The 288,358-nt window shown below is 41.1% G+C and overlaps 1 protein-coding gene, 1 long non-coding RNA gene and 1 pseudogene across 3 annotated transcripts; 1 reads left to right on the top strand and 2 right to left on the bottom strand.

Annotated features, from left to right (window-relative positions):
• Positions 1–65,023: 65,023 nt before the first annotated feature.
• On the bottom strand, positions 65,024–71,158 carry LOC117980478 (heterogeneous nuclear ribonucleoprotein A1-like; annotated as a pseudogene).
• Positions 71,159–128,113: 56,955 nt separating this feature from the next.
• Positions 128,114–281,047, top strand: TRPC7 (transient receptor potential cation channel subfamily C member 7). 2 transcript variants are annotated; one of them, XM_003829246.4, is made up of 12 exons: positions 128,114–128,549; positions 136,418–137,195; positions 177,976–178,158; positions 218,829–218,993; positions 227,235–227,451; positions 241,791–242,024; positions 245,939–246,203; positions 262,146–262,341; positions 267,441–267,662; positions 268,345–268,425; positions 277,515–277,590; positions 280,188–281,047. In XM_003829246.4, coding segments are annotated over exons 1-12 (2,589 nt in total). In that variant the 5' UTR covers positions 128,114–128,547; the 3' UTR covers positions 280,358–281,047. The 2 variants fall into 2 exon arrangements, with proteins under 2 accessions (XP_003829294.1, XP_063460302.1); XM_063604232.1 differs by lacking the exon at positions 218,829–218,993.
• Positions 177,655–267,041, bottom strand: LOC130541547 (uncharacterized). Its single transcript, XR_008955617.1, has 4 exons — positions 266,983–267,041; positions 189,858–189,959; positions 179,379–179,604; positions 177,655–178,032 (listed from the first exon to the last, which is right to left on the bottom strand). It is a non-coding gene; the product is annotated as an uncharacterized LOC130541547 (long non-coding RNA).
• Positions 281,048–288,358: the final 7,311 nt, after the last annotated feature.

Genomic DNA, 288,358 nt, shown 5'->3' with positions numbered 1-288,358 from the left:
ATTTCATGATCAAGAACCCAAAAGCAAACGCAATAAAAACAAAGATAAATAGCTGGGACCTAATTAAACTAAAGAGCTTTTGCACAGCAAAAGGAACAGTCAGCAGAGTAAACAGACAACCCATAGAGTGGGAGAAAATCTACACAATCTATCCATCTGACGAAGGACTAATATCCAGAATCTACAACAAACTCAAACAAATTCTCAAGGAAAAAACAAACAAACCACAAACTAAAACAAATTAGCAAGAAAAAAACAAACAATCCCAACAAAAAGTGGGCTGAGGACATGAATAGACAATTCTTAAAAGAGGATAGGCTGGGTGCAATGGCTCACGCCTGTAATCCCAGCACTTTGGGAGGCCAAAGTGGATGAATCACTTGAGGTCAGGAGTTCAAGGCCAGCCTGACCAACGTGGTGAAACCCTGTCTCTACTAAATAATACAAAAATTAGCCAGGCATGGTGAACGGGCATCTGTAATCCCAGCTACTTGGGAGGCTGAGGCAGGAGAATCACTTGAACCTGGGAAGCGGGGATGCAGTGAGCTGAGATCATGCCACTGCCCTCCAGCTTGGGTGACAGAGGGAGACTCTGTCTCAAAAAAATACATAAATAAAAATAAATAAATAAATAAATATACACACACAAATGGCCAACAAACATATGAAAAAATGCTCAATATTCCTAATGTTAGGGAGATGCAAATTAAAACCACAAGGCAATATCACCTTACTCCTGCAAGAATGGCCATAATCAAAAAATAATAGATGGAGTGGATGCATTGAACAGGGACCAATTCTACACTGCTGGTGGGAATGTAAACTAGTACAACCACTACGGAAAACAGTGTGGAGATTCCTTCCTTGAAGAACTAAAAATAGAACTACGATTTGATCCAGCAATCCCACTACTGGGTATATACCCAGAAGAAAAGAAGCCTTATACAAAAAAGATACTTGCACACACATGTTTATAGCGGCACAATTCGCAATTCCAAAAACGTGGAACCAACCCAAATGCCCATCAATCAATGGGTGTATAAAAAAACCGTGGTGTACATATATATACACACACACACGTATATATAATATATACACTTATATATAATATATACACATATATATTATATATACACGTATATATATTATATATACGTACATAATATATATGTGTATATATTATATATACGTATAAATATATATTATATAGTATACTATATATTGTATATATATAAAATATATATTATAATATATAGTATACTATATAATATATTGTATTATATTGTATATAATATATTGTATTATATTGTATATAATATATGGTATTATATTGTATTGTATTATATTATATTATAATATATAATATATTGTAATGTATTGTATATTATAATTGTATACTATATTTATATATAGTATATATAATATATATTATATATTATAGTATATATAATATATGTATATTATATATTACATATTATATATGTATATTATATATCTTGTGTATATATATATTATATATCTTGTGTATATATTATATATTATATATCTTGTGTATATATAATATATATTATATATCTTGTGTATATATAATATATATTATATATCTTGCATATATATAATATGTATTATATATCTTGAGTATATATAATATATATATTATATATCCTAATATATATATATAGTAACTCAGGAATGGAATATATATATGAAGTAACTCAGGAATGGAAAACCAAATATTGTATGTTGTCACTCATAAGTGGGAGCTAAGCTACGAGGACACAAAGCCATAAGAATGATCGCAATGGATTTTGGGGACTCGGGGGAAAGGATATAAAGGGGGTGAGGAATAAAAGACTACAAATTGTGTAAGTGTATACTGCTTGGGTGATGGCTGCACCAAAATCTTACGAATCACCACTAAAGAATTTACTCATGTAATCAAACACCACCTGTTTCCCAATAACCTATGGAAATAAAAAATTTTTTAAAAATTTACAGTAGATGTTTTACTTACTTATTAAAATTCATTTTAATTCTGAACTGAAAGTTTCTGACAGGAAGGGTGAGTGAGGCAGTGAGTTGGAAGAGCATGAACTGGAAGAAGGCGATATTGATTTCCAGTGTTGGTTCTACCTTGGACTAGACTTAGGACTTCCCTGAGACCAAGAGAGGGACTATAAAGCCCTGCCCCTGTGCCATGACCTTAATTCTTATAAATTTAAGTTTTCAAAAATTTCACTATTCAATCATATATATTTAGATGACATAATCCTATAACTTTACATTTTTTGTTTTTCACATGTGTTATCAGTGTCATTCCATGTGTGCACATGTGTGTTTGTATGAGTATGTTTCCTCATATGTGTGGTTAGGAGGAGATAAGATTGTTTAGGGCCTGAGAGCAGATGTGTTACTGGAATTTAGGGCACCAAAATTTTTCTGAGCTTTCTGAGGGTCAAAACCAAAATATATTAAGCCATAACTGTTTATAATTATTATTTTCATTTCAAGGAATATTAACACACAGCATTTTCTTCTTACAAAGGAACTGGTTCTGTGGGATGTGTTACTCCATCCTGCAATCTTTCCTGGCCAAATGTTTGAGCTTATTTAATTGAGAACCATGATCATCCATCAGTCACTCTGCAATGCAAGTCTGAGTTCATAACACACACAAGTGTAGGAGTGTAAAGGAAATCAGCCATGTTAGGGGTTTTGAAACTGTCAAAGACTTATGTCCACAGAACACTATCATTAGCATTTTATTCATGTAAACTCATCCAATGATTGATAAAAAGAAAATGTGGATGTGAGTGTACACAATATAATTATTTCAGAATCAATATGCTTTTTCTATTAGCTTTTAAAATCTGTTTGCATAAAAAGTTTCTTTTCCAACCCAGCTCCTCTGAGGGTTCTTGTGGAGAGAAGTGACTGGGGACATGATCTTTGCAATATTTCATTTCGTTATCTCTTATTATTACATGGTGGCCCAGAGCATGGCATGAATAAAGCTGTCTTGTCATCAAAATGCATTCATTCATTTAACAAGTTTCTGAAAATAACGGAATGGTTGCTAAGCAATGGGGAAATTATACATTCCCAGGGATCTGTGAAGATTCTAAAAGCAAAAGTAGTTCTGGGAATTGGCATTAGTGTCTGTGGAACCCATCTAAACAAAGCCAAGAAAGTGACATGCTCTACCCAATAGCCAGGAAGCAGCATCTTTTTATTTTTTTTCCTCATTCTGACCCAGATTTTCAAAGTAATGATGTAGGGAGAAAGTTTCCTATTAAACAGCAATCTATGACTCTTTATGAACTACCGATACCTGGAAATTCTATATCACATTTATCTTACATGAACTGTGGTATGAAAGAACATATTCTTTTAACTAGAAAGTACATTTTATTTTAAATAAAATAATATGTTAATTGCAAAAATACATGCTTAATATGAAATACTTAAATAACACATGGACGTGCATTTTAAAAAAATTAAAAATTTTTTGAAAACTAAATCACCCATATTCCTACCCTTCCTGAAATAGCCAATATTAACATTTGGGATATGTTTATCTTCCACATTTCCAGAGGTATGTAAAGTTATTATTTATTATTATTTAACATGTTATACATGCACACTACACATATACAATCACTATAAAAGATACACATATATTATCTTTTAAATGATTTTTGAAAATTTAGGTTGTTCCTAGTTGATCACTATTATAAATAACTCCTAATTATCCTGCACAAACATTTAAAAATTTAAGAGCTTTTTTACTGCAAAATTAATGCATGTAGAGAAGCATTTCTGAAATGGCAAAGTAAGAAACTGAAAATCTAATTCTCCAATCAACAAAAACACTGGGGAAAAAATGTCCAATAAAAATTTTTTTTTAAAGTTCTGGAAATTAACCAAAAACTTGGAACAATACAAGTGATCATTCAAGAAAAAAGGATGAATCTCAGTGAGGATCTCAGCAAATTTTGTGGAATTTTAACTAGCACTATCCCTATCTCCTTCTCCTGAGATCTATGGTAAACTTGAAAACTAGCAGTCTCACAACCACAGATGCTAAAAAAAACAGTATTGTAGCAGCCACTGGAGGGAGAAAAATGGTTTTGGAGCTCTCCAAAAGCCCCGTTCACAAAGATTGTCACTATTTGACCTATCTGGCAGCTCATTAAAAAGTCCCCCATTCATAGTGTTTTTCTTTATTTGAACTTACTCAGGGCTTGCTCAATAAGAAAAGTCCTGTCCCCAAGGTGTTTGTAAAAACAATCAGTAGAAATTATTTAGCACCACTGCTGTCTCAGTCAGCAATATCATTTGGATCAAAGAAAATCTGTCCAAATAACTTAAAAGAAAATCTGGAAATAAGATGTTCATAGTGCATTTTGAAAAGATGAAGTATGTTCCTGGGGACCTAAAAGGCCATGCACATATGCTGGGTAGTACAAATGCTTAGGAAACAACAGAGAAGGTCCCAATAGTTCACCTCTATGTAACCTTGAAGTGCTATGCAAGCAGAAAGTAAAGCCTAAGGCAGAATTGTAAACTGTTAGAGCATTAAAGGTGTTCCTCGTAACAAATACAGAGCCTACCAGAAGAGGGTGGGAGACTCACTAGTTCAAGTCATATAAAGAAATCTCTGTCAAATCTTTAGCAGTAAGCTAGCAAATCAGAGACTTCAGTGGCTATACAGGGTGATTACAAAGTTTACAAAATTAGTACAGGAAAGCCAATAAACAAACAAACAAACAAACAGAAAATAAAAACAACAAATATCAACAACAAACTCAGGGAAGGGAAAAAATCTGATTTTCAAAGCAGCCATATATTATTATTTAAAATGTAGAGTTTTAACAAAAAATGTAAGACATGAAAAAATGGCAAAGTGTGGCCCATACGTAGGAAAAAATTGAGTCAATAGAACCTGTCTTGAAAGAAGCTGTTAACATTGAACTTCCTAGACAAAGTCTTTAAATAAACAATTATAAGTATATTCAAAGCACTAAAGAAAACAATGTCTACATAACTAAAGTATGAGAACAATGTCATATGAAATAGAGAATATTGACAAAGAAACTATAAAGATAACTAAATTAAAATTCTGGACTTGAAAAGTAAAAAATAAAATAAAAATTTTACTAGAGTGACTCAACAGCATCTTTGAACATGGTGAAGAAATAATCAACAAACTGAAAGATAGGTCAATTGAGACTACCCATTCCTTTAATTTTAAGAAAAATTAGGTCAAAAGAAAAGATAGGTTAATTGAGACTATCCATTTCCTTTAATTTTTCTTAAAATTAAAAAATGGACAGAGCCCTAGATACTCTAGAACACCATTAAATGTAACAACATATACATGGTGGGAGTCACAGAAGAAGAAGAAAAAGAGAAAGAGGAATTTAAAAAAATACTTGATGAAACAATGCCTGGAAATATTGATCTCCTTAGCTAAGAAGCTCAACAAACCCCAGGTAGGATAAACTCAAAGAGATCCATACCTAACTATATCATAGCCTATTTGTCAAAAGACAAAACAAATAATTTTGAAGGCAACGAGAGAGAAATGACTCATTACATACAAAGGATCCTCAATAAAATTAACAGCTAAATTCTCCTCAAAAACCATGGAGACCAGAAGGCAGTGGGATGATATATTTAAAGTGTTGTGTGTGTGTGTGTTGGCAGGAGTGTGGAGGGGGGTGAAGCTAACTGAGAATTCTATACCCTGTAATTTTTTTTCAAAAGATTAACAAGAAATTAAGTTACAACAGGGAATTCATCAATAGCAAATTCCCTCTACAAGAAATACTACAGGAAATCCTTCAGAATGAAATGTAAGGACACTAGATAGCAACTCAAATTCACGTGAAGAACTAAAGAACACTGGTAACTATTATTGGTAAATATAAAAGATGGTATAAATGTATTTTGATTCTATTTGATTGAAAAAAAAAGACCACTTTAAAAAATCATAAAGATGTTTTAATGGGCTTATAATATATAATAATATAATTCATATAAAAAATAATAGCATAAAAAGGGTAAGGGTATAGAGCTTTACTGGAGCAGTTTTTGCATACTATTAAAATTAAATTGGTATTAACCCAAACTAGATTGTTTTAAGTTAAGATGTTAAGTACAATCATGTGTCACATAGTATTTTAGTTAACAACAGATGGCATACATAATGGTGGTTCCATAAGACTATAATGCCATATTTTTAGTGTACTTTTTCTATATTTAAATATGTTTAGATACACAAATACATACCATTGTATCACAACTGGCTACAGTATTCAGAACAGTAAGATGTTGTACAGGTTTGTAGCATAGAAATAACCAGCTGTACTGTACAGCCTAGGTGTGTAGTAAGCTATACCATCTATTTATGAAAGTACACTCTTTCAACCTGAAGTTAAGCCCTATCACAAATGTCATATGCATCTGGGTCATTTTATATTTTAACTATGGATATATGTGTTAATTAACAATATATATTTTACATAAACCATACAATATACATGGTATTTAGCATTTGTTTTTTAAAGCCAATATTGTTTTTGAGATCTACTACTTATAGTAATCAAATACATCTATTTTTTCTCTTTTACTGCATCATGAATATGCCACAGCTAACTTCTCCTGCCCTCTGCTGAAGAACATTTGGGTCTTTATCAGCTTTTTCCTGAACCAAACAATTTTCCAATGAATAGTTCCTCATCCTGTTCTCTTGGTGCATATGTGGAAGAATTTCTTTATGATATATACCCAAAAGTGGAGTGGCTAGCTTGTAGCTTTTGCTGGTCTTTAATTTTACTACCTATTACCAAATTGCTTGTACAAATTCACAGTGCCACTTGAACAGATGAGGCCCCTGACCTTATGGAATTTGCATTCTGGTATGCGTCCAGAGGAGGGTGAGAGATTGATAAGCCCTATCTCATTGCATCCTTGACCGCCTTAGCTTTGTCAGACTCTTTAAGCCATCTCATTATTGTTTTAATTTATTTTGTAATTACTGGTAAGATTAAAGGTCTCTTCACGTATTTACCAGTGAATTTTATTGATTTTAAAACATAACTCCCATTTTTAAACATATATCTTTATGATTTGACACCCTTCTAAAAGAGCCAGATGCATGGATCCAACTACAGGAGAAATATATATTTTATAATAGTATGAAATAATATGAAATACTTTGTCATAAACCAAGAGTAATTTTTTTAACATCTGGCCTTATGAAATAGTAACAACTGATAAAAATAAAGAACCAAAGTTTCTGACTAGGAAACAATTTAGGAAATTGATTTCCAAAGAGAGTGGCCTACACTTTGGTTCCTCTTTGATTGAGTGGATTTTTTTAATCAAATAAATTAGTCTATTTAATTCTGAAAATGTTCTTCCAGAGGACTTTCTGCATTAAAAATTCTTGTTATTGAGAATTAGAGTAGCCTGGGTAAGAGTTACTTGGGTACAGCTGGGGATGTGTAATGCACAGTCTACATAATGCAAGAACTACTGAGCATGTCCTGGGTCCTCATGTCTATTATAGGAGATGGAGAAGAGAAAAATTTCCAGATAAAACCCCTCAGACTCAATTTCATCTAGAAGGCATTTTCTCATTTGAGCACTAAACAGAATTCTGCCCAAAGCCACTTAACTAGCATTCAGAAGGATCTTTAATTTTAATCTATTTCAAATAAATGGACCAATAAATTAGTGGGATTCAGTGCATAGTCCAGGACACTATTCACATCTTATCAATTGTGACTTAGTCATGATTTCTTAGAATTTTTTATGACAAAATTAAACTGATGGATTACAGCAATTATAAAGCAGTGATCACAAAACATAGCACTGTGTTTTAAATGAATACTTGCAAGCTTCTTCAGTGTGGCTTCTTTATGTCTGGCTATTACCTTCTGATAGGTGATATACACACTCCACTGAAGTTTTTAAGATTAAACCCACATTAGAGCTGTTGTACAATTGCCTTGGAGCATGTAGATATTGCTATTGGACTTTGACCTGTAGCTCTTCCATTATAAAATAATAGATACTCTGAATTTCCTCAACCAGCACTTCCAGACCTTTGAGGGCACTGCTTTCTACTCTTTCTTACTTAAAGACTTGCTCCCAGAAGCTCTGCTGAAACTATTTGTCTTCCCCCTATGCTGTCAACTGCCTGATTGAAGATCAAGGCTCTGAGAGGATAGAAGTCACTTCTTCTCTTATTCCTCCCAAGAAGTACATACAGACAGCAACTTATTCTGTCTCACAACCAAACTAGGTGTTTTTTGGTTTTTCCTTAACCCTTGGTATGACTGGAATCTCTCATTCTCACTTTGTGACTTGCCCATGAGTCCTAACTATCCCACAGCTTGCTGCCAGTCAGGAACATTTTTGCACTGAAGGCAGCCAAACTCCCCTGCCAATATGCTATGGCCAGGTCTCTGGAATATCATCCTAGTTCTGCTGTAGTGGATGCTTTTGGAGCCACCCAAATCTCCTCAGATGCCCTTACTGGTTGGGTGGAATCGTTCCTCAGCTTCTACAGTGTTTGCTCCTAGCAGCTCATGCCTTCTGGAAACCTCATCAGAGAACTACCTGCTGGTTACTGGAACTGCTTCACCCAGCTACTGAGAGCCTAAAATCCTGGGAGTTAATATGCTCCTGGAGTAAACCCTAGCACATGGCTGACTTGTTGCAGGAGGATGAGAGCCCAGGTATGTGCAGGAGGGAGAGACTGCTCCCAATCTCCTAAGGAGATCAGGCTTGGCTGAGTTTCAACCTGGCATTTCCCCCTTGCTTAGTTTCTTTCTGTCTCTCCCTCCCTTACTTGTTCATCTTGGAAGAACTTCCTTTAAAAAATTATATGCATGAAAATCCTCATCTTGGTGTCTGCATTTGAAGGGCCCAACTTAAGAAACTTGCTTTCAAGAATGATTATCTTTACTTACCATGATTAATTCATTTAAATATCTACAGAGATCCTACCTTCTACCAGGCCCTGCTCTACATGCTGCAGATATGTTGGTGGGTAAGGCAGATACAGCCAGAAACCTCATGAAGTTTGCTTTATTCAGGAAGGAGGTGATACATTTACTAAAGCACATAAACAAACAAGACAATTTGAATAGTAAAAGATGTTATAAAGAAAATAAAAGAGTGTGATAGAAAGTAACCAATGAGGAGTGATGGCAGCTATCTTAGACTGAGTTGTCAAGGAAGAAGTCTCTGATGGGATATGTGAGCAGTGACCACAGAAATTGAAGGAGCACGCCATACAAACTTTGGAGGAAAAGCACTCCAGGTGGAGGAACAGCAGATGCAAATGGGTAGTGGCAAGCTTGTCGTGCTCTGAGAACAATGAGAAGTTACTGTAACCGGAGTGAGAGTCATGGAGAAAGGGACAGAGAAATCAGTAAGGCAAGGCAGAGCCAGGTCAGGTGAGGGTTTACATGGATGCCTCCTTTAAATTTTGATAGCAATCCACTAATGAGTTTTAAGGAGAAGAGTAGCATAATTTGATGTATGTTTTAGAATGATCATTGAGGTAGCTGAGTGAGACCAGTTTGTGTATCACAAACTTGGAAGTTGGAGGATCCAGTAAAAGGCTCTATTGCAGTGACCAAGCCACCTGCCTTGAGCAGAGACACTTTGAGCACATGAGCATAGCTGTGAAGATCTAACAGCGGACTGTATCACAGAGTCTTGCTATTAGGCTTGAGATGGGGGTCCAAGTAAGTTGGGTTGCCAGGTAAATTATAGGACACCCAGTTATATCTGAATTTCAGATAAACAACAAATAATTTTTTGAGATAATTATGTTCCAAATGTTGCATGGAGGAAAATAACATGAGACATAAAAAAAATTCATTGCTTATCTGAAGTTAAAATTCAACTGGGCATCCTGCCGTTATTTCCTAAGTCTGGCGCTCTACAAGTAAGTGTTGCCATATAAATAGCCTGAGTTAGCTAACAAGAAATTAGTTGGAATGTGCAGACATCTCTTAAATCTCAGCATCTGGTTTTGTTTTTGTTTTTGTTTGTGGTCTGAGTCTGTAGGCTAAAGTCAAAATGAAAGTATCATCTAGCTAAAATTAGGCATAATTTACAATCATACTGCTTTATGGGAAGATTTCAGCTGCTAAATTAAAACAAAACAAAACAAAACAAAACAACACACACACACACAAGAAAAGCACTGATGATCCAGATTCTATACTATCCAAATATGTTTCCTCCCTGACTTTCTGTCCAACAGAAAGTTTCATCATATTTTCTTTATTCTACAAAATGTGATGAGCTGAAAACAAGGGTAGTCCTTTAAAGGGAACTTGTGGAGATGTGAAAATGATCAAACACAGCCTTGGCTGGCCAGTGCACATGCACCTTAGAATGTGCCCAGGAATGCCCAGGTGTCCCAAGAAGGCTGTGTGTCCAGAACGGTTTCTGAATCTGCCACAGGAATCATTCAGCCTCTTCTGGGGCAAGATAGCATTGTGGTTACAGAGCTTGGGCTCTAGGGTCTCCTAGCCTTGAGTTTGAATTCCATTTCAGCCATTGAGAATCTACGTGAACATAAACAAATTAAGCTTAGTTTCCTCATCAGAGAAAAATCATATTCTCTATAATTTGTAGATGAGATGAAATGTCACATGAGAAAGTGCTTAGCATAGTGTCAGATTCATAGTATAAACTCAAAATTGTTAATTACTGTAGATATTATTATCCATTAGCATTTACAACATGCAGGGAACTTTCCTGACATAAAACTGTCAGTTCTAAATATTGATATATGTGCCTTAGGGCACATTCCCCAGAAGCAAACCCAACAATGAGGATTTTTATGAAAGTGAGAGAGGGAGGGCGGGAGTGGTGAAGAAAAGAGGTCAAGCTAGGATGTGATGTCAAGCAAAGTTCCATGGAGGATGACTGTTGCTTGGTCCCACAGGAGCTCCAAAGACAAGACAGGTCACAACTCAGAGTTGTCCATCTCAGGACAAGAGGGCTGTGCAGTCAGTCACTGTTTATTAAGGGATTCCCCTAGGTGGGCGTAAGGTCCCATCAGGGGAAGTGGGTTATGGCAGCACAAGGGCAGCCCTTCCACAAAGAAGCAGGTGCTGGAGTTGGGAGTGAAAATGAATTGGGAGCTATTGTCCAACAGCAACAACAACAAAAAGATAAAAGCATCTTGGTGGGAGAAGCGCTGACAGCGTCCAACACTCATCCCCCTGTTCAGCTTGAAAGTAGAGTCCTGTATGGGAGAGGAAGAAAAAAGATCTACAGTTCTCCTTCACATTAGTACAGTATGTGTGCTGAAAAAAACAGATGAGAAGGCCCAGATATTTTCTGGGATGGTAAGCTGTGCAGAACTATTTGCAAACTTTGCATAATAAATGGCAGTTATTAAAATGTAAGTATTAATATAAGCATCTTTGGCGCTTATTAACTATGAGTCTGGGATGGCTGCTCACATGGTTTCCTCTTTATAATTTATCTCAACTACTAAAAAAAATTACATAGAATACCACCCTGTTATTGATAGCCCCCTAAATGATGACCATTTCAATAAGAAAAAGATAAATACACCAATTTTTAAAAACTGACAAAGGGCATGAACAGTCAATTTACAGAACAAGCAAAAATGGCCAGTAAACACAAAAGTATTGCTAAAAGTCACCAGTAACAAAAAAAAATTTAAATTATGAAATACTAGTTTTAGTCTGTCAGATTGGCAAGGATTTTTAAAGTCAGACTCTTACCCAATGCTAAGTTACTATGAGCATAAATTGATATAAATTTCCTAGTAGACAATTTGATAGTATATACCAAAATACATAAAATATGCATACCTTTTGACAAAGCAATTGAATTTTAAGAAATATTTTATTTAAGCAATAAGAGTGGGAGGGTGGAAGGAGAGTGAGAAATGAAAAATTATTTAATGGGTACAATGTACACTATTTGGGTGATGGTTACACTAAAAGCCCAGACTTCACCATTGTGAAATATGTCAGTGTAACAAAACCACACTTTTATTCCCTAAATTTATACAAATTTTTAAAATCCTCAAAAAAAGAAATAATCACTAAAGTGCATGCAAATTAGTTTCAATAATGTTTACTGAAACTTGTAATATTTAACTTATAATATTTAAAACTGGAAATACTACAAATGTCTACCAGTAGAGTATCTGAGTAAATGAACAGGGGTAAATAAATTACTGTAACTAAACACATAGTGATTTTTAAATGTTACAAAGTTGTATTTATTGACAGATGATGACTTTATTGATATATAATTAAGTCAAAAAATTATATTATAAAATATTACCAGTGTAATCCAATCTAAACAATTAACATATATGCATAGAAACAAGTCTGAAAGGAAATATACTAAACTGTTCCTAATGGCTATTTTTAGGTATCAAAGATGACTTTTAATTTCTTCTTTTTGCTTATCTGTACTTTTCTAATTTTTATACAGTAAACATATGTTGCTTGAGTAATTAAAAATGTTATAAAACAATAAAGTATTCCCTCTTTGTGCTTAAGTGAAGTACTCTCAGAGACTGAGCAACAATAGATATTTTTCCATTTTATTAATTTCCCGGTCCATTAAGTGTATGTAATGAACAGTCTGCCATGACTTCAGCTGGTTGGAGGACAGCCAAGTGCTGTCCGACAAGCAAGGCAATAGCAACCATCCATCCCTAGCTCTCACCTTAGCTGGCAAACCATGGTCCCAGTATTGAATCCATCAGGCTTCATGTTTAGAAAAAAACCTTTAGTCATGTAAAGGGTTTATGCCACCTAAAGCAATCCACAGAGAGGCACTTTTTCTAGCAGTTGCTGCCTCACTGAATTTGGAATGTAAGCAGCGACTTCACAGTTGTTAAAACCTACCAAAATGCCCTACCTGTGGTGGATGCTAAAGAAATGTTTAGACTGCAACATAATGAGTTTTGTTTTAGGAGTGACAGGGTTGAATGTAAAGCTAAGACAATAAAATATTTGGCATGTACCACCAAGGAAGCCATTAAGTAGTCCTATTAGTAATGGTTTTATTTTTGTCTAGATTCAAAAAGTGTAAGGCAGGCCCTGACTTACAAACTCCTGACTGTCCATTGCTACTGGTTATCCACTCAGGACTGCTTACTTAAACCAACAACATCAACAAAATCTTAGTGCATTCGAAAAGCTTTAGGCTGAGAAGCAGAGGAAGAAACAAGGCTTTGAAGGTCAGAAACAACCACAAACCATATCCCATGGGCAGAGTCTGAACTGGTCTGTCTATGTGGTCGCCTCCTTTGTCCAAAGTTCCCATCTTCCCATCCCCAACATGACACGCGGAGATAGACTGGACACTTAGCCATCTCAGAGTCTTTTCTGTCTGCTATTTTTCTCTTTATTAAATAGGTGACCTTTCATCAATTTCCCTGCCAGGGCCTTTGTAAAATTTATATCTAGAATAAATTGGAGTTGTATTTTGCCTATTAAATAGTGGATCTCAGAAATAATATCCTCTCCAGCCTATGTGTAATTACATAAGTTTTGCTTTGAAAAGTGTTTTGTTTACCTAGGGAATCATAATGGAACCCATTAGAGAAAATTTGTATTCCTCTGTAGTGGCTTAACTAATAAATCCCATCACAGAAATATTCTGTAAATGAGGCATCTCATTTTAGCCCCCTCTTTTCCATTTCAATAACCTGCAGCAGTGAAATAGTCCATTAGCAGGGTGTCTATATGTGGGTGGCTCAGAATGAGTTTTGGAATTTCAGTGATCAATTTTCAGATGGAAAAGCAAACAGAGGTAGACTGTATTACCACCTGCTATACAATTCAACTGTGACTGTCCAGAAATCTAGGTTGGCAGCCTGATGTGACATTGTGGACACATACTTAGAAATAAATAACGGGCATGTTCCATCCCCAAAAATATGAGTGGGAAAATGTAGATGACAGGGGAACCCACCACCAAAAACACCACATGAGAGAGTATGTGGAAATGTGTCCATAAACATACAGAATTTTTGAAAGTACATGAAGTCAACTTTGGATACTATGTAGCATTGGTTCAAGTTTCATTTGATCTGTGGCAGTGCAAAACTGCTCCTCCTTCCTCTTCCATAACCACCTCTTCTCTTACCTGGTTCAAGATCCCTTAGAGAGACTGAACAGAAGTCAAAAGATCCCAGAATGAAGCGGTGCTTCAGAGGCAGACACAGGCACACAACTGCCTCAAGAAATTTTAGCCATGCCAAGCTGCAGTCTACTAGTGCTATCGCCTCCAGTTTATGAATTTGGTTCTCTTACGTTCTCCTAACTGTCATTTTTAAAGGAATTGCACATATTTTTAAAGTCTGAATATCTGCAGTGAATACTTTACCCTCCATGGCTGAGTTAGCTTTTCCTGCTAGAAGAGGGCTATAAATCTGTTGGTAGAAATGTAAATTGGTGCAACCGGTGTGGAAAACTATGGAAGCTCCTGAAAAAATTGAAAATAGAACTACTATATGACCCAGCAGTTTCACTTTAGGGTATACATCCAAAAGAATTGAAATCAGAATCTCAAAGAGATATCTTCACTTTCATATTTACTACAGTATTATTCATAATAGCCAAGGCACTAAAGCAACATAAATGTCCATTGATGAATGAACAATGAATAAAAACTATGTGGTATTTACATAAAATGAGATATTCTTTAGCCTTTACCAAGAAGAAAATCCTACCATTTGTAACAATACGGATGAACCTGGAGGTTGTTATCCTAAGTGATATAAGTCAAACACAGAAGAACACTACATGACACCACTTATATAAGGAATCTAAAATAGTCAAACTCATAGGAACAGGGAGTGTAATGATGGTTGCCAGGTGTTCGGTGAATGGGGGCGGGAAACTGGAGGTATTAGTCAAAAGTGCAGTTTCATTTATGCAAGAAGAATAAGTCCTAGAGATCCACTATACAGCATAGTGCCTATAGTTAACAATACTGTATTGTCACTTAAATTTTGCTAAGAGGGTGGATCTTATGTTGAGTGTTCTTGTCACAAAAATAATAATAATAATAAATAAAGGTGGGGAGAAAACTTTGGAGGTGATGAATGTGTTTAGGGCATAGACTGTGATGTTTTCATGGGGGTATATTTGTCTCCAACTCACCATATTGTATTCGTTAAATATTTACAGGGATTTTTTTTGTATGCCAATCATACCGTAAGATGGTTAAAAAATAAAATAAAATAAAATCGCACCAAACATTTCAGCAGAAAAAAATAGTGCTGTAAATTAAGAACTTTCATTCTGTAATATGTCCGTTTATCACATAAAACAGTGGAATATGTAGAAACTCAGTAAACAATAATCTCTTTAAATTAAAACCATCCCCTCTCCTCAATACCACATCAACCTTCTTCATTGTATATGTCAAGTGGTCTGTCGGCCTTCAGGCTCCAAACCACTTGCTCAAATTCAGTTCCCTCAAATTTAGGGCCTGGTTTCCAGTACAATACTCTCTAGAAACATGCATAGAGGCTACCCTCACTTTAATCCCACCAAGAGGCTCAGGAACAACTGCTGCTTGGTGGAGTCTCACCAATAGGAACTGGAGTCTGGCTGATACACCAGGCAGAAAGGCAACTCCCTCATTGGCTCCCACCTCACTTCCTGCAGGAACCTTCCTCTCTGGCAGGTATCTCAGTAGTCCCTGCCTCATGTGTCATTTACTTTATTAGTGTGAATATCCAGAAACTTCATCTCCCTGGAGAAAGAGAATAGAGTCTGTGTTATCAGGAGTGGACCATTTTTTACCTGATTATCATGTAACTGTCTTCTTGTTCTAGGCAGGACTCTTTTTTTCTACCAGAACTATTTGGCTTATTTAAAGTTCCTTATCTCTAGGCTTTGTGTTTCCAAAAATAGAGAGAAATGAATACCACAACTTAGAAACTGAAATTTCTTTAATTAAGGGAACCATTCTTTCATATATGTTAATGCAGGGGACCACAAAAAGGGATGACATTAGCAGGCAATATATAATATTCTTCACACTGTATTATGCCTAGCTTATTTTTTTTAGATATATAACTAAGTATATTATGTATTCTGGTACTTTCGTTAATGGTAGCTTTTTTAAATTTTTCAGTTGTTCATTGATGATATATATACAATTTATTTTTGTATATTGACCTTGTATCTTGTGAACTTGTAAACTCACAATGAGTTCTAGGAGATGTTTTGTAGATTCCTTGGAATTATCTCGGTATGCATTTATGCCATCTGTGAATACAGATAATTTTGTTTTCTTCTTTATATTCAAAATGCTTTTTAGTTCTTTTTCTTGCCTTTTGTGTTGACTACAACTTCCAGTACAATGTTAAATAGAAGAGGTAAGAGAAGACACACTCACTTTGTTCCTGATTGTAAGGGACAGACTATTCAATCTTTCACCATGAGGTATGGTAGATGCGCTTTATCACACTGAAGAAGTGCCTCTCTATTCCTAGTTTGTTAAGAGTTTTTATCAGAATTTAGTGTTAAAACTTATCAAATGCTTGTTCTGTATCTATTTCTATGACTATAAGCTTTTTCTTTTGTTTGTTGATATGATGAATTAATTTATTGATCTTTAAGTGCTAATCCAGGCTATCATCCACGGTAAAAAAAAAAAAAAAAAATCCATCTGGTCATTTGGTTTTATTTTTTCATTTGTCCCGAAAACCTCACTCTTTATTGGTATGTTTAGATGACTTTTATTTTATTCAGTTTTATAATTTCAACTGTTATTTCAGATTCATGGGCTACATGTGCACGTTTGTTACATGGGTATATTGTATGATGCTGAGGTTTGGAGTATGAATGATCCCACCACACATGTAGTGAACATAGCACCCAATAAGTTGTTTTTCAGCTCTTGTCCCCCTCCCTCTTTCTATCCTTTAGTAGCCCCCATTGTCTATTGTTCTCATCTTTATGTATATGTATACACAATGTTTAGCTCCCACTTATAAGTGAGAACAGGCAGTATTTGGTTTTCTGTTCCTGCATTAATTCATTTAGGATAATGACCTCTAGCTGCATCCATGTTGCTGGAAAGAGCATGCTTTCATTCTTTTTTCATGGCTGTGTAGTATTTCATAGTGCATATGTTCCAGACTTTCTTTATCCAGTCCACCATTGATGGATACCTAGGTTGATTCTATGTCTTTGATATTGTGAATAGTTCTGTAATGAACATACAAGTGCATGTATCTCTTCGGCAGAATAAATGCTTTTCTTTGGGGTATATAAGTAGTAAAATCTCCACATTGCTTTCCACAGTGGCTGAACAAATTTACATTCCCACTAACAGTGTATAAATGTTCCCCTTTCTCTGCAACCTTGCCATCATCTGTTATTATTTTACTCTTTTTTAGATATCACCAAGATTTTCATTTATTTTTTATTTCAATAGGTTTTTGGGGAACAGGTGATGTTTGGTTACATAAATAAGTTATTTAGTGGCGATTTCTGAGATTTCGGTCCATCCATCACTCAACACTCTTCCCAGTGTGTAGTCTTTTATCCTTCACCCCCTCCCACCCTTCCCCTCAAGTCTCCAAAGTCCATTCTGTCATTTTTTTTTTTGAGACGGAGTCTTGCTCTTATGCCTTTGTATCCTCATAGCTTAATTCCCATTTATGAGTGATAACATATGATGTTGGTTTTTCCATTCCTGAGTTACTTCGCTTAGAATAATGGTCTCCAATTTCATCCAGGTTGCTGTGAATGCCATTATTTCATTCCTTTCTATGGCTAAGCAGTATTCCATTATATATATATACATATATATATGTATATATATATATGTATATATGTATACGTATATACATATATACAAGTGTATACGTATATGCATATATAAATATGTATATGTATATATACGTATGTATATATACACGTATGTGTATATATACGTATATATACACGTATATGTGTGTATATATGTATATATACACGTATATGTGTGTATATACACGTATGTGTATATATACACGTATATGTGTATATATATATGTGTGTGTATATATATATTGTGTATATATATATATCCCACAACTCCTTTATCTACTCTGATTGATGGGCATTTGGGCAGGTTCCATATTTTTGCAATTGTGAATTGTGCTGCTATAAACATGAATATGCAAGTGTCTTTTCTGTATAATGACTTATTTTCCTCTGGATAGATACACAGCAGTGGGATTGCTGGATCAAATGTTCTACTTTTAGTTCTTTAAGGAATCTCCACACTGTTTTCCATAGTGGTTGTACTAGTTTACATTCCCATCAGCAGTGTAAAAGTGTTCCCTTTTGACCACATCCATGCCAACATCTATTATTTTTTTACTTTTTTGATTATGGCCATGCTTGAAGAAGAAAGATGGTATCACTTTGTGGTTTTCATTTTGATTTCCCTGATCATTAGTGATGCTGAGCATTTTTTCATCTTTGTTGGCCATATGTATAGCTTCTTTTGAGAATTGTCTACTCATGTCCTTACCACTTTTTGATGGAATTGTTTGTTTTTGTTTTTTCCTGCTGATTTGTTTGATGGATTCACAGCTGAATTCTATCAGACATTCAAATAGAATTTGTACCAATCCCATTGGCACTATTCCATAAGATAGAGAAAGAGGGAATCCTCCCTAAATCATTTTATGAAGCCAGTATCACCCTAATACCAAAACCAGGAAAAGATATAACAAAAAAGGAAAACTACAGACCAATATCCCTGATAAATAAACAAATATCCTGAATAAAATGCTAGCTAACTGAACCCAACAGCATATCAAAAAGATAATCTACTATGATCAAGTGGATTTCATAAGAGGGATGCAGGGATGGTTTAACATATGAAAGTCAATAAGTATGATACACCACATAAACAGAATTAAAAACAAAAATCACATGATTATCTCAAAAGATGCAGAAAAGGCATTCAAGAAAATCCAGCATCCCTTTATGATTAAAACCCTCAGCAAAATCAGCATAGAAGGGACATACTTTAATGTAATAAAAGCCTTCTACATCAAATCCACAGCCAACATAATACTGAACGGGGAAAAGTTAAAAGCATTCCACCTGAGAGCTGGAACAAGGCAATGATGCCCACTCTCACCACTTCTATTCAACATGGTACTATAAGTCCTAGCCAGAGCAATCAGACAAGCGAATGAAATAAAGGGCATCCAAATCAGTAAAGAGGAAGTCAAACTGTCGCTGTTTGCCAATGATATAATTGTATACCTAGAAAACCCTAAAGACTCATCCAAAAAGCTCTTTGAACTGATAGATGAATTCAGTGATGTTCCAGGATACAAAATTAATGTACATAAATCAATAGCTCCGCTATACACTAACAGCGACCAAGCTGAGAATCAAATCAAGAACTCAATCTGTTTTACAATAGCTGCAAAAATAAACAAATAAATAAAATACCTGGAAATATGCCTAACCAGAGAGGTGAAAGACCTCTACAAGTAAAACTACAAAACACTGCTGAAAGAAATCATAGATGGCACAAACTGGATGTGTAAAATGGATATTGTGAAAATGACCATACTGCCAAAAGCTATCTTCAAATTCAATGCAATTCCCATCAAAATACCATTATTCTTCACAGAATTAGAAAAAAATTCTAAAATTCACATGGAACCAAAAAGAGCCCAAATAGCCAAAGCAAAACTAAGCAGAAAGAACAGGTCTGGAGGGATCTCATTATGGGACTTCAAACTATACTATAAGGCCATAGTCACCAAAATAGCATGGTGCTGGTATAAAAATAGGAACATGGACCAATGGAACAGAATAGAGAACACAGAAATAAACCCAAATACTTACAGCCAACTGATCTTCAACAAAGCAAACAAAAGCATAAAGTGGGAAAAGGACACCCTATTCAACAAATGGTGATGGGATAATTGGCAAGCCACATGTAGAAGAATGCAAATGGATCCTCATCTCACCTTGTAGGAAAATCAACTCAAGATGGGTCAAGGACTTAAATCTAAGACATGAATCCATAAAAATTCTAGAGGATAACATCGGAAAAACCCTCGTAGACATTATCTTAGGCAAAGACTTCATGATCAAGAACCCAAAAACAAATGCAACAAAAACAAAGATAAATAGATGGAACTTAGTTAAGCTAAAAAGCTTCTGTACAGCAAAAGAAACAATTAGCAGAGTAAACAGACAACCCATAGAGTGGGAAAAAATCTTCGCAATCTATACATCTAACAAAGGACTGTTATTTTTTTACTTTTTAATAATAACCATTCTGACTTGTGTAAGAGGATATCTCGTGGCTTTGATTTGCATTTTTCTGCTGATTAGTGATGTGGAACATTTTTTCATATTTTTTGGTTGCTTGGATATCTTCTTTTGAGAAGTGCCTGTTCACATCCCTTGCCCATTTTTAATGGGGTTATTTATTTTGTGCTTGTTCAATTGTTTAAGCTCCTTAAAGATTCCGGATATTAGATCTCTGTTGGATGCATAGATTATAAATATTTTCTTCTATTCTGGAGGCTGCCTATTTAATCTGTTGATAGTTTCTTTTGATGTGCAGAGCTCTTTAGTTTACTTTGGTTCCACTTGTCAATTTTGGGTTTGTTGCAATTGTTTTTGAGGACTTGGTCATAAATTCTTTGCCAAGACTGATGGGAATTTTCTAGGTTTTCTTCTAGGATTTTATAGTTTACATTTAAATTTGTAATCCATCTTAATTTTTTATATGGTGAATGAAAGGATTCCAGTTTCATTCTTCTGCATATGGCTAGCCAATTATCTCAGCACCATTTGTTGAATAGGGAGTCCTCTCCCCATTGCTTATTTTTGTCAACTTTGTCAAAGATCAGATGGTTGTAGGTGTGTGGCTTTATTTCTGTGTTCTCTCTTCTGTTTCATTGGTTCATGTGTCTGTTTTTGTCCCAGAATCATGCTATTTTGGTTACTGTGGCCTTATAGTATAGTTTGAAGTCAGGCAGTGTGATACCTCTGGCTTTATTCTTTTTGGTTAGGATTTCTTTAGCTATTTGGGCTCTTTTTGGTTCTGTATGAATTTTAGGACAGCTTTTTCTTATTCTGTGAAAAATGACATTGGTAGTTTGATAGGAATAGCCTTGAATCTATAGATTGTTTGGGGTAGTGTGGCCATTTTAACAGTATTGATTCTTTCAATCCATGAACATGGAATCTTTTTTTCCATTTCTTTGTGTTGTCTATGATTTCTTTCAGCAATGATGACTTACATTTCATATAATTATTGATGTGATTAGATTTAGGTATAACATTTTATTATTTGTTTCTGTGTTTCCTATCTGCCTTTTGTTTCTATGTTCCACACTTTCTGACTTGCTTTGGATTTTTGCACCTTTTGTATTACATTTTTATATTAATTTTGTGTTAAAATTGTAAAATTTTGTAAATTTTGTATTAATTTTTGTTTGGCTCTTTGACTATATATCTTTCCATTATTTTTATTTTTAGTGTTTTCTCCAGAAATTAAATACATACACTTAAACTTACACAGTTCTACTTAGGGTTTATGTTTTACCACTGTAAGGAAACTATGGAAGACTTTCAACCTTGTAGGTTCCTTTATTCTTTTCCCTTATCTTATGGATGCCAGATACATTACATGTATCAAAACCCCCACTAGACAATGTTATACTTTGAATTTTCCATAGACATATTATTTTAAAGAACTTATGAAGATAAAAAATAATATTTTATATTTACCAGATATTTGCTATTTCTGTTGCTATTTCTTTGTTCCTGAAGTTTCAAGCTTCCTTCTGATATAATTTTTCTTCAGCCTGAAGAAGTTCCTTTAGTGTAATTTATGTGTCTTCACTGGAACTATTTTAATAAAATTAGCTATAAGCTTTTAACATAGTCCGGAGAATGAGAACAAAGAGTGATTTCACTGGCCCACTGGAAATCAGTATTGGACAATTCTATTCCTCAGGTCTTTTGGGTCCATACCAGCCCCACCATGCACCCTGACAATGGTTTTTCTTACCCATTTCTTAGCTTAAATTTTTACCTTTTCCCCATGATCAAATGAGTACTTTCTATTCAAAGATGAGGAAAAATGGTAAAAGCTATGCCTTGCATTAAGGTTGACTTTCCATAGTCTTTAATTATTCAATTTGTTAAGCTTGTTAATATCAGTTATAGGAATAGAAGGATTGCTTCAGTAAATATTAACAAACATATGAATCTCTGTCCAAGACATCCTAGAGCTCTTAACCGAAGTTAAATAAGGCTGAAAGACACGTTTTCCTCGAAGTAGGGCATACATTAGCTATTTCAACAAAATCATTGTCCATTATTTGGTGTTGTAGTAAACTAGAGAAAGTATCACAAGCCCGGGGGGCATTCAGGGAGAGTTACTTTTAATATGGGAGAAACCAGGACTTGTGGGGGGAGTTTTTATGGCAAAGATAAAATTCAGTGTTTTTTTTTTTCCAGGTAAAGATGAAAGGAAGGATGAAAGAAGATAAAGAAGAATCAAAAGGAGATGGGATAAAGAAGGAAGAAAGACTGGAGGAAGGAAGGAAGGAATGAAGGAAGGGGGGAGGGAGGGAGGGAAGGGAAGAAGGAAGGGAAGGAAGGAAGGAAGACAGGCAGGGAGGGAGGGAGGGAGGGAAGGAGGAAGGGAAAGAAAGGCAATTTCCACATGTTTTGAAATATGCCTAAGAAAATGACTAATAAAGTGGTTAAATGAATTTTTAAGTAATTCAAGAACTCAAACTGCCATGATTTATTATGGTTTTTGATTGATTTTAAAGCTCATATAAAGCTCATACTTGGCCTTATTACTTCTCTTTATGCATCCCATTCGTCTGACAATACAGCTTTTTTTACACAGTAGCCTATGTCGTATATTATTATAGCTTTGTTTCATATGGCTTTTAAAAGATTTCCAGCCATAGGCACTTTGGTGGAAAGATGATGGTCCAAAAACTAAAGGCCATTAAATCATTAAAGAAGAGTCATATTTTATTAATTAAATTCTAATATGTTAGCATGTGGGGGGGGATTTAGTGTCAGAGTCACTTCTTTTTCCCTGGTCCTATATTAGGTATAGGATAAAGAGTAATTAGATATTTAAATTCTTAACCATAATTCAATACATTGAATACATTGTAATTTTAAAATATAAATGAGCATATTTTTACTCTCCTAACTACAAGGACCTTTTACTTTGGCATGCTTTTATTAAGGAAGTATTTCAGGTTATATTGATGAGCAAATCAAGGAAAGCATTTTAAGAAGAAACAGGATACCCACTGCAAAAGAGTTATAATTGCAGGGGGATAAAAAGCTGGCACCAATGGATGCGTTTTTCTTTTCCTTCATCATTAGAGCTGTGTTTAGATCCTGATGACATAAAAAGCCAAGAGGACTACAGTGATTTCTATTTCTTTTCACTTCTTCTACTCAAATCTAGGGACAACTGTGCAGTAGCCATGCATTTCTGCACTTAGGGTTTTTTTAATGTAGGGTAAGAAGATGACATATATGAGAGATGTTAGGTTTTTAAATTTAATATACTATAGTTTCTAGATATTCTAGTTATGTAGAATGCCTTGGTGTTTCAGTGGTGAGTTTCAATATGAGAGAAGCCACTTTTGACAAGCAACGACTTCATTAAGCTTTAAGTTCTTCATCTGTAAAAGTGGGCTGAAAATACCGATCTTTGGAGATATTTACAAAGCCTTAAGTTGCTTAGCCCAATGTCTAGCACCTGATGAGCACTCAGTAAATGTGGCATCTTAGCAAGGATGAGAAGGAGATTCGAGGAGCTTGTATCTATCTTTTATTAAGTTGTCTAATAACAATTTGGCAGGTTCTCCCTTCCTGGCTTCTCCAAGTATTTAGGATTCTCAATTGAAATAACAAGGATGCCTCTGGCTTCTCAGTTCTGCAGCTTAAACCTGATGGACTCTAGACATTAATCCATCTCTTAGATGTAAATAATCCCTAATACATTTTCCTACTGGTGATTAAAAGAGCAAAATAAAATTAGCATTGATGAGACTGAGCCTGCTTTCCTATGCCACATTGCTGATTTCCATTTCAATTCAAACCTTGAGCTACCCCCCATCTTGGCAAGACTGACAATATCCTAATATGCAAAATATTTTTCAATTTACAAAGCACTTTTGAGTTATTATATCACAACAGCTTTGGGAGGTACCTGGGATGGCTGTTATCAAAACAATCAAAGCAATGAGAAATTTGAGTCCTGGAACTGAAGAACTAGCTTAGAATCCCAAATCTGAGTGGCAGGGCCAGGATCCAATCTCAAGATTCCCAAAGATAAGTTTTCTAATTTCTTGTACACTGCCTCTCTGCTTTTGCACTTTAATCTTAAGTAAACATTTTGGCCAGCAGTTCTCAGATTTGGGGTTGTACAGGGTCACCTGGGAAGCCTCTGAAAATGCAGTTTCACAATGCCTACTTTCAAAGATTCAGGTTCACTAATTCTGGAGTGAGGCCTGGAAATGTGCATGTTTCACAAGCTCCTAGGTAATTCTGACGTGGCAATCCACCTGGAGAAACTTTGAATTCTTAGAACTCTCCGATGTTCTCTAAGTTATGTTATCACTCCTCTGAGAAGACCAGACTGTTTTCTCAATACCCTTCACAAATCTAAAATCAATATAGGTCAGCTGAGAATAAGTTGTGCAGCAATAACAAAAGACTCCCAGAATTAGTGTCTTGCAAAAGCAGTGTGATTCGCTGACTTAGGTTTATGTCTGCATGAATAGGCTATGACTCTACTATGTGTTCTTTTCATTTTGGGACCTGGGCTGAAGAATAGTCCCTATCTAGAATATGCTGGTCACGTAGCAGAGGGAAAAGAAAGATGGCAGAATTGCATGATGCTTCTTCAATCTTTTCCTAGGAATTGTCATATGTCACTCCCACTAACATTTTATTGGCCAAAGAAAATCACAGGCACACCTTTGCCATCAAGGGAGCAGGAAGTAGTCTTATCTCTTAGAAATGTACTGAGAGGTAATGCTAATGATTAATATGATTACCTTCATGTTAATACAATGAAACATAAAAACCTTACCTGCAGTCTGGAATAGGTTTACTTCTCCATTTTTCCTATACTAACCTCGAGATTTCTTCTTCCAAGTAATTATTTGCTGGCTAAGCTTAATAGTTTGCCACCATAATTGCCTTCCATTCTTTATTTTACTATGTTTTTCAGGTAATTGTGTTTTCTACCTTAGACTGTGTTTTAAAACCTGAATAATTCTGGTTACTTAAACATAGAAGAGCCCAAGTCCTAAATTCCAAGCTTTTATAGTGTTGTTATTATTTCTCCATGTTCAAAAATGTGCTCTGAAATATTTCAAGGGAACTCTGGGTCACACAATGATCCTCTGTGTCTTATAATGTCTATTTCTGCTTTTGGAGCATGCTGGTGGCTGCTGGCCACATGCTTCAATCAAAGGCAATTTTCCTGTCTCTGTTTAGCTCTGGTTCCCAACCAGCAGAGAGAATAACTTTGAAGCTTTCTCATTTTTGTAATAAACAGAAACTTCAAATGTCAATGTCCTGCTCATGATTAAAATTCATCTTACATTTTGCCCCCTTCTTGCTCCCTCCCAGGTGATGATTGGTTCGTGGTGGAACTGAAGTGTCTGTTTTGTCTCTGGATCTACAAAGAACGAATTTGCCAAGTGTAACCTTATTTTCTCTGCCGAGTAAATGGTTGTTAGATTATATATGAATCCAATATGTCTACAAAGAGGAGAATATGATTAATACAGCCAGGACTTAAGAGACACAGCATCAAATGCATTCTCTCACTGCAGAGTAACCGACAACAAACTAGAAAGGGAGCTGATGGGGAGTCGATATGACTTTTCATGATAAGCTACCTTTATTCACAATTTTCTCTTCTTTTGGGGAGGAACTGCAAATTTTATTGTAGCTTTAACATAATAAGTTACATGTAAACTCTGTAAAATCAATGTGAAATGGGAGTGAGCTCTGAAATATCAATACTTTTTCCCTCTCATTCTTTCTCTCTTTCTTCCTTTCCTCTCTTCTCTTTAAAAACCTATTTTCCTAATAGTTTTATTTTATCGTATTTCTTTTTTTTTTTTTTTTTTTGAGACAGAGTCTCACTCTTGTCGCCCAGGCTGGAGTGCAATGGCGCAACCTCAGCTCACTGCAACCTCCGCCTCCTGGGTTCAAGCAATTCTTGTGTCTCAGCCTCCCGAGTAGCTGGGATTACAGGCACATGCCACCATGCCTAGCTAATTTTTGTATTTTTAGTAGAGACAGGGTTTCACCGCATTGGCCAGGCTGGTCTCAACTCCTGACCTCAGGTGATCTGCCCACCTCAGCCTCCCAAAGTGCTGGGATTACAAGCATGAGCCACCACACCCAGTGTTCAATAGTTTTATTAATGAGCGCTAACCTATCCATTCAATCCATAAATATACATTGAATGTCTATGATGTAACAGGCCCTCTCCAGGAGACTGGAGACACTGAGAGAGACAAAACTCAGTGCCTGCCTCCACAGAAAACACTTCTTATGAGTATATATGTCATTAGGGTTTTCTATTGATAATACATATTTATTTATAATATATTTAATGAACTTTGACCAAACCCTTACTATGTGCCAGGCACAGTTCCAGATGCTGGAATACAGTGATGAATAAAACCAATAAAACTTCTATGTTCATGAAGCCTACATTTAATGAGAAAAAATGATAAAGAACAAATTAACAAAACATAAAATATGCCAAAGGTATATAAGTGCTGTGGAGATAAATAAACCATAGAAGAATAAATATCAAGTGCTGGGGGTTACAATTTTAATAAGATGCCTGAAAGTGATGAGGCAGGGAGTTATGCAAGTATCTGGGATGAGAGATTTCAGGGAGAGGTAACAGCAAGTGCAAAGACCCTGAAGCAGGAGAGTGCCTGTATTTTCAAGGGGCAACAAGAGAGTCCTGATAAAGGTAAGAACTTATGTATATAGCAATGACATGTCTAACCCAGCTTCTATTTGTGGTCTAATAAACACTGGATCATCAGCTGGAGTAAAGCAGAAGTGGGCTGATAGCACAGGATTGTAACTGAAATGATTTTGGTATTATTCCTACCAACTAAAGTAGACACCTGATGATGATAAGGAGATTAAAAGAAAATGACATCATATTTGCATGTCACATATTTGCAAACCATACATATAATAAAGGGTTAATATCCAAACCATATTAGGAACCAAAACTCAGTAGCAATAAAAATAAAGTACTCAATTAAAAAAAATGGGCAAAAGACCTGAATAAACATTTCTCAAAAGAAGACATATGAATGGACAAAAGGTATAAGAAAAAGGACTCAATATCACTAATCATCAGGGAAACGCAAATCACAACCACAATGAGATGTCATCTCACTCCTGTTAGAATGGCTATTACCATTCTTATACTAAGTCAAAAGACAATAAGTGTTGGCAAGGATGTGGAGAAAAGGAAACCCTTCTACACTGTTGGTGGGAATGTAAATTGACATAGGCATTATGAAAACTTTAAAAATAATATTTCATAAAATTTTACATTCCCACCAACAGTGTACAGTATGGAAGTTCCTCAAAAAATTAAAGATAGAACTACCATGTTATCCAACAATCCCACTTTTGGGAATATAGACAAAGGAAATGAAAACAGTATCTTAAAGAGATATCTGCAAGCCCCATGTTCATTGCAGCATTATTCATAAGAGTCAAGATACGTAAATAACCTAGGTGTCCATCAATGAATCAGTGGATAAAGAAACTTTGCTCTATATACACAATAGAATTATTCAGCCATAAAAGAAGAAGAAAATCCTTCTATTTGCAACAACATAGATGAATCTGGAAGACATTATGCTTAGTGAAATAAGCCAGACATAGAAAGACAAATATTGCATGATATCACTTACATGTGGCATCTAAAAAACCCAAACTCATAGAAGCAGAGAGATTAATGGTGGTTGCCAGGAGTTGCAGCATGTGGGAAAAGAGACGTTAATCAAAGAGCACAAACTTTCAGTTATGAGATGAATAAGTTCTGGGCATTTAACATATAGCACAGTGACTATGGTTTATATTAATCTATTACTTACTTAAAATTTGCTGCCGGGCGCGGTGGCTCACGCCTGTAATCCTAGCACTTTGGGAGGCCGAGGCGGGCAGATCACGAGGTCAGAAGATCGAGACCATCCTGGCTAACACGGTGAAACCCCATCTCTACTAAAAATACAAAAAATTAGCCTGGCGTGGTGGCGGGCACCTATAGTCCCAGCTACTTGGAAGGCTGAGGCAGGAGAATGGCGAGAACCCGGGAGGCGGAGCTTGCAGTGAGCCGAGATGGCGCCACTGCACTCCAGCCTGAGTGACAGAGCGAGACTCCGCCTCAGAGAAAAAAAAAAAAAATTTGCTAAGAACGTTGATCTTGTGTCCTTACCACATTCACATACACATACACACACACACACACACACACACACAGAGGCAACAATGTGTGGTGAAGAGTATGTTCGTCAATTTGATTGTGGTGATTACAGGATGAATGCATACATTAAATCATGATGTTGTACACCTTGAATATATAGACTTTTTATTTGTCAGTTATACTTCAATAAAGCTGAGGGGAAAAAAAGTAAAAGAAAATGACATAAAGAAATGTGTTTGCAACCTGTCTTTCCCTGAATAGCATCCTCTTTTTAAAAAAATATTGCATCCAGATGTTGAATTACAAGATAATTAAAAGCTTTGCCCATTTCAATCCAGATGTTGAAAGTATTTAGCTTAAGAAAGACAAGCACCCTATTTCTGGAAACAACCAACTTATGTGTTCAGTATTGAAAAAGTACAATGAACTGACTCTCTTTTCTTTCTTTTTACAAAAGCTATAATTCTCAACGAGCTCTGTAATTTCCTAGGTGGCTTCTTCCTAAACTTCTTCCTGTTTTTCTCCATCATTTGTGAAATGATAGAAACAATTACTTGCAACAATGTCCTGAAAGAGAGCTGATTTTATAGCAAATGCTATAATTTCAAATACTATAAAATCATAACTGTAAATATAATTTCTAGCCCTAACAATGACCACACATTATTATTTTACTGCTGGAATTCTGTATCAGTGCTTTGTGCTGTCTTGTAATAAATATACAGTTTTCATCATGATGTTGCTAGGAACCCAAGTCTTGCATTAAATAAACTCCTTTCGACTGTCTTCTTAAAAAGCGTTTTTTCTCTCAGGGCTTTTGGGACTGAGGATGAGCAATGGAATTCTTATAGTTTTTGCAAAGAAGGTAATACAAATATCAGGAGACCACATTAAATTGTTAAAAGTGTGTACTTTGAAGATGGACTAGTATTTGGGTGTGGCTACTCACACTTACTAGCTGAAGTTTAACCGTGAACAAATTACTAAACCCCTCTTGTTTATTTTTGTTATTTGTTTTATTATTGATCATGTATAAAACAAGAAAAATAATTATACCTGCTCCATGGAGCTATTTAGAGGAAAAGGCAACGTCACCTGTGAGATCCTTCACACCGTCCCCATACTCAGTGATTGTTAGCTAATATTATGAATAAACAATTGGTACATATCTGTGCATTTATACAAAAATCTGTTCAAAAGTCATATATGAGGGATATTCTTTTTACATATATGCCTTCTTGTTTCTTATCAGGGCCAGAAGGCAAGAAAGTCTTCTGGGTTTCACGAACAGGACAATGAGCCCTGTATTAATTTCGCCTTGGGCTGTGATCACCTGAGTCCCACCCTCCATATCTGTCTCTTGGTTTTGTCCTCCCAGTAGGAAAACTTGGGAAAAATGAGATTTACCCTTTGTTAATAAAAATCTACTTTATCTCAAATCAGAATTCTAAAGTGTATTAGTTTTAAAATAGTTAAATAATTTATTCAATAGTTTCACTTCTTTTACGCAGAGAGCATCTAAGAGGAGAATCATTATTAAACACTCAAAAGAAAATAAAAGTCTCTCAAAGCAGGACGGGCTGTTTAATAAATAATCCATTGAATTCTTGCAGCCGTTTCTTTCAGATAAAAAGCAATAGCAAGGCCTGTTAAAGAAACCCATCACGGCAAAATCCACACCCCACAGAAAATGTCTAATAGAGTGGGATGACAGCACAAAGAGCTAAAAGAAGTTTGTCTTTGTAGAGGGAACAAAGATGTCTCTGGTAATTAGAAGCATGTTCACCTGTTCTAGCTAAGCTGAAAGGAAAGCCTGGGGAAACCGTAGCATTTGGGATACCTCTGGGGTGCCCTTCCTCTAAGACATGTGGCAGGAACACATTAGTGGTTACACAAAATAATAATCAAATCCGTTGATTTGATATGGGACTAGTTTAAATACACAATAGCATCATTGCAGTCTCATTATTTTTATTACCCACCTGCCCTAATGCGACGTCTATTATATGCATATGTGTGGTCATGTGGAGATAAGCCACATTCTAAGTAGAAGTCTACAGCAAAGCCATCTCCCAGGGGTCATCATTTACCTGGCAGGCAAGGCCTTTCAGATCTGGGACTTGCCCTCATTTTAGAGCCACCAGTCTCTGCTTTCACATCTGTACCCTCTGCTGTGGCCAGACTGACTGAGTTGGGGGATTCAACTAAGATTAGCAGCTGTTTCCTCCTGCTCACCCACCGGGGTGCCTTCTGGCCTGGCACACTTCTACTACCGGGGAGGCCATTCTTACCTCCCCATGCGAAGTTTCTTGCTCTCTGTTTTGTCCCCACGTTGCCCAATGCCACTCTCTCTTCAGAGCTCAGAACCCTGCACAGCCCTATAACCATTTGCTCGTGTGTCTCCCCGTTAGACTGAAGACAGTCAGCTCCATGTGCAAGATTCAGCACAACCCTTGACACAGAGAGGGCCTCGATCAATATTTAAATGGATGAATAGAAATGAGTGAATGAAATCCATCTTCATAAAATAATAGGGTGCTTTTGGTTTGTCTTTAGCTTTCCTAGCCTTTACCCTAGAGTTTCTTAGAGGTAAAAATATAGTAGGATGTTGAGTTTGGGCTATTAAAAGTGTTGACAATTCCACTGTATCTAACCAATCTCCTGGGGACCAGCCAGACCATGTTAGAAGCTGCTCTCAGGGGGGTTTTGTGACAGCAGGGGCAAAGCTAGTCCTTTCATTTCTGAATAGCAATGAAAAAGCTGATTTGTAAAACAGAATGGAAATCAATCTGGGGTAACTGAGTAATCCCGTTTGGTTTGCTGGGAGAGGTGGGGTGGTATATTCAAGTCTTCAATAAATTGATATGAATTACCAAATACACACAAAAACCCCCCAGAATTTTAAATGTTGCACTGTTACAATGAATAATTCTGAAGTTATTTTATTTCAAGAATAAAGTCATGAAAAACAAATGATACAGGCATTCATCTAACCCATCTGTACCTCCCAAGCCCCAGCATCTGAGAGCATGTGGTGGCTGGTGATCAGATGCTGAGCACAGTGATTGGAGGTCAGAGGGAACCCATCCTAAGAACCTGCACTAAAACTGGGAAAGCCATAGATTGCTCTGGTAAACAGGGACTTTCTTCACATAATCCTTCCTCATTCCAGAGAAAATTATCGGAAAAAGGGACAAGGTTTAAGATGTTAGCGCTATGACCATTCTGTTCTTCAGTCCACACAAGCAACTTAATGATTTGATATTTCACATTAAAAATATTTATGGCTGGGCACGGTGGCTCACGCCTGTAATCCCAGCACTTTGGGAGGCTGAGGCCGGGGGATCACGAGGTCAGGAGGTGGAGACCATCCTGGCTAACACGGTGAAACCCCGTCTCTACTAAAAATACAAAAAATTAGCCGGGGGTGGTGGCGGGCTCCTGTAGTCCCAGCTTCTAGGGAGGCTGAGGCAGGAGGATGGCGTGAACCTGGGAGGCGGAGCTTGCAGTGAGCCGAGATGGCGCCACTGCACTCCAGCCTGGGCGACGGAACGAGACTCCATCTCAAAAAAATAAAACATAAATTTATCAGCTATTTAGTCAATATTTGCCCAAATCCAAGGCCTTGTGATGCCACCACCCATGTGAGTTGTCTTCTGCCCAGGAGGGGTAGTCATCTAATAAGGAGCGACTGACCAGTAAACAAATAAATGCAGCCATGTGCCCTGGAAATCAATATAGAGTGGGTTTAGGTTGCTGTGGGGTTATTAGTGAAAACTCAGATAGTCAGTGGGGGTGGTCGAGAGGATCAGGAAAGGGTTCAAAGAGGAGGTAGCTCTAGAACTGAGGTCAGAGAAATGATAATGATGGTTGCTATGGAACAGGGTTCAGGTGGGAGTACAGAGTGGATGAGGGGCCCAAGAGGGCAAGGTGTGTTCTCCAGGAGAATATGTTTGGGAGACTTCTTACGGTGGATGGGGCTATAGCACAGAGCAGTAGAAAGGTCCTTGGGGAGTTGGGGCCGGTAGGGTCCTGGGTAGGTAAATGGGGTCTGATTGATAATGCTTTGACATGTGAGACTGAGGAGTCTGGATTTTATCCTATAGGTGATGGAAGCCTCAAAAGGGCTCAGAAAGGGCAAGACGACCCAGAAATGAAGCAATTTCTTTACACTTTAATTCACATATGTTATCTATCCGCCCTCAGACTCTCTTTTGTAACAAGAATTCTAAGTAAGCAAGCATTCATGCTAAGCACCAAAATCTTTTAATACCTGTAATTCATTACCCACGCACTTGCTCCTGTCATATTTAACCTACTAGAGATTTGTATATTTTCAATTGTCTGAGACGTTCGGTTAGCTCAGAACCAAAACTGTCCCTTTCTGCGTGATGAGATGCTCCCCTGCAAAAAAATTTGGTCATAGAATATGGAGGTTTATTACCCTTGTTTTGCCTGAGCACTCACCTAACCACATGACTTAAGGATCGTTATGCTAAAATCCTACATAATTTCCAAACCCTCACATTTCACCAAATGTAAGTCTAACTTTCTCTGTAATGTGTCTGAAGTCATGCACCAGGCCCAGACATTTTATCTCTAGAGAGCACCTGCATCAGAATTACCTAGGCCCCAGCCCAGACCTCCTGAATGAAGTTGATGGATAAGTAGGGCCGGAGATTCTGCATATCCGCAAGGTCCCTAGGAAGTTTTTAACCTCATTCATGTATACAACATACTGGTTCAAATTTAGGCAACCTCATGGGAAAACATCACCTCAGGAGTATTTTGAAGGACAGTGGCTCTAATTTAATTAAAAGTGATTTAGGGGTTTTAGGAAAATAAATGTTTATAGTTCCCCACAATATAACGCTCCTAAGCTGAGAACATATTTTAGTGGCTGCTCTGCAGGTTTGTGTCATTTTTCTAAAGTAAATGATCCTTTGGCATAGTACTTCCCCCGTCTCACTATTATCACTTCTGATGCTGAGGCTACTGACTTCACACCTCTTCTTTCCAAGGTCAAATCTTTTGCCCAGAGCCTTACTTGAAAGCATCAGGAAAATATGTTGTTCTCTATTCTCTCACCACAAAAGCTATATTCAGGACACTGCCATGAACTCAATCATGTACTCTTGGCACCTTTAAATAAGCATGGATGGGTATTAAAGGGTGTTTAGGATCTGTGAGAGACTGGAGGAGAGAAAAAAAGACCTATATCTTAGGATAGTGAGCTGGAGTTACCCAAGAATGTCAAAGGACTCAGAGCTAGTGCAGTAAAAGGCACAGTGGCCAGGGATGAATTTGGCAGAGGCAGGGAGAAATACTGACCTTAAAACAGAATCTGGCATAATTGGAGTTAACAGCAAATTTAATATTGTTCAGTCTTCAAGGGAGCCTTTTTCTTTGTGGAGTAAAAATGAAGCAATTTTACTGGCTATAAAAAAAATGGCAATATTTCTGACTGTCCTTGTGTATTTTTAGCTGCTGAGATGAGATGACTATCTTATAACCATAGTTAATGTATGATTTTCAATGGTTCAGATTTTCCATGTTGCAGATTTGAGTATGACATTTTGGGATCTCTTTGTGTTGAGGGAAGATAGATTTCTTTCTTTGTTAATGATTTTGAATAATTTTTATCTGAGTTCTGACAGATTTTGTTCTTTTTGAAGACCCTTTTTTCTTTTAAAAATGACAAAGGAGGAGAAAAAAGTAGGGCTAGAAGGCATTTCAAAGCCATCTTGTCCAGTCTCCTGGCCCATGTGGGAGTGTATTTTCATTTGAGCCATTTCAGACACTAATTTGTTTGGACACAAATGCAGTGACATTCAGACAGAACAAGTCTGGGTTGCTCCAGACACCATAGATGCTAAAACAAGGAACACATGAGGTTTTAAGCATAAAACATATATGAAGTTGAGACATAAAAACATGAGTTCATTGATTTTAAGGAGTCCATGATCACTTTCAAGAACTTTGGTAAAAGGCATCATTTTGCAAGTATCCATCCCAATGCACTGATCATAATTCGTTACGGCATTTTACAAAAAATGATGTTAAAACATTGGGAACATTTTTATTTTGAAATACAACAAATGTAAAAATTCACATTTTTGAAGGCACTTTGGAAGGAGCCAACTCATAGTAGGTATACCCTCACAGGTGAAGGATGACGCTCATTCTCTGTTGGCAGGAGACTCAAAGGGACAACCTCATGATACTGTAAGCCTAGCAAACGTGGAGGCTGTGTGCCTTTTTCACATGATTTTTCTCCAGTGGCCATTGCTGCCTAAAAATTATTAGGTGCTTAAGATATTGTTAAATGAATGCGTGAATCTATAAGAATTTGGCTGTATTATTGGACCTATCATTTTGCCTTTAGAAAGTTATCCTAAAGAAATAAAATGGATGAGATCAAAGGTGTAGCTACATAGCTTCTCACTGTGATGTTGTTAGTGATGGCCAAAAATGTGTGGAAATAAGTCTAAAAGATGAGGCTGGGAGAGAGTGGTTGGTTAAATTATGGTAATCCATATAACAGCATATTGTGAAGCTATTAAAATGTTATATAAAATATCTAATGACAAGGGGAAGTGAAAAAGATTGATAAGGAAGTAGATTACCAATCTTTAATAACTATAGTATTTCTCAAAAATGACTATGACCTTTATCACAGGGTCTTGGAATTAAAAACTATTTTATTTCCTTATTTGTATTGTCTGTTTTCTGTCATGTGCATGCATTATATAGTGCATTTGTAGCAGTAAGACATTGTTAAAAATATAATACAATAAAAACTCCTATCACCTGAAAGTTACATAATGATACCTGAAATTCTCAAAAAAATTTTATTCTGTATAATCCTCTATTGATTAAGCTACACAGGAGGTCATTAGTAAATTTCTTGGTCATTGTTAGTTTTTGTTTAGTTTAGACAAAAACTCAAAGAAGGAAAAAAATGGAAACAAAGCCTCAGAGTGTTAAAAATGTACAAAGGGGTAGATGTTTTAACTTATATGAAAAAATGATATTCCGGAAGTGAGTTAGAATTTTGGGTGCCATTAGAAAACATAATAATAAACCACAACATAATCAAATAGAAGGAAGTTTGACAGTAGCAGAGAACTCTGGGAAGGAAAAACTTCACTTTGTGTGGCATGACCTGAGAGTATCATCTGTGGTCTTCTGGGGCTTTAAGTTCCTACCCACTGAGAGATACCTTCAGATGTGAGACGTGGCTGCAGGGATTCCCAAGAAGATGCCAAGCGATTATCAGGGAGGAACCCTGTGCTCAAACCATCAAAATGGATGGCTCAGCACCAATGGCCATCCTTTCTTTTCAGTTGATGTCAAGCTCACTGTCTTAGTCACCTCAGGCTACCCTAACAAGATCCCATAGACTGACTGGCTTAAACAGCAGACATTGCTCTCTCACAGTTCTGGAGGTTGGAAAGCCCAGGAGCAAAGTGCTGACAGATTTGATGTCTGGCAAAGCCCTCTTCCTAGTTATCCACATAACCTTTTAGCCTTTTAGCCATTATCCTCATATGGCTAAAGAGAAGGGCTCTGGTATCTTCTTCTTTTTATAAGTGGAAAATCCCAGCATGGGGGACCCACCTTCATGAGTTCATCTAAAACTAATTACCTCCCAAAGGCCCCACCTTCTAATACCAGTACAGTGGGGATTAGAGCTTCAACATATGAGTGGGGTGAGAGGAGGCAGGGGTGCCCATACATTCAGTCCAAAGCATTCGCCCTTGATTTTTGCTAGATTCTGGTCAATTGTAGCTAGAAATATCACTCTAAGGATAGAGTGGATGCATTTTGATGTCACAGCAGGCACAGGACAAAGTCCATGGTGTGTAGCTGGCCTGTTTCCAGCAAGGAATATGGCCATGTGTTGGGAAGGAAACCACTGCCAGGATAAAGCAGAAAGAGGTGGTATTTACTTAGAACCTTTCAAGTTCCAAGCACTGCTTCCCCCATTATGTGTTTCAAACCTCACAGCATTTCTGTGAGCTGGAATTGTGGTCCACATTTTACCCATGAGAAAAGAGAAGGTCAGCCAAATTAAGGCATGCAGCTAAGAAGTGGGGAAGTTGACTTTAGAGCCCAGAGCTGTCTGGCTCCAAGACTAGTGCTCTTTCCACTTAATTATGTAGATTACTGGAATTTCATTTCTATAAGAGCAGGGATCTTTGTTTTGTTCACTGATGTATCTCAAGGAATCTACAAGAGTTATATACATGTAATGAGCATTCAGAAAATATTTGTTGAATTAATGAATAAATGAATTAATCAAGATGAAACTACAAGGTGCATGGAAACCTCAAAAGTCTTAAATCTTTTTTTCTTGAGCTGAGTCTTCACAGACATTGCAGACTGAACCCATTAAAACTGGGTTGCTGTGTCTTAGTTTGCAGGGTGTTCAGAGTGACAAGGCACATGTCTCAATATTGTTCACAAATGTAATTAATTGCTAAAAGATGACATTACTAAGAAATATTTACTCTGGTTGGTGGGGTGATTTCCAGCTGACAGCAATAAATTGCCACCTTTGCAGGATCTTTGTCTCCTGAGGCTGCCCATTCAGACCTTCACCTGTCCTCACTGTAGCTGCCCATTGGGACTGGAGAGCTGCCAAGTTGAGTTGAGACCAGGGCAAGCTGCCATCAGCTGATGCAGGCAACCTGATGTCTTTCCCCTTTGCAGCTGGCTTTACAATTTTTTTTTCAGCCCTGTCCTTGAACATAGTTCAAGTGAAGTGGTTTAACATTTTAGTCAGTCCCCAATTCAGCACATTCCCAATTCAATTTAAATGATGCCAAACAGCATTTATAGTCATTGCACATAGGCATTCCTTGGAGCAGTTTCACTGGAAATCCTCCCCCATGCAATTTCTGTTACAGACTTTATTTCAAAACACCACCCAAAGACTGTAGAAACGATCAGAATTGGCTGGACTCTGATAGATTTGTTCTTACATGTGGGTGTCTAGGACAGGGTTAGACCTTTCAGCCTGTGTACATTTGGTTTTTGGTGCCTGAAATCAACACCAAGAGCCAATTTTCTTTATGCTTATGGGTGCAAAACTACAACTTAATTTTGAACAAAGCATTTGAACTCTGTAAGCTTCAGTTCCCTGTTCTGTAAAATGTGACCAATGTAACCCCATAAAATTATTGTGAGTAGTAAATAAAATAAAGCAGTGCCTGGAGCCCCTTTGTTTACAGGAACAGGCATCGAGACCCTGAAAGGCCATGTCACTTCCTCCATTCACACAACTAGTATGAGGCACCTCTGGAATCAGTACCCAATCTCCCAATTCTGTGCTCATTAGTCATGCTGTCACACCTGCTGTATACTTCCCGATTTAGACAGGAATTGAAGCACATTTGGTATCATAACCTAGCAACGATTTTAAGTCCAAAAAGACAACCTGGTACTTTTTTAAAGGGAAGAACATTATATAAATTATATTTAAAATGGTTTCTAGTTCTTCACTCTTAGGTTTTTGAGATACTTTATTCTCCATTTGAATCATTTTGTTGGTCGTAATATGAGTTCGGAGTACAATTATTACTAGTTATTTATGGACTAGGAACTTTCCCTTAACTCAAAAAGTAGGTGTGTAGAATTTTTTTAAAATTTTTTTACAGAAAAACTAAGCTTTGATTTTAAAAAAAATTAAATAAATGATTCCCAAATTTGATCCTGCATCAAGGTGAATTTGTACTGCCAGATACTTTAGTAAATATTTAGCTTCAGTTAAAATATTACTCCAATACATTCACAGGAAATGCATGATAGTTAGTAATAAAAATAATCTATTGAAGGCTATTCAATCTCATTCATGTCCAACTTCATTGCATAATTCCCAAATGGAGTATCCAGTCACTTGATGTTTGAAATCACCGGGAGATCTCAAGTAACATGGAAACAAGACAACCATGAAGGCAGTTGCCAAGGTGCCTTGTACCTTATATCACCTATCCTGACCCCTTAATACTGTTCACAGTTCAGCTGAGTGTCTAAATACTAGATTAACTAGGCATTTGACTCTCTAAATAGTGTCTTCTATGACATTTCTTCATCCTTAAATGAATGTCAATCTTTGAACCAGCAAAGGAGTGCAAGCATCATGACTCTCTCATTCTGACTTTTGTCACAATATTAGGGATAAAGAATGTGTTGCCTTCTTATTTTGGGTATAAGAAGTGCATCATTATTGTATAATGCCTTACAACTAGCCTATTCTGGACATGCTGGAGAGGGGCTGTCAGAGTCTCTGGTACTTTCAGAACCAATTTAGCACCAGAATGCATCCCCCACAGTGTAGGGACTTGGGACTGGCTGAACTCATTAGAAATGGTACTTAAAAGAAGCAAATGCAATCATTTTCTAGGGCCCTGGAAATCAGCCAGACTTCCTCTCAAAATTGTTTAGCATTTAGAAAAAATGATAATAATGAAAAGGAAATATCTTCCTTCTACTGTGCAAAAATGCTATTATCTATCCCTGTTGAGGAATAGTAAGGCCTTACGCTACGTAAAAGATGTTCCAGTGGGTAGCTTGCTTCAATTTGGAGCCCAGCAGTGTCTGTTTTGACCACAGGAGTTTTCCCCAACTCTTTTCCCCAGGAGGAAGGTAAAAATATTTGAAAAAACATATTGTGTTGATATTTTTCTTGATATATTAGACTGAAATGTCTTACTGAATTTTACAACTCCATAAAACCTGAATTAAAGTGTGAGTACTACATGCTCACTATGTGATCCATCTTCCTGGAGAAACACAATATTTTCTCTGGTGATTTAAAAAGTCTGGTATTTTGCCTACAATCTAATTTGGAAGCAGTGATTGCAAACAATCAGTAAGAATTGGGCCTTTGTGATTCTGGGTCCAGCCACACAGCCATTGCTCACTCTGACAACTCAGCATCCATCAAACGGAAGCTTGTGGAAGGGTGACCATTAATCTCCACAGGGCTTCCTTTTCCATAAACTTTCAGTCCTAGCACTAATGTCTTAGTTCAGGATATGGTATGCAGCCAGCTGGAGCTACCAGACTAACCCCTGCAGGGTGAGTTCACATTATGTCTTTGTAAAATACACTCCCCATTAAGGTGGAATAAAATATTACCAAGCAGAGCTGCAAATTTTATGAAATTTAACAAATATTTGATTATTTCTTTCTAGCTCTACTCTGTTACCTATTGGATGTGAGAGCATTTGGGAAAGTTACCCAAATATCCCAAGCCTCAGTTTCCTTATCTACACAATGGAGACAATAACAGATATCTTCATAAGGTTCTTGTGTGGTTTAAATAAGATAATACATGTATATGGATCAATATTTATTAGTGCTTAGAATAATGCTTGGCACAGGGTAAATGACACATAAATGTTTGTTTATTAAATAAAATTCTTTTGCCTAGCGCCTGGCACATAGAAAGTACTCAATAAGTGCTTGATGTAATTGTAATATTACTGTTGCCATCATCATCATCACGTCAGGCACTACGCTAGGCACAATGGCACAGAAACAAAGTTCTAAAATGTGTAGTCTTTTCTCTCAAGGAGCTTACCTTTAGTGGGGGAGAAAAACGTGCAGTATGTGGGAAAGTGTCGTGCTGGTCTCTGATCTTGAAAGCAGACCCATAAACTCTGATAGTCTCTCCTTAATCCTGTCACTCCAGAAAAGATCAGCTTTTAAGTGTAATACAATGAAGGCATCCTTCAAAGCACCAGTCCAAGGGGCAGGAATACCATTCGTGGCTCATTGTGATAAAAGAAATACAAAATGCCATAGAAATGGAAGGGAGAAAGAGATTAATTCTGGCTACAGTTACCAAGAAGTACTTCATAGAAGAGGTAGCATTTAAAAGGGTCCTTGAAAAATAAGAAAGTTTAACACAAAAAAATACTAGGACTTCTATGGAGTAATTGGCCCTGGATTAGACCTTTCACCAAAAATTACCAAAATATATGACGTAATTGTTTTCAGACACTGGTTAAAAGGCAGTAAAATTCTGTGAACCCATAGGGAAGGGAAACTCATGAGGTGAGTCTCATGATTATCCCAGACGTCTGCTTGGGGACAATTTCCTGACCACTACACAGTGATCTAGAGTCCAAGCAGAGCATGGCAATCCCACTGAGCTGATAAGAAAGAAATCACAGTTCCTAGATGTACAGGAAACACCCCCCTCTGACCCCCAGAAGCCTGTTTGAGAGTTTCCAACAAGCCTTTGCCTGAGGATGGGGTTGCAATTGGGTAGCATAGACAATATGATGAGGCTTACTAGCTGCCACAGAGTTGATATCAGAGCAAAGGTAAGAGAGGTTTCAGCAGTGTTGGGGGCATTGGAGTTTCAGGCTAGCCAGAGAGGATGAAACTCATTAATGCCTCATTAACATCCCAGACATCCATCTAAGATACCAGAAAATCTGAGCCTGAGGAATAGAGACCACACCATAAAATAAGGCATAAGCCTACTACAGTAACAAAGCCCAACACCAATCCCTGAAAGATCAGGAAGTGGGAGACAAAGGGAGGGGAGACAAAGTTTGGAAGCTGAGTGCCACCACGTTACAGTGGCTGGGGAAACAACTGGACTTTCCATGAATCCGCCCTAAATAACTCATAAAACCAAGTCTACCCAGGGTGAAGGTGGTCCATCAATAAGTGAGCTGCCTACTAGAAAAAAAATTCACAGTCTTCAGCAGAAGATAATAGATTCTTGAGTTTCTTAAATATATATTTGACAATTTAATATACAATCAAAAATTACTGAAGAGACAGAGAAGAAAAAAATGAAAATGTGTGACCCATACTCAACTCTAGATGTTGGATTTACTAAAGATATTAAAGCATTTATGATAAATATGTTTGAAGAATTAAGTGAAAATATGCTTAAAAAATTAAAGAATTGTATCTTCATGAGTGAACAGGTAGGAAATCTACTTAAAGAAATAAAACTTACACCAAAAAAAATCTAGAACTAAAGAGTATACTAATCAAATGAATTTTTGACTGGGTGAACTTATCAGTACATTAAAGATGGCAAGAAAAAAATACTCAGTGAACTTGAAGATAGAACAATCAAAATTACCAATTTGTTTTCGTCTTTTGTTTTTTGCTTTTTTTTTTTGTCTGCTACTGAACTTTATTTAAATGGAATCAGACAGTCTATACATATTCTCTCATGTCTGGCTTCTTTGGCTCAAGATTATGAGATTCTTTCATGTTGAGTGTAATGGCAGGTCATTAATTCTCACTGCTGTGTAGTATTCTTTTATGTGAATATGCCACTTTTGATTTATCTATTTTACTCTTGGCAGACAACTTTATTCATGTAGTTTCCAGTTTGGAGGTATTAAATATAATGCTTCTATGAATATTCTAGCACCTATCTTTCAGAGAATCATGTTGACACACTTCTATTGGTGTATTATACCTATGAGTAGAAATATTGGGCCATAGGATGTACTTTGGTAGAAATTTCCAAACAAAGTGGCTTTATAAATGTATTATCACAGTAGCTATATAGAAGAGTTCAGTTGCTCCACATCCTCCTCAGCACTCAGTATTTTTCATCTCCTTTACTTTGGTCTTCCTGATGAATGTGTAGTAGCATCCCACTGTGGTTTTAACATGCATTTTCCTACAGACTAATGATGTTGAGCACCTTTTCATGTTTGTTGGCCACTTGGTTATTCATTTTCAAGTAATGTACAAGGCTTTTCTTCACTTTTCTCTTGAATTGTCTTTTTCTTATTAATACACTGTAATATAAACACAGGGGCCTGGTAACCCTCTACCCACTCACCCCCACACACCCCAATCTACTTAACAAGGGAGTATGAAAACAAGTCCGAGGTGAGCAAAGAATGCTCCCTAGATGTGGGGTGCTTCCAGTAGGAGCTGAAGTCCCCTCCTCTTCTCAAAGCCAGACTCTACTCACTGAGACAGAGTGAGAAGAGATGTCATTTCCACACAGTGAGTCAAGACTACACTATGTTCTGAGCACTGCTGTGGGGGGTAGAAATTCTGCAGTGAACAAGACAAGACAGACCAGTCCTTGGGAACCCAGATGGTCACTTGAACATGAGAATGGCGCTCTACCCTTTCTCTTCTGGAGCTGGGCTGAACTTCCTCACGCAAGACTCTAGAAGTGATGAGTGCCCTTGCTAATAACAACAATAATAAGCTACTGACACTTACTGAGCACTTCCTATGTCCCAGGTGTTATGCTAAGTACTTCCATGTGTTAAGCCCATGGTTCTCAAACATTAATGCAAATCAGCATTGTCACATTGTCTAGGGGGTGTTTAAACACAGACTGATGCTGGGCCTTCCAGTTTCTGACTCAGGAAGCCTGGAAATTTTCTTTTCTAGCAGATTCCCAGATAATGCTAATGGTACCACCATTAAGTCATTACCTCAGAGCAACCCTATGGGGTGGGGACTATAATAATCTCGTTACCCTATGATGCCACTGAGGCACAAACAGGCTAAGCAATATCTATGCCTCTGGCCACACTGCTAATAATTGGTGGAACTGGTATTAGAACCAAAGCAGCATGACTTCTCAGTGCGCACACTTGTCTATTAACTACACCACACTATGCCCCAAGGAGCTTGCTTTTAAAAGCGCTCATAGCCTAGCTTAACAGCTGAAATAAGAGCCAGGTATAGCCTGTAGCCTCTATTCCCATTAGATAAATCTGTCATTCTTTTTTTTTTTTTTAATTCTTCCATAAGTTGTGGGGGTACAGATAGTATTTGTTACACGAGTAAGTTCTTTAGTGGTGATTTGTGAGATTTTTGTGCACCCATCACCCAAGCAATATACACTGCACCGTTTGTAGTCTTCTATCCCTCACTCCCCTCCCACTCTTCCCCCCAAGTCCCCAAAGTCCATTTTGTTATTCTTATGTCTTTGAGACCTCATAGCTTAGCTCCCAGGTATCAGTGAGAACATATGATGTTTGGTTTTTTATTTCTGAATTACTTCATTTAGAATAATAGTCTTCAGCCAGGCTCAGTGGCTCACGCCTGTAATCCCAGCACTTTGGGAGGCTGAGGCGGGCGGATTACCTGAGGTCAGGAGTTCAAGACCAGCCTGGCCAACATGGCGAAACCCCACCTCTAGTAAAAAAAAAATACAAAAATTAGCTGGGCGTGGAGGCACACGCTTGTAATCCCAGCTACTCAGGAGGCTGAGGCAAGAGAATTGCTTGAGCCTGGGAGGCAGAGGTTGCAGTGAGCCAAGATCGTGCCACTGTACTCCAGTCTGGCCGACAGAGCGGGACTCTGTCTCAGAAAAAAAAGAATAATAGTCTCCAATCTCATCCAGGTCACCGCAAATGCTGTTAATTCATTCATTTTTTATGACTGCATAGTATTCCATCATATACCACAGTTTCTTTTTCCACTCATTAATTGATGGACATTTGGGTTGGTTCCACGATTTTGCAACTGTGAATTGTGCTACTATAAACATGCATATGCAAGTATCTTTTTTCGAATAATGACTTCTTTTCCTCCAGATAGATACCCAGTAGTGAGGTTGCTGGATCAAATGGTAGTTCTACTTTTAGTTCTTTAAGGAATCTCCACACTGTTTTCCATAGTGACTGTACTAGTTTACATTCCCACCAGCAGTGTAGAAGTGTCCCCTGTTCACTGCATCCACGCCAACATCTACTGTTTTTTGATTTTTTGATTATGGCCATACTTGCAGGGGTGAGGTGGTATCACATTGTGGTTTTGATTTATATTTCCCTGATTATTAGTGATGTCGAGCACTTTTTCATATGTTTGTTGGCCATTTGTATATCTTCTTTTGAGAATTGTCTATTCATGTCCTTAGCCCATTTTTTGATGGGATTGTTTGTTTTTTCTTCTTACTGATTTGAGTTCGTTGTAGATTCTAGATATTAGTCCTTCATCAGATGTATGGATTATGAAGATTTTCTCCCACTCTGTGGGTTGCCTGTTTACTCTGCTGACTGTTCCTTTTGCTGTGAAAAAGCTCTTTAGTTTAATCAGGTCCCAGATATTTATCTTTGCTTTTATTGCATTTGCTTTTGGGTTCTTGGTCATGAAGTCCTTGCCTAAGCCAATGTCTAGAAGGGTTTTTCCAATGTTATCTTGTAGAATTTTTGTAGTTTCAGGTCTTAGGTTTAAGTCCTTAATCCATCTTGAGTTGATTTTTGTATAAGACAAGAAATGAGGGTCCAGTTTCATTCTCCTACATGTGGCTAGCCAATTATCCCAGCATCATTTGTTGAAAGGGGTGTCCTTTCCCCACTTTATGTTTTTGTTTGCTTTGTCAAAGGTCAGTTGGCTGTTAAGTATTTAGGTTTATTTCTGGGTTCTCTATTCTGTTCCATTGGTCTATGTGCCTATTTTTGTACCAGTACCACACTGTTTTGGTGACTACGGTCTTACAGTATAGCTTGAAATTAGTGTGATGCCTCTGGTTTTCTTCTTTTTGTTTAATCTTTCTTACTTTGGCTATGCAGGCTCTTTTTGGGTTCCATGTGAATTTTAGAATTTTTTTTTCTAATTCTGTGAAGAATGATGGTGGTATTTTGATGGGGATTGCAATGAGTTTGTAGATTGCTTTTGGCAGTATAGTCACTTTCAAAATGTTGATTCTACCCATCCGTGAGCATAAGATGCGTTTCCATTTGTTTGTGTCATCTATGATTTCTTTCAGCAGTGTTTTGTAGCTTTCCTTGAAGAGGTCTTTTGACTCCTTGGTTAGGTATATTTCTAAATTTTTTTTTGCAGCTATTATAAAAGTGATTGAGTTCTTGATTTTCTTCTCCACTTGGTCACTCTTGGTTTATAGAAGCGTTACTGATTTGTGTACATTAATCTTGGACCCAGAAACTTTGCTGATTCTTTTATCAGTCCTAGGAGATTTCTGGAGGAGTCCTTAGGGTTTTCAAGATAAACAATCATATCATCAGCAAACAGTGACAGTTTGACTTCTTCTTTACTGATTTGGATGCCCTTTAATTTTCTGTTCTCTTTAATTTTCTGTTTTCTGATTTAAGCTAGGAGGGTTGTATTTTTTCAGGAATTTATCCATCTCTTCTAGGTTTTCTAGTTTCTGTAAAGGTGTTCATAGTTGAATGATCTTTTGTATTTCAGTGGTGTCAGTTGTAATATCTCCTGTTTCATTTCTTAGTAATGTTATTGGATTTTCTCTCTTCTTTTCTTGGTTAATCTTGCCAGTGGTCTATCAATTTCACTTATCTTTTCAAAGAACCAGCTTTTTGTTTCATTTATCTTTTGTATTTTTTTGTTTCAATTTCATTTAGTTCTGCTCTGGTCTTTGTTATTTCCTTTCTCTTGTTGGGTTTGGGTTTGGTTTGTTCTTGTGTCTTTAGTTCCTTGAGGTGTGATGTTAGAGTGTCAGTTTGTACTCGTTTAGTCTTTTTGATGTAGGTATTCGGGATAAAAACTCTCCTCTTAGCACCACCTTAGCTGTATCCCAGAGGTTTTGATAGGTTGTGTCACTATTGTCTTTCAGTTGGAAGAATTTTTTAATTTCCATCTTGATTTCATTTTTGACCCAATGTTTATTCAGGAGCAGATTATTTAATTTCCATGTATTTGCATGCTTTAGGAGTTGATTTTCAGTTTTATTTCACTGTGGTCTGAGAGTGCTTGATATCATTTCAATTTTCTTAAATTTATTGAGCCAGTCTATCTTGGAGAAAGTTTCATGTGCTGTTGAATAGAATGTGTATTCTGTGGTTGTTGCATGAAATGTTCTGTATATATCTGTTAAGTCCATTTGTTCCAAAGTATAGTTTAAATCCATTGTTTCTTTGTTGACTTTCTGTCTTGATGACTTATCTAGTGCTGTCAGTGGAGTATTGAAATCCTCCACAATTATTGTGTTGCTGTCTATCTCATTTCTTAGGTCTATTAGTAATTGTTTTATAAATTTAGGAGCTCCAGTGTTAGGTGCATACATGTTTAGAAATGTGATATTTTCCTGTTGGACAAGGTCTTTTACCATTATATAGTGTTCCTCTTTGTCTTATTTAACAGCTTTTGCTTTAAAGTTGTTTTGTCTGACATAAGAATAGCTACCCCTGCTCACTTTTGGTGTCCATTTGCATGAAATTCCTTTTTCCACTTCTTCACTTTATGTGAGTCCTCAGGTGCTAGGTGAGTCTCCTGAAGGCAGCAGGTAGTTGGTTGGTGAGTTCTTATCCATTTTCCAGCTCTGTATTTTCTAAGTGGAGCATTTAGCCCATTTGCATTCAATGTTAGTATTGAAATGTGAGGTAATGTTGCATTCATTGTGCTCTTTGTTGCCTGTGTCCTTTGTTTTTGTTTGGTTTTTGTTTTTGCCTTTTAACTTGTATTTTTGTTTTATAGGTCCTGTGTGATTTATGCTTTAAAGAGGTTCTGTTTTGATGTGTTTTCAGGGTTTGTTTTAAGATTTAGAAACAGTTCTTGTGGTGGTGGCTTGGTAATGGCAAATTCTCTCAGCATTTGTTTGTCTGAAAAAGACTGTGTATTTCCTTCATATATGATGCTTAGTTTTCTTAGATACAAAATTCCTGGCTGATAATTGTTTTGTTTGAGGAGGCTGAAGATAGGGCATCAATCCCTTCTAGCTTCTAGAGTTTCTGCTGAGAAATCTGCTGTTAATCTGATAGATTTTCCTTTATAGGTTACCTGGTGTTTTTGCCTCACAGGTCTTAAAATTCTTTCCTTTATCTTAACTTTGGATAGCCTGCTAACAATGTGCCCAGGCAAAGATCTTTTTGCAATGAATTTCCCGGGTGTTATTTGTTCTTCTTGTATTTGGATGTTTAGGTCTCTAGCAAGGCTGTGGAAGTTTTCCTCAATTATTCCTCCAAATATGTTTTCCAAGCTTTTAGAATTCTCTTCTTCCTCAGGAATACCAGTTATTCTTAGGTTTGGTCGTTTAACACAATCCAAGACTTCTTGGAGGCTTTGTTTATATTTTCTTATTCTTTTTTCTTTGTCTTTGTTGAATTGTGTTAATTCAAAGACCTTGTCCTCGAGCTCTGAATTTCTTTCTTCTACTTGTTCAATTCTATTGCTGAGACTTTCCAGAGCATCTAAAATTTCTAAAAGCATATCAAAAGTTTCCTGAATTTTTTATTGTTTTTTCTTTAAGCTATCAATTTCCTTGAATATTTCTCCCTTCACTTCTTGTATCATATTTTGAATTTCCTTGCATTGGACTTCGCCTTTCTCTTGTCCCTCCCTAATTAGCTTACTAACTAACCTCCTGAATTCTTTTTCAGGTAAGTCAGGGATTTCTCCTTGGTTTGGATCCATTGCTGGTGAACTAGTGTGATTTTAGGGGGGTGTTGAAGAGCTTTGTTTTGTCATATTACTAGGGTTGTTTTTCTGGTTCTTTCTCATTTGGGCAGACTCTGTCAGAGGGGAGGTCTAGGGCCGAAGGCTCTTCAGATTCTTTTGTCCCATGGGATGTCCCCCTGATGTAGTACTCTCCCCCTTTTCCTTTGGATGTGGCTTTCTGTGAGCCAAACTGCAGTGATTGTTGTCTCTTCTGGGCCTAGCCACCCAGTGACTCTACTTGGCTCTGGGCTGGTACTGGGGGTTGTCTGCGCTGAGTGCTGTGATGTGAACCATCTATGAGCCTCTCAGCTGCGGATACCAGTGCCTGTTCCAGTGGAGGTGGCAGGGAATGCAATGAACTACATGGGGTTCTTAGCTTTGGTGGTTTAACGTTCTGTTTTTGTGCTGGTTGTCCTACTGCCAGGAGGTGGCGCTTTCCAGAGGGCATCAGCTGTGGTATAATGGGGAGGAACCAGCGGTGGGCAGGGCCCTAGAACTCTCAAGATTATATGCCCTTTGTCTTCTGCTACCAGGGTGGGTAGGAAAGGACCATCAGGTGGGGGCGGGGCTAGGCATGTCTGATCTCAGACTCTCCTTGGGTGGGTCTTGCTGCAGATTCAGTGGGGGATGAGGGTGAGATTCCCAGGTCACTGGAGTTGTGTACCTAAAAGGATTATGTCTGCCTCTGCTGAGTCATGCAGGTTGTCAAGGAAATGGGGGAAAGCTGGTAGTCATAGGCCTCATCCGGCTCCCACACAAACCAAAGGGCTGGTCTCACTCCCACTGTCCCCCGCCAACAGCCCCCAGATGGTTTCCAGGTGGAGAACTATACCACCGGCTTGAAAACCTGTCCCAGGCTATCCACCTCCCAGTTTTGAAAGAAAAGGACTTGGTTCTTCCACCACCTGTGGAGTCCTCCCCTGAGTTCTGTCCAGCAGGCTTCTCACCCTGTTCAAATTGTTACAAAGTTCAGCTAGAGATTTACTTCTCCCTGTGTAATTTTACCCCCTGTTCCTCTCCTGTTTCCCTGTGGTGCCAGGCAGAGATGGCCTGCTAGGGGACGCAGTGAGCACCCAGGGCCTTTCTGCTGCTTCCTCTACCCCTGTATTTCGCTGACTCTCCAAATTGACTCAGCTCCAGGTAAAGTCAGAAACGTCTCCTGCAAAGAGACCTTCATCTTCTCCAGTGAGGGGTGTGTTCGGGAGAGGAGGAAGGTCTCCCTTTCCCACTTCCGCAGTTGGGGCACTCACAGTTTTGGGGGTGGGGGCTCTCCTGGGTCCTGTAAGAGCGGTCCACTTCCTTCAGAGGGTCTGTGAGTCCTCTCAGGATTGCTGGTTTGTTCTTGCAGTTGATCTGGAGCTAAAATTCACAGTGTGAGCCTCTGCCCACTGCTGTGTATGGAGCTGCAATCCAGTCCTGCCTCCTATCCACCATGATCTCTGCTCAATCCATCTCAAAATTACCCAATTTGAAGAATAAAGGGGTAAAACTTAGGGAAAAGTAATAATAGACCCAGGGACCTGTGAGAAATCATCGAACTGTGTCTGGAATTGGCGGGTTCTTTGTCTCACTGACTTTAAGAATGAAGCCGCGGACCCGCGCGGTGAGTGTTACAGTTCTTAAAGGTGGCGTGTCCGGAGTTTGTTCCTTCTGATGTTCAGATGTGTTCAGAGTTTCTTCCTTCTGGTGGGTTCGCAGTCTCGCTGGCTCAGCAGTGAAGCTGCAGACCTTCGCAGTGAGTGTTACAGCTCATAAAGGCAGTGTGGACCCAAAGAGTGAGCAGTAGCAAGATTTATTGCAAAGAGTGAAAGAACTACACTTCCACAGTGTGGAAGGGGACCCGAGCAGTTTACCACTGCTGGCTCGGGCAGCCTGCTTTTATTCTCTTATCTGGCTTCACCCACATCCTGCTGATTGGTAGAGCTGAGTGGTCTGTTTTGACAGGGCGCTGATTGGTGCATTTACAGTCCCTGAGCTAGACGCAAAGGTTCTCCATGTCCCCACCAGATTAGCTAGATACAGAGCGTCCACACAAAGGTTCTCCAAGGCCCCACCAGAGTAGCTAGATACAGAGTGTCGATTGGTGCATTCACAAACCCTGAGCTAGACACAGGGTGCTGATTGGTATGTTTACAAACCTTGAGCTAGATACAGAGTGCTGATTGGTGTATTTACAATCCCTGAGCTAGACATAAGGTTCTCCAAGGCCCTACCAGAGTAGCTAGATACAGAGTGTCAATTGGTGCATTCACAAACCCTGGTGCATTCAATTGGTGCTAGACACAGGGTGCTGATTGGTGTGTTTACAAACCTTGAGCTAGATACAGAATGCCGATTGGTGTATTTACAATCCCTGGGCTAGACATAAAGGTTCTCCACGTCCCCACCAGACTCAGGAGCCCAGCTGGCTTCACCCAGTGGATCCCGCACCGGGGCTGCAGGTGGAGCTGCCTGCTAGTCCCTTGCCATGCGCCCGCACTCCTCGGCCCTTGGGTGGTCGATGGGACTGGGTGCCATGGAGCAGGGGGCGGTGCTCATCAGGGAGGCTTGGGCCACACGGGGAGCCCATGGAGTGGGTGGGAGGCTCAGGCATGATGGGCTGCAGGTCCCAAGCCCTGCCCAATGGGAAGGCAGCTAAGGCCCAGTGAGAAATCGAAGGCAGTGCTGGTGGTCTGGCACTGCTGTGGGACCCAGTACACCCTCTGCAGCCGCTGGCCCAGGTGCTAAGCCCCTCATTGCCCGGGGCTGGTAGGGCCTGCCGGCTGCTCCGAGTGTGGGGCCCACCAAGCCCACACCCACCCGGAACTCCAGCTGGCCCTCAAGTGCCATGTGCAGCCCCGGTTCCCGCTCGCGCCTCTACCTCCACACCTCCCTGCAAGCTGAGGGAGCTGGCTCCGGCCTTGGCCAGCCCAGAAAGGGGCTCCCACAGTGCAGTGGTGGGCTGAAGGGCTCCTCAAGTGCCACCGAAGTGAGAGCCCAGGCAGAGGAGGTGCCGAGAGAGAGCAAGGGCTGTGAGGACTGCCAGCACGCTGTCACCTCTCAAAACTTATTAGTAATAAGGGTCCAAAAGTAGATGAGAGTAAAAAATGGGGCAGAAAAAATATTTTTAAAAGTAATAGCTGAAATATTCCCAAATGTGATTTTTAAAGTAAACTTATAGATCTGAGAAATTTAAGCAACCCCAAGAGGTATAAACACAAAAACAAATCACATCTAAGTACATTGTGGTAGAAATATTAGAAACAAAAATAAGGAGAAAATATTGAAAACAGCCAGAGAGAGGGAATAAAAACATGCATAAGGGAAAAAATCAAAATGTGAATGATCACTGACTTCTCAGAAACAGTGGAGGCCAGGAGTCAAAGAACAACATCATTAAAGTAATTTTTAAAAAATGCAACTCAGAATTCTATATCCAGCTAAAATAGCCCATCAAACAAGAGTAAAATAAAGACTTCTCAGGGAAATGGAAACTTATCATTCAGCACCAGCAAAGCCGTACTGTGGGAAACACTAAAGGATGTACTTCAGGGTAAATGGAAAGGATACTAGATGGGAACTTGAAAGTGCAGGAAACAAAGAACACCAGAAGTTGTGAATAAGTGTGTAAATATAAAAGCTATGACTGTTTTTCCTCTAACAATTTTCTTGCAAAACAGCTAAGTGTCTAAAGCAAAAAAATAAAAAATGAAACACTGTAAGGTGAGGTTTGTAACCTATATAGAAGTAAACAATATGAGAATAGTAGCAAAAAGGACAGCAGCATTAGTAAATGGAATTATACTGTTGTAAGGTTATTACACTTATAAAGCAGGAAGTGGGAAATCAGAAGTGTCTGATGAAGTAGGAAGTACAAAGTATAAAGCAAAAAATGTTAGACATCAGGTTTAAGCTGTGAAGTAGTTCTATGGTGATTTGAAATTAGTAATATATTAAATATCTATATTACAATCCTAAAATAAACCACTAAAAGCTGAAAGTAAAACTAAGAAGAGATACAATTAATCAAATAGAAAAAATACAATGGAATTTAAAGAATATTCAAAAGAAAGGAATAAAGGAGAAACAGAAGAACAAAAACAGAAGAAACAAGTGAGGAAAAATGGCATGATGCTAAACTTAAACCAACTATACCAGTAACAATATTTACATAGAATGTAAGTAAACTAAACTCCTTAAATTAAAGGTAGAAAATGTCAGACTGGCTCAAAAATTATGGCCCGCGCATTGTAAATGAAAAGATACATATAGATTGAAAATAAAAGGATGGGAAAAAATATGCCATGCAAATAGTAATCAAAGAAAACTAGAGTGCCTATAAAACAAAAATTTCAATATCAAGAGTATGTTGCAAAAACTATGATACATTTATGCAAAATAGATTATCAATCACAAGAGACATAAAAACAATAAAAGGGGGCAATTTATCAGAAAGATAAACAATCCTAAACACATACACATCTAATAATAGAGCATCAAAGTTTGTGAAACAAAAATGAATAGAACTAAAAGGGGAAAAAGAGAAATTGACAATTATAGAGATTTTAGCACCTGCCAATAATTGATAACAATAGGTATACAAAAATATCATTAAAGATATAAAAGACATGAAAAACATTATTAACCAATTTGACTTAATATAGAACACTTCTCCCAACCACTTGAAAATACAAATTTTTCAGGTGCACACATGGAATATTCACCAAGATAGACTATAACCTGGACCAAAAAGAAATATTAATGAATTTCAAAAGATAGTACATAATATGGCCTCAAACCACAGTAGTACTAAATTAAAAATTAGGAAACTTAATCTGATAAAGGGCATCTACTAAAATCTCATGGCTAACTTCATACTTAATGGTGAAAGACTGAAAGCTTTTCCCATAGAATTAGGAAAAGGACAAAGGTGTAGTCTCTTGTCTTTTATATTCAACATTGTAATTAATGGGAGTTCTGGCTATGACATTTAGGCAAGAAAAAGAAATAAAAGACACCCGGATCATAAGGAAGAAGTAAAATAATTTTATGTAGGTGGAAACCGTAAAGCCATCACCAAAAAAAGAATAACTATTAGAGCTAGTAAATGAGTTTGGCAAAGTTATAGGATATAAGATTAATATACAAAGTCAGTTGTACTTTTACACACTAACATTAATGCAAAAAGTGAAATGAAAAAATTTAATTTAGAATAGCATCAAAAAGAATAAAATGCTTAGGAATAAATTTAACCAAGAGAGTGCAAGACTTGTCCACAGAAAACTACAAAACACTGCTGTAATTAAAGACCTAAATAAGTGAAAAGATAACCTGTATTTATAGGTTGGAAGACTTAATATTGTTAAGATGGTAATAGTTCCCAAAGTGGTCTACCAATTCAGTGTAATCTCTATTAAAATTCCAACTGCCCTTTTTGCAGAAATAGATAAACTGATTCTCAAATTCATATGAAATTACATGGGGCCCTGAATATTGAAAAAGGAGAACAAAGTTGGAAGATTCACATTTCCAAATTTAAAACTTACTAGCAAACTACCATAATCAAAGCAGTGTGGTATTGGCATTGGCATAATGATAAACATATAAATCAGCAGAATAAAATTAAGAGTCTAGAAATAAACCCATACCCTCATATTTATGGCCAATTCATTTTAAATAAGAGTGTCAAGACCATACAATGGGGAAAGAATAGTACCTTCAACAAATGGTGTTGGGACAACTGGATATCCACATCAAAATAATGAAATTAAACATCTACTTTACATCATATACAAAAATTAAGTAAAAATGAATTATAGACCTAAATGTAAAATTTTTAGGAGAAAATATAGAGGTAAATTGTTATGACCTAGATTTGTCAATGGTATCTTACGATACCATTGTAAGAACAGAATCATATAGACCAAAAGAAAAAAATAGATAAATCCAACTTTATCAAAATAAAAAACTGCTCATCAGAAAACAAAACAATATCAAGCAAGTTAAAAGAAAATATTTGAAAATTATATATCTGATAAGGGCCTAGTATCTAGCAATATTTTTAAAATCTTAAACTCTACAACAAAAGACAGAGAATTCAATTCTTTTAAAAATAAACAAAAGCCTTAAATAGACATTTCTCCAAGGAAGATGAACAAATGGCCAAGAAGTATATTATAAAAATGTTTAACATCATTAGTCATTAGGGAAATGCAAATCAAAAACCACAGTTGAAACAGTGTTGGTATTGGCAAAAGAATAAACACAAAGACCAAGCAAACAGAATAGAGAGCCTAGAAATAGACCCACACAAATAAGTCAGTGGAGAAAGTATAATCTTTTCAGTAAATGGTGGGGGAACAAATGTATATCCACATGCAAACAAATGAACCTAGACATAGAGTTTATATTTTTCACACAAATTAACTTAAAATAAATCATAGACCTAAATTGCGAAACTACAAAATATCTACCAGAAAACAGGAGAAAATCTAGATAATCTTGAGTTTAGTCATGAGTTTTTAGAGATAACACCAAAAGTCTGATTCATTAAAGAAAAAAAGTCAGTAAGTTGGACTTTATTAGAATTAAATTTTTTGTTTGCTGTGAAAGTCGCTATTAAGAGAATAAAGGCCAGGTCCAGTGGCTCAAGCCTATAATCCCAGCTACTCAGGAGGCTGAGGTGAGATGATTGCTTGAGGTCAGAAGTTTGATGTTGCAGTGAGCTATGATTATATCAGTGCACTCCATCCTGAGCAACAGAGTGAAACCTCATTGAAAAAAAAAGACAGAGAGAGATAGAATTAAAAGACAAAGCAAAAATTAGGGGGAAATTTTTCAAAATACAAAATTTGATAAAGGATTTTTATCCAAAGTATACAGAAGACTCTTAAAGCATAACAATAAGAAAACAAACAACCAAAAAAGATATACAGAGGGCAAATAACCATAAAAAAAGACCTCACCAAAAAAGATATACAGATGGCAAATAACCATGAAAAAAGATGTTTGACATCATATGTCATTAAGGAATTGAAAATTAGAACAACAATGGGATACCACTACACACTTATTAGAGTGGCAAAAATCCAAGAAACAAAACACAAAAAACAACAACAAAAACCCTGACAATACCAATGGCTGCCAAGAATGTGGAATAAAAGGAATTCTCATCTATTGTACAGCGTGGTAACTATATTAAATAATGATGTATTGTATACTTGAAAATTGCTAAAAGTGTAGATACTAAATGTTCCCACAATAGCAACCAAAAAATAACTGTGTGACATATGGATATGTTAGTTAGCTTGAATGGGATTATCATTTCATAACATATATCAAAACATCACATGGTACAGTGTAAAGATATACAATGTTTATTGTCAGTTATACTTCAATAAAGCTGGGGGGAAAATAGACCATGATGTGGCTCTGAAAGTGATCTTTTTTTTTTATTGAATTAAAATTTGAAAGTTCTGGTTTAAAGAGAAAGGAACCCTCATTCATTATCAGTGAAAATCTAAATGACACAGCACTTTAGAAGACAGTTTGGCAGTTTCTTACACAACTAAACATAGTTTTATGTACAATCTAGCAATTGTACTTTTAAGAGTTTACCAAACTAATTTGGAAACTTATATCCACACAAAAATTGTGCACAAATGTTTATAGTAGCTTTGTTTGTAATCAGACAAAATTGGAAGCAACCAAAATGTCCTTCAATATGTGAATATATAAACAAATTGGTACCCCCATACAATGGAATGTTATTCAACAATAAAAACAAATGAGTTATCAAGTTATAAGAAGACATAAATGAATCTTAAGTGGGTATTGAAAAGTGAAAGGAGCCAGTCTGAAAAGGCACATACACAATGATTTCAATTACAGTATAAGATATTCTGGATAAGGCAAAATGACAGCGATAATAACCCTATCAGTGGTTGTGTGGGGTTCAAGAGTAGGGTTTAGGGCTAAACAGGTGAAGCACAGGGGGTATTTTCGGGGTAGTGAAATGATTCTATATGACACAGTTATGGTGAATATATGACACAATACATTTGTCAAAACAAATGTTACAGCCCAAAGAGTGAATCTTAATGTATGCAAATTGTTTAATTATCTAGGAAATTGGGAGATCCCAAGATAAAATGTAGAATATAACAAAATAATTAACTGTATTACAAATGAATGAAACAACCTTGCTGAAGGAGTTGGGGGTAAAAGATGCTGACCTAAGTAACTTCAAAATGAGTTAAATCTGTAAGACTAAAGGCAAAACAAATTGTACATAAGAACTGTGCTGTGTAGTTGATAAAGTCATTTCTAATGGGAGTATGGGCCAGTTCTGATAGGGTTTTACACGGATACTGGAATTTAATAATTAAGTAAATGGTTTGGTGGATGGCGGGATCCAGGTTTCTTATTGCTGGAGTGGGAAGTTACAGATGAGCAAGGGGAAGAGGCTAGAAGGATTTGGGTGGTAAAGAATTAGAGTTGGAGACATCAGTGTGAACTCATGTTTAGCTTCATATAGTTATAGATGGCTACACACAAAAAAATAATGATAGGTTACACAAGTTAGTCGGTTAGTATACACACATATATTTCTTCTGTCTGCTGAGATATAGGAAAAGCACCTTGTAGTACCAACAAGCACACCTAGCATTCAGATCTTAGTTTTTAACATTATTCTCCATTAAAAGGAGCCAGTGTTCTTTGGAGAAATGACTGATTCTATGTCTTAGTCAGAAAATACACAAGATGAACCTTGAGTATCTTGTGGTGCCAGAATGTAAGAACATGCTTTTTTAAAAAAACAACAAAAAAGTACACAATGATGGAGGTATTTCAAAAGGTCAAAGAAACCAAATGAAAGAGCTCCCAATGCCCCAAGGCTGGAAAATTTTGAGCAGCGAGATAAATGAAGTAGTATTGGATAATAACCCAAAGTATAAAATAAATATCTATGAGTCCTTACTGAAATAAAATAAAAACATAAACAAATAAATCAATGGGACAAGAGACAAATGTACTGTGCAATCGAATTCCACATAACGCACACAAATACTTCACTTTCAAGGAAGGGGAGCATACATTCCCACCTCTTAAGTGTGGGCTGCACATAGTGACTTAATTTCAAAAAATATGGCCTGGAAATAGGGAAAAAAAATAGCTTTATAGTAAAGAATCCTGACACACACTACCTCAGCCTGGTGATCAAGATGAACACCAACAGTGATAAATCATGTTGCTGGTATATACGCTTGAAAAGATGTGATTAATATGGCAGTTTACCTCTGTGATCTTCCTTCCAAGAACACATAATTCCAGTCTAATCTTTAGTAAAACAGCAGACAAATCCCAATTGAAGGACATTCTACAAACTATTTGACCAATACTCATGAAAACTGTCAAAGGTGCTAAAAATGAGGTAAGTCTGAGAAACTGTCACAGGCATGAGGAGTTAAGGAGACATGACTACTAAATGTAATATGGCTTCCTGTATTGGATCTTGGACAGACAAAGGACATTAGATAAAACAAAGGAAATCTGAATAATGTGTGGACTTTAGTTAATAATAATGTATCAAAATTCTTTTATCAATTGTAAACAATGTACCACACTAATGTAAGATGTTGATAATAGAGGAAATTGGGTGTGAGGTATATGGAAACTCTTTGTACTATTTTTGTAGTATTTCTGTAAATCTAAAACTGTTCTAAAATAAAATGTTTATTTTTAAAATGTAGTACAATTTATAATCACATCAAAACTACAAGATTCTTAGAAATAAGTTCAACAAAAGATGTGTAAGACCTATATGCTAAAAACTAAAACTCATTTCTGACAGAAATTGACCTATGCAATCAATATCATCCCAATCAAAATCTTAGCAGGATTTTTAAAAATAGAAATGGTCTATCTCATTTGTCTAAAGTTTATATGCAAATTTAAAGAACATAGGATTCTTTAACTATTTTGAAAAGGAAGAACAAAATTAGAGGACTTTTACTATCAGATTTTAAGACTTATTATAAATCCACAATAATCATGAGAATGTGGCATTAGTGTAAATACAGACACATAGATCAGTGGAGCCAAGTATGTAGTTCAGAAATAGACCTACATATATGATAAATTACTTTTTTAACACAAGTGCCAAGGTAATTCAATAGGTAAGTGATAGTCTTTTTGTAAAACGGTGCTGGAGTATTTATATATTCATATGGAAAAAATGAATGCCAATTCTTACCTTATGCCATACACAAAAACTAATTCAAAATGAATTGTATACATAAACATACAAGCCAACCCTATAAAACTTCTGGAAGAAAACAAGAGACAAAGTATTCATGACTTTGACATAGTCAAAAATATTTTATACAGGACACAAAACATTAATGAGAAGACAAACAATCCAATATGGGTAAATGGTTTGAAGAAGACACATCAAAAAAAAGATATACAAATGGACAATAAATACATAAAAAGATTCTCAGCGACGTGGGGAAAAGCAAACTACAATCACAATGAGATACCATGACACACCCACTTGAATGACTACAGTTAAGACCGAGGCCTGATGCAGTGGCTCATGCCTGTAACCTCAGTGCTTTCGGAGGCCAAGGTGGGATGATCACTTGAGGCCAGGAGTTCAAGGCTGCAGTGAGTTATGAATGCACCACTGCACTTCAGCATGGGTGACAGAATAAGACCCTGGCTCTAAAAAAAAAGAAGAAGACTGATAATTGCAAGCGTCGGCAAAATTATGGAGCAACTGTACCTCTCATATATTGCTAGTGGGCATATAAAATGAAACCATCACTTTAGGGAACAATTTAATTGCTTCTTAGAAAGTTAAACATACATTTACCCTATGACCAAGCCATTCTTCTCCAAGGTATTTTGTCTAAGAAATACAAAAATATGTGCGCCAAAAGACTTTTGCAATATTCATAGCAGCTTCATTTGTAATAGCTCCAAACCAGAAGCCACCCAAATGTCTGTCAACAGGTGGATGAATAAACAAACTGCAGAATACAGGTTGAAAATTTGAAATCCAAAATGCTACAACATCTGAAACCTTTTGAGCACCAGTATGACACCACAAGTAGAAAATGACACATCTGACCTCATGTTGTGCACATGAGATCAAAATGCATGTGCACAATACATTTCATTCAATGTCCCCAAGGCAGGAATAACCCTCCCAGCCATTTTAAAAAGCCATCCAGCAGAATGCCTCCTCATTCCTAGGAGACCCACTTCCTGGTCCTTCACTTGCTTCTGATGCTTCTTCTCACCAAAAAACAAAATAAAATGCAGTATACAGTAACCTTTTAATTAAAACACAGCATCCGAGATAGGGATTGAGAGCCTGGCATTGTTTGTTTTTGCTAATAGCTGATACAGGCATTCCATTGATGCTTCTGTGCTGCTTAGTTACACTGAACACATTGTTTTTTCACTCTGTGAATGGTAGATCATATTTCTACTCTTAAGTAGTAATGTGTGAATAAATGTAAGAAAATAACTGCTTATTGATAGCATATAAATTCAGAGCCAGCTAGTATATAAATTCATCAATGATAGTGATGCCAAACACCACCAATTGTCCAAATAGATGGGTGAGATAGTGATACCTTTGCTTTCTGATGATTCAACATACACAAACTTTGTTTCTTGCACAAAATTATTAAAAATATTTTACAAAATTATCTTCAGGCTATGTGTATAAGATGCACATGAAACATAAATGAATTCCGTGTGTAGACCTGGGTCCCATCTCCAAGATATCACATGTATTTGCAAATATTCCAAAATCTGAAAAAATCTGAAATCTGAAACACTTATGGTCCCCAGCAATTCAGGTAAGGGATACTCAACCTGTATGTATGCAATGGAATAATACTCAGAAAAAAAAACTAAAAACCTATTGACATACACAGCATAGATAACCTCACAAATATTCTGAACATAAGAAGACAGACACAAACAGTACATACTGTGTCATTTCACTTCCACCAAGTTCTAGAACTGGCAAAACTAACTCCTTATGCTAGATAACAGATCTGTGTTTGTCTGATAAGGGGAACAACCTGTTGGCTGGAAAAGACCTGAGGAAACTTGCTGGAATGATTATAATGTCCTATGTCTTAATCAGAGTGACGGTTACATTGGTGTGTGCATTTTTCAAAACTTGCGCACTTACAAGACTCCACTTTATTGTATGTCAGTTATACCTGCAACACTGATACATAAATGTTTAAAAGTTCCATGTGGTGTTAGGAGAGGGATGTCGGTGGCACACCAGCAGGTGAAGGGAAACACATGGAGAGAGCAGTCTTTATCTCCCTTTATGTCCCATGTCCTCTGGCAGAAAAGGAGAATCCTGTGTCAGGCAATCAAATCTGAGGTCTGCCCACATGGACACACTAGGTAGTGAAGGGTGCAAATAATTAAACACAATAAAGAAAATGCTCTGATACGACTTATGTAAGTGTTAGGAGAACACAAGAGGGGCGACCTACTCTGCCAATAAGGGGACTTCCACGGGGAGGTGCCAACCAGAGAGGTGAAGGGAAAATCAGATATGCTAGAAGAAGAAATCCTAAGTGGTTGTAATGAAGAAAAGATAGGCAGAGGCAAAGGAGCAGAGAAGAGCAGAGCTTGGTTCGGGAATAAGTTCAAAATGGATGAAGGATGCGGCACCATGGAAGGAAAATGTGGATGCGGGTGTGTGACGTCAGGCCCCATACATCAGAGAATTCGGATGTGTCCTTTGGAGGTGATTGGGAGGCATTAACTTGAGAAGACCGTGGCCAGATTTTGATCTCAGAAAGCTCACTGTGGGAGCCATGGGACATAGAATAGAGGAGGAACAGGAAGAGATGCTAGAGATCATAGGAGTCTAAGACAGCGACTGAGGCAAGAGATAATATCCTGGAGCAGCGGGAGTAGGGGGCGCTAAGGAGGTGATAAGAAGAGAAGGGGCAGAGTTCAGCACCTGCCAAAATCCCTGGAGCAGGCACAAGTCCAAGTCCATTATCTCTCTCAAAATGAAACTCACCCTAACATCTCAACCCCTTCAGCCATCATAAAACTAATTCAGTAGATCCAGTTATAGATCCACTGAGTTCTTCATTACCACCACTTAGGATTCCTTCTTCTAGCATATCTGATTTTCCCTCCACAGCTCCGGTTGGCACCTCCCCGTGGAAGTCCTCCTATTGGCAGAGTTGATCGCCCCTCTTGGGTTCCCCTAACACTTACATAAGTCCTACCAGAGTATTTTCTTCATTGTATTTAACCTCGCTGTGGTTAGAAAGGAAGGGATACACCACCTCTGAGCATTGGCGCATTATAATTTCTCTTTAAGTCAACAGGCCTGGCAAGAATTTCAAAATAGTGGTCACTGCCATGTTTTTAGGTACTGATTGCCTTTCTAAAGCATGTTGGATGGGAAACTTGTTTTTGACCTTGCCCTTTAGTCTTGCTTCAAGGTTGATTGAAATTCCTGTGCACACTGTAGTGTCTGTAAATCTGGAGTTTACATTTAATCTTGCCATTCATTTTTCTCCCACATACCCAGGATGAGGATAATTCTCTTTATCCTAATGAGATCTGGATTGCAGAACCATGCCACTCTATTTAGTGTCTGGTGGTACCTTGCACAAGAGGTTATCCCCTCATGTCATGGCATGTTTACTCAGATGAAAACAGAAACAGCAGACTGGGCACTTACTCTTTGAATATTCAGTGAGGATGGAAATGGTCCAAGCTGTCCCTCCACTGAGAGTTCCGAGAATGAAGAAACAATCTACTACACCTGACATGGGAATTGTGGTAATGACTCCACCTCCAAGTTTCAAGTAGTTATTCTTCCATAAGTTGTTATTGAGCCCTACAATGTTCTGGGCCCTGTGCTGTATACTGGGGGCTACCAGAAAGGGGGATCCTGAGGGGTCATGAGGGGACAGGAGAAGGTGGTTCACATGTTCCCATCAGAGCTCTCTGGAGACACCTCAGGTGCTTCTTGGCTCTTGTGGAATGTGGGGCTGGATTGGAGCTGTAGACATACTAGAGCAGAGCCTGGGAGATGCTCCTGGCACTCAGGGCATGGGAGTCCTCAGCTCAGAGACTCTGATTACACCGTATGTAGACATATGGGGCAGAAAGACTCTTCTTCTGTTGGGGAGCTGCAGAGGTCACCACCCCCCTGGTGGACTCTGGGAGCAGGCCAACAAGAGTGTTGATATCTCTTTCCCTTCACCTGAGCCTCTTCACCTGCAGGAGTGTCCCCACTTCCTCCTAGAGACTCCTTTCTCCTTCTTTGCAGCCTCTTTGTTCACGCAGACCCAACTCCAATGGCATCTCCTCCATGAAGGCTTTCAGATAACTTAGGGCAGAGTTGATACTCCATCTTTAGTGCTCTCACAATTCTTGTATGTCACAGAGGAGGTGGCACTGTAGCTGGGCTCAAAGAATAGGTAGGATTCTGGAGGCATTGTGTGTAAAAAATATATGCATGGGCCAGTCACAGCGTGATGTCTTGGAAGGGTGAATGCATTCAGTCACTTATTCACTCACTCACTCATTCATTCTATGTATATTGTTGAGTTCTTACAAGGTGCCAAGTCAGTGCTCAGTGGTGAGAATCCAACTGGGACTCTGGTAGACCTGGTCCAGGCCTGCACAGAGAGATAGGTTAGTCTCTCTCTCACGTGAACACACACACTTGCTTTCAAAAACTGACATGCTGCATTGACAACTGCAGTCTGTGTTGTCCTGACCTGCTAGTTCCGTCTCAGGAAGAGTTGAGAGTTTATAGCAGATTAATAGCAAAATGCTACAGAGATTTGCATATGGAAGAGAGAACCACAATCTTCATCCAATTTTTAAGTACAAATAAGGCTTTTTCTTTTTCTGTTCTTGCTATACCCTGGGCAAGAATCTTCTTAGAAATTGTATATCTCTGAAGCTAATTGCAGGATGTATTTTTCTGGATTTTTTCCCATTTATTTCCCCACAGAAAGAAATATTTGTTTCTAAATGTAAAGAAAATCTTCTGATCAGTTATGTATCCTCTGGAAATAAAAATGAACTGAATTATTCTAAGTTGAATGCCATAGTATTTACCACAGTGGAAGAAAAAAGATGGGATATAATTTCTTTTTGAGAACCAGTCAGAAAACTCAAAGGGATTTTCATATACTCATACCAATTATTGGGGCTGTATGTATTCCCCCAAATTTGGGTGGTTTTGACCTCAGCCTGATTTTTGTTATAACTGTGTTCAACCTCCTGTTCAGTGAGTTATAAATGAGTTAAATGGTTTATTACTCTTCAAATAAGTGAGCTAAATGAAGTTTTATTTGGAAGGAATGTATGATACCTTTTGAAATAACAGATGGTTCACAAGAGGGTCAGAGATGGTCAGAGGGTCAGGGGATGTAGGTTTATGGGCCCAGAAGTCCAAACTTGCACCACTGTTGAGGGTAGAATTCAGCAACCACTGCCAGTCACCAGGTCAGGCTCAGATTGTAGAGCAACCAGCAAGAGATTCTCAGCCTTCATTCATCCAACAAACCCATTCTGAGAGATCCAGGTAGCCTGTAGTGCAAACGGGGAACAATAAATACCCTGCAGAAAAGAACCTGGAGAAACTCCAATGGGCAGGAAGTCATGACATAAATGATCATGGAGGACAGAGGAGAAAAGCACCTCCCCCAGCCCCAGGGAGGAGGGAGAGGTGTGATGAAAGGAAGAAGGAAAAGGTGATACATAAAGAAAACTCAAAGGGCAAATAGAAGTGAGCCAGCTGAACAGGGCTCATGACATGCCAGAGAGAAGCAGCAGCATGTGCAAAAATGTGGGTGTGAAGTGTGACCAGACATGTTGCAAACTGCAGGTCACTTCATTTGGCTGGAGTAGCAAGGGCATGAAAAATATGGGGAGGAAAGGGGCCTGACTGTATTGTGGACACCTGTTAAACACTATGTTTAATCATTGCTAGGACCCAACCAACAACCAACTCTGGAGTCTTTCTGGGGGAGCCTCAGCAAGTTACTTCAACTCCCTGAACCTCGATTTTCTCGTCTGTAAAAGGGGCATAATAGCAGCACTTCCATATAGAGCTATAAATGAACTAGTAATCAACATAATGTACATCGTTTTGCCTTCATGGACTTCACATTCTGGTAAGTAACACATGTAATATGCTTGGCCCAATAAAAAGCATAGTATAAGTCCTTAAAATATTCTAACTGACCTGTCTTTTACTTTTGGTCACTAACATTATTATTACTCTTTGGCTTATCTCAAGAGAGAATGTTCTTCCTACCAATCTTCATTTCCTAGGGATCTCACCCCCAAAAACTCCATGTAAAAGCCAATCAGATGATTCTCGCTTTCCTAATTTTCACACTTCATGCTCCAATGTGAAAATATTGCCTTATGTGACTATTTCAGTGCTAATTAGAAAATGCATTTATTTATCCCTTTTATTACTTTGTTCAAGATAATTAAATCATTTATTGATTACACATGACAATGGGTGATACACATACTTCATTTCCATCTTTAATTTTATCTGCTACCATTAATCAATTTAGATGTATTCCATAGGATGTGCCAACAATCATCTTTATAACGAATAATTCATGATTTCCCTCTTAATGGCGAACTTCAGGTCACAACAGTAACCATCAGGTCAACTACACCAAGGTTTCTGAAGACAATGGCTTTTCTACCCAGAAGATTGTAAATAAATTCCAAATAGAATCTGTCATCACCCTGAAGGAATCTAACTTCACACTGTTGGGGAAGTTTACCAAGGTGGCTTCAGAGTAGACTAACTTTACACAGAACATTTTTTTAAAAGACACATTTATTCAGCATCATGTCAGACTATTACATTTAGCAATCAATAGCATGGGTGCAAAAACAAAAAAAAACTACATTAAAACCCTTTGTTGGAATGCTTTATACTTTCCACAGAACAGAAACTAAAATCACTGGTTATCCAATTAGTCACAAATACAATTCTTGAGTTTTTTGCCCATACACATGAGTATTTGTCTAAAACATGTCTTATTTGTAGCAGCTAGGCCCTGCCACCACTGTGCTTGGCTGAGTTCACAAATCTGTTGTAACCTGTAGCTTTCCTGTCACTTCTCTGACTCTCCTCTCCTGCTAAGCTGTTTCCTGGCAGTAATGAAAATCTTCGGACACTGCCATAGCTACTGCTGCTACTGGAACTGGCATAGCCACCTTGGTTTTGTACTTTGGCAAAGTATTGGCATCTACCACCACAGGGGCCAGACCTTCTTCCTCCAAAGTTTCCTCTCTTTATGCGTCCAAAATTTGAAGACTGATTGTTGTAATTGCCAAAATCATTGTAGCTTCCACCACCTCCAAAATTGCTTGCATCATTACCAAATCCATTATAGCCATCTCCACTGCCACCATAGCCACCACCACCAGGGCTGCCACCAAAGCCACCACGACCACTGAAGTTCCCTCCATGACCAAAGTTGTCATTCCTGCCAAAACCACCTCCACAACCACCACCAAAGTTTCCAGATCCACTTTGACCTCTTTGGCTGGATAAAGCACTAGCCATCTCTTGCTTTGACAGGGCTTTTCTTACTTCAAAGTTGTAGCCATTCCCACAGGATGGTATTTCTGAATGACAATCTTATCCACAGAGTCATGGTCATCAAAGGTTACAAAGGCAAAACCCCTTTTCTTGCCACAGCTTCTGTCAGTCATGATTTCAATCACTTCAATTTCCCCATACTGTTCGAAATAATCTCTGAGGTGATGTTCTTCAGTGTCGTCTTTAAAGCCACCAGCAAGTATCTTTTTTACAGATAAGTGGGCACCTGGTCTTTGAGAATCTTCTCTTGAGGCAGCTCTCTTTGGTTCCGTGTTTCTTCCATCCACCTTGTGTGCCTTGCATGCATGGCTGCATCCACTCTCCTCTTCCGCAGTGGCATATGTGTCAAACCCAAAGCCCCTGGAGTGCTTGGTGTTTGGATCCCTCACTACCGCACAGTCCGTGAGCGTTCCCCATTGCTCAAAATGGCTCCTCATACATTCATCGGTTGTTTCAAAGCCCAGCTCTTTGATGGAGAGCTTCTGCAGCTGTTCAGCCTCTTTAGGAGACTCTGACTTAGACACAATGACAGTCAGAAGAGGGACTTTAACAATACTTCCTCAGTGTCATCCACAGGCAGAAAGCTGTTTACCTTTTAAACGGTAAATGGTAGACATCCCATGGGGAGAGACATGAACTACATACAGAGTAAAACCATTTATACAAGGAAACTGACCCCTATAAATTAACAAGGAAACTAAATGAACTAGAAAGAACTTCCTATGTTTCCCGAGTTTCAAAAGGAGTCTGTCCATCTGATACTAACCAAAGTCATAAATAAAATATTAGCAAATGGAATCCAGCACTGAGTTTAAATAATGAAAACTGATGTTAATGGCAGAATGTTTCCATATTAGGAAATGCATTAATATAATTAATCACATCAATATATGGAGAGATAAAAGGAAATGACAGTTTTGATCATGGCAGAGTAGCTTCTACTGAGTGACTGAGATAGAAGCTCTGACTGCAGTGAGCCCAAGGGTGAATTAGATGAGGAATTGAGACAGCAGTTATAGAAGACTCTTTCCAGGCTTGTAGGAAATAGCATAGGAAAGAGAGAGATGGGGTAGGAGCTTGAGACAGTGCACAGGGACAAATGATAAGTTAGGGTATGTGCCTTTTCAAGGTTTAAATATTAGAACATATTTATAGCCTGCAAGATAGGTGTCAATGTTGGGGGAATGTGTCAATATTAAAAAAGGGGAGGGGAAGGGAGGGGAGGGGAGGGGAGAGAAGGGAAGGGAAGGAAAGGGGGTGAACCTTCCAACTCTCAGTGAGTCTGATAAGGGGTTAAGAGCACAGACTCTAGAGCCAGACTGATGGGTTTGCATCCTGTCTCCATCATTTACTAGCTGTGTGTGACCTTGGGCAAAATACTTAACCTCTCTCTGCCTCATATACTCCCCTGTAAGGTAAAAATACTAATGATGCCTTCCTCATAGAGTTGCTACAGGAGTAAATGAATTAATATTTTATAAAGTGCTTTAGAACAATGTCTGGCAATATCTGTCAAATAAAACAAATAAAATATCTGTCTTCTACTAATTAATTCTTTGTACTATTTGTTATTAATACTACCAGGTATAAAAAATGTATTATTGTATGTATTGTAGAATAGAAATTATTCCTTTCTGACTGGGTACAGAGAAAAGGATGGCAACAGGAATTGAAAAGATGCCAGATAATTAGAAGAAGAGTTGAGATCAAAGGTTGCCCATGCCACCTATGATCATCATGGAAGAGAGGCCGGATTCCCCGGAGTGTTGAAGGTGATGAGTCAGCCAGAAATCCCCAGATCCCACTCTGCCCCAGGATCATGTTGGCCATCGTAACAAAACAAGGAAGGAGTGTGAAGGAAGAAGGAGGCAGAGCAGAATAAAGTGGCACCTGGGGTGAAGAGAGAGCCCAGGAGAAGAGCCAGGTGGTTAAAGAAGGACCTCCATGTTTGTTCCTTTATGCTTCCATATCATTTGAATCTTTGATAATGAAAATGTGTCAATATAATATTTAGGCAGCTAAAAGAATGAATAAAGTGCAAGATGTAACTATCCAGGGAAAGTGAGAAAGGGCACACAGGAAGATCTCCCTGTATTGTTTTGTACAACTGTATGTGAATCTATAAGTGCATCAGTAGAAATTTCAATTAAAAAAAAAATGATAGTGTGTTCTTGGGGGGAAAAAAATCCCTACACTGTCTTCCTCACTGTAATCTCAACCACCACATCAGAGGGACACAGGAGTATATATTTTATATGTAGAAATTAAAATTATGACAAAAGGCACATTTCTGTCTGTGCATAATATATCATGGACCAGGCAAAGTGACTGAAGCAAAGGATATTCTGACAGGCGCTTGAGGGGGAAAGGCCGGCAATCAGCCTCTCAAGGGCCTGTGAGAATATCCTTTGCTTTGGTCTCTTTGCCTGGTCCATGTGTTTTTTTGGGTTTTGTTTTTGTTTTTTGTTTTTTGTTTTGTTTTGTTTCGTTTTTTAGCTCAGAATGTTGGTGTTGTCAGTGTGCTAAGAACTGAGCAGCGTGTAAAGGTGGACAAACAGGAGCCCAGTTCACAGTATCGACAGATGAACACATTTGTCATGTGTTCATGACAGCACAACTTAGTCACTAAGAACAGGGGTTTTATTAAAAGGCAACCTTTAGATTCTAATCTTTCTACTGCCACTTACTACCTGTGTGGCTTTGGGCAATTTTCTAAACCTCTCTGGGCCTCTATTTCCTCATCTGTAATAATTAGACTATTACTGTATCACCTTATTTGAAAGAAGAAATGTCAGGAGTCTTCATGATAAGCATGGCAATTAACAAGTTGTTGATATTGACTACTCTCAAAACTTTTTGAAGATAATAGTTAAGGAACAAAGGATGTATTACATGCAAGCCCAAAGAAAACAGAGTAGGCAAAAGGGGAGAGTGGCATCAACAAGATTTTTGGAATATCGAAAATTGCTGAAGTAACAAAGTAACAGACCAGACTGAACAGAGGAAGTTGAAACCTAAAAATGTCTACCCAGACTTTCTTGTAAAATCCAAGTATAAAAGAATTAAAAGGTATTTTGGCAATCAAGTTTCTCTCTTTAAAATGGGACCTAAGACTCAAAGAACAGCAACTTGCTCAGGGAGACATGGTAGCAAGAAGCAGAGCTGGAACGAGACCAGATTAGATCATGACATGCCAGAGAGAAGCAGCAGCATGTGCAAAAATATGGGTGCAAAGTGTGACCAGTCATGCTGCAAACTGCAAGTCACTTCATTTGGCTGGAGTAGCAAGGGCATGAAAAATACGAAGAGGAAAGGGGCCTGACTGTACTGTGGACACCTGTTAAACACTGTTTAACCATTACTAGAACCCAACCAACAACCAGCTCTGGAGTCTTTCTGGGGGAGCCTGAGCAAGATACTGCAACCCCCTGAGCCTTCTTGCTGGTCTGGCTGCTGATGACCTAACTCAAATCCTAATGCTTTGCCATTAGGTATTTCTTCTTCCTTGATATGATATCTAAGCAGGAATGTCCGGTGCACTGACCAAAGTCAGGATCTTCTGTTTTTCCTAGTCTGGGGCTATAGAAGTCTGCAGGAAGATTACTGAGATGGGAAGAAATGAAGAGGGAAGAAAGGAACCAGATGGAGCACTTCAGCATCTCCACAGCCAAATAACCTTGGCAGACTGTTTGATTTTTCCAGAAAGTATCTGCAAAGGCAGAGACGCACTGCAGAAGACAGCGACATGAAGGAGGCCACTTTTGATATCTTGAAACTAGTGGAGGCTCAGAATGAATTTGCTGCTCCTCTGGCCCCAGGTGACAGAGCTGTTGGAAGCCTGAACGGAGTTCAGCAAATTAATCTTGCATATTTTATGGGTCCTGAATGCTGCATTCCTGATGTTGATTACTGACTCCACCAGTGAAGGGGGGATTTGTTTTATGGTGATTTCAATTACAGATAACTGTTATACCCAGAATCACACAGCAGCTGCTTGTAAACCAGAACTTGATATGAACGCAGGCTGTCGAAGGCCAAGGACTGCCCAGAACATGCTTTTAATTTAAAGCTGATGAGAAATAGCTGTTTCTAGAGAAAGAAGTTCTGTTCTTTTCATGTTTCGTGTGCTTTGAATTCAGTATAACACAGAGATGAAATATGACAGCATTCATGCTTAATGCGCCTTTCTGGTTTTCTACTGGGGATAACCGGGATTTTAATATTGTTATCTGGTGGGCAGAGAGAAATGACCTAGCAATCCTGACACCCCCAACTTGGATTCTCTGCGTTATAGAATAGGTTCCTGGCTTCATGCAAGGGACTCGGGAGGATGCCTATGCATGACACCTAGAAACACCAGGGGGCGCTGCAGGGGCAAAGGGCCTTCAGGCATGCAGGCTGTCTAGGCAATGAAGGCCTTTTTCCTTGTCATGCTTGGCGACTGAAAGACAGCCTTCCTCTGCTTAAGCCACCAATGTGTGCATAGCCAAGGGCAGCAGGCTAAGCATCTCCATTTGAGAGACCAAGTCTCAGGCAAGTGGTAGCCCCATCGCAGAGGCCTAGAGCATCACAACTGCAAAGGAGCAGGCGTTTAGTATAACCCGGCATTTCACTGAGGGGAAACTGAGGTCGTGGGGGCAGGTCAAGGTAACAGGAAATTGGAATCTCACCTTGGACTAAAATCAGACTTCAGTGCTAAGTTCAGAAACCCATTATTTTCATTTTCTTACTGATTCCTCATACCAGAGTCTGAAAAGGCAAAATGTTTGAACCTTTCATCTCTTACATTTTCCATCAAATCATCTTGAAGAATGCCACACTGTTGGGTTCTCTTTTCTGTTTTAAAAACCTGGTGGTCAGCCCTGTAGGTATCCCGCCCCAGGAACAATGGTTTACAGTAAAGGAGAGTGACTGACTCAGCCCTGTCACCCTCCAGTGCCAGTGTGTGTAAGTGTACAGAACAAATTTATTTCCCTGTGTCTACACTTGCATAGGTTTGACCCTGTGCACATAAGTCCTAACCCCTCCTAGCCTTTTTCTTTCTGGTCCAAAGAGTACTCCCTGCATTTTCCATTCCACAGGCCTGGCATGAATCCCACACACTAATATAATTAATTTTAATTTTTATAAAGAAAAACAATGTATTGTTGAGATATGTGGGTATCCCCATGGAAACCAGGAATCCATATCCTCACCAACCCATGACACACATCAAAGTAACTATTTTTATACCTAAATGATTAGCGTATAAGCCCTGTTTATAGAAATCTCTCCAGCAAATTCCCAGTAATTGCTCCAGGCTCTTCCTCTCAGACCTCCTTGTCTGGCCAGACACAGCTGCTGCTTCTTCCTAGTCTGGCTGCTGATGACCACATCATCCCAGCTTTGGGATGAGGACATTTTGCTTTTCAATTTCTCATTGCACAGATTTAGGGAAGCATACATCTTCCCAAAAGGCAACTCCATTCTCCTGGAGCTGGCCATTGCAAAGGCCCATGGGCTCTGCCTCACACAGAGTGTGTAGAGAGGCTGCTCCTTGTGCACCTCCCAGCCTGTCCCCGATGGCGGGACCTGACTCATCGCCTCCACCAGGATGCTCCAGACATCTTCGTGCACATTGTCTCCCAAGCCCCTCTGCACTCTTGGCCCCAGATTAGGAACATAGTCCTTCTATACCCTCTATCCAATGCCAGCAACCCTCCTGCTCTAGAATTAACTTCTTCTCAGGTTGACAATGGAAACCTCTACTTCCTCAGGAAGCCACCTGCAAGTGCACCCTGGAAAAAAAAGTCATAAAACCCAACAGTATCTGGCTTTTTACTACAATAAATAACAGCCCAAAGCTGGGTATGGTGGCTCACGCCTATAATCCCAGCAATTTGGGAGGCCAAGGCAGGCCGATGACCTGAGCTCAGGAGTTCAAGACCAGCCTGGGCAACATGGTGAAACCTGTTTCTACAAAAAATACAAAAAATTAACTGGGCGTGGTGGTGCACACCTGTAGTCCAGCTACTTAGGTGGTTGAGGTGGGAGGATGGTTTGAGCTTGGACGGCAGAAGTTGCAGTGAGCAAAGATCGTGCGCACCACTGCACTCCAGCCTAGGTGACAGAGCCAGATCCTGTCTCAAAAAAATAAATAAATAAAATAACAGCCCAAGAACTATACCAATGGTCCAATCTACCCTGCCTAAGCTTGACCCTGGTCCTGTTCATAGTCGTTCCTCACCGGAAAGAGATGAGTTCAGACAGGTGCCCCTCTCGCCCTCATCTGGTCCTAGCTCCCTTCTTCTGTCAGCAGATGCCAGAGTGAGAAGACACATGTGTTTTCTAACACTGGGCATGGGCAGGTCAAACACAGAGGTAAGAACAAAACAGAATGAAACTGAACAAGCTCCAGCTCAGAGAGGACACACTGCCAGCATTACCAGCTGTCTTTTCAGAACAGAACACTCAGAATCTCAGTTTGTAGGACTTCCATTTTGTTGTTTGGTACATGTGGGAGCTTCTCCAAGAAAAATGAGGTGGTTTTTAATTACCCAACATCTGCATGACTGGAAGCCCCTCCCAACCCCACCGGAGAGAGTGCTTGCGGAAACATAGGAGGATCTACCCCCAAAGACAAGTTGCAGTGTTCATTCAAAAATGTGGAAATTGCCTTCAACTCCTCAAATGGCAGCATCTCCAACTTCTAAAAAATATATAGTACCTGCCATATAGTGCCAATGCATACCTCTGGTGCATTCAGAGGACCCTCTCAGTGCAGATACCAACATGGATGTTTCTAGGCTTCTTAATCCACAAGGGGTTCTCTGCAAATGCAGCTATGTTTAAAAAAAAATTAAGACAGGGAACAGCATGATCAAGTATTAAAGTACAGTTTTTGGTAAATTGAAGCCTTTAGGGGAAAATGATATAATAAACATGATGGCCCAACTCAGCACATCAGTTCTTTGAAAACGCTTCGATTTTTTCTTTCCAAATAAAGAAGTGGACTTCCGGACCCAAATTAGTAAGAGATAAAAACCTACTATTGTATTATGAACAGCCAAAAAAGGGTGAGTTCTGCATTCAACAATGCTCGAAATATTAAGAGGGCGCTCACCTAGTTTCAGGCACAGGAGAGTAGAATCTCACCATTGAGACCACACTACCCTGTGATTTGAGTCAAGGCCACCCTGTGAGCTCCACCTCTACTTCCCCTGGTGCCATCATTTCTGTGGGCAGCACCATACTACTGGACATATCAGTGGCTCTGAAGGCCCCAGTGCCAAACCCAGATGCTGCTGCTCTCTGAGAGGTCCCTGGGTGCTCAAAATCGCAAAAGATCATGAAGAGGTGTGTGGGGAGTGGCATGGTTTATATGCTCTTGGAGGCGGGGTTCCTATGCTCTCAGAGGGGCCCAGAAGCAATGTTCCTTGGTCACTTCCCTTAGAGCCCCCTCCAGCAGCCTGCTCACCACAGACCTCAGTCATCCATCAGACAGAGCCCAAGATCAGAGATAAACAGGGAAGAAGGTCTTTTCATTGGATAACACTTGACACTTCTCAAGTTTGCCCTGCCTGGTTCCTCTGCCGTTAGGATAAGTTCTCTCCAGGAGGCTCCTTAGTGCCTGGTGCAATGAGAATTTTGACTGGCTCACTTCCTGATCTAACAGATACACCAACTTGTGCCTGATGCCCAGTGGGCATTAAGCTCCATGACCTCCAGACATAGATGACACACCAGCCTGGAGGGCAGAGCTACTGTGTCTGCCCTGTGCAGTCATCCAAAATGTGCCCACACTCACTGGCCTCCTGCTTCTCATTTTAGTACCCATTTCTATCTCAGGGCATGACATCTGTTGGTGGAATTGACTATTGTTTAACGATAAGGTTCAGAACTCAACAACCAGGATGGCGAAGAAGATGGCTGGCTGCTGGGGCATCCCTTCTGCCAGCTGTTGGGACTGCATGCCTTAGGACCCTCTTCAAAGGGAGGATGAGAGCTGCTCATTCTCTTACTCCTCTCTACTGATGCTCTGTGAGCCACAACTTACATTGGTGGCTGCCTCGGGAAGAGTTGAGATCCTACATGGATCCTCACCTATATGGTGAACTGAGCACAGTGCCTGGCACACAACAAGCCCTGACCCAAGCATGCCCACTCTCCAACATGTCCATTCATCCAGAGAGCTCTTGAATTTCTTAAGCCCTCCTGGGTAACATATACATGCAGTCCCAGGCTCAAGGAACTTAGAATATAAGAGATACACAGACAAAGCTGCAGAAACCCTTACTGAGATAAATATCAGAAGACATCTTCAAGGAAAGCAACTTCCAGTGTAGCCAGAATATTCGCCTTAGTGCAAGCATAGCCACGATCCTGGGCATGTGCTTTCAGACCCTGTTTCATCCATTTCTTTGATGAATTTAATTTTGCCGCTTTTATTGATGAGATCTGGGTGCACTTTAGTTTCTGACTGGGTTGACAAGGAAATGAGTTGATGAGGTATAATCTTCCAATAAAGAAAGTACATATGGGAGCATATGTTAGCTCCGTAAACCAACAATCTCCATTGTAACCATTGAATGATTACTTCCTATCTTTCCTCAAATGCTCCATGGGGAAGCTCTCAGCAGGAGGGACAGAGTGAGAGGATGGAAATCAGCCCTGAGCCAAAGCAAACACTCTCTTTCTTTGCTTCTCTTGCCAATGTCACTAAATTTATAGATGGCATAATTGGAAAGCTCGGCTTTTAGCCAAGTGTTGTTTTCTGAAGGGGTCAGGGGTGGGGGAGCAATAAAAATGTTAATTGCTCTACACGCAAGCTCAAGGCCAGCTGCCCCCTGCTCCTATGCCACATCAATCATTGCAGCCCCTAGTCCTACCCAGAGATGAGGCTTCTCTAGTAGAACTCCCAGTAAGAGGAATAATCCACACTGACCTCCTCAGGGGCCTGCAGCTTTTGACTGCAAGATAGACATTTGCAATATGGGCCTTATATTATTTCCAAGGCTCTGGAAACTCCATTCTCCAACTCAGAAACCGAGGGTCACTCTGTTTCTGAGAGTGCAGAATGAAGCAGTGTTGGACCTACTAAAGCAACAGTCCCACAAAGACAGAGACCCCCACCTGTCACTGCTAGATCCCGAGCCCCTGGCACTGAGAGAAGCACAGTAAATATTCATGGTCTCTCCCCTCTGGCTACTACCTTCACTTCTTCCCTCATCCCTCTACCCATAGACAAAGACAGAGAAACACAGATACACCCAAAGACTCAGCCAGACACCTAACAGGACACATGCACACAACATAATACAGGCACACACACACATACACGTTCACATATACCCCTTTCCCCCACTTCCCCATGCACACACACACAGAGACAACTTAACCTTAAAAACAAAATGTAGGGCTAGAATTACCATTACTTATTTCATCAGTTTGATGCTCCACTTTGCTAGTGAAAATACAGCAATTTATACCGTGTAGGGGGGTGAGTATTTTGTTTCATTTATCTCCCAGCTTCATTGGCCATTAGAGTTTTTCTAAGGCCAATCTCTTCATTTTTAAAATGGGAACTCAGAGGCCCAGATAGGAAGGGAGGCTGCTTAAGTGAATTAGAGAGAGTCAGGAATGAATATGGTTCTTTGTTTCTTAAGCTAAGTGATCCCGAGTTCCTTCTTGTGATGTCTCAGCCATTGTGCCCACCTTGGCCAACCTGGTAACAAAAGGGACTACCATTTATTGTGTCTCCCAATTCCCAGGCATGGGACTAGGCCCTTGGCACATGTTATCTCTAATCTCAATGTCAACACTTCGGGGTACATGCTATCATCTCCATCTCAGTACTAAAGAAACCAAGGTTCAAGGAGGTAAAATATTTAGATGAACCACATGAATCTGTCAATATTCATCATCATCCAACAAAAATGGCAAATTAATAATTTTCCACAAGCCTCAGAGCAGGTAAGTGGCTGAGCCACATTGTGCCTCCAGAACCCTTTCCCCTGTCTTGCAGCCTCCCTGGTATACAGATCAGCCTCCAGCTCCTCTGACCCCGACACTGGCCTGTGAGCCAGGCCTGCACTGTCTACCTCCTCGCCTTGGCAGACCCTGCTCACTGACCACTCCATCACAGCTGTCTCCTGTCTTTTCTGGTTTTTTTTGTTTTTTGTTTTTTGTTTTTTGGAGACAGACTCTTGCTCTGTCACCCAGGCTGCAGTACAATGGTGCAATCTCTGCTCGTTGCAGCCTTGACCTCCTGGTCTCAGATGATTCTCCCATCTCAGCCTCCTGAGTAGCTGGGACCTACAGGCATGAGCCACCATGCCTGGTTAACTTTTTAAAATTTTTTGTAGAGATTAAGTTTCACTATGTTGCCTACGCTAGTTTCAAACTCGTGGCCTCTAGTGATCCTGCCTCTTTGGCCTCCCAAAGTGCTGGGATCACAGGCATGAGATAACGTGCCTGGACTTCCCTGTCTTTTCTGATCTCAGCTCCTTCTGCTTTGGAACTTTTCCTCTCTCATCAGGACTCTGACTGTTGCTTTGACTCTTCTTTTATCCATGAGGACAGCTTGTGCCCACACTGACCCTACGCTGTCTACACAGGTCCAGACAGCTTCTCTCCTTTCCTGGACTGTCTCTCCTGGACTATCGGAGCCTCTTGAGCACTTATGCTTCACATTTTTTTTGAAGTTTACTTTAAGCTTAGACACTGCCTTGGCTTTAAAAATATGTCCAAATGATTTGATATTCCAGCTTTCAAGAGGTGAAGTTTAACTCCCCTCCTTCTGATTGCAGGCTAAACTGAGTGACTCGCAGGCCCACATGGTGAGAAACTGAAGGTTCTTGCAAAGTCACATGAATGAGCTCGGAAAAGGAATCTTCAGCCTAGTCAAGCCTCAGAGACTGCAGCCCTGGTCAACAGCTTGACTTGAGAGTTTCCAAGTCAGAACCACCCAGCTAAGTTGCTCTTGGATTCTTTACCCACAAAAACTGAATGTTAAATGTGTGTTGTTTTAAGCAGCAAAGTTTGAATTCATTAAATAATGCAGGCATCTTTGGTGTTACTTGGCAGAAAGAGGCAACTCCCATATTGTTACTCATATATTACAAGTGCACTTCTTCATCAATGTTCCCTAATTACTCTCCACACAGCCTCCTGAATTAAAACGTGGCATTTATGTGCTCCCTTTCCGGTGTCCTTTCTTGCCAGGTGTCCATTGCTTCCAAGACATAAGCTAATGGGTATTTTCAGACTAACTTGCTTTTAGTTCCAGTTAGCAAAAAGCAAACAAACTAATGAAAAGTAAAACTACAACAACAAAATTTCCAAAGATATGATATCCTTGTCTAAGATGAGTATAAGCGCCTTCAAAATTAATTACACAGCTACAGCCCCACTCAAATAAATCACTGCATTGTTCTTGATCTCTGATGTTGAGCTATAAAATGAGAATTTTCAAGTCCACTGAAATGTATGCTGACATTAAAAACATGTCAGAGTGGAGACAAAGACAAAAGACTTCAATATCTGAAAATTGAGTTCAATTCTCAGGAGTGTACACCTTACCCTATGTGGACAAATTATTTAGAACATTTATGATAGGATAAAATCCCACAATTGTGAACACGTAAGGTTCTCTTGGGTTATTTGGTGGGCATGGAATTCTACTGAATAGAAGTTGATTTAATGGAACTGAACTTTAAAACCCTGTTGGGAATTCAGAGCCTTTTTACCACAAAAGTGCCACTGTGATGAGGCAGCTTGTGTTTTCTTTAGACCACTTAGTGGATGGACATGACATTTTCTCGCTCATTCCCTCTGCTCCTTCATCTCATCCCTGGCTCACACTCTTTCTTCTGAGTGTTAAGCCACTCCAGTCTTTTCAGAACAGTTAGGGACAAGTGTTATTATTTGTGTCAGGTTTACCACTGTGGGACCCAAGGCATTATCCTTTCCTTGTTAATAGTATGCTTGCCAGGTATTTAAATTGACTTGGAACAATATCATTTCTAACCTTTAAAAATGGACAAAGAAATCAAGTTGAGCTTTCCAGCTATTTTGCAAATATCTCATAGCAAATGGCTTTGGTTGTGGATACCATCGTCCCTCATTCTTGCTTGATGGCATGCCCCAGCTCTGCCTGCTCCCAAGTGAGCAGCTAACAGTTGTATGCATCTTCAGGAATCCAGGATGCTGAGTAGGAGTATGTGTTAAAGGTCTGCTCATCCTTGGAGCTGTTAGGCCTAAACAATTTCTTACAATAGGAGCACACTGAACACACTGCCTGGCCCAAGAGTTTAGCCTCTACAGTTTGACAGACACAAGATCCATGGCTACAAAGATGGAAGGTTGTTCTATAAAAGAGGTGACTTCATCTAAGGTAAGACAGAGCTAAAGGAAGTCATGTGAAGTAGATAAAAGTAGACCTTAATTAGAGACAAAAATAAGCCTGTTAGATTTGCTTTTGGAATTACAGATAAGGAATTTCAAAATACAGTCTGTATGGGCTTCCTCCACTTGTCAATTCCACTGACTAAATGGATTTCTGAAGCAGCCAACTGAAATGTAATCTGTATTTCAAGAAAATAAAATCGACTTTTATCACTCAAATTTGGCGATTTAGTGTCAGCACATATGCTAAAGCATGAAAAAGAATAAAACAATTTGAGATCAAAGCCTTAAAGCACATGGATAAGAGAAAATGCAACTGGGCCCATATCAGGGGCTCCCTTCATTGTCCCAATTGTTAACAAACTCTGGGATCAAGTTGCGGGGTTTCAGTTTTGTTACATAACCTCTCTGTGCCTCAGTTTCATCACCTGTAAAATGGAGCTATTAATAGAATCTTCCTTATAGGGTTATTATGAGGATTAAATAAGACCATACATTAGAACAGTTCCTGGCACATAGGAAGCACTCAACAAATATCAGCGATTGCTGTTGATGTTACTTTTATGATCATCCCTTACTACCTCTGTAGGCAGAACCACCTGGGAGAACCACATCATCATAGTAGTGTTGCTGGGTGAGTGTGGGGTCTGCACATGGGAATGAATCCAGTGTTTAAAGACACCAGCCAAGAAAGCCTGTTGCCCCATTTCTATGGTATGGGGCAGGTTTTACCATGGGGCCAGGATAGCGTGAGTCTGGTGTGGAAAGCTTCTTTCATTCTGGTCAGATGAACACTGTTTGTGCATCTTTTTGCCTCTCTCCTCTGCTTTTCTTTCCTTTTTAATAAATCAAACATTCAAGACAGTCTTTCTGAATGGAAAATCATTGTTTCTCCTTCAGGTCTCAATCTGTCTCTGTTATGACCAGGCTGCATTGATTGTAACATTTTCCTCTGGAGGGACTGTCTTACCTTCTTCACTTCCTAGTTTGTGATGGGCACTATTGCCCCCAACATTTACTATCTTTCATTCTGACAAATCTTTTGCCCACAAAAAAATTTTGAAAATCTGTAGAATTATCCAAAGAATTCAATTGAGATATTTCACAGGTTCTTCATAGTCTGGTTCAATAGTCTGTCTTCAGAATTTGGTGAAGGCAATTTGCCCTGAGGTTTAGTATTATTGTTTATTCCTACTTAAAATGGAATGAGGGAGAGATCATCCATAATGACTTATTTCTAAGGAGACTTGGAAATATAGGGTCATTATTACGTACAACTCCGCTAGAGCTTAGGCTGATCATGGGCCATTATAGCATAATTGCTCAAGGAATCACAGTTGAGATTAGCAAAAGCAATGGAGCAACACCAATCATAGGAGCTTTAATTATTTTTCTAATGGCATTTTTCATCATTTTTTAAAACTGTCCTTATAAATAAATAAAATGATCCAGTTAACTGCATCCAAGGGACACTTCAAGCCATTTCAGATTCCCATACCAATTGCAGAAAACGAATCTACTTTCTCTGAAATGCCATCCCAACATAAATATAGTTGATCCCGCCAAAGATTCCTGGCTAATACCGGAAGAAATCTTTCTATGTGTCAAATACTTCATATGTACTGCAGCATTAAGTTTGTACAACAAACCTTTGAGCTAGGTATTATGTGAATAAGGCAAAGGTCCATTAACTTATCCAAGTACCAGAACTAGGAAGAGATAGAGTTGGGGTTTAGGGATTTTCTTGAGCCCATAATTTAATCTTAAAGGCAGAAACCACTCTAGACACTTCAAGTAGAGAGAGATTTAGTACACAGAATTAAGTTACAAAATTGTCAAGAGGGCTGGAGAAGCAAAGGAGAGGTCATGGTATGATCCACAGATGAGAACTATAGGAAATCACTGCCCACCCCAGAGCCTGCACTTTTCTGTTCCATGCCCCTCAGCCCCTGTGCTGCCCAGGTGGCTGCTGCAGGAGGCCATAAGTCTCCACTGCTGCCTTCATCGGTGTGCAGCCATCTGCTTGTGCCACTGCTGCCAGGACTGAATGAAGAAGTTCATTCCTCCCTGTCTGCCCCTAAGTGCCCAAGCATTGTCCCATGGGAAGAGCCCAAACCAGATCTCTGCTAACAAGAAGGTCTGGAAAATGTAGTTTACACACTTTCAACCCTTGTGGTACAGAGGGCTATGGGGATGATGGATAGAATTCAGGGTATGCATGATCTGAGATGGGGAAAATAATAACATCACCATTTTCCCTAACAACTTGCTGAAATTTAGCATGTATTTCAATTATAGTATAGGTCACTACTCACAGAATTAACAGTATTATGACATTTTTACCCATAGAAGTTACAGGTAGGCATTAATAAACATATATTGTGGGGGAAAGAAAGGGAGATCAGATTATCATGTGTCCATATAACAGTTGATACTTATTCACATTTCATATGGGCAACTTGCCAGACAGGAGAAAGTACTTCCCATGTTAAAAAACATTAATTATCTTGCTTTGCTGTAATGGGAGTTCCAGAAAAAATTAAAACTGACAATGGACCAGGATACTGTAGTAAAGCATTCCAAAAATTCTTAAATCAGTGGAAAAGTACACATACAAGAGGAATTCCCTATAATTTCCAAGGACAGGACATACTTGAAAGAACTAATAGAACACTCAAAACTCAATTGGTTAAACAAAAAGAAGGGGGAGACAGTAAGGAGTGTACCACTCCTCAGATGCAACTTAATCTGGCACTCTATACTTTAAATTTTTAAACATTTATAGAAATCAGACTACTACCTCTGCAGAACAACATCTTACTGGTAAAAAGAACAGTCCACATGAAGGAAAACTGATCTGGTGGAAAGACAACAAAAATAAAACATGGGAAACAGGGAAGGTGGTAATGTGGGGGAGAGGTTTTGCTTGTGTTTCACCAGTAGAAAATCAGCTTCTGTTTGGATACCCACTAGACATTTGAAGTTCTACAATGAACCCATCAGAGATGCAAAGAAAAGCGCCTCCGCGGAGATGTAAACACCGCAATCGAGCACCATCGACTCGCAAGATGAACAAAATGGAGTTTCTTATGTCTACTTCTTTATACATAGACACAGTAACAGTCTGATCTCTCTTTCTTTCCCCCACAATATATATTACTATATCACAAATTTATTACTTTATACATTTTCATAGCCAATATCATTGGTTTCCTAAGAAACCTATTTTATTTTAGCCTTTTAAAAACATTACTCTCAAAGGGGTCCATGGGCTTCGCCAGATGCTGAAAGGTCTGTGGCACAGAAACATTAATTACCCTGGGTCTAGTAGGACAGGGCTGATTCTGAGAGCCAATACACAGAATCTGAGAGCTGAACCCCTGGCTGTCAGACTTCAGAATCTGTGCTTTAATCATCCCACTCTACTGGGCTTAGAGAGTTAGAGTTATCCTTTTAGGTTTTCTGGATGCCACATAAGAAAAACAAAAACAAAAACAAAAAAAGAAAATATTCCCAGCTTGCTTAGCATTAACACAGCCTTGGAGAATCCTCAGTGAACACCAGAGCAGTAGTGTTTTCCATCCAGAAGATCAGTCCTTTTGCAAGGGGTGGGGTGGGTATCATCTTTCATCATCTTTGAAGAATTTCACTCTACTTTCCCACACATTGCCTTTTCATTTTCAAGGTGCCTATTGCATGACTTCATTAAGCCATCTCAGAACAACATAACTGACTCCTTTTTTCATCAGACACAGTAATGATATGCAAAAAGATTAAATATTAGATGTGCTTGGAAAAAGAAATAAAGGTGTTTTTCCAAGACTTTTACATTAAATATCCAACTCAAAATGCGTGAGTGTAGTATTTTATTTTCTGACAGGGCTCCCATCTGTGAATATGGCTAAAAATTTGGATAATCAGTTTGTCCTCATGCATCTGAGAATGACAGTGCTGGAAGAAACCTCATTTAACAGACAAAGAAACCAAGAGAAATATTGTGTAGTCATTAAGAGTTCAACTGTAGATGCAAATGGACTTGAGTTTGAACCCTTATCTTTTTATACTATTTGTGTGACATGGGCCCAAACCCTGACTGGAGAGTCACTTAACCATGGGTTCATCATCTATGAAGTAGGGGGATGTTACTTGTCGAGATAGTTTCTTTTTAAATAATAAATAAGATAAAACATGTGAGATGACTAGCACACGCAATGAATATTATTAGCACAGAGACAAGACTATTCAAGGTCATGGGATGCTACAGAGCCAGGTCTAAAACCATGGATTCTGGCTCTTTCTGAAGGTTCTTTTCTGCCCAAAGACCTTCTATGTGGCTGCTTTTTCTTTTTTTCTTCTAGAACTTAGCTGAGTAGCTGGTAAACTCCTTGGACCCTTTCCATCTTGTGCCCAAAGAAGGAAATAAAAATAGCATGTTTATATAATACGCAGAGTCCCCATAAGCAACACTTGCTTTTTCCATCACCAGAAAATGAGTGAATAATACTGGACCAGCCAAAGACAGATGTCAACGGAGCTTTTAATCTTATACCTGCCAGTAATCTGAATTTTGGACTCTAAGCTCCCTCTGATAAATTGGCTGTTCTTTTTTCACATCTCTGTCATCCATTTGCAGCACATGCTTAGCCAAGTCTTCTGTTCAAATCGTAATCATCTTTGGCAAACTCATTTCCAGGTGATTCAATAGACTTCTGAGAGATGACATGTTCCAAAGTTGTCCTGTCATTCACACAAGGCACCCTACTCCTCCCACTTGGGTATACTGACTCAGAGGAGAGCATCTCAGACAAGGTCCATGTCCACAAGAATCTCACGGTACAGAGAAGAGTACATGCAGTGTGCATGCAAACAGGTTGCCAAAGGATAAACACAGGATTCTAGTGGAATATATTGCAGGAGGTCTAATCTTAATGGAAGAGGCAGTCAGGGAAGGCTACCTGGAGGAAGCCACTTATACTGAGGAGTAGTCTAACAGGTAAAGAAAAGGAAGAGGACACTTAAACCTGGGAGGCAGAGGTTACAGTTAGCCAAGATCGTGCCACTGCACTCCAGCCTGGGCGACAGAGTGAGACTCTGTCTCAAAAAAAAAAAAAAAGAAAAAGAAAAAAGAAAAAAGAAAAAGAAAAAGAAAAGAAAAGGAAGAAGAAATTCCAGATCAGGAAACAGCATATTCCAAGGCCCAGAGGTAAAAGAAGCAGAGGGTTTGAGAAACTAAAACATATTTTTTTAAAAAATCAACAATGGCAAGAGCATAGAGACTGAGGAGAAATTGCCAGAAATGAGGTGCAGAAGTAGGTAGAAGTGAGGTCCAAAGGATGTTAGCTAAGCAGTGTGGATTTTTTCCTGAGGGAAAAGGAGTGCTATCATCAGGCTTCATGCAAATAAAAATGTCAACCTTGAGAAGAGTGCTGGGGAGAGGAGGAGCTTCAAACTTGGGCCAGTTTGGATTGGAAGGTCAACCCAACAGAGCACTTGGATGTTCATGATGGAGTCAGTCTCCCCTCCTTCTTAACTCTCAATTCTCTTCTTCCATCTACTGACCTCTAATGGTTTCAAATGGTTAACTAAGGTCCTCAGCACATCAGCTCCCTCCTTCCCTAGCATCTTCAATGATTCCCTGTTACATGCCAAATGCGTTGGCATGCTTGGCAGATGAGACCCTCATCTACCTGGTCCCACCCTCTTTTTGAGCCTCATTTTGGCTCATGAATCCTGTGCTCTTACTGAACTGGTCCCCTGTTATTTTTTTGCCTCCATGACTTTATTCCTGTACTATCTTGCCTAGAATAAACGCCAATGCTCCCAACTCTACGTTGGCCATTCTTAACCATCCTTTAAGACTAGCTCAATGTCCATCTTCTATGAAGTATGTATCTGTCTTTCTCTGAACCTTCATAAGCATACATCTGAACCTCTCCTGTAGCACGTATCTCATCTTATCTTGTATATTTATTTACATCCTGATTTTTTGCCCCTTGGTAAATAGTCAATTCCTTTATACAAATGTCATTTCCTTTGGCTCAGGGCCATTTGGGATTCTCCCCAAGACTTTGGACAGACAAGCTACCCCACCAGTTTGAAATTTAAGTTCTGTTAGGTTCTGAGACTGGTGGACACTCAATAAAATCTTTCATCTTGGATTTTAAGTTTTTTTCTTTTTCCTTTAATGTCCTGATACCCCCAAAAAGTTGTTTCATATTACACTGAGAGGGAGCCAGTTTTCTCCAGAATGAAAGGGCCATCCTTGTGGGTCTCTGGCATAGCTGAGAAAGCAGTGATGAGTGCCCACTAGCTGCTGGATTCCGTGGGAAACATAGTGAGGGCTTTTCAAGAAATTGCTGGGCTGGGCCTGGAGCTGGAATGGCCTCATTACAAATTTATTACCCAGTGAGATTGAGCCATACAGGAAAACAACAGCATTCCCACTGATGGTGCCTCCAGTAGACTCCCTGCTGGAGGCTTTGACCAGAGGTGGGGCTAGATTTCTACTGAGCCATCCACTTAGTCTTGCACAAGCTCTTGCTCGCTAAAGGCAAGAAAGCAAGTCAGGATTTGTTGATTCATCCTAGGGTGTCAACTATTCCAGTTTGCCTGGGATTTAGGACTTTGGGGAACTTTCAGTGCTAAATGCAGTAAAATGACAGACAGACCAAGATGAGCTGATCACCCTAGCTCCACCTAATACAAATGCACCACTCTGTGCTGGGCCCCAGTCTAGGCATCAAAGACATGAAAATGGAAAGGACAAAGTTATTGCCCTTGAGAATTTTACAACATAGTGGAAAAGAGAAACATGTAACCAAAATAAATCCTGGGACTCCCATGCAGGCCTGTCTTGATTAAGTGGTGAGTTCAAAGAAATAAGTCCAATGACTAAAAGTAATTAAAACATAATTCTAATCTCCATTTATATCTTTCAGAAAATATCAAAGGGGGTTCAGTTCATTACTCACATTCTTTTTATTTTTTAATCTCCTTTTCTTATATCTCTCTCTCCCAACTTGTGCCCAAGGCTCTAGGGCTGTCCTTGTACCCAACTCTGTCCCCAAGCCTTGTTTGGCACCCTACCTATAAAAGATCTTCTTCCTTCTCTCATCCCTGAACATGCAACATTATTTTCCTACCACAAGTGCCTGCTAGAACCAAGCCTACTCCCGGACCATTCTGGGAAGGCTGGGGAGCCCAGCAACTCCATGGCCCAGTCCTCCCTCTCTGCCCAGAGAGGAACCCCTGGGAAGCATAGTCCTTTCTCACTGTGACTGTGTTTCTTGCAAGAGATTTTCATTGAAAGAAACACCTCATTTCACCACACAAGTAGATAATTTCAAACTGCTCTGCTAAGTGCCATGACGAGGATAATGTTCCGTGCCCAAGGAGGTGTATAGCCACAGAGGTGGACGCTCAGCTCAGGAACAAGCAGACACTTGGTTGCAGGAATCGAAGTGGTCTCTGTTTTATAGACTTGGGCTTTCTCACTGTCCCAGGCCCACAGGAGCTCTAACTGTGGAGGAGGGGATTTTAAGGCTCCGTCCATGCAACCCACAAGCAAATAAGTTTGAAAACAAGGTGAAATGCACAAACCAAGCCCGTGGTGTTCTGTTTTCTGAACCACCATTCAAGAAAAATAGTTTCTTAAAAAGAAATCAGGGGCAGGGGTAGCTAGGTCTGCAGGGGATCATGTATTTGATCACAGAAATGTGGATTAATTCTGTCCCTAAAGGAACACAAGACTTGCCACAGTAAATGCTAGCAACATTTTGGCTAGGGATGTGGGGCCTTCTGCATTATATTTATACCTCCTCACGGCCCTTGCCATTGTCATTTATAGAACATCATTATAATCATGAGGCTGCATAGACTAATATGGAGCCAGAATGCCTGGGTTTGAATCCACTTGCTAGCTGTGGGGTTCTTGAACAAATTATTTCACCTCTCTGTGCCTCAGTTTCTACCTACAGAAAACAAAGACAATCCAATTACCTACCTCATAAGTTTGCTTAGAAGATTAAATGAGGTAATATCTGCAAAGTGCTTAGAAAAGTGCCTGATACATAGTAAGAATCACATAAGTGTTTGTTAGATGACTGTATCATGTTAAGTACTGTTTAATTTCCACTTACTTTATGCCAAGCACTATTCTCACCAAAGTTTCAAAAGGCAGGCAGTTTAAAATCATTTCTGGCCTATAGCCAGGGAAACTGAGACTCAGGAAAGTAACTCACCAGATCACATGGTTGATAAATGTCATAGTCAGGAGGTAAATCCAGGTGTGTCTGGTGTCAAAGCCCATGCCCTTGGCTCTTTTGCCATCCTGGCCTCTCAACCCAAGTTTTGGAGAACTGTATCTTGGAAAGTTTGTCTAAGACCTCACTTAGTACCTACCTCCCCATAAAGTCCCTCAGATATCTGGGGCTGTGTCTTGTAAGAACCTCTGGTGCTGCAGATTGTCTGAGTTGGCCCCAGACATGGGACTGACTAACCTACATCTGGTTCCTTTCAGGCAGGGTCTCAGGCCAGATCCTTGTAAATCAAAAATAAAATTCAAAGTGTCCCTACAACCATCTGAATGGACACCCTCCTTGGCCAGGGCACTTTAAAATTTAACCTGAAAGACTGGTTCAAGCCATGACAGGAAGTGGGGGTCAGACATGCCTCATTATACCCCTCCAACTCGAACATCAACACAGACTGACAAGAAACATTTACAATCTATTCTCTCTGAATCCTGCTACCTGGAGGCTTCATCAGCATGATAAAACTTTGGTCTCCACAACCTCTTTTCACAATCCAGATGTTTATTTCTATTGATAACTCTTTCAACCAGTTGCCAATTAGAAAAATCTTAAATCTACCTGTAACCTGGATATCTTTTTTCCCTTGCCCCCCACCCAACTGCTTCAAGTTGTCCCACCTTTCTGGACTGAACCAGTGTATACTTAAATGTATTTGACTGATGTCTCGTGTCTCCCTAAAATGTATAAAACCAAGCCACACCCTGACCACTATGGGCACATGTTCTCAGGGTCTCCTGAGGGCTGTGTCATGGGCCATGGTCACTGATATTTGGCTCAGAATAAGTCTCTTCAAATGCTTTACAGAGTTTGACTCTTTTCTATGACACCCTGTTGCCTAATAATTAGCCTAAGCCCTTAGTGGAGTATCCACACGGAGCCAGCAGTGTCATTTCTCCTGAGGCAGTCTGCTGTCTTCCAGCTATGCTTCCTATTGCTCGCAAGAGGCCTCCCTGGTAGAGCACTCTCTGTCTTCACTGCAAAGTGACCAGGACAGTCTTAGGTCCCCAGAGCCTGTCCTCCATCTGGCCAGCCCTCCTCCCAAGAGGAGGGATGCCACCTTTGACTCTAAAGGCAGCTCCAAGGAAAGGCTCGGGCCCAAATAGAGGACAAGATGATGCCCCAACCTAATCTCACAGCTGTGTCTAAGGATCCACAAAAAGAATAGTAAATGTAATAATGAAGGTAATGGTCATTATAATGGAAATAGGAACCCACAAAAATTGTAGGAATAACGGATTGTAGGGTGCTATTCCAAGCAATTTACACACATATATACTCCAGATACCCATTGCCACTCCCCCTATGTGTCCGGATAAACAAAGGACTGTCCGGATAAACAAAGGTCTTGTCATCTTCTCAGGCTCTACCCAGAAAGTTAAGTGCAGATACCCTCTGCTCCAGGTGGTCCCCAAACCTACCTGGATATGCTATCCATTGCCTCACAGATCCTTCCTAGAACTCAGCCTTGAGACCGTGGGACTGTTTCTAAGGTGCTCATTTCTACTGCCTTCCCTCCAACTGTCTTCCACCAGCCCAGGAAGCATTTTATGGAGCATAAAAATTTGGAAAATAAAATATTTAAATATAAAATAAAATATTTTTTAATGCTCCAAATTTTCCAAAGTTTTATGGGGGCGGAAAAAAATCTCTGACTGATATTATATTCTCTAGACCCTTATTCCCTCAAAACAAAGACTTTTGGAGTCCCAGATTCCTAACCTCTTAGAATCCTAAAGTCTTTTCTTTCAAGCTATTGTCTGCAGTTTGAGTTTTCAAATATATTTTGAAACTCAAAAGCCAAGACTTGACTCTTACATCTTTCTGTGTTCTGCTGTAACAACACTTCCCTGAGGCAAAGAATGCCTAAAGGTCTGGTTTGAACAGGGAATGTTCCACAGGACATAAAAAAAGAAAAAAGTAGGAACTCAGAGTAGTAAACACATGGAAAGCGTATCCCACTTCCTCTGTTAACTTGTCTGATTTTCCGACAGACCCAGCTCTCTGAAAGCAATTATTTTGTTTCAATAATGCTTACTATCTGTACAATGAATGTAAGCTGGAAATGTAAACTGAATAAGTTACAAAATCTATAAATTTAGAAAGGAGAGCTTTATTTCTAATGGAGGGTACCACAACCTGCAGATGGGAAATGGACCCTCCAGTTGAAACCTAAAAGAAAGAGCCTCGAGGGAGGGAAGGAGGAGGCAGGAATTTACGGTTAATGTGTTGGCTAAGTATATATATTTCAGCAGGTTATAGGAGGAGATGAATATCCATGACGGGGAGGCACACAAATGCATAGTAAGCTAACATGTATGTTACATGCATCCTGTGTTTGCTTTGGGGTGGAGACTGAACATTTCAATGTATTACAATTAGACCCTATACATTAAAAGGTGAAGCCAAAGATGCAAAGGCCCTCAGTGCACAGCCTCCATAGACTGGCCAGAACTATTCCACTGCCAGTGGTCTCCTGTCAAGAAGAAATGTGGTCAGTTGCTGTTTTGAAACTGCAAAAGGGAGAGGCATTGTCAGGCAACTGGTTGAAATCAGTGGTGGAGCAAGTCTTTCAAAAGGCTAGTTTCTGTTTAACCTTAGGAAAGAAAGCTTAATGGCAGTTAGCTTAATGGCAGTTACCGAGGCATGTCCAACCTCCCAATCAGTCGTGGCCAAGAACTCAGTTTTTTAAGGTTTCTCTGAAATCTCCTAGGTGGAGAGGAGGGGCATTCTGTTGGTTGAGGGGCTTGGGATTTTATTTTTATTTCTTGGAAATAAATGAAATGATTGACTTCTGCTCACAGTGTTTTGAATTTCAAGGAATAAACAGTACAATTGATGATTAAATGGAGTTTTAGTCAATATTACGAAGGGCACAAAGCTCCCTGGAAAAGCTGTCAGAATGGTGAAGCCAATAGGAATAATTATCCTTGATTCTTCTGTGTAACTTTTTTTTTAAGCATTTATTAAGCAGTTACTATGGGTCAGGCACTGTCCAATGCTTTCCATACATTATCTCATTTAATTCCCATCTTAGAGAGGAAAAAATAGAATGGTTCAGGCTATAATATCCCTAGTATTTGGGGCCCACTTGTCTCATGATGAGATTGGAGGACTCTCCTCCTCCATAGAGTGGCCGCCACACTCAAAGACTTGTCACTTCAGGTAGTGCAAGACATAGGACATGAGAAGTCAGAGTAGCTGAGCATCTTTCCTGGCATCTGTGGCACTGACTCCATTAAATCTGAAAGCGAAAAAAATCTGGGAACATATTTTATCATTTTATTTCATGTTTTGTATGATCAACTCTTGCACTGAGATAAATTCATGGAAGTTAATTTGGGGAAACTGGTAATAATTTCAGGAAGGCTCTTGGAAATCTCATATTACATTTGCCCTGAGGCTCATAATTTGAGTTTCAATCAACACAGCTGAAATACGTGGCATGAAAATTTTATAGCAAAAGAAAAGTGTGTGTACCGGGAGGTAACTTCCTTTTTGAGTTAACTATTTACTTTTAGAGAGAAATATTGCAACATAAATCACAGGTACATTGTTCCTAGATTCTGGCTGGAGTATGGAGATGACTGTGCTCTCTAAAGCCAAATGTAGTCATTTATTCAGATTCATACTAAAGTGATTGCTGTCCAGCTATCATGTCAAATTGGAAACTAAGGAAGAGGCAATTTGGTGCAAGGAAGTAACTGCTAGACTTAGTCAAAAACCTCAAGCTCAAGCCAGGACTCTCTCCCTCCTCACTTGCAAGGTCAAACCTGTCTTCTCAATTCTCCCCTCGACCCTGCCTTGGTCCTCACATGGTTGCTGTGAGGATCAAATCCACTGGTGCATGTGAAAGAATGTTGTGTACTATAAAACACCATGCCCATGTGAAAGGAGAGAAGGCACCCCGACTGCCAGGCATATACTTCCTGCTCCTCCTGCAGAAATGATGAGATTAACAGCCAGCACTTCCATGGTGCCTTCCACATACCAGCACTGCTCTGAGTGGTTACAAGTGGTAACTCTCTGAAGCCTCAAACAACCCATTGTAGAAGGTACTATTATTACTCCCATCTTAAAGATAAGGAAACTGAATCATGGACACACTAAGTAATTTGCCCAAAATAGTAAACTGTAAAGCTGGGATTCTAACCCACGCCCTCTGCTACAGAATCTTGGCTCTTCATGTCCTTGGTAAGGATGACTTCCATCCACCTCCAGCCTCCCCTCAGACATCTGTAACCTCTGATCTATTGTAAAACCATACTGCTTTGAGTCATTAAACAGCTGAAAGAAGTACATCACTCCAGAACCGGTCTCCCTTAGGATTTGGCGCCACTACCCCACTTAGAACTTTATTTACAGGTCCTATAGAGGTATAACTTCTGCTGCTGGTCCACTCTCTTCTCTCTGGGGTCATGCAGAGCAAGATGAGTCCCATCCACATGGGTACAGTCATGCTGAAGATAATCCTCAAATCCTCTGTGAGCCTTTCAAAGACTCAACTTTTTACCTCATGGGATGTTCCTAGGATTTTTCCAGATGTTCACTAACTGCCTCTGTGTTTCCTTGATTTTGTCACCTGGGAATGGGCTGTCTATGGTTAGACAAACAACCACAAAGGCAGTCTATCTATGACAGAGTCCAGGACCGCCATTTCCTGTAGCCAGGACTGTACACCATGCACCACCAGCACACCTAAAAATCATGCTCAATTTCACATACTGATGTATCCATTTGAGTTTAACTTTCTTCAGACCTGGTGTTTGAAGGCTGTAAGATATGGATGCCCAATTAGGAAAGTAGAGAACAACTTTCCTAATAGAGGAAGGCTCAGCTAACTTCCATCACTGAGAGGTTGATTATTATTTTTTAAATTATTCTCCCTCCTCATCCCCTGTAACCTCCTTGATTCTTCTCTTCTCCTTCCTTTAGACCCCGTTTTGTCTTCTTTAGTCATTTAATCAACTCATTTATTCAACAAATATTCATGGAGACTTCACTAAATAACTGGACACCCAGCTGATCCACTCCAGAAATTGAGGTCAGAAGACATTAGAAATGTTTAAGAGTTCTGAAGAAGGTGAAAATTCACTATATGTTATTGAATGCTTTGGAGAATTTGCATAGATCTAATTTATCCAGGCATATCCTGTGCTTATCATAGGTGTGATACTACTTTCACTTATAGTAAGAGCTCAATAAGTGCTTGCTAAATTTAAATAAAGGTACACATATGTATGATGTATATATATATATACAATGATTTATAATATTTCCAAACTCTTGTTTCAAAGACAGCAATGGAGACGTTTACCCACCTTACTTTGTGGATCCTATATTTATGTTTTTATCTTGAACTGCTCTAAGAGAGAAACAGTTTATTTTCAAAGAAATGTTTAAGTAATTAAAATTATTCGCTAATTTTCTCAAGAACATCTTTTATTCTGGCTTAGTTGTTGACTTTAGGGAAATGCTGGGTATGAATGGATTTGTTTTAATAATAATTTCTTTAGATTAAGTGGTTTCTTCAATTTCCTTTGCATTCATAACATTTTTCTTTGTTAACAAATTAACCCTCAGCCAAGAAAAAAAGTGGAATTGTTAAGTCAATTTATACTCTTAAAAAGTTATTGAAAAGTAAATCATTCTTTTAGGTTTTAATACAGCTTTCCTCTCCGTTGATGTACTGTATCGCTTATCTATCACTGCATCACACACCATCCTAAAACTAATGACTTAAAACAACAGCCATTGCTCCCAGTTATGTAAGTTGTCTGGGCTCAGTGTGGATGGCTTGTGTTTGCTCCGCATGGGGTCAGCTGAGACAAACACAGTTAGCAATAGAAGATCCAAAAGAACCTCATTCAAAGGTCTGGGAGCTTGCTGCTGACAGCGGGCTGGGGTGCTTCAGTTCTCCTCCAAATGGTCTCCCTCTCCAAGTGGTCTCTCTGAAGCAGGATTGCCTAGATTTCTTTACATAGGGGATGAGTTTTGAGAGCAAGGGCTGAATCCGCAAGGCCTCCTAAGGCCTGGTCTGACAATTTCAGAACATCACTTCCACTTCATTCTCTTGGTCAAAGCAAGTCCCAGGATCAGTCCAGATTCAGGCAGTGGGGAAATAGACTTCACCCCTCAATGGGTGAACAGCAAAGTCACATTGGAAAGGGGTATAGACAAAAGAAGGCATAATTCATTCATTGCTATCCCCAATGGATGCAATTACTTGGATGAGGATAAGAGGCATTCTCCCCTCCAAACCCGGGTGAAAGGTGATCTGGAGAGCTTCGCAAGCCAGAGTCTGCCTATCAGAACTCAAGGATCCAGTCAATTACATCAATGGATGTAATTACTTAGATGAGGATAAGATGCACCCCCCACCCCCTCCAAATACTGGTGAGAGACAATCTACAGAGCTTCACAAGCCAGAGTCTGCCTATCAGAACTCAAGGATCCAGGCAAGGAGGACTGGAGAAGGCACTCCTTGAGGCACACCCTGAGTCTAGTGAGCAATGCTGGTGAAAGCAAGGACTTTCATTCAAAGCCCAGTGCATGGGCTTGGCAGCCTGACACAGCTGGATACAAATCCCAGTTTTTCTACGTCTAGTTTTGGGCAAGTTCTCAACCTCTCTGAGCCTTTTGTTCTCAAGCCCAAAAAGGGGGAAGTACAGTATTAACAGTATTAGTGAAATACTATTAGCCTCACCAAGGCTTTGGTGAGAATTAACTAAAGCATTTCAGGTAAAGTGCTCAGCACCATACCTGATCAGGGGTGAGTGCTCCCTATTTCATCTGGAGTGGAGGTTTCTTCCTCTGACGAAAATCCTCCTCCTATCTTGAAGAAACCTGGTGTTAGAAGACAGGCTGGGCACTTCTTGGTCTAGAGAAGCAAGAGTGAGATTCAAAATACGTAATAGCCTGTGTAGCCCTGGACCAGCCAGTCAGAACTGAAGGCAGTACTAGGGCTGGTGGCAAGGGGGGAGCCTCAGCCCTCCTGCCATGCTGAGCGTTAACCCTTGAGTTTCTGGATTTGGGGGAAGTCCAGGAGATCCCAGGGGACAGGTCGGGGCAGGCTGGGTGGCAGAGAGCCTGTGAAAGGCTTGGAGCAATATCTATTTACCAATAGAGATATTTCAGTTTTATAATCCCAAATATGGCCATACATGTGTGGACCAGCGAGAACAATAACCTTATCTGCGAGCAAGAAGCAACAAGGCCTTGTGCAGGTAATTTAAGTAGTGCAGCCAGCCTGGAAGAGAGGAGCCAAAATCTCAACCCTCCTGTCTGAAAGAGTGATATTTAAAGAACAATTGATAATCAATGATTATTCAAACAAGGGAAAAAGAATACAATCCTGCAATTTTGTAAGCTCCCCACACCCTGCATATGATAGTCTAAAAACTAGCATTTATGCCACTAGAATGGCATAAAACTGCAGTCAAGAAACAACAAGTGAAAACAGGCATCAAAGGGAGCTGGTGAGGAGTGTCCAAAGGCTCCGATATGGATAAAACTTAGGAAGCGCAAACACAAAGTACCAGAAGCCAGGTGAAGCTGAGGAGGTAGAGCTCTTTAAACTGAGTAAATGAACAGGGAAGGAAGATTCCTTGGGAAAGAGTCACACGATCGCTGCTTGGTCCAAAGATCTGTGCTTACGTATGTGGAGGCCCAGACAAGTGAAACCTGAAACCACCCCTGCCTTTGAGGAGCTCCAGTGCATGGTGAGCAGAAAGCTGGCTGCCCCCAGCCTTAAGTTGGGGTGTCCAGGGAGGTTGAAGGGTAGCCTCCAGTTAGGAAGGGCAGGATGGAGGACATGAAGGTGCTCTCGTCAAGAATATAGGAAGTGTGTGAGGGAGTCCGCCCTGGCTAGACCTTGACACCCTGGGTGATCAGGGCAGCTTGTCCAGCAATTAATTCACTGAGTGTCAGGGGTGAAAGTCTCCTAAGCCTACCCCATAAAGTTTATTCCCCAAGCCTAGCAGTGAAGGCCTTCCACAATTTGGCTTCCATTGATTTTACCAGCAACATCCCCCCAAAAGTGGAAATTCATGGAATAGAGAAAGGAACAGCACATACTCTAGGGAGTACTTATGAGAAGTAAGAAAGTTAATATCTGTGTGAAGCACTAACACAGAGCCTGGTCCACAGTCTGCACTTGATAAATGTTGTGACTGTTTCTACTGTCATGTGCAGTTGGGCAGTTGCACACTGCTCAAAGTTGCTCATTCCCTCCAAGTCATGTTCTCATGAGATGTGTCTGCCCCTGGAGGTACTGTTTTCTGATCTCCCAAAACCACTGTATAGGCTAGCAAAGCTCTAGTTACATCATAAGGTTTTGTAAGAATTAACTGAGATTATGATTATTATGCACTAAGTACAGGGTTTGACAAGGATGGTGTTCAATAAATATCCATCATCATTACTGTTGTTATTGTTAACGATGTTTGATCTCTAACTTTCCCCCACCAAAAAGTAACCCCTTCTTGTCAAACCAGTTTGCCCATTGCCTGCTAAACATGGAGTGCACATTGCCCCTCTGAGTATTTGCTCAGCCTGTCTAGTGCATCCTCTAACTTCCTTTCGGAGTAGTTTAAAGCTTTCCCATGCTCCAAATCTCTCCTCAGTTCCTGCATGCTCTGTAAATCCTTCTCTGACAACACTTGCCTTCCTCTTTTGAACCCTAGAGTATTGATTGTCAGCATAATTCACTTGGCAATTAAGTGGGCTGTGCCTCATCACAGTTCCCTTATTGTAGTTGAACTGATTATGCCCACCTGTGTGTGCACCGGCCTTGCTGTTTTTGTATGACCCTCCTCCCAACACCTAGCCCAGTATCTGGCACCTAGAAGAGGTGAGGTGGATTTATTTGGAGAATCACATGAGATGTGGTAGTGACTTCTGATTAAGAGCAAATTGCCTGTTGAAAGTTCTGGGGTGATTGTGAAGAAACCTGGAGTAAAAAGAGAATTCGCATATTAATTGATTAAAATATCCACTTCAGGGTGCTTGCATGGGCAGAGTCTGAGTGGTGGCTCATGCCTGTGTGTTGTTCACTTTCCAGGCTGCTGCAAAATGAAATGCAGTGTCCTGTTGAGCCCCTATGAACTTCACAGTGCAGCTCTGAGGAGCTGTTTGTGAGCCAAGGGACCACAGGAGCCTGAGGCCTGACTTAGTGATCCTTTTGAAATTGGAGAAAGATGAACTCTTGCTTCGCACCTTGTGCCCCTCTCCCTCCCATGGAATAAGCCTGTACTGACTTCTGACAAAGTACAGAAGAGAACATAGGGCCAAGATAAATGAGTTCCAGACCCCGACCTGCAGGGAAGATGTGTGCATGTGAATAGTAGATTTTTGCTCAGCCAGCACAAAGCACCAGAGCTCCACCTGCATCAGCTGCCAAATGTCAATGAGGGCACCGAGGAGAAAGATGGTCCAGGTGGACCACCTCCTCCACACCTATCCCTTTCACCAACAAATCATTCCCCACCTCCAAACTCAATTGCAACTCCTTCTGAAGCTTTTTCTGGATTTTCCAACCTCAGGAACCACTCCCTTGTTCAGATCATTCAGCACTTTTGGTCAATTCCAAACTGTCTCACAAAGTATCGTGCAAGGATGCCGCAAAAATCCCACCAAGGTTTGCTTCTAATTTCATAAGATGCTGGAGTGAATATGAGCCTGAACATGCCACCAGACCTTCCAAATATTTGTGTTCATGGAAGTAGCCACATTGATCAACTGTATCATTATAAATAGAAATGTAAGATCAATCTGTATCAACACATGGTCACTTTTGTAATTGTTTTAAAATGTGTGAGCTCTTGTTTGGAAATTAGTCCCACTGCTAAAAACAAAACAAAACAAAATACAAGTTTGAAAAACACTGCTTTCTATCATGCATCTGATAATTAACTTTAATGTCCTCAAGAACTGCTGGCACTCTTGTCCAGTATTTTCAATATATGATGACAATCGTATTAATTATTAATTGTGGTAGGTTTTTTTAATATTTTAAAATTTTAACTTTTTAATTGTTTTAATATAGGGGAATTGAGTTCAGTTCTAGAAGCAGCAAGGAACTGAAGCTGTAGGCTCTGCTGTTTTGAGAGAGGAGTTCTGTCTTTTCTACCTCCTCTAATTTGAGAAATTGAGCCTGTTAACTTTAGAGGAGTGTGTACAGAAGGTGGGAAAAGTGTTGACATCATTTTCTAAGCTTTTACACAGATGATGCCCATCTGCTCTGTTCCCCTAATCCATCCTAACACTGATAGAATCAGTAATCCCAGAGAGGTCGCTGATGTTTCACCTTCGCAGCTGAGATAGTACTTTTGAATCAAGCAGGTGTTGCAGATCTCTTCCTCCTAGGGAGCTTGCAGTATTTTACCCAGTTTGTGGAGTTCCATTTGAGGATTGCTGGGGGTTGTGGACCATCCAGAGTTCTTTCCATGGTAAAGATCAAGCATCGTGGGTTGCCATGATCCATTGTCAGGTACGTTTCAAATCATTAAGAAGTTGTTTTAGTAAGCGTTAAATTACCAGAAGGTAATTTAGTGTAGAGGATAGGCACATTCTGGAATTAGACTGATTTTTATTCCTGGTTTCTATACTGACTGCTGCATGACCTTGGGAAAGTGACTTCACCTCTTTGAGCTTCAGTTTCATTTGTTAAAAAAAAAAGATAATATTAATACCTGCCTGTTAGGAATTATGAAGATTAAATAGGACAATAGACACAAAGTACTCAGAGTATCTGGCATTCAATAAATGTTATCTATTATTTTTAATTAGTAATGTTTATAAATTGTTTACTTTTATAAAGTCAAATTAACAAGGCTTTACTTTCATAACCCACATTCTAAAATGCTTTCTACAATGATAGGGAAAGGTTGGGGTTGTAGTTAGGCAGGGGAAATTGTTCACAATCTTGGAATACCAGATAGAATCTGTGCACACACAAACATCATTCATCATGTGCTGTTGGTGGATGGGGAGAGTCAGACCTGCTCCTCTGGGTAAATCCAGAGGCATTGCTTCAGAAGGAATTCTCAAGGTACAGCAGTGATTTTCCTTCTTCCTGCCTGCCTGCCTCTTTTCCATTCTTCCTTCTTTCCTTCCATCTTTTTTTAAAGTATAAGGACTCAGAGATCATGTCTAGAGTTCAAAGATGCCAAGATGCTCAGTAGTAAAAAGATATAAACCTTGGAATCAGATTAGATATAGATCAGAGCCTAGTTGAACCACAAATTATGTGATGGCAGGCAAGTTACTTAAATTTCATCAGTCTCATTTTTCTCTTCTGTAAATGGGACATGTAATATACTCCTTTGTGAACTGTTATCAGGATTAAGTTAAAAGATGCAGCATGTAAGCTGGGGTTTTTTTTTCCTACATGACACTAAGCAAAATAACCTCTGAACATTGATTTCCTCATGAACTTGAGGATTAAAATCATCTCTTGGGGTTTTAAAATACTTTTATTGAGTCTAGTTGATATACGATAAACTGCATCTGCCTAAAGTGTATGATTTCATAAGTTTTGACATGTATACACTCATGAGCCATCTTTACAATCAAGAAAATAAACCTGCATACATCAGTTCCCCCAAAGCTACCTCCTGCATCTTTCTCTTACCTCTCCCCACCACTCACCTATGAATTCAGGCAACCTTTGATTTAGTTTCTGTCACTTTACATTAGTTGAATTTCCTAGAATTTTAGATAAATGCAATCATACGGTTTGTATGTTTGTCTGATTTTTTTCACTCAGCATAACTATTTTGAGACATCTTAATGTATATCCATAGTTGAATTTGTATTGCTGAGTATATTCTATTGTATGGATATAGCACAGTATATTTCTCTTTTTGCCTGTTGATAGATATTTGGGTCGTTTCCACTTTGAGGCTATTCCAATAAAGCTGCTTTACACATTTGAATTCAAGCTTTTATATGTATATATGTTTATTATTGTCATGTAAATTCTACTGCTGAGAGCAGAATGGCTGAGTCATATAGTGTAGGTGATGTTTAACATTTGAAGATGCTACCAAACAGTTTTCCCAAGTGGTTGTACCATTTTACATTCCTACGAACAGTGTTTGAAAGTTTCAGACCCTCCTCATCCTCACCAACGTTTGATATGGTCGGTCTTTTTAATTTTAGCCAATTATAGTCAGTGTATAGTGGTACCTCATCTTGGTCTTTATTTTCACTTCCCTAACAATTCATCATGTTGATCATCTTTTCAAGTGCTTATTTTGCCATCCATATAGCTTCTTCATCAGAGCATATGATCAAGTATTTTGCTGTATTTTCTTATTTTTGAGTTTTCAGAGTTCTTTATATAGTCTGGATATAAGCTTTTTATCAGACACAGGCTTTGTAAATATTTTTTTCTCAGATGCTTTCATTCTCTTACAGTGTTTTTCAAAGAGGAGGAGTTTCAATTTTGATGAAGTCCAGTTTATCAATATTTTTATTTTATGGCTTATGCTTTTGGTGTTATATCTAAGTCATGTTTGCTTAATCCAAGGTCATAAAGATTTTTGTCTATATTTTATTCCATAAGTTTCATAGATTTAGATTTATATTTAGGTCTGTAATGCATTTTGAGTTAATTTTTGCATGTGTGAGTTAGGACCAAAGTTGTTTTACTTGTTTGTTTTTGTTTTGTTTTGTTGCATATGGACATCCAATTGTTCCAACACTATTTGTTGAAAAGACTGCGGTTTCTTCACAAAATTATCTTTGCATCTGTGTCAGAAATCAGTTCTCCATCTGTGTGTGGGTCTATTTCTGGAGTCTCTATTCTGCTCCATTTTTCTATGTGTCTATCTTTTCATTGATACCATACTAGTTCTATAGTAAGTCTTGAAATCCGTAGTATATATTCCACTGGATTTTCTACAAAGATAATAATGTTATCTCTAAATAAAGACAGCTGTACTTTTTCTCCAGTATACATACTTTCATTTCTTTTTCTTGCCTGTTTGCACTGGCTAGAATATCTAGTACAATATTGAAAAGATATGATAAAAGCATGCATCCTTGTCTTGTTCCTGACATTAGGGAGAAAGCTTTCAGTCTTTCATCATCAAGTATTTTCTGGTTGAAGGTTTTTTTTGTTTTTTTGTTTTCTTTTTTTGTTTTTTTCAGACAGAGCCTCACTCTTGTCACCCAGGCTGGAGTGCAGTGGTGTGATCTTGGCTCACTGCAACCTCCGCCTCCCGGGTTCAAGCAGTTCTGCCTCAGCCTCCCGAGTAGCTGGGATTACAGGCACACACCACTATGCCTGGCAAATTTTAAGGCTGGAGGGCTTTTTGCAGATACCTTTTCAATTGAGAAAGTTGTGTTCTATTTCTACTTTGAGGAAAGCTTTTGTCAGAACAGATTTTGGATTTCATCAAATACTTTTTCTCATATATTAGGTTGTTTATGCTTTTTCAGTTTTGGTTTGTGAATATAATGAATGACATTAATTTTTTAACATTAAGCCAACTTTGAATTCCTGGGATAAAACCAACATAATCATGATGTATTACTCTTTTTATATATTATGGGGTAACAATTTGCTAAAATTTTGCTTGAAATGGTTACATGTATATTCATAAGTAGTTTTTCTTCCTTATAATGACCTTCTTTGGTTTTGCTATCAGATTAAAGCTGGCCTCATAAAACTTCTTAGAAAGTGTTCCCTTTTGCTTTCTGAAAGAGTTTGTGTAAAACTGGTAATGTTTTTTCTAAAACTTTTGGTAGAATTCATCAGAAAGACATTGAACTTTGACTTTTATTTATATTAAAGTTTTAACTTAAAAATTTAGTATCCTAGGTAGTGGTATTCAAGTTATCTGTTTCTTCTTGAATGAACGTTGGTAATTTCAACACTCGACTTTCTTGTTGAATGAATATGGGTAATTTAAACATTCAACTTTCAAAGAAATTGTCCACTTCATCTAAGTTGTGAAGTTTATAGGCACAAAGTTATTAATACTATTCCTGTATTCAACTTTTAATAGCTGTAGATTCTGTAGTGATGTCACCTCTCTTATTCCTGATACTGACAATTTGTTTTCTTCTTCCCACTACCATAAGTCTGGCTACAAATATAATATTCTTTATCTTCTCAAAAAACAAGCTTTTTATTTCACTATAATTTTTCTCTATTACTTTTTTCAGTGACTTCTGCTTTGAAATTTATTATTTTCTTTTTTCCTCATACATTAATTTGATCTTCTTTTTCTGTTTTTTTCAAGGTGGCAGCTGAGGTCATTGATTTGTAATTTTTCTTTTTTTCTAATATAGTGTTTTAGTGATATAAATAGCATTAAATTTATTTAGCAGCATCTCACAAATTATAACACATTATGTTTTCATTTAATTCATTTCAAATACTTTCTAATTTCTCTTTTGGTCTTTGCCTAATTCATGTGTTATTTAGAAGTGTGTTAGTTTCCAACCATTTTAGTATCTTCCAGAGATTTTTCCATAATTAATTTCTAATTTAATTCCATTGTGATCCTTGGAATACTTTTAAATTTATTGAGACTTGTTTTATGGCCTAGGTATATAGTTTATCTTTGTAAATGTTTCTGTGTGCACTTGAAAAAGGATGTGTATTCCATTGATGTTGAGAGACTAGCTGTATAAATATCAATTAAGTCATGTTTGTTGGGTGTTGATCAAGGCTACTATATCCTTGATGATTTGTTGCCTATTTGTTCTATTGATTACTGAGTGAGGCTAGTAAAATTCTGAGTATACTTATGATTTTGTCTATTCCCCTTTGCAGTTCTATCAGTTTTTGCTTCACCTATTTTGAAGCTGTGTTATAGGTAAATAAACATTTAGGATTGTTATGTCTTCTGGATGCGTTGACCTTGTTATCATTATAAAACTACCTTCTTTATTCCAGTTAATATTTCTTACTCTGAAATATATTTTGTCTGAAATGCTAATTTCAGAGTGAAAAATATTAACTCTGTCAATTTTGTACACCAAATGGAATTTATCCTAAGATGCCTCAAAAATGCTTCCTTAGTCTCGCTAAATGTACATAATTTTCAGATGGTTTTGTTCTATTGTTTAGCCTTTTCTAAGAGTTTTAGAGCACACTAAAGTAACATTAAAGCAAAAAGGAGAAAGAAAAAGAGAAGGAAAAGAAGGGAGAAGACAAAGAAGAAAAAAGAGAAAAGGAGGAAGACGAGAAGTGGGAGGAGGAGGAAAAGAAAAGCCCAAATGTTCAGGCTTTATGACTTCATTCAGATCTTGGCTTTACAAACATAGCTTCAGAATACCCTTGCAATCATTCTTGGTCCCTTTTCACAAGTCTGCATTCAGTCCTTTAGAACTGCTGAGGATGAGTCTTCAGATGCACCAGGATAGCTAACATAAGAAAAGACTTTTAAAAATGCCTTTATTGTGATAAGTCATCATGCAGACTGGTATGGAAATGACAGAGCTAGATCTAAAAGAGAGCAGAAATAATTATGTTTCTAAATTGTATAATTTTTCTGTGTCCTTTCTGAGCAAGAGGAACAAAGTTATAAATAAAAGAGGCCTCTAAAAGGGTTTCATGAAGAATCCATTCCTGTCTGCTGGTAGAGACAACAGCTAAACTTGGGCAAAGCAACATGATTTTGGCAAAGCATTGAATCCTGCAACAGGCAGAATAGATACAGATGGCAGACAGTGGCTTCTTGTGACACTGTTGATGCAGAGAGGCCTCCTCCTGCCACAAAGTCACAGAAATGCTTGGTAAAACATTCTTCACAAAAATAAAATTCAAAGCTAAATATAAAGGAAAGAAAAGGAAATCCCCAAATGCCAGAAACAAATAGGCAGAGCAGAAGGGGAAGCTACTGCCAGAGTCACACAAGACACAGCCATTGCAGAGATACAATATCGCACGGGACATGGCCTCCACAGGAACATGGGTTCACATGAGACACCTCCATCACGGGGATATAGAATCCCTGCTGTATAGTATTCCGTGATGTACTTAATTTATTTGACTGTTCTCCAGTTGATAGATATTTGGGATATTTCTGGTCCTTATTAACACAGACATTTCTGCTATGAAAAGTCTTAAACAACCCTCCTGGTACACAAAATCGTTTGTTTAGATTATATGTCTAGGAGTGAAATCGCTAGGTCATAATGTACTATAAGTTGTTTATGAAATGTGATATTTTCATGCTATTAACTGATGGATGAAACATAGTATTTATTGTGCTTTTTAATTTGTAATTGTTTGATTACTAATGAGATTAATCATCATTTCATATGTGTATTGGCCATCTGAGGTCCCCCTTCTGTGAAATACCAATTTATACCTTTTGTTCATTTTTATATTGATTCTTTTGAGAGAGTTATCTATTCTAGGTAATAATTCTTTTTCAGAGACAAGTATCATAAATATCTTCTCTCATTTTCTTGGTGTTTATAACCTTATTTTTAACAGTTTTAATTGTTTAATTTTACTGTAGTCAGATGGAACAACCTTTTCTTTGTAGTTTGGAGTTTTTGCTACTATTTTAAAATATACTTTTCTACTTCAAGATCATAACCTATTTTTCTATTTTGTCTCCTAAAGTGTTATGGTTTGAACTTTTCACCTTAACTTTTGGTTGGATTTTTGGAAGGAATCCAAGTATATATACTTAATATGTAAATGGCCCCAGTACCATTTATTGAAAAGCTCACCCTTTCCTCCACTGATCTGCAATTACAACTTCATCTGAAATTCAGTTCCTATGTATGTGAAATCTATTTCTGTTAAGATCCATTGGCCTATTTTTTATCCATCTATTAATACCTCACTACTTATTTCTTAGCTTTAAAATAAATCTTGATATCTGTTAGACCAATCCCCTCCATCATATTTCTTTCTTTGAGATGTTTTGAGGAGATTTATTTCTTTGACATCATCAGCCTTTTACTATTCTGCACAAATTTTAGAATTAACTGAATTCCCAAAGCCAAGCAAAACACAGTTCTTACACAGAAAGACACACACAGAAATCTGCTCTTTATATTAAGTTTAGCAAGAAAGATAATGAAAGAAAATGCTAATAGAAAGGTGGTGTGATACTATTAAAGTATACTACAGCAAAATATATTTTTAGGGATAAAATAGGGTCTTAATGTTGAAAGAAAAAAATTCACCAGAAACAGATAACAGTCCTGATCCAAAGTAAATGCAACTACACAGTTTCAAAATATATAAGGGAAATTAGAATTGAGAGAATAAATTGATGAGACAATCACTGTGGGATATTTTAACACTTTTCTCTAGGAAACTGATAAATCAAGCCAGCAAAAAAAAGTAAGGCAATAAAAGATTTGAACAAAATAAACAATATTGATCTAGCAGACATATTGAACAAATAGAGTAAACATTCTTTTCAAGCACACATGGATAATTCGCAAAAATTGACAATGTTCTGGACCATAAAAGGAGCTTTAACCAAGCAACTGTTACCAAACACTGAACTCTCTAACTACAAGGCAATAAAACTAGAAATCAATGGCCAAATGACAGCTTTTAAAAATATATACTTGTCACTCTCAGAATTTCTCACGGCTTGCCAAGCTCTTGGAAAGAGACCCAGGAGATGACCCTTCCCCTAAGAATAAATAAAATACTTAACAATGTAGGCTGGGGAGCCAAGTGGACCCCAATGGGGATGCCAGTTCCATTACTTACTTACTGGCTGTGGGACCGTGGATAAGTGAGTGGTTTTCAGTGGCACTGTGTGCTCACATTTAGAATGGAAAATGCCTTTCTCACAGGGCTGTGTGAGGGGTAAATGAGATAATACATAGCTCTTGGCATAAAGCATGGCCACACAGAAATATCTAATATTTGGACGTGTTTTAGGTCTTATTTTTATTTAGTTTTTTAATTTAATTTTGTTTCATTATTATGATCATATTAACATTTGTTTCTCAGCACCACAAAGTGAATATCTCTTAGGTTTTCTTTCCTAGCACATGGCATCCTTTTCAAATCTGAATTGCTAATTCAGTTTCAAAGACAACATTGCAGTAGAAGTGGCCAAGCAAGGTAACTCTCTTTGAGTTTCTTACACTTGGTTTCTTTAGATCTTCATGACCCCAAGGAGATTCCTTTTTCAATTTCCCTGCTTAAAACATTTAAAGAGGTAATTCAGATTTGGCCACCTTTTACCAAAGGGATGAACTAATGATTTTTTAGTTTCTTGCTTGAAATCATTTTTTTTTTTTTTTTTCCTGAAACAGAGTCTTGCTCTGTTGCCCAGGCTGGAGTGCAGTGGCACAATCTTGGCTCACTGCAACCTGCGCCTCCAGGGTTCAAGCAATTCTCGTGCTTCAGCCTCCCAAGTAGTGGGGACTACAGGTGTGTGCCACCATGCCTGGCTAATTTTTGTATTTTTAATACAGACGGGGTTTCACCATGTTGGCCAGTCTGGTCTCTAACTCCTGAACCCAAGTGATCCACCTCCCTCGGTCTCCCAAAGTGCTGGGATTACAGGCATAAGCCATTGTGCCCAGCCTGAAATCCTTTGAAGTCTCTTGTGGATGGGTGCGGAGCTGTGGATGCGTGGAGTGCTGATGAACTAGCGACAAAGTGACTTGGGTTAGAAATCCAGCCATGCCTCATTGAGTTGCCTGCTGACCCTAAAGAAGGCTAACAGGGCAAGCCTCTTTTTGCCAGAGAAATGCTGAATACCACTAGGGGGCAAAGGAATGTGAAATGGCTTTTCCCTGTGCTGGCTGAGGCATCAGCTCCTCCTCTCCTGCTGTGGCCCTCACACTGTTTTGTGCTCCCTTCATATCATGGCATAAAAATGTAAAGGGAGAAAGAGAAAGAGGTGCTTTATGGAGCAAAGTTCAAAAAGATGGAAAGTGTTGCATACAATCAAATTAGCAGGAATTGTGGAGGAGGGATAGCATCCAGGGAACTTGAAAAGGGCACAGATCATGAATGCACCATAGGACTTATCCAGGCACCTCTGGCAATAATGCCAAAGACACAGGGGTGAAGCATCCAAACAGATGCCACAGAGGAAAACAGTTAAAATATAACATGCATGTTCACATAACAAAATATAGTTTTCCTGGTCAAAATCATATCCTCACAGATTTGGTGACGTGGGAGGAAAGCTTGTGATAAAATGACAACTAAAAAAACACTGTAAGTTGACAGTGGGATCTGATCACTGTTTCCTTCTTTATTTCATTCCGTATCTGTCTCATTTTATTCCATAACGATGTGCTACTTCTAGCGTCATAGGCTGAAGTCAAACTATGAAGGGTTGTGACTGTCAAGGTTAGACACTGGAATGGTCTGTGGTTCAGTCTCCTCTATAGGATCATGAACTCACTAGGGAGAGGGGTTGTGTCTCATTTTTGTCTTTGTATCCCAAGTGCCTATCACAGGATCTGGGCTTAGAGAATGCTCAGAGAATGTCTGCCCAAGAGAACAAATGATTATACGAATGTACGAGTGAAGGAAGAACTGAAGAAGACCTTGAATTTGCTGAGCGAAAAGGTTCATAAGCAAGAGAACAGTATAAAGAGAAACATGTTGTTATATATAAAGTTTCGGTGCCGCAAAAGAAATAGCACTCGAATATAAAATTTTCTTTTTAAGGCTGGATGAGGTGGCTCACGCCTGTAATCCCAGCACTTTGGGAGGCTGAGGGGGGTGGATCACAAGGTCAGGAGATCGAGACCATCCTGGCTAACACGGACTCTACTAAAAATACAAAAAATTAGCTGGGTGTGGTGGCGGGTGCCAGTAATCCCAGCTACTCGGGAGGCTGAGGCAGGAAAATGGCCTGAACCCGGGAGGCGAGCTTGCAGTGAGCCGAGACTGAGCCACTGCACTCCAGCCTGGGCTACACAGCAAGACTGTCTCAAAAAAAAAAAAATTCTTTTTCCTTCTTAGCAAGGCAAGGTACTTCTGTAGAAGGGTGAACCCTTACAGAGGGAGCAATGGTGAGCGCACACTTGGACAAGGGAGGGGAACGGGTTCTTATCCCTGACACTTGTGCCCCCCACCCCCCACTTCCCGCTGTTGTGTGGTTCCCCTATTGGCTAGGGTTAGACCGCACAGGCTAAACTAATTCCAATTGGCTAATTTAAAGAGAGTGAGGGGGGTGAGTGGTTTGGCGGGAAAAATGGTTATGACAGAGCAGGTAATGAGTCAGGGTGGAGTAGGTAATCGGAATGAGTCAGGGTGGAGCAGGTGATTGAAATGAGTCAGAGTTGAGTAGGTAATCAGAATGAGTCAGGGTGGAGCAGGTGATTGAAATGAGTCAGGGTGGAGCAGGTAATCAAAAAAGATTGCTTTATGAGGAAGTTAAGTTTAAAAGTAGAAGGTAAAGAATTGAACATACTGACATATTCTTTGAAAAGAAATTTAGAACTCATATCTAACAACGTAAACAAGATGTTAGACAAGCACCACTGGTGGGATGTGACCAAAGAGCCCTTCACGTTTTCCTCCCACTGTTCCTCTGATTTTTTCCCTTTTACAGCCTTATTGAAGTATAATTGACCTAAACTGTACATAATTTAAATCAAACAATTTCACAAGTTTTGATATATATACACCCCCATTTAACCATTGCCACAACCAACATAATAAACATACCCATCACCCCCCCAAAAAAATTTTCTCGCCGTGGCCTCTAACAGGCTTGGTGTTGGAGCTCCGTGTGGGGTTTATCCAGGAGCGCTCTCAGGAGCACCACCTGTGCAGGAGTGAGGGCAGCAGGCCTGGAGAGAGGGAAGAGTTGGGATTGAACTGCGAAGCATGTACAACAGAGGCCCTGAGCTGGCCCAGCCCATGTGGAACACTGTAGCTGGCATTGACTTTCAGAGTTGCCCCACATTGAGACAAAGGGGTACAGCCTTTGTATCCCCAAGTCCATTAGTCATGGGATAGGGACATTCCCCTAGGGGGACCTAAACCTTGGCAGATCCCTTTGGCCCAAGGCAATTTCTGGGGAGGGACTTAGCTGTGAGCTTCCGCAGGTGCCACTGCAGCAGCTGTGGACATAAGAACCTGCATCCTGTAGAGTGTCTGGGTGGGCCACCACAGCATCCTCCTCCAGTGATCATGTAAAGGGGTCCAGCAGTAGATGGGCCTCATCCTGGCCCTCATGGAGTGGGGAAATCAACAGCTTCTCTTTATAAAAAAGCATCCAGTCCAATCAAACCAAAGTTTATGCCTACATTGTGTGATGCACTACACTTTATGTTCCTCACCTCATTACCACAACCACCCAATAATGCCCCAGTGCAGCAGATGAGGCATTGAGGCACAGAGAGGCCACGCAATCACCCAAGCTCACATCAGACCCAACAATCAAAACTCCAGGCAGCCTGGTCCTACGCTACATTTTCAGCTACTACAATCTGCTGCCTCTCTGAGCTTGCATTTCCACTCACATCCTTGTATTCTATTTTATATTGGGTATGTTATCTTTTAAAAGGTACTATTTTTGCACGTTATATTTAAAATGTGAAGATTGGCAGTGTAGCACACACTGCTTTTATAAATCATTCAATGCCTGTATTAGAAATTACCAAAGTAACATTTGCAAAGTTATGTGATATTTTGTCACTACATTAGGAAAAGCTATCATTATAGCTTGCAATTGTTGATGGAAAGAAAACACCATCCTACGATTAGTCTGACTCAAAGAAGTTAGCAATGGGAAACATATATGTACGTGTATGTGTGTGTGTATGTGTGTTACATAAACATATATAATACATATATGTGTGTGTGTGTGCCTGCACGCTCCACCAGAAAGAAGAACTTAAAAGCCAAGATACAGAATCCCATTTCTTATTAATCAGGAAAGGGTCATCTTTTACTGAATTAACCTAGGAACTGAGAGGTGCCAATCTTGAGCTATGCAGATACTCTGATCAAACTCATTATCTATTGTATCTGACAGAATTCACTCAGGGAAGCAAAACCACTAAAGCAGATTAGATATACTAAGAGATGCATTATAGGGATTTGACTTTACACAATTGGTGTAGCTGGTTAAATAGTCTATATGAAGCTATGCCACCTGTTTCTGGTACTGAAGTCAGCAGTTCTCAGCCAAGGCCATTAGGAAGAGAAGATGGATATGAAATGGGGGAAGGAAAAAAGGGAACCTGTGAGGATGAGCTAAAAAGGACTGGTACCCATTGCCTCCAAGCCTTCTATTTCAATGGAGGTGTCCTGCAGGGGAAGCTGGCACCCTTCATCACAGAACTAAGCACACACCTGGTCCAAGAGTCAGAGAAGTGGCAGGCAAAAATGCAGCAGGAGCTGGAGGTGAGCCAGCAGATCAGCTGCTGTATAGGACAGCATGCCATGGGGTGCAACAACACTGCGTGACCTGCCCTGACCTTCTGGGCATCTGGAATCTGGCTGCTGCTTCACTTCCATTGCTACATCTCCTGTGAAATGCCTCTTGTGGCCCAACTGACTTAGAATTCTGCAGGGAAAGGAAATCTGGGCAATGCAGTTTTAGCTAAGTTGACAAATACAAAGGTATCACATCTATTCCTGAGGGCAGATCTAGCACAAGAGGGAAGTGACCAGATGTCCTGCCTAAGAAAATGTCACCTCAGATCTGCTCAAAGCAGCCATTGATATCATATAGGCAAAGACTTAGGATTTTTCCAACAAAATGGTGATCATTTACTAAGTACCTGACACTAGGTTCACTGCTTTACATTCATTAACCCAGTTAATTGTTAAGGGTGGTACTAATGATTAGGTCCCCTCTTTTGCAAGTAACTGCACTGAAGCTTAGAGACATTCATTGACTTGCTCAAAGCCACACAGTAAGCTGCAAATCTGAGACTGATTCCAGAGTTCCTATCTGTCACCAGTTTTCTCTGCTGTTAGTGATAAAATGATAAATTTTAAAATAGTAAATAAATAAGAGGTGTAATTTTTTTTTTTAATTCCAAAACCTAAGTGCTCCTGTGGCACTAGTCACAGAAAATCTTCTCAATCATCGTCACCTTTTATGAGAATGTGAGATGAGCCAGACTCTTCGTTGCATTAGTGTAGCCCCACTTTTTCCTGGGTAGACACTGAGAGAGGTCCAAGACCCACAGAGAATTAGATCTAGAAGGGAATCAATAGATGTTCTACCCTCACAAATGAGGAAGGAGTAGGGAAGAGAAAAATACTAAAAGCCCAGAAAGAAATTGAGAGAAGAGAACTACTGGCTTGAAAAAAGGAAATGTTGTGGCCAGCAAACACATGAAAAAAAAGGCTGACATCACTGATCATTAGAGAAATGCAAATCCAAACCACAGTGAGATGCCATCTCATACCAGTCAGAATGGCTATTATTAAAAAGTCAAAAAACCACAGATGCTGGCATGGTTGCCAAGAAAAAAGAACACTTTCACACTGTTGGTGGGGGTATAAATTAGTTCAACCATTGTGGAAGACAGTGTGGTGATTGCTCAGAGACCTAGAGGCAGAAATATCATTTTACCCAGCAATCCCATTACTGGGTATAAACCCAAAGGAATATAAATCATTCTATTTAAAGATACATGCACATGTATGTTCATTGCAGCACTGTTCACAATAGCAAAGACATGGAATCAACCCAAATGTGCATCAGTGATAGACCGGATAAAGAAAATGTGGTACATATACACCATGGAATATTATGCAGCCATAGAAAGAATAAGATCACGTCCTTTCAGGGACATGGATGGAGCTGGAAGCCACTATCCTCAGCAAACTAATGCAGGAACAGAAAACCAAACACCTGGCCGGGCGCGGTGGCTCACACCTGTAATCCCAGCACTTTGGGAGGCCGAGGCAGGTGGATCATGAGGTCAGGAGATCAAGACCATCCTGACCAACATTGTGGAAGCCTCTCTCTACTAAAATATAAAAAATTAGCTGGGAGTGGTTTTACGCACCTGTAGTCCCAGCTACTCAGGAGGCTGAGGCAGGGGAATCGCTTGAACCTGGGAGGCAGATGTTGCAGTGAGCCGAGATCATGCCACCGCACTCCAGCCTGGCGACAGAGCAAGACTCTGTCTCAAAAAACAAACAAAAACAAAAACAAACCCAAATACCTCATATTTTTGTCACGCATATCCTTGTGAAGAGACCACCAAACAGGCTTTGTGTGAGCAATAAAGCTTTTTAATCACCTGGGTGCAAGCAGACTGAGTCCGAAAAAAGAGTCATTGAAGGGAGATAGGGGTGGGGCAGTTTTATAGTATTTGGGTAGGTAGTGGAAAATTACAGTCAAAGGGGGTTTTTCTCTTGCGGGCAGGGGCGGGGGGAGGGTGTCACAATGTGCTCAGTGGGGAAGTTCTGAGACTCATTTTCTAGGAGAAGGAATGTCACAAGGTTAATTGATCAGTTGAAGTGGGGCACAAACAAATCACAATGGAGGAATGTCATCAGTTAAGGCAGGAACTGACCATTTTCACTTCTTTTGTGTTTCTTCAGTTGCCTCAGGCCATCTGGATGAATACATGCAGGCTTGGGCTCAGAGGCCTGACAATTTTCACTTATAAGTGTGAACTGAACAATGAGAACACATGGACACAGGGAGGAAAACAACACACACTAGGGCCTGTTGAGGGAGGATTGCTGTGGGAGGGAGAGCATCAGGAAGAATAGCTAATGGATGCTGGGCTTAATACCTAGGTGATGGGATGATGTGTGCAGCAAACCACCATGGTACATGTTTACCTGTGTAACAAACCTGCACATCCTGCACATGTACCCCAGAGCTTAAAATAAAAGTTAAAGGGAAAAAAATTAAAAAAATAAAAATCATAGGCTGGAATTAAAAAAAAAAGAAAAGGAAAAGGAAATGTTCTTCAGAACAAAGTTGGGAAGAAAAAAGGTGTGTGAGCAGAAGAAAAGTACACACGCATTGTCAAAAAAAAAATTGTCTAGAATCATGAGCAGATAAAATGAAAGTTAGAAATTTTACTGAAGGCCAGACACAAGTCTCACATCTCTCAGTCAAACCTCTGTAAATGTGTATTGTCATGACCAAGAGGGCCTTAACATACCCCCATTTCCTAAACCTTAGACAGGCTTTTTCCTGATTCTATTGCCCTCCTTCCCTTTTCTTAGAGCATTTACTTTAGAAAACTTGTATTTGTAGATCCTTTCTCTGCTCCTTTGAGATGTAAATCTTTTTGAAAGCTTCTTACCAGTTTTACAACCCTAGAATGTCTTTCTCAAGGACCCGGAAGCCATCTCTTTGAAATGTAAATACTCCCCTACTTACTAGGTTTTCTTTAGGATTTTTTGACTTCACTACAGTGGGAAAGCAATATGCATTCAGAAGAAACCATATTTCAGTACCCATGCAACCACTCTGCTTTTCACTTTCAGCACAGTATGCAACAAATTACATCAAATAGTCAACATTTTATTATAAAATAGGCTTTGTGTTAGATGATTTTGCCCAACTGTCGGCTAATGTAAGTGTTCTCAGCACATTTAAGGTAGGCTGGTCTAAGCTATGATGTTCTGTATGTTAGGGGTATTACATGCATAATAATATTGTCTGTTATATTTAAATTTCTTCAGCTGTCCCAAAATATCTTTTGTTGCTTTTTATTTTCTAATCCAGTAGCCATTTAAGGTTCATATGCTTTCTGGATTGTTCTGCCTCTTTTGTCCCTTTAAACCTAGGCAAGTCTGCATGTTTTTGTGTATTGTCTGTTTTTTTATGACACTGTCTTTTAGAAAGACTTCAGGCCTATAGAATAAATCAGATTCTAGATACATCTGTTATTTTTCTCACTAGATTCAAGTTTCCCAATAACTACATGATACATATTCTTTTCAAATACACTTGGAGCATGCATGATGATAGGCCATCTGTGGAACCATAAAACAACTATCAAAAATGTCAAAATCATGCAAAGTTCCTCAGAAGTTGGTTATGATGCTATATTGAAGATTTTGTGAATATGGTGGAAAAAGGAATTAGTGACTCAACAAAGGTTGTAAGACCTGCTTTATTGGATGCTGCTGGGATGGCCTCTCTGTTAACTGCACCAGAAGTTGCAGTCACACAAATTCCTAAAGAAGAGACAGGCCTTGGAATGGGTGCAATGGGTGCAATGGGAGGTGGATGGGAGGTGGCATATTCTAATTCCCAGAATAGGGCTTTACCTTTATTAATGAACCGTGGTAGGAAGCCCAAGGCAGTGTGCCTCACCAATAGCTTCAGAGAAGTCGGTTGGAGAAAATGAAGAAAAGGCTGGCTGACGTTTAAGAAATCACTGTAACCATCAGTTACTGGTTTCAGTTGACAAAATATATAATGGCTTACCACTGTCGTTGTCCATGCCTACAGATAATTTATTTTGTCTTTTTGAATAAAAAGACATTTGTACATCCCTGAAAAAAAGAAGTCAAAGGATTAAAATCTTATGGAGGATGTTCTCTGACTATATCAGTATTAAATTAGAAATTAATAGTAATGGCTGGGCGCAATGGCTCACGGCTGTAATCCCAGCACTTTGGGAGGCTGAGGCAGGCAGATCAAGATGTCAGGAGTTTGAGATCAGCCTGATCAACATGAAGCCCCATCTCTACTAAAAATACAAAAATTATCTGGGCATGGTGGTGCATGCCTTTAATCCCAGCTACTCAGGAGGCTGAGGCAGGAGAATTGCTTGAGCCTGGGAGGCGGAAGTTGCAGTGAGCTGAGATTAAGCCACTGCATGCCAGACTGGGCAACAGAGTGAGACTCCGTCTCTCTCTCTCTCTCTCTCCATATGTGTATATATATTATATATATTATATATTATATATATTATATATTATATATATTATATATTATATATATTATATATTATATATGTTATATATTATATATATTATATATTATATATGTTATATATATAATATATATATAAAATAAGGTATCTAGAAAATCTCCAGATATTTAGAAATTAAGCAACATATATAAATAATCCAGAGGAGGTCAAAGAAGTTACAATAAAAAAAGTAGGAAATAAACTGAATGATATTGAAAATATTTCAAAATTTGTGACATGCAGCCACGCATTGCTTAAAGGGAAATTTATAACTTTGATATAGTCAAAAAGAAGGAAATGCTCAAGTCAGTGAGCTAAGCTACAAGTTAAACTCAAAGTAAATGTAAAGAAGAAAATAACAAATATGAGTAGAAATTAGTTAAGGTGTGGAATATCAAATATGTCCATTGTAAAAGTACATTTTTCTGTTTCCCCCACCTGAAACAAAAGAGAGAAAAACAGCAGTAAAAAATTACTTTAAAAATTAATCAAATTGATAAACATTCACTGAAACTAATCACAGAGAAAAAGTAAAGACACAAATTACTAATGTTATGAATAAAAAGGGTGCCCAACTAAAAAAATCTACTTATGCTAGGAGGATGATAAGATAATGTTATGAAGATATGTCTATTGTAAAAGTATACTTTTCCTTTTACCCCCAAATAATCTCTGGGGGGATACTTTCAGACCACATAAATATCCTGTTCTGCAACCTTTCACCCAATGGTTTTGGCATTCACTGACCATTCTTGTTTGAATCAATTATTACATTAGTGTTGAAAATGCTAATTTTATAATTGTATTATTCCATGTACGTTTATCAGCTAGCATTATTTTATTAAAAGAGCCTTTCTCCTGGCTCTCATCTTATTGTTATGAATTCAGTTTTTACTCAATGTGTTGTAATCAATTATCATCATTCTTTTTGATGTGTAACTTGTCCCAAGACAGCTTTTGTGTTTTTCTTTTTAATGAACCCATTAGTCTCTGTGCACTTACTTGCCTTTTGACATGAGATTTTTCAGTCTTACCTTGTAAATTCCCTGCTCTGGGTCTGGAAATAGTCATTTTTCTAAGGAGTACTTTAGTAGTGAGTGGTATTTAGCAATCCAGATCTAAGTGCCAATTGTGCTTGCTGCAATTAAAGTGGCTTTGCTTAGACGTCCTTTCAGCAGACAGAGCTAGGAAGTTGGCAGGTATGTCTGTGTTGTCTATCTCTCCATCTATCTATGTATGCAAATCTCATCCTTAACCCTCTGGTTGAAATACAACCCTATGTAGTTTGTCCTCACCTATGAAAGTAAAAAACTTGCTTCACCAAAACATCAGTATATTTACACATTTATTTTATCCTATTAAACACACAGTTTTAGATGTATACCACCAATGCCACTACCAAGAACAAACCTGCTAAGTAGATGTCAGTAGTTATTTGTGTTTCTTTCTGACTTTATAATATATTCTATTGAGCATGTACAGTCAAAGCCCTGTGCTCAAAAGTTACTTGACTCAATTATTTTCTCTGTGTGATTGTTATCAACTGGATATGCAGTCGAGTTTGTTTTTATTTTCTGTTGCCAAGCTTAGTGGCTGTCTTTTCATCTTTGTATTATATTTTTGAATATTTAAAATATTTACATGGTCCAAAATTAAAATTATATAAAAATGTCTGCTAAGAGAAATCTCATATATTCCTTTACCCTCTATATTGTCTTTACACACCCTGTAAGTAAATATTTTCATTAAGTGCTGGTTTATATTTTGCTTCATTTTCTAAGAATACGCAATTTCCCCTTGTTTCTCACATGATCAATAGCCTATTATGTCCACTCCATTGAGACCTGCTTTATTTCATTAAACAATATATCCTGGATTCACAGAGAGCTTCCTTATCCTTCCTTCTGAGCTGTATTATACACCATAGTGTGGAGTACAATATTTAATTAGACCATTCTCCTTTGGGTGATCATTTAGACTGACTGTAATGTTTTGTTATCACAAAGGATTTCTTAATGAATAACCTTGCACATATGCTGTTTCATATTTGTGAAGGTGTGTCTTCAGGGAACATTTCTGGAAGTGGGCTTCCATGGTCAAAAGATTAGTGCATATATAGTTTTGTTAGATAACTGTCAAATCCCTTGCAGAGGGATTATATTCTTTTGCATTCCCAATAGAGTATGAAAGTATCTAAATTTCCACAACCTTGACAAGTGTGTTATCTAAATTTTGAACTTTTTGCCAATCTGGTAGATGAGAAATGATCTCTTCCTAATGTTCTAATTTGTATTTTACTATGATTAAGGCTGGATATTTTTTCTGTATTTAAGAGCCATTCCAATGTCTTTTGTGAACTATTTGGGCGCCTTTTTCCGTGTTATGTCCTATTTTGCAGTTTTCTCTTGATTTTAAAAAAAGTCTTTATTTCTTGGAAAAAATAGTCTTTTATCACAAGAGAAGTATCCTGCTGTATTATTGGTCTTTTGACTTTGCATGTGGTGCTTTGTCATGTAAAAATATTTTTATTATTTTTATGTAATTAATATTATCAATCTTTTCTTTTGTTATTTCTAGATTTTGGATTATAGTTTGAAAGTTTCTCCATGCCCAGTTCAAGAAAGAAATCACTCCTGTTTTCTTCTATGACTTACTTGGGTTATTTTTTTACACTTGGTTGTCTGATTCATTTGGAGTTTGTTCTGGTGATTGGTACAAGACATGAAACTACTTTTTTTCCAAATGAGTATCCAGTTGTCCTAACATCATTTACTTTTAAGCCATTTTTTCCAAAACAGATGGAATTTGAGGCCTGGAATTTGTTCTATGTGTGATGGATGAGCTGAGATGCCAAACAGGGAGCAATGGGCCAATCCACAGATTGGCAGTGACAAGAAACCACTGTTACCTCTAGGTTAAAGTATCCAAGGGAGGAAAAAAATGTTCCTGAAGTCCTGGGTTTGGGCCCAGCAAGCAAATGCTAAAATCATGGTAGTCTATCCAATGAGATCTGAAGCCATAGCAGAGCTCCAGCGGCTTAGCTACCTATGGAGAAAGGTGTAGAGATGCCTCCTTTCCTTCTGCCCACCAATCTCCCACTAACGATTCCCATTGGCAAAACCCAGATGGAAGCCAACTGATAAGGGAGCCTGAGAAATGCATCCTAGAGTTTAGCCTCCTGGCAAAATGTAACAGAGATATGTGGAAAAGAGAGGGGACTTCTCTGAGGGCAAAGGACCAGCAGAACACTCAACAAAAAATGTAAAAAGAGCCAGGCGCCACGGCTCACACCTGTAATCCCAGCAGTTTGGGAGACCAAGGTGGGTGGATCACCTGAGGTCAGGAGCTTGAGACCAGTTTGGCCAATATGGCGAAATCCCTCCTCTACTAAAAATATGAAAATTAGCCAGGCGTGGTGGCAGGTGACCGTAATCCCAGCTACTCAGGAGGCTGACGCAGGAGAATTGCTTGAACCCAGAAGGCAGAGTTTGCAGTGAGCCGAGATCGCACCACTGCACTCCAGCCTGGGCAACAGAGTGAGACTCCATCTCAAGAAAAAAAAAAAAAAAAAGGAAGAAGAGTGTTCTTTATCTTCTCATTATAGGAAATTCTCAGAAGATATCATGCAACTCATTAACACTTTAGTAGACAAATATCTCTAAGTGAATAAGAAAGGTATATATTGGTTTAAAGATAGACTGTAATACAGTCTTCCCATTAGTTCCAACCATCTCTCCTGGAGATAATCTGAATCTGTAAGACTTTTATTATGTGTATTTGTTTGATGAAGGATTGAGGAAACCAAGAGTGTAGAGATAAGCTAGGAAGATTTTTTAAAAAATAGAATTAGTTCTGCAGAAACCAGAGCATCCAAAAGACTAAGACTCAAATCAAACTAAAAACAATTGTATGAAAAAAATTCAAATTTGTTTAAAAACAATTAAAGAAAATCAAATAGAATTGAAACAAACAAAAAAAAATAATGAGCCATGTACAGTGAAGGCAGGAGGGCAGGAGTTTAGATAATCAGAAAAAACAAAAACAAAATTTTCTCTTTTACCCTTGGTGATTTCTTTTTTTTTTTTTTTTTTTTTTTTTCAGATTGAGTCTCACTCTGTTGCCCAGGCTGGAGCACAGTGGCGTGATCTTGGCTCACTGCAACCTCCAGGGTTCAAGGGAACCTGTAAAGGAAACCAGTAGCTTATCTGTACCAGTGGCATATCTGTATAATCTCTTAGAAAATCAAGGGTTCAAAATCAAACACCTTGCTAGTTTGCGATTCAGTGATTCAAGAATGAATTCTGCAGTTGGAGGACTCTCTACGCCCTTCAGTGTTCCACTTACTTTTTCTGCTCTTATTCCCTCTCTTCTTCTACATGCCAGCGTCCTCTTCTGCACTGGATGGTATCATGATTTTCAGGAAGGAGAGTCAAAAAGGGAAACAAGTCAGCTCAAGCAAAAACATCCTGGCGCACGGGAGGACGAAATAAATAATGATAGTATGTGGGACACCATTATTCATTGTCATTCTGCATGCTCCAGCACCAATAAAACCATCTTAACCAAACACCCTTGGATAATTGGTTCCCATGACTAATACATAGCCACTGATCCAGAGCCTAAGGAGTGTGAATGATAAACAATAAACCTGCTTGGGATAACGTGATTGATTGTAATTCCATTTGAAATAAATGTAACAAACAGCAATGAGCCTTCTAGTTAACCATGCAGCACAACTTAATTGTTAAGGCTGTTCATTTTATTACACAGCGTCCTTTCCCAGAAAAAGAAAAAAAAATCTGCTCCTTGGATGAGGAATCATTGTTCTTTACCTGGTCAAAGGGTTTCCACTGATCACTTGGCTTGTTTTGTTTTACTCCAGCTTCTAGAAAACATGGAGGCTGTCTATAGCCTGTAGGTAGGACTAAGAAAATATGGCTTAAATCAAGCAATTTTATGTCCCTCTCCCTATTATTGATCTATTCTTTTTCACCCATTTCCAATTTGTTTTGTATTTTCTACATTCCTATAAGACCATCTGCTGCAGGTTGAGTAATCTGGAAACAGATGCAGAGATGGAGTTTATAGTTCAAGTTGTTTATTTGTAATTATCACTGAGGAAGAGAAAAGGGAGGAAGTGGGATTGGGCAGAAGAAGAAGGCAGGCCTGATCAAAATTTTGTCAACCTAACAGGGCACTGTGAAGTAACCATTGATCATTAAGAGTGCCTATGTCAAGCCAAAATGCCCAGCATACACACCCTTCACTCAGTCACCGACACAGGCTGTCTCAGCAAGAATGTGACCTCAGGCAAGGTGAGTCTCTGAGCTGAGGTAGGATCTGAAGTTGCTGAACTATGGAGATGATCTGCGATGCAATTTCCTCCACTGAGCAGCAGGTCCTTCCTCGCGGGGGAAGCTGGGAGGTACATCAGAGTCTACCACAATCCCCTTCTTTTAGGCTTAGAACCATGTTTCTATATGGGATAGAAGATCAGATCCTCCAGATGTCTGGTGAGCCTCTCATCCTGAAGGGAGACTTAGAAGAGAGACATTGGTGAGATAAACAGTAGTGCCTAAAGCTGGAGTGGGTCTCAGGGTTCCACCTAATACTCATTATCTCCTTTCTTCCCTAGGCATTTTAAGTTCCATTAATCCTCAGCTTCCACTTCTACTGGCCTGGCTGCCTTCTTGTTAGTCTGACTCAGACCTTCAGCCCTAAGGACCTGAGTCACTGGCCACCATGCTTCTTGGCTGCAGTCACTCGGCCAATCAATTTACGGTCAAAATTGGGAAAGGGAGTACTAAGTTAGGACCAAGTGGATGGGTTAAGTTCTACACAAATTCCTCTCTGCCTCTATTGTGCAATAACACCACCTCCTCTTAATGATTGGAGTCAATTACCCTGCCAAGATAGTGACTTCTTCTTGCTTTTGGTCCCTGTAAACAAGGAGATCAAAGTACCCAAGTGAAAACTAAAGCTTGTAATTCAATGGGACTTTTGCTATGTCCTCTTGGGAAAGTGTTATCCTCTTTGAAGACCAGGACTGTTAATCTAGCGGAACCCAGAATTACAGGGAAAGAAATCACAACGACCCTCAGTGAGTCATTGAGAGTGATAGTAAGCGAGACCACTACTGTTTTCACTCCTTAATTCCTGTGTCCATGTAGTCTTCCTTCAGGGACACAGCACCATATAAAGATCATTTATTTGATCCAAATACTGAATTTTAGATAATGGCAATCTGTCTGTGTAGAGTATTACCTCTGAACCTCCAATGCTCTATCAGGCTAGTAGTTTCTGAGCAGAGTATATGATATGACCAGTGAATTATCTGTTTATAGACTCACTCATGAACTTCCTTTGCTATAAAGTGCATCCCTTGGTCTGGGGCAATGTTATGCAGGATCCCATGCCAGTGAATCAAATACTTGATAAATTTTTGGATACTGGTGCTGGCTGAGGTCATCTGTGCAGGAAAGGGAAACTCATACTCAGAATGCATGTCCATTCCTGTGAGACACGTGAAATTAACCACTAACCCTTGCAGGACGAAATGAGCCCAGCGTTGTAAACCTGCCATCTAGAGGCCAGTTGTTCTTCCTGAGTGAGTAATGGTGTCATATTAACATTGGTCTCTGTTGCTGACATATTAAATATTCAGCAGCGACCATAGCTAGATAAACCTTGGTAAGTGGGAGTCCAGGTTATTTGAGCCATGCAAATCCTTCATCATTGCTGCTGTCATTTATGTATCCATTTGGCCAGCACTGGTGTGGCTGATGACAGGCCGGCTGACGTTGGCTGGGTAGGTCACTTTGTCTACTCGGTTATGTCACTTCCGTGACATATGCTATCTGGTGGGCACTAATATGTGATACAAAGATCATCACAATTTCTATCCATTCACGTATGTCTATCCACATGCCTCTACTTCACTTTGTAGTCACCAGTGTTCCATTCTTTCTCCCTCCAGGTTCATGACCAGGTGGGCAGGCCATTCATCACTGTCCATGAGTTTGTATGAATTTAACCTCAAGTTAGCTCTCCTTCTATGAAAGGAAATAAGCAGGTCCATCTCTCTGCCTTGGGAGTTTTTCCTGGTCTTTCAAAGCCATCTCTGAATGAGATTGATTGAATGAGATTTGAATACCTGCCATTCATTTTGACTTTTACCCAAATACTAAGCCAACCTAACTATACGCCAAACTAAGGGTTTTTGTACTCCTTTACCTGGTGTAGTAAATTCTCCAAATAGCCATACATATGAGCTGAGGAAGGTATGCTGGTGCCACAGTGGTGGGTGCCACGTGGACTGGAGCCTCCTGTTCATGCTCAAGCTTGCTTGGGTTTTCTGGTCTACCCAGGCCTCAGTCCTAGATATACCACTTTCATTTTATAACTAATTGTGCCTGGGCTTAGCTGACCTTATAACATAGTGTATCTGACAGGACCCAGCTCATAAGGGACAGTTCTAGACATATAGTCACTTGGTTTCTCATGGTCAGGTGATCCATCTCTACTTGGATCCAGTAGTATGCCAGAAGTTGTTGCAAATGGTGCATAATTCTCTACTTCAAATGGATGGCCGTGCTCCAGAACTTCAAGGCCCACATGTGATTCTGTCACTAGTACTTGACGAAACTATGACTGACATCTTTGCCTACCACTGACAATCCTTTGGGGAGTGACTGAAGAAAGTATTACCATGTAAAGAACCTAGGGTTCTTTCTCCTAGGAATTGGTCTACCTCTTCAATCTGTTCCAGGTTTGAAAACAAGATCAGATCCACAAACTGGCAAGGAATGATGACTTTTCTAATAGACTATATTTTTGGAGCAATTTTGGGGTCACAGTGAAGTTTAACAGAAAATACAGAGAGCTCCCACATACCCCCAATCCCCACACATATAGTCTCCTCCTGTTATAAACGCCACACACTGGAGTGGTACATTTGTTACAATCACTGAATCTACACTGACAAATCATTACCACCCAAAGTCCATAGTTTACATTAGAGTTTATGTTAAGGTGCTGTACACTCTACAGGTTTTGACAAATGTGTAATGCTATGTATCCATTCTTTTTTTTTTTTTTAATTTTCTTTGAGATGGAGTCTCGTTCTGTTGCCCAGGCTGGAGTGCAATGGCATGACCTGGGCTCATTGCAACCTCTGCCTCCCGGGTTCAAGCGATTCTCCTGCCTCAGCCTCCCGAGTAGCTGGGATTACAGGCACGTTCCACCGTGTGTGGCTAATTTTTGTATTTTTAGTAGAGACTGGGTTTCGCCATGTTGGTCAGGATGGTCTCAATCTCCTGACCTCATGATCTGCCCACCTCAGCTTCCCAAAGCGCTGGGATTAAAGGTGTGAGCCACTGCGCCTGGCCTGTATCCACTTTTAATTATAGTATCATATAGAGCAGTTTTACTGCCCTAAAAATCCTCTGTGATGTGCCTATTAATTTCTCCCTTCCCCTAACTGCTAGCAACCACTGATATTTTTACTAACTGCATAGCTCTCCCCTTTCCAGAATGTCATATAGTTGGAATCATACAGTATACAGCCTTTTCAGATTGGCCTTTTCATTTAGTAATACATATTTATGGTGTGGAATTACAACTTTTTATCAGAATGACATCCTCAGCCTGCCAGTCATCCTTTCCTGATTTTTCTATAGGCACAAACTGAATAATATCCTAGTCAGTTGCCTCTTTTTGTCCCTAGGGATGCTATATTCTATTAACCATTTTCATAACTCTGAGAGTCATGTTTCCTTACCCTCCAATCTTGCTCGTCATTACAATAATTGCAACAGTCTGTTTTAGGATATTCAAGCATCTCCACCTGGCCTCTATTTTTTCAGGGTTCTCTCATGCCCATTGTTACCAGTGAGTAAGTTCTGTAACAGACTATCCCACCATCAACCTTGGCTTAAAGAGAAGAACCATGAATGAAAATTTCAGTGATCCTGGTGGACATTTAGTCAGTGCATTTATGATGCCTTTGGTAAAAAGATGTGTCCTCTGGGCCCCATGAACATGATCATCTCAGGGACCTTCTAGCCAAACGGGATATATTGATTCTAGCATCCTCACATCTATAAACTTTTCATTTCTTTCCTTCATCTTTTGCCATGAAAATTATGTCACTCCAGCTTTGTGTGATGTGAACTATTCCTTTTTTATGTTTCCAGAGACCATTCTAGGAGTAAGTTCACACCATCCCCCAGAACCATGCCAAGATGTGAAATCCTACAATTGAAGAGAACATTACCAAGTCAATAAACTCTTCACCATCTAATTTTTATTACAGGGCCCCTTGGTCAAGCATCCTCAGATTCCCATTCCAAATATACTCCCCTGGCTTTTTCCAATACATGTTGGCTAGTTCCTATAGCATTTTTGGGAAATTGTCCCTTTCCTGACTTAATCAGGTTTAGAACATCCTCTGCTATATTATGGCTCTATGGATATTAATGTCAACTCAGACCCTGAGTACAATTTAACCTTAGTTACAGGCCTTGTGGGCAGGAAGGAATGTGGTATAGGCTCTGGGCAGGCATGTGTACCTCATGGGGGTGAGACCTATACAATGTATTCCATGAGGTGACAGCTGCTAGCTCTTAATATGGATGGATGGACCATGTCTTCAGGCTCAGAGGGTTCAGATGTACAGTTGACCCTTGAACAACACAGATTCTAACTATGTGGGTCCACTTATATGTATTATAGATTTTCTTCAACAAAACATAGCTCAAAAATACGGTATTCAGAGGATGCGAAGCCCACATATATGAAGGGCTGACTTCCTATATGCAGGTTCCATGGAGATGACTGCAGGATTTGAGTATGAACAAGTTTTGTATATTTGGGGGTCTTAAAACCAATCACTCTAGTGATTGAGGGTCAACTGGGAGACAAAATTTTCTGAGACATCATGTAGATATCTCTATCCCTTTAGAGTTCTGGACTTTCTTAAACATGGTGATAATCTGACATGACAGACCATCCTTAGTTGGCCATTTGGTTATCTGTGAAATTCAGTCACTCTGAATATGATTTCTCAGGCTGAGACTTTGACTTTCTATATTCTCCCAACAGAGTTTTTAAGAGCTTCTTTGCAACCAAGATGTCCTCCAGCTTTTACACCTGGAATTCTATTGCCTATTACGCATCTTCAGCTACTCATCTTTCTGCCGAATATCGGTGGCATTTAATGATAGCTATCCAAAGCCATTGTGCTTGTCATTATTATTTCTCTGGTGAGTTTCAAATGCATATTTTCCACTTACCAATGCATTCTCTTCCACAAGCATAACATCCCAATTCACCACAGGTGAAAACTTAACTGGACCATCACCTTGTTTCATGGGCCATCTGTGCTCCATTTATGACCAGTGATAGGGTCAACGCCAACTACGTGGTGGCAATCCAGCTCAAACATCCCATTTTATCACCTAGTTTCTCAATCCATTCCTGATATCAATTAATAGAGGTTAGGTTTTCCAGAAGTAGACACTGATATAGAGTTTAAGGTGAAAAATATTTATTAAGGATCAACATTTTTAAAAGGAAAAGGGAGGAAGCAGTATTGAGGAGAGGAAGAAATCAAGCTATGATAATGTGGGCAATATAGCAGCAAGCCCTGGAAAGAGTATTGCATGTAAGCATGTTCCTGAAATGGTCTGTATTCTCTCACCTTGCTCAGTCACAAAATATATTCTATCCTGCAAAGGGTGTGGCCCTGGGAAAGGTGGCTCTTTGTACCTGAGGCAGACCCTGAAGGATATGGCAGCTGGAGGCTATCCACTGACTGCCATTCCTGCACACTTCTTTCATTGAAGGAGGATTTCCATTCTGACCACACCATCTTAAATCTTTTTTTAAAGGCAGAATACAAATGTCTTAGTCTGTTTTCTGCTGCTGTAATAGAATACCACAGACTGGGTAATCTATAAAGAAAAGAGATTTATTTGGCTAATAATTCTGAAGTCTGTGAAGTCCAAGATCAAGGGCCACATTTGGTGAGGGATTTTGTACTGTGTCATAACAGGGCAGAAGGCACCACATGCAAAGGATCGTCCCTTGGTGAAAGGCAAAAGAGTAAGCTCAAGAGACAGAGAAGGAAGCTGGACTCCCACAGTAACCCACTCCCAGCATAAAGGTGTTAATCCATTTATGAAGGTGAAGCTCTCATAAACGAATCACCTCTTAAAGGTCCCACCTCTTAATACTATTACAATGATAATTAAATTTCAACATGAGTTTTGGAGGAGACATTTAAACAATAGCAATCAATAAATATTTCATATGGGTTTCAGTTTGCTTTTGTAAGAAACCTTTAATAGGTTACAAGCCAATTATAGCTTACATAAATCCTGTAAAAGCATAACCATTGAAATCTGCAGTTATAGCCCAAACTGAAAGATGAATAATTTTTCATAAAACACATAAATAGGAATAGAATTAAATTGGCATCATTCTTATCATCACTTTGAGACATAGTGCTATTTCCAGTCACTCCCTGTTTGTAAATAAAAGCACAATTTTTCATTACTTGAGAACAGTCTACAGCACAAAATTTTCCCCCAGATTTTGTGCTCACTCTAAAGAAGCTTTACAGTGATGCTGTCATTAATCAAAATGAGAGAGATCTACTTTTTAAGTGGGTTCAGTATAGTGGCTTCTAGCAATTTCAGCCAGAATTTTTCTATGGAAACTGATTTACATTAATTCCTTAAATCTAATGCCTAAGAAGTCTGCTCAATATATTTCTATCTAGGAGAAAGAGCCAGACCTGACTAATAACCACACAAAGTTGCCTAGACTTAAGGAACATTCTGAGAGGGGAAAAAAGGGAGAATGAGTCTCCCAAAAGATTCATTTATTTGAAATAAACCTTCATATTGATGGCTTTGGTTTCTAAAACAACCTAGTCATTCAATAGACAATAACAGTGTTTCCCAAAAGTGTGATTTATGAATCATCTGCATCAGAATCACTTTAGGTTCTTAAGGAGATAAAGTGCTTATTTTTCTAGGGAACGAGAAATTTGTATGTTTATATTTTTAACAGGCTAGTTAGGCGATACTGGAGCACACAAAGTCTGAGAACTACAGATCAATAGTATGTTCACTGTTCAGTCACAGGGTGAGTTGTTAAGCAATAGTGAAAGCTGACATAGGCTGAGCTCTATGTGCCAGGCTCTGCTGTAAGCTCTTCATGTGTGTTGTCTCATTTTATCTTCGCTATAATTCTACAAGTGAGAAACTGTTGTTACTTTCATCTCACAGGTGATAAAACTTAGGGACACACTTGGGGAATAGGAAATTTGGAATTAAAACAGAAAATTTGACTAGAAGCTGTACACACTCTTAACCACTAAATTCTACTGTGAGCCTATGTTGGGTTGAGACTGGGAGATGCAAAACTCAAGTCCTTATGCAGGAAATTTAGACATCCTCTAGTCCAAAAGCTGAGCATCTTCTGAACTTTCACTGTTGATAGTGAAGTCCTAATTACTTCTGTGTTTTATATATTGAAAATGATAATTTGATATGGATGCAACATTTTTTCAGATTACAAGTATTTGCCCCATTGAACCAAATATCTGTGTATGATATGCTCTGGAAATGATAAAGTACTCCAATTATAAGGATCCTGAAGATTGGATCCTTTGCAAAATGTCATCTTATCACTTTTGAAGAGCTGTCTGGCCTGACTCTGACTTGTCTTCAATTAATGAATACATCTATAAAACAATTAACTCATTTCTTTTCTCTCTCATACATATATATATATGTGTGTGTGTATGAGAGATATAAAATATATATATATATATATACATTTGACTGTCATACCATCATTGGCACAACTTTCTGAAATATGGTTTAATTTTTTAATGAGCTTATCAATACTGAAAACAAGGACATTATTCATGTCAGAGTTTTATGAAAATACACTCTTGGCTGTTTATTAGAAACAGAATATAATGAGACTTCAATTCCATCATTAACTAAAAGCCATAAACCAGTATTCTTTTAAAAGTATTGTACAATTGAGAGTTATCTCATTCTACACTACTTCACTAATCATGATGATGAGGATCCCAATCAAAAGGATATTATCACTTGTCAGAGATAATCTTCTAACTTTGTGGTTGTGTAAGACACTTTTATTGGCTTCACATTTATATTTTGTTCCACTTCATTGCAATACTAAAGAGCTCTTAATTCATTAGCATTTTATTCAAATGCATTAAATCTACTTGTTTCTGATTCTAATAAAAAATAAAATTTCTGTATCCTTCAAGCCTGTAATTTTTTTAAGAAAGCCTTGATATTAGAAAATTTCTTTTTAGAATGGTATTTTATCCAATGAAACATAATTATTAATATTGTAAAACTTGCGTGGAGGCTTATAAGAATAAAATGCATTTGTTGCCAGTCTTTTTGGAGGGTTTTGTTGTTGTTGTTTGTTTGCTTGCTTTTCAAGACAGGATTTCACTCTGTCACCCAGGCTGGAGTGCAGTGGCATGATCTCAGCTCACTGCAACCTCAGCCTCCTGGGTTCAAGTGATCCTTATTCCTCAGCCTCCCAAGTAGCTGGGACTACAGGTTCATACTACCTTGCCCACAACTAGAGAACTACCTTAACTTCTATTGAGCAAGTAGAGGAGAAAGAACATTCAAACTGGGTCGAGTATTGTGGTTCATGCCTGTAATCCCACCCCTTTGTGAGGTTGAGGCAGGAGGATAGCTTTAGCCCAGGATTTCGACACCAGCCTAGGCAACACAGTGGGACAAGGTCTCTACTAAAAAATTAAAAATTAGCCAGGTCTGATGGTATGTGCCTGTATTCCCAGCCACTATGGAGGGTGAGGCAAGAGGATCACTTGAGCCTGGGAGGTCAAGGCTACAGTGATCCGTGATTGTACCACTGTGAGACCCTGTCTCAAATTTTTAAAAAATTAAAACGAACTTTCAAACTTATCATGCACACCTTAAATGCCAGCTCTTTGGAGTTATTTGTACACGATTTTTCAATTAATTATCACCACGACAATAGGTAAAAGGCATTATAAACCCTATTATTACCAACCATTCACATATGAGAAGACTGAGATTCAATAGGTTAAGTGTTATGTCTAAGGTCACACAGTTAATAAGTGAATCAAAATCCCAAGGTCTTTTCCCACATATCATGTTATCTTCAGAGAAAATACTAGTAGCATATTAATAAACCAATGCAATCTCATTTGGATGTAAAACTAGAATGGTCATGTGTACAATACATTATAAGCAACTCCTTAGCCCTAAGTATTGCATGTGCACACAGCAACAGTTTTACAGAGTGTCAGTTATTAAGCTGTGAGTTGATTTCAGAAAATAACCACTCTGATTTATTGGTAAGTAACCCAGGTAGATTGTAGAAGCAACTGTGGTTTTTCATACACAGGCAATATTTCAGTTAAGACGGTTTCTTTCCAATGATGTCATTAAAGTACCTCAGTGTTTAAGAATAATAGACCATTTGGTTACATAGCAATTGGTGAGCGTGGGAACTGTTGGGGAAATGGTATTTTGGATTGAGAATTTCGTTTCAAAAAATGGAAAGTTGCAAATGAAAGCTAACCCTTTTAGTCTTGTTACTAATGTGAGACTTGTTCTACACCACTGACCTCTTCCTGATCCTAGATAATGCTAACAGATCATGAACCAAAATAGTAAAGTTGGAAGATACATCACTCACAGAAGACAAAGTGTGGTGTGGTGATGAGACTTACGGAAGAAAACTACTTCTATCGCTCTTTAGGCTTCTCTGGTTTTAGTTTTCTTCTTAACCCCCTCCCTCTGTAAACACACAGACACAACAGGTAGGAAACCAGCTCATTCCTCATTCCTCATTTGTTTAAACCAATGAATATTCTGCCTCAGAAGTCAGAACATGCTGCCTTATATAACGAGGTGTGTGTGTGTGTGTGTGTGTGTGTGTGTGTGTGTGTGTGTGTGTGTGATGTGCTATTCTGGGGCAGAGGAAAGGGCAGGTAGAAATCCTGAGGAGCTATGGTAGGAAGAAAGAGTTGCTACCTCCCTTTCAAGCTACGTCGGGGAGAGGGGGTGGGGACTATACCAACCCATCACCACGCCGCATGCCACTCTCACACAGATGCTTCTCCGTCATGTTCTCTGGGAAATTTCCCCCCGATTAGGAAAAGGACGGTAACACGGTTCTGCCTCGGAAGGCGAGTTTTTACCATTGCAACACAAAGAACAGCGGAGCGCGCTTTCACATCGTTGCAACTCAACTCACTTGACCAGCTCTATACTTCAGCACCACGGAGAGCGGTACATCCTTGGCTACCACCCATGGGGAGCCAGCTTCTGGCGACTCAGCACCGGATTCCGGTCATCTAGAGGAGGAACAAGCCTGCGTATTACACCCTCAATGTAAGCAGCTATGATGGTTCTTTCATATTGATTTTTTTTTCCAGTAGAGGTTGTGTTCTAGCTAAAATATGTAATTGAACTTTCATTTATCAGCCTTCTTCCTCTAGTGCACTGCTTAGATTTTTAGATGGATCTGAGATCTTTCTTATTTGTTGAGTTGGTAGAAGAAATTTTTTTTTCTTTTATTGAATGTCTAAGTTTTCAAAGCCATTTAGAAACGGACAACTCATGTCGGTAGCCTATTCCTTTTGTGCTAGAGTAATATAGTTTTATTCCTAGATGAGTGTATAGGTGTTGTCTCTTCTTTCCCTTCACTACTGACAGCTTTCTAATGTATTTATGTGGTTGTATTTATCATAATATAAATATAGGGGTGAGAGAAGGGAGAGGGTTATATTCTAATAAGTAGCCACTGTTAAAGAACTACAGGTGGCAAGAAAGAGATTGTCATTTTTCTTTTCTTCTTGTTGAAAATATGGTCTGAGCTATATATCTCCTTTAGACATCCATTTCAAAATAACAAATATGCTCCTAATGAAAGAGGTGTAATCTAGGCAGAGCTTTGAAACTCTCATAATCTCCCCTTTAAGTTTGAAGTTGTAAATTCATTTACCTATGATTGAGTAGACACAACCAAAATGCTATTGCTATTAATTGTAATTTAGAGGCGTAATGGATTCAGGGTAGACTCAGAAAAGGCAATAATGATTGACCCTGTCTGGTGGCACTCAGTGAATTTTTGCCTCAGAATGCCACCTGCTGGTGGGTCTTATTTCTGAAGCACCGAGTACACATCAAATTTATGAATGAATTCACATTAAATCCAGAATATTCATTATGGATGTGATGCAAACCCAATCTCCAAGATCTTTTTAACAATGACATTGATTCAATTATTTAAAAGCTTACCAAACTTCTATGTCACAATTACCCTTTCATAAATATTTATTTCCAAAAACACTTGCTCCTAAACTTAGGGGCATGTAGACTAGATAACTCCTTTAGGCAGTAATTAATCCAGAAAAAAATCAGAACTATGTGGAGCCTCATTGAGGCTAATTGCAGAATGCATGTGGTATCTTGGATGAGAGCTACCAGGAGCTCTTGCTTAGTAAAAGCAATCAACATTTCCCTCCATATAAATATTAAGCATGTTACTTTTTTTCAGTATTGTCATTTCATAATATAAGGGCCTCTCTTTCTTTCTCGGTAGTAGATGTTTATTTCAGACTCTTATCATAGAGGTCAGTGAAATCATCAAAGATTACACATATCTATTTTATTTCAAGAAAAATCTTTTTTAAAAATAAAGCTATCAAAACTTGTTTCAGCTCCACCTGGAGCTGTACACAATGAGATATAGACATCCAGTTTCATAACTTCCAAATTCCAAATAGGAAAATAAGGATTTTAAAAGTAAAAAGAAAAATAGAAGCACATACAAAGCACTAGTTATATTTGGATAGGTGGTACCTAGGACAGTTTGAAAAAACTGAGGATAACTTCTTCTCTAAATGATGTTACTTGGTAGAAAATAAATTACTAATAGAAACACTTATTAACATTCAGGAACACTAGATAATATTTTTATTCCAAGATGCAATGGAAAAACCATCCCACATTAGTAGAATTATTTGGAAAGTATATCTTAATATAAAACATTTTAATGAGTAAAAGAAGGATACTTTGCTTGTTTCCTGTAGGATTTAACTGGCGAAATGTACGAACTCATGTATACCATGGGGTAGTTAGGTATATATCTTTTTTTCTTTTATTTAAAGTATATATGTTGTACAAGCAAATTATTATCAGTAGCTTAGATGGGAACTTAAATGCCTTAAACCCACAATTAATATATTTGTAATAAGTTAAATAGAGCTAATAATATCCAATTTCACTAGAGCACTTACAAGGCAATGATAAATAGTTTACGTTCACTATCTCACCTCAATTTCAACAGAAAAAGGAAGGTGATACTTAGAAATAAGTTGGATGCCTTTGGAAATATGTAAAAATTTTCAGGAGTAGTGTGAAGAAGTGAGAATGTCTCAATTTTCTGCTCAGTCACCAAGGGACATCATATGCCCTCTGATATTAGCTGCTTCATCTAGCAACTTATGGGCCATAATTTATAGTGGAGCTAATTAGAAACTGATTTTACTTAGGAATTCATACCTTATTTTAAATGTTGCCAGTCATAAGTAGGAAATAACAGTTATAGAATTATATGGCTCCTGCATTTTGTGAGAAGGAAGATGCTGGTAAACACCAACAGCTTCAATGTACTGATCTTCTTAAATGACCAACCCAGATTCAAATATTTAGGAATGAATTAAGTTGATTGACCAAGCACCATATGCCAGGCATCAGGAGTACAGGGCACCAGGTGCATATGCCATATACACGAGTATTCCCTACCCTCAAGGATCTTGAACTCTAATGGAAAAAGTTATAGCCTAAAGAAACTCAGAAAAACAAAAAACAAAACAAAACAAAAAAAACCAGAAAGACAAAAAGAAGATGGCTGGCAGTGTCATACTAGCCAAAAGCACAAACTTTCAAAGCAGACAGACTAGATCCTTAATAGTGAGTCCACCACTGACACATTGTGTAGCTTCAGAAAAGTGGTTAATTAATTTGACCATCACTTCATCATCTGTTAAATGGGAATGACAATAGCACCTAAACCATGTAATAGTTTGTGAGAACTTAAAATGATAATGCATGTTCTCAAATGTGTCATGTTCGCTATACATTTCTAATCATTTTTGCTTAATGATTTATGTACTTACCTCCTTTTTTATATGTTTATATTTACAATTCATTCATCATTACATTGCCATTTGTGTTTACAGGCTGGCATTATTGTGTTGAGTACCTATAATGTTAAATTTCTCTTTATATCTTATTTGAAAAATAAATGAATAAATAAATATAAATGACAATGCACATAAATTACTCAGCATGGTGGCTGGCACGCGGTTAATGTGAAACAAATGTTAATCACTATGATTAAATAGTCATTCAGGAAAATAGCTAACCTTATCAGAAGATAATTTATTTAAAACAGTACTTTATGTAAAGCACTTAGGACAGTGTCTACATGGTAAATGTGTATTATATGTTAAATATAACTATTGTATAGTCATTTAGAAAAATGCTAAGCTGAGTATATCAATGTACAGTAAAATGTGAGACAATTCTAATAATTGTGTACTTAAGTGCATTGATAGGTAAGATTTTGATCATTATTGTCATGAACATTTGTATAAAGTGTTATGGTATCCAGGGCATTTGGTAGACATTATTTAATCTTCACTGTGCTCCTGAGGAACATGAGGAATGGGCTTTATTACTCCCTTTATTTTGGCAAGAGAACTGTGGTTTAGGAGAAGACTCCAAATGACTATTTCATCACTGTTGCTCTAGACTAATACTCAGAATATGTACTCTTGGGAGAAGATGCACAGATCAAAGCTGGGTTTTCCTGGGTGTTTGATCTGACTCCTAGATTCTGTTTGGTTCTATATCCAGTTGGGGAATATTACAGGCTGAATTGATTTTAAGCTTGGATAATTTCCATAGAGAATTTTGATGCATGTAGCATTTTAGAAAAGAGACAACAAATATCTCTAAAAAAAATTTTGATTAAGTGGCCTTTTCTTCTTCAGTAATTAACCACAATTTCTGTCTCCAAAAGCCTTTATGGCCATGCTCATCTGCAGCTGGACTTAGGGCACAAGATTTATACTTTTCATGTGTCAATGACATCTGGCTTCCTTCAGACTGGCTGATGCATCTGTAAGAGCAGCTTGATAAAAATAACAACTGAAGGATCAAGAGGGAGTTTAATAATCAGTCCTCCTCTCATATATGGTTTTGTTTCCACTGGAATCCTTCTTCCAAATGACATCAAATGTTAATTGTATGCATTTCTGGAAAATGTAAAACAAAGTATCTTAATTGGGGTATTTAATCACACATTATCTCAATAATATATGCAAATAAAAATGTATTTGCATTCAAAGTTCATTTTTAAGAAAAATACTAAAATAGGGGCAATCAAATGCCAATTGCATTTTAGGGAGATTCATTTTGCTTATCATTGGCCCTAAAACTGTGATAAGATCTCCAGAATTCAGCAGGGCAGCACATCTGATTCATGAGTGTAAGCTTTGGCCACCAACTATTGTGAGCCATGTGACTTTATCTTTCTGACACAGCATCTTTTGTGGATTCTTTCCAACCCATGTGATATGTATAGCTAAAACATGAATATCTGTGATATCAAAATTAAATAGCAAGGATATGGTGGCTGAATATATTCACAAGTGCATAAAGGTCTAAAAAGCATCATTAGAGGGATATTAGGGTAAGAGGGAGTCAGAGCTAATAAAAAGGCCACAGTGAGGTTAAAAGGCCTCCATCAATATCTGCATCAATTCTCATGGCTTCATAGTCTATTGTGAAGCCCCTCGCATTGGAAGCAATTTCACTGAGTAGCACATGCCATTATCTGCTTATATGCATACATGACTCTAAGGCTCATAAGATTTCATTTTTAATGCTAAATTCTGCTAGGAAAGGAACAGAATTGATGATTTTGTGAGCATCCAAATGTTTTTCAAGGCTGAGGTTTTAAAGGCTGCGAAAGAGTCTTGTTTATTTCTTACTACATCTGGGTGTCTGCTTTCAAGGTCATTCAGAAAAATGCATGTCAAATGGTGAGGACATTTTAACGTCTGCCAAGTACTAGCTATACACATATTTTTTTTGATAAAACATAATTATTGTAGAAACATCAAGATTTATATGATGCCCTACCCTTGTGCAGAAATTATTTGTCCAAAGTCTTAGGACCTAAGATTTAGTCTTTTCACTTGACCTACCAGAGTTTCTTCACCTAAAAGATGAGAATGCTAATACTTTGCTTTTTATGTTTTGTTTTGTTTTGTAATGCGTGGAATTAACAAACAATGCTTGAATATCCTTTAAGTTTGTAGGCTGCAGTGTCTATGATATTCACAGGGACTCTGAATTTAGATTGAATACTTACGTGTTCCTTGTGAAATATTTCTCTGCTATGACTTGGTTCAGTAGTCATTAAATTTCCTTTGAGTTAATCTCTCCATGGCTTGTTGCTGTGTAATAGTTGGGTACCCTTGACCTTGTAGTCTGACCTATTCTCCCTCTTGAGCAGACCTCTAATGGAAAAGTGCCGTGGAATCAAGCTGTATTGCTGGCTTCTTCTCGGACAGCTGCTGTTTCATATCTGACACACTGCTCAGATGCTCTTGAGTGTGAACTGCTTTGTCTCAGGTTGAGTTGTGATGGCTAAGAATAAAAAAAAAGTGTTTCTGAGAGAAGTAGAAGCCTATTGTAGGACAGGCTGAGTATTTCCATGAAAAAGATTATTATTAGTCTTCTTTGGGCTCATCTTCTATGTGTGTGTGTGTGTGTGTGTGTGTGTGTGTGTGTGCCCAGATGACAGGCCTTGAAACTGAGTTCATTACATCTCCTGAAACAAAGCCTCTTGGGAATACAAATAGGGTAACTGCTTAGCTTTTGACTCAGTAACTTTCTCTTTCTGAAAACCCTATAATAATAAGTGCCTGCACACCATTTGTGAATCTTTCTCTCCTCTAAAGGTTTTTCTGGGACTCCTAATCCACAGTCTGCCTTTGGTACCACTGAGCAGACTGTCTCTGGAATGATGGCATTGTTGAAAGGAATGGGCTCAGAAGGATCTCATGAATTTGAATTCTGACAGTCTTTTCCCCAGCAATCTTTTATCAAAGTGCACTTTAAAAAAGTGGATGGTGGTTCAGACCCTCTTCCTAAAGGTGTACAGAGCTCTCTATTAGGATTTATCACCCACAGTTGACTTTTGAGGGAGTTGCCCATAATTATTCTTTTTATTTTGTGCAGATAAAGAAGTTGCTCCATATATAATTTAGGAGCTTTTTCCCAAGGGAAGTGTGACTCAGCTCCAGGCAGGATTAGAGTACCAAGATCTGATCTGCATTCTTTGCTTTATACCAGACATACGGCCCCCAAGGAGCTAAAACCAAAAAGGTTTGAGCAGGTCGAAAGGTACAATGAGCAGAAAACTAAATGGAGTCCCCAATTTAAACATTCACAAGGCTAATTGCATAACTTTTAAAAAATCTCAAAAAATTGGATTTAATTTTAAAGCCTTTCTCTGTGATCATTTTTGTTTGACTATTTTTAAAAATGGCTAAAGTGAAAGACTGAGTATTGTTTATGCATGAAGACATAACAAATAAAAAAAAGACAATTCTCTGGGACCATGGAAAATAGTTAAAAACAAATATCCAAGTACTTACTCTTTAAAACAGATACACTCTTGTTAAAATTTATGCCATTCTAATATTCTCTGAATAATGTGAGTGGAGGTAGAGTAGAAAAGAAAAATAGAGAATACAGGTAGAACCAATTGGAGAATCAAAAAACTTTAAGATGTCCAAGTTGGTAGAGGCTTAGGAAACACCTGGTCCAGCCCCTCTATTTCATAGTTATCTGAGATCTAGAAGCTGGGACGTGCTCAAGGTCTCAAGGCTAGCTGGAGATGGCATATCCCTGACTTGAGCTCAAATTACACAGTAGCTGTTATTGTCTTTAGTTTGCTGTTTCAACACTTTGGCAATGTAAGTTTGGGTAACTTACATTGTCCAAGACTGGCAAATGATGGAGCCCGGATTCCTACTCTAAACCTTCTAACTTCAAAGTCTGTCTTTCAGCCCCCCTACTCTTAGTATCTTCATCTGAGGATGAGGAGAATAATAGCACCTTCCTCATAGATTTGATGCAAGAATTACACAAGTTAATATATGTGAAGCTCTTAGTATAATACCTGGCATATATTAGGTGCTTAATAAATGTTAACTGCTATTATTAGTAGCATTAGTATTAAGCTCTACACTAGGCCACACTGGGAAACAGCAATAAGTAAGAAGGGGACCCAGCATGTAAGTTGAGCTATTTCTTCCATCCATATAAAAATCCAGGCTCAATCTTAAGAAGCTAAGGCTGAATTCTCTCAGAAGGGTTGCTTCAGTGGCCATCAGAAAGTGGCAGGATTCTAGTCCTGCTCCCTGCCACATCTTGTCCTTTAATAGGTGCCTAGGTTGTGTGTGGACCAGAAAGCACTGTCCCCATAAAGAACAGCACAGAATGTAGAAACAGACACGTGTGATATGCATGCATGCATATTGCTGCAGTTTTGCCATGGTGCAGGAGCTCATTCAGGGGGAGACATCTGAACCGAAGGCAGCCATATTTGTGATGGCCAACTCTATGGCACAGCCCTTGGAGAGCTGGGCATAAAAAGAGGCAAGAGGGAACAGAATAAAACCTACATTGACTTATACTTTCTACTTACAAATTACTTCATTTAATCCTCCTACAGACTCTGCAGCACATGTAAGTTATCCGCATTGTACAGGTGGGAAAACGAAAGCACAGAGGGGTTTAGTGGCTCTCTCGACTTTATACAAACGGAAATAAAACCAATAGCCTCCTGCCTGCTTCAGGCATACCACCACCCTACGCCCCAGCCTCCAGCTCTTATTAGGATCCTTCTAAATCCATTTTTCAGCTCTGCCACCCCGTCTCCACCCAAGGCGTATAGAGGCAGACAACTGAGTCATATTCTACCACTTGAAAGAAATAGTACAGGTAACCCAGTGTGTCTGAATATTGATGATTAAGACAATGATTTGTAAGATTGCACAATTCCTCATAAGATTCCAAGCATGATATTCTTTGTGTATCTCAACCATTTTTGTGTACTCTACTGCTAAGGAATCCTCAGGAAAGTAACAGGGCATCTTTGCCTTGTCCCATAGGTTGAGGAACAGCACCTTCAAAAACATGCAGCGCCGGCACACAACGCTGAGGGAGAAGGGCCGTCGCCAGGCCATCCGAGGTCCCGCCTACATGTTCAACGAGAAGGGCACCAGTCTGACGCCCGAGGAGGAGCGCTTCCTGGACTCGGCTGAGTATGGCAACATCCCGGTGGTCCGGAAAATGCTGGAGGAGTCCAAGACCCTTAACTTCAACTGTGTGGACTACATGGGGCAGAACGCTCTGCAGCTGGCCGTGGGCAACGAGCACCTAGAGGTCACGGAGCTGCTGCTGAAGAAGGAGAACCTGGCACGGGTGGGGGACGCGCTGCTGCTGGCCATCAGCAAGGGCTATGTGCGCATCGTGGAGGCCATCCTCAACCACCCGGCCTTCGCGCAGGGCCAGCGCCTGACGCTCAGCCCGCTGGAACAGGAGCTGCGCGACGACGACTTCTATGCCTACGACGAGGACGGCACGCGCTTCTCCCACGACATCACGCCCATCATCCTGGCGGCGCACTGCCAAGAGTATGAGATCGTGCACATCCTGCTGCTCAAGGGCGCCCGCATCGAGCGGCCCCACGACTACTTCTGCAAGTGCAATGAGTGCACCGAGAAACAGCGGAAAGACTCCTTCAGCCACTCGCGCTCGCGCATGAACGCCTACAAAGGACTGGCGAGTGCTGCCTACTTGTCCCTGTCCAGCGAAGACCCTGTCCTCACCGCCCTGGAGCTCAGCAACGAGTTAGCCAGACTAGCCAACATTGAGACTGAATTTAAGGTAACTCTCCCACTTAGCACCCTGCAGGCAGGTTGCCCAAGGGGCTCTTCCACGTGTGTCCAGTGTGAAATGGGTTGTCTTCAAATCTAAGAAAGAGGGAAGCTTCGGGATCTTACTGGGCAGGCCCAGGGGAGGAGGGGAACACATCTCACCTATCAGAGGTAGGCCTGAGGAAAAGCAGCCCTCTGGGTGAAATGCTTTAAACTACATAAATGCGGTAAGAAGTGACTTGAGTACAAATGCATGCAGTAAAAGACAGGCGAGTGCAGGCAGGATTATGTTGTGGTTCTGATGTCAATGCCTTAGCTCTGCCTCAGGGAGCTCAGGAGTGTCTAGGACACCTAAGGACCTGTGGTTATTTCCTAGTGCAGGGCTTAGACTTCTTGATTATTTCACCTATGTGGCTTTGATTTGTCTTGTTCACATCTCTCTCATCCTGGAATGTCTTGATCAGTCTCAGTCTAATAGGAAGAGCTAGCTGCAGCTTTTCTTAAACCTGGGAAGTTCTTGCCATTTTCTTGTCAATGGGCTGAGGAGGAGGTTTAAGAAAATAAGAATGAAACTGTCTCTGTAGAGTTTGTCACCCTAGTAGATGAGCTCAGGCGAAAGCTCTAATTCAATCACTCTGAGAACACCTTGACCTGCCAGGTCAGCCTAGAGGATGCATCTCCAAAGTGCATTTTTCAATAGCAGGCCTGTGCTTTTATTGTCAACTGACATTCCACCTGAAAGAGAAAACTGGGCCCTAAAGTATGAAATTCTTTTCACACAGTGTTTAATAATAATAAGAGCAATTTTTTTTTCCTTTTTGAGACAGAGTCTTGCACTGTCACCCAGGCTAGAGTGCAGTGGCGCGATCTTGGCTCACTGCAAGCTCTGCCTCCTGGGTTCATGCCATTCTCCTGCCTCAGCCTCCCAAGTAGCTGGGACTACAGGTGCCCACCACCATGTCCAGCTAATTTTTTGTATTTTTAGTAGAGACGGGGTTTCACCATGTTAGCCAGGATGGTCTTGATCTCCTGACCTCGTGATCTGCCCACCTCGGCCTCCCAAAGTGCTGAGATTATAGGCGTGAGCCACCACACCTGGCTAAGAGCAAATATTTAATGGGCACTTATTGTGTGCCTAGCACTAACCACCTTATCTATATGATCTTATTTAATCTTCTCAGCAACCATATGACATGAGTACTGTTATCAGCCTCATTTTATATGATGGCACAGAAGTAGAGAGAGGATCACATAGCTAGTAAATAGCAAAACCATTTTTCTAATCTAAGCACTCAGACCCCAGAGTCAACTCTTAGCCACTTCAGGAAACTGAGGGCCAGAGCCTTGCTTGTATATTGAGCTTGTGAGGTTTCACTTGTTTTTACCTGAATGATAAAGGATTGCCCACTGCAGAAGGTATAGCTGGAAGAGTAGGAACCACAACTGGGCTCATTATTTCTCATCCTGCCATTCAACCAGAGACTATCATGTGCTACATGACATACAAAGAGGTATTGCACACAGAGCTGTTACCGCAAGTGAAAACTTCATGATCCAAACTAGATGTCATTGGGGGAGCTGCCCCTGTATGGCATACAATTATACAGCCAAGAATGGGTACCAGCTCATACCAAGGAAGGCTCTCCTGGGACACGTTTTTCAGGGAGGGCTCAAAGGAGATGTAATTGGGTTGGGCCTTAATGAGTAGGAGTGGTTGGGTCATTACGAAGACAGAGTAGGCATTTGGAGGAGGTAAGTGAAGATGAGTCTCAGAATGGGCCAGAGCAGGGAGGATGAGTAGTTCCATGTGACTCAAATACAGGCTTTCTGTAGGCCATTCAGGAGGAATGCTGAAGAGATCAGTTGGGGAAGGATCTCAAAGGACCCAGCAGGTCAGGCTGAGCACTTTTAAGGTTGTCTTGTAGGAAAGGGAGAGCCATGGAAAGTAATTAGGGAACTAAAGTGATGAAAACTAGAGTTTGGGAAATTAACTTGTCTGGTAAATAAGATTAATTGGAGAATTTGGAGTGTGAGGCACTGGGACTGAAGAGGGAGAAAATTTTGTTGTATGTAGGTGAGGCCATGGAAGCTTCTGTAGGAAGATGCTCATGCCATAAGCCAGGGACAGAAAGGCCAGGCCAACAGGAGGTTGCAGGGGCTCACAAATTGGGACTAGATAATAATTATTTAAAAAGTTTACTTTATGTCATCTGTCCCCCATCTGAGACCCAACCACTAAATTGAAGCCACTTCTCTAAATCCTACATTGTATGGTCTCATCTGAAAAACTTAGTGGATGTAGAGGTAGAGATTACTGAAAGAAAGTCTTAAGGAATATAGCCTCTTTTTTGTTTTTTTCTGTACAGTAAACCTTATCTACCAACATTAAGGTCAAGGATGTGCTGAGGAGAATTGGTTGAACTTTGCTTGTTGCTCAGTCTTCTGACCTATTCTGCATTGGCCGTGTGAAAGGAACAGCTAAACCAATTAATTCAGATATTTCAAGCCAAAAACTTTTTTAAAAATTCAAGCAAAAAAAATATTTTTTTGGATCAGATTATCTGGAAAATTGCACAATTCTCTACCATATGTGGGAGCATGACAGCCTTACTAAATAAAATGATACTAAACTAACATTTGGAATTACATCTGAGCCATTTTTTTTTAGTAAAACTCAAATCTGGCATATTTCAGTATTTGCAATATCTAAAACTGGAAGTTCGTTTGAAAGCATCTACTATGATATTTTGATTTTAAAAGTAAATATGAAAATTGTGGACAATTAAGAACACCAGTAACGTGATGAAAAAATCCTTTCTACAATTCAGTGACTTACTTGGAATAAGAGTTTGCATCAATACATTTGCTTGCTATTAACATCCACCTAGTTACCTTTATTTCAAGTAATGTCTTTTGGATTGTCGACAAATGGCACAGTATAAATTAACATAACTGTTCCTTTAGAACTTTATTAGTTATTCAGTTAGTCTTATATATGCATTCCTGACATTATAAATCTTCTCAGAGGAGAGCAGCTTAGCAGGAAAGAAGTCAAATTGTAATAAAAAAGAAAATAAAGAGCAAGAGAGTGTCTTCTAAAATGCACTCTTTCTGAATCTGTTCTGCTTTCAAGGGACCACACATTGCTGCTTGTAGTCACATATTATGGAGATGACCTGATGCCATCAGTTGTGTAAAAAACTATCAGATTCTCATTGGAAATGTCATATGTCATCCTCCACATCCCCTAAAATACTCATTCAGGGAAAAACTCTTCCTGACTAGGAAGCATCATCCATGAAAAGCCTGGATTTAGTTTTCCCAGGCTATTGTTTTTGAAGTCACTTTATCACCAGAATAGACACTAGTCATTAACAAAAGTTGCAGCCAATGTCAAGGTCTTCAGCAAATTGTGGCTGGAGTTAGATGCCCACTAGCAAGCCATTATTTTTGGTGTGGAAATCATGTAACTGTTCAAGGATTTTCTTATGTCTCTCTAATCTTGGATCTAGAAAGATATTAAAACTTGATGTGGTCACTGGGGCCTCCCCAGTGCCTTGTGTGGTACCCAATAAGCTAGTGAGCATTCCGGAAATACTTGATGAAGGGAATAAAGTAAATCCTAAAACAATAATCATTTCAACTGATGAAGCAAGTGACTCCTTTTCTTTATGGTTTAAACTCTTCCTACATGGGTGGATTTAATAGCAGCGTTTGATGGATATAGTGAAACGAGGAAGCTCTAAAGAAAGTTACAGGCTGGTTGGGGGCACAAAGTCCATACACATTAAATAGCTGTTCCCAATCATTTGCTCCACTGTATGTGTATGGAGAGCAAAGTGTGTCTTCTTGATCTTCCCCACAGTACCTAAAATGGGTTTTGGGAGCACTGCCAACAAATGACATTTTGGTTGATTGGTTTATCTATGCAGTAGGAGCCAGAGAAAGGGAAGATTGGTGTGAGCTGGACTTCTCAGAAGTGCTTCATCCTTGTGGAATATGTGCTCTCTGTGTAGAGGCACCTAGAGTAGCCAGGAAAAATAAAAAATTTGTCTATCTCAGTTGGGTAACAGCCACCAAGAACACAATGTGATGTCTGAAGCTCTCCTGAATTAATCTGCTCGGTTTTCTTCACTGATCATCTTTCTGATAAAATTGGTTAGCGTCCATTTTATTTTGCTAGTCTCCTTTATTTGCTTCCCAGTCAAATTCCTGGGCATTTTGTCTATGCATTTTATTTTTCTGTGGAGCTGTTATTTCAAAACAATTAGAGGAATTAATATTTCTTCCAACTGAGTTATGGAAACAGCAATGCCTGGTGGGGCAGGGCGGGGACATGGAAAGAAAGGATGACAAGGGAATATTGTAGAGTGAGGTTTAGGACTTTGGAAGGAAAGAGAAAGCAGTATGGGGTAGGGGTATCTCTCTTGCTTTCTCATCTTTTGCTTACACTTGAAAGCATCTAGTGTGCCCAAATCAGAGACTGTGGAAGCCCCACAAACACCGTATTGCAGTTATTTAACATCTGGTGGTTCTAAAGAATAACAAAGCTACAACGAAGAAGGCTCTTCCTGTTGACAAAATAGCACGGAGGCTGTCAATGGTGTTTCAGTCACAGGCAATTTATCCTTTGAGACTTCAGAGGGGAAGATTAGGGGGCAGGAACTAACTTTATCCTACTTAAAGTGGTAATGATTTTTCTGTTTATCAATGGGTTGCTAACCACATGTATTATGAAAAATAGATGATGAATTATGTATTAATGTTTGTGCTATCATTTTAAGACTCATGAAAATTCTCTGGGCCTAAAATACTACAAATTAAAAATGCAAATAATGATAAATCAGACCAATTTGCCACCTGCTATGATATCTAGAGAGATCCCATTGTGGAAGGTAAAGATGTTTAGGTGATAATTTGTAATCTGCTTGCAAACTTATCAGAATAGAAAGGGGAAGAGTGAGGAGAAGGAGTGACTTTGTCTTGTTGTGCCAGGGCTCAGAGCACATCTAACCTCTGGCTGTGTGCAGCCAGGGAGACAGGAAGCTGGGGAAAGGCCCCCACCTGGGCTGCCGCTGAATAAGCCTATTGCCCCAGCTTTCAGTGTTTGCACCAGTTTCTCACATACTTTCAATCATTTTAGAATTTTTAAACGTTATAGTCCAACACCCTGGGAAAAATATTATACATTTCCTTGAAGTTTGAAAGCTTGGCTGGTAGTATAAACAAATGCCTGCTTAACATGCAGGAAATGACTTGAAAATTGTTTCCTTTTCTATTGGGAAAATATTTTTTAAGCTATGAAGGCTGCAGGTCTTAAAAGGAAGTTTTATGTGCGTGATGTGTGCCTGTGTGTGTAAGACAGAATCTGGAAGAAAAGTCCTCAAAGCATGAGCTTATACATTTGGCTGTATCTATCCACGGTTCCACATCAATGGATTCAGCCAACTGTGGATGGAAAATATTCGGAACAAAAAAATCACAATACAATAAAAATAATACAAATATATAAAACACAGTAGAACAACTATTCACATAGCATTTACATTGTATTGGGTATTATAAATTCTCTGGAAATGATTTAAAGTATACAGGATATGCATAGGTTATATGCAAATATGATGCCATTTTATATCAGGGACTTGAGCACCCTCAGATTTTGGTAGGGGGGAAGTTCATGGAACCAATCATCTGCAGATACTGAGGGATGACTGTATACCATCCCTAATCCCCTCAGGGATCTGTGTCCCTCTAGTCCTGTGTTTGAGCATCTGATGATGCAGAAATGTGAGTAAAGAAAGCTGATGGATATCAGTGATGAGTCGATGGAACTGCCACTCAATAAGCATACACAGGTGAAATGTAGTCAAAGTGTGCATGCCTTTCCTCAGGGCCACACTAGGGCCTGGTCACACGACCCCATACCTGAGAGCAAGACCCAGGGACTGGCTTGTCTCCAGAAAAGGGACAAAGTGACTTCTGCTTATGTTAGCTTTGTTTTTTTCTATTTTTCTGCCTAAGTGTCTAGGGGAATGCTTTTCCCAGACCATTCATTAATGAGTCATCACAGGAAAATGAGTCAATTAATGTGTCCTTTAATAACAACTTTTCATTGGGTCACAAATAGTGCCTAAAATTAGATGATGTTTCTCTTCTGGGGTCTGTGTCATGAGTATCTGCCTCCAAGATACAGGGAGACTGTATGCTCTGGGTGACAGTTATTTGAGTGTGATAAAAGAGACAAGCACAGAGGGGCAGGCCCTGGAGGGCACCCATTGCACCATGCTTCATCTCCTTGAGGCTGAGAAGTGGACAGCGAGGAGGTTGGCCCTGGAACCAGACTGACCTGGTTCTCTCTCCTACCAACCATGTAATCTTGGGCATCTATTGGAAGGTAGTTTCCTCATTTGAAAAATGGAGGGTAGGATACAGTCATGTGTTACTTAATGAAGATATGTCCTGAGAAATGCATCCTTAAGCAATTTCATCACTGTGTGAACATCACAGAGTGTACCTGCCCAAACCTAGATGATACAGCTCACTACACACCTGGGCTATATGGGATAGCCTCTTGCTCCTAGGCTATAAACCTGTGCAGCATGTTACTATACTGAACACTGTAGACAACTGTAATATAGTGGTCAGAATTTGTGTATATAACATATCTAAATAGGAAAGGCACAGTAAAATACCGTATAAAATTTTTAATGATATACCTGTATAGGGCAGCTCCATTATAATCTCATGGGACCACTGTCATATATACAGTCCATTCTGGAGTGAAATGCTATTATGCCATGCATGACTGTACTTCAGTTGTAACTTGACCAAACAACTGGAATGCTTGTTTTCTCCACCCAAACATTTGCTCTTACCCTAATCTGTCCAACTCTGTAAGTGACATTGCCATTCATCAAGTTGCTAGGAAACTTCATCTCATTTAACCTCCAGAAAATCCTGGCACATATAGTATTAAGTAAATATTAGTTCAGTAAATAGACAAATAAATCAGTGATCAAATTAATGAATAATGACCTCCCAGGGTGTTGGTGAGGATTAAATGGGATAAAAAATACATAACTTCTTACAGAGAAGCTGATATACACAATAAGCACTATTAATTTTTCACCAGAGAGCTCCATGAAGATCTCTCTGTTTCTCAGCACCCACTGGATCTTCAGCACCACAACTTTTCCTCCCAGTAACACGGCTTAAAATTCAGCACCTCCTCTATTCAGAGGGTCTTGCTGATTTCTGTTAAGCTTCCCATTCCCATGGCAGATTTTTCCAGCACAAGAAAACAACTAGGCTGTACGTGTGAGCTCCATGGTTAAAAATAGGCCAAGGGAATATTTTCCAATTGAAAAAAATGCAGAACACTAAAACTGAATAAGCTTAGAGTGCTGCTAACATATTACTGTGGAGAGAGGCGACATGGGCTGGAAAGATAGAGAAGCAAAAGAGGAGGAGGGAGGAAATGGGCAGGCAGAGATCCTGACAAATACAGAGATTATTTTTTGAAAAATATCTCCGTGGAAAAGATTCATCACTACACATAAAAAAAATTGAGAAAAATCATTTCCTACACAAATGCAACTATCAGTCTGAAGTATCAGAGATATGGAGAAAATGGAAACAGTTCTTTGAGGATGTTAGCCAATGAGTAGTAGTACAAATTAAATCAAATGGAAATGCAGAGATTTTTCTCTGAAAAAATAATTACAATGCTATATACATTAATCATAGTAGAGTAGCATTAATCAAGTATGCTGCACGCACCATCTGCAGGGAGGCACATGTTTTATTAGCAGTAAATTCACACTCAGATTAAATACAGAAAATATTTATCAGGATGGGGACAAGATCTATAGACTCACAGAATATCAGAGGTAGGCAGGCCCTAGTAACAGAGCCATCTGAAAATTCCCTATTCATGCAATGAATACATATAAATCTTCTAGTCTGGACAAGGCTCTGAGTTGGATGCTGACATAAAATGAACAAGATAAAGTTCCTGCCCTCAAGGACCTTATTGTCAAGGGGAGAAGATAGGTGTCCTTCATGTAATCATACCAATAAACACAGCATTACAATTGTGCTAGAAAACAAAAAAGCAATTTTAAAAGAGTTGTCTCAATGGGGCAGCTTACAGCAATGTCTAAAATGAAACCCAATGGAATAAAAGAGATAAATGAACAACAGAGAATAGGAAAGAGGGCTCTGAGTGTGGAAATGACACATGAAATAGCCCAGTGAAGGGAAGGAGAAAAAGAAGCCCATTCAGAGAATTGTGAGTAACATGGTCTGGATCTACTGGAGGGAGTAAACAGAAGTGGCAGGTGACATGGATGCTAAAGAGACCTTAGCCACGGCTTTACCATTAGTGGCCGTGTAAGAAGTTGGACTTCATTGTAGGGTGAATGGTGAGGCATCGGATGTTTTCAGCAAGTGAGTGAGTGACTCATATATGCAGTTTGGAAAGATCTACTCTACCTGCTATAGAAAATGGACTGGAAAGCACAAGAATGGAAAGAGTTGGAAGACCTATGTAGGAAGATGAGACCCTCCCAGGAAGGGGTGAGTGGCATACGAATGCAGAAGGACTAGCGCATCTCCACCAGCAGGTGCTTCATTGCAGATGAAGCCACAGCGCAGTTGGAGCAGGTGACTGGCTCCTGGCTGCTTCCAGGACCACCGTTTTGTCTTTAAGCTCCCCAGGACCCTGCTTCTCCTATCTCTGTGACCTCTCAGTGCTTCACAGTGGTGCTCCAGGCAGTGGAGAGGAATAGGGACAGGAAGCAGAACAGAGACAGCTCTTTAACTTCTCCTGTAAGACAGGAGCCCAGTAAAATAGAAGGAGAACAGGAGAGTGATGTCAATTCCAATTTTTCACCTTGACCTTTGATGGAAAATTGACCTTGACCTTAGAAGAGAGTGTGTCCCAGGCTCAGCCAAATTGTTCTTTGCAAAGCGGAGGTATTGGAAAGTGGGTTCAGAAGTGATAACCCCAGAATGGAAAGGATTCCAGTGGACTTGAATCTTCCCATTGCATTTCCAAGATTCTAAAAACATCTTTCTCTCTCTGTTGGCTGCATGAACTAAGTAAATTTTTCATTAAAGTACAGGAAAATGACTGAATCTTCTATCTGATTTATGTTAAACTAAAGCTCATTTTAGCATAAATAAAGATATGGAGTAGACCTCCCCTTCTCCTTCCTTCTCCTTTCCTTCGTGGGACTTTGGACATTCAAAATGCCATGCCAAGAAGAGACTGGGTGCAATCAAGGCTTTTCTGGCCACCCAAAATCTCCTTTGGCAAATACTCAATTGAGTATGGGTGGTTGTTGGAGTTTCTGAGTGCTGCAATAACAAAGTAGCACAAACGTGGTGACTTAAAACCACAGAACCTTATTCTCTCACAGTACTGAGGGCTAGAGGTCCAAAATCAAGGTATTAGCAGGGTCACGCCCTCCTTGGAGGCTCTAGGAGAGGATCTGTCCTTGCCTCTTCCTAGTTTCTGGTGGTTTCTGCCAAACCTTGACTTGTCAACGCACCACTCCAGTCTCTGCCTCTGTTATAATGCAATAGGGTTCTCGCTGTGTGTTTCTATGTTAATTCTCTTCTGATAAGGACACCAGTCATTTGGGATTGAGGATCCACCCTATTTCAATAGGACTTCATCTTAACTAGTTACACCAGCAAATATCCTATTTCCAAATAAGGTCACATTCTGAGGTACCAGAAAGGACATGCATTGGGCTGCAGGGTGCTATTCAACTCAGTTCATTAGGGTAAACACCAGGTTGAGATAAACTGGTGAAGGCTGAGACCAGGAATCCAGGAAGACCTCCAGTAGGGCAAACTAGGGCAGAGGTCAGTGAGTCATACCATGGGTCATATATTCTAGGAAGCCAAAGATAATCCTAACTAAGAGGTCAGTCTGGAGAAAACTGGAGGTTATTAATTTCTTGGTTATTCACCAAGCACAAACCAAGCCAGTGATATGGGAACTTCATAAATGTGTGTGTCCATGTGTATGTTGTGTGTATGTGTACATGTGTGTGTCATATGTGTACATGGTGTGTGTGTTCCGTGTATGTGTACATATGTGTGTGTGCGCACTCATGGTGTTGGGAAAAGCAGAACAGATAAAAGGATGGAGGGCAGCTGAGAGAGGAAACTTGGTATTGGGGACAGTGCCCTCTCAAGTATGACAAAAACCTTTTAAAGTGTTGGGTTTGGGGATAATAAAAGTAAAACACTGCTGATTATAGAATTTTTAAAAATATAGAAGAGCACAAGAACAAAAATATTAGCATTAATTCCACCATCTAAGAATAGTTCATTTTTTTAATTTAATTTTTTATTTATATATATATATTTTATTACACTTTAAGTTCTAGGGTACATGTGCACAACGTGCAGGTTTGTTACATATGTATACATGTGCCATGTTGGTGTGCTGCACCCATTAACTCATCATTTACTTTAGGTATATCTCCTAATGCTGTCCCTCCCTCCACCCCACAACAGGCCTCGGTGTGTGAGATATAGACCAATGGAACAGAACAGAGCCCTCAGAAATAATACCACACATCTACAACTATCTGATCTTTGACAAACCTGACAAAAACAAGAAATGGGGAAAGGATTCCCTATTTAACAAATGGTGCTGGGAAAACTGGCTAGCCATATGTAGAAAGCTGAAACTGGATCCCTTCCTTACACCTTATACAAAAATTAATTCAAGATGGATTAAAGACTTAAATGTTAGACCTAAAACCATAAAACCCTAGAAGAAAACCTAGGCAATACCATTCAGGACATAGGCATGGGCAAGGACTTCATGTCTAAAACACCAAAAGCAAAGGCAACAAAAGCCAAAATTGACAAATGGGATCTAATTAAACTAAAGAGCTTCTGCATGGCAAAAGAAACTACCATCAGAGTGAACAGGCAGCCTACAGAATGGGAGAAAATTTTTGCAATCTACTCATCTGACAAAGGGCTAATATCCAGAATCTACAAAGGACTCATTTTTTTTTTTTTTTTTTTTTTTTGAGGCGGAGTCTCGCTCTGTCACCCAGCCTGGAGTGCAGTGGCTTGATCTCAGCTCACTGCAACCACCGCCTTCCAGGTTCAAGTGGTTCTCCCGCCTCAACCTCCCAAGTAGCTGGGATTACAGGTGCCTGCCACCACACCCATATTTTTGTATTTTTGTATTTTTAGTAGAGATGGGGTTTCGCCATGTTGACCAGGCTGGTCTCAAACTCCTGACCTCAGGTGACCTGCCCGCCTCGGCCTCCCAAAGTGCTAGGATTACAGGCGTGAGCCACCATGCCTGGCCAGAATAGTTCATATTTTGGTGTTTCCTCCTAATCCTCCCCAACCTCTAGGTACAAAAATTTGAATTAATACTATAACTCAGTTGATGGAACATTATCAACATATTTTTATTTCCCTTCATACTTTATCCCTACTTCCATTATCCTTCCCCTCCAAAAAGCAACCTTTTTGATATATTTAATGTATTTAGATATATAAGTATGTATCTATCAAAAATTCAAGAAATATGACTTTTGCATCCACTATGTTCTCAAGATTCTAGAGGGTGGGACTTCTTAAAGACCATCAAAATCCTGTAGTCTCTGCCCTCATGGAGCTTACATTCTAATGGAAATTATGAAAAAATATGGTGGTTGTTTTGAGTGTGTGCTTGCACATGTGTTTAGTTTATTGCTTCTGTCTGCTGCCTACTACTCTATTTCCTGCACCTACAGTCTTTGACTGGCTCATTCTCTTAGTGGTAGACATCCAGGCTGCCTCTCACTTGTTGTTACCACAAAGGAGGCTGCAAAGAACATCTCTATACCCCCTTACAATCCTATTCAAGCATTCTTGTGTTTTAGACTCAGGAAGGAATACCCATGGCTAGGTTCAGTGAACACAGCAGACTAATCCCCAGAAGACCCACCCTAGTCTACACTCTCTCAGGAGATTTGATGTGCCACATGCTGCTGTCTAATGTTTGCCAGTATGAGAAACGTAAAGTCATTTTAATTTGTGTTTCTCTAATTGCTAGTGAGGCTGACCACTTCCTATACTGTCTAGACATGTAGGTTTCTCCTTTCTATGAATTGCCTACTTTGATCTTTTCTTCACCCACATTTTAAAAAATTTTAACTTTTATTTTAGGTTCAGGGATACATGTGCATATTTATTATGTAGGTATATTGCATGTCACAGGGGTTTGGTTTACAGTTTATTTCATCATACAGGCAATAAGTACTGCGGTAAAAACTACCCGATAGGTAGTTTTTTGTTCTTCACCCTCCTTCCAGCCTTCATCCTTGAGTAGGCCCTAGCATCTGTTGTTCCCTTCTTTGTGTCCATTTGTGCTTAGTGTTTAGTTCCCACTTGTAAGTGAAAACATGCAGTATTTGGTTTACTGTTCCTGTGTTAGTTTGCTTAGGATAATGGCTTCCAGCTCCATCATGTTGCCGCAAAGGACATGATCTCATTTTTTATGGCTGCGTAGTATTCCATGGTATTTATGTACATTTTCTTTATCCAGTCTAGCATTGATGAGCATTGAGGTTGATTCTCTGTCTTTGCTATTGTAAACAGTGCTGTGATTAACATACACATGTGTATGTCTTTACGGTAGAACGATTTATATTCCTTTGTGTATATACACAATAATGCTTTACCCACTTTTTAACAGGATTTCTGTCTTGAGGTATTAAAAATACCTTTTTTGCAAGTGTTCTTTATGTATTCTAAATACTAGTTCCTTCTCTATTTCAGACATTGCAAATATCTTTTCCCAGTGTGTCACTCATCTGTGTAGGGGCAAAAAGGGAGTAATGCCTTTTCCATCACCTGTCACAATGTTCACCCCTGTAACAAATGACAGATTAACAAGAGAAAAACATAAATTTATTTAACAAAGTTTTACATGACATGGATGCTTTCAGAAGTGAAGACCTTAAGACCCAGGAGGAAATGTCTATTTTTAGGCTTAGTTTAGATGAAGAACAGACAGCCATGTAAAAATGTGATTGGATAAAAGGGTATGATCTAATTGTAATAGACCAAGGCCTGTCTGTTCAGATTCTTCTCGGCTTCTCTGTGTAGTATTCCTTCCCCCAAGGAATAGGGAAGGACCCTTTTGGAATAAGGATCTTATTTCCTATTTTCTAGCAAAGTAGGTCAGAGAATTTCAAGGACATCTCTCACAAAGGCTGGGGAAGGTCAGAGTGACCTTCTTACTACTAAGGCCCTACCAATCTCCTTCAGTTCAAAGTGCCTTGGGGTAGCATTTTTGGGCCCCAACATCAGTTATATTTGTCTATCATTCTTTGTTGAACAGAAAACCTTGCTTTTGAAATGGTTTATGCATTTAGTCTTGTTAAGAAATTATTTTCCACTTAAGGTTATGAAGAATTATTCTATATTACATCTTTTTTTTCTTCTATTACTTTCATTAGCTTTACCATTCACTTTTAAGTCCTTAGTACAGCTGGAGTTTGCTTTTGTATGTAGAGTGAGTTTGTTTCAGTTTTTGCTTTTCTCTGTATGTTTAGTTTCCCAGTTTCATCCATTAAATAATCTAACTTTTCCCCACTAATCTCTATCCACCTCTATCACATACCAATTCCCAAATACATGTTTCTGTTTCTTTGTTTTCTATTCCATTCCAGTGTTCTATCTGACTATTTCTCCATTCTTTCTTCCACAGTTTCATCATAGGACTTTGTTTTGTGACCTATTACGAAGTGGGGAGATCCAGTTATATTTTCTGTGCATAGATTTGTTTGTCTCAAACAATTGTTACAAGGCTGTATAGTAATTTGGAATCCTGCTTTTCTCACTGAATATTGTTAATTTTGGCATTCCTCCCATGTTTTGTCAACACTTTATAAACATCAATTCCTAGAAAATATAGTGCCACCATCAATAAAACCAAATCTCACAATCCAGTGTGTTTCCACCATAGAGCAACTTCTGCAGCCTAATATAAGGTGAGGGTAGGCCCCAGGGACTGAGGCAGGGTCAAGTCTGCAGGAGATGGGATAAGGTGTTCTGATCCCTGACTAGGGAGAGACAGATGATGGCTGGGCCCAGACTTGGCTTCCATAGGTCAGCTTCAGCCATTCTTTCCAAAACACAACCCCTACTCTCAGGGGTCAGTGATGATCCATTTAGAAGGAAGAAGAACACTCCTCGTTTTTCAAGAGGATCTTTCTCTTACACACCCAGCAGTCTGCACCCCTCAGCAGAACTGAATACAGATCCCTGGGATTCTTGATATTCTTGGCCAGGTCTCCAGGATGGGCTTGGTGAACAGAGGGAGGCATGTGAGCTCACATCTACATACCAGCCCAGCCCCTGGGGGGACCATGCAGGACCCAGGCAGTTTCATGTCCTGTTACCTTGATGGAATTTTTACCATTCTTTGTTGAGGCTATATTTCAAAAACACTTAGAAGGCCTGTGAAAATTACACATTAGGGGTTAGAAAGGAAGTGGTAGAGTAGGGGATGGAGAAAGCCAACAAGGCATGAATAAATTACCTGAAAGGCTACTAAAAAAAAATTGGTAAGGGCTGTTTTTTGTATTTCCTAAGGATCAACAAGAGGGAGCTGGAATTAAAAATCAATGAGAAGAGGGCTAAGATCAGAGACTTGTTCTTAAAACGACTTCAGTAACATGGCCCAGATATGCATAATATATTTCAGGTGAATTAAGCCACAATATGGACAGGAACCGAACTGTGCTAATAATCTGAGATCCCATGTTGCTGCTGGATCTGTAACTGGTTGAAAAATTCATTGTCAGAAGCAGGAGCTAAGCCTGGAGCAGCCAAGAGTTTGGTTTCTCCTTGAATTACCTGAATAGCGACTGTTGTACAGGAATAACGGATAAATGAAGAAATCATTCATCTTCTTTTCAATGTTTTAATCAAAGGAATATATGATATGAAAAATCACCCAAATAGGACCCAAAATAGACAGCAAGAAGTAAGCTCCTCTTCCTTAACCCTCTCTTTGCCCCAGTGTCAATTCCCAGACTCAGCCTTATTAATAATTTATTTTATATCTGGGCATAAATCTTTTATTTATACATAGGTGTGTGTGTGTGTGTGTATATATATGTATATGTATGTGTATGTAAATATATGTATATATGTTAATTTATTTACTTTTTGCCTTAAAATTATTAAAATATACCCCACATTCAGTTCCCAACTGGCTTTTTTTAAATTAATAATAAAATCTGGCAGAAATGTCTGTCCACATCAGTATCTCCAAGTGTACCTCTTTCTCCCCAATAGCTGTAGTGTTCCACAAGATAGATGCACTGTAATTTATGTATCATTTCCCTATTGATGAACTTTAGGCTAGTTCCAGTTTTCTGTTTTAATAAACAGTTCTATATTAAACCTCATTAATATGTACAACTTTCTGTACTTCTGTGACCACATCTGTAAGTTAAACTCCCCAAAATGGAGTCGCTGGGTCAAAGAGCACTGGCACTGAAAACTATATAAGAGATTGATAATTGCCCTCCCAGAAGGCAGCCTCAAATCATAAATTTCACTGACAGAGAGAATGAGTCTCTTTTCCTCACTTCCTTCCAGACAGTGTGTGTTAGCAAATTTTTAAATGGTTGCTGATTTTGTAGGAGAGAAACAGTATCTCAGTGCCATTTTAATTTGAATTTCTTTTATGAGTAAGACTAAACAACTCTTATTTAATGTTCATTTGTATTTCTTTTTCTGTGAATTGTCTTCCGGTGTCTTTTGTCCATTTTTTCTTGGCTCATTACTGTTTTTACTGTTTTTTATGAAAAAAATCGACGTTTGTCTATTTTGTGTGTTGCAAATATTTTTTCAACTTGTCTTTTTATCTCCTTTATGGTATTCTTTCCTGAACGGAAAATTCATTCAAATTTTATGCTTTCTTATTTGTGAGTTTTTTCAGTTTGGCTTGTGGATTTCATGTCATGCTTTAAAAGGCTACTCCACAATTATTTTTATTGGTAAATAATAAGTGTATATATTTATGGTATATAATGTGATGTTTTCATATGTGTATACATTATATAATGATCAAATCAGGTTAATTAAGATATTAATCACCTCAAATACTTATTTCTTTACAGTGAAAATATTTAAAGTCCTTTTTTTAGTTTTTTTAAATATATGTTATTATAATCTATAGTTACCATGTTGTGCAATAGATCATCAGAACCTATTTCTTCCATCTAACTGAAACTCTGTACTTTGGGACCAACATCTCCCATTTCCTTACCCACCCCACCCACCACCAACCTACTCTCTACTTCTACGAGTTCAACTATTTTAGATCCCATATAAATAAAATCATGTGGTATTTGTCTGTGCCTAGCTTATTTCACTTGTCATAATTCTTCTAGGTTCATCCATGTTGTGGCAAATAACAAGAACTTCTTGCTTTTGTAAGACTAGATAGTATTCCAATGTGTATATATACCACATTTTTAAATCCATTCATTCATTGATGGCTTTTTGGTTTTCTCCTTGTCTTCACTATTGCAAATAATACTGCAATTAACATGGGAGTGCAGATTTCTCTTTGATGTACTGACTTCAATTCCTCAAAGATTATTTTTTTAATGCACCTGAGTTCTCTTCTAGTATTTCTATGGCTTTATTTTTAATTCCTCTGAAATTTATTCTGTTATAAAGAGGACATCCTCTCACTTTGTTGTTGTTGTTGTTGTTGTTGTTGTTGTTGTTGTTGTTGTTGCAGTAGAGAGAGTTTAATTATCACCAGGCTGCTGAGCAGAAGGACAGGAGATATTTCTCAATTCTGCCTTCCCAAGAACTCAGAAGCTAGGGTTTTTAAGAATAATTTAGTGGGCAGGGACTAGAGAATGGGTACTGCTGATAGGTTGGGGATGAAATCATAGGAATGTCAAAACTGTCTTCATGTACTGTGTCCATTTCTGGGTGGGGGACACAGGACCTTTTGAGTCTGTTTCTTGGTATGAGTCACAGGTCCAAGTGGAGTTAGTTGGTCACCAGAATGCAAAAGTCTGAAAAAGATCTCAAACATTAGTCTTAGGTTTGACAATAATGATGTTATCTATAGGACCAATTGGGGAATTTACAAATAACCTCCAGTTACATGACACCTGATCAGTAAGCAGTTATAAAAAGACAAATTATAAAACAATGACTGGTTAGAATTTAACTATGCCTACATTCTAACAGAATTTAGGCCCCTACCATAATTCTAACCTTGTGGTCAATTTATTAGGTTTACAAAGGCAGTTTTGGTCCCTGAGCAAAGAGGGGGTTAGTTTCAGGAAGGGACTCTTATCATCTTGTTTTAAAGTTAAACTGTAAACCAATTCCTCCCATAGTTGGCTTAGCTTATACCCAGGAATGAGCAAGAACAGCCAGCCTGTGAGGTTAGTAGCAAGATGGAACATAATAGAAACATTCCTCTTCTCCTTCAGGTAGTTATCAAGATTTGATTCCATTTGCATAGTCTAAGACTCCCATTTCTGAAAATATCAATGAAAAGAACTTAATGTTATTAAGCAGAATGAAAATGGTTGCCAGTGGAAGTGATTACTCATTTCCCCATCAAACCCCAGATACGTATTTTTCAGCCACAACAGAAGTCAAAATCCACATTCAGTTTATTTTTCATTTATCTTTGTGGGTTTTTTTCAAGTTTTGGATGATTTTCGTGTTTGGTTTTTAGGCTGTAGAGTGGTAACAATTCATGGTTGTTGTTTTCTCCCAACAGCCCATGAATTATAAGAAGCTGGAAAATGCCATTGTAGCCCTGGGATCCAAGATAGGGTCCCATTTAATGCCAGTCAAGAAAACTGAGAGTACTGCATTTGATTGAAAAGTGAAAAAATCTCCATCATTCAGATGCAACAAGCCATAAATCTCACTTGGCATTGATGAACTAAGTGTGCCTCTCTTTCTTTTCTATTCATAAACTAGGTGATGAGTACCTGACATAAAGGTCACAGGCTCAAACATACTATAGGGATAAACAATCTGAATATCTGGCTTGGGCTTTCTTTCAAAACATGTCCCGCCTGAGCGATCGGACACTATGTACTTTTTCATCAGCTCTCAATAAAGTGGATCAGGTGATGTGGTACCATCTGTACTTTTTCATACTCCCTATATGGTCAAGAACTCTGGAGAGGTGAGATACAAGCTCTAGTTATCGTAGAGGCAGTATGCTGTAAGATCTGAGAAAACTAAGAAAAAAATAGATAAAATTATATGCCTTTTTCTAAAATTACAGTGATGTAAGAATGGTGTGAACATATTCTAAGTACTGTCAATTCTCAAACAGAAAACGACTGCCCAAATGCTTAGTAGTGTGATCGTCTTTTACGTTACTATGATCTCTCCATCTCCCATACCTAAAGTGTGAAATTTACAATAACGTCCTGTTTTTTTCAGCTCCAGAGTGAGACTGCTAATTACTGATTGGTAAATGCTTTGAAAATTCAGAAGGGCCACATTGAAATGCTAAGTATCGCTGTTCTCTCTCTCTCTCTCTCCCCACCATTCCCTCCCATGGTTAGAATACAACGCACTTACAATGCAGTTGTTTGGACCTGGGAGGTGAGAGCTCATGTTTGCATTCTTGGGACAGGAGCATGCAGCTGCCAGCCTTCTGCATGATGGGGATTAGGTCTTTGCCTGTTGAGTTAATAGCTCTCCCAGCTTCTTCTACATACTCTTTGAAAACAGTGGTTTGGGCCTTTTTCCATCTCATTTCGGAATGCTGGACCAAGAGTCTTTCTGATGACAACTTCTCTTCTCTGGTGATTGTTAATTTTGTTTGAAGTTTATACTCTAAATAATTCACCCAGTGTTTTCTCACAGCACATTGGAAATTTGAAGTCTTCTGTCCTTAGAACAGATTTTTTTTTTTTTTTTTTGATGGAGTCTCCCTCTGTTGCCCAGGCTGAAGTGCAGTGGCACAATCTTGGCTCACTGCAACCTCTGTCTCTCGGGTTCAAGTGATTCTCCTGCCTCAGCCTCTTGAGTAGCTGAGACTACAGGCACTCACCACCACACCCAGCTAATTTTTGTATTTTTAATAGAGACGAGGTTTCACCGTGTTAGCCAATATGATCTCTATCTCCTGACCTCATGATCCGCCCACCTTGGCTTCCCAAAGTGCTGAGATTACAGGCGTGAGCCACCACGCCTGGCCCTAAAACAGATATTTTAACATAAACATGAAAGTGAGCTCCAGGAAATGTTCAGGAAGAGAAAATATTTTAATTAAGCTAAAAAAATCAGGAGCAAGAGTTTATTCCTCTAAATAGTATCTCCTCTAAGACTGCAAATTTAGAAACCAGATTTGAAGCATACTGTTGAGTCTGTGCATCACCCAAAGCAAATATTTGAGGAGTTTTCTCATGGTAGTAAGATTTTAGAGGTTACGTAAGGGAACCAAATAGCTTGAAGCCTTGTGGACAGACTCTTCCCAGGACATGGCCTTTGTCACAGATGATATGGCATCATAAAAGAAGATCCTTCAAGGCATTACTAGTTTGGGGCCTTAATAGGTGAGCCTCCAGAATCAGAAAGGTGGAAGGAAATGGCATTGAGTCAGCAGACCCAGGCTATACAATGTGAACTGCTGTGTGACCTTGGCCAAGTCCTGTCACCATTCTGTGGTTCATCTTTTTGATGAATAAAGGCAGATGCTTAGACTAAATAATCCCTTAATAATCCTTCCTTTCCCAAGGATGAGTTCATGTCCTTTCTAGGGACATGGATGAAGCTGGAAACCATCATTCTGAACAAACTATCACAAAGACAGATAACCAAATACCACATGTTCTCACTCATAGGCGGGAATTGAACAATGACAACACTTGGACACAGGGCAGGGAACATCACACCCCAAGGGCCTGTCCTGGGATGGGGGGAAAGGGGGAGGGATAGCATTAGGAGAAATATCTAATATAAATGACGAGTTAATGGGTGCAGCAAACCAACGTGGCACATGTATACATATGTAACAAACCTGCACGTTGTGTACATGTACCCTAGAACTTAAAGTATATATATTAAAAAAAAAAAACCTTCCTTTCCCTAGCCCTTTCTGCTTCTCATTTCTACAAAACATTTTCATAAACAACATCTGAATTGAAATCTTAAGGAGAGATTTTTATTACCATTTTACAGGTGAAGAAATAGACTGAGAGTGGTTAAATAGTTACCCACAAAAGGTAGTCTTCCTTCTGTGTGCCAGATACTGTACCAGGTATTAGGGCTGCCGGTGAAAATGAGCTCCAGACCCTGTCCTCAAAGCAAGTGGGGGACCGGAGAGTAAAGAGATTATCACAGTGGAATAGAGTATAAGCAAAATACTGTGAGAACACAGAGGAGACAGCCATGAACTGCCTGCAACGTGAGAGAAAGCTTCTCAAAAGAGACATTTTAAAGTGGTCCTTGAAGAATGAGTAAGAGTTTGGCAAGTGGAGAAGAGAAAAAAGACATAAAGGCAGAAGAATGAGGATGTGCAGAGGTGTGACCGGGCTCAGTGTCCTCAGTGGACAGATGTGGCAGGAGGGAAGTTGGGTTTGTGGGAAGGGGGTTGATGTTAGTGAGGTATGTGGAGGTTTGATAATAAAGATGCTTGAGTTTTATCTCGTAGCTTTTTTTTTTTTTTTTTTTTTGAGACGGAGTCTCGCTCTGTCGCCCAGGCTGGAGTGCAGTGGCGTGATCTCGGCTCACTGCAAGCTCTGCCTCCCGGGTTCACGCCATTCTCCTGCCTCAGCCTCCCGAGTAGCTGGGACTACAGGCGCCTGCCACCACGCCCGGCTAAATTTTTTGTATTTTTAGTAGAGACAGGGTTTCACTGTGTTATCCAGGATGGTCTCGATCTCCTGACCTCGCGATCTGCCTGTCTCGGCCTCCCAAAGTGCTGGGATTACAGGCGTGAGTCACCGGGCCTGGCCTCTCGTAGCTTTTTAATGAAGGGAATGATGGTTTGGCATCTGGATGGAAGATGGGACTGTTGCTAGAAAACGTACCAACCAGTGCAAAAGTCTAGACACTAAATGATAAGGACTTAAATTAATACCATGCCTGTGGGTATGGGGAGAAGGGGTCAGACATAAGAGACACTGTAGATTAGAATCCAAAGCTCTTGGTAACTAATCGGCAGAGACAAAGATGAACATAGGGTTTCTAGCTCCAAGGGCTAAGTGGAGGGAACTCCATTTCCTAAAACAGCAAGCAGAAGATCAGGTTTGGATGTTAGATGTAAGCCCCATATGTTCAGCTTGCAGATTTTGAAATGTCTGCAGGACTTACCAGGGTAGATGACCACTTGGGAGTTCAAATCAGCTCGTTAGAATACAGTTTGAGGTTGGAGGTAAAAGCCTGGGAATTGTCAGCAGATAGGTGTCTGTTGAAGCTGTGGAGATCAATGGAATCATGTCAAGCCTCAGTCTCTTCATTTACAAAGTGGATATCAATCTTACTTCCAAGGGCTATCCAGTAATTCATTGGATAAATCAGTTTAAAGCAAAAAACTGTAATCTGATTTTCCTGATTAGATTTAAACTTATTTAAATGCAATCACTTATTCATCTTTTACCTATGTCTCCCGGGGCTTTTAGAAAATTGCTACAGTGACCTATATACAAGATAAGGGGCCTTGAACAGTCAGCCTTGGCTTCAAGGCCATCTCTTAGAGCCAAGTATACCCTCTTACCACTTCTAGATCAATTCCCTGGTAGCCACATGCTAGCACTTACTTGTTCCTCAGCTTCCTTATAAATAAGATACTTGACTCAGAGTATGTATTAAGTCGTTTCAATTGACACAATATTTATTAAGTCTTGTAGTGTGTTATTCTCTGCACTGAAATTACAAATGAATAAAGTATAAGTGTTAAAAATATGGAGAGCTCTTTGACAGGGCTATTGGATCCAAAGAATAAAATGCTGTGGGAGCCCAGAGCGTGAAAGAGTGGATTTCCTCAGGGATACAGAAAAGCCATCCTGGAGTTGCTTTTGAGCTTGTCTTGAGAAGGAGTAGAGTTCTCAGAGGTGACAAAGAGGAGTGTCAGCCCAGACTTGGGAACATAATGGACAGAAGCACCAAAGTGAAATGTGTGTTGTGCTCCTTGAGCAGAGAAATCACAAGTACTGATTTGCCTAACTTGATTTGTATTTTTTGTTAGCAGGGATCTACATTTTTTAATTGCTACTTTGCCATTTAGCTGTTAGCCCCTCTTAATCAATAGCATTTTCAGCAATCACAGCAATTTTTAAAAAGTTACTTCTATACATATGGTGCTCTTTAATTACTCTTTTAAATGAGTCTCATGCACATTTCTTACTCTGAATCCATAATCAGGTGAGTCATGACACAATCCTCTGGAAGGGCATGTTATCTGATGATGCCAATTCTGAATTAGTGTTTCTCTGAAATGTTTTCACAGTATAAAATTAGTACAAATAAGATGCATAGGTCACATTCACTCTGAACCTCTTTTTGGATAATTTTTCAATTTGTTATTTTAAAAAAAAATCAAATTTTCAGAGAAGACAGCAACCCTGGCCAAGAGAGCATCAAGGGTGGGTATCCCTCTCCAACACTGAAATTATAGGGTTCAGCAAACTTGATCCAAAGGAAAACAGTCAGATTTAAACACTGTAACATATCCAAAATGTTTTTGTAATTATATGGGGAATGCATGATTACTGTAGAAAATAAATTTGTATAAAAGAAGAAAAGAAAAATCATCTATAACTCCATCAGACATTAACATGTTAGGAAAATCCATTCCAATGTTTGCTGTTCCAAGCATGCCACATATTGAGCTCTCACTTTCTCCCTGTACTTTAAATCCTGCTGGTATTAAAATTTGAATGTTTCCATTTCCATCCCTGTATCCTTACCACCACTGCGCTTGACCAGATGATTCCAACAGATTCTACCTATCCTTCTGCCTCCAGGCCATGAAACTCTGAAACACTGAAGCTGTCCTCCACATAAGGCCAGAAGGATAGCACGTCAATATAAATCAGACCATGATATTCTCCTGCTGAAAAGGTTTTCGTGGCCCTCACTGCCTATGTTATAAAGTCCAATCTCCTTACACAAGAATACAAAATCCTCCATGATCCAGCTCCTGTTAACTTCTCCTAACTCATCTTCTGCCACCCTATACATCTACTTGCATAGTTCCCTGTATAATCATATATCATGTTTTTGTGCCTCTGTGCCTTTACTTATGCTGTCCTCAGCTTGGAATGCCCTGTTCCACCTCTTGAACTGGGAAACACTGACTTAGCCTTCAAGACTCAGCAACAACTTATTACCTCTGGGGCAACATCCCTGAGCACCCAGATAGGGCTAAGAGCCTGTCTTTGATGTTGATGTCCCAAAGCACTGAGCCTACCTTCCTCCCTTTATCAGTGAGTTACTGCCACAGTCAGGCTGTGTAACAAACCGCCCTAAAACACAATAGTCTATGCAATTAACATTTATTTTCATGTTCACAATTCTGAGGGTTAGTGGAGGAGGCTGCTCTATGTATCTCATTCTGGGGCCCAAGATGTATAAGTAGTGGCCACCTAGGCACATTCTTCTCTTGGCAGTGGTCAGCAGCTCCTTGAAGGACAAAGAAAACTGCAAGATGCAAGCCTCTTAATACCTAGGTTTAGAACACATATGCTATCATTTCCACCCACATTTTGCTGGCTGAAGCAAGTCCTATGACCAAACCCAACATCAATGGGGAAGAAAGTGTGTTTCTCTCATAGAGACAAAAAGGGAGAGAGGAAGTATTTGCTAAGCAATTATGAAACCTCTCCTAGTGCACGTTTTACAAATAGTAACTCTATCTTTCTAGTTGCTCAAGCCAAAACCTTAGATTCATTCTTGTTTGTTTGTTTGTTTGTTTTTTCCTTACTTAGCATTCATCAATAAATCCTCTTGGCTCTATCTTTAAGACATTCAGAATTTTATACTCCTCCTCTCCTTACTCAATTCCCTTCTGGTCCAAGCCACGTTTGTCTCTCCTCAGGGTAATTGCAATAGCCTCCTAATTGCTCTTCCTGCTTTTGCTCTTGCCCCTTACAGTTTCTTCCATCCTGGCAGCCAGAAGGATCCTCTTACAGCATAAATCATATGTCAACTCTCCTCCTTGAAGCCCTCCAGTCAGTGCCTCCCCATCTCGCCATAGGAAAAGCTGCAGTCGTCACAGTCCGTGCAGGTGCCTGTTGGGGCTCTGATCATCATGCTCCTGCTGCTCCCTTAGCCTCATCTCTTCCTGCTCCACTCCTACCCACATTGCACCTAGGGCTGGCCTCTTAGCTACTCCTCAAAAACCCCAGACACTCACTTTCTCTTGGCTTTGTACTCTTCTTCCTCTTAGCACCGGGGACCCTCTGTCTGGAATATTCTTTCCTTATATATTTGGGTAACTCTCTCCTTCACCTCCTTCAACTCTCTATTCAAAATCACCTCGTCAGGGAGTTCCTGGTTCACATCTATATAAAATAGCACTCTCTCTCAATGCAGCCTCATCCCACCACGTTCTTCTCTCTATACCTGAGGAATGAGCTGCAAGTTTCCCCCAGCCACTGCATAAACCCTCTGCTTACCTCTGCAGTTCCTATACCCCCAATAAAATATAAGCTCCATGAGAGTAGGGACTGTCCATTCTGCTAATGGTTGTATCTCAGATTTAGGACAGCCTTGGCACAGAGTGGGTACTTGGGGAATACTTGGTGAGTGAGTGACTTGCTCTCACTAGGGAATACTGAAATGACTGACTTGTGTGTTATCTCCCCCTTGGGTGAGCAATAACCCAGCTCACTCTTCCTAGAATCTCCAGTGCCGGCTACAGCTCTGGCTCACACAAGGCTCAGTAAGCACATGCTGAACTGAGCGGAACAACTTTGTAAAAGTGGATTTCTGGAAACCTCTCAAGCTTTTGACCTAACAGAATTATATCCAGTTACTGCAGCTTACCAATTGGGTTTATTTGGAAAGAAATGTTTCCCCAGGAATAACTATGAAGCTGGATGTAAAGGAACTCAAGTTTAATTTGCACTAAAAGGAGAGTTCCTCATCCCACTTAACTGCAGGACCTTTATCATCTACGTGTTCCTCTGGTCTGTCAGCTGCATGAAGGCAAGTCCATGCCTGCCTCACTCTCCATTGTACCTCCAGGGCCCTGGCACAGAGCTCAGCACACACTAGATGCTCTATTCATTTTGGTTGATTAAATGAGTAAATGAATGTATACTTGAGGTCTTCCATGAGCCAATCCTTGGGCAAAGTGGCTTAGGAGTACTTTGTGGATGAAGCTTTGGAAGGATCCAGGTAGTGAGAGTGCTTAATTCTGCAACACTGTGTAGCTGTTATGTGTGCTTCAGCTCCAACAGGTCAAAGACACCCCAGAAAATGTGCTTGTTAAAAGCCAGTGCACTCAGAGCAGCAGTCACCATGCTACCCCCTTTGGAATTTAGCGGCATGAGCAATGCAGCCTCATCCCACTACATTCTTCTCTCTATACCTGAGGAATGAGCTGCAAGTTTTCCCCAGCCACTGCTGGCGGGGGGACTGCATAAACCCTCTGCTTACCCACCCATTCCCATAACCTCTCACCATGGAAACAGTGATAGCAGCTGGGGCTGGAGGACCCATTTCAGAAAGGGGGTGATGATCTCTGGGTGAGAGTCCAAAAAGGGTGTGGTGAGTGGACAGTCTGGCACTTTGCTAAGAGGCTTAGGGCCTTGAGAGCAATAGGAGTGGCCTGTTCCATTAGAGACAACTCCTACCCTGATTTTCCAATTGTTGCTACACACCTGCTGGTGACTTAGCGTGGGGTGGACTCAGCTCCCAGAGCTCAGCCAGTCTCATCTCCTGTCCTTCCCTCGGGTGTGTAAACACAGGGTATTGCTTTACCTAAAGTTTCAGCACTTTTGCCTTTTAAGAAGAGGCCCTCATCTTTCTCTTCCCTTTCAAAGAGAGGTCCTTGAATGCTCCTCCCACACCTGCCCTTCAGGGCATGTTCAGGGTTTTAGAGCACTACAAGGGCAGTCAGTGTTTCTAGCAAATGAGTACTTACCAGTATTACGATCACGGATCATGGACTCTGGAATGAGCTATACCTAAATCCAGATCCCAGCTGCCACCAAAGTCTCTGGGCCTTGGTTCCTCTGTCCATAAGACAAAAATGATGATAGTATATACTTCCTAGGTTTGTCATGAGAATTCAATGAGATAAATATATAAAGCACTTAGCCCAGAGCCTGGACATAGTACGCACTTGATAAATGATAACCAATGGCAGTAATAACAGCAATAGTTATATCTTTTAATATTTTCTTTCATCCTAATGGGTGCACAGACCAATCAATCATGCTTTGGCCACCCCCATGTGGGGGCGGGGCAGGTGGGCAGGGGACAGGTGGGACTGCTTCCATGTATGTGAGCCACAGGGCTTCCCAAAGGTCCCTCTTCCTCTTTCAACTCACATGTCCTGAAGGATTCTCTGAGTCACGGCCTATAGGAAGCACTCTACCATGGAGCACTAACCTGTGGGTGATAAGGTGGTGTGTGTGTGTGTGTGTGTCAGAGAGAGAGAAAACAGAGAATGCTGGGTGGCTGTGAGGGGTGGGTTGTGGGGACAAGACTAAGTTCATATAGGCAAACCTGACTCCCAGTTTTACCGCAGTTGAACCAGCAGGAAAAGCAGAAAGCTGAGGAGAGGCTCTTCCAGGAGTTCCACGAGAGAGAACCAAGCAGCATCTTTAACCTGGCTAAGGATGTGCAGAGAGCGCACATGAATTCCTTTCTTGGTAAATAAGCATATCCATGCCTATTTATGAGAAATACGTAAAATATTGAATTATGTGCATAACTTACGCATATGACCATGCTGTGGTTAAAGCCAGCTCGTATTGCACTTGCTGGTCCCACTTCCTGGAATGTCCACTCCCTGCCACCTCCTCTCCTCATACCTGTTTACCCCTGCTAGCTTCTGCTCATCCTCAGGTCTCAGTTCATACTCTGCCTCCTTTTGGAAACCCCGTGATATCCGAAACTCAGGTAGCATGCCCCAGCCCTGTCGCAAGGCACTTACATCACCCTGTGGTCCTCATCTGGCTACTTGTATTGTCTCTAGAAGGACCCTGAGACCCTTCAGAGCAAGGGCTTTCTTTTAGTAGGTTTACATTCTCAGTGCCTGACATACAGTGGGTGCCCAAATATGTCTGCTGAATTAGTGGATATAATACCTGAGTTGCTAATAAAATACCTGAGTCGTTTCCTTGAAAGACAGTGTTTGTCCTCAGGCAAGCCTCTGAATCTAACAGAGGGGACTTGTTAAAAAAACAACAAGCAGAGCAATCCATTACTTCTGGGATTTCACAAATGCAATGTCAATGTGCTATGGGCCCCTCACAATGTCAGTAGCTGACAATTAAGTAAACCAAAAACCAGATTGGAGACCAATGTGCCAGCAGAAGCACTGTCAGCACTGCCTGGCTGAGGAAGGTGGTGCGCAGTGACCTGCAGACTCAGTGTTCAGCGTCCGGGCACCTGCACTTGAGGGGTAAGTGAGCAGGACCCTGCCCCAATTTCTGTGCCCCAAACTTCTTCCCTGCTGCCTGCACCTTCTACCTTGGGACTCACACAGGGTGAAGCTCTGGAAATAAATCCAATGAGGTTTGCCAGCTTTGTTAGATGAGGCATTTGAAGATCAACCCCCAAATAGACAAGTTATCTGTGCTTATGCTCTCTGCTAACCTATATACTCTAGATCATCATAATATTGGTCAATACTTGCCACATATTGTGTGAAGCACCTTATTTGGGTTATCTTTTTCAGTTTGCTCCTTGCAACAACCCTATAAAGTAGATGGCATTATCAGCCCCATTATGCAGACTAAATTAGAGCACACAGAGAGATTAAGTTATACACTCAAAATCATACAGCCATGATGCAGCAGAGCTGTGATTTGAACCCAAATACTGACCACCCAGTCATCCTTCTCATTCAAAGACTGATCAGGCCTGTGACGAAAAATTCTAAGATCACCAATGCACAGCCATCTTTCCTGAATGCTGAAACACTTAGGACACAGAGATCCCTTTGGAAAAGCAGGGAGTATGTTTGGGATTAATAAAGGAAAGCCTCCTGCAGAGAGCATATAAAGTCAGGGAAGCAGCGGGTAACCAGTGGCAGAACTGGAGTGTCAGACCTCTCAGGGGATCACTGAGACAAAGAGCCAGCCCTATCCTGCTCCACCCTTGGGGCAGAACCCTGGACTCTGAGGACCCAGGAGTTGCCTAAATCCCCCTGAGAAAGCTGAGGCGATAAATGTTGTTGGTCTCTGCACTAAACTTGAACCACCTTCCTTGGATCTGCATTCCTAAATGGAGATGAAATGCCAAAGGGTACTTGCCTTGATCCTTTGAAGCATGAGTTTATTGATACGGTGAAGGTTAATGAAACAATTAATTGTATCCATGGAAGCTAAAACATGGATTGAAGCTTTTCAATTTTCATCTGCCATAACGAGCACTAGGCTCAGGTTCTTACCCAGTATTTCACATCTATTAATTGTTTTAATGATTCCAGTTTTAATTAATAAAAATTCAGCCATGTGTGTTAAATTTTAACATCCAGAGCTTTCTTACCCATCAGCTGAGTTGGGGATGTGCAGAAAGAAAACACTCGGGCAAGATGCAACTTCTAAGTCCTGTGTTAGCCAAAGGGTACTGAAGGTGACTTGTGTGCCCAGCATTGGGTTGTGTGCTTCCCCACTTTACCACGTTGAATCCTCTCAACATCCTGTAATTACATGTTTTAACCCCTCTATGGGTCCTCACCTTGGGAAGCCACTGTCTCCCAAGTCACCCCTCAGAACCTGCACGTGATTCTCCAGAAGACTGTCAGATCCCTTCCTCCATCCTCATACCTTCCTTTTCATCTCCAAATGCTCTCCTATTTCATGCTATGGAAGTCACAGTCCCTCCTCAGCAAAGCCCCCATCACTGAACCCCTTCTCTGAGCGATGTGCCACCTTCTTGCCCTCTCTAAAGACTGGCTGCCCTGAGGACACAGTGTTCCTGCAGCCCTTTCAAGTGGAGGTGGTTTTGCTCCCAATCTTCAGAGCACTGGGCTTGGAGATGGGGTGGGCATCCCCCTTGCTGTTTCTTGCCAATTCCAAGAAAGAAGTTTCTCTTCTTCTCCTTTCTCTCCTCTCTAAGAACATCTACCTTTGAATTATATTTCAACATATTATATCACCCATTATCTCTCATTGTTGTAGTCTGCAACAATGGGTCACTCTATCACAATTTTGGTTCTTGCTGTTTAAATTCTTGTCACCTCAATATATACACAGGTCATCCTTCCAACACGCTGGCTCAGTTTTATGGACTTACCTCCTCTAGCAGTCTTAACCTCCTCTGTACCTTAGTCATCGAGAGCCTATGTGAGCCAACACTTGCCATGACCAATAAATGCAAACCCTCCATTATCTAAGCATTGCACATCACACTCTCTGACTCCAGTTTTTCCATCTCCCTTGAATGCCTCAACTCTGTCGATCTTTCACCTCCCCCCAGGTCTTCTAACCTCAGAACTGATCAAGCCATCTTTTCACTTTCCCTCTCCCCATCAAAGTTCTGTCTTCCTTTCATATCAGCTTCAATTCCATGAACTGTCACTGTGATCACTCCCTCAGGTACACTTCAGCTCCTCTGCCCCTCTCTTGACTTGTTGCACTCTTTGGCAAAAACACAACCCTGGTAAAATATAATTCTCTATCTTCTCCATGCTAGCACCCAGGAAGGTGAATGTGGTTAGGAAAAAAAAAAACAACCACATTAACTGACCTCATTCTAAATTTATGACCACAAACTTCAAATGGGCTCTATTGTTCTCCAGCAATCATATCCGATTTTTCTAATCCATCTCTTCTCATCTTCTCCTAAAAGCTATTTCAGATCTACTCTCTCCTCTCCCCAAACTTCCACCACCTCTTCCCCTATTCTTACTTTCAGCTGATAATTTTTATTTCTATTGCACTGAAAGAAAAAATTGAAGCAACAGGAGGAAAATGTCTACAGGACCCCACCATCCATGCACCCACCGAATAGCATCCTCACCTACATACTGACCTTTCCTCCTATTACTGTAGCTAAACCATATGTGATTCTATATACATGTATTCCTCTACTCATACTGTTACTGGTGGAGGGTCTTGACAATGAGTTGTCCAGGTCCTTGGCATTTTGAACAAAGAATTGTACAAAATGCACAAAGTAGCAGAGGAAAGAAACACAGTAACGAAGCAGTGAAAGCAACAATTTATTAAAGTGAGAAAGCGCTCCACAAGGTGGGCATGGGCCTGAGCAAGTGACTCAAGGGCCCAGTTACAAAGTTTTCTGGGTTTGAAGCACTCAGTTTTCAGTTCTTACCAGCTGCCCCTTATCTGCATGAAGGATTTGGTCTGTGGCTAATTAAAGGCTGATGTGAATTGGTGCCCTGTGCAGATGAAGGGATGGTCCTGGCTTGGCCTGCAATCAATCCCAGGCACTCTCCCTTTCCATCTGACACTGGTGGAAGGGAGAGGGTTGTAGGGAGAGTAGCCTTTGATCCTTTGTTACTCAGGTGGGGAGATGGGGTTTTTCCTTTTGGTTTAGCTTTATGAAGCTTTAGGTGTTCGACCCCCAGACCCAGGTGTTTTCCTTTTGATCCAGCTTTGGGAAGTCAGCACAAATTGGCCTGAGATTCCCTGCCCCCAGACCTTGGTGTTTTTTCTTTTAGGAAGTCAGCACAAATTGGCCTCTGATTATTTGCCCCTAGACCTTGATGTTTTCCTTGATTCAGCGTGAATTGCCCTTAAGTTCCCTGCCTCCAGACCCTGTTCTCCTGCCTCAATACACTATATTCAATCCTCCCTCATATATGCTTCTGAACTACTGGATTAATGTAATGATCTACTGATATCATAGACAATGATCAGCGTATCTACCTACTAGAAAATTCCCATCAGCATACAAAATATCATAGTTTCTCCTATAAGGAGGAGGAAGGAAGGAAGAAAGGAAGGGAGGAAGGAAGGAGAGAGGGAAGAAGGGAAAAAACAAGCTTCTCTTGACCCTACTTCTCACATCAGCTACTTTTCCATTTCTCTGCTCTCTTTTGCAATAAAATTCCTCAAAAGAGCTGTCGATATCAGTGGCACAATACCTGTTCTCCTGCTCTCTTAGCTCTCTCCAGGCATGTCCTCCACTCTTCCATAACTGCTCCAGTCAAGGTGATCAACGACTTCCAATTTGCTCAATCCAGTGGTCAACTTTCAGTCTTCTTATTTAGGGATAATAATACTATCAGCTCTACAGAATAGTTGTGACAATTTAATGAACTATTAAAATGTTTTAAACACTTTTATGTAAACTGTTAGTGCAACTCTTTCTTAAACAAACTCATCCTAAATGTCAAAAGCAGAAATATCTCCCAGGTTTACAGCTGTACACATCTGCTGACTTAGCTCCACTAGTATTTCAATTGGAGCTTTCCATAAACATTCTTTCCCCATAACTGCAGCCCTAAAGGGAGGGAGGGGGAGTGAATTTGAAGTCCACACTCTTTTAAAATCTAATTTCTAAGATCTCCATTAAGGAATGAGTGTTAATTATCCTGTATTGTATGGATGTCTCTACAACATCTGTCTGAGAAATTCATTTAACTTTTGACCGATCACGATAATGAGCTTCTCTTTCTCTTCTAATTTAAGTTTGTCAATAGCTTTGAAAAAATTGAGGAGTTGAACTTTTTAATGAAAGTCAAGCAAACTAATAATTTCCTGAAATTGATGTTATCAAAACAATGGCCCTATCATCAAAAGTTAAAGGTATGTCTTGATAGATGGTTTGGAGTCATCCTCCATATTAGGGCTAGAAATTCATCTCAATAATAAATAAACTTGGGAGATTTATGGATCAAAAGGAAAGAAAAGAAATTCTCAGATAGTTGAGAACTAAGGAATCTCAGTTAATACCTCTGTTGAACAGAGAGCAAGAAATAAATAGTGAATATGCTACAAAACTGCTTACTGAATTGACTACATAAAAAGCTCTGAGCCATTAATTTGGGTTAAAAACCAGAAAAAAATTGTTGACAAAATTTTGTTCCTAGAAAGGAAATCTTATCAATCTTCAAAGCAATGTAAATGCACGTTTCTGAGCATTTTCTCACCATTTTAAGAAATACATTTGAACTAGGTGTTTATTCAAGGTCAACAATCCGTATTTTCAGACAACATGTTTGTCTATGTAGAAAATCCCAAAGAATCTAAAGGCACTAGTAAGTGAGTTCAGCAAGGTCACAGAATATAAGGACAACACACAAGAATCAATATTTCTATATATAATGATGAAAACTAAAATGAAGAAAAATTTGTAAATATTCCAATAGCTGAAAAAATGAAATACTAGACATAAATTTTACAAAACATATGTGAAAACTGTATGTTGGAAACTATAAAACATGAATGAAATAAATCAAAGAACACCTAAATAAGAGAAGTACATATTATGTTTGTGGTTTGGAGAATTCAAAAGAGTTTAAATGTCAGTTCTTTCCCAAACTGATCAATAGATTTAACACAGTTCAGCAGAACTTCTTGTAGATATGAACAAGCTTATTTTTAAATTTATATGTAAAGGAAAGGAATGAGAAAAGCCAAGATAATTTGAAAAAGAAAAGCAAAGCTGGAGGACTCAAAGTACCTAGTTTTAAAATAACATAAAGCTACAGAAATAAAGACAGTGGGAATTAGTGAAAGGATAAGCATATAGATCAAGGAAACAGAGAGTGCAGAAATAGACTCATACAAATGTGGTCAATGATTTTTGACAGTTGTGCCAAAAAGACTACATGAAGAAAGAATAATCTTTTCAACAAATGGGGCTGGAACAAATGAACATCCATGTGCAATAAAAGATACCTCAACCTACACCTCACATCACATACAAAAAATTAACACAAAATGGGTGGTAGACCTAAATTTAAAACACAAACTATAAGACTTCTAGAGGAAAACAGGGGAGGACACATTTATGACCTTGTATTAAGAAAAGATTTCTTAATTGTAAAATAAAAAGCATAACAAAAAGACAAAATAATAGATTGGACTTTGTAGTAGTCTGTTTTCACATTGCTGATAAAGACACACCCAAGAGTGGGCAATTTATGAAAAAAAAGAAGTTTAATAAACTCACAGTTCCACATGGCTGGGGAGGCCCCAATCATGGCCAAAGGTGAAAGGCACGTCTCACGTGGCAGCAGACAAGAGAAGAATGACAGCCAAGTAAAAGGGGTTTTCCCTTACAAAATCATCAGCTCTTGTAAGACTTATTCACTACCACAAGAACAGTATGGGGGAAACCGCCCCATGATTCAATTATCTCCCACTGGTTTCCTCCCACAACACAAGGGAACTATGGGAGCTACAAGTCAAGATGAGATTTGGGTGGGGACACAGCCAAACCATATCAGACTTCATCAGAATTAAAAATGTTTGCTCTCTGAACTATACTACTAAGAGAATGTGAACATAAGCCACAGACTAAGAGAAATATTTACAAATCCTATCTCTTAAAAAGGAATTGTATCCTGAATATATAAAGAACTCTCAAAACTCAACAACTTAAAAACAATGTTTTAAGTGCACAAAGGATTTTAATATAAACTTTATCAAAGAAGATACAAAGATGGAAAATAAGCACAGGAAAAGATGTGGAGCATTATTAGCCATTAGGGAATGCAAGTTAAAATCCCAATGAGATACCATGACACAGAAAAGAAATTGACATGCAGGGCATAGTTGCCTGCATTTGTAGTCCCAGCTACTCAGGAGACTGAGGCAAGAGGATCTCTTGAACCCAGGAGTTCATGACCAGCCTGACAATATAGTGAGACCCAACTCTAAAAATGAAAATAAAAACAGGAAATAAATTAACAATACCAAGTGCTGGTGAAAATATGGAGCATTAGAACGTTCATAATTTGCTAGTAGAATATAAAATGGTAGAACCTTTCCAGAAACAAATTGGAAGCTTCTTACAAGGTTAAACATGCATTTACTGTATATTCAGCAATCCCGCTCCTAGGCATTTACCCTAAAGAAATAAAAAACTTATGTTCACACAATAAACTTGTACAGGAATATTAGCCAGGTATGGTGGCTCATGCCTGTAATCCCAGCACTTTGGGAGGCTGAGGCAGGTGATCACTTGAGGTCAAGAGTTCAAGACCAGCCTGACCAACATGGTGAAACCCTGTCTCTACTAAAAATACAAAAATTAGCAGGGCTTGGTGGCAGGTGCCTGTAATTCCAGCTTCTTGGGAGACTGAGGCAGGAGAATTGCTTGAATTCTGGAGGCAGAGTTTGCTGTGAGCTGAGATTGTGCCAGTATACTCTAGCCTGGACAACAGAGTGAAACTCCATCTTAAAAAAAAAAAAAAAATCTTGTACGGGAATATTTATAGCAGCCTTCTTCTTCATTCCCAAATGTCAAAAACTGGATACAACAAAATGTCCTTCAGTGAGTAAATAGATCAACAAACTAATACATCCATATAGTGGATGTGAAATAGAAAAATTGACTATTGATGCATGCAACATCATGGATAAATCTCAAAGTGATCACGCTGAGGGAAAGGACCCAGTCTCAAAATCTTATATAGTACATCAGTCCATTTGTTCAATTTACAGATTTTATCTGGAGTGCAAGAAAGATGAGTCAAGAGTTTATCCAGTATTTTTTTGTTTTCCTCCTACCCATGAGCCAGTCTAACTCCCACTCCGGTAATTATAAACCACAAATGGCAAGAGATCAGGAGTTTGAAATCATGTAAATTGCCATTTACATGCTTATTTTTATTATCAGTTTTTAAGTTTTTATCTTGTTATTTGTGTTATTTATTATTAACTATCCTGAGCATTTGACATGATTTTGGTGTTGAATTCTCCGAATGATTGAACAGTGTGTACCTTAGTACAGATGGAAAGCTGCGATGCATAAGAGTTAAATGGCTTGCTCCACTTATCAATTTTATCAATAGGAAACTTATCAATTAACTGGCAAGTAGTAAAATAAGAATTCCAATTCCAGGTCCTTCTGACTGCAAAACCTGTGCACTTACTGACTATACTATAGAATCTGTCAGGGATTCATATATCCTTATCCCTACCCACATTTTTTTCCCCCAAGTTAGTTGAGAGTCAGCACAATTGAGCCTCAAGTGTGCCAAATAGAAGGAAACACGCTGCTCCCCAAGAGGCAACAGGATGAGAGGGAAAGATCAGGATTTGAGTCAGACCAACCTGTTTTGAATCTTGGCTGTATCACTTAGTAGCCGTGTCATCTTAGGCAAGTTCACTGTTCCAGTTAATTAAACAAGTAACTTACTGAGTGCCCACCATGCTCCAGGAAATGTTCTAGGATCTCAGGATATATCTGTGAATGACACAGAAAAAAATCCATGCCCTCAAGAAAATTATATTCTAGTGGGAGACATGGACAATAAATATAAAAATAAGTAAAATATATAGTACATCAGGCAGTCATAAGTACTATGAAGAAAACAGAAAGGAAAAGCAGGGAACGGTAATGAGGAGTGGAGGAGCCATACTTTTTTAAAAAGATAGTCAGGGAAGGCTTAAGGGTTGTTCATGTAGATATCTGGAGAAAGAGGAGTCCAAGCAAGGGGAATAGCCAGTGTAAAGGTCTGGTCCACACTAAGTGTGTTTGAAGAATAGCAGGGGCACCAGAGTGGCTGGAGTAGACTGAATCTGGGGGAGACCCCCAGTAAATAAAATCAGGGAGAAAATGGGGAGGCTGGAGGATAGTGTAGGTAGTGGGTCATCTTCCAGGATTTTGAAACCACCAAGAATAACAACAGCAGTAATGTTGGGAGAATGATGTAGGACAGGAACTAAAATCTCCAAGGAAGGTGAGAGAGTGACCCAGAGATCAGTGACTGATGACCCCACTTTTACTTTGGATAGGGAGCCTTTGGAGCGGGTGTACAGAGAAGTCCCAGGATCTGACTACTTTTTCTAAGTATTCCTCTGCCTGGTGTATTGAGAATCAACTACACAGGACAAGGACAGAGTTGGAGAGACCAGTTGGGAGTTTCTAGGGTTAGTCCAAGCAATACATTATGATGGTTTGGACCAAGGTAGAAATAGTAAAATTGGTGAAAAGAGGTCAGGGTATGGATATATTTGGCAAGTAGAACTTGCAGGATTTGCTACCAAATTATATGTGGGTTATGAAAGGAAGGTAGCAATCAAGGATAAATTCAAGATTTTTTTTTTTTGTCTAGGACAACTGAAAGAATAGGGAATACTAAATAAGGTAGGAGACTAGATCCAGAGTTAATTTTATGAAGTTCAAAATGCCTATTAGACATCCAAGTGGAGATATAAAGTTGGTAATTGGATATGGAGAAGAAAGGTGGGTGAAAGATACACATTTTGGACTCTCCAGTGTGTGGGTGGTATTGAAATTCATAACACTAGAAAACATCAATAAGGCAATCAGTGTAAATGGATAAAAGAAGAATTCCAATGGCTGGACACAGTTTGGGGAATTCCAAAAATTAAATTGTAAGGGAGATGAAAATGAATTAACAAAGAATGCAAAAAGTAGTCATTCAGAAAAAAGATAAAGACAGAAGAGTATGTTATTCTGGAAGCCAAGTGAAGAATATGTATCAAGGAGAAGGAAGTGATCAGCTACGTTAAAGCACTTGGTAGGTCATGTAAAATGAGGACTGGGAACCAACCATTGAATTTAGCAACATGAACGTTATTTATGACCTTGACAAGAAAAGTCACAGTAGTCAGTGGAGAGGAAAGCCTTACTGAAGGGGACAAGAAAGGGTACAAGGAGGGCAAAATGGAGACATGAATGTAGACAACCCTATTAAAGAGATTTGCTATAAAATTAGACAGAAAATTAGAGTAGTCATTGAAGGGAGAAGTGGGGTCAAGAGAAATTTCTTTTTAAAACAAGAGAAACAACTGCATGTTTGTACGATGAGCAAGTAGGGAAAGGGAGAAAATGAGAAATCAGGAGAGACAAAGGAAGATTGCCACATCCTTGAGTAGCCAAAAGAGGTTGATATCCAGCACATAAGCGGAGGAGATGGTCTTGGAGAGGAGCAGAGGCAGTTCATTCACAGCCAGAGGAGGGAACACAGAGTGCAGGAGCAGAGACACATGTAGGTGTGAACATGTGGGACTTTTCTTCTGATGACTTCTAATTCTTGATAAAATAGGAAACAAGGTCCTCATCTGAGAGGAGGAGAAGGAGATATTAGAGGACTGAGGAAAGAAGAATATATGAAATGACTATTTAGGAGAGTAGGAGAGTAAACTGCCCAAGAGCACTAAGGATGACTTGAGGCTGGAGGTAGTGAGTTTACAGCACAATGATCAGCTGTGTGTTCTCAGCCACATTCACTGTGCAGAGGCAAGAACACACTGGTAGAGAGTTAGACTCATCCAAGGTCAGGCTTTTATCCAGTGGGGACATTGGAATAAAAGAAGGACAAGAGACCATTTCATTGACCATGAAATATCAGCTCTGCAAGGAGAGAGACAGTGACATAAGGTGGGTAAAAAAAAACAACAGTGAAAAGGAGGTACAGTCAGTGGCTGTAAGGAAGGTGGAATCAAAGGATTGCTGGAGTAGGGGTCCTAGAGGGAGTGAGCTGGACATATAGGAGGTCGTGGTTGGAGAAGGGACACTTGAAGTTGCGGTAGGGAAGGATCTGCAGTTATTGGAATAACTAAGAGAGTCAATGGCTGAGTTTGAGTTGGGAATAAGGTCATCAGAAAATGGGCTGTCAAGGAAATGAAAGAGCAGGGAATGTGAGGGTCATCTTCCAGGATAGTGAAACCATCAAGAATAACAATGCAGTCATGTTGGGAGACTGATGTGAGACAGGCTAAATATCCAAGGAAGGTGAGAGAGGGACCTAGAGATCAGTGGCAGACATAAGGAAGGGCATAGATCTGCCTGTTACTTTATCTCTCTGGTCTCACTTTCCTCATCTGGAAGTTGGAAATAGTGATCAGCCTTCCATTGTGGAGTTTTTATAAGGACTGAACGAGATAATGCAGGTAGAGCACCTGTCACCCATTAGATCTGGCAGACCTCAGTGTTCAGGAATACTTTAAAAAAATGTAAAGGGCACCTATGAAGTCTTGAGGGTGTATGTCATCTCCTTCCAACTGCAGTGAGGAGTGTGTCTTGGAAGGCTAATTGAGCTCAGGTTTGGCTCAATGACTTATAATCATCACAATTCCCAAGAGATGTTTATCAATGGCCCTCTCTGCTTCCATTCATGTACATGTCATCTTCTTCCTGGCAGGCCTGGGTTCTCTCTATCCCCTCTAGCCAACGGCAGACAGCAGAAGGCTTATTGCCTTCCAGCCCAAGTGTCTAATGCAGAAGGAAAAATGCAAATTACCTGCTTTGGCTGCTCTGTTGCCTCTCCTATTGATGGCAGGTTGGCTGAAAGAGCCCAGGGAAGTGACAGTCTCTAATGAAGTGTCACCTTCTGTTCTGAACTGCACTGAACCCAGATATGTGAGAAAGCTCTGGGCAATACAGCCTGCCTAGCTCCTAGCATGGGGAGCCTGGGACAAGAGCTGGATCAAGTCCTTTTCACTTTCTCTCCTATACCCACCCATGACTTCAGCTCTAGGCAGGAGTTTCCATCAAGAAATGAGGTATGTTCTAGCCAACAGGGCAGTGTCTGTTTTACTGGTAACAGGCATTAACATCCAGAGATTCCTTGTTCTCAGAAAAGGGGTAATAAAGTTAGGGGTGGGGGCTAGAAATTTAAGGAACCTGAGTTGCCACAGAGGAGATGCCAGAGTTGAATGGGTCCATGTGGTGAGGTGATTCACCTTGTCCATGTTGCTGAGCCCAGTGTACCTTGAGCCTCCTACCTCTGGCTTACCAGTGCTATGCAGAATATATTAGCCAGGAAAAGATCTGAGCAAGTTTCACTTAGCCTTGTGCAAATCTGAGGGTGGAACCCAAGCCCTTCCTCTTCCCTCACACTACTCAGAGACTTGCCTTGTTCACCACTAATTTTTCATTGTCTGCTACATAGTAGGTTCTCAGTGACGAATGAATGAATGAGTGAATGGCAGATGGGTGAGTGTTAGGGTTGGAGGAGTGTAGAGCATGGCTCTTCCAATCCTAACACTTCAGGCCAGCTCTGTGCTAGGTACCAAAACCTAGAACCCCAAAAGTTTCTTACATGCCTGAGCCGAGAGATCATTTTTCCACCCAGAATTTCTGAAACTCCCTTCTTCTACCTAAATTATATATAAAAATGAAGGACAGCTACTCTCACCTGAAAATATTTTCTTGATCTTTTCCCTTTTCCCAGCAAACAAGCAGTTACTTACCTCTTTCTGTAATGCAAAGTGACATTTTGATACAGCAACCCTGGAAGGAGATAAGAATCATTAACTCAGAAAAATGGCTGAGCTTCTGCAGTTTGCCAGGCTTCCAACTATTGGCTGAAAAATCCATGTTCTGGAAAAGCACAACCACAGTCCTGTTTACCAACTACTATCTAGCAGTCTGAGGGTTGTTGACATTGATTAACATTGAAAGTGACATTTGGCTCTTGTGTACTTTCTGAATAGACTCTTTTCAACTAAGAAACCAGCAAGGAGGCCTCTGAGGGAAAATATTTTTGGGGAGGAGAGGTATGAGGTAACCTCAAACATTCTTTGTCCAACATTTTGGATCATTATCTAGAACATAAGCAGTTTGTTTAGGGGAAAGAGAAGTTGACATGTCACTAGGAAAGGAAGTTAGCCTCTCAAAGACATTCAGACAGGTATACCTAGGGAAAGGAAGAGAGAAATCTGAAAGCAGCTCATTAAAAATATGAAACAACAACAAGGTCAAGGGCTAAAAATGTTTATTCAACATGCAGGTGATTTAAGGAGCCATGATTTGCCATACAAAAGGATTTCTAGGAAGAAAAGATCCTGTTAAAGTTAAATTACATTTGATTTTTAAATGTATAATTTACAAGCCGATTTTCTGGCACACAAAAAAGCACACCTGTGCAATTTTTTTTCCAATTTTAGTATATTATCCATCTTTCCAGTAAAATTCCTGTGTGCAGCAGTCACCAATATAGATCAGTGGTAAATGAGCGAAGTGTTATTTACATCAGCCTTAAAAGTTCATGTCCTTATTATTCCTCCCTCAGAACTGACTCAGAATTGGGCATAGAAAAATGCCATTTTGAAAGAGCCCAGGATGGGCTGTGGCAGGCATCCACATCATTAGAGAGCAAAGTTAAAAGACAGATTTCTTGGCCCCACCACCAGGTATTCTGACTCAGTAAGTCTAGGGTGGGACCTGGGAATCTGCAACTTTAGCACGCAGCTAAGGTGACTCTGATGCAGGTGGCCCATGGACCACACCTTCACACATGCTGACCTAGAGAAAATGTCCTTCAGGTCGCGTGTCAAGAGAAATTGCCCCGCCTTCTGCACCCAGCACATCCTGCTGCGTTCCATAAGTGCATCCAATGTGCTCCATAAGGTCACATGTGGTGAGCAGTTGCTGATCGACACTGCTATGCTGGGCAAGCCAATCTGCGGGGCTCCATGTGACATACCGCTGATTTCTCTTTATTCTGTTAGAACGATTACAGGAAGTTATCTATGCAATGCAAGGATTTTGTAGTGGGCGTGCTGGACCTGTGCCGAGACACAGAAGAGGTGGAAGCAATTTTAAACGGTGATGTGAACTTCCAAGTCTGGTCCGACCACCACCGTCCAAGTCTGAGCCGGATCAAACTCGCCATTAAATATGAAGTCAAGAAGGTAAGCTCCCCCATCTCTCCTGGTCTTCCCATCTCACCTCTCCTCTCGGGGCTGCTGGCCTTGCTTTTTGCTCATGTCTATTTTATGTTCCCACAGGGTGACCATGATGACACCCAGATTCTCTTTAGACAGGGAGCTAGCTGTCAGCTTCACAGGGCTGCTAGGATCCCCTCCACCATCCCTTCCCACCTCAGCCCCCAGCCCACCAGGAGAGAGAGCAGAAGCGTGAGTCAGTTCCTGAGCAGGCCTTGAGCCTGGACAGCAGAAGAGATCTTCAGCCTCAACCCACTGGCAGGGACAATGTCACCGCGAGGGCTCCTATCAGTTAGCAACACAGTTCCCAAGTCTTCATGAGAAACATAGAACTCAGATCTTTCAAAAGCATTTACTGGGCTTCCTCTGTGTGCCTGAGGACTAGTTGTGTAGAAAATGTATTAATGTAAAGAGCTTATGAGATCAACAGCCCTGGGAGGCTTATAGAAGAATTGCACTCCAAAGGCATATGAAAGCCCTAAGGAAGCTCAAGTAGACTTTCCCAAAAGTAAACTCATGCCACCTCCTCAATAGACATCCAAGTGTCTTTAATGGCTGTGGTCACCAGTAGCCCTCAGACCTGTAGTGGCTACTCAGATTAAGATTATAAGGAGCAAAACTAAATTATGTTCCCACTTTGGATCTACTCTGGATGCTTTAGAATCTGCTCTTTTATTAGATGACATTACTCATCCTGATGAAAATTAGAGCATTCCAGAGATCCACATGTTTAAATATCAATGTGCTTTCCACATAAGCAAAGGAGCTGATTGGTCTTTGAGGGGTTTTAATGTTTTCAGCTTTTTCACCTGATCAAAACTGAATGGTATTTTTAAAGCCCCCAGACTGGCCTCTGGGCATTCTTTCTGTTTCCTGATTATCTTAATTTGTGTGTGTCTTAATTTGTGCCTTCAACAACCATATATATATCTGTGAAATTTATCCAGGGAGAGCTTCCAAGTTTGATAAAATCTTCCTGCCCTTTTACTTTGATATTATAATAATCACAAATTTTAAGAAAAGCAACTTTGCCTAAGACTCTGAACTCAAAGATGAAATTGATGACTCATGGGAAAGGTGGCCTTTGAGATTAATATTAGAAAGCACAGTGTTGTTGGAAGTTGGGAGAATCGGGCTGCAGTTTCAAGTACAGTACAATACTATTTACTCAGCTCAGGAAAACTCACCTTTTAGCTTAAACCAAGAGCTCGCTGGGGCTTTTCACCAAAGTACGCAGTCACTCCCTGAAGCTGCTGAGATATCCTTTCCCTTGGGGTTCAAACAAACCCTGCTGTGGAGGCTGTCAGGCAGTGGTAAAAATGAGCTGGAGTTCCCAGAGCTACAAATATTTTCTTCCTTCCTGAAGCCAGATTATCCTCCTGCCTCCCAGCTCATGGTGAAGATGGAAGATGTCTAAAAACCACACAAAAGAAGATGCTTGGCATTTGCAGATTTATATTCACAGTTTGGGCTAATTATGCACAACTTCAACAGTCCATGGCATGTGGGCATTCACCATTTTTCTGAAACATAAATTCAAATCTCTTAGCAAAACTGACATGGAGGCTGGAGTTACTCAGTTAGTGCAGAAGTCTGGCCCCCACCTGATAACTATATGTCCTCTTTTGTCAATTATCAAGTTCAAAATGGCCCTGGGGATGAATGAGAAGGAAGAAATGTAGCCCTCCATGAACATGATAGTTTGGGTCAGAATTAAAATGTTTCATGAGGGAAATGATTGGCTCCAGTGGTATTTGCCAATTAAGGGAGTCGTAAGGTCTCAGGAAATCAACATGAATGTCAAGTATCTGCTGTAATCCATAGGTAGGAAGATGATAAATGACCTGCATAAAATGTCAACCTGCTCATTTCTAAGACCTTCAAGGGATACATTTTCTCAAACCTTGTATGCCATCATGCGACAGCAGACAGACTCATAGCTCTCCTTGACATTTATTCTTCATGAATTACCAGGAAACTAACCAATATTTAAAAGTCTTATTAATATTACAATGGGCTTCCATTTTTAATTTATGAATTTTAGCATACTTGCATGAGCACAATCTATCCCTGAGTATTCAAGTTATGAAATAACTAGCAGCAAGACCTACTTAAATGTACTGCCCTTTACAACTTAGATAGATGATAGATGATAGATAGATAGATAGATAGATAGATAGATAGATAGATAGATAGACATCTCCTGAGGCTTCAGGCTTGAATATAAAACCATAAGACATTTCCAAGATTCTGCCCACATGGCATAAAATCAACCCATTAATTCAGCGACTTAAGAAAACAAGTTGTTCTTAGCAGTTCCATGGGCTGCTAATAAGTATTACCTTAAAAAAAAGATTTTGTGTTCAGATAAATTTGGAAACCTTTAGTTAAACAGTCAAACAGGTTTTGTTTTTGTTTTCTGTTTTTCTTAAAGATATTACAGAGCCTTCAATATGCATCACACAGTGGCTTATGCCTGTAATGCCAACACTATGAGAAGCTGAGACAGGAGGATTGCTTGATGCCAAGAGTTTGAGATCAGCCTGGGGGACGTAGCAAGACCCTGTCTCTATTTAAAAAAAAAAAAAAATCACTACTCTAATAGATGAAGGATACAATATGTATTACATGACCACAGGCTTCTTCTCATGGTGAAACTAGTTTTTCATGTATCAGTCTTTGGGAAACTAATCTATAATCAGCCTCTATGTCTACGAAATGCCAGGATTTGAATAAAGGTGGTGCTGCTCTGTGGCTGGTACTGCATTCTGGATCGTGTCTCTCATATGAATGTTTGATTATCTTCAGGCACCACCCTAATGTCTGGACCTCTGGCTGGCTGAGTCACAGCACCAGCCTCCATTAGATGAAGATAAGTCACCCACCATGGTTCAAGGGAGTACCTGTTAAAGGGAAGGAATCCTGAACTGGGTTTCTGTTGACCAGGTTTCTAGCCTGATTCTCCTAACCCTGTGGTCTTGGGCAAGTCATTGAAGCTCTCTGAGTTTCATTCCCCGTTTGCAAAATGGACATATGAGCTTTTGCTTCACAGAGGTTTTTTTGTGTGTGTGTGTGTGAACTTCCAAATGAACTGATATGAGAGGAAATGCTCTAGAAACTATAAAGTTCTCTGCAGCTCCAAAAGGAAGCATCATTGCTGTCATTCAGTGATGACTCCCTTTCTTGGGACTCTAGGGTTCTTCTAATTCCCTAGCTGGTCCTTTGTTATCTCCCCAGAGAATGCTAGAAATGTCTCCCTGGGAAAGGACATCATTCATAAAGCCTAAAATTCCTTCCAAAATACCAAAGGCATTATGAGGACATGGTTTTACCCCCGTGACTTCTGCCTTAAGAGGGCGCTCAGCCTCCCCAGTAACCCAAGTGGGTGTGTCTTCGAAATGTCAAGCATGGTTTCTGGGAAGCAGAATTGGAGATGTAGCTGAGAGGTGCCTATTGAAGTCAGTCCCGGGTCCAAACACTTATTAATGTGGTCACTTGAGCAAATTACTCAGCCTTGCCTCTGTCTCACTTTCCTCATCAGGAAAGTTGGAATAATAATGCCTATATCATAGGTTATAATGAGAATTAAATGGGATAAAGCATTTGTGCCTCAAATATCTCCAGGCTTCAGTAGCCGATGGGTATAAATGAGGCCGTATTAACACACACATTGCTCACAGTCAATGCCTACATTACTTTAGGACATTTTTCTTACCCACCTAAGTGCATCCCAGCCCCTCTAGGCCACAGTCCCTGAAGAAGCCAAGCTTGCCTCATGAAAAATCAGGGATACGACCCTTCCCCATATTGAGTCACACCTAAGATCGGAAGGACTCTGCTTATGCTCTGCAGCTAAAGAAAACCACCCCTCCAGCATCGGCTTGCAGCCTCTCTACATAAACTGGCCTTGGCCTTCCCCTGCAGAGCCAAACACCTTGCAATCTTCTCTAACTCTGTCTCTGTCCTCCGGGAATCATGCCTAACTATCCTTCTTAAAGGCCTTTTCCTTCCACTGCATATCAACTCTAAACACATGCTAAGGAAACTTCCAGCCCCAACAACTGGGAACCAACCCAACCAGCCTCTGAATCCCAGTTTAGGCCTAGCTGGACTCAGGCTGCAGTTATGAAGGGACCCCAGTGTCTGCCATGTGGTCAGTGCTTAGTGACAGGGAACAGAGACCCAGACAGAGTTGTTGGCACTCTACTCAACTTGTCTAACAGAAGACACACTCTCATCCCTCCCTCTCTCTCCTCTAGATTGCTTCCTCATCTCTGGGCTTACAGGGATGATCTTTTCCCTTCTTTCCCCTACACCATTCCCTCCTCCTTCCTGACCCCACTCTGCCTTAATGAGGATCAGGTGGGATCTCCTAGTCACTGCAAGAAAACTTTGTGCATATCAGTCCTCTAGGAGAGTGGGACAAAGAGACCCAGAGAGTCTGGTTTTGCATGAGAGAGGTCTTAACTCTACCTATAAAGGAGATGGAGCATCTTTTAGACACTACTAAGCAAAGGCCTGCTACTGGGGGAAAAAAAGAAAAATGTGTGAATATTGTTTTCCAAAATATATTACTTCATGGCAGAAAGCACATATATTATCAGGCAGGCATGGCTGTATCACCAGCAAGGGTGATTAGTTCCATCTGACAAATTGTGTTAACCACTACCTATGAGGTCTAGGGACACTGAGCTCGGCCTTCCAAGGACCCAAGCAGAATAAAACACAGTCATACCTTCAAAGAGTTACCAGTCTAGTGAGTGAAATGGGACAGGTGTCTCATGACTGTAATAGCAGCAGCCTTTGCAGTGGGGTGGGGGAAGTCTCTTAAGTACTTCACCAGCTGAGCAAAGTAGCGTTCACACCTGTGACCTCTTTCAGACTTGCAGGTGGTCCCAGTTCTAGCATCTTGGGATGCAGCTTGGTTTGGGGGCCTCTGCTCTTGGTGCCAGCCAGCTTTCCTTCCAACTGAGGAGATCTCCACCCTCCTCAAGAGCCAGCTCCACTCCTCCTGAGCCTTCCAGACCCTGAAATGTTGAGGTGCCTTTTCCTGGCTCTGCCAGGCTCCCTGGGTTATTCCTGGCTCAGAAAGCTAGTCTCAAGTACAATAAAGACCTGGGACAGGACCATGGGAAGGGAACAAAGTGCAGAGGGTGGAGAGGACCCACTCGCTCTCCCTCACTTACATAGTTCCCTTTTCCTTCACACTGTTGTATTTTTTAAAAAATTCCCCTATGATTTTTATGCATTCACTCACTGAAAAGTTCATGTTTGCTCTTAAAGCTAAAAAATGAGGAAAGTGAACAAAACCCTGGAACTTCAGAGGTTCCCTCTGAGGTGGGGAGGGCATTTCTGATAGAAAGGACATGTTCAAAGCATGTTCAAAAGCCCTGTGATGAGAATAGACATGGTGTATAAGAGGAACTGAAGGAGGGTGAACGGGCCAAGCTGGGCCTTGGGAGGACTGGGTGTGACTGAGTCTGTAAGGATGCAGGCAGGGGACAGACCATGTGAGCCTGGTAGATCTCCCTAAGGATTTTAATCTTTTTATTATTTTTCTAAAGAACAATGGGGAGCCATTGAAGGACCTTAATCAGGAGTGGTTGTAAAGATTAGGACAGATGGAGAGACAGCTCTTCTCTGAAAAAGCTGGAAAGGAAACAGGATGGGTGAAGATGGAGCGAGTTTTTTATGTGAAAGGGACAGGATATTAGCCAAGATAGGCTTTTACATTGTGTTAACAAACAAAACTAAAGTCATAGTGGCTTTTAACAAAAGTAAGTTTATTTATTGCTCATCTTATTTCCATTTGGAACTGAATTCCCTCAGGAATCCCGGCTGCTAGAAGAACCACCCTCTTAAATGTTTCCTGCATGCCAGAGGGTCACTCGGCTTTGGGAAATTGCACTCCAGCAATTGCGTGCTTTCACCTGGATGTGGCACACATTGTTTCTACTCGCCACTCATAGTGAAGAGTTAGTCATGCCTCTCACCCCTTCACAAGAAGGACCAGAAAGCGTAATCCCGGCGCTATTTGGCAGCTAGCACTAATGATTACCATGGGAGAAAAGTTGAGGGAATTCGTATTGATAGCTTCAACTTCTCTGTCAATAGGACAAAGAATCACCCTCTGAGGTAGAAGCAGCCTGAAGAAAGTAAAAAAATGGGAAAAATTATGTGGGAGATGGGAGAGGGAGCTGAGCAGTAGGTCTGATAGGCCTGCCAAGACTGGGGATTGAAATTCTTTGGCAATAGACTGCATTTTTAATAAAAGTGGAAGATCTCCACAAATGATGGTAACACAGAAAGTCAGTGTCCTCCATAAACCTCAGTTCCCTGCCATCAACTTCAAGATTCTTTCATAGACATGGGCTGGGAGCACACAAAATGTGCCCACAGGGCACAGCACTTGGAAAGTTACCCTCAGAGCAGAATGCCAAGGAGAAAAGGGCAGGCTTAGAGAGGAGGGGATGGGGGACCATTTCAACCCACATTGCCACTAGCTCTACAGTTGGGCCAGCGCCTCTTACTCTATCAGAAGTCCCTTGCCTCCTTCTATTCCAAAAATGACCACCTTGTGCACATTTTACAGTCATGCCATGAATGGGCCCATTTTTCTACCTGGAAAAACTCCTAGCAGATGAAACTATTAATAGAACTTGTCAGGTAGCAGTATAGTGTTATGGCTGGAAGCCTGACTGCTCAAGTCCTCCACCTGCTGATATGGGACATAAAATAAGTTTCTCAGTCTGCTGGCCTGCAGGGAGCTCACAGACACAGTGGACACTGCTCCAATCCTAAAGGGCCTTCTGGCCTAAATATGTGCTCAGAGAGAGAACAATGCCAGCCGTAGCTGCACAACTGGCTGACATCCTCTCCCTAGTGCAGTGACCACGGGTAGGAACACTCAAGAGAGGGCAGATGCCCTCTGCTGGGCTCTGTTTCATTTCCTCTGTCTGCACAAAGCACAGGCAGGGCCAGTGAGCAAAGGGGACCTGGGGACATCAGGGCTTTCTAGAGGATGTCTGAGAGGCCAGTCAGACACTCACATGCCCTGAGCAGACATTCTCCTACTGTGTTTTCCTGCTGAGGCATCGTTTTAACAGATGCTCAGACTTAAGAAGATCAGAGTTGTCACAAACACAGTCTGGCTAGTCAGGCACTACCCCAAACTGCACTGCAGGATGCCTGGTAGTTGGCAAACACTGTTGGAATCCATTGGTGTCAAAAGCATCAATCACCTTCCTCTTTGGGAATTCCTCTAAGCACTTCCGTGGATCTCGCCTGGCCACATGCCACAAAAATGATCAATATCCATTAATCTCCTGGCTCAGAAGGGCTTTTACATGAGGAAGTTTTGTTTTCTCAAGAAGCAAATCTTCAGAAGAGAAAGAATAATTCCAGCATGTATATATGTAAATATGAATTGTGATCCCTTTTCTGCCTGGAAAAACTCCCAGGAGAAGGAAAATAGAACTTGTGGGGCAGCAGTATAGTGTCGTGTCCAGGAGCCCGACTGTGCGTGTTCAAGTCCCAAGTTCTTCACTTGCTAGTCATGTGGTTTAGACAAGTTATTTGTCCTCTGGGCCTTGATTTTCTCATCCATAAAATACAAACAAATTAAAGTGTCTAATAAATAATAGTTAATGTTTAGAACACATGCAATGTACCTAGAACATGGTAGGTGCATAACAAAATAGCCAATGGAAACTGTTTGCCATACTGATTTCTAAGCAGAATTACACTTAAGGCTAAGTCAACATTTCTCAAGCCCGACACCTTAACACTTTGGGCCAGAGAATTCCTTGCTGTGAGGACTGCCCTGTGCATTATAGGCTGTTTAGCAGCATCCCTGGACTCTATCCAGTAGCACCCTACCCCCAGCTTGCGTTAACCAAAAAAGTCTCCAGACACTGTCTCTAATGTCCTCGGAGGAAGGGGGAGGGGGACAAATAATTCCCTGTTGAGAACCTCTTGGCTGTTTTCAGGATCCAGGCTATACCCTCTTAACTGTCAGCCCCTGAATGCAAGGATTATAGTTATCCAAGGATGTGTTGTATTGCTCTAGACCAGGGGTTCCAAAACTTAACTGATTAATGAAGCCACTTGGGTGCTTTGTATAAAACAAACCAAAAAAAGCACCAGTGCCTCAGCCTCAGAAAGACAAATACCACATGATCTCACCTATATATGGAATCTAGTAAAGTTGAACTCATGGAAGTAGAGAGTAGAATCACAGTTACCAGGGACTGAGGAGGTGGGGAGGGAGGGAATGGGGAGTTGTCAGTCAAAGAGTACAAAGTTTCAGAGAGACAGAGGAATAGATTTTGAGATTTATTGCACAACATAGTAACTATAATAAATAAAAATGTATTATATATTTCAAAATAAGTAAGAAAATAAATTTTCATGTCTCACCATAGAAATGATAGGTAAGCAAGGTGATAAATATGTTAATTAATTTGATTTAATCATAACATATTGTATACGTATATCAAAACATCCATTGTACCCCATAAATACATACAACTATTTTCATGCACGTCCATGTGAAGAGACCACCAAACAGGCTTTGTGTGAGCAACATGGCTGTTTATTTCACCTGGGTGCAGGCAGGCTGAATCCAAAAAGAGAGTCAGCGAAGGGTGGTGGATTATCATTAGTTCTTATAGGTTTTGGGATAGGCGGTGAAGTTAAGAGCGATGTTTTGCGGGCAGGGGTGGATCTCACAAAGTACATTCGCAAGGGTGGGGAGAATTACAAAGAAACTTCTTAAGGGTGGGGGAGATTACAAAGTACATTGATCAGTTAGGGTGGGGCAGAAACAAATCACAGTGGTGGAATGTCATCAGTTAATATTATTTTTACCTCTTTTGTGGATCTTCAGTTACTTCAGGCCATCTGGATGTATATGTGCAAGTCACAGGGGATGCGATGGCTTGGCTTGGGTTCAGAGGCCTGACATTCCTGCTTTCTTATATTAATAAGAAAAATAAAATAGTGTTGAAGTCTTGGGGTGGCAAAAATTTTTGGGGGGTGGTATGGAGAGAGAATGGGCAATGTTTCTCAGGGCTGCTTCAAGCGGGATTAGGTGGCATGGGAAACTAAAGTGGGAGAGATAAAGCTGAATGAAGATTTTGTGGTAAGGGGTGATATTGTGGGGTTGTTAGAAGAAAAATTTGTCATGAAGAATTATTGGTGATGGCCTGGATACGGTTTTGTGTGAATTGAAAAACTAAATGGAAAAGGTCTAAGAATTGGGAGGACCTAGGACATCTGATTAGAGAGTGCCTAAGGAGATTCAGCATAGTCCTGCCAGCAAAGATTATTTATTTACTTCAAGAGTTAAGAGTGGCAGGTTGGGGATAGCACGAGGAGATATCAGCTGTGATGGCTTGGAGAAACACTGTAAACCGGCAGTGTAAACAAGAGCAGGGCATGTATGAGTAGTTGAGAATGGAGAATAGGAGTATGACAGACAGAAAATAGTAGGGATGACAAGTTTTTTTGGGGCACAGTCTAAGTTGGTCCGGTGTCTAGAATGAGACTGGGGCCTAATAAAAAGGAGCTCAAACGGGCTGTACCTTGTAGCATTCCAAGGACAGGTCTGACTTCTGAGAAGGGAATGTGGTAAAAGTATTGTCCAGTCCTTTTTAAGTTGGTGGCTGTGCTTGGTGAGGTGTGTTTTTAAAAGACCTTTAGTCTGTTCTACATGTCTTGAAGATGGAGGACCGTAAGGGATATAAAGGTTTCACGGAATACTAAGAGCCTGAAAAACTGCTTGGCTGATTTGACTAATAAAGGCTGGTCTGTTATCAGACTGTATAGAGGTGGGAAGGCTAAACTGAGGAATTATGTCTGACAGAAGGGAAGAAATGACTGCGGTGGCCTTCTCAGACCCTGTAGGAAAGGCCTTTACTTATTCAGTGAAAGTGTCTATTTAGACTAAGAGGTATTTTAGTTTGCTGAGTCGGGGCATGTTGAGTAAAGCTAATTTGCCAGTCCTGGGTGGGGGCAAATCCTCGAGCTTGATGTGTAGGGAAGGGAGGGGGCCTGAATAATCCCTGAGGAGTAGTAGAATAGCAGATGGAACACTGAGAAGTTATTTCCTTGAGGATAGATTTCCACTATGGAAAGGAAATGAGAGGTTCTGAGAGGCGGGCTAGTGGCTTGTACTATAGCATAGCCTGCCTTTGCTGGTGTGTGGCGATTAGGCCTGGTGGAACTGCCATCAGTAAGTCAAGCGTGATCAGGGTGAGGAACAGGAAAGAAGGAAATATGGGGAAATGGGGTGAATATCAGGTGGATCAGAGAGATACAGTCATGGGGGTCAGGTGTGGTAACAGGAATAATATGGGAAGCCAGATTGAAGTCCGGGCCAAGAACAATGGTAATTGTGGGACTTAACAAAGAGTGAGTACAGCTGAAGGAGCCGGGGAGCAGAAAGTATATGCGTCAGGTATGAGGAAGAAAATAGATTTTGGAAGTTATGAGAAATGTAGAGAGTGAGTTGAGCATAGTTGGTGATTTTTAGGGCCTCTAAAAGTATTAAAGCAGTGGCAGCTGCTGTACGCAGACATGAGGGCTAGGCTAAAACAGTAAGGTCAAGTTGTTTGCACAGAAAGGCTACAGGGTGCGGTCCTGGCTCTTGTGTAAGAATTCTGACTACACTAACCATGCCTAGGAAGGAAAGGAGTTGTTGTTTTGTAAGGGATTGAGGTTTGGAAGATTAATCGGACATGATTAGCAGGGAGAGCACGTGTGTTTTTATGAGAATTATGCCGAGATAGGTAACAGATGAGGATGAAATTTGGGCTTGACTGAAGTAATGGGGGCTGTCTGTGAAGCCTTGCAGCAGTATAGCCCAGGTAATTTGCTGAGCCTAATGGGTGTCAGGGTCAGTCTAAGTGAAAGCAAAGAGAGGCTGGGATGAAGGGTGCAAAGGAATAGTAAAGAAAGCATGTTTGAGATCCAGAACAGAATAATGGGTAGTAGAGGGAGGTATTGAGGATAGCAGAGTATATGGGTTTGGCACCACGGGGTGGATAGGCAAAACAATTTGGTTGATAAGGCGCAGATTCTGAACTAACTTGTAAGCCTTATCTCGTTTTAGGACAGGTAAAATGGGGAATGGTAAGGAGAGTTTATAGGCTTTAAAAGGTCATGCTGTAGCAGGCGAGTGATAACAGGCTTTAATCCTTTTAAAGAGTGCTGTGGGATGGGATCTTGGCATTGAGCGGGGTAAGGGTGATTAGGTTTTAATGAGATGGTAAGGGGTGCATGATCGGTCCCCAAGGAGGGAGTAGAGGTATCTTATACTTGTGGGCTAAGGTGGGGGGATACAAGAGGAGGACACAAAGGAGGCTTTGGATTGGGAAGAAGGGCGGCAATGAGATGTAGCTGTAGTCCAGGAATAGTCAGGGAAGCAGCTAATTTAGTTAAAGTGTCTCAGCCTAATAAGGGAACTGGGCAGGTGGGGATAACTAAAAAGGAGTGCTTAAAAGAGTATTGTCTAAGTTGGCACCAGAGTTGGGGAGTTTTAAGAGGTTTAGGAGCCTGGCCGTCAATACCCACAGCAGTTATGGAGGCAAGGGAAACAGGCCCTTGAAAAGAAGGTAATGTGGAGTGGGTAGCCTCCGTATTGACTAAGAAGGGGACGGACTTACCCTCCACTGTGAGAGTTACCCGAAGCTCGGCATCTGTGATGGTCTAGGGGGCTTCCGAGGCGATCTGGCAGTGTCAGTCTTCAGCCGCTAAGCCGAGAAGATCTGGGAAGGAGTCAGAGAGCCTTGGGCCAGAGTTCCAGGGGTGGCTACCAGGTGAGTTGAACAGTCCAATTTTCAGTGGGGTCCCACACAGATGGGACACGGCTTAGGAGGAATCCCGGGCTGTGGGCATTCCTTGGCTCGGTGGCCAGATTTTTGGCACTTGTAGCAAGCTCCTGGGGGAGGAGGTTCTGAACGAATGCCTGGCCACTGCAGTTCAGGCATTTGGAATTTCTTGTGTGCTGAAGATGTGGCTGGGGTTTGTCTCACAGTAGAGGCAAGGAATTGCAACTCAGAAATACATTGCTACTTGGCTGCCTCTACTCTATTATTGTACACCTTGAAGGTGAGGTTAACTAAGTCCTGTTGTGGGGTTTGAGGGCCGGAATTTAATTTTTGGAGTTTTATTTAATGTCAGGAGCAGATTGGGTAATAAAATGTATTTTGAGAATAAGACGGCCTTTTGACCTCTTAGGGTCTAGGGCTGTAAAGTGTCTCAGGGTTGCTGCCAAATGAGCCATGAACTGGGCTGGATTTTTATATTTGATGAAAAAGAGCCTAGAAGCTATCTGATTTGGGATAAAGAAAAAGGAGCATTAACCTTGACTATGCCTTTAGCTCCAGCCACCTTTTCGAGTAAATTGCTGGGCAGGTGGGGGAGGGCTAGTCACGGAATGAAACTGTAAGCCAGACCGGGTGTGAGGAGGGGAGGTGATAAAAGGATTATAGGCTGGAGGAGCGGAGGCTGAGGAAGAATTAGGACCTAGCTCCGCCTGGCGAGGAGGGGAGAGGTCAGATAGGTCTGTAGAAAAGGAAGATTAGAAAGACTCAGTGACGCTTGGGGTTGGGACTGAGGGGACAGGTGGGAGGGAAAGAAGGAAGATTTGGGATGAGTTTCATTGGGCACAGAGACTAGGAAGGGACTGATGTGTAAAAGAATGCCTGGACGTCAGGCACCTCAGACCATTTGCCCATTTTACAAAAAGAATTATTTAGTTCTTGTAGGATGGAAACATTGAAAGTGCCATTTTCCAGCTATTTGGAACTACTGTCGAGTTTGTTTTGGTGTCAAGCGGCATTGCAGAAGAAAATAAGATGCTTAGATTTTAGGTCAGGTGAGAGTTGAAGAGGTTTTAAGTTCTTAAGAACACAGGCTAAGGGAGAAGAAGGAGGAATGGAGGGTGCAAAGTTGCCCATAGTGAAGGAGGCAAGCCCAGAGAAAAGAGAGCATAGAGACATGGAGGGAAGGGCTTCAGGGGTTCTTACCCTCCAGAAAAGTGGGAAAGGGGTCAGGGCATGGAAATAAGGGATTGGGGGTTCTTGTCCCCTAGAAAAGCGGGACTTGCCACTAAGGGTGAAGGAGAAGGGGTTGAGGGGTACTTGCCCCTCCCCCAGAAAAGCGGGACTTGCCCCTAAGGGTGAAGAAGGGGTTGAGGGGTACTTTCCCCTCCCCCAGAGAAGTGGGACTTGCCGCTAAGGGTGAAGGACCAAGACAGGCGTCCCTGCACGGTCTGACACCTTTGAAACGTGGGTGAATAATCAGAGAGGTGTCCCTGCAATGATTAAACACCAAGGGAAGGCTGCCTTCCCAGTCCGTGACTGGCGCAGGAGTTTTGGGTCCACAGATAAAACATGTCTCCTTTGTCTCTACCAGAAAATGAAAGGAATTGAAATTAAGAGAAGGGTGAGATTGAAGTGTGGTACCAAGACTGAAAGGAGAAAGAGGTTGAGGGATAGTGAGGGAGGTTGGAGAAGAGTAAAAAGAGGCCGCTTACTGGATTTGAAGTTGGTGAGATGTTTCTTGGGCTGGTCGGTCTGAGGACCTGAGGTCGTAGGTGGATCTTTCTCATGGAGCAAAGAGCAGGAGGACGGGGGATTGATCTCCCAAGGGAGGTCCCCCGATCCGAGTCACGGCACCAAATTTCATGCGCGTCCGTGTGAAGAGACCACCAAACAGGCTTTGTGTGAACAACATGGCTGTTTATTTCACCTGGGTGCAGGCAGGCTGAGTCCGAAAAGAGAGTCAGTGAAGGGTGGTGGATTATCATTAGTTCTTATAGGTTTTGGGATAGGCGGTGAAGTTAAGAGCAATGTTTTGCGGGCAGGGGTGGATCTCACAAAGTACATTCTCAAGGGTGGGAAGAATTACAAAGAACCTTCTTAAGAGTTGGGGAGATTACAAAGTACCTTCTTAAGGGTGGGGGAGATTACAAAGTACATTGATCAGTTAGGATGGGGCAGAAACAAATCACAATGGTGGAATGTCATCAGTTAAGATTATTTTTACTTCTTTTGTGGATCTTCAGTTACTTCAGGCTATCTGGATGTATACGTGCAAGTCACAGGGGATGCGATGGCTTGGCTTGGGTTCAGAGGCCTGACAACTATGATTTGTAAAAAAAAAAAAAAAAATGCCTGGGCTGGGTGCAGTGGCTCAAGCCTATAATCCCAGCACTTTGGGAGGCCAAGGCAGGTGGATCATCTGATGTCAGGAGTTTGAGAGCAGCCTGACTAACATGATGAAACCCCATCTCTACTAAAAATACAAAAATTAGCTGGGCATGGTGGTGTGTGCCTGTAGTCCCAGCTACTCAGGAGGCTGAGGCAGAATTGCTTGAACCCAAGAGGCAGAGGTTGCAGTGAGCTGAGACTGTACCACTGCACTCCAGCCTGGGCAACAAGAGTGAAACTCCATCTCAGAAAAAAAAAAAATGCCTGGACCACATCCACAGAATTTGTAATCCAATTCTTTTGGGTGGGAGCACAGCAATTGGTGTTTTTTAAAGGCTCTTTAATGATTCTACATTTTGAAGAGATGAAGCTCTTGGATGGTGGACTCTTGGTTCATCTAGATCTCTGAAGGCTGAGAACAGTACATGCCCTGCATGCAATGTGCAGCCTCCATATGGAGTGAATAGATAGATGGTGTGTTCAGTGGGAAGCTGGAGGCTTTAATGCTTCTCTAAGTACCTGTAACTGCCCCTTGGGATTAAAAGCCTATGTAAACAATCCAGATGATGTTCCAGGCTGGCCCTAGAGTTTAGGGCTATCATCTCCATGTCCTTCACTGCTGACCCGTGTCCCTTTGGGGTTTGTCACTCTGGAAAAGAGCTATCCAGGAAAGCCCCAATGCCAGTTCTGGCCTGGTAGTTGCCCGGTAGTTGCCAAACACTGTTAGAATCCATTGGTGTTGAAAGCATCAGTCATCCACTTATGGTGGTAGTCCATCTCTAAAATTACCACCATAAGCCTGGTTGTATTAGAGATGAAGCAGAGAGGCGAGTAGCTTCCAGTGTGGCCCTGTACAGTCAGGGAGAAACAGTGGGGCCTTTGCCTCCTTTGGGGAGCTCAGATTGCTAAGGGCTCCACAATGGTCTCAGGAGTACTCCCACCACTCATGAGCCTGAGTTGCTGCCCCATATCCACACCCTGCCAGCTCAACTTTAGAGGGCGGAAAAGGACAAAATGCCTGATGCTCCTCTTTGCCTTTCTTCAGGCATTCTGTAAATCACCTGACATAACTTTCCCTAATGTGCAGACGGTACTGTAAATTTGCAAAAGATATTTCAGATCCTCAAAGTAAGAGTTGTCATGACAGGACAGAAAACTATTGCTTTTTGCCTGTTTTGCTACCTTTTGTTTAGCTGTTTCAATACCTAAGTAGTTGCATGAAAGGGTAATCCTTTAAAGCATTTTTCTTCTTCTTGGTTATCATGTCTCCTAAGCCACATAGACTTAGCTTATATACTAATCATTATGTTCTTACTGTACTGCATTTGCTAAGATAGTCAGAACTTGAGGATTATTACATGATTTGGGGGCTAATAGGAAGAGAGGAATTTGAGGAGCATTCAATGGCAGAACATAAATCCCCCAATGCCCCACAAGAAATAGATACAAATCAGATGCATTTACTAGCCCAAAGTGGAAAGAACAACAAGAGCCATCTTCAAATTGTCACTTTTATCCCAAAGTCAAACAGATCTTAGAAATTACAATCTTCCCCAAGGATCTGTGACTAACTCTGGTAGTTCAGCTAAAGACCATCTACACATTTCTATCTCATTATTCGATGCTCATATATGAATTTAGAGTTTTAATGAGCATTTGATCTTTCAAATATTCCTCCCAATATGTACCACATGCATTATTCTTTTATTAACATTCATCTGCCTAAGGCCACTTGCAAATTTTCTTGATGGAAGGGGAGTTTTGTAAGTATAATTGTAGTTGAAAATTTTTGCTTAATTTATGTTTTAATTTATGTAATCCAAGCCACAGTCATATCTTGCCTGGATGATTAGAATAGCATCTAACTGGTCTACCTACCTCTTTCCTCTCCTTTTCCCCTCCTCCTCCTCCACCACACACAGACACACACACACACACACACGCACACCCCAGTCAGTGAAATTTCTTTTTTTTTTTTTTTGAGACAGAGTTTTGCTCTTGTTGCGAGGCTGAAGTGCAATGGCGTGATCTCGGCTCACCGCAACCTCCACCTCCCAAGTTCAAGTTATTCTCTTGCCTCAGCCTCCCGAGTAGCTGGGATTACAGGCATGCACTAGCACGCCCAGCTAATTTTGTATTTTTAGTAGAGAGGGGGTTTCTCCACGTTGGTGAGGCTGGTCTCGAACTCCCAACCTCAGGTGACCACCCCCAACTTCGGCCTCCCAAATTGCTGGGATTACAAGCATGAGCCACTGTGCCCAGCCTGATTTTTTTTTTAAGTAATCAGATCATGTCATGCCCACAGTTAAATCTTCCACCCAAACATGAACAAGCCAGGCATAGTCTCTGCCCTCAAGAAGCTCATAGTCTAATAATCATCACTGCTAGAAGCAGAGCCTGAAACAAGGGTTTTTTCATTTTTTGTTTTTATTTGTTTTTGCAAGTGATTCATCAAAAGCATAATCTCAGGAGAAACCTGCATTGAAGGGGCAGAAGCAGGATTGGGCAGAAGAAGCTAAGCTAAGAGAGGGTTTCAGAAAAGTCTAACTTCATCTTGACTTGGTGAGGAGCCTGGGAATAGGAGTAGCACCACAGAGTTGTCCCATGTTAAGGCAAGGGGGCTGGCCTTTTGTACACTTACACCAGCCACTCATTAGTGGCAGGCTGCCCCAAGGGGAGGGCATCACCTCCTAGGCATTTCGGGGCAGAGTGGTTTCCTCTGGCTTTGGGGAATTTCTGGAGATGGGTGTTTCTGTGAGTCCCTAGTAGCTGGAGGTGGGTGCACCTTCTTTCTAATAATCTTGGCAGGACACTAGCATCTTTTTGCCCCCTAAAGCACTTAAAATCCAACTATTAACAATGGCCTACAAAGTGCTGCATGACCTGGCCCTTGCCTCCCTGTCTAACTCACCTCACACCAAACTCCCTCCTGCTCACTGATCTCCAGCTGCCCTGCCTGCTTCTATTCCTTCAGCACTCCATGCTAGTTCCCGCCCAGGGAAGTTACTGATCCCTTTCCCTCAGGTCTCTTCTGGCTTGATCCTCAGTGTTTGAGTCTCAGATCCATAGACTTCTTCTCAGAGGGACCTCCTGACCATCCGATCTGAATGTGGTCACCACATTGCTCCCTCCCTCATCAGCCACTGTCTATCCCAGTGAATATCATTTGTTTCTTTTGTTTACTTGTTTATTGTCTGTTTCCCTTAATTCTGTAGCAGCAACTCACCACTGTATCCCCAGCGTAGAGCATACCCAGGCAAGTAGAAGATTCTCAAAAATATTTTCTGAATAAGTGAAAAATAGAATAAATAAATGAATGTGTAGCACCTAAGTCTTCTTCCAGTTTTGTTTCTGGAAATACAACAAAATTCCAAATTCAAGATGAGATGCATTCCTAAATGCTGTTGAGGAAACTCACAGAGCTCTCTTGAGGATCAAAATGAGATGAATAGGAAAGCAGTCCATGATGTGATAGTGGATTAGATGTCATTTGTCTCATGCTTGAGGTCCTATGACTATTGTCACTGAGTCCGTGGAAACTCAGAACATGACTTATGACCTTAATTTACTTAAAAACAACAACTAAAAAGAAGTCATTTACATACAAAATATAGTTTAATTAATAAAATTATTAATAATTTGGTCTCCAAATTGCATCTGAATAAATTACAAATTAATGTTTAGAAAAAGATTAGTATAATTATAATAATGTATTTGGGTAATGAGTATACTTATTACAGAAGTATAAGTATTACAAATTAATATTTTTATAGCTATTACATACTTAATATATATGTATATTTGTGCAGTAAGTATACTTATCACAAATGAATTCTTTTTTTATGTTTATTATTCCCTACTAAACCCATCAGATGCCTCATTGCCTGACTGCTATGCTTACTCTTCTTCTGATAGGTGTTGCTAGGCAGATCCAAGCTTGAAGAAGGAGGGGATCATCCTGTGACACCCATTATCAGCTACATATGTGGACAATATAGAATAAATAAGACCCAGCCCCTGTTTGTCAGGAACTTTCATCCTAACGGGTTACAGAGATCTGAATCCAACCCTTTATCAAACAAGTAAGGAAAGACTAATTCAGGTGAAAATGGTGTGGGAAACCATGGAACAGGAGGAGGTTCATGGCTTCTGAGCCAGGCCATGAAAGGGGAATCAGAGCTCAAAAGCAAAGGAGGAACAAAGACATTCCAGAAAGAGGAAGCAGTGGGGGACCTATAAAGGTGCGATCACGTTTAGGGACTTGCAGGTGTCCTGGGGTTGGATTTATGGGAAGAAAGGAGCTTGGGAAGAGGAGGCAATTTGAGGTAGGAGAACAGGAACCCCAGGCAGGGGCAGGACTCCTGGCTGGGGAGGCCAGGCCAGCATGTGGGCTGTGAAGATGGCCAAAGGGCTCAGCTCCATTCCATATGGAACACGGCCTCCAGGTTGTCTGCAGTTTGTATTTCTGATTTCACTGATTTTATTTACTGAAAAAACATTATAAAAATAAGGAAGCTATTTAAAAGAAAAATGACAGTGTACAATCATGTGCCCCATATATCAATTATTTTTATTTGTTTACAGGTTTCCATTTTTTTCCCATCTGCAGACATGTATTTACATACATACAGCTATAGGGTAAATAATTTTGTGATTTGATCCACCTGGCAGTAGAATGTAAAAATTTATCTATGTTTCCTATAATTATTTTGTTGATGCTAGCATGAGATTGAAGTACCATTGTTAACATTTTCTCTACTGTTGAGCATTCATTTTAAAATGTATTTCTATTTACTTTTATCTGCATAAAGTTTTCTTTCCTTCTTTTCTGTTATTTCCTGAAGTTGAATTTCTAAGAGTGGGGCTACTGGGTCAAAGGGCATAAATATTTGCTATGGTTCTTGAAATATATTGCAAAATTATTTTCCCAAAGGACTATATTATTTTTCAGTGCCACCAGTGGTATAAGAATGACCTGGTTTCATCTGCACTTTGCAAGCACTGAGTATTATTAAGATTATTAGTATTATTCCTCCCTAACTTAATAGATGTAAAATACTATTTTTGCATATTTTAAAATGCATTCCTCTGGTTACTAAGCAGGTGAGTATTTTTCTGTGTGAATCCTGCCCCACCCCCAGCTGTCCACCACACCACACCATACCACACCACACCACAAATATCCTTAGCATTTCCATACCGGAGACTTACCACTTTCCATGTCAACTTGTATGATTCTTGTGTGATATAGAACTTTCTACACATTTGTGGCCAAGTTAATGATATGTTAGGACTGTAAGTAGCTTCACTTCAGTAATACAGTTCTAGTGGTAAGGTTTGATGGCGTATACAGGAAAGGGAACTAGCTAAAATACCGTTAGAGGCGTCCAGTAGGAAGTGATGAGGGCCTAAAGGCAATGGCTGAGTTCAAAGAAGGAATATGTATATCCGTCATTTTGGAGGTAGAAAATAAGGCTTTGCAATTTAGGACACAAATTCAGCCTACATGCTTCTATGGCTGAGTATGGCCTATCAACCATAGGATAAACTACTCAGATTCTCCTACAGAGATTGCAGAGATTAGGGGCATTCCCTAGATTACCCTAACAGAGATTTGATTTAGATGAGGGAGGGAACTGGAGGCCATTGAGAAGCCTAGAGGACGTAGTGGTAAGCTGAGGCAGACAAGTTCTAGCAGCCTGGAGGAGGCCTGGGCCACAGTGGACGGGGAGGGAACTGGGGCACTGGGGACCACTGGGGCTAAGCCAAGCTCACCCTGCCTAGCAGGCAGCCAGAATTCCCAAGATAGGGAAGGACCAATGAACTGGCAGAGCACAATGTTCTTGTCCAGTCCACAGATAATATCAGAGATGCTAAACCTCTCACCAGATCCACAGGTAGCCGCCCTTATACATTTTCCCCCAGATTATTTTTAATAAAAGCAACATAATACTTGTTTTTCTTTATTATTATTATTATTATTATACTTTAAGTTTTAGGGTACATGTGCACAACGTGCAGGTTTGTTACATATGTATACATGTGCCAAGTTGGTGTGCTGCACCCATTAACTCGTCATTTAGCATTAGGTATATCTCCTAATGCTATCCCTCCCCACTCCCCCCACCCCACAACAGGCCCCGGTGTGTGATGTTCCCCTTCCTGTGTCCATGTGTTCTCATTGTTCAATTCCCACCTATCAGTAAGAACATGCAGGGTTTGGCTTTTTGTCCTTGTGATGGTTTGCTGAGAATGATAGTTTCCAGCTTCATCCATGTCCCTACAAAGCACATTAACTCATCCTTTTTATGGCTGCATAGTATTCAATGGTGTATATTTGCCACATTTTCTTAATCCAGTCTATCATTGTTGGACATTTGGGTTGATTCCAAGTCTTTGCTATTGTGAATAGTGCCGCAACAAACATATGTGTGCATGTGTCTTTATAGCAGCATGATTTATAATCCTTTGTTATATACCCAGTAATGGGATGGCTGGGTCAAATGGTATTTCTAGTTCTAGATCCCTGAGGAATCACCATGCCTACTTCCACAATGGTTGAACTAGTTTACAGTCCCACCAACAGTGTAAAAGTGTTCCTTATTTCTCCACATCCTCTCCAGCACCTGTTGTTTCCTGACTTTTTAATGATTGCCATTCTAACTGGTGTGAGATGGTATCTCATTGTGGTTTTGATTTGCATTTCTCTGATGGCCAGTGATGATGAGCATTTTTTCATGTGTTTTTTGGCTGCATAAATGTCTTCTTTTGAGAAGTATCTGTTCATATCCTTCGCCCACTTTTTGATGGGGTTGTTTGTTTTTTTCTTGTAAACTTGTTTGAGTTCATTGTAGATTCTGGATATTAGCGCTTTGTCAGATGAGTAGGTTGCAAGAAATTTCTCCCATTCTGTAGGTTGCCTGTTCACTCTGATGGTGGTTTCTTTTGCTGTGCAGAAGCTCTTTAGTTTAATTAGATCCTATTTGTCAATTTTGGCTTTTGTTGCCATTGCTTTTTGTTTTAGACATGAAGTCCTTGCCCATGCCTATGTCCTGAATGCTATTGCCTAGGTTTTCTTCTAGGGTTTTTATGGTTTTAGGCCTAACATTTAAGTCTTTAATCCATCTTGAATTAATTTTTGTATAAGGTGTAAGGAAGGGATCCAGTTTCAGCTTTCTACATGTGGCTAGCCAGTTTTCCCAGCACCATTTATTAAATAGGGAATCCTTTCCCCATTGCTTGTTTTTCTCAGGTTTGTCAAAGATCAGATAGTTGTAGATATGCAGCATTATTTCTGAGGGCTCTGTTCTGTTCCATTGGTCTATATCTCTGTTTTGGTACCAGTATCATGCTGTTTTGGTTACTGTAGGCTTGTAGTATAGTTTGAAGTCAGGTAGCGTGATGCCTCCAGCTTTGTTCTTTTGGCTTAGGATTGACCTGGCAATGCAGGCTCTTTTTTGGTTCCATATGAACTTTAAAGTAGTTTTTTCCAATTCTGTGAAGAAAGTCATTGGTAGCTTGATGGGGATGGCATTGAATCTATAAATTACCTTGGGCAGTATGGCCATTTTCACAATATTGATTCTTCCTACCCATGAGCATGGAATGTTCTCCCATTTGTTTGTATCCTCTTTTATTTCATTGAGCAGTGGTTTGTAGTTCTCCTTGAAGAGGTCCTTCACATCCCTTGTAAGTTGGATTCCTAGGTATTTTATTCTCTTTGAAGCAATTGTGAATGGGAGTTCACTCATGATTTGGCTCTCTGTTTGTCCATTATTTGTGTATAATAATGCTTGTGATTTTTGCTCATTGATTTTGTACCCTGAGACTTTGCTGAAGTTGCTTATCAGCTTAAGGAGACTTTGGGCTCAGACAATGGGGTTTTCAAGATATACCATCATGTCATCTGCAAAGAGGGACAATTTGACTTCCTCTTTTCCTAATTGAATACCCTTTATTTCCTTCTCCTGCCTGATTGCCCTGGCTAGAACTTCCAACACTATGTTGAATAGGAGTGGTGAGAGAGGGCATCCCTGTCTTGTGCCAGTTTTCAAAGGGAATGCTTCCAGTTTTTGTCCATTCAGTATGATATTGGCTGTGGGTTTGTCATAGCTCTTATGATTTTGAGATATGTCCCATGAATACCTAATTTATTGAGAGTTTTTAGCATGAAGGGTTGTTGAATTTTGTCAAAGGCCTTTTCTGCATTATTGAGATAATCATGTGGTTTTTGTCTTTGGTTCTGTTTATATGCTGGATTACGTTTATTGATTTTCATACGTTGAACCAGCCTTGCATCCCAGGGATGAAGCCGACTTGATCATGGTGGATAAGCTTTTTGATGTGTTGCTGGATTCGATTTGCTAGTATTTTATTGAGGATTTTTGCATTAATGTCCATCAAGGATATTGGTCTAAAATTCTCTTTTTTGGTTGTGTCTCTGCCATGCTTTGGTATCAGGATGATGCTGGCCTCATAAAATGAGTTAGGGAAGATTCCCTCTTTTTCTATTGATTGGAACAGTTTCAGAAGGAATGGTACCAGCTCCTCCTTGTACCTCTGGTAGAATTCGGCTGTGAATCTGTCTGGTCCTGGACTTTTTTTGGTTGGTAAGCTATTAATTATTGCCTCAATTTCAGAGCCTGTTATTGGTCTATTCAGAGATTCAACTTCTTCCTGGTTTAGTCTTGGGAGGGTGTATGTGTCAAGGAATTTATCCATTTCTTCTAGATTTTCTAGTTTATTTGCATAGAGGTGTTTATAGTATTCTCTGATGGTAGTTTGTATTTCTGTGGGATCGGTGGTGATATCCCCTTTATCATTTTTTATTGCATCTATTTGATTCTTCTCTCTTTTCTTCTTTATTAGTCTTGCTAGTGGTCTATCAATTTTGTTGATCTTTTCAAAAAACCAGCTCCTGGATTCATTGATTTTTTTGAAGGGTTTTTTGTGTCTCTATTTCCTTCAGTTCTGCTCTGATTTTAATTATTTCTTGCCTTCTGCTAGCTTTTGAATGTGTTTGCTCTTGCTTCTCTATTTCTTTTAATTGTGATGTTAGGGTGTCAATTTTAGACCTTTCCTGCTTTGTCTTTTGGGCATTTAGTGCTATAAATTTCCCTTTACACACTGCTTTGAATGTGTCCCAGAGATTCTGGTATGCTGTGTCTTTGTTCTCATTGGTTTCAAAGAACCTCTTTATTTCTGCCTTCATTTCGTTATGTACCCAGTAGTCATTCAGGAGCAGGTTGTTCAGTTTCCATATAGTCGAGCGGTTTTGAGTGAGTTTCTTAATCCTGAGTTCTAGTTTGATTGCACTGTGGTCTGAGAGACAGTTTGTTATAATTTCTGTTCTTTTACATTTGCTGAGGAGTGCTTTACTTCCAACTATGTGGTCAATTTTGGAATAGGTGTGGTGTGGTGCTGAAAAGAATGTATATTCTGTTGATTTGGGGTGGAGAGTTCTGTAGATGTCTATTAGGTCCTCTTGGTGCAGAGCTGAGTTCAATTCCTGGATATCCTTGTTAACTTTCCGTCTCGTTGATCTGTCTAATGTTGACAGTGGGGTGTTAAAGTCTCCCATTGTTATTGTGTGGGAGTCTAAGTCTCTTTGTAGGTCACTCAGGACTTGCTTTATGAATCTGGGTGCTCCTGTATTGGGTGCATATATATTTAGGGTAGTTAGTTCTTCTTGTTGAATTGATCCCTTTACCATTATGTAATGGCCTTCTTTGTCTCTTTTGATCTTTGTTGGTTTAAAGTCTGTTTTATCAGAGACTAGGATTGCAACCCCTGCCTTTTTTTGTTTTCCATTTGCTTGGTAGATCTTCCTCCATCCCTTTATTTTGAGCCTATGTGTGTCTCTGCACATGAGATGGGTTTTCTGAATACAGCACACTGATGGGTCTTGACTTTTTATCCAATTTGCCAGTCTGTGCCTTTTAATTGGAGCATTTATCCCATTTACATTTAAGGTTAGTATTGTTATGTGTGAATTTGATCCTTTCATTATGATGTTAGCTGGTTATTTTGCTCGTTAGTTGATGCAGTTTCTTCCTAGCCTTGATGGTCTTTACAATTTGGCATGTTTTTGCAGTGGCTGGTACCAGTTGTTCCTTTCCATGTTTAGTGCTTCTTTCAGGAGCTCTTGTAGGGCAGGCCTGGTGGTGACTAAATCTCTCAGCATTTGCTTCTCTGTAAAGGATTTTATTTCTCCTTCACTTATGAAGTTTAGTTTGGCTGGATATGAAATTCTGGGTTGAAAATTCTTTTCTTTAAGAATGTTGAATATTGGCCCCCATTCTCTTCTGGCTTGCAGAGTTTCTGCTGAGAGATCAGCTGTTAGTCTGATGGGCTTTCCTTTGTGGGTAACTCAACCTTTCTCTCTGGCTGCCCTTAACATTTTTTCCTTCATTTCAACTTTGGTGAATCTGACAATTATGTTTCTTGGAGTTGCTCTTCTCGAGGAGTATCTTTGTGGCATTCTCTTTATTTCCTGAATTTGAATGTTGGCCTGCCTTGCTAGACTGGGGAAGTTCTCCTGGATAATATCCTGCAGAGTGTTTTCCAACTTGGTTCCATTCTCCCCGTCACTTTCAGGTACACCAATTAGATGTAGACTTGGTCTTTTCACATAGTCCCATATTTCTTGGAGGCTTTGTTCATCTCTTTTTATTCTTTTTTCTCTAAACTTCTCTTCATGCTTCATTTCATTCATTTTGTCTTCCATCGCTGATACCCTTTCTTCCAGTTGATCGCATCAGTTACTGAGGCTTGCGCATTTGTCACATAGTTCTCATGCCGTGGTTTTCAGCTCCATCAGGTCCTTTAAGGAATTCTCTGCATTGGTTATTCTAGTTATCCATTCGTCTGATTTTTTTTCAAAGTTTTAACTTCTTTGCCATTGGTTCGAACTTCCTCCTTTAGCTCAGAGTAGTTTGATCTTCTGAAGACTTCTTCTCTCGATTCGTCAAAGTCATTCTCCATCCAGCTTTGTTCTGCTGCTGGTGAGGAGCTGCGTTCCTTTGGATGAGGAGAGGCGCTCTGATTTTTAGAGTTTCCAGTTTTTCTGCTCTGTTTTTTCCCCATCTTTGTGGTTTTATCTGCCTTTGATCTTTGATGATGGTGACGTACAGATGGGTTTTTGGTTTGGATGTCCTTTCTGTTTGTTAGTTTTCCTTCTAACAGTCAGGACCCTCAGCTGCAGGTCTGTTGGAGTTTACTGGAGGTCCACTCCAGACCCTGTTTGCCTGGGTATCAGCAGCAGTGGCTGCAGAACAGCGGATATTGGTGAACCGCAAATGTTGCTGCCTGATCATTCCTCTGGAAGTTTTGTCTCAGAGGAGTACCTGGCCGTGTGAGGTGTCAATCCACCCCTACTGGGGGGTGCCTCCCAGTTAGGCTACTCAGGGGTTAGGGACCCACTTGAGGAGGCAGTCTGCCCGTTCTCAGATCTCAAGCTGCGTGCTGGGAGAACCACTACTCTCTTCAAAGCTGTCAGACAGGGACATTTAAGTCTGCAGAGGTTATGCTGCCTTTTGTTCATCTGTGCCCTGCCCCTAGAGGTGGAGCCTACAGAGGCAGGCAGGCCTCCTTGAGCTATGGTGGGCTCCACCCAGTTCGAGCTTCCCGGCCGCTTTGTTTACCTGCTCAAGCCTGGGCAATGGCAGGCGCCCCTCCCCCAGCCTCACTTCCACCTTGCAGTTTGATCTCAAACTGCTGTGCTAGCAATGAGCAAGGCTCCGTGGGCATAGGACCCTCCAAGCCATGTGCAGGATATAATCTCCTGGTGTGCCGTTTGTTAAGCCCATTGGAAGAGCGCAGTATTAGGGTGGGAGTGACCCGATTTTCCAGGTGCCATCTGTCACCCCTTTCTTTGACTAGGAAAGGGAATTCCCTGACTCCTTGCACTTCCCAGGTGAGGCGATGCCTTGCCCTGCTTCGGCTCACGCATGGTGCGCTGCACCCACTGTCTGGCACTCCCCAGTGAGATGAACCCAGTACCTCAGTTGGAAATGCAGAAATCACCCATCTTCTGCGTCGCTCATGCTGGGAGCTGTAGACTGGAGCTGTTCCTATTCGGCCATCTTGGCTCCACCCCCTAATACTTGTTTTTCTAATAAGGACCTTCAGTCAGTCCTCCCAGCACTCTGGAATGACCTGCATTTTGGGGCCCATTTTGGGACCTTTATTCAAAGTCCTTATTAGAAAAGGTGAAAAGGAGATGTTAAAGTGTTGGCTAATTTGGAAGAGCTGCTTGCAGTAACCATCAGGCTGAAATTCAGTGAAATTAAAACCCATTAGGGAGGGTTTACAAAGACAAAGTTCCAACAAGCAAATCCATTAGCATCAGTTACAGATCCTTAGCTGATAATAAACCACTGCCCAGAGAAATCTGACTTTTTGTTATGAGGGCAGGGGACACATACATATATGTCATGTTCTGCCATAATTGTAACTGGTTATTATATTTACACATGGTGCACAAATATCCTGAAGGTCCCTTACATGATAAAGATTTCTTCCTGAATTAATTGACTCCCTCCCAGACAAGCAAAGGCTGTGTGTTAAAAACAGACCTTTCAGCATGATGTGAGCAAACGGCCCTGTGTGGAGTAGCAGTTAAGAATCATCAGCTTGGGCAAATTGTTTAACTTTGCTTTTCCCTCATCTCTAATGTGGGGATAACACTACTTGCCTTATAAAGTTCCAGTACATAGTAAGTACTGGACAAATTCTTCCAGGAATTATTCTGCTCCATAGCCAGCACTAGTTAGGGGACCAGCTGTGTATCATCTCGGTGGCAGACAAGGCACAGCCCACTCCATGTTGTTACACTCTATTACTAGAAAAAAAAAAAATCTCGACTTCTAACCTTAACCTGTTCTGTCAAAATTAATATTTTATTATATTATTAAAATGTTATGTATAATCTATATACATGTGTATATACAGCATTAAATGTGTAATGACTGGAGAAACAGGCATAAACAGTATGAATTTGCTTTGTGCCTCTTGCTGGTAAGATATCTCACATATTAACTGCTGCTTGGTGTAGTTCAAGCTCTGAAGTAGGCGTGTCTGGGTTCACATCCTGGCTGTGTGACCTCAGATGGGTTACTTAGCCCTCTGCCTCAGTTTCTTCCTTTGTAAAAAAAAAATCTAGTGATTGTGCTAATGATGGAATTGTTGCAAGGATTAAATTGATCAATACATGAAAATCATTTAGAACAATGTCTGGCACATCATATCCAATAAATGTTGGCTCTTAGCATTTAAAATTTTTTCTGAACTATATGAAGTCTGGCTCAGTGTCTCCTGCCCAGATTGGAAGGAACTTTGGTCTCACTTATTCTGGGGGCACCTTTTTCTGTGTTGTACCATGGCCCTGAAGACTCACTTGTGTACCTAAAGGAGGGCTCTTGGTCTATGCCCTTCTCCTATGGATACCCGATGCCACTAACAAGTGCTGATCACCGCAATCTGTCCTAAGTTGTGGCTCCATCTTATTCATTCAACAGAGGTTTTTTTTTCTGGGTTTTTTGTTTGTTTGTTTGTTTGTTTGTTTGAGCATCCACTGTGTCCCTGACACTATAGCAGGTGCTGGGAATAAAACAGAAAAACAAAAGAGAATTAACCCTTTCCTCCTGGAGCTTCAAATGAAGCAAGACCCCTGAGCCAGGCTGGTGCTAGGGCCCTCTTCAGGATTTCCACAAAGAAGACCCTTGTCATTTGATCAATCCTCTCAGTACTGCAATGGAATGATGTGCATTTGGGGGTCCATCTACCTCCAAGGCAGGGAGTTCAACTGGAACTTATGTCTGCCACCCCACGGAAGACATTCAAACCCCACTCCCCTTTCCTGGTCTCAGGAAACATCTCTCCAACACCAAGGACTCTCCTCTTCACCGAGCCCTAATCCCCCCAAAAAGCCTGCATGTGATATTCAGAACCATTCCTAAAAACCTCAAGAAACTATTAACTTCTTCCTCAGCTATGACCACCAGAACACAGAGCTCTCCTGGCCACCTCCTAAAGAGGTGGAAGGGAAAACGTCACTCATTCTTCTATGATGAATCTTCAGGCAAGAAAACAAGACAGGCTCATCTCCCAGGAAGGTTATTCAGACACCCAGACATACAGATGGGGTCCAGCGAGGCGAGCGTTCATGGCTTAGGGAGCGGTAGGGGGCATCTGGACTACAGTGCTGTCAAAGGGAAGGAAGACACAGAACAGATTTGTGTGTCTGACAACCAGAAGGAAATTAACAAGATTTTGAGACAGTAATTTCAGCAGAGTTTAAGAGCCAGATTTCAGATGGTCATGAGGCCATAGGTAAGTGCAGCTAACAACACAGGTAAGTGTAGCTGTTGTTTGTGAGATGCTTCTACCTCTGAGAAGGGAGAGGAGCAGAGGATGAACGTCAAGGCAGAGAGGAGATGAAGACCGAGGAAGGAGTTCTTGCCCCACAGTCCCATGGAGAAGGAGACAATGTGGAGTGCTGATAACTAGAAACTGATGGGCAGTGTTCGACTTATCTTTTGGTGCATAAAACTTGGTGGTTTGGAAAAGAATCAATCATTTTAATTACTCACAATTCTGTAGGTCAGGAATTCAGGCAGGATTCAGCTGGGATGTTCTTATGCTAACATCATTTGTTCAGCTACATTCAGTTGGTGGTTTGGCTGAGATGGAAGACATCAGAAGGCTATACCCACATGGCAGGCACCTCAATGCTCCTTTATTTGGTCTCTCTCCCTGCACATGGATATTTTGAGCTTCCTCACAGCATGGGGGTCTCAGGGAAGCTGGACTATAGTATGGCAGCTGCCTTCTAAGAGGTAACTTTCTCAGGAGATACTGAAGATGTCTAAGGCTCAGTCTTGGAAAGTGTCGCAGCATCCTCATCAAAGTAAGTCATTGAGAGTTATCCCAACTTCCACCACAGCGATTTAGACCCACCGTTTGATGGAGGATTGTCAAGGTCTGATTCCAGAGCATGTGGGATGGGACATATTATTGTCACCATCTTTGGAAATGCCGTTTACCTCAGGAGGAGAGAGGAGTGAGAGTTCCTACTTGTGGGAGTACGCTGTGGAATCAAAGAGATGAGTTGTGGATTCATTTATAAATTCGCGCATTCGATAAGTATTTCTTGAAATTATACTATGTACTGGACACTGTTCCAAGTACTACAGGTGCAGTGAGGCAAAAATAAAAAGTCCTTGCTCTTATAAAGCTTATGTTCTAGTACAGAGACAGATAATAAATGCTTAATAAACTCTAGTGGTTGCCAAGTGATATAAGAAAGCAGGGTTAGAGGACAGGAGGAACTGAGTAGGGGACACAAGGAAGCTTTCTATTTTGGGCAGGGTTGTCAAGGAAGGCCTTGGTGCATTTCAGGAATACTGTGGAGGGGCACTGAGACAAGAACTAGACTATCAAAAGCCTTATAGGCATGGGAAGAAATGTGAATTGTTTTTTCTAAGCATAGTTAGCAGCCGTTCATCTGGCCTCTTGTCCAGCTGGGAGATTACAAAATCTATCATCAGCCTTGCATCCTCTGAGTCATCCTCAGGCCACTGGGCTTCCCTTCTAGATCCTTAGAGTCTGAGGGTAGTGTCTTTGCTATAGGTTTGACTTATAGTGGCTAGAAGCCATCCAAATTTGGTCTGGAAAAAAATGTTTAAAAAATCCTGCATAGCTCCAGATGGCTTTGTATATTAAATTAGACCCACACTGGCCCAGGAACTTTCTCAATCATAATTACATTAGTGATCATTAACATTTAAAGAGGCTGCAAACAGAATACTGGACATTGCAATAAATTATCATTGTCCACTGGGCAGGTTCCATGAATCAAGTGCCCCTGGAACTTTTTGAGACTGTCTGATGCTGCAATTTAAATGGAGGATGTTATTCTGCTCTTTGTACATGGGAGTACAGTGGGGGCAAAAGTGAAAGCAAGTGTATGTACAAAAAAAATCCACACTATGCATATCTGGCCCGTATTTCTAAACTAAAAGTCTGTTACAACTCTCCCTGGCTCCTAAGGCACTGTACTTTTCCAAGTCATGTTTAGTCTTCATCTTAGCACGACTCACAAGACCCATTACTCCTCAATGGTCCAGCCACCCTGAGCTACCTGCATCTCTCCTAACATGCCAGGTTCTGAGGCTTCAGTAATAACAGCAACAATAACAACAATGTTTTAAGTTCTTAATCTGTGCTCTTTACCATGCCAAGTGCTTTGAATATACTCATTCCGTGTGTCATCAATATTGTCATCTCTGCTTTACATAAGAAATAGACACAGCTCACGGGTGAAGTAAATTGCTCAATCTCACACAGGCAGTCACAGGCACAGTCACAGGCAGAGGCAAGATTTAAAGCAAGCACTGACTCTGGAGCCCAAATGTTTTGCAGCTCCTTCTCCTCAGCATGCTTTTCCTGACTCTCTCAGTGGCCTGGGTGTAGCCTTCACAACTCTGCACAAAAATCCTTCCCTCAACAAGGCATTCCTCACTGTCCCTCCACATCCCTTCTTGGGCTGGGTGCCTCTTCTCTGCTGTTCCATGACACCCCTGGTCAACTCCTGTTAGGGCACTGTTGGAGCTACACTGAACTTCCCTATTTAACTGTCTCTCTGACAGGCATTGAGGGCAATGAGAGCCAAGACATTATTATCAACTTCTGTGTCCCTAGTGCCTGGCTCAGTAGATATTTGTTGAATGAATGGATGCATAGATAGATTTGAGTGTAGGTAGATGTGGCTTTAAATATATCACAATATCCAGTGGGATTCAGTTTTACTTCTAAAGAATATGAACATTCTGGGAGAAAGAGATTTTATTTGCCATAAGTTGATAAAAACTAACATTCAAAGTATGACCAAAATTGACCCAACCCATTAAGAAATTTATATACGTGTGTGAATATACACACACACGTGTGCACATACACACATATCATGGTGTGGGGGTTGGCCCCTGATGACAAAGGGAGCAAAAAACAAACACAAGTGCCCAGGGTACCTTACCATTGAATGCTGAATATTCATATCCTCATCTGACATCTGAGAATAGGGAATCAGAGGTCTCCTGCAGGACCAAAACATGCCTTTTACCAGAAATAATGTTTTCCAGTTTTGGAGTATGATGAATTTCCACATTTCTTGGATAAGTGCAGACAGCAATTGAAGTTGTCCAAACTGAAGCCTTGGATGGCAGAGTAGGCACAGATAGCACCAAGAGGACAGAAGTATTTGAGGGTAGGAGTGGGCAGGGTGATAAATGGAATTAGGAGATGCCCTTTAAAAGTGTTCTGTGCACTCTACACATGAAGAGTTACAGTGTTTGTTGGAGGAGAGTAGATGTCCATTGATAGGCACACCCCATTGTTTGCATAAGGCCCAGAATCACATGAAAAAGAACTAGAACTCTGTCTACATGGGTCTTTGTTGGTCAGGTTGATGCTGGGAAATGAAAGGGCAGGAAATAAGGTTGAAAATTCCCAGAAGTAAGAAATCTGGTCAAGACCTAAGTGTGAGTGATGAGCAAGGTTTCTAAGCTCAGCATGAGGTGGTCCTCAGACCCTTTTCACCTCCTTTCTCACAAACCAAGATGAGCTATGTGCAGGGAGCTAAGGATCTCATTCAGGATTTTACACCTCTCTTTATCCTGCCTTAGTGGGAGGCTAACTCATACTCAGATGGAGGTAAAATTAACTATGACAAGTAATTCTCGTCTTAGAATTATCAGAAGTGGACTCATGCAGGCCTGGAGCCTGGGAAAGAGAATCTGTGGAACAATGGAAGGCATTACTTCACTCTGGGTTTCACTTCCAGCAACTCTGTTGGGGGACTGCCCTTTTAGAAAAGATGGGCATGAGAAGAGACAGGCATTTCTGGGGAAAATAAATGGACATCTAGAGACAGGAGCAACGGAGAGCAAGTGAGATAGGAGCAATGAAAAGCAAGCAACTGCCTTTGCAAAGAAAGCAGACACCCCACACACCAAGGAGGCATCAAGGTCCAAAGGAACCCAGCACCCAGCACCATGTGGGCCCCGCTGGCACATCAACAGAACTGCAGAAGAAAGTTCGCCCCTGAGGACACAGCAGAGGGCAGAAAACTGGTCATACCACAGCATGTGTCCCAGCAACTGGCCTGGCCCTGCCTGGGGCTCATTCAGGAAGGGAGGAGGAAGGAGCTGATGTCCTGCACTTGGTACACTGAGTGACAGGTAGAATGACTTGAGTAGGAATACATAGGAGGCTATCATGAAACAATCCCCTGTCGTCCAGCCTGGAAAGACTCAGAACCATCAAGATTAAGGAATTATCAGGCTTCCCAAGGGCAGGGACCATGGCCATCTTGTTCACTGTGTCCTCCATTCCTAAAAGTTCTTGGTACCTGGTAACAAGAGGCATTTAATACATGTCTGGTGGATGGATGGATCACTGTCTGCCAATGGTACTAGGTTTGTGCTCACCAGCTGCCAAGACCTGGAACATTTGGGTTACACACATGTTATTTCTAATGATTGAATCAATGACTATGCCCTTATTTCACATTTATGTCTCACAATATCAAAATACTGGTATTAAGAATATTTATAACTTTAAGAATTCAAAGGTTAAAATTTAAAATTAGTGACCCTAAATCTTGAGCATATTTTGAGTATAAAACAATATACAAATAAAAGCATCAAGTAAAAATAAAATATGGGCAATATAGATGTTATACCTACATCAGCATTATCATATAAATTTACAGGAGATAGACTGAATTTTAAAGTGTCATTTCAAAATAATTATGTAAAAATAAAATATAAAATGTGATTTTGAAAAGTAAATAACTGATTACTGAGTTATATTCGCATTTCTCTGAAAGAGAAATTTAGAAAATTTAGAATCATAAAGGGATCGCTCTAAGTAAGCTACAGATAGTTCCCTCTGATTCCTTCATCTGCCTGCCCTGACCTAATATTTTATTTGATAATATGAGGGAATCTCTTTGAAAAATGTATGACTACCACACCCCATCCCAGTTCCATCAACCTAGGATGACAATTTTTGTACTGGTCAGACACTGTGGTTTATATTTAAAGAAAGCATTCCCACTCTGTCTTTTTTCATTTAATTATAGATACAGAATCCCATGCACATTTCTTGTATCAATATTAATACCTTTGGGTGTATGTTCTACTTGTTGATAAAGCTTCTGAACTAGAGTAAGAATTATTCATGCAAGAAAAACTGCTTTTAATGATAATCAAGTTTCTCTACTTTAGAGCCATAGAAAGTGGATGAATACTCTGTAAGTGAGCACATCTTTGGTTGATTAAAAATTTGATGCATGATATAAGTGGTTTGTATTTCAGAAATATTATACCAATCAAAAAGCAATATGTTGGTAAACAGAAGTTTGCTGAGGTTTAAAAATTGCACCGTAAACCAAAAACTGGAACTGTATTTTCTAAACCCTTGAAACCTCCCTTGAGTTAGTCATAATTATGGACATTCCATAAGTAGAGAAATTGAGACCTAACGAATTAGGCTACTCAGTTCCTCACCAATCAGTGGTGGAGCTTGTATTGGCACGTGGGCAGGCTGACCCAGAGCCTGTGCATGTTCCCAACCCCATGAATGTTTGCAACCAAGGCACAGCACAGCCACCAGCAAGACCTGCAGAGTTGCAGAACCAACTTGGTAACATTATCCAGTCAGAACTCAGGCTCAGGGAACTGCTGCTCTTCCTAGTAAGATATCAGTGTCAGGTAGGATTTTGTCATGGGACTTGAAATGCTAATTATGTCCTTCAGCAAAATGATTGTTTAAATGGAGTCTGCACTTTTCAAGGCTATAAGTCTGAGTTTGGGTGGCCTCCACATTAACCTGGGTCCTGGCAAAGAAGTGATCAGGCACTTAAGCCATCATGGAATCAGCTGCATCTATTCTTCTCTATATGCAGAAGACAGAGCCCAGAATGTTATCCTTAACAGGATGAAGTTATCAAGAAAAGGGGCTTCAAGCCCTTCTTCTTGTGTATTTCTGATTTTTATCTCTACTGAGACTTGGCTGATGAATAGGCAGAAGGGCAGAGAGAGATGAGAGTTCTAGCAGCATCTCGAATGGTGAGTCCCCTGGTCTTTGGGGAAATGGAAAAATCACCATAATCCCTTGTGCTTTGGTGTTTCGGTCTGATTTTAAATCTACCTTGAGGAAATATAGGGTAAATATAGTTCAAAATGCTATCTTTGATGTCAAACTGGCCTGGGTTCCAGTCCAGGCCCTGTTGTCATAATCACTTTTGTGACTGATGGTAGACAAGTTACTTAATCTCTCTGTGTCTAATGCCTCCATATTTAAAACAGAGATTTACCAACCCCACCTTAAAGAACTGATGTGAGGGTTAAATAATAAAATGACAGGTAAGCACAGGACCTGACACAGAATAGTGCTCAACAAATATTAGTGATTCCTTATTATTAAATAAATACTTTCTGAATTGATGTCAGTTTACATGGTACATGGCATACATAACAATTAAATAATCCTCATGTAATCCAAGAGATAATCCTCAAACCTTATTTTGGACTCATATTTCAATATTTTCCTACACAAGAAGATGAGTACCTGGTTTAGCTTTTATCCCCTCTTCCTGTCTGCCTTTTAGTAAAGATGTGAAGACACTTAAGCATTCATCAGGCCCTGAGTAACAGGATTTGTTACATTTAGAAATTATTCTGGGATGATGAGAAAATCATGGAGAAAATCTTAGGGGATTCAAAACCCTCAGTTTATCAATCACTCAACAGAAGTTTATTGAGCACCTATTACATGGAAAACATAAGGCTGCACATTCTTGGAGATACCTAGACAGTTGGTTCCTTCAAGAAGATTAAAAATAACAGAAAAGATCAAATGTAGTCACAAGAGTATGTCTATCCACAACTTGACCTATGACACATGATTGCCAAGTGAGTGGGTTACAGAATAAGACCCATAGGTGTCCAAGATGTCTTTGGGGGCTGAGGAACTTGGTGGGACTTGGAGGTAGACAGGAAGTTGGGTGTTTTTTGTTTGTTTGTTTGTTTGTTTTTGACAGAGTCTTGATCCATCGCCCAGGTTGGAGAGCAGTGGTGCAATCTCGGCTCACTGCAGCCTCTGCTTCCCAGGTTCAAGCAATTCTCCTGCCTCAGCCTTCCAAGTAGCTGGGATTACAGGCACCAGCCACCATGCCCAGCTAATTTTTGTTTTTTTTTTTTTCAGTAGAGATGGGGTTTCACCATGTTGGCCAGGCTGGTCTTGAATTCCTGACCTCAAGTGATCCGCCCACCTCGGCCTCCCAAAGGGGAAGTTGGGTCTTGAAGGCTGCTGAGGTGTTAAACCAGAGAAGAGCAGGATGGACCTTCTTTGAACATAGACAGGGGGTGGCTACATATGCCAGGTTTGGAAACAGCATGTAGAGCAACGTGGTTAGATGGTAAGGCTCAGGAAGGGGAGGAGTTGAAAATAATCCAAGAAAACTTGCTGGAAATAGCTTCCACTTCTTTGATTTCAGGTTAGGGCATAGCCTCCAGTGGGGTGGAGAGAGTTGCTGCCAGGTATGGAGGGTGGCCTCTTTGTGATACTGTGAAAGGGTAGAGGCAGTCATTTGGAGCGAGCTGGAAGCTGACTCAGCCTTCCATGGGACTCTGGCCATGACAACATAACCAGACTGGAAACCCAGTCACATCAGCACCCTCTGAGCTCTCTGCTCTGAGAGGACTTCTGGTGAGTGGGGGAAAATGCTTCCACCTCCAGAAAGCCCCGCCACAGCTCCTGCCTTCACCCCCGCACTCAGGAAATGGCTTGCCTCCAGCTCTGGAAGAAGTCCAGCACCCTTTGTTTTGGTGCCTGCACACTGAGACTGAGACATAGGTTGGTTCATTAAGGACTTTCTTCATCAAAAAACCATTCTCTGGTCAGAGAGATGCTGCTGAGTCACAGGCACAGTTCTCAGAGCAACCCAACAATTAAGGTCATTTGTGTAAGTAATCTCTCTTGGTCTAGAAAACTGGAGGTTTGTTTAAAGAGAGGTGGCAGAGAGTATTTTTGTGTCCTGCTGTCCCTGGCATACAGGAACAGAGAGCTCTCTTTGAGAACAATGGCACAAGAGACCTAACGTAAGAGTTGATATTGAATATCCGTGGGAATGAAGAGCCTGCAGAGAGGCCCATCTCCTTTTGCTGCCCGGTAGACTTCCAGGAAGGCTCAGTTCTCAACTGCTTGGCAGAACCCCCAGCTGTAGAAATAACCAAGAAGCATTCCAGAGTTAGCTGGGATCAGGGATGCACAAGTGGAAGACGAGTCAGGGGAGGGTAGAATCGAGTGTCCGACGTCTATAGAGGCATCCAGATAGAATCTCCCAGCAATGAAGGAGCTATGTGACAGATGCTCAGATGGTCAAAAAATGGGAAATTTTGAAGGCAGTGCTGCAAAAAGGTGAGTGGGGTGGTGTGCCTAGGCAGGGCATATGAAATAACCCCAAGTTGTAGCCCAAAATCCCCTTGAGCTTAGTTCCAATCCCTGCCTCCCTCCTTGGCTCTTTTCTTGGGGCATCCCCTCCAGATGATGGTATGAATTTTTTCCTGGTTCATCTCTTTAAACCCCTAGCTCAACTGCCTTTGGGAATTAAGGAAGTTGTTGTTGTTTCTTAATCTCCTGGCACTTCTACAGTGAAAATAAATTCAGCAGACATGAATTCAATCATTTATCTGTTCATCGTGTCTCCTAGCAAACCACTTTCAGCCTTTGGTACCCACAGGCCTCTTCCAGATGTGGTGACATGCAGAAGTGCAGGGAGTCAGCCACCTCACAGGGGCAATGAGGAAGGAAGGCAACTTTGGTCCTGTGGATGGCACCAGATTTGCAATTTGAAAGCAGAGAACTCTGGCCATGCCATTTACTCAAACAGTGCCCATTCGTGAACACCACGCTAAAGACCACAGGAGCCCTCCAGGAGGAGATTCCTCTCCAGCAGGGGATCATGCAGAACTATAACTACAATTAAAGGGAGTGACTAAGAATTACTTGAGAGAAAAGAAAGAGAGACTGTCACCTGAGTGGGGCAGAGTCAGTCTTTCCATTCCAGAGAATTCTGTCTCAGTGTCCCCTCCTATCTCTCCCTGCAGGCCAACTCCTCTCCAGTCCCTCCCTCACCCAGGTCCTTGGACAGTCCATCTCAGCTACAGATGTAGTTTGATTTATTTTCTCTTAAGAGCCTGCTCAGCCCCATGTAAACTCCTTCACAGATTCTCCGCTCCAGGCATTACAAACTGCCTACTATGATGAATATGAATCATGTCGCTGGGAAAATCTAGGCAGTCACATCAGTTCTTCCCTTCAAGAATTTTCCTAAAAGTGTGCCATGTTCTGGGCAGGAATGGCCTAGGCTTAGCTCTTGGTGACATCCATCCTTTGATCATTCTATCCTTTTGTGAGCAAGATGCCAAAGAAAATAAGCCCAAGACAACACCAATTTTCTGAGTTCCTATTCTATTCTAGCTATAAGCTTTTCTTCCATCAGTTCCTCTCTGACCCTGCTTTTGAAAATCCTGGTCACACCCCGAGTTCTTCCTGCCTTTGTTCCTTAGCTGTGTGCCCTTTTGGGTAGAGTTTTCTTTGTGTCCTGTTGGTGTGCTTCATTTGCTACTCTCATCCTCCTTGGGTCAGGGATGATATTTTTTCATGCTTCAAAATCACATGGGAAAAAAATCTTTTGATACACATTGAACTGTCTTTGAAGGGCTGCCACAAGTGCAGAAAGGTACCCAGATAGAGGTAAACACCAATTTGGGCTTCAGCTATCCACAGCTGATATCTTATTACATCATAAAGCCTATCTACAAATAAACAGCATGTCTGAAGCTAGGTTGCTTTATTATAGAGATAAATGCAGCTGTGGAAATTAGCAAAGGTCCAATCAGAGGAAGACAGAGCCCCAAGAGACCCCTCTGTTTTAGCTGGGACCACTGTCTTCCTCTGAGGCAAGCAAGGGAGAGTGGGGAATAGTCACCACTGTGTTCTCTCTCAGAGCTTCTGCTCTTCTGGCCTTCTGCCCAATCTGCGGTGCTGACCTGTCTGCCAAGAGGCAGCAGCAGAAGCATGGGAGAGGCTCTCCTAGATACAGACAAGAAGCAAATGATGGGGATTGCGACAGGCATCCTTCCCAGGCAGCAGTAGTGCAGGGAGCCATAGGGTGAGTCAAATACTCGTCTTCTATTTCACAGCATGTGTCGCGTCTTCTAATCAGACTATGAGTTTCTGCAAAGCAGGGCCATTTCAGTATCCACAGAAGGCTGGCAGTTGAAAAACAAAAGTGACTGCACCCCATGCTCACCCACCACTCCCTCTGAGACTGTGCTATGACTAGACCCTGAGAATTACAGAAATGTCTGCATGACTTTCCATTGCTTGCTCCTCTTCATTGTGAGCCAGAAAGGGCCCAGGATGTCTTATGACCTGCAGCCTGGGGGTTCCTCCCTGGGCTGAGGATAATCCATTGCTATTTTTAGAGAGAAAGCATAGCAGTAATGCCACAAAGAAAATCCAGTAATGCTACAAAGAAAAGCCTCATTTGCATCTAATATTTCAAGTAATGGTATTGTCAGGGGCTGTAGGGTCAAAGAAACCTTTGATAATGTCCTCAAAGATAGTTTGGCTGTTACTGTGAGTTACCGTGAGTTCACAGAAATGGGAAACATGTTGTCACTTACATTGTGAATTTTAAAATAGCTCTATTTATATTGCTCTTGTAATGAAAAGGGAATGTTTCACATTTCCCAGGAATCGTTGTATATGTCCCCTTAATACTCAGTGAGGCAAATGAGATGAAAATCAGCACATGACGTTCCAGGGTACTCAGTTGATAAGTTGTCCCTTTGAAAAATGCCCAGTCTATCTTCTCTATTCCATAGTGTCCAGCCATGCTCTGGAAGCACATGGGTATCCTGAGTGGGGCCAAAGGGCAGACCTGTCAAAAGCAAACAATGGCTTCCTCCTGTCATGGGGAAAAAAATAAGCTAACGAGTATATTTTTTTTCAAATGTAAACTTTATTCCCATAAATTTTGCTTAAATATTGCCTATTACCAGTTTCCAGTTGACCCTGAGTCAACTAAAAAATGGCCAAGCAGCAACTACTATTTGCCGAAAAGGGATGTTCTGGTGGCAACAACTAAAGCCAATATGCTGGATCAAGCAAAAAACAAAACATTTTGTTTATGAATATAAAAGTGTCTCATGGACCACATGGGTAGAGTGGAGCTGGGCCCTAAAGAGGTCAAACACTAGCTCAGCCTCTTTCTGCACACCATTCTCTTTCTGCTTTCAACAGACTTGTTTTGCTACTTAGTCCATAAAGTGGAAGATAGCTACCCAGATCGTCCAAGGTTACATGTTAACTCTCTACTAAATAAATAGACTGCCTCTCTCAACATAGTCCTAAACACGCAGGAAAGAAAACCTGATAGGCCCAGTTTAGGTCAGGGTTCCACTCCTAGTCCAATAAGCTGAATCCAGGGGTGAGGGCAGGACATGGCCACACAATAGAAAATGGCCACAAGAGGTCTGTCTTGTAACCTAAGCATTAGGGCAGAACAGTTCCAAGAGAGAGAAGTAGTGGTAAGAAGGGTGTGTGATGTCCCAGAAGGAAGCTACTCCGTGGAGGATCCAATGTGGCGGTGCTCCATCACGCCACAAAAAAACTGGATTCAAGCCCAACACCACTGGGATCCAGTGAGAAAATATTGAGGAGTTTTAACACATCCTCTGGAAACACTGTAAGCATTTTTCCTTAGACTACATAGGTAAAGAGAGGGGATTTTTTTTTTTTTACAATGTCATTTAATCCTCCAAGACAATGTGATAAGCTCTGTTTTGCAGATAAGAATATTAAAGCTCAGAGAGGTTAAGTAACTGTCCCAAGGTCACCCAGCTAGTAGGGGGTAGAACAAAATTCACACCCATGTCTGACTCCAAAACCCCATTCATGCTCCATCCATTCCTCTGTGTTCCTTCCCAAGTGAACTCTGCCCAGAGATAAGTCTCCCTTGATCAGCTGAACAGCCTGAATTGAAGATAAGCATGTACCAAAAAGCTGACTTCCATTTTCTGTGCCTTAGACTTTTCTAGGCCCAGTTTGCAAAGTGTGAATTCAGCCAGTCTTGCAAGGACTCTGGCCACAGCACAAAGTTCCTTAGCATCCCCAAGTCAGAAGGCCCCCTTCCTACGCCTCATCCCCACCCACTGCAGGTTCCTCAACCACCCCCCAGGTGGAGCATTTCAGCCCCCAGCTACTCCTAGGTTGTATACTGTTCAAGTGCTATCAATGCCATTTTCCTGTTTGCGTTTTGTTTTTGTTTTTGTTTTGTTTTTACAGTTCGTTGCTCATCCTAACTGTCAGCAGCAATTGCTTACCATGTGGTATGAAAATCTCTCAGGCTTACGTCAACAGTCTATCGCTGTGAAATTCCTGGCTGTCTTTGGAGTCTCCATAGGCCTCCCTTTTCTCGCCATAGCCTATTGGATTGCTCCGTGCAGCAAGGTACAGACTGCTTAAGGTGCATGTCGTTTGCGGTTATTTCTTCTCTCTTCTTAGCATGATCTGAAATCCATTTTGTTCAAATTAGCAGCTGATTTTTTCCCATATTTAAAGAAAATATTCCTGAGATACCTGGTGAAAGTAGGAAACCACATAAAAGGAAAAATGTTAAGACGTGCTTTTTTAAATCTTTTTTTTTTTCAAAGACAGAGAGGAGCAATAAAATTTTAAACACGAGAGGCATAATTTGAAAAGATCAGTAACAGAATTGAGAATAAAGACACTTTTCTTCTTCTAATTATGCAATGTCCTAAGCATGTCCTCCAAACCCACAGTATAATAATTAGAATCATGGTAATAGTAATAGCTAACATTTGAGTAGTTTCTCTTCTCTAAGCCCTTTTCATGGAATATCTCATTTCACAGCCTTAATTACATTATGACATGTATGCTTTATGAAGTAGGTCCAGAAAAGAGAAATGACTAGTAGGCTGGGAGTCAAACACAGCTCATGCTGGGGCACTGCAGACGCATTGCAACATCTTCCTAGTTTTCCTGGCCCCTTCGATGAGGTTCTGGCTCACATGGGCAGCTAATTAGGTTGCAGGAAGGAAAAAGGCAAAGGAAAGAGAAGAAGAGCTCAAAAGGAGTGTTATTTCCCTGAGGGGGAGTGTCCAGTGCCCACCAGTGATGGAAGGAGTGGAACCTGCAGGTGCCAAGCTGCCCTACTACCGGCTCCACCATCCCCACATCCCAGTCACATGAGTCAAAGCCGTAGAAAGTAACAGCACTCCAGCTTCGGGGAAGAGTCAGTGCTTTTAAGACCAAACCATGCAGAAATTTTGAAGTATGTTTCATGGGTTTAAGATTGTCACTAAAGGTTCCAAAGCTGCATTTACCTAGTGATACATTTAAAAAGGAATTAAGCTTAGGTAATCAACATTCAGTAGGAGAAATATGACTACAGGGAGATTAGTTCCATAGGCAATTTGATCAGGTAATGTGGTTAATAAAAGTGTCACCAGTGAACCAACCCTCTTGTCAACTCCACTTAGGAGTAACTCATACCAGAATGACAGCTGCGAGACTTCGGGGCTGCTGGTGAGGCCACCTAACCAGACAGTCAATGAACTGACTGCCTCACAGTAGGTACAGGGTCACAGAGAGAGGTCAAGTCCCCAAATCCTTCTTCTGGAGAGCAGTATTAAAAATGGAAGCCCTCTTACTGAACTTTTACAGTATTCAACCTTACATCTATTGAGGATTTTGCTTCTATGGCAGTTTATCATGCCAGGCACTTTCAGATCAGAATTTCCCAAGTAATATATATGTAGGTAAAGGCAATTTTTTTCTGTCCTTCATTATGAACTGAAAAAACACAGTGGGTGAAAAAACTAACCAGATTTAAAGCTGGCTTGAAGCTGGTCATGGGTTTTAGGCACAGTCTGTACTGTAAGTTGCCTTCACCCAGAGCCCCAGTGAGTAGGGACACTTAACTTCACTTTCTCTGAGCCCCAGAACAAATTCTAGGCTGTTCAATCATTAAAATAACAGCAACTTTGTGGAGAAAGTGCTGCCAATCCTCACTTTTGCTGCAAAGCTAAATGTGACAGCTTCCAGGAACCTGGGACTAGCCAACAGGAGCAAACTGGCTTGCCTCTGACTGCCTAGTGGCCCGGGAAAAGACTCAGAAAGAGTAGTTGCTGACTAAATTGTTTAGATTTCTGGTAGCTCTGAGAGGAATCTTGGTACATATGCAGATGTGATCCCATTAAAAAGTGTGTGGTTGCAGAGAGGGATTTCTAGAATTTCTTGGGCCTAGTAAATCCAGGAAGGTAATAGCACCTGGGATGTAGGGGTCAGACCTATGGCAGTTTTCTGGAACACTCTGGAGGAAACAGTTGCAGGGAAGTTTGGTCCATAACAGGGGTTTCCTCACCTCTGTTTAGATACTCATGTGATTGACATTTGGTGCCCCCAGAAGTTCCATTAAGACTAAAAAAAGAAAAAAGAAACTCAAGATAGACATGAGCTGATCATTAAGCCACTTGTCACTTCTGTACACTTTCTAGATTCCAAGTCTGAGCTCAGTGCAGTAGAGGGCATGTCGATAACTGAGTCTGTGGCATGAGATGACTCTTGGTGGCACTGCTCATTACAAGCAAAGATTCCCTCATTAAAGAGCTGTTGAACTTGCTCTGAGGTAGCCAAAGGACAGATAAAACAGTCAAGATATTTTTAGTCTTTCCTTTCACCATTTAGAAAGAAATCGTTTCAACTTTGGCAGAGATATTACTGGGAATTACAGAGAGGTCACATCTGCCATGTGACAAAACCAGCCCCTCTAAGGGTTCCTGATGCCCAGAAAAACCATGTCTTCCCAAAAGGAGGGCAATGGCGAAGTCTGTTAATGGGCTGGCAGCCCTCCTCCTGAGGGGTCACTGACTTTACATCTGTCTATATCTGTAATTCCAGGAAAAGGACAATGTCATTTCAGAGATCTCATTCTAATGACATTATTACACCTCTTTCTGAAAACTTAGACCTTGATATTATTTTATAAATGTATTCATAAAATGTCACTTGCAAACTTCGTCAACTAACTAATGCCCATCAATGTCTAGTAAATGTTGAGATTTCTGTTTCCAACCCAATGGTGCATTTACTTCCTAATAGTTGTTGCCCTAATTTAGAGACTATTAGGAGCATCAAAATTACTTGATTAGCCAGCCATAATGACTGCATCATTTCTTTCCTATTGAATTATCAAGGCTGTCAATTCTATTTTTATATTGTTTCTGAGGGTCCCTAAGAAAGACAGTTAAATAAGGAAATTACAAGGTGAAAGGTGTCAACAGAAGTTCAGCTTACTAACATGTTGGTTGAAGAGGATAACCAAGTCACAGATGGCTACGTATAATGATAAATGCAGGCCTGGAGCATGGGACAGGTTCATCTGGGTCAAGAGAAAGAACAGTGATTCTGTTTATCATTTCTCATTGTCATCACCAACTTAGTTGAGCTCAGGCAGCCCACTGGGAGACCAGTGAATTCTAATCCCTATGGATGCACAGCAGTTAGGTCTCTGTTTGCCTAAAGAGTTCTTTATTCTCTCAACAAGGACTCCAATGTCAAAGGGTCTTTATAGCTGCCTAAGCTGTTTCCATCCTTTGCTATCCTATTCTGATGTGTAAGTTAGATTGTTTGCCTGTTAAGATCTCAGAGCCAAAAGAATAAATAACAGTCATCTTCAAAGGTTCAAACAGTGTCTCTATATGATGTGGCAGAAGCCAGCATCATGAAAATGCTGAGGAACTGCAACAGTTTTAATTATAACAGGGAAGGAGAAGCTGACCTTGTCTATTACCTGTTAACTATAACTGTTCCAATTATCTTCAAAATTTGCCCCAGGACTCAGGCAGGAGGAACTGTAAACAACTTTAGAATCCAACCTTGTATCTTTGTAGTGTGCAATCTATCAGTCCTTACTGCCATAACCCTTGCTCGGAGAAATATAAAGTTGGTACCCCCTCTTCACCATCCCAAACATGAATATCTAGTAAGGAAGGCGTGAGTGAGTGGGCAGCTTTGAAAGATCTCTGCTTTGCCTTACCAAAGCTGAAATGACTTGAAAGGGGTCCTCAAACCATGTGGTTCAGGGGCCAACCAGGAGAGGAGAGCACCTCCAGAGACCTCTGTTTCTCCACATTTATCTCTACCAGAGAGCTACACTCGATTAAAGAAAATCACAACACAATTTTTGAAGCATAGCCATGGAGAGGAAATTTGTGTCAGGAAATACAGCATCGGTGCTCTTATGTCACCAATGCTTCTGTTCCCAAGTCCAAAAGGCTAGTCCGGCACCTGTCACCCTGCTGAGATAGGATTAAAGAGTGCCGGAAGCTGATCACTTTCAGACTTAGCCCAGACTTAGCCCAGGCTGAGCCCTGCAACATTTCTCCCCATCTCTCCATCTATTTCCTATCACACTTTTTAGCCTGTGTCTCTCCACACTAGAAAATCAGCAACTTTGAAGGGAAGATCCAACTCTTACAGCTTGTTTTATCTCTTTCACCTCTAGTGCCCAGCATCGTGTTGCATATAGATAGCACAACAGGCTGTCTATAAGAGATATCCCAAACAGGCTCGTGGCATAAAGACATAAGGACTCTGTTTGGGTCCACCTTTGTGTGAAGTTTATTTTAAGATTCCTCTTAGGAGAATGCCCTGAGACCCTCCAGTGCCATATATTGAGTACTTCCCATATACCAGGCACTGTTCTAACTGCGTTGTGTGTATTAAATAATGCATTGCTTACATTGACCCTATGCAGTTGGCACTATTTTTATCCCCATTTTATAAAAGAAGAAACTGAAACACTAAGGGATTAAATAACTTGTTTTTAAAAAAATATATGAAGCTGTGGTTTAAACCTAGAGTCTCTGGCTCCAGAGATCTGCACTTAATGGCTGCATGCAAATGCACCGCCCACGTGTGCGCGCACACACACATCCCTCTAGTTACACGAGCACCATTACAACCTTCAACGCCTAACATAAACATCTTAGCTGCTGACTAACCGACCTTGAAATGGACTTGATTTAGATCTTAAAAGTTGGTAGGACTTTTTTAGAAAGAAGTCAAAACAACCAGATGACAAACTCTGTCCCTTCCTTTTCTTTCATCGGAGTCCTACTTTGTAAATCCCTCTTCAGCCCCCAGGACAAAGTGTGGATTCACATTGAAATGTGTGGAGAAATATCAAGTCGTTACAATGTGTAGATTGACATTGTAATGTAAGAACACTGATTACAGGCACCCAGTAAACACCACCACTATCCCACCCCATCATAAAAGGGAAAAATCCTGAGCCCTATGTTAGACATTTTGAATAAGAGTTTCAGGGGGAGCATCTTGAGGATCTGCCTCTAATTTAACCAGGATCTCGCTAACATTTGAGAATCACCCAACCCCAAAGCTGTGCATGATTCTTTTGGGAATGATTAATCCAAGTTTGCTTTCACTCAGTTTCTAACTTGTAAACCAGGCCCTTGCTTAAGACCATGGCACCCAGTGGAAAGCGAGAGTAGCATTTGGTGAAGGAGACTCTGTCATAAAAGATTAGGAAGATGCTGGAAACCTTTTCTAAGTGATCTACCACAATCACAGCCACAGGGCTATATTTTTGGGATGTGGGGACTCACACATCCAGGTACCACTTAGGTGCTTACACTTGTGGGGGCTAAGAGCCCAGTGGCATGGAACACAGAGTTGGTGCTGACCAGTAAACACAGGTGCCCACCCCAAAGGTCCATGAAGGCAATTTCCTTGGAGCCAATTCAGGGGCACTATTCAGTTGCTTTGACATTCATATATTTCTCAGAGCCAAAGAATAGTGGCCAGGAAGCTTCAGGTGAGCCAGAGACTTCAGTTCTACAAGCTTTAATTTCCTGATGTGTTCTCAGCTCATAAGGTCCTAGTAATGACTGAACTGCTTTAGCCCACATTTTTTGGGCTCCTCAGTTCTGCACTCCAGGCACAGCAGGCTAAGGCCCACATCTTCATCTCTTTTTACACCTAACGCTGATACCTGACCCAGCTTTAACGATTCTGCAGCTAAGAGCTGCTGGCATATATTGGTTGACTTTTCTCCTTTCTTTTGGCTCATCTGATGGCCTTGCAAATGGAGGAAATTTTCCCCAAAGGTAATTTACTTCAAAAATTATCTGTGTGAGTCAAATAGGGAATTTTACAAATAAAGAAAAAGGAAACCATTGAAATGACTGGATCTCATTTGACCTTTATCAAAGTTTTACCAGATAAAAAGATGCATTCAAACCCAGAAGTATAGGAAAAGAATATCAATTCCCAACCTCACTTTTCCTCCCTATGACCTAGATCAAGTGGGAACTGAGCCCAGGGTAACTTTCCATCAAATCACCAAAAGGCATTATCAGGACTTTTTATTATGGTTTATAGTAAATATAATAATTTTTGCAGATTCATCTTCTTCTAGAAGATAACAGCTTGAAGGAGGTAACAAAACGAATATTAAATTCCTTAAACCAGGTCTTCTGGGGAAACCCAAAGCCAGCTTGGGTGCAGCTACATACAAATTCCAGCAATCAGGTGCCTCACCTGGGTGAGAAGTTGGAGAGGTATACCCCATATCCTCATCCAGATTATCACTGAAGATATTAGGTAGAGCCCACAGATAAAGGATGGGGAAAATGGACCCCTTAAGAGCTGTGTCTATCTCAGAGTTCCCCAGCTTTTTCTAACATTCTTGAAACCTTGCTGGGATACACAAGACCTGGTATCCCTTGCCCTCTCTTCAGTCTCCCCTCTCCTCATGCTCTATTCTCCTCCCTGCAGTCATTCTCCATCTCCCCTCACCTCTCATCACCAGCTCAGTCAGGACACAGTGACAAGAAACAATGTGATGACTACCTAAGGCTGTCTCCTGGATATGCCAAAATATCCCAAGGTCCTGGTTGGGAAATGGGGCTCCAAGATGCTAACACCATTTGCTAAAATGTCAAAAACTTCAAACTAGCTATTTAATATCATATAAATAAAAAAGAGACATGGTTTAATTCAGTTTTTACTGAATTTATATAAAAATGTTTTATTTGTCCTTACATTTTATCTCTATCTCTATCACCTTCAGTGCCCTATAGAATGCCACTGCATTCTATAACTAGCACATCTGTCTATTGCCAAAAATAATCTACAGTCCCTATTTTTGTAAGTAATAAACATTATACAGAAATGTTATTGTAAAATATTTGTGGGCCTATTGTCAGATAAACATCTCTTTATATTTCTGAAGTTATTCCTAGTGTCATATGACAATATGCAGATGAATTCTAACACAAGCAGGGACTCCTAATGCTTGGATATTTTTTAAAACCTAGATTTTTAAAAAAGATAAAAACTAATACTTTATTTTAATAAATGGGTTCTATAGCATCAGAATCATAATAATGTTATGCTAATAACTACAATAATTAAAGTGGATGATTAACATACTGAAGCACATTAAAAGAACATTCTCAAACCATCTGATTTATAAATGTTGTGCTGAACATATGTGACTAGGAAAATTCTACTTAGAGAAGGCCCTGTAATTGATCTTCTGTTGAAGCAACAGTCTATCTCCTGGGTAACATTTCACTCTAGGACTCCTGAATGAGGCAGAATGTGAATGTCAAGTAATCAGTCACTGGTTATAATTGAATATCTACCTTGGAAAAGGAACTGAGCTTCAGAAAAGATGTTCCTCTTTGTTCTTGCCTTATTATTGTACCTGGATGAGGGGTAGGGCTTGGTGCTTAGATGAGGGCAATGAGCTGGAAGAGTCCCAACTGAGTTCATTAACAGGAGGTTGGCAAGTACTCAATGTGCAGCCCTCAATTCGATCCCAAAGATCCAAGTGGCCTTTGGATGGGGTGCCATGAGATAAAGAAGATGTGACTAGTATTTGCTCCTAATAGGGCATCTTTTGGACCATTTCCAGCTTGTGACATTTCAGGCACTAGGCCAAAAGGAAAACCTCAATGAATTTTAGAATACCATCATAGAGGCTATGTTCTATAAAGATGCTGCAATAAAATTCAAATTTTTTAAAGCAGGGAGAAAAAAAGTCCTCTATGTCTGGAAATGAAATAATCCTTGAGTTAAAAATGAAATCAAAATATAATTTATAAAATATTTATAACAGAATGTCAATGAAAATGCTACAAGTGAAAATTTAGGAGAATACAGCTAAAGCAGTACCTAGTGAGAAATGTATAGCTTTAAATAAATGTATCAACATACAAGAAAGGTTGAGAACAAATACCCTTAGACTGAAGCCCAAGTGAGTAGATTAAACAAAATCCGAGCACTCAAAGTACATTTTTTAAAATTGTGAACTTTATGCAGACATTATTTTTTCATATCCATGCAGTTGGAGGTATCAGTGCAATTAGATGTAGCATGATGATTATGTCAGGTGTGTTCTATCAATTTCTCTTAGCCCTCCCACTAAGTCTTCTAAATAGGAAAATATTGACCAAATAAGTTTGGTCAAGCAGCATCTCACATAATAGTTCAAGAAAAAATGTTGTATGGGTTCAGTTAGCAGTTTCTGTCCAAGACGAAGGATTCTCTGGTTAAACTTTGGTGAAAGCGATGTTATAAAGAAAGACCTACATCCACCTAGAGCCAGTTTAACATGTCTTGCACACGTTTTCTTTCCAGCTAGGACGAACCCTGAGGAGCCCTTTCATGAAGTTTGTAGCTCATGCAGTTTCTTTTACAATCTTCTTGGGATTATTAGTTGTGAATGCATCTGACCGATTTGAAGGTGTTAAAACCCTGCCCAACGAAACCTTCACAGACTACCCAAAACAAATCTTCAGAGTGAAAACCACACAGTTCTCCTGGACAGAAATGCTCATTATGAAGTGGGTCTTAGGTAAGCAAGTCACTCTATTTTTATTCTCTCCTTGCTAATTATAGTAGGACATTATTAAACTCTGACTTCTGAATTTCTCCCTCTCCTCTTCAGTGTACTCCTGATAGACAAAATGGTGAGTGGATGACCAACAAGAAAGTCAGAGTCAACTTCTGTCTTTAAGATACACAGACCTGTATACAAATTCCAATTTTGAAAGGAAATGTTTGGGGCGGCGGGGGACAGAAATTTTTTAAGTACATATATTGAACATTCATTATACATGTATTGAAAGTAGTTTCATGGGGAAACATATTATTTTGATCATTTAAATATAGTCTACCGGAAGCCTTAAGAAAACAAGTTCAGATTCTAAAAAAGGGCACAAAATTTCATAGCTTGAAAGATATTTCTGTTATCATTAAATATTCGTATATAGTAGAATTGTGATAATAAATATACATCTAAAATTTTACGGGAGTAACATTTTCTTGTTATTTGTGTAAGTGGGTGTACTAAAAGGCTATGAAATTCCTCTTGTAGTGGTATTTCATGCTGCCACAGTCTGCCACTGGAGCTGCCAAGGAAATTGTTCCCAATTTCCTCATTGATTAACTAAGAAAGGCTGTCTTTTACCCAATTTACGAGAACCATTACTAGAAGGAATATTCAAAACAAAATAAAACTGGCAGTGACTAAAATTGAACGTGGCAAAATGTGTTATAGATTTTTCCGACACTGAAAACTACAAAACTGGTTGGTTAAAAAAAAAATCAGTCTGAGTAGGAAAAAATTAAAAATCACAAAAACTAAAATCAGTGACTCTGTATATAAACCTTATCAATAAATTTTAAGATTTACATCAAAAATATGTGAATTTGATGGGAATATTTTAAGTAAAACAAGCAAAACAGAAGATAAAAAAGACAAAAAATTAATACGGTATCAAGACTTGATCAAATAATTCAACTGGCTTAATGGTATTCACCTTAGATTTTGCTTTCTGAGCAAAAATTTTAATATTGGTATAATTTTCATTATGTTTATATTCACAAACAATGAGTCAAAATGTATTCAGGGTCAACGTGTCTGTGCCATCAATCAACAAAATCACAATAGAACAAATACTTGAAAAGGTAACCTAACATATGACCTGTGCTAATTAAATAATATAGCCCAAGAGTGCTACAAGAGTAGAACCACTAGAGAACATCCTATGGCTGCCTAAGCTGAGACCAATTGGAAAAATGCTCTCTAAATTCGATCTCTAAATAGGCAAAGGAAGATGAGATGAATGGTTTTATCCAAAGGGCATAGGAAGGACAACCCACCAGGCTTTCCAGGAACTTTATAAAACCAGCAACCCAGCCAGGCACAGTGGCTCACACCTGTAAACCCAGCACTTTGGAAGGCCGAAGGGGGTGGATCACGAGGTCAGGAATTCGAGACCAGCCTGATCAACATGGTGAAACCCTGCCTCTACTAAAAATACAAAATTTAGCCAGGCATGGTGGTGTGCGCCTGTAATCCCAGCTACTCAGGAGGCTAAGGCAGGAGTATCGCTTGAACCTGGAAGGCAGAGGTTTCGATGAACCGACATTGCACCACCGCACTCCAGCCTGGGCGACAGAGCAAGACTCTGTCTAAAAAAGAAAACAAACAAACAAAAAAAAAACAGCAACCCTGTGACCAAAGGCTCATTTAGCACAGTCACTGGCACTAAAGTTGGGAAGGGACATTAAAGTTTGTTACAGAGTGAGTTCTGTGGCCTTAACTTCACAATTCAGAATCTATCCCAGTTCTCCCTAGTACATATGCCATTGTTTAACTAAATTGAGCATTTTAACACTAGGCACTTACAAAAAATCTCACGTTGGATTTATGAATAAAATTTAAAGTATTTACAGCACCAATCACCCACCCACCCCATTTTCCCACTTGGATCGCAGGTAGAAGACTCTGGTAAATGCAACCATACTTTCCCTTGAACAGGTGTGGCTGCTATTAATGGAACCTCTTGAATGAGGACTTCCTCCTGAGTCCTCATATTTCTCTTCCCGGGTGTCAGAGCATTATTCCAATATGAGGGATGTGTCTCTAGCTATAGGAACCCCAACTTGTATAGCTTAGTCCCTGCTTCTGACCCTCAGAGCAGAACTCAAGACTGTTAAATCAGAAGTGTTGTAGAGGGAAGGACTTATTTCTCATTGGCCTCTTTCCAGAAGGAAAATTCTAATTACTTTTTCTTTCCTAGAGAATGTTTTCAAATTTTTTATCACAAATAATTTTAAGGAAATGCAAAAATCCAGAGAAGAGCATAATGAATTCCATGGACCTATCTCTCATGTTCAACAGTTAGCAATTCATGGCCAATCTTTGCTCCATCTATACTTCCCCCACCTCCCTTCTCTCTAACCTTGAATTATTTTGAAACAAACCCCAGCTATCGTAAATTTATTCTGTAAATATTTTTGTGTATATCACTGAAATGTAACATGTCTTTTTCCTTTTATCAGTCTTTTTTCTTTCTGTGCTTCACGGTCGCTGATATTTTTTCCTGTGGTTTTTGTGATTTTAATTTCAATCAGTGAGTTTTTCATTTCAGATATTATTCAATTCTTAAAATCTTATTTGGTTCTCTTTTATATCTCCCATTTCCTTCCTCATCATTTTTGTGTTTTCCTTTAAATCCTTGGACACATTTACAATAACTGTTTTGAAGTCTTGACTCCTAACTCCATCATTTCTGTCATTCCTGGGTTGATTTCTATTGACTAATCTTGCTTCTAATTATGGATGACCTTTTCCTGCATCTTGAAATGTTTGGTAATTTTTTGGTTGAATGATGGGCACTCTGCATGTTACAGTTGTGAGCCTCTGGATTTTGTCTTCCTTCAAAGTTTTTGGCATTATTCTGACAGGCTGTTATGCCACTTGTGATGAGTTTGATCCATGTAAAGCTTTCTCACAGTGGATCTGGAGAAGGCTTACTATAAAGATTGTTTATCTTTGTAATATAGAGACACACTTCTGGGGTCTCTATTGAATGCCCTGGGTAATCAACAAGGAGTGTCAAATCTGGATGATCAGAGCTCGAATATCTCCCCACTCTGGGTGAGCTCTGAAAACGGTTCGGCTTTTAGCTCCTTGGCAGTTGTTTGTGGAGTTTCACTCTATGAATTCATGACTTGGTATTCAACAAACATTCAAAAGAACCCCTATTTAAATTTCTGGTGTCTTTTGTTTGTTTAGTTTTGGTTTGTTTGTTTCTTTGCTTGCTTGTTTTTGCATAGTACCCTTCTCTCTGGAGCTCTGCTGCACAACATCTAATCACCTCAGCCTTCCAAAACCCCATTCTGTCTCTTCAACTCAGTGAGACTGCTGCTATGCTTCTGGGATCCCTCTCCGTGCACTACAGACTGGAATGTGCCTCCAGAAAGCAAGCCATGGTGGTCATATGGTTTGCCTCACTTGTTTCCCTTTACTTAGGGATCACAGTCCCGTGCTGCCTATTTCCAATGCCTAAAAATATTATTTATGTTTGCTTTTGTTTTGTTGTTTTTTAACCTGTTTGTTACTCCATCCTGGCTAGTAACAGAAATCAGAACACTTTTTCTAAAAGAGAATCAGAAAAACATTATCAAGCCTAAAAGAAAATTAATAATTTCTTAGTATCTTCAAATATCCAGCCAATAACCAAATTTCTTTCATTGAGAGAGGTAAGTTGAATAAATATCCACAAGACTTGCTTCCCCTCCTCCTTCAAATCACTGTTCAAATTTCACCTTATCAGAGTAGTTGAGCAGGTAAGAGCATGCCCTCTCATCCCTCTACTCTGATAAGGTGAAAAGCATTCCAGGCAGAAGGAACAGTATGTGTTAAAGCTGGATTCAGGAGCAAGCTGGACGTGTTCAAGGAACAGCAAAGAGACTAGTGTGGCTGATTTAGATGAATGAGGAGGAGAGAAATAGAGATGAAGTCAGAGGAGGCAGCCTTTGGAGAGTTTTCAGCACAAAAGTGACATCATATGACTTCAGTTTTTAAAGGATCACTGACTGCTATGTAGAGAACAGATGATTGTGGGATACGAGCAGAAGTAAGGAGACCAATTAGGAGGCCACTGCAGTAATTCAGACAGGAAGGAAATGGCTGGTTTGAGGAGGTGGCAGATTGTGATTACATTTTGAAGGTACAACCAATAACACTTACAATTGGATTGTATATGGGATGTGAGAGAAAGAGAGCAGTCAAGAACAATTCCAGGCGTTTAGTTCAAGCACTGGCATATTAGAAAGCCATTTACTAAGATGGGAAAAACCCAAGGTGGAGCAGTTTGCAGGGGGAATAGAGATGGAAACCAAGACTCTAGTTTGAGGCACATATTTAGACATTCATGTGGAAATGCCAAGTAGCAACTGAATATACATGCCTGAAGTTCACAGGGGAGACAGGCTGAAAACATAAATTTGGACATATCAATGCATTTAAATTATATAACATCATTGTAACTATGAATGTGGGCAGAGAACTGAGGACCAAGCCCCAGAGCACAACAATGTTTAAAGCATGGGAAGATGAGAAATATCCAGCAAAGAAGGCTAAAGTAAGAGAAGAACCAAGAGAGTGCTGGCCCAGACGCCAAAGTATCTGTGGCAAGAACCAGGGAGTGATGACAATGTCGAATGCTGCTGATGAGGCCAGAGACATGACAATCAGCTTTGGAAGCAAAGTACCTGAGTAGGCAACAGGGAATGGGATTTAGTGTGGAAGCAGAGGACTTGGCCTTAGCAGGAGTGTGAACACTTCACTCATTGTAACGGGAGAAAAGGTGGAGTTGACAGCACAGTGCAGGTGGACTGGGAGATGCAGTAGCGGGAACATGTAGAAGTTATTTTCCGATATTTTCTATTTTCTCAATTTTTTACTCAATAAATATTTTCTAGTTATTAGGCACTATATTATACATCAGGCACCGTGTCAGGTACTAGGGAAGCAGCTATAAATAGAATTAACATTATCTTGTTGTAAATAGCATCTGGAGCTCTTTAATTATTATAAAAATAGTAATAACTGAGAGACAGATTTGAGCACTGTGTTTATGAGAAGGGTCTTTGTGCTGGTGCACCCTGAGATCCAGCATGTGATTCACTCTCTGCTCAGATGTTGAGAGGTATGAGGTAGCATCAGGCCCCTGCTGATGAAGACTTGGAATTCTGCTCCTAGGCACCTCCAAGAAGGCCTCGTATCAGCTAGAAACAAAATAGCACAGTTCTTTTCTCCCATGACATACCACACTCATAAATGAAGTACTTTGAACAGACTGATTATAAAGACACCCAAACCATTACTCCCTCTTTATCAGAAGCAACTCTAGAGTTGAACCAAACCTCAGGACCCTAACAAGTCCAAAGTACTTTCAGGAATGGAGAGTTTGGCCACAAAGGGCTGAATGACCCTTGTCCAAGTCTCCTTGCTGCTGCCCCTCCCACCCCCATGACTCAGTCTGTTCTCAATGCAGGAGCTAGAGTGATCCATTTAAAATGTAACTGAGTCTTCTCATTGTTTGCATCAAGACTCCAGTGGCTTCCCATTTCCCTCAGAATGACAGCCAGTGTCATTATAGTGGCCTATGATGCTCTCACCTCTCCACTCCATCTCTATGACCTTCTCTTCTACCGCTTTCCACCTCACTCACTCTGTTTCAGCCCCCTGGGCTCTCTGCCTTGCACTGCTTCTGCCTAAGAACGCTTGCCCTGGCTGTCCCCTCTGCCTGGAGAGTTCTTCCTGCATGGATCTACATGGCTCACTCCCTCACCTCCTCAGGTCTTTACTCAACAGTATCCTCCGCAGAGTGAGGCCTTTCAACCCAAGCTATTTAAATTTGCAAGTCCTCCCATCCCTACTGTCCTCCTAGTCCCTCTTTTTTGTTTCTCTGCATAACCATTAACGCCTCTGACAATACTATATGCTCTATTTTGTTTCCTGCCTGTCTCGATTAATATTGATATTTCTGTAATCACATAGATTTGTAGCTGACTCCTTTCATCTTCTGTTTAACTGTAGCCCTCTCTCCACATGGCCATCTGGTTTTCCCAATCACCTCTTTCAATGGCCACTTGTGTTGACAACAACTTACTTCCCAATCCCCTCATCCTATGGGGCATGTAGGTTGTTCCTCTTTTGATTTACAGTTCTATAGGAAGGCCAAACCCAACTGGAAATACCTTCTTCCTTTCCTCCACATACTTTGCCCAGTTCTCAGCAGAATTTTGAGAAAATTCTAGATCATCATTCCAGGATATTTAAGGTATCGGCAGAGAAAGTGAAAGCCACAAGGAGACTAAGAAGACAGAGCCAGAGAGGCAAAGAAACTCCAGGAGAACATAATATCAAGGAAGCCAAGTGAGGAGCAAGGCTGAGGAAGGAGGGACAAATTTGCTGGCAGACATATATATCCTGGAGAGCCATCAGATGAGGAAAAGACTAAATGAACCAGTGACCATTGCTCCTTCCAGCCTGGAGAATCTCTAACATCCACACATACCATAGGAATCTGTCTTTGTTGCTTGCATTATAAGCAGTGATTCTGGGGTAGATGCAAGAATAACAAGCTTATAATAAGTTTTTTGACTAGAGATTATAGCACTAGAGATGTTCATCTGAGAACTGTGTAATAATGCTAGTAGTTCCCAGAAAGCGGTCAGAGGCTTGGAAGCTAGCAAGCATCTCCATAACGCATGAGATTTCTCCATCTAGGAGTAAATGCCTGGTATGGTAGTAAAATACGTTTAAAATGCTAGATAGGAGAAGAGCTTGGGAGTGTGTCCCTTTCTCTTTGGTGGTTTTGCCTCTCTTAATGGTGGCTGGCACAAAGGTGGAGCTCAACAATGTCTGTTAAGTGGGTGAATGAGTTCCTAACCAGTGAGAGTAAGCTTGTTCCCAGTGGAGGGCATGGCAGGAGACAGCACAGTGGACAACAAGGCTCCTGGGCTGCCTGTGTGGCTTTGGACAACTTACTTGCCACCTTCATAGGTGAGTTTCTTCATCTGTAAAGTGGGGATAATCATAGTAGCTATCTATCAGACTATTATGAAGACTTAGCATTTATTAAGTACTTACAAAGGGCCTGGCACCTAGAAGGTACTCAATAATTGGGGGCTACTATATTAGAAAAGAAGAGGAGGATGAAGAGGAGGAGCTTTGTTAGAACATTTTTGATCTATTAATATCCTCTTGCCTGAAAAACAAATGAACCCTGAATGTGTCTGAGGCCAACATTTGTTGCAAAGGACCGCCTGTTGAGATAGTGTTTTGATGTTAGGACTTGTGGGTTCACAGCCACTAGGCATATTCTCTCTCCTGCGAGTTCAAACTGGGGACCAATGGTGAGAAGTTGGCCTGAGAGAACAGAGAGGCAGATGCAATGCCCTGGGACAGTAGCCCCTGGGGGCCAGGACCATTTAAAGAATGTACATACTTAAGTCTCACAGGACTTTGAAGGGGGAGCCCTTCTGAATATCATCTGAGGCAGGGATAGGAGTGAACTGCCTTTTAGCCTTTCAGCTGTCAAGCTCCATCTCCACAGCCTGCAGGACATTACTCAGAACCTGCCTATAAGAAGCTACTCATTTCCCTTGAGGCTTCCTGGCACTTCCCAGCCTGTTCCACTGCCAGGCACCCCTCCTTAATTATTAGTGACCTTGTTCTCTAGGCTCCAGGCATCCCTGAGAGAGGGAAATTCTGCCTGAAGGAGGATCAAGTGTGGGGAGCGGGGTGGGGGCGCATGTTTACCCCTTGAGCCCTGGGCTCTAAACACTCCTCTGATTGACATGCTGGAGGCAAAAGGCCATGGGGCTCAGCTTGGATATAAAACGCTGAACTATCCTTGGCACTGTGGCGGCAGGGGGGCAATTTCACTCACTAAAATACTTAATTTCACACAATTCCTTTTTCATTAAGCATTCCTGCTGCCCAAACCCTTGGGCCCATGTTACTTTTACTTATGGCCCTGGAATAATTTAAATTCATCTGGGTGAATTAATATTTAAATCTAAGAAGACTCATGCAGACATTTGACCATGGAGGAAGTGATTCCCAATGTCCAATGAGAAGCTACTATATGGGTCAGAAAAGTTAGTTTTCTGAAAATAATTTGCATTTCAGATTCATAGAGCTTTTAGTACTTGAAGTTACCTCCAAACTCCAAATTCATTCATTTCAAAATATAGAATCTAAGACCCACAGCAAATCAAGGGACTTAGCCCAAGTCATACTGCTAATAGGTAGCCAAGCTAGAACTTGAACCCAGGGCTTCCTGAATTAAAGCCAATCACTCTTAAGTTACAGCCTGTGACTCTCCTAGTGCCATGCTAAAAGCAGTTCCACTCAGATGTTGAGAATTTTAATTTGGGGGTAGAGGAAAGCAACAAACACTATTTTTCTATCCATTAAAAAATTTATTTTTAAAATCCATTTTAAAAATACCGGTTGCATAGTCACAGATGAAAGTGTATTTCAGTGTTAAGAAATTACTTCACTGAATTACCACAAAAATTTTGATACGGTATATTTGAGACATAGCTTTGTTAACAAAAAAGGAGGGGGCTGGTTCTGCCCTACCATTGTAGGGTAAACCTACCTGCAATTTTTTTTAATATTTCCTATTGTGGGGATTCCAATTTGATACAAATATGCAGATCTTCATTAAATAAAGCCATGATTCTTCTCCAAACAGCTGCTCTCAAATTACTTTTCTCCTTAGGAAAACATTTCAGGCCGGGAGTGGTGGCTCATGCCTGCAATCCCAGCACTTTGGGAGGCCGAGGTGGGAGGATCACGAGGTCAGGAGTTTGAGACCAGCCTGGCCAATATGGTGAAACCTCGTCTCTACTAAAAATACAAAAATTAGCCAGGTGTGGTGGCGTGTGCCTGTAGTCCCAGCTACTCGGGACGCTGAGGCAGAAGAATTGCTTGAACCCAGGAGGTGGGGGTTGCAGTGAGCTGAGATTGCACCACTGCACTCCAGCCTGGGCAACAGAGTGAGACTCCATCGCAAAAAAAAAAAAAAGAAAGAAAGAAAAACATTTTAAATCCTTTTATTTCATGGGCCATTTTCAACAGAAAGGGAAATTTTCTGATTAAAATAGTCCCTGGGCATAGTCCCAGACAAGTAAAAGTGATCAGATCATCACTCGAATGTGCCCACTTGTGGGCCTGTGAGCAAGTCAGCCAGGCTCTGACCAGGGAAGAGCCCTCATTACTGTCTACTCCCAGCATCATCTATGACACCAGGCTTTTTCAGCATCTGGACCCCCAAAGGCCATTGTATCATGTAGGCATCTGTGAGTGTGCTTGGGTTAATGTCTGGGAAAAAGAAAGGAAGAAACACAAGCAAATGGTTGGGTGGAACTGCTGGAGGACTGTTAGGTGGGCCTGCTTTGCTAGAGTACAGGGTGTATGAAAACTGTGGAATATCATAGGAATGACAGCCTAGCTTTGGAGTCTAGACTTTATCTTGGTATTATGAGGAATACACCACAGGTATCTGAAGACAGAAGTGACCATGATATGACCCAAACTTCATGAGGTCAGAGAATAGAGTTGAAGACTAAAAGAGCAAGATGGATCTGACATCCACTAGAGGAGGATCTGCAGAACTGCAGTGATCCTTGGTGACAGCCAGAAGAGTCAGGGGTGCAAGAGTGGGAATACTGGGTAAGGATATGACACAGTGAGGGTGGGAGGGATGGGGAGGCCAGCTTGAGGGATGTAATATTGGCACTGGAAAGACATCCACTAACCCACTAACAGCAGTCTCTCTCTATGGGGGGAATTCAGCTTTGAAGTTCTTAAGGAAAATTAGGAAGATATTCATCTGTGAGACATATGCAAGGAAATGAAGGACAAAGTTTCAGGGCTAGATGCACTAACTTGAGGTCAGAGGGAAGAATGGGAACGGCCAAAAACCTGGAAAGCTGCAGCCCTTAAGGAGTGGGCAGAGTTAGAAAAGCAGCAAAGAAAACTGAGGAGGAGCAATGGGAGGGGCAGGAGGTACCAAAGAAAGCAGGCCATCATGTCTGATGAACAGGGCCGAGGGACTGCCAAAAGAGGCTATCGGTGTTAGCCTCTAGGGAGTGTGTGGTCACTGAGCTGGAATTGTTTCACTCACTGACCAGCTGGTGATTCTTTTACCACGTGAATCCCTCTAAATATACAGGTTAAGTGTAGCATTGTTCCACAACAAAGCTCTCCCAGGTCTGAGTAGTCTTAAGACTCTTTGATGACATAAAATGTTCAAGAGTCTTTTCTAACTGATTTGAGCCCAATTTTATTTTCTGGAGAGGCAGAAGAGTATAGCGGTCAAGAACATGAACTCTAGGGGCAGACCTTCTGGGTTCAAATTCCAGATCTCCTGCTTCCTAGCAGGGCACATTACAACCATCTGAGCCACTGTCTCATTAGCTGTAAAAATAGGATAATAACAGAACGTACTTTATAGGATTGTTGCAAGGATTTAAGATAATACATATACACATATGGCAGTGCCTAGCACATAGTAGGTGCTCAAATTGAAACTGAATAGTTACATTTTAATACAGGCATACCTCAAGGATATTGCAAGTTCAGTTTCAGACCACTACAACAAAACAAGTATCCCAACAAAGAAAGTCCCAGGAATTTTTTGGTTTCCCAGTGCACAGAAAAGTTGCATTTACACTATACTGTGGTCTATTAAACGTGCAACAGCATCACGTCTAAAAAAAGTGAGTACCATAATTTCAAAATTACTCTATTGCTAGAAAATGCTAACAATCATCTGAGCCTTCAACAAGGCATAATCTTTTTGCTGGTGGAGGGTCTTGGCTCAATGTTGATGGCCACTGACTGATCAGAATGGTAGTTGTTGAAGGTTAAAGTGGCCGTGGCAATTTCTTAAGACAATAAAGTTTGCTGCATCAATTAACTTTTCCTTTCACTAAAGATCTCTCTGTAGCATGCAATGCAGTTTAATAGCATTTGACCCAAAGTAGAACTTCAAAATTAAACTCAATACCCTCAAGCCTTGCTGCTGCTTTGTCAACTAAGTTTACAGAATATTTTAAATCCTTTGTCATCATTTTAACGATGTTCACGGCATCTTCACCAGTAGACTCTGAAAACTATTTTCTTTGCTCATCCATAAGAAACAATTCCTCATCCATTGAAGTTTTATCATGAAATTCCAGCAATTTAGTCACATCTTAGGCCCTACTTCTAATTCTAGTTCTCTTATATCCATCACATCTGCAGTAACTTCCTCTACTAAAGTCTTGAACCCCTCAAAGTTATCCGTGAAGGTTTGAATCAACTTCTTCCATTTAATGTTGATATTCTGACCTCCTACCATGATTCTCTAATGTTCTGAATGGCATCTAAAATGATAAATCCTTTCCAGTAGGTTTTCAATTTACTTTGCCCAGATCCATCAGAAGAATCATTATATATGGCAGCTATGGCCTTATGATATGTATTTTTTAAAATAATAAGACTTGAAAGTCAAAATTACTCCTTGATCCACAGGCTGCAAAATGGGTACTATGTTAACAGGCATGAGAACAATGCTAATCTCCTGTACATCTCGATCAGAGCTCTTAAGTGACCACATGCATTGTCCATGAGCAGTAACATTGTGAAAGAAGTATATTTTTTCTGAGCAGTAAGTCTCAACAGTGGGCTTAAAATATTCAATATACCATGCTGTAAACAGATACGCTGTCATCCAGGCTTTTTTGTTTCATTTATAGAGCACAGGAAGAGTCAATTTAGCATAATTCTTAAGGGCCCTAGGTTTGGAATGGTACATGAGCACTGGCTTCAACTTAAAGTCACCAGCCGCAGTAGTCCCTAACAAGAGAGTCAGCCTGTCCTACGCAGCTTTGAAACCAGGCACTGATGTCTACTCTATAGCTCTGACAGTTCTAAATGGCATCTTCTTTCAAGATAAAGCTGTTTAATCTACATCAAAAATCCGTGGTTTACTGTAGCCACTGTTATCAATTATCTTAGCTAGATCTTCTGATAACTTGTTGCAGCTTCTACATCAGCACTTGGTGCTTCACCTTGTACTTTTGTTATGGAGATGGCTTCTTTCCTCAAACCTTATGAACGAACCTCTGCTAGCTTCAAACTTTTCTTTGGCAGCTTCCTCACCTCTCTCAGACTTCATAGAATTAAAGAGAGTGAGGGTCTTCCTCTGGTTTGGGCATTGGCTTAAGGGAATGCCGTAGCTGGTTTAATCAATCACTCATGAGTTCACTGGAGTAGTACTTTTAATTTCCTTCAGTAACTTGCTCTTTGTATTCGGAACTTAGATGTCTGGCACAAAAGGCCTAGCTTTTGGCCTATCTCAGCTTTTGATACACATTCCTCACTAACCTTAATCATTTGTAGCTTTTGATTTAAAGTGAGAAATATGCAACTCTTCCTTTCACTTAAAAGCTTAGAAACCACTGTAGAACTATTAATTGGCCTAATATCAATATTGTTGAAATACTGGGAATAGGGAGGCCCGAGGGGAGGGAGAGTCAGGGAAACAGCAGGTCAGTGGAGCAGTCAGAACCCACAAAACATTTATTGATTAAGTTTGCCATCTTATATGGGAGTGGTTCATGATACCCCCAATCAGTTACAATAGTAACATCAAAGATCACAAAGACCACTGGTCACAGACCAACCATAATGAATATAATAATGAAAAGGTTTGAAATATTGTGAGAATTACCAAAATATGACATAGAGACAAAAAGTGAGCACGTTATTGGGAAAATGGCATCAATAGACTTTCCCAACACAAGGTTGCCACAAACCTTTAATTTGAAAAAAACACAGTCTCTGTGAAGCACAATAAAGCAAAGTGCAATAAAACAAGGTATGCCGGTAATTTAAAATAATTTAAATAGTAATAATTTAGTAATCAGTAAATGTGAAGGTATAGAATAGCATTATTCAATAGAAATACAGGGCAAGCAACAACCATGAGCTATATAATTTTAAATGTTCTAAAAGTCATATTATAAAGACAAATAGGTGAAATTAATTAACAATATACTTAACCAATCATATCCAAAATATTAATCACTGCAACATGTAACTGATGCAAAAAATTATTAATGAGATACTTTACATTCTTTTTTCATAGTGTTTGAAATCTGGTGTGTACCTTACATTTACAGCACATCTCAAACTGGACTAGACACATTTCAAGTGCTCAGTATCCACATATGATTGGTGGCTATGGTATTGGACAGTACAGGTCTAGAAGGATACTCAACAACTATTAGCTCAGGCTACCTCACAGGGATGGCTTAGAGCAGCGGTCCCCAACCCCTGGGCCGCCAACTGGTACCAGTCTGTGGCCTGTTAGGAATCGAGCTGAACAGCAGGAGGTAAGCAGTGGGCAAGCCAGCATTACTTCCTGAGCTCCAGCTCCTGTCAGATCAGCAGCGGCATTAGATTCTCATAGGAGCCTAAACCCTATTGTGAATTATGCATGTGAGGGATCTAGGTTGCCATCCTATGAGAATCTCATGGCTGATGATCTGAGGTGGAACAGTTTCATCTGGAAACTATCCCACCCTCCACCCCCACTCCAACCCCACCCTGTGTTAAATTGTCTTCCATGAAACTGGTCCCTGGTGCCAAAAGGGCTGCTGGCTTAGAGGAAGGCTGGGGAAACTAGTAACATTTTGTTTATATACTTCTATATTGTTTAGTATGTAACAATGAGGACATATATCTTTAAAATCCAATAAGTTATGAAAGAGTAAGAAAAAATCTAATAACCCTAAATTAATGCTCATGACACAGAAATACAGAAGCATTCTAATCTGGGATTTAAAAACAAAACAAAACAAAAAACTGGGTTCTATGTCCAAAAAAAACCATAGTTCTAGGTTCTTGGGGCATTTCTGTAGAATTTGGGGCATGGAGTGGGGGACCTTCAGAAAGCCCTTTACAATTCCTGGACCTCAGTTTCCCTATATTTAATTTAGGACTAATTGATTCTTTAAGTTCTTAAAGTTCTTAAAGTGTATAAATGTCAGCAACTGTATTTCTCCTATATTCCCTCCAAGAATCTATCAACGAATGAAAACTCTCTCCTCACTTCCAGAGACAGTGTGTTCGTAAGCACAAGGCCAAGTCTCTGAGTCTCCTGGGTCTAAATCTGTCTTTGAAAACACGTTTCTGTCTGCCTCTGGCTATCGACGGTCCCAGCTCCAAAGAGTTGATATTTACATTTGTACTCTGGTTCCCTCCATGACCTCATGCGGTCACAAATGCCAAGAGAAACGAAAAATGAGCCTGGCCTTCTTCTCCCACAGGAATGATTTGGTCCGAATGCAAGGAAATCTGGGAGGAGGGGCCACGGGAGTACGTGCTGCACTTGTGGAACCTGCTAGATTTCGGGATGCTGTCCATCTTCGTGGCCTCCTTCACAGCACGCTTCATGGCCTTCCTGAAGGCCACGGAGGCACAGCTGTACGTGGACCAGCACGTGCAGGACGACACGCTGCAGAATGTCTCGCTTCCGCCGGAAGTGGCATACTTCACCTACGGTGAGTCGGAGGGTGCTTCCCCTACTCCATTTTGGCGCTTCCGGGACGTGGGCCTGGTGCTTCACTGGGGCTGGTGAATTTGTAACGCTATTTGTAATCAAGTGGCCCATGATTTGTAACACAGCCGACTTTGGCAGTTCCACTGTCAGTGCAGAGCATCCTTTCCACCTCAAAAAAACCCTTGGTCCTGGAAGTGTAGCCAGCAGAATAGAACGTGGAATTAGTGACTTTGAGAAATGAATCTTTTTGTGTTAAGGATGAATTTGTTTCTGAAAGGCCCTTGGGAACATTTCTGTAGTTTGTTTGTTTTTAAGAAACGTCTTGTTTCTGATGTGCATCCAGGAGCGCTAAAGGGATATGTATATGCGAAAGAATTTTCCTTCTATATTGGATCCCTGTGTTTTGTGCAAAAATAAATCCTGCTTTCCTAGTTATTGCTTGGTGGCAAGATACATTCTTAGAAGATACCTTAATTACCTTAATTCTTGCAAAATGCAAAGCCTTACAGCTTGATGTAGTAGATTGAGACTTTAGGAATACTAATAATAGTTATAACATATGTTTATTGAGAACCTACTATGTGCCAGGAACTGTGTAGACATTTTATACACACAATTCTAATTCTTGCAAATAGCCCGGCAAAAAAGGGTCCTTCTTTTGTCCCTATTTTAAACATGAAGAATCAGGTTTTTATAGCAGGGCTTATAATGTTTCCAGAAAATACAGGATTGCCTTGTATAGCAGGGAATCCTGGCCTGACATGATTTGAAAATCATGCTGAATAGCATAGTGGTTATGTCCCCAAGCTTTGGAGTAGAAGAGACCTGGATTCAAATCCTAGTTCGGTAGTTTACTGTGAGATCTTGTTTACTTAACTTTTCTGAGCTCTTTTTTCTCATATGTAAAACAGAGATAATAATACCTACGTCAAAAAGTTTATTTTGAGGGTTGAATAAAATAGTGTATGTGAAGCGCTTTGCACTCTGCTGTGAAAATAGTAAGTGCTCACTTAATGGTAGCAGCTATTATCTGCTTACTTATTTTAAAATAAGTTATGTCTTACTACTACCTTTTGGGTCATTTTCTTGTTCAAACACTAATTTCTGTACTGCAACAGAAAGATGTTGAAAGTTGAAGGAACAGTAGATACTTGTTAACAGTAAAAAGCAGCTGGACACTTAGTAGGCAATTGCTAATGGTAGCTACAACATCTTGAAGGGATTGAGTGTTGAATGTCCCTGTTACATGAAGCCAGATGGCTTCGGGACCACAGAATCTTTGTGGTAAGATACAACAATGATTCTGTGGTCAGATACAACAATGATCTGCAGAGGGTTGTTCGCTTAACGCAAAAGTTGAGTAACTGCCCGTTTTCAGTGTAGATTATGTTACATGTAAATGTGGTAGGGAAATCTCCATTGAGAAATGGAGAGTCTTGTAGTATTACAAGTCATCCACCCACCCACCCTCTGCCATTTTGGGGTGTGGCAAATTCAGACTTTCTTAAAGCAAAATAACTTGGATATTATCCTCTGTCTTGTTCAGGGTTCATCGAGGAAGGAAGAGAGAATATTGATACTGCATTATGTACTTTTCTTAATGCCAGGATTCAGGCTGCAGTATTGTCCACTTCTGACTTCTGTTGCTTTATGGGTTGTATTAAGGTCTCACCCAACCCAAAGCATAGTACGTTATTGCTCTTGTATTTGCAGTTCACGCTGTGCCCTTGGAAATCCTTTGGATTTCTGGCTTAACTTGTGCTCCAGTTACAGGGCAGGAGAGCCCTCTTGTGGCCAGCTGGACGGTGGCTCCTTCCAACGTCTACAGCACCAAATGCGCAGATACCAATTTTTCAGGTTGTGATAGGGCAATTTTTCTCTTGGAAATAGCTCTAAGGAGAAAACCCCTTTGTCCAAATCATCACAGTGCTGTTCATTCTACGCTCATCACAACTCTTTACAAGTCAGTTGAAATATAATATTTTTCAATATAAGTCCTGACCTAGTCACCAGGATCTGACAACAGCTAAATCTATCTGAGTAGATTATAAGAGTGTCTTGTTATTGTGACTGAGGTTTAAGATGGTGAGCTAGAGGCTGCAGAAAAAAAAGAATTCCTTTTTGCCTTCTGTTTAACGGGAGAAGTTATGTCTTATTTTATCTTATCCAAATATTTATCCATAGAAGATGACAGATATATTGGAAAACATGTAATTTATTCTGCTTACTAGTCTTTCATGGATTTTTGAGGTATGACCTTGATGAGAACATAGAATCTGTAATGTTATTATATTTCCAAATGCAATTTAGAATCACTCCATGAAACTTTGTGGCCTGGCTTCCTTTACTAAAGGTTTCTTACTGCTCTCTATTGTTATAATTATTTAACAGAGTGTAGTTTTGAAAATAAAGAATAAAAGCCTTCCTCTTCAATCTCCCTTGGAATGCCACGAATTGCTATGTAATATCCTTGCTATCTGCATTTACCGGGCTCTGAAAAGGACCCCATACCCTAAATCCAATCTTAAAAATGGCAATAATGATATCTACTCTACAGGGCTGTTGTGAAAATTACAGCTAATGTAAGTGTAAGTGCTAATTTAGGTTTCTCAATGTTTCTCAATTAATATTTCACTCAGCATTTCTCAATAGGGACACTATTAGCTTTTCCAGCAGGGCAGTTTTCATTGTACAGATCTGTCTGGAGCATTGCAGGACATTAGCATCCTAGTAGTACTCCTATTCAGTCACTTTGACAACCAGAGACACCCCCACACATCCTCCATGAGAGAAGTGCTGCCCTCACTTGAGAATCACTGACATGTAATAGACAGCTGATTCGTGATATGTGCTGCTCCTTGTACCATTAGAACTGCAATAGGAACACTTTGCAGGTTTGCTCTGCTGCAGAAATACCCATAGGAGAGCTCAGGCCCTTGTGGTCACAGTGACCACAAGCAGAGCCTTCCCAGCTCAGGATCAGTCCTAGGACCCTTGCCTACCTGGAACAGGGCTGTCGTGGCAAACCTGCCTGACTGGTCACCACTTTTGGGGCCTTCGCTTAATCAAGGAGCAATATCCCAGCACACAGTACCTGAGGAACAAAACCCAAGAGTATTTTTTCAGGCAAGATCCTTTAGATTCCTGGTCCCCATGTGAGCTTATTTGTTCTGACCTGTGTCTGGTCTAAACTTGTGGTTAAAAGTCTATTCAGTCATTTGACAAACACTTATCTGTACCTGCTGTGTGCCAGACCCTGTGCTGAGCACTTTACGTGTATGATTTCATTTCATCCTCTCCACAGTCCTGTGAAATGGATAGTATCCATAATTTAGAGATGAGGAAAATAAAGCTCAAAAGGTTAGTTAGTTGTCTCTCAGAGTCATGTGGCCAGTAGGTGGATGGGCCACATTTGGCCTCAGGGCTGTCTGACTCCCAAGTCCACGCTCTTGCCCATCTCGCTCCTCGCGCTGCCTCCCGAGTGAGTGGGACAGCATCTGAGCATGGAGCTAAACACTGGTGAGGGAGACAGAATAGCAAGTGGCCTGGTGAGTGCCAAGACATGGAGGGTATACAGGATACAATGAGAGCACAGACGGAAACTGGGAACCTGCCCAGCCCGTGGTGGGGGTAAGGGGGATCACAGAAGTCTTCCTGAAAGAGGTGATGCCTGAGCAGAGTCTTAGAGGAGGATTAGGAATGAATCATACTTCGAAGTGAGAGAAGAGTGTTCCAGGCAGATGGTCCAGCACATTCCAAGAGGGAGGGTGGCAACTTCTGGATATTGGGATTAATTTAAGGACAAGGACAAGAATGGCAAATGATGCAGTTGGAGACCTCTAAAGATGCCTAACTGGTTTCTCTTCTAGAATAGATCCTGTGGCCTCGTGAGTAACCCAGATTGTTTTCTTTTAGCCAGGGACAAGTGGTGGCCTTCAGACCCTCAGATCATATCGGAAGGGCTCTACGCGATAGCCGTCGTGCTGAGCTTCTCTCGCATTGCATACATCCTGCCAGCCAACGAGAGTTTTGGGCCCCTGCAGATCTCGCTAGGGAGAACTGTGAAAGATATCTTCAAGTTCATGGTCATTTTCATCATGGTATTTGTGGCCTTCATGATTGGGATGTTCAACCTGTACTCTTACTACCGAGGTGCCAAATACAACCCAGCGTTTACAACGTGAGTATCTGAGAGCTTTCCCCTGAGGTTCTCCCTGGGCTTCCTGGGAATCCTTGGGAGTCTCCTGAAGGTGGCTTCTTGCAGAGACTGCTGTTTCCTTGCTATCTCTCAAGGTTAAAGGCAACTTTATTCAAGGGTGGTTTAGAGTTCAGGTTCTGGAGTTGAACAGATGAGTTGAGTTAAATCCTCACTTTGCCACTTACATTTCGTGTGACCAGAGCATGTTCCCATTTAGAAAAAAAAAATCACATGTAGGAATGCTACGTTTTCTAGGATTTGACATTCTCAGCAATCAGGAATTATTTCATAAATGGAAATTTCATAAATGGAAAGACCACTACTAAAAACAGAATGCCATTAATATAATGTTGTCTTTTGTTTCCAAAGTTGATAGACTAGAGTGATGTGAAAATAATAATAAAAGCGAGATATTTTGTGGTAAACTTTGGGGGTAAAGTTAGGACTGCAATCCATGAGTTATCTCAGGGTAAACAATGCAGCAGCAAGCATGCTGGCGAGTATTCTTGGGGCCAAGGGGAAATGGGTTAACATCTCTGATACTTCATTTTCTTGTTTTTAAAATGGTGATAATAATAGTACCTTCTTCAAAGAGATTGTGCAAGGATTCAGTGAGATGACGTAACTCACGTAGTAAACTCTCAATATGTGGTAAAAAAAATTATTCTTACTATTATTATTGTCTTAGCCTGTGTTACCTAGAAAACAGAACTCTCGGTAAAAGTTGCATGCTAACACTTTATTAGAGTGAGGGAGTTGCAATCTAAGGGAAATAAAACTGAAGGAAAAAGGAAAGTGAAGAATGGGAAGAGGGGAAGCAAGTACAAAGTGCTGCTGCATGAGAGGTGTGTGAAGTGAGGATGGGGAAAGCAAATCCAGGCAGCTCCCTGGCCACTGCCCACCAGAATACACAGCATGGGCATGATGGACCTCTCCAGGGGGACTATCTGGAAAGACCACATCTCAGAATAGCCCATCAGGCTGAGAATAGAGAATTTATCATCCAGATCAGTCCCATCTGCTGTCTCTCATTAGTCACTCCATAGGACGTTAACTCACCTACACTTCCAGGGAAGCCCTGGGGAAGCCATATCCACACAGCATGGGAGGCAGGTCTGCGAGTGGTTGCAGGTCACTGCTCTCCATGCCTGGCTGGGCAAGCCAGGTCTTGTGTGTGGACACCCAGCAAGTCCTGCAGCATCATGTGCCTCTGCAGCAGGAAGGAAAGCCCATGTGAGAGAGGCAGGAGGCATGCAGCCTGAGCATGAGGCAAGACACTGAAATTGGGGTCCAGAAGTAGCTGCTAGGGGTGCTCCAGAAAGCAGGCAGAGTAACACAATGGCATGCACATCCCCCACTGTGGAAGTGGTGATGGAGCTCTCTAAGCCTGTGTCCACAAAGATCCAAAGCTCCTCCCCTGGGGATGGGCGCGGGGCAGGATGCCAGATAGTCTCCTGGAGGGCCAGCCATCGGTAGCACCGAGAAGGGTCTAGTGGAAGAGTGTGGAAGACCTGAATATACTTCCTGACACAGGCATATACTGGCTGGTGAACTTAAGTCATTTGATTTATCTGAGCCTCTGTGTCCTCGTCTATAAAATGAAAATAAGGTTTCCCACCTTATTCACAAATACCTTTATGGATAAATGAGGATGTTTACATAAAGTGCCTGAAACACAGAAGTGTTTCCAGTCCATGTCCTGCCCCAGACCCACTCAGTTCCAGAACTTCTCCTTGCCTTCACCAAGCTCTTGCCCAAAGTCTTGAAAGGAGGATAGTCAGGTTTTCAGCCTTGTGGAATCCCAGCACAGCAGCCAGGATCAATGGGGCTAAGCACTTCCTGACACTTGTCCCCAGGAAGCCCTGAGTGGCCTAGAATGTCAGTTTTCCAGCTAGTAGAAATGGCTCTGAGCCCTGCCCCTCAGACTCCCTGAGCAATTTCCAGGTTGCAGCAGGGCCTCATCTTACTCTTCTGGAGAAATTACCCATTAAGGTAAGATACTTGCCTCTGAGAACCAAGTACAATGAATTCTGTGCCACTTAGCTCAGAATTATGGACTGCGCTGCCCCACCCAGCTGAAACTACCTAAAAGAGTGGGACTCTGGTGCTGCTGAACCACAGAAGCTGTTACTCCCTGAAGCAAAGTAGTTTGTGTGTCAAGAGAATAGGTGCCAGGCCCAGTGCTGAGAAATGCACCTGAGAGGTGCTTGGCTCTGCTCCTCGGCCCACAGGCTATGTTGGAGCCTTGGTACCCCATGGACCGACAGACTACGTTTCAGTCTGAGCTCGGCCTCTTACTGACTTTGTGGCCTTGGGCAAGTACTTAAATCCCTTGGGCCTCAATTTCCCCAGCTCCAAAATGAGAATACTAAGAGAGCCAACTTCATAGGATTGTTGTAAGGATCCAATAAGAAGAAATATGATCAAATGCAATGCTTGGCATAAAGTGAGCCTTCAATAAATAGTAATGATGATAATGGAGATGGTGAATAATTTATCCTCAGGGGAGAATAAATTGCAAGAAAAGACACCTGAGTACTGAATTGGTCTATAGTGCCCTTTCTGGGCAGTGGTCTAGCTTACACACTGTCCATCAGCACAGGCCAAGCACATTGTTGAATCAGCTGGACTACTTTATATCACTCCAATACTTAGTGATTAACTGCTGAAGGAATAGAATAAGTTTCAATCACCCAAAAGCAAATTTGCTCTAGATCTGCTAACGGTAAAACTAAATGTATCCACTCCACATGGGATGCATTGCTACTGAACATGGAGAGGATGTCAGCCGATAAACGAAGGCTCTTACTTTCTGTGATCAGACCCTGGTGTCCCTCCTGAGTTTCTAGCCTAGCATGGTGCCTTGCAAAGGTTGTTTGCTCATTAAATGCTTTATGAACAAGAATGAGGGAATAAACAGGAGAAAGGAAGCCAGAGTCAAAGTAGTCAAATAAACAGTAGACTGGGCATTTGACAGTGTGCACTTCTATCCTGTTCCTACTGCCCAGAGTATTCTGTGCAATCCCTCTCTTCCCTCCTCTACGGAGAGCCTGTATCACCAGCCCACAGTCCCTCACTCCCTCAGAAGATCAGTGCCATGACACACAGAAAAATGACAAAGGGGCCAGGCCTGGTAGCTCATGTCTATAATCCCAACACTGGGAGGCTGAGGTGGGACGATCCCCAAGAGTTTTAGACCAGCCTGGGCAATACAGTGAAACCTCATTAAAGAAAAAAGAAGGAGGAGGAGGAGGAGGGAGAGGAAGGAAGGAAGAAAGAGAGGGAAGGAGGGAGGGAAGGGAGGGGAGGGGAGGGGAGGGCGAAATTGAGAGAGAGAGAGATTATGACTTTAGAGTAGGGCTGACCTAGCCACAATTCTCAACTAGATGCAGCACAGCTAATCCATACAGGGAGGAAGGCAGGTGGCCTGGGTTGGGGTCTTTGGGATTAGGAAGAGTGATGGGGAAAGGCAAACTGAATGAAGATTTCCTAGACACAAGAGACCCAACCAAGAGGACCCCAGACCTTCTAGGAGAGGGAAGAGGATAAAGGGTGGGGAGGCGGCAAGCACAGTGAAGAAAGGATGGGAGATTTATCGCCGTGGCAGTTCCTGAAATGAGATGTGTAGCTGTGAATAGGATTTGATTGAACAGAAAAACAGTCAATAGAGCAGTGAAGTGGAGAGAGAAAATAATGGATTTTTGTAAATGTCATCTTTTACCTTTTGACTGCTCTCTGGAGCATGTCACCCCCAAGAGATCTTCTTTGTTAATTAAAAAAAAAAAAGCCATGTGAGAATAAATGAGACTCGTGCCTTAGGATACTCAAAGCTGTTCTGAGTGCCAGCCATGCTGATGATGAAGTCAAACAACTTCACTCAGGTGAATGTTTGCTCCAGAGCAGCCCATCCCCAGGCTGCCCTGCCCAGCTCATAATCTTCCCTTTGACCCACCCACAGGTAAGTGGCCTGTTCTCTGTGGAATTTTGAGCTTGTAGGGTAAGGCAGGAGTCTATAGAACTCAGCATCTGTTTCTATAGACTCGGCAGACCCAATTCTACAGAAGGGAAATTTGGGTTGGAGCACACTGCAGGTATCCCCCCAGCCCCACTTTTGACCTCCCCCCAACCCCATTCCTGCCACATCCAAGGGCAATTGGAGTCTCTAAAGACTGTTCAGGAGTCCACTTCGAAAGTCAGCTGTTAGAAACCTACAGGGAGCTTTTTCATATGAGCTCTGCTCACCCTAGGGGTGCAGTCCCAGGCCAGCTCACAAAAACCAGTCTCACCATGTTGTAGCACTGTCCCAAGGGGAAGAGGAAGGGCAGGCATTCTAAGACAGAGGGAAAGAAGAGAAGAAAGACTTCTCTACCAACTGCAGCCCCAACCCTCAACCAAGCCCTGCCCTATCGCCCAGTGTCTTCCAGTTCTAAAATCACATACCGCCTCCCTCCGGCCACTCCCAGATTTTCATTTTCTCCATCTGGCAGACCTCAATGAAGAGGCTAGAAGAAAATGGATGGATTAAATTGGTTTAGCCCAAGGTGTGAGTAAATATACAGTATGAGCAGCCTTAACAGAGCAGTGGTTTTCAAACCACATCAGAGTCACCTGGGGAGGTGGCTAAACGTGGGACTTCCCAGGCTCTTCCTCTTAGAGAGTCTGATTACAGTAGTTCTGGGTAGGACCCAGAAATCAGCATTAACAAGCCCCTGGAGGATTCTGGTACAGATGGTCTAGGATCACAGTATGAGAAATGCTAATCTGATCCAACCTCATCATTGCACCAATAGGGAGATGGAAGTCACTCTCAGCTCTTTGTACTTCAAAAACAAGGAGCTTGTTAACTTAAGTGAATATCTTATTAGTAGGATTTCAGGCTCTATGCAGGCAATTTTTTTAAGCACAAGCTACTGAAGAGGTAGCCAGATCCAGTGGGAGCAAGCCCCAAAGTCAGATCCTATTAATAGTTCCCAATTTTTCACCCTCCTTCCTCTTCAGAACCAAGAATTTTCTCAAAGGTCTGGGTTGTTTTTCATAGCCACTTCTGTGTCCAGTGCTGGCCTAAGGGGAGGAGCATGGGTCACTAGTTGGTGAGCTGGGGCCTGTCTGGGCATGACAGATAGTACACCTGCTGGCAACTCATTATCTCCAAGCCACTTCTATTAGAAACTGAAAATGACCACAGGCGAGGAAAGGAAAAGTGTTCAGACAAAGTTTATGCTCTCAGAGTACAAAATCGAAGTATCCCAAGACATGGGTAAGGAAGTGGAGAGAAAAATCGCCTGAGAACACACTTCCTTTAATAAAGTCTTTAAGAAAAGTTCTCAGTTCAGACTGTTAGGAATTTTGTGACTGGGGACGTATTTTTAACCCTATCATAGAACTCAGTAGACAAATAAGATTTGCTTTTGGAGGTTCGTTTTATAGCCAACTTTGCTGAAATGCACATATTCCATAAAGTGAAGACTTTCTGCTTATGTTGTGTGGAACTCTTGGGGTCCCAGCACTCTTGTTACAGGGTTAGAAAAAGAGAAATAAAAGGTCCATGCTCATAGATGAAATACAGCTGAGTGACAATGCATAGAAAAAGGGTGCCTAGGCTGGGCGTGGTGGCTCACACCTATAATCCCAGCAGTTTGGGAGGCCAAGGCAGGTGGATCACTTGAGGTTAGGAGTTTAAGACCAGCCTGGCCAACATGGCAAAACCACATCTCTACTAAAAGTACAAAAATTAGCTGGGCGTGGTGGCTCGCACCTGTTTTCCCAGATACTTGGAAGATTGAGGCAGGAGAATCACTTGAACCTGGGAGGCGGAGGTTGCAGTAAGCCGAGATTGTGCCTCTGCACTGCAGCCTGGGTGACAGAGTGAGACTACATCAAAAAAAAAAAAAAGGAAGGAAGGAAAAGAGTGCCTTTCTCACACCCTAGCTGGTGACTGTGATGGGACAGCTACACAGAGAATAGGAGGGGCCGGAGGCAATGAGGTGGTCCAGAGTAGGAAGTGAAGGGTGCTCTAACACAACCCATGGTGGGCCCCTGTCTCCCCTTTGGGTGAACTTGGCCTTTCAGACTCAATCCTGATTGGAGACTAAATGTGTGTTCTGTTTCTCAAAAGATCATCTCAGCCCATCTTTTCTATAGGCTGTTGTGAAGTCAGCTTCATAGCATAGCTGAGTTGAGAGTTTTCTAATCAAAATAATACCTCTATTAAGGTTGTTCTGTCTCCCTAGGAATCATTTTAATGGAAGTAGCTTCAGCAATGCTAGGCAAAATTAGAAACTTGTATTTTCCGTGACACTTATGGGAAATTTCCATACTTTATGAGGGAGGGATTCAGGAGGCACTGATTCAGCCCCACCCAGCTTGTCCTTGCCATAGAGAAGCCAGATTCCCCTTCCAGCTATGGGAACTGCAGCTGAGGGAGAGGATCCTTAAGACTCTGCCCACACACCCCCACCCGCCACGGACTGTCCCAGCTTCAAGGCTGAGCTTCACATACTCGGCTTAGAGCTGAAATTGAGGCTTCAGATGATCCTTTTGGAGTCGGTAAAGAGCAGCAATAATAATAATAATAAAAAATATCAAATTGTTGACCAACTCATGAAAAATATGCACCTGCTTTCTCATTTAATCCACAGTGGAATAATACAAATACTATTACAGGAAACTGAGGCTCAGAGAGGTACAGACTTGCCCAAAATCATAGAGCCAATGAGAGAATCTGAATCCAAATCCGCATGAGTCCAAGCCCATCCTCCACCTTAGGCCTAAAATTTCCATCACTCACACTAGGGCCTACACTTTGAGATGGATGCTAAGACTCTAAAAGTTGAGTTGCTCTCCTATAGTAGTAAATTCTGAAAAAGAGCATACTAACTCCGATTTTGATTACCATTGAGAACCTGCTGATTCTACATATCTCAGCTTTAATATGCAGACTGTGATTCTCCCCTGGATAAAGCAGGTTTCTATTCCAAAGTGAGCTCCCTTATTTGACAAACATGTATGGAGCAACTACTCTATGCCAAGTGGTGTTTGTCCCTGAGGCCATAGAGATTAATAAGACAGTTCTGTTCCTAGGAAACTCATGGATGAGTGGGGATTTTGCAGGGGGCAAAAGCAACAGCTACGATCCCATATGATCATCATCAAAGGGTACTTGAGTAGCACAGGGAGGAGGAAGCACTGAGCCCTACCTGGCAGTCAGAGAAGGCTTCCTAGAAGGGGTGGCTCTAAACAGAGAGTTTGGGAGGATGACTGGAAGGGCACTCTGGCCTGTGCAAGGCATTTTTGGAGAGCTTCACGTAGGAAGGCATTTGGGTAGATGGCAGAAGATTAAATCAGAGCATCAGGTGGGAGCTAGATTGTGAAGCACTTCATAAGTCCTGATAGAGTGTTAGAGTCTCCGCTAAGTCCTTTGTAAAAGGAGGAAGACGTAATTGGGTCTGCTTTCAGGAAGAGTGCTGTGGCAACTGCATGAAGGGTGGGTTGGAAGGGGTGAGAGTAGAGGCCCAAGCTGGGTGCTGGGATTCTACTGTGAGCAAAAGCAGATGTGGTCCCTCCCCTCATGAAACTTGCAGACTGTTTGAGAAGAGAGATGTTAATCAAATAATCACAGGAATGAGGGCATGTTTACAAATCGAGAAAATGTTCTGAAAGACAGGAATGTGAAAGAAAGGCAGCTACAAAAGGAGCTGAGCTGGATCGCCTGGGAGGCTCTGGCAGGAGCCCTGTGACAGAGGGTGCATTGCTGCATGCAGGGAATAGTGGGATGGAGAAGCAGGGCAAGGGGTAGAGTGGCAGGCTGTGGCTGCAAAGGGGATCCTGCTGAGGCTGCCCAGGCCGAAATACGTCATAAAACTCATCAGAACCAATGATATATTGAGAGAAACCGAGGGAGAGGTCACCCTGAGGCACCCTAGGAGCTTGGCCTACTGCCGGTTTACCTGTGCAGTGTGCTGAACGTGTTTGCAGGTGGGGAACAAGGAATGGCATCAGCCTACTGGGCTTTGTGAAGGACCCGTTTTTCCCAGGATCCTGGGTCGGTGTTGAAATATGGGCATCTCTGATTCAGAAGCTCCACAGGCTGTTTCACCATCAGACTTTATTACACTGTGAAAGTTACAATCTCCACCTTTCATGTTATAAATTCAAGTCAGGACCGGCTGGGCACGGTGGCCCACGCCTGTAACCTCAACACTTCGGGAGGCCAAGGTGGGTGGATTGCTTGAGCCCAGGAATTCGAGACCAGCCTGGACAACAGATTGAGACCCCATCTCAAAAATTAATTAATTAATTAATTAATGCAAGTTAGGCATAGGGTGTTTGGGAGGGATGAGAGAGCTTACTGCACCCACTTTCAGGTGGAGAAACCAGCACAGAAAAGTTCTAAGGCTTGATGGAGAAGGCAGCTGAGATCAGTGTGGGGCTCAAGTCAGGCTCAGAGAGGCTGGGGACCTGGAAATGACCTTTATGTGTCAAAAAAGATCATTTGGGTCTAATATAAGGTCTTTTTCTTTGTATAACTCTCCAACAAGTGATAAAAATATAGATCTTTTCCTGGGCTACTTTAGAAGAATAATTGTTACAGCAGACACTCTACTATCGTAAAATGTTTACGGATACATTCTTCTCATGTTTATTTGTGACCTGGATTCTAAAAGCCTGGGACCTGTGAGCCCCTGGAACAGTCTGAGAACCACCAAGTTTTGAGGAAAAAGACCTGACGACACACAGAAAATGTGCTCCTGAGGATGCTGGCTTCACGGCACCCTCTCAAGCACTGCCTGGGGCCCTCCATCTGCTTCTCAGGCTGACGGTCACTGTCTGACAGGGGAAAGGGTCCCACCTTTTTATGCACTAAAATTCAGTTCTAGGATGATAATATGGTTTAAGCTGCCATTTATCTAAGTGACAGTGGCAGGAAACTGCAATGTCCAGGGTTAGCTTGAGATGTTACCAGCAGGGGCAGGTCTGAGGCAAGCTGGGTAAGGCCAAGTGCCAGATCACCTTCTGCCTCAGTTTCCCAGCATTCCATCATCCATTGACAAAAATGTTCACTGACCCCTCCCCCCCAACTACAAGCTGGACACTATTCTGAGTACTGAGGACAAAGTGACGAAGGAGGTCAGCAGGCCCTGTCAGCATGGAGCTCACATTTCAGAGGGAAAAGAGGCAAAAAGATAAACAAATAGGCAAGTAAGATAGTTATAGATTAAGAGCTCGGAGCTAGAGAAGTAAGACACTGTACAGAAGAGTCATGAGAGAGGGCCTCCTTCAGACAGGTCGTCAAAGAAGGTCTCGTGGAGCGCATGCTGACTGAGACTGAAGCCTCAATGAGAAAAAGAGGAGGAGCAGCCAGGTACAGAGAGAGGGGAAGGCATTCCAAGAGAAAGCTCAGCCAGTGCACCCAGGCAGAGTGCAATGAGTGAAGGGAGAGCCAGCCTCGGGCTCCAGGAGGCGGGAGGAACCAGACTACCCAGGGCCTTGAGGGCCTGCGCTGGGTGATGATGGGCTTTGTCAGCCACAGGGAAAGCCACTAACAGAGAGGGGCAGGATCTGATTTCTGTTTTCCAAGGGCTTTTCTGAAAATTAATTGCAGGGCTCCATAGTCTTTCAGCCAGATATTGGAGCCTATTGCAGTTGATGCAGATTGTGTTAAAAATGAACACTAGTAATAAAATTAGTAACATTAATTGAGCAATTAGTATGTGCCAGGCAGTAATTTATGCATTTCACAAGCATTCCATTAACTCATTCAATCCTCACAACAATTCTATGAAGTGGAGATTACTGTTTTCCCATTTTACAGCCAGGAACAAAGCAGCACAGAGAGATGAGGCTATTTGGCCAAAAACGTATACTCAAACCAGGTTTGCCTGGAGTCAGAACTTGCACCTCGATTGTTTCATCATCACCTGGACTCAACAACACTAGGATCAGGGAACAGGAAGTCAAAACATGCATTAGGGATTCATTCATTCATTTATTCAGCTGACTTTGAATTTGTTGAATGCCTCCTGTGTACCAGGCTCTGATGAGGTTTGCAGTTTCGAAGATGAAGAAAACACAGCTTCTTCCCTCCAAGAGTTCCCAGGCTGCATGGGGTACAGCGAAACCCCTCAGTATAAATAAATCTAGGCTGCACAGGCTTTACATATCCCAGTTCTTTGGCATCAGTTCTGTGGCCCCAGACTCTTCTACTTCTGGACTGTCTAAATCAAACTCCTTGTTTAGGACCCAAGGTAGAACTCAGAGGTGATTCGGAGGACAGAACTTTGCAGGGCCAAGGAAGGGATGAGTTCAGACTTTCTCAGGCATTTAACCATCCTCAAACCTGGTCCAACTGCTTTCAGTCTCTGGGTCTGGGCATTAGAGAAACACAGCCTCTGAGAAGATCTTTATCCATTCCAAACACCTTCCTCCATCAGCCCAACTTGGATGATAGGTGAGCATTATTCTCCTTCAGCAGAACTCTAGCAGAGTGCCAGCTATTGTCTGCTGAGCTTGGGAAACAGCCTTTTTCAATTAAAGGCTGATCCTCCTGCTTAATTTTAGCCTGCTATATGATGATTTGATTAGGTAACTGAACTGAACTATTCAGTGCTAGGGGCTAGGAGTCCTGGCAGTGGGGAGAGAGAGATATGGCATTCTGAAGAAGCAGCAATTTTCCTGTCACCCTGAACCCTCTCCTTGTTGATCAGTTTGCTCTCTGAGGCCCGTATACAACTGCCTCTTCAGGCAACCTGTTATTAAAGTCCTGTTATCCAGCCGAGACAGACCTGGTGGAGAACTGATTACCTCGTCCCTGCTGTCTGCATGACAAATCAGCCCCAACCTTCCCACACACCCACACTCCCGCCCAGAGAAGGGTGAATCGTGGCCTATTCAACATCACTCATGGGCACTTTTCCTCCTTTAGTTCATTAGGAGTGCTTCTTATGCTGGGGTGGCCTATTGACTAACCTCAGTCCCTTCCACTGCAGGCCCAGAGTCAAATATAAAAAGACAGCATGGGCTGGAATAATCAGAAAGAGTATTTGCATGAAATCAAGGGTCTGTGATGATGTTTGAAGATTAGAAGAAAAACAAGTCTTGTTCAGAAAACAAGCAGCTGAATTATTGACTCCATTCAGCCCTGTGTGGAAGCACCTGAGGGGCTGAGGGGCTGTATGTATGCTGGGAAGGGCAGAGGCAAACAGAGCCTCCCTGCTTACAGTCTCATAGCATTCTCTTATCTTACTGGGCTTGCTTGTAGACTGGGACCTCCAAAAGCACAGAAACACATTTGATCTGGGCACCTGTGTATCCTCATCGCCTGGTACGGTGCCTGGCACATAGTTCAATAAATATATGAATCAAAATAATAGCTGCCATTTATTGGACTTTATATTTCACATAGGTTGCCCATTTAATCTTCATGTCAGCTGAACAATAGAAGCATCATTATGCCAATTTCATAGTTGGGTAAACTGAGACTCAAACAGGCTTTGTCCCATGCCCAAACTCATATAGCCACTACAAGGTGTTGCTGAGATTTGAACCCAGGCATGCACCCTGGATCTTCTCACTCCTCCAGCTCTGTGTCATCTCCTGTGATTGACACAGTTGAAGGAATCTATGGCAAACTTTATAACTAGCTAGGGTGGATGGAAAGAGGTTGTAGAGCCAGTAGTTGCCATTCCTATCAGTAAAGAACCTCATATCTAGTCTTAAGACCAGCTAGTTCACAGTAGGGCTTTCTGTGAGTCAAGCAGCTTTATGGCAAATAGTAACTAGCCTAATTCCAAGATATTTTCTTCCTGAAAGCCAGCCCCATTTCTCCCAAATGACTGGCTTTCCACCCCATGCCCTGGGTTCCAGAGCTCATGAAAATTGTGGATGATGATTAATATATAACTCAGAGAGCCTCATAACCTCATGGGGCATTAGGGCCAGCTCCAATACCTGAGCCCTTGGGATAAGTGATTTACTATTGACTCATTCCAATGCCAGCCTTCTCTCTGAGAATATATTACTATGGGTGCCCAAGGTCAAGGCAACAAAAGTCATTTCCCACTCAGGGTAGTGAGGTCAAGTTTCATTTATTTCCTGCCACATGTTAAGTTGGAAGATGACACTAGCATGGCATCTTAAGTTCATTGTAGAGCTCTAATCACCATAAAAAGCATCAAGTTTTCACTGAAAATTTTTTCCTTTTTTTCCTACCAGGATGTCTGTCATTTTCATATTGATTTATCAGCTCTTAGTGTAAGGATATCATCCATTGTTTGTCTTACGTTTGCAAATACCAATTCTTTTCTCAGTCTTCTGCCTTATGTTTTTACTTATTATGTTTTTCATGTGTACAAGTAAAGTTTTGTGTGGCCAAATCTCTCAAGCTTTGTAGTTTCTGAAACTTCCCCCAGCCCAGAATTATGTAATAAATTCTCACCAATACTTTATTCTAGTGTTTTTACCATGAAATTTTTTTTTAACATTTAACTCTTCAATTCCATTCAGAAGTTATTTAGTTATATGGTTTGAACTATGGATAAAATATTGTATTGCTTACAGTTTAGCCCAGATAATTGGACATAACTCGGCCCATAAGGTGCCCTCTAATAACAACAACAAAAACAGCAACAGAATTAGTCTATTCAGTTAGTCCACTTATCTTCATGACAAGAACATGTGGATACAAATGAAAGACCCAAGAGCCTCAAATGGTGAATCTCGCCATATTGGGTGAATCAAACCAATAGGCCCACCTTTCTTTAAATGAAGATTTTATTACCTCATTCATTTTGCCCCATGAAAGGAGAAAGCAAGGACCTTAACAGCTTAGAAGAGATCATTAGAAATGCATAGTTTAGGGCCAGGCGCGGTGGCTAACTCCTGTAATCCCAGCACCTTGGGAGGCCGAGGCGGGCAGATCACAAGGTCAGGAGTTCAAGACCAGCCTGGCCAACATGGTGAAACCCCGTCTCTACTAAAAATACAAAACTTAGCTGGGCACGGTGGCGCGCGCCTGTAATCCCAGCTAGTCTGAAGGCTGAGGCAGGAGAATCACTTAAACCCAGGACGTGGAGGTTGCAGTGAGCCAAGATCGTGCCACTTGCACTCCAGCCTGGGCGACAAGAGTAAAACTCTTGTCTCAGAAAAAAAAAAAAAAAAAGAAAGAAAAGAAATGTATAGTTTGTCTAAGACCCCGTCCTGCCTAGACAGGTGCAGCTGGTTTTTGCTCTGGAGGTGTGGCTCCCACTCTGGCAGTCCCAGTGAGTTTGGGCCTTTTGTAGAGCCTGTTGGAGAAATGGCCAAATCCAAGTCCAGGAGTTACTCCTTAAACCACAGCATAGAAATAAAACAGATGTGCAGTACTGAAGATTGTCTGGAAGACAGACAACAAATTGAACATATCAGCATTCCAGGCCAGGTTAATTGTCCTGAGCTGCAGGGGTCAGGTAAAGGAGGGACTAAGGCAAAGCCTCGAGATTTGTAAATATTACCTTGCTGGAACACATACTGCTTAATAAGCCAGGCCTGTTTCTTCAGATTATTGATAAAGAATACCTAAGAGAAGGCACCAAGGATAAATCAGGGCTCAGTGGCAAAATTTATGGCAAGATGCAAATGAGAAAAAAATGGAAGCTGAATGTAGGCCCACTTTCCCTAATCGAAATTCAGAGGGTTTTCCCTGGATGTGTTCTGTAATCGCTCACTTCATTTGTGTCAGCCAAAGGTTTCTGGGTTGTTCCAAGATAAGAAAGGGAAGATGAATTTGGGTAAAGCCTTTCTCTATGGCAAGTATGATCCATTCCTTTTTGGTCCATGACAAGTGTATAATCCTAAATCAGCCCTTGTCTGCCCAGCCTCCCCTTCAGACACTGTTCTCCAGTTTTCACCTGATCCTGCCAGGAAGGGAGCAACTCTAAGAGAGATCACGGCCTACTGTCTCCTTCTAGTTTGGAATTTAGGGTTCATCTGGTGGTTTTGAAATCTGTCTGCCACTGTTCCCTTCCAAGAGTGTGATAACTGAAAGATTGCTTCATAATGGGACACAGTACTGCAGTGAATCATGACACAGGGTGGATGACATCTTTTTCACACAAAATGCTGCATCTCACATGAGGAAAACAGTTTTCCCCCCCTTCCAGAATAGCACCAGGAGCTGGAGCTCTGCAATAATGGCTTAATACCCTGTCTTTGCTTATAAACACCCAACTAAATTATTTCTCACTAATGCTAAAATGAATTAAATGTTTCAAAATCACAGTTTTAAAAGAAATTAAAAACAAACACTGACAATACAATCCCACTTCAAATAGCAGTTTTTCAGACTCTGAAGAGTGTGCATAGGGAATGAGCCAAACAGCTGGGTAGACACACACACATGCACACGCACACACAGATACACATACACCCCCACACAATCACACTCGGGAGAGCTGTAAATTCATGCGAGTCAAGAGTTGGATTTTTAGCCCAAGTGACGAGTACCAGTATTTTTGTACATCTTGTCAAATAAATACCAATCCTTGAGAAATGCTGATATTTTTAAAGATCTAGCTAATCCTGGCCATTTGTGGGTGAGTGTTGAAAACCTGAAATGTTAAAGAGGAAAAAAAAAAAGTGCTTTCTTACAGTGGTACCAAAAATCTGGATGAAAACTAAAAGAACTGCACTTAACCATTCAGATGTTACCAGATATACATGTACGGTCTAAACCTCCCAACCAAAATCCAGCTTTCTTATTCGATTCTAGGTCATCAGCCTGATACAGGGTCATGCCCATAGAGTATGGACTACGAAATGCACTTGGGTCTTATTCATAACACTACTGTATTTCAGTTACTTCATAGTCTCAAAAGGGCCAAAGAGCAGTGTCGTTAAAGCTGAGACTAACCTGAACTGCCTTCAAGGCACATGCAGCATCTAACCTAAGTGAGCCGTAGGGTGAGGTTTGGGCAATCACCTGGTGATTTTGAACCATGTGGGCACACCAAAATCCCCACTCTCATTCTTGATAATTCAGCCCCAGTTTAGAAAGCTTAATACATGTGGCTAGCCTCAGCTCTGTAACAGGAGGTCATATGAGAGCCCACCACAGAGCTGGTCATGAGGCTTAAGTGAGCTGCTCTTTGTCGAGTGCCTAGAAGTGTCAGACTCCAGGGATGCCATCCTCCTGTGTGGACACTGCCCACTTTCCAGGTGTCTGCCATCACTCCCCTTCACGTGGGCTGTGGAGTCTGAGAAGAAATGGTTAGGGCTTAATGGAAGGAAGAATGCACTTTCTGGGGCTCATAATGCACAAGAACAAACATTTACCCAGGTGTTTAATTTTAAATGTTTAAGTTAATTACAGTAAGAGAAAAGTGATACCACAGCCAGGAGTCCCAATAAATGGATTGAATAAAAAATAAAGAGCTTGCCATTTTTAATATTCTTTCAAAGTCTTCTTAGAAATCTGAATATCACATTATCTCAGAATGCAGGCATCACCAACCAGCCCAGCCCCACTACAGGGTAACAACTGGGCACTCCAGGGTAAAGCATGACCAATGGCAACTTTCATTTTAAAAGTTCAAGCTGGCCAGATGCAGTGGCTTACATCTGTCATCCCAGCACTGTGGGAGGCTAAGATGGGATGATACCTTGAGCCCAGGAGTTCAAGACCAGCCTGGGCGACATAGTGGGATCCTATCCCTGCAAAAAATGAAACAATTAGCCAGGTGCGGTGGTGCACAGCTGTAGTCCCACCTACTCAGGAGGCTAAGGCAGGAGAATTGCTTGAGTCCAGGAGGTCAGGGCTAGAGTGAGCCATGATTGAGCCACTGCACTCCAGCCTGGGCAACAGAGTGAGACCCTGTCTCAAGATAAATAAATGAATAAATAAAAGTTCAAGCTGATGCAAACTGCGTAAAAGGACTGTCTGTTTCTTTGCAGGGTTGAAGAAAGTTTTAAAACTTTGTTTTGGTCCATATTCGGCTTATCTGAAGTAATCTCAGTGGTGCTGAAATACGACCACAAATTCATCGAGAACATTGGCTACGTTCTCTACGGCGTTTATAATGTCACCATGGTGGTAGTGTTGCTCAACATGCTAATAGCCATGATCAACAACTCCTATCAGGAAATTGAGGTAAGGCCAGGTCACTGAAAATGCTTGCTCTCCTTCATCTAATTTACATTGCTTTTTTCAGCAATGAGGGGAATGATGTTAGAAGCCCATGTGTTGTTAAATGTGCAGCCAGAACAACAAAGAACAGGCATTCTTCCTGGATTGCTTCTAGAAATAGAAGCAGTCAAAGTCAGTCTGCCCCATGGCATTGCTGGTACCACCGTGAGGCCCAGCGAGAGCAGAAAGAACTGGGGTCATGAGTCTTCTCTCTTTTACACTTGTCTTCTCAGGACCTCGTGCAGATGACCCATGACAATCAATCAGAATGACTGTCTTTCAGCCCCCAGGCCCCTTTTGCCTCTCACGTGTTATTTATTAAGTACCTACTGTATGCCAAATCCGCACTAGGCACTGGTGATACCAAGATGACTAAGACACAGTTCCTGCCTAGAGAAACTCATAGTCCAGTGAGGAGATCATACAGGGCGATCAACAAATTCCAATGCCCTGGGGCCAGTGCAACCAGGTTGTGGGGGGTGGTGTGGGGACAGAGATAGAGATTGACTATGGGGGAAGCTTCCAGAGGTGATGCTGGAAGGCCATTTAAAAAGAGAACAATTTTGCCTGACAGATAAAGGGGTTGAGAGAATGTATCAGGAGGCAATTTATCAAAATCTAAAAGGCATGAACCATAAGCTACTGATTGCAGCTTGTTTGGAACAGCAAGAAATTAAAAACAAACTGAGCATTAATAGGAATCTAATTAAATAGACTACGATGCATCTGAAAAATGGGATGCTGTGCAATTCTATTTTAAGAAGGATAAATATGTTCTCTATATGCTGATGGGGAAAGACCTTCAAGTTACAGTGGTAGGAGGTAAAAATCAAGTTCCAGAACAATGTATATAGTGGGCTCTCTCTTGTGTAAGAGAGAAAGAAAAGGGAATGTGATTCATTTGTGATTGTATAAGCAAATGAAAAGAACAAACCTCTGAAAGGTCTACAAGAAAGACACCACGGGGTGCCTGTTGAGAGGTGGGAATAGGGGGCATGGTGGGTGGAATTCCTTTTTCTTTATACTTTTTATCCTTTACAAATCATGTTGTTGCTTTACCTTCTACATGATTAAATAAATAAGCTAAAGTTAAAATAAAAAGCACTGACCTATTGACTCAACAATTCCAATTCTGGGAATAGATCCAATATCATTTTACATAGATGTTCGTTAAAGGAAAAACCTGGAAATAGTCCATTGATATGAGAATGTTTAAATAAACTGTGATATAGTCACACTTTAGAATAAGGTGTAGGATACTGTACATCCAGCATGAGAAAGACTGTTTTGTACTGACATGGGAAAATCCCTAACACATTATTAAGTGAAAAAATGCAAGTTATAGAAAAATACAAATAGGGGAATCTAATCTACGTAACAGTACAAATGCAAACATAGAGAAGAACTCCAAGGAGGCTACAGGGCTTTTGACGGGGCATCCTCTGGGGAAGGGAATAAAAGGAGAGAGAAGATCTGAAATGGGACTTTCACATTTCCTGGTGCACCTCTGTCCTTAAATTATAAGAAACAATTGTTTATATACTTCTTATATAGAAAAAGTAAAGATCCCTGTGTATTAACTTGCTAGGGCTTTCCTAAAAAATACCACGGACTGTGTGGCTTAAACATTAGAAGTTTCTTCCCTCACAGTTCTAGAGGCCACAAGTCCAAGATCAACATCAGCAGGGTTGGCTCCTTCTGAGCCTCTCTGCTTGGCTTGCAGATGTCCACCTTCTTGCTGTGTCCTCACACAGCCTTGCCACCAGTCCAAGAAGATCGGGGCCTCATCCTCGTGACCTCATTTAACTTCAGTCACCTTTTAAAGGCTCCATCTCCAAATACAGTCACCTTCTAACTTGCTGGGGGTTAGGGCTTCTACATAGGAATTTAAGGGGGACACAATTCAGTCTATGATACCCTCCCCAAAAAAGAGTACTCTATGCAGTAGGGAGCACATATACCAAGGCAGGGAGGGGTGAAGCAGTGTGGTATGCTCAGCGCTGCAAGAGCGTAGATTGAGCGAGGAAAAAAGGCAAGAGGTGAGAGGAAGAGGTGAGCCTGGCCATGAAGCCTCAGCCGCTGCCCTCCAGAAAAATACAGCACATTGTGGATGGACAAACAACACATATATTTTTAAAGCATTTTACATACTTAATCACCAGTGTGGATAATGAGCTCTTGTCCACTAGTCCTTCCTGCCCTTCTGGGCCTCAGTTTCCCCATGTGTAAGAGAAAACCAGATGGTGCCTGGAAAAGCTGCAGGTCTCTGCACCACTCCCCCCGGCAATCTGCCATATCCTAACAGGCATGTAATGCTTTGGTTGAAATGACAGTAGCATGGGAAGCCTTGCAGTTGGCTGTGAGGGATGCCCACTAGCTGAGGGCAGGAGCAGGCAAGCCCATGGCATGTGATGTCAAGTTATCCCATCACGGAAAGGGGCCGCGACATGCAGAGAGTGTATTACAGCCCCACACCTCCCTCTGGGCTCTGGACTTCTGTCTTACTGGACCATGGAAGGTACCACTGGAAAATGCCAGGCGTTCATGATCACATGTAGTTTTGATGATGCAAATATTTGTAAACCCTTCCATGAGAACACTAATTTATTGGGTCAGTAGATCTTAAGCCCCTGCTGTCCAAATCCACAATTCACCTGCACCTGCCTCTCCATTCAACTCCCCCCACCCCAGCCCCCTGCCTCTGCAAGCAGCACAGGCTTCTCCAGCAGAGAGCTCTGCCCTGCTCCATTCTGCTCATCCCGCCTCCCCAGCAGCCGCCACTGCACGGCACCCTGCCTGCTTGCGTCTTCACCCCTCTCTTGCTACCTAATCCTTCCTGTCAGCATTTAAATAAGTCACTTGATCTTAAAAAAAAAAAAAAAGGAACTATAAAAAATCCTCCCTCTAGCTTACTTTCCAGCTCCCAACCTTTCTCCCCTGCTCCTTACTGCCGGCATCCTCAAGTTTTTTACACTTCTCGCTGCCTCTTCCACAAGTTAATTCTTACAAATTCTCTACCCCCCATCCCACCCACTCTTGACCTTGTTGAGAACTGCTCACTCCTCGGATCTGAGCCCAAACACCAGCCAGCCTTCCCTGACCCCCAGACTGGGTCAGTGGCCTCAGCACCTAGACCCTCCTCCAGCTCTGGGTACAACAATAAGTAAAAGACTAACTAACTAGCTGTTGAATAGCTGATTATAACCCTGTACTCTTGTGGGCCTCTCCTGGGCCCTTGCTGGGTTCACATCATCGACCAGACTGTGTGTTCCACCACGGCATGGATCGTCATGCCCAGGGCCTCCCTAGCACATGCTAAGTGCATAGCAGGTGCTCCATCAATGCTAAGTGACTGAAGGTTGACTACCAGGCCTATGCTAGGCTATGGAGATGCAAATCACATTTATTGAGGGCTTACTAAATGTCTGGCACTGTTCCGTGTCATCTATGCATTAACTCCTTTAATTCTCACAGCCTATTCGATAGGTATTGCTATGCTTATATTACAGATGAGGAAACTAAGGCCCAGAGTGGTCCATCACCTGCCATGGTTGCATAGCTAGTAAGGAGCAGAGCCAGGATTTAAACCCACACAGGCTGCAGAACCCATGTGCTTTGCACTATACCACACTTCCTCTCAGGACGGATGTCCCTGTTACAACTCTCTTGTACAGCAAGACCAGGAGTGAGCCCTGCCCTCACAAAGCTTCCAACCTAAAAGATCCTTATAGGATGTCCCCAAGTAGACCAGGCCCAGTGTTGATCCTCAACAAAAGCAAAGTGGTCAACCCTGCTGATTATAACCCTATACTCTTGTGGTATATCCCAGCAGCCTCTCCTGGGCCCTTGCTGGGTTCACAGCCCCTCAGAGTGTAGTCACTGCCTGTGGAAAGAGGAACCCACTGCTCAGGGAGCACACATGCACTACCGACCTCAGGGCTATGTGAGGGAAGCAGTTTTATCTCCATAAGCTCAAGACACCTGCCTAAAGTTACACAGCTAATAAGGGGTTTTGAGCCCAGGTCCATCTGTTTACAAACCCCATGCCTCTTTCCTGGTCTCAAACTGCCCTCCTAGGACAGAGGTTCAAGGAACCTGTCTAGACAAAATACACCTGCTACTCTCAGGGGCCCACTTAGCATTCTGGCATTGACACAATGTCAGAAAGAACAGAACCTGGGTTTAAATCTACCCCAGAAGAGAACACAGCTGGATCACCTCCTACAAACTACACTCAGGCTTTCCTCCCCTTGAATTACATATGCGAGATCTATAAACATCCTCCCTGGCAGCACTCTGACCAATAAGAAATATACTGTATAATAAATATACTGTGCTGTCCAGTGTGGTAGCCACTAACCACATACGCCTATCAAGCACTTAAAATGTGGCTGGTCTAAATAGATGTGCTGTAAGGATAAAATTCACACTGGAGTTTGAGGACCTAGTATGAAAACAATACGGTAAGCTATCTTAATATTGTTTTATAATGCTTACATGTTGAAATGATATTTTTGATCTACTGCATTAAATATATTACTAAAATTAATTTCACCTGTTCAATTTTACTTTTTAGAATGGGGCTAGTAGAAAATTGAAACTTACCTATGTGGCTCATCTTTTTGGCTCACAATGTATTTCTAGTGAGCAGCACTTCTTTAGAGATTAATAAATACAATAATGCTGTGGTGGCTGGTGAATCAGCTAGCAGAGCTATAAAAATTAATGAATAACAAGATTAAGTGGCAGTGAGAAAAGTTCTTTGGTTAGCTGCAAATGGAGAATGTTGGTAAATATACCCAGTGGAGGGTAGGGGCGGTTAATATGAACTGGTCGAGGCTTTTCAGCCATGAGTCCAAAGAAGACAGGCAGAAAGTGACCATTGTGCATGGTTTTAGTGAGAGTAAACTCCCCTTCTCTGTGCCATCTGTAGAAAAACTACACCAAGTCCTGCTTAGAAGTCTGCTTTCCGAATGTGGGGGCTGTGTCTCTGCTCCTCAGGTTGGGCTCCATTGTTAAATCGTGGCCTTTGAGGGTGTGTTGTTGTTTCCCTTGTTCCACAGGAGGATGCAGATGTGGAATGGAAGTTCGCCCGAGCAAAACTCTGGCTGTCTTACTTTGATGAAGGAAGAACTCTACCTGCTCCTTTTAATCTAGTGCCAAGTCCTAAATCATTTTATTATCTCATAATGAGAATCAAGATGTGCCTCATAAAACTCTGCAAATCTAAGGCCAAAAGCTGTGAAAATGACCTTGAAATGGGCATGCTGAATTCCAAATTCAAGGTAGGTAGCATGTGGTTTATGAGGCTAGAGAAGGCAGCAGGAGGGGGCAGGCAAGTCTAGAGTGTGTTTGAGTCATATGGCTGCCCTCCCCCACCCCATGCAAGGGGAGCCAGGAGCTGGGAGGGCCGGTACTCTGTAGAGTCTACCTGGACACATCTGAAAGCTCCAATGCCAGCAGAGGCTACTGTGATACCCTCCTTTCTCCTTGCAACCCCTTGGAGAGGTGCCCTGCTAGGGACATAGTAAGCTGCCTGGCTAAGCCATGACCCCAGTGAAGGGAACCCCTTAGTGGACTTGGAAATGGAACAGCTTTTCTCAGAAAGTATCTGGAAAATGATCTCTGAGAAAAAGGTTTCCTTCCCACTGTCTGGGTTTCCTGGGGATTCTCAGTGTTTATTAGTATGTTAAAACCCCTGGAGAAAAGACATCCATCTAACCTTAATTCAGTGCTTTCCAACCAAGTTGACTAAACAATATTCTGTAACCCTTATTAACATCCTACAGAGCTAAAGGTCCTAGGAACAATGTTCTAGGAAGCCAAGCAGCACCAGGTAAATCAGCTTTCAAAAGCTGCTTCACTGAGACAGCCCCGTATGTGGATACTGTTCAAGTCCTACGAGATATGGAGGGATGCATGTATGTTTTTCTGTGTGATGTGTGTGGGTTTGTTTGTTTTATCCAGAAGACTCGCTACCAGGCTGGCATGAGGAATTCTGAAAATCTGACAGCAAATAACACTTTGAGCAAGCCCACCAGATACCAGGTAACCACCCCTTTCCCAAGCATCCAAGCATGGGCAGAAGTAGACTCCACTAAGACACAGATTTAGTCCCATGACTGTGTCATCCCCCGAGAACACAGCTTCATTCCTTCCTTTATTGTACAAATATTTATTGAGTACTTACTATATGTCAGGCACTGTGCTACTTCCTGGGGATACAGATACAGATGTGGTTCCTCCCTCAGTGGCACCTCCAGTCTAGTGATGATGGACAATAAACAAGTCAACACACAGATAAGTGTATGCCCTCAAACTGGTAATAGTGACAAAAAGCAAACAGGAGGACTCAAAAACAGAAAAATAGGGAGCTTCAGCCTAGATATAGTTTTCAGAGAGGACATCTTCAAGGAGAGAACAGTCAGCCAAGACCACTCGGATGCAGGAGGCAGCCATATATGGCCTTCCAGGCAGAGGAAGAGAAGGGTGGCAGGTCCAGGGCAGCTGGGCACTGTGGAAGCAGAGGGTGGAGGGAGTGAGGTCAGAGGGCCAGACCACTGTCAGGATGGGGGAGAGGGTAACTTTGCCCAGGAGGGGAGATGATGAAATTGTATTCGTGCTTTAAGAAAACCACCTAACTGCTATAATGAGAGGAGACAGGTGGGGACAAGAGTAAAAGCAGGGATACCAGTGAGGAGGATGTGACAGTCATTCAGGTACAAGGCATGGTTGCTTGGATTGGGGTATGAGCAGGGTGATAGAGAAAAGCAGACAGATGCTATACACTTTCTGGATATATAGCTGCTGGGCACATATGGGGAGGGCAAGGCACACCCAGCATGGCTCACAGGTTTCTGTCTTAAGCAGTCAAGTAGATATAGGTGTCTTCAGACTTGGACTGCCAGCCTGCCAAGTCTGTTGTCAGAAAAATTAGAAAAAGAACTTTTATGCTTCCAATCCTTGCATTGCTTTTGGAAATGAATGCCAGATCTCTGTATCCGTTTGGATCAGCCCATGCGCCAGTGATAAACGATAGCTACAGATGATCAATTATAAAAGGGCAGGCCACTCCTTTCCTGTCTCCCACTTCTCGATGATCAGCAGTTTCACCTATGCTGATCATTTCTTATCAGATGTAAATTTTAAGCTGTCCTGAGCATTCCTTTGGGTGGAGGTGATGTGCCCCTGGTGCCACCTTCCCACAGGGAGAATTACAGACTTAGATCTTTTAGATACAGGTCTCTAACTGAATCTCTCCAACCATATTTCAGAAGCCAGCTGTGCAGTTAGGAGAATTTAATTGCACAATTAAGAAATGGCTCATCCCTCAAAGAGCTTATAGTTCTATCAGATGACAGGCGAAAAATTAGCAATGGGCAAATCTTGTGTTTAATCACGCACAAAATTGGCACTGACTGGTTTGATCTGCTTTGAGCTATTTTACAGACCAAAGCCTTTGGTCAGTGAAAGTATTTTTATTTCTCAGCTTTTCAGAGAGAAGTGTAGATTATCTGTGTCACAGAAAAGATAGATACCCAATGGGTTAGGGCCAAATCTCTCCTAGGTTTTGAACAGAATTAGCTCCTGAGATAAAGGAAGATCAATTCTGTGTGAATGTCCCATTCCAGAATGAATCCTTTCTGAAAGAGACCATTTTCTTTTCTTTTTTTACTTTTTTTTTTTACTTTATTTATTTATTGATTTTAGACAGATTTCACTCTTGTTGCCCAGGCTGGAGTGCAATCGTGCGATCTTGGCTCGCTGCAACCTCCGCCTCCCAGGTTCAAGTGATTCTCTTGTCTCAGCCTCCCGAGTAGCTGGGATTACAGGCATGCGCCACCATGCCTGGCTAATTTTGTATTTTTAGTAGAGATGGGGTTTCACCATGTTGGTCAGGCTGGTCTCAAACTCCCGACCTCAGGTGATCCACCTGCCTCGGCCTCCCAAAGTGCTGGGATTACAGGCATGAGCCACCACGCCTAGCAGGAGACCATTTTCAAAAGCAGTCTCAGAGCAGTCCCATCTCTGTCTTCCATCCTCGCTGGTTGAGTCCATACTGCCTTGAATCTCCCCAGGAACTTCCTGCTGTGATTACAGAGATTGGTCATCTACAGCTTCAGGCAACTGATGACCTTGGAAAGCTTTGCTCATTTTGTAATTTGTGACTCCACAGAAGAAGCCTGAGGTGACTTATTCAAATAGTTGTCACAGAAAAGAAACAAAAAGCCAGCCAGTAGGCATCAGAGGAAAGGGGCTGAGAGAAAGCAGTCTTTGCACATTGGCTCTTGGCTCCACCCTGCTAGGCTGTGTGGCATCGTCCTGAGTCATCATCTGCTCACAATTGGAGTAAACCCTGAGATGTCACTAAAAGATACCTGGATGCAGGCTGGACACTAGCTCACGTGTACTCTCCCATATTCCTTGGAGATGGGCACTGTCTTCAACCCCATGTAACAGATGAGGGAATTGAGGCTCAGTGGCCAAGGCCACACAAGTGACTGAATTGAGATCTCTCTGACTCAGAGGGCCCCCCCTCTCTCACCACGTCATGCTGCCTGGACACCTGCCTATTATTTATCTTCATAGTTTTGCACCAGCACCCTCCTCAGAACCTTTCTTGCCTGTGTTTGACGGTCACCAGGAAGAGACCTATCTGAGCCTTCCAAGCACACAGTGAGGAGGCAAGGAGCAGAAGGCACTGGGGCACTTTTGCTGTCAATGGCAGCAAGGACAATTTGAGGGGGGATCTGAGTATGGTTCCTCTCTTTCCTTGGGCCCACCAGTGGCCTTCCAAGTAGCATTGCTTTCCTCCCACAGCAGCTTCCAAATGTGCAGAGAACATGAGCAGCCCAATTCACCCCCTCCTTCTTACAATCCAGGCCCTAGGCAGAGCTGCTGTCACTAAGCACATATTCCGTCAGCTTCTCACATATTGTGGCTCTGAGAAATCACTTAGTGTTCCCAAGAAGATAAAAGCACCATCGTTCACACACATTTAGTTACTAAGTTTGCTGCTTTTTTGTCTCTTCATTCGATTTCTCAACTGTTAGCATTTCAGGTGTTCATTCAGCTGTTTGTCAATCCTTCTGCTTTTGTGAGGTCTTTGTTGTAAGGGAAGACAGCTCCTTCAGACTTCAGAGGCTTTCTGTGTTTTCTTTTTTCCTTAGGCTCCAGGGTGTCTGAATTGTTATTTTTCACAAAACCATTTTTTTAATGTGTTTTTCAGTCTGGGCTCTGCAGACCTGAGACCAATCAATGGAACAAAACCATGATACTGGTGAGATGGCCAAAGTATGCCTCATCCCCAAGCTCCCTGTGATCTGTTTCAAGATCCAGCTTGTCAGTTTGTTGGGGCAGGAAGTATGCAGACCCATATACTCACTCTGAGAGGCATATTTCTTCATGGTCAAAGTAAACAAGCGATATCCCAAATAAACCATAGAATCCAGGCACATCCATCATTCACATACACTCCAATCTTTATGCTGCAATCTGCTCCCCAAAACCCCATGGGGAGTTCTCTTTTCCATCTTCTAAATGGCCTTTACCAAAGAGATCAAAGCAAAGAGGATGGACAACTTGCCAGTGCTTATTTATTCTATTGTTGTGTCTGATAAACCTCAGTTTAACAAATGACTTGTCCTGTGATCCATTTTGTCCACTCTCTTCCAAATGTTCCTCAATTTCTGTTTTCCTAGGTGACCACATTTCTTCCCTCTGGATCCTACCTCATTGGCCATCATCAGTGTACAGTATGTGTTCTCTTCCTTGCTTCCTTATCTGTGTCCTCATCTGCCCTGGCTGTGCAGGGAGAGTTGTCTCTCCCATAGAAAGATGTCCTGTGTTCCCCTTCACCATCAGTGGCCAGAGGCCATTTGGCCTCTTGTAGTTTGGGCCGGGTCTGGGCTGTGGGAACTGTGTGCCTTCCTCTCCGGATGTAGGGCTCTGCGTGACAACTGCTCTTATCCATTGTGCATCTCATCTTCATCCTCTTGAGTATGCTTTGCCTGAGTGATAGCACTCAATATACTCATCTCCAGTATTTGCTAATGCATGGGGCAGGGCAGGGAGAGTTGCCACTACCAGGGACATAGTAACTTGGAGAAAGCTTATTATCTCCATGAAGTGAAAGAACTCTATGGAAGATAGCAAGGAGGTATCTCAAACTCATCACAAAACATACACACACACACACACACACACAGACACATACACATACACACACACACACACATTTCCCCCACATAGTGAAAGAAGGGAGGCTTTCTATGTCCATCTTTTCTATATCTATTTTCTATATCTATATCTATTTTCTATATCTATTTCTAGAATAGAAATAGATATCCTATCAGGGGAACCAGCCCCCAGTATTTCAATGTAGGTTCTTTCTATTTTCCATAATTGTTGGCCATCTGAGAAATAAAGAGAAAGAGTTCAAAGAGAGGAATTTTACAGCTGGGCCTCCGGGGGTGACATCATATATCGGTAGGACCATGATGCCCACCTGAGCCACAAAACCAGCAGGTTTCTATTGAGGATTTCAAAAGGGGAGGGAGTGCAAGAACAGGAAGTAGGTCACAAGATCACATGCTTCAAAGGAGAACAAAGATCATATGCCTCTGAGGTCAATAAAGATCACAAGGCAAAGGGCAAAGCAAAGATCACAAGGCAAAGGGCAAAATCAAAAACTCCTGATAAGGGTCTATGTTCACCTGTGCATGTATTGTCTTGATAAACATCTTAAACAACAGAAAACAGGGTTTGAAAGCAAAGAACTGGTCTGACCTCAAATTTACCGGGGTGGGGTTTCTTCTCCACCCTAATAAGCCTGAGGGTACTGCAGGAGACCAGGGCATATTTCAGTTCTTATCTCAATCTCATAAGACAGACACTCCCAGAGCGGCCATTTATAGACTGCCCCCCAGGAATGCATTCCTTTCCCAGCGTCTTAATTATTAATATTCCTTGCTAGGAAAAGAATTCAGTGATATCTTCCCTACTTGCATGTCCATTTATAGACTCTCTGCAAGAAGAAAAATATGGCTCTATTCTGCCCGACCACGCAGGTAGTCAGACCTTATGGTTGTCTTCCCTTGTTCTCTGAAAATCACTGTTATTCTGTTCTTTTTCAAGGTGCACTGATTTCATATTGTTCAAACACACGTTTTACAATAAATTTGTACACTTAAAGCAATCATCACAGTGGTCCTGAAGTGACGTACATCCTCAGCTTACAAAGACAACAGGATTAAGAGATTAAAATAAAGACAGGTGTAAGAAATTGTTAAAGTATTATTAGGGAAGTGATAAATGTCCATGAAATCGTCACAATTTATGTTCCTCTGCCGCAGCTCCAGCCGTTCCCTCCATTCAGGGTCCCTGGCTTCCCGCAACAATATCCTCTGTGCCATCCATGTTAAATAGAACTTTTGGCCATTTCTCCAACCATTTCAGGCTTTCTGGTGGCAAAACTGGTTTTTGCAGATACCAAGTTGTGCAGCATGCACATAACAGAAGGGAAGTTAGGTCTCTATGAGGACATGAAGTTTTTTTGGTTTTTGAGACAGAGTCTTGCTCTGTCACCCAGGCTGCAGTGCAGTGGCACCATCTCGGCTCACTGCAACTTCTACCTCCCAGGTTCAAGCAATTCTCCTGCCTCAACCTGCCAAGTAGCTGGGACTACAGGTGTACATCAACATGCCTGGCTAAATTTTGTATTTTTAGTAGAGATGGGGTTTCGCCATGTTACCCAGGCTGGTCTCCAACTCCTGGCTTCAAGTGACCCACCCACCTCAACATCCCAAAGTGCTAGGATTACAGGCATGAGCCACTGTGCCTGGCAGGACATGAAGTCTTTAAGAACTGGCAGGCAGTCACACTGCTCTCCCTGAAGGTCCCTGTCACTCTGGGAAGTGCCCTGGAGGTGAGGAGGAAGGCTAAAGTGTCCCTGCACATCTGTAGTGCTCAGCTGATTCTGCTTCCACAAGAAGACTTTATAATCCTAATGCATACTGAGAGCTTCAAAGTAAACCTTTGCTTTTCTACCCTCTGAGCCCTAGGTCTACAGAAACCCTGGCTCAGATCGAGCATGCCAGTGCTCAAGAGTGGGCCATGAGCATTCCTGCCAGTGCCAGAGCAGAGACCCCCTTCTTCAAGGGATGACCATTGTATGATGTCACCCAGCCTCTGAAATCTAGTGAGGCTTCCCCCTGCATAAAATGACTCAGTACCCAGACACAGCCCAAACCCTCTTTGACTAATGGGAGCCAGTTTCCCACATCTCATTTCCTAAACCATCTTGAGCCTTTGTTTTGATGCTCAGATGAAGTCCCAGCCATGATTTCCATGCTGGTTAAATCTCAGATCTGCCACTTTCCAGCTGTGTGACCTTGGAGAAGTTACATCAGTCTCTGAGCCTCAGTGTCCTCATTTGTAAATGGAAATGACAACTCCCATCTCACTGAGTTTCTTGTAGGAGTCAGTAAGATCACTTTTATGAGAGGCTGACACAATCCTGGTCTATGGAAGCACTCAATGCATTTGCTTCTTTGCGTCTTCATCCTTTCACCCTTCCTCCTGAGGGGCTCCTCTGCATTGAAGGAGACTGTGAGCAGGATCTCACCTATCCCAGCCAAATAGAGTTTGAGGGGCACATTTTCTATTATTAGTAAATATATGCTATGGAATGTTCTTAAATACAAAATGTGTACACCAAACAGGAAGGGCTGTAATTCTGGCTGCACCTATGAAAGAATTTTCCTCAACACCATTTGACTGCCAATCTCTGGCTTATCATTTTACATGAGAAACAGTAAAGCTCTTTAATTGTTGGATCCAGAAACTGAAGAACCCTTAATTCCTGAGGTTTGCCTTGAAAAGGCAACCAACTTTAACTAGGTCCCTTTAATTTTGTGTCAGCCTGAAAGATTGCAGTGGAAGAACACTTCTGAATTTCTTATTCAGCAAGAATGACAGATACCTAAGTGTCTGTTTTGTTATTTTTTTTTCATGAGAACTAGTTTAGGACAAAGTTTTTGTCTTGTTTTGTTTTTCCAACTCAAAGTGAAAGCAGCATTACTGAGTCTCATGGAAAGGGATACATATATTTTGTATATATATTTTATATAATCTCAAAAAATATATTTTTGATATATATATTATATATTTTATATATAATATATCTCAAATATATATTATATATTTCATATATAATATATCTCAAATATATATTATATATTTCATATATAATATATCTCAAATATATATTATATATTTCATATATAATATATCTCAAATATATATTATATATCTCATATATTATATATCTTAAATATATATTATATATTATATTATATATATATATTCTTTTTTCTTTTTTTTTTTTGAAATAGAGTCTTGCTCTGTTGCCCAGGCTGGAGTGCAGTGGCATGATCTTGGCTCACTGCAACCTCTGCCTCCCAGGTTCAAGCAATTCTCTCTGCCTCAGCCTCACGAGTAGCTGGGATTACAGGCACACACCACCACGCCCAGCTAATTTTTGTATTTTTAGCAGAGACAGGGTTTCGCCATGTTAGCCAGGCTGGTCTTGAACTCCTGACCTCAGGTTATCCACCCACCTCGGCCTCCCAAAGTGCTGAGATTATGGGCATGAGCCACTGCACCTGGCTTGAAAGGGATATATTTTTTATAACTTAGATAACTTACTTTATTGACTAAACTATGTCCATGAGAAATTCAGCGCTGCAGTTTAACTGCTAGTAGGATAAGACCCAGGCTTCTCTGAGAAGGAGCAGCAGGAAGGCAACTACCAATTAACTCTGCAGCCTGAAATTAGATCACAACTCAAACCACACAGCCAGTTGGCCCATGAGCCCGAGGGCTGAGGAGGGGCAGTGCTGGCCTGAATGAGCTAAACCCAGTGTTATCCTAGAGAGCCTTTCGGGTTCAGGTGAAGTCTTAGAATCACAGGCCAGGAAGCATCTCTGTGGCAAGCTCTTCATGGTTAAAGGGATGGAAAGAACCATAATTGATGATAATGAGTAAATCCTGCAGCTTTTTGCATCCAGTTCACTTACTTTTTATTTGCAAGATGCTTTTCCTCAGCCTGTGTAGCAAAGCTAGGAACAGAATCAGGTCCCTTCTCTTCAAACTGGAAAATCCTGCCTCTGTCCTCTTGGTCCTCAGGTGTGAGCTGGTGAGAAGCCCACAAGAAGGGAGGACCAAGGAGCAGGGAAATCCCTTCCTCTCTTCCACACTGCTCATCTCTTGGAAGATTCAGAAGTCTCGGCTACCCGAGTATTTTTAAATCCTGTGATTTCGCAGGAACCCTGGACCAACTAGCTGGCAAAATCCAAAGTTCACCTCCTGCAGTCTTTCCTACACTTGGCTCTATTCTTGGTGTCTCTTAAGTGTTTATTCATGCCTCGCCTGCTTAACGAATTCAGTATCTTCATAATAAACAGAACTTGAGGGCCAAATCCTGCTCCAGTGTGACTCCGGCAGTACAGTGTCAGGCCTGTGGGAAGTGGTATCTCTGTAAAACCCCAGAGGCCCGGCTGTGTCTGCTTCTGCTTCTGGTAGGAATTTTCCAAGGTACAGTGGACTTGTCCTCCAAGCCTGGTCCTGACTTCTGTACCCAGCGGATCTCTTCACGAAGGGCACACTGCTCACTGTGACCTCTGAGGGAGGCAGCTCCACCCAGGCAGGCCTGCTAAGTCTTCCCCAGCCCTCCATCCTTAAAACAGAACTGAGGTCCAGGAAAGATGACTTGACTGAGCAGGGCAGAGCCAGGCCAAGGCCCCTGGAGCAGAGACGTGGATCCAGTATTTCTGCCACTGCCCACTCCACCCTTTCTCTCTGTCTCTCTCTCTGCTTGGCTCAGCTTCCTGCCATTAAGAAGTATTCCTGTTACATCCCAGGTTCAGGTGCACATTGCATCCTGCGGGGGAGGCAAAACAGAGGCTGGCCAGGTACCCGCACTGTGCAGGGCACCCCTCCAGAGTGAGGCGCCAGGCATGGGAGGGTCGCCATGGTTGCTGAGGCTCTTCAAGGGAGGGAGGGGTCCTGCTACACCACGCAGGCTGCCTCTGCATTAGGCCAGCCCTGTCTGATCCCTTCCTTGCTTGGCATTTCAGAAAATCATGAAACGGCTCATAAAAAGATACGTCCTGAAAGCCCAGGTGGACAGAGAAAATGACGAAGTCAATGAAGGTAAATGACTGGATTTCTACCCACGTGGTGATTTAAAACAACACAGGTTCTGTGAGTCTCACTGGGCTACGGCCACAGTGTTGTCAGGGCACTGTGCTCCTTTCCAGAGGCTCCAGGGAGGCTCAGTCTCCTTGCTCATTCAGTTGTCGGCAGAGTGAATTTCCACGGGGCTTCAGGCCTGTCCCTGTTGCCTTGCTGGCCACAGCTGGGCTGCCCTGAGCTCCAGCACTTGGTCTGTGCATACAGCCCCACCACCTCAGAGCTGGCAGCAGGCATGAGGCACCCTCACACTCCATTTGCCCTGCCTCATCTTCCATTGTCCCATCTCTGACCCCACTCCTCTGCCTTCCTCCTCCACCATTTTTTTTTTTTTGAGATGGAGTCTCACTCTGTTGCCCAGGCTGGAGTGCAACGGCACAGTCTCAGCCCACTGCAACCTCTGCCTCCTGGGTTCAAGCGATTCTCCTGCCTCAGCCTCCTGAGTACCTGGGATCACAGGTGTGTGCCACCACGCCCAGCTAATTTTTGTATTTTTTTAGTAGAGATGGGGTTTTACCATGTTGGTCAGGCTGATCTCGAACTCCTGACCTTGTGATCCGCCCATCTCAGCCTCCCAAAGTGTTGGGATTACAGGCATGAGCCACTGCGCCCGGCCCCTCCTCCACTTTTAAGGACTCATGTGATTGAATTGGTTCCACCAGCACAATCCAGAATAATCTCCTTCTGTTAAGGGCAGCTGATCAGCAACCTGAATTCTATTTGCCACCTCAGTTCCCCTTTGAGGGGAAACATAGTCATGTTTCCCACAGGCAGAACATCAGGGATCAGGACGGGGACATCTTGGGAGTAGGGGACATTCCTCTGCCTCCCACAGCAATGGCAGCCTTGAGCCAACCTCATGCCTCTTGAGTGCAGGATGGTTCAGAATTCCAATGCTGTACTTCATTCCATGGTGCACATCCACTGAGCAGATGCACACTGCGTTTAGGGTCTGCTGCCGCTTGCTTCTAACTGGCCCTGTCCAGTCTCAGTGGGAGGTTCTCAGCATCTAACTGACAGCCGTGTTTCTCAAAGTGTTCCCCACCTCAGAACTAGCTGTTAAAACTACAGATCCCAGACCCCACCCAGACCTAATGAATCAGCATCTCTGGAGTGGGGTCTGGGGATCTGCTTTTGGAAAACTGTACCAAGGGTCTCTGATACACACTGAAGTTTACCAACTATATTATTTTCACTGTTTGGGTTGTTTTCCAGTCTATTTTAAGCAGTTACTCTTAGATGAAAAGCAAATTACTTTATACCAGGTAATTAATGAGATACCTATGATAAATATTTGCCACCTAGAAACAGCCTCATCCATGATTGAAGTTTCTGTTCTCCTAGCTTGGGCCACAGGGAACTACAGAAAGAGCCTGGTCATTGGGTGACCCTCTGCTGCATCCTGGGGCACCCAGCATGCAGCTCGAAGCTCAGCCATAACTGAACTGCCCCTGAGCTGACATGGTTTAGGGGCAGACAACAGCCCACCTACCTACTTGTAGGTCTCAAACAAACAATGGCCAAGTGTCAGGCCAGCCAGCCTCAAGCAGTATGTAACTGATTCATGTGAATATCACTGATCATAGAAGGTGGGGGTATCCAGGTGTCATGGCACTTAAATTACACCATGAAACGGGGGCTCAGTGAAGCATCTGATAAAAACAGGGGGTGTATCCATTTGTCAAAATGGATCAAACTGTACCTTTAAGATCTCTGCCTTTTATGTATATAGACCATACCTGAAAAATAGACGAGTAATGTTTCCACAGACAGTGGACTCCCACACGAGCCAAGTGCACTATCTACAGTATTAGGAAAGATCCTTTTGACATCTGTTTGTGGTTAATAAGAAGATTCCCACAGCCTAGACCCATTGGACTTCTAACCACAAGGTTCTCTGTGGAAATAAAAGTGAAAGTCCCTGCTAGGTGGTCCCTCGTTATGGAAGGAGGAGGCGGCAGGCATTGACGAAGCTCCTGTCAGCGAGGTGGTGCTGCTGCTTGTGTGGGCTGAGTGGACCCTGCTCAGGTGGCCAGCTCACTCCCAAGAGGCTGGTCAGCTCCATGGCCACCACGGCTGCATCTGCTGTGCCGAGCCATTCTCTCCAGGCTCCTGGGAGTTTCTCCTCCCTACAAATCACAATGACAGAACAAAACATAGCATCATCAAAATCAATGCTCCGGTTAATGGGGTTGTTTTCCAGAGTCTTGAAATCTGCCTTTAGTGACTCTGAAACAAACTTTCTAACAAGTATTTTATGAAACAGGTGCTAGACACAATTCACAGCCCTGATCTTGACTCCTCCTTCAAACCCCTAAGGGAAAGGTTTTCCTGGAATGGGAGGAGAAGGGCTTTCTATGGATCGATGTGTCCTTCAGTGGTGGGGGAGCTGGGTGGTTCTGGGTTCAAATAGAGCCCCCCTTGCCTCACCTTCAACCCTGGTGGGCTGGCCCAGGACCCGACATTCCACTGGAAGGATGCACATGCCCACATGTGCATGGGACAAGCCCCCAGCTTCCACCTACTCAGACTCAGCAAAATCTCCTCTGTCCTTGCAGGCGAGCTGAAGGAAATCAAGCAAGATATCTCCAGCCTGCGCTATGAGCTTCTTGAGGAAAAATCTCAAGCTACTGGTGAGCTGGCAGACCTGATTCAACAACTCAGCGAGAAGTTTGGAAAGAACTTAAACAAAGACCACCTGAGGGTGAACAAGGGCAAAGACATTTAGCAGCCCACATCAGCGTCTGTGACTTCTACCAGCATTCCAAGGCCAGGTTGGATGCCCTCGCCCCCATCCTTGGTGGGGAGGGGTCCCCAGCCCACTCCTCTAGGACACGAAGGGGATCTCCTGGCTCAGTCTCTTGCAGCATGACTGACATCTCCAGCCCGCTGGCCTGCCTAGACCCAGAACTGCTGTGAATCTAGGTGGTTGGGTAAGAAAAGCTACCATGGGAGGAGGGGAGGAACAGCCCCCTGACGAGTGTGAGACCTTTGGTCCAGCCACAGTGAAACCCATCCCTGTGGCCAGAGCAGGAAAAGGCCATCTTGGGTGCACACCTGTGCCCTCCCACTGCAGGTGGGACTGCAGCTCTGGCTGTGTCCTGGGAAGACAAACACCTCAACCCACAAACTCCTTCTCACTCCCTCCCTGCCACCCCCAACACATCCAAACAGAACCAGGAGGTGACCTGTGATCTATTCTTAAGTGCCAGATGAGAACACAGCCTAATAGCAAAATAGTTCTATTTGTTTATATAAAAAAAAAGTTTAAAAATCCTAAATTGAAAACTGTACTGTAGGTAGCACTGTTTAGAAAACAACAACAAAATCCAAATGATGTATTTTTACCTTTATTAAGATTATCTTGTATTTACTATTTTTACCTAAAATGGAAAGAAATAAAATTACCTCATAATAACTTCTGTGGATACGCTACCAGGGCCGCCCCACTCGCGGGCCCAGTCTGGAGGTGGCCTTGGGAACCTGTGGCCCAGGGATGCTTCGGGAGGAGAATGGGCTGATGCGGTGGGGGTTGGGTGGGGACGAAGGCACCACCCTCCTTAGAGTCATGCAGCCAGGACCCCCAGAAGCTCCAGCCTCCACCTCCAAGCCCCTCCTCCTGTGCCCAGACCTAAGGTCAGGAAGGAGGTAAAGGAAATGCAGAACAAGTGGAAAGTTTTCTCCCACCCCATTCTAGAACTTTCCTCCATGTGAAAGGAAGGGGAGGGGCAGGAATGAGGCCTCAAAGTGTCCCCCCAACCAAGGAAGAGGCTAAGTGTGAGTAGGGAGAGCAGCCACCAGAGGGCGCTGAGTCCCAAACAATGCCTGTTCGGAGCAGGTGTGCGAAGATGCCATTCATCTTCCAGAAGCTTCCAGAAGAGCCCTCTGCTCCCAAGGAAATATTCCTAGTGCTGGCCAGAAGTATTCAGCTTTTGCCGTGTACCAGGCACTGTGCTGGGGGCTTTGCATGCATCAGTCCACCGGATCCTCACAGCAACCCTGTGAGGAGGGTGATGGTTACAAATTCACATGCCTTGCAGACATTCTAGAGGGGGGAAGATAAATATATAATAATTATATATATATATATATATATATGCATGTGTGTATGTGTAAATGTATATATGTATGTATATGTAGAAAGAGGGAGCTTGTGTTTCAAGACATACGTCTTTGTCTTCAGGGGCAAACATTTTTTTTACTTAACTCTGCTATAAGAAACAGCCGATCAGATGAGGCGATAAATAGAAGTGAGGTTGGTGCCAGCATTGATGGGAGTGACGAGGGACAATGACAGACTGCACAGCCGTGCCCTGCCTAAAGCAGGCTGCAGACACTCAGCTCAGCCCATCGTTGCCATAAGGAATATAAGTCCTGTTTTGCCACATCTTCCCAACTGCTGAAAAAAAGAAAAAGTCAACATTTGTTGGGCTCCTGGCCGCCAAGATAGGCAGCAGAAGATGAGACATGGCTCCATGCCTGGGCCTTCCCAACCCAATCTGCACCATCACCTAGTATTCAAGCAAGACAGAAACAGGCATTTGACAGGTACTGGGCATACTGCACATGCAGGGGCACTTGATAGACATAAACTCTGGCCCAGGAGGAGGACCCATAGAGGACCATGGATGGATTTCAAAGAGCCTGCAAGTCCTAAGGTGCCCTTCAGGCTGTGTGCTTGTCTTTGCAATGGGTGCATTGTTCTGGAGAGAACACCTGTAGCTTTTTGCAAGCACTCATCTACACGCCCCCGGTAAGTCCACAAATGAGGAATGACTTTACTCAGCAGCTATGTACTAAGCCCCTTGCCAAGTGCTAGGGACAGAGCCACATGCATCCAGTGTGGCTCCCTTTTTAAACCCAGACTCTGAAAAGGGAGGCTTAAGTGCTTTGTAGGAAGAGCAATTGATTCATCCAGGGGACAAATTGCTAACACTTCTGGAAGACTGCCTTTCAGATCCCTCATTTATCTTTATCAGAATGCTAATAAACACTTCTGAGATGCATTCTTCAATTTCTCTATCTGCCTTCAGCCAAAGGCAGTTAGCAACCCCATTTTCAAACCATGGGGCACACTTTTCCTGTCAAACCTAAGTCTCAGATCTACTCCTTATAGAGATAAAGGAAAACCAGTCTCACTGAGTAATTAAAAACTGGGAAAGAAAACTAGTACCATCCATTAGGGTTTTAATGCCATGTCTAGGAGGTAAAGGTAGTCCAGGAATGAATTCATGGCTGTCAGATGGCTATGGGGAAGGGCAGAAGAGAGCCTCTTTTTGGTGGAGAGCTGTTGGAGAGGCCTGGAACTGAGGGCTGGCAGAGATCAGCAGCCTGAAGCAGGGAAAAGAGCTCAGTCATCTTCCAGGCACTACCAGTCTCCCTCACTTGCCCCATCTCTTGGGCCCATGCTAAATTAGCCAGGCAGGGGAAGCAGCACTTGAAGAAGCCAAACAGCAGGGTGAGGAATGGAACCTGAGAGAGACCCAAGGGCAGATGGGGAGAAAAAAGGACCCAGGTCCTCCCTGGAAAGTTCACTAACACTCCTCAAGATGTGCACACTGCCAGAGGCACCCATCTGTCCCCTGCAACTCTGCACACTTGCCATCATTCTGTCTACAACTCTAATGTATACGTTCAGCGTCTGTCTCCACTGCTCCAGGGAAGCTCCATGAGGAGGTCAGGTCTGTTCCATTCCCCACTGAGTGCTGGCACAGGGCCAAAGAGTAGCCACTCTTGCTGAATTCCTCGTGAATTACTGCAGGGCCCTTCTGGTCTCCAGTTTTCTGAAGTTTCTTCAGACAGCATCATCTCGGGCCCTGAGAAACTCGGTGAGTTTGCAGAAACATAAGCCATCCTCTGCTATAGCTCAAGCCATTTCCCTTCTAGTTACAGCCTGGAAGGGGGCCCAGCTCCTTGCCATAACATGGCACACTGATGCGGGAGTTGCAGCTCCTGTCCAGGCTTCCTGGGTAACCAGTGGTTAAGCAATGAGTTCTCCAGTGACTTGTCACCTTCCAATGGCTACTAATAGGACTCGACAAATCATAGTGACACTCCTCATGCAGAAGTCCCCAATTAGTCCTCTGAGCTGTTCCTAAAGGACCATGCTCACACACTTGAGAAAGTGCAGTGACCGCCTCTGCCCATCAAAGCCTGTCTCCTTCCCTCCCAGCAAGGCCCAAAGACAGAACATTGGCCCACACAAGCCAGGCAGGGGGAGATTCCCCAGGGCAGGAAAGCTCTGACCAGACACCTTCATGGGGAGGCTGAGACACCCTGCACTGCTCAGGAGCATGCAGCATCTGGTTACAAATAAGCGGCCTTGATCCCATCACTTCTCAAAGTGCCCATGACTGTGTCTGTAAAGTGCAGAGTCTGAGAGCCCCAGAGGCCGGCAGGCCAGAGAAGCTTCATTTGCGGAGGCAGGCAGGCATGCCTCCACGCTATGCTTATCCCAGCTCTTCTCTGCATCCCATGAAGGGTGAGAGTACTAGAGGGAAGGAGCTCCAGGAAGGACACATAGATGTCAATCAACTTAATGATGATTAACACAGGAGTGAAGCCACTTCCGGCCGTGGTCTCCCAGGCACAGCCAGCAGGAGCTTGGCTAACGCTACCTCATCCCGGTCCTGGGAGCGGGGCCCACATGGGCTGGATGGCATTGCGGAATGGCAGGTCCAGACACTCACTGTGGCCCAGTATTTCACCATTGTTTCCCCAATGCCATCAAGCAGCTAGGACAACCCATGCCTTTTGCTTCAGCGAAGGAATGACACAGAAAGCAGGAAAAAATAAAGGTGTGCTCATTTCCCAGACCTGAGGCTTTAAAAAAGGGAGAGGTCAGATGAGGGGAGAATCGAAGTTTGGAAGAAAGGATGGCTGAGGAGCATGGGTTCTCCCCTACCCAGATTGGAGCAGGAGAGGAATGGGCAAAGTGGTGAGAGCAGAGAGGTCAAGGTGCTGGACAGAAAGAGTCAGACCCCAGAGGAAGGGGTGTGCTCCCATGCCGATAGAAACCGGGGCCTGGCTGGGTCTGCCTTCTGCACTGCCTGGCCTCCTCTAGAATGAGCAGGGACCAGCCCAGTTGCCTCCTGTCAGCCTCTCCCCTGCACTAGGAGGGAGAAAGAGGAAGGAAGAGGTTCTCCAGGGCTGAGGCAGAGGCAAAGTGTCCTCTCCTTACAATAAGTTTTAAAAGTCCTGATTTCATGTCCTCTGAGTATCTGAGTCAGAAATAACTGGGCAAAACACAGCCCGCTACGCCTTGACATGGATGTGGCATAGCTGTGCCACTGACCAAAGAGGCCTGAGTGTCCCGTGGAGGCTGACGTGCGGAGGCTGCTGCCAGGCACTGACCCCACACCCCTAAGGTCAGCAGCCCCCACCCAACCCAGCAGACAGGCAGCATGCTGGGGAAAGAGAAGAAAAAAGAAGGCAATTAAATATGCTAAAGAAAAATTTAACAAGACACTTTTAGGTGTCTGAGGGCAGGTCCAGACACTGGTAGGACAGACAACATTTTTAACTTTGCCACTTCCACCCCCACCACCCCAGTGATGGTGAATATACAAGGATAAGGCAGAGAGATGGCCGGCACAGAAGCCAGAGAGGAAGGGTGGGCTATGGAGCATGTAGGCTTGGTGCTGGCTGTGACCCCCTCTTTGGCTGGTAACAGATCTCACTGTACCCCAGACACCGTCTAGCACCTAACCCCAGGACAGCCACCCGGAGTGCCCACCTCCTCTAAAATCAACAGCAGACCCAAACAGAGCTGATCTTAGTCTTTCCTTGGTTTTATATATAAGTAGCCACTGGGAAAGAAAAGTCCTTCTTTGGCAGGGTTGATGAAAAGGAGAATGTGAATTTGGGACACCCCTCTGCCACATGGAGAGGGACTGTCTGCAAATGAAGTCAAAGAGAGATGAGAAATAGAGACAAGGGAGAAGAGGAGATGGGGAAGGGGGATAGAAGAGAAAAGGAGGGAAAGAGGGAAGCAGAAGGGGTGCCGTTGACCTTAGGTGGGGCCCACCCCGAGGCCCTGCTTCCTGCAACTCTTCCTTAGGGCTGTTCCAGAAGCCTTCGTAGTTTCCCCGCCAAATGGATCCCGTTTTTGTTTAAGCAAATTTGCTTTGGGTTTCTGTCATTTACATCCTCAGAGTCTTGATGAACACAGAAATGGTGCAATGACTTCTCCACCCTTCCCAACCATGGGGCTGGTTTTGAGCTTCTGTGGTTGAAGGAGCGAGGGCCAGAAACTGCCAGGACTGTTTTTCTTGAGATGTGGTGTGGTTCTGTTTAATGAGTGAGGGCCAGAAGCTGGTTAAACTGTTTGGGAGAGAAGCTTCGAGGCCGTGGGGCAGAGCAGGCCTGCTTCGCGGCCCCGGGCATGCATACACCTCAGGACCAGGGAGAAGTCTTTCTGCTCTGCCCAGCCACCAGCTTTGGGAAGACCTTGAATTGGCACATTGGGCATTTCTGTAGGGACAGCGATCCCAGTGAGACATCTCTCAACATCTATGGAGGCAGCAGGTAGCAGAAAGGTGAAGGGGGAGCAAAGCAGAGAGGGCGACAAGGCAGCCAGCATGGTGACCACCATTACCAACCTTGTTTGTGGGGTCACCCCTCGGAGACTCCAGAAATAACCAGTAGACACTGTGGGCAGGTCCAGCTTCTGGCTGGTGAGGATGCTGCTATACATAGGAAATATAGAGCCTTATTCTGTAGGTAGAGTATGGTGAAGTGGACTATTCAAGTTATGTAAATAGGACTTGATATTGGTCTTGGGGACTTTCGCTGCTTCCCATGAGCATAGATCATTGAGAGCAGCATGAGCCCCAGTGGCCGTACAACTGACTCAGGATTTCCGGACCACTGATGCCGGCAGGGAGCAGTGACTGCCCCAGACCTGAGCAGGGTCAGTCACTGAGAGAGAGGAAGTGACTTTGGATCATCTCAGTGATAGAACGGAACACAGCCCCAGAGTATCACGCTCAACTCCAATCAATCGCAGAATGGGCACTCCAGCAAAATAGAGCCATTGGTGCCTTCCTAACCTGCAGAAATCTATTAGCTGCCCCCAGAGCCAGTTAAGCCCTGGTGAAGGTGAAGATTCGATCTGAGAGCCGAGGCTGCCTTGTAGACTCATCATTACATAAAGATGCTTGCAGCATGATCACTGTCTGTCACGACCAGCGTGAACAGAATGTGTATTCTGTGCTTCAGCAAAAGCCATTAGGGTGTCTTCTCATGATATTTTTCCTTCAAAGAACACAGATGTTTTTGCTGTGTCCTGGGACTTCTGAGCCTAATGTCCCCAAGCCCCAGCTCAGAGGTGAGCTGTTTTCATTGTGCTGAGGCTGCAGGAAGAGGATGGTATGGATCAGTATTCTAGTCACTCTGGACAGATTTTCAATCTTTCTCCCAAAGGGTAAAAACAGCATTTTCCTGATTCTTGAAGATCTTCCAGTCTGTACTCCCCCTGCATACATATGACATGAAAGACTCAACCCAAGGTGAAACATAAGGGATACTTTCTGAAACAGGGATCTAAGGGTGTGAGACAAGAACACAGATATATGAGGAAATCAAGGGAACTGTCACTTCCCACACAGCCCGTGTGCACCCACCCACGGGGTCACGGCTCAGACACCAGGGTAACTCTAAAGAGACTAAAAATGTGCCCCAAGACCACCCACGGGGTGTTTCTGGTCATCCTTGGTGCTCCACCACATAGGCAAAGACAAGGAGGGGGATTTGGAGGTGAGAATGGAACCTGGGCAGAAGTGCCTAGGCACACAGACACAAGGAAAGAAGAGGAGTGAGGTAGAGGGTCCCATACTTGCTCCCACATGGGTCCACTTTGTGGCAAAGACTTAGAGGCAACCCAAAGAGATGTGAAGGAGATGTCGGTGTCTTCATCATCAGGGATGTGCAGGGCCTCCCACAGGCCTCACAGAGGCCACCATCAGAAACCCATATGCAAGAGGCAGCATCTGCAGGAAGCTACTCTACTCCCAAGGGAAAATCAGAGAAACTGCCCTCCTGCCAGGCCTTGGGGTCTCCTCTTCCCGAGCTGAGGTCACCCAGGGACATAGACCACCACTGACACAGAGCAGAGGAGTCTGGGTCTGTGTGACCTCCCCCAAGTCACAGCACAGGCCGCCAAACACAGGAAATGGCAGGGCCAGTAGCACTGGGTCCCAGTGGAGATACATAGTACTGGGTAGATGTTCCATTTCCCAAATAGACACAAATGCCTGGTAAGGCTGCTGTTCTGTCCTGTAAATTGTTTGGGTGACTTCCCAAGAAAGAAAGGAAAATATGGTTGTGGTGAACTATACCCCATGGCCCCAGTGAAACATGCTTCCCAGTACTCAGGCCCTTGTGTGTTCCCCTCCCCCATTGATGCTAGGCTTGGTCATGGGACTTGTTTTAGCCAATGGAGCATTAGCAAGTATAGCACAAGCAGTGGTTTGATAAGCCCATGCCCAGGGTGGCTTGTCTTACAACAAGCCAGCCCTTGTAAAGAATCTCAGCTAGGATGCTGAATGTTGAGAGGCTGTGTAGAGAGAAACCCTGGAGGTTGAGAGGCCTCTTGTATTTCCAGCCTAGACAAGCTCCCAGCTAAGTGCAGCTGCATAAGTGATTCAGCTATGTGGAGCAGAAGAACCTCCCAGCTGAGCTTTGTTAGCCACAAAATCATGAGAAATAATAAAGTGTTGTTGCTTTAGAC

The sequence above is a fragment of the Pan paniscus genome, chromosome 4 (genome assembly GCF_029289425.2).
Source record: "Pan paniscus chromosome 4, NHGRI_mPanPan1-v2.0_pri, whole genome shotgun sequence".
NCBI classification, from domain to species: Eukaryota; Metazoa; Chordata; class Mammalia; order Primates; family Hominidae; genus Pan; species Pan paniscus.
The sequence above is the reverse complement of the archived record's forward strand: the minus strand, read 5'-3'. Positions and strand labels throughout refer to the sequence as shown.

Coding starts and splice junctions, on each gene's coding strand:
- TRPC7 (XM_003829246.4), top strand. Junction 137,196..177,975: donor ACATTGAGACTGAATTTAAG/GTAACTCTCCCA, acceptor TTATTCTGTTAG/AACGATTACAGGAAGTTATC. Junction 267,663..268,344: donor TGCTGAATTCCAAATTCAAG/GTAGGTAGCATG, acceptor TGTTTTATCCAG/AAGACTCGCTACCAGGCTGG.